At 41.4% G+C, this 230,200-nt stretch overlaps 15 protein-coding genes and 3 long non-coding RNA genes across 31 annotated transcripts; 7 read left to right on the top strand and 11 right to left on the bottom strand.

Moving 5' to 3' along the window:
- Nucleotides 1-1,953: 1,953 nt before the first annotated feature.
- On the bottom strand, nucleotides 1,954-22,207 carry cluha (CLUH binding protein of NUMT mRNA a). 4 transcript variants are annotated; one of them, XM_012917164.5, is made up of 28 exons: nucleotides 22,087-22,207; nucleotides 21,803-21,993; nucleotides 15,269-15,462; nucleotides 14,952-15,123; nucleotides 13,876-14,019; nucleotides 12,750-12,877; nucleotides 12,507-12,661; nucleotides 11,818-11,943; nucleotides 10,364-10,511; nucleotides 10,186-10,278; nucleotides 9,660-10,094; nucleotides 9,315-9,574; nucleotides 8,790-9,214; nucleotides 8,096-8,197; nucleotides 7,790-7,890; nucleotides 6,928-7,080; nucleotides 6,776-6,838; nucleotides 6,438-6,682; nucleotides 6,270-6,354; nucleotides 6,026-6,179; nucleotides 5,780-5,919; nucleotides 5,554-5,634; nucleotides 5,338-5,463; nucleotides 5,124-5,245; nucleotides 4,938-5,031; nucleotides 4,718-4,852; nucleotides 4,532-4,605; nucleotides 1,954-3,796 (listed from the first exon to the last, which is right to left on the bottom strand). In XM_012917164.5, exons 2-28 carry the CDS (start codon nucleotides 21,924-21,926, stop codon nucleotides 3,670-3,672), a joined length of 4,206 nt encoding a protein of 1,401 aa, XP_012772618.1. In that variant the 5' UTR covers nucleotides 21,927-21,993; nucleotides 22,087-22,207; the 3' UTR covers nucleotides 1,954-3,669. The 4 variants fall into 4 exon arrangements, with proteins under 4 accessions (XP_012772618.1, XP_004543847.1, XP_004543848.1 ...); XM_004543790.6 differs by having other exon boundaries at nucleotides 21,803-22,154; XM_004543791.4 differs by having other exon boundaries at nucleotides 8,877-9,214; nucleotides 21,803-22,153.
- A 5,479-nt stretch (nucleotides 22,208-27,686) lies between these two features.
- On the bottom strand, nucleotides 27,687-40,921 carry ccdc92ba (coiled-coil domain containing 92Ba). The gene is made up of 4 exons (XM_004543793.3): nucleotides 40,406-40,921; nucleotides 40,018-40,158; nucleotides 35,588-35,635; nucleotides 27,687-33,074 (listed from the first exon to the last, which is right to left on the bottom strand). The coding sequence occupies exons 2-4, from the start codon at nucleotides 40,148-40,150 to the stop codon at nucleotides 32,341-32,343; spliced, it is 915 nt and encodes a 304-aa protein (XP_004543850.2). The 5' UTR covers nucleotides 40,151-40,158; nucleotides 40,406-40,921; the 3' UTR covers nucleotides 27,687-32,340.
- Nucleotides 40,922-42,944: 2,023 nt separating this feature from the next.
- On the bottom strand, nucleotides 42,945-67,746 carry tlcd2 (TLC domain containing 2). The gene is made up of 4 exons (XM_004543794.6): nucleotides 67,049-67,746; nucleotides 66,664-66,746; nucleotides 62,037-62,119; nucleotides 42,945-45,711 (listed from the first exon to the last, which is right to left on the bottom strand). The coding sequence occupies exons 1-4, from the start codon at nucleotides 67,225-67,227 to the stop codon at nucleotides 45,331-45,333; spliced, it is 726 nt and encodes a 241-aa protein (XP_004543851.1). The 5' UTR covers nucleotides 67,228-67,746; the 3' UTR covers nucleotides 42,945-45,330.
- A 7,036-nt stretch (nucleotides 67,747-74,782) lies between these two features.
- aifm4 (apoptosis inducing factor mitochondria associated 4) lies at nucleotides 74,783-85,453 on the top strand. 3 transcript variants are annotated; one of them, XM_076873178.1, is made up of 20 exons: nucleotides 74,783-75,057; nucleotides 75,839-75,923; nucleotides 76,886-76,994; nucleotides 78,315-78,424; nucleotides 78,507-78,616; nucleotides 79,616-79,660; nucleotides 79,746-79,827; nucleotides 80,011-80,123; nucleotides 80,231-80,317; nucleotides 80,866-80,957; nucleotides 81,060-81,190; nucleotides 81,347-81,462; nucleotides 81,552-81,623; nucleotides 81,838-81,901; nucleotides 82,096-82,172; nucleotides 82,788-82,905; nucleotides 83,001-83,099; nucleotides 83,200-83,275; nucleotides 83,366-83,470; nucleotides 84,432-85,453. In XM_076873178.1, exons 3-20 carry the CDS (start codon nucleotides 76,906-76,908, stop codon nucleotides 84,460-84,462), a joined length of 1,617 nt encoding a protein of 538 aa, XP_076729293.1. In that variant the 5' UTR covers nucleotides 74,783-75,057; nucleotides 75,839-75,923; nucleotides 76,886-76,905; the 3' UTR covers nucleotides 84,463-85,453. The 3 variants fall into 3 exon arrangements, with proteins under 3 accessions (XP_076729293.1, XP_004543853.3, XP_004543852.3); XM_004543796.3 differs by lacking the exon at nucleotides 75,839-75,923 and having other exon boundaries at nucleotides 76,905-76,994; XM_004543795.3 differs by lacking the exon at nucleotides 75,839-75,923.
- A 2,826-nt stretch (nucleotides 85,454-88,279) lies between these two features.
- zgc:153372 (arsenite methyltransferase) lies at nucleotides 88,280-91,991 on the bottom strand. Of its 3 annotated transcripts, XM_076873179.1 has the most exons (11): nucleotides 91,973-91,991; nucleotides 90,967-91,015; nucleotides 90,558-90,691; nucleotides 90,047-90,197; nucleotides 89,835-89,971; nucleotides 89,668-89,737; nucleotides 89,481-89,562; nucleotides 89,255-89,386; nucleotides 89,041-89,183; nucleotides 88,757-88,879; nucleotides 88,280-88,499 (listed from the first exon to the last, which is right to left on the bottom strand). In XM_076873179.1, the coding sequence occupies exons 2-11, from the start codon at nucleotides 91,000-91,002 to the stop codon at nucleotides 88,422-88,424; spliced, it is 1,086 nt and encodes a 361-aa protein (XP_076729294.1). In that variant the 5' UTR covers nucleotides 91,003-91,015; nucleotides 91,973-91,991; the 3' UTR covers nucleotides 88,280-88,421. The 3 variants fall into 3 exon arrangements, with proteins under 3 accessions (XP_076729294.1, XP_004543855.3, XP_012772577.3); XM_004543798.5 differs by lacking the exon at nucleotides 91,973-91,991 and having other exon boundaries at nucleotides 90,967-91,197; XM_012917123.3 differs by lacking the exons at nucleotides 90,967-91,015; nucleotides 91,973-91,991 and having other exon boundaries at nucleotides 90,558-90,952.
- prpf8 (pre-mRNA processing factor 8) lies at nucleotides 91,703-107,524 on the top strand. Its single transcript, XM_014407367.4, has 43 exons — nucleotides 91,703-91,931; nucleotides 92,621-92,774; nucleotides 92,891-93,059; nucleotides 93,169-93,333; nucleotides 93,432-93,650; nucleotides 93,746-93,958; nucleotides 94,141-94,266; nucleotides 94,418-94,523; nucleotides 94,791-94,981; nucleotides 95,142-95,261; nucleotides 95,380-95,569; nucleotides 95,694-95,813; nucleotides 96,051-96,185; nucleotides 96,295-96,424; nucleotides 96,536-96,732; nucleotides 96,993-97,199; nucleotides 97,544-97,707; nucleotides 97,835-97,961; nucleotides 98,288-98,480; nucleotides 98,622-98,809; nucleotides 98,911-99,149; nucleotides 99,241-99,387; nucleotides 99,524-99,734; nucleotides 99,855-99,971; nucleotides 100,088-100,335; nucleotides 100,436-100,615; nucleotides 100,702-100,837; nucleotides 101,131-101,300; nucleotides 101,487-101,616; nucleotides 101,736-101,882; nucleotides 101,981-102,141; nucleotides 102,267-102,458; nucleotides 102,582-102,819; nucleotides 102,978-103,106; nucleotides 103,269-103,382; nucleotides 103,497-103,670; nucleotides 103,794-103,987; nucleotides 104,123-104,362; nucleotides 105,368-105,509; nucleotides 105,604-105,744; nucleotides 105,840-105,979; nucleotides 106,264-106,466; nucleotides 106,918-107,524. Exons 2-43 carry the CDS (start codon nucleotides 92,630-92,632, stop codon nucleotides 107,070-107,072), a joined length of 7,053 nt encoding a protein of 2,350 aa, XP_014262853.1. The 5' UTR covers nucleotides 91,703-91,931; nucleotides 92,621-92,629; the 3' UTR covers nucleotides 107,073-107,524.
- LOC143412462 (uncharacterized) lies at nucleotides 99,023-108,849 on the bottom strand. Its single transcript, XR_013092954.1, has 3 exons — nucleotides 108,601-108,849; nucleotides 99,508-99,722; nucleotides 99,023-99,160 (listed from the first exon to the last, which is right to left on the bottom strand). It is a non-coding gene; the product is annotated as an uncharacterized LOC143412462 (long non-coding RNA).
- On the top strand, nucleotides 107,978-116,318 carry rilp (Rab interacting lysosomal protein). Its single transcript, XM_004543800.6, has 8 exons — nucleotides 107,978-108,525; nucleotides 110,286-110,409; nucleotides 111,677-111,798; nucleotides 113,305-113,490; nucleotides 113,746-113,915; nucleotides 114,015-114,140; nucleotides 114,252-114,335; nucleotides 114,811-116,318. The coding sequence occupies exons 1-8, from the start codon at nucleotides 108,196-108,198 to the stop codon at nucleotides 114,929-114,931; spliced, it is 1,263 nt and encodes a 420-aa protein (XP_004543857.1). The 5' UTR covers nucleotides 107,978-108,195; the 3' UTR covers nucleotides 114,932-116,318.
- Nucleotides 116,319-116,690: 372 nt separating this feature from the next.
- scarf1 (scavenger receptor class F, member 1) lies at nucleotides 116,691-124,181 on the top strand. The gene is made up of 12 exons (XM_014407369.3): nucleotides 116,691-116,758; nucleotides 116,856-116,963; nucleotides 117,232-117,293; nucleotides 117,380-117,481; nucleotides 117,613-118,153; nucleotides 118,517-118,735; nucleotides 119,979-120,107; nucleotides 120,667-120,773; nucleotides 120,887-121,004; nucleotides 121,128-121,252; nucleotides 121,473-121,610; nucleotides 121,736-124,181. The coding sequence occupies exons 2-12, from the start codon at nucleotides 116,863-116,865 to the stop codon at nucleotides 122,848-122,850; spliced, it is 2,757 nt and encodes a 918-aa protein (XP_014262855.2). The 5' UTR covers nucleotides 116,691-116,758; nucleotides 116,856-116,862; the 3' UTR covers nucleotides 122,851-124,181.
- LOC112435871 (uncharacterized) lies at nucleotides 118,961-120,980 on the bottom strand. The gene is made up of 3 exons (XR_003024803.2): nucleotides 120,892-120,980; nucleotides 120,645-120,799; nucleotides 118,961-120,092 (listed from the first exon to the last, which is right to left on the bottom strand). It is a non-coding gene; the product is annotated as an uncharacterized LOC112435871 (long non-coding RNA).
- Nucleotides 123,810-131,202, bottom strand: vtna (vitronectin a). Of its 3 annotated transcripts, XM_024804826.2 has the most exons (10): nucleotides 131,067-131,198; nucleotides 130,820-130,980; nucleotides 129,637-130,354; nucleotides 128,951-129,070; nucleotides 128,462-128,854; nucleotides 128,209-128,348; nucleotides 127,259-127,415; nucleotides 127,018-127,170; nucleotides 126,447-126,935; nucleotides 123,810-124,680 (listed from the first exon to the last, which is right to left on the bottom strand). In XM_024804826.2, the coding sequence occupies exons 3-10, from the start codon at nucleotides 129,692-129,694 to the stop codon at nucleotides 124,559-124,561; spliced, it is 1,632 nt and encodes a 543-aa protein (XP_024660594.2). In that variant the 5' UTR covers nucleotides 129,695-130,354; nucleotides 130,820-130,980; nucleotides 131,067-131,198; the 3' UTR covers nucleotides 123,810-124,558. The 3 variants fall into 3 exon arrangements, with proteins under 3 accessions (XP_024660594.2, XP_076729292.1, XP_024660595.2); XM_076873177.1 differs by having other exon boundaries at nucleotides 130,820-131,202; XM_024804827.2 differs by lacking the exon at nucleotides 130,820-130,980.
- Nucleotides 131,203-138,001: 6,799 nt separating this feature from the next.
- LOC143412461 (uncharacterized) lies at nucleotides 138,002-138,477 on the bottom strand. Its single transcript, XR_013092952.1, has 2 exons — nucleotides 138,143-138,477; nucleotides 138,002-138,056 (listed from the first exon to the last, which is right to left on the bottom strand). It is a non-coding gene; the product is annotated as an uncharacterized LOC143412461 (long non-coding RNA).
- Nucleotides 138,478-138,761: 284 nt separating this feature from the next.
- Nucleotides 138,762-150,113, top strand: sarm1 (sterile alpha and TIR motif containing 1). 2 transcript variants are annotated; one of them, XM_004543806.3, is made up of 9 exons: nucleotides 138,762-138,878; nucleotides 140,998-141,582; nucleotides 144,200-144,818; nucleotides 146,285-146,497; nucleotides 146,985-147,076; nucleotides 147,156-147,482; nucleotides 147,583-147,772; nucleotides 148,466-148,587; nucleotides 148,849-150,113. In XM_004543806.3, exons 2-9 carry the CDS (start codon nucleotides 141,119-141,121, stop codon nucleotides 148,955-148,957), a joined length of 2,136 nt encoding a protein of 711 aa, XP_004543863.1. In that variant the 5' UTR covers nucleotides 138,762-138,878; nucleotides 140,998-141,118; the 3' UTR covers nucleotides 148,958-150,113. The 2 variants fall into 2 exon arrangements, with proteins under 2 accessions (XP_004543863.1, XP_004543864.1); XM_004543807.5 differs by lacking the exon at nucleotides 138,762-138,878 and adding an exon at nucleotides 140,412-140,565.
- Nucleotides 150,114-150,180: 67 nt separating this feature from the next.
- On the bottom strand, nucleotides 150,181-155,844 carry slc46a1 (solute carrier family 46 member 1). Its single transcript, XM_004543808.4, has 6 exons — nucleotides 155,327-155,844; nucleotides 153,427-153,818; nucleotides 152,851-153,329; nucleotides 151,853-151,936; nucleotides 151,473-151,629; nucleotides 150,181-151,374 (listed from the first exon to the last, which is right to left on the bottom strand). The coding sequence occupies exons 1-6, from the start codon at nucleotides 155,633-155,635 to the stop codon at nucleotides 151,320-151,322; spliced, it is 1,476 nt and encodes a 491-aa protein (XP_004543865.3). The 5' UTR covers nucleotides 155,636-155,844; the 3' UTR covers nucleotides 150,181-151,319.
- Nucleotides 155,845-167,461: 11,617 nt separating this feature from the next.
- On the top strand, nucleotides 167,462-191,862 carry foxn1 (forkhead box N1). 4 transcript variants are annotated; one of them, XM_076873175.1, is made up of 9 exons: nucleotides 167,462-167,704; nucleotides 180,005-180,083; nucleotides 180,701-180,997; nucleotides 181,190-181,285; nucleotides 181,436-181,557; nucleotides 181,681-181,777; nucleotides 187,468-187,684; nucleotides 187,780-188,241; nucleotides 188,610-191,862. In XM_076873175.1, the coding sequence occupies exons 1-9, from the start codon at nucleotides 167,547-167,549 to the stop codon at nucleotides 188,918-188,920; spliced, it is 1,839 nt and encodes a 612-aa protein (XP_076729290.1). In that variant the 5' UTR covers nucleotides 167,462-167,546; the 3' UTR covers nucleotides 188,921-191,862. The 4 variants fall into 4 exon arrangements, with proteins under 4 accessions (XP_076729290.1, XP_004543867.2, XP_076729289.1 ...); XM_004543810.4 differs by having other exon boundaries at nucleotides 180,002-180,083; nucleotides 187,468-187,675; XM_076873174.1 differs by having other exon boundaries at nucleotides 180,002-180,083.
- A 1,146-nt stretch (nucleotides 191,863-193,008) lies between these two features.
- On the bottom strand, nucleotides 193,009-217,858 carry unc119a1 (unc-119 lipid binding chaperone a1). Its single transcript, XM_004543812.5, has 5 exons — nucleotides 217,486-217,858; nucleotides 197,386-197,499; nucleotides 197,093-197,186; nucleotides 194,189-194,361; nucleotides 193,009-194,083 (listed from the first exon to the last, which is right to left on the bottom strand). The coding sequence occupies exons 1-5, from the start codon at nucleotides 217,607-217,609 to the stop codon at nucleotides 193,971-193,973; spliced, it is 618 nt and encodes a 205-aa protein (XP_004543869.1). The 5' UTR covers nucleotides 217,610-217,858; the 3' UTR covers nucleotides 193,009-193,970.
- A 923-nt stretch (nucleotides 217,859-218,781) lies between these two features.
- Nucleotides 218,782-222,442, bottom strand: crybb1l3 (crystallin, beta B1, like 3). The gene is made up of 6 exons (XM_004543813.6): nucleotides 222,305-222,442; nucleotides 221,278-221,351; nucleotides 221,038-221,156; nucleotides 220,816-220,948; nucleotides 220,192-220,334; nucleotides 218,782-219,623 (listed from the first exon to the last, which is right to left on the bottom strand). The coding sequence occupies exons 2-6, from the start codon at nucleotides 221,341-221,343 to the stop codon at nucleotides 219,455-219,457; spliced, it is 630 nt and encodes a 209-aa protein (XP_004543870.1). The 5' UTR covers nucleotides 221,344-221,351; nucleotides 222,305-222,442; the 3' UTR covers nucleotides 218,782-219,454.
- Nucleotides 222,443-225,750: 3,308 nt separating this feature from the next.
- cryba1a (crystallin, beta A1a) lies at nucleotides 225,751-228,348 on the top strand. The gene is made up of 6 exons (XM_004543814.5): nucleotides 225,751-225,855; nucleotides 226,358-226,424; nucleotides 226,584-226,702; nucleotides 226,972-227,113; nucleotides 227,440-227,582; nucleotides 227,806-228,348. The coding sequence occupies exons 2-6, from the start codon at nucleotides 226,386-226,388 to the stop codon at nucleotides 227,951-227,953; spliced, it is 591 nt and encodes a 196-aa protein (XP_004543871.1). The 5' UTR covers nucleotides 225,751-225,855; nucleotides 226,358-226,385; the 3' UTR covers nucleotides 227,954-228,348.
- The last annotated feature ends 1,852 nt before the right edge of the window (nucleotides 228,349-230,200 follow it).

The raw sequence follows: 230,200 nt of genomic DNA, 5'->3' as shown, positions 1-230,200 counted from the left end.
TGCAGTTCGTGCATAATTAAGAAACGACTGAACAAGTGTGTGTTGTGCTGCCAGAAGAAAGACTTCTTTCTAAAAAAGACGATGGCAACATGCCTTAGTTTTGCAAAGCTGCATCTGAACACCCACAAAACTTTGGGAACGTCCTTTGGACAGACAAGACAAGCACAACTTAGCACAAACATCTCATATGAGTTCAACAAGCATGCCGGTGGTGGTTTGATGACTTGGGCTTTTTTCAGAGCTACAGGACCTGGGCACCTTGCACTCACTGAATTGGCCGTGAAGTTCTCTGAATACCCAAGTAGTCTGTAGAGTCAAATGCGAGGCCATCTGTATGACAGCTGAAGCGTCACTTGGTGTCATGCAACAAGAGAAAAGAATCAAGGTGTTGCAATGATCTAGTCAAAGTCCAGACCTCAACCTAATTGAAATACTGGGGTGAGCACACTAAAGAGCTATGTATACATTAGGTGTACTTAGTGTTTCCATGGGACTGCGTCGAGTCCTTGAAAACTTTTTCACATCTGCACTGGCTACTTGTTATAAAACAAATTAAAAACATATAAAAAAGTTGATAAAAAATCCGAACAGATCTTTCACTAGTTTTATTTTAATCCATTTTTAATATAAAAGCATACTCAGACCAAAAAATAATTAGATTTTGTAAAGAGCAACACACACAAATACCACACACCATCAGGGGAAGCAGACTCAAACACTAGGCTTAAGAAGTCTTTGTGGAGAAGAGATTTCATCAGCGAGAGAACACAAAACCCTCAAACAGCCACACAAAGACAGTATTGCAGTATGACCAGGAGCAGTGAAATGCATATTTTAGGATAGATATTTGCCTTTTTCTTCTTTTCACAGCACTCTTATTTTTTTTATAAGATAGTATGAGCTCTTTTTAACTTTAAAAAGCTACTTTGCACAGAGCCCATATGAGCAAGTTCAGTGTTTAATCTTTGAGTATTTGTCCTTTAAGTAAACATTCATTCTTCATGACCTGCTTTGCAATTTGAATGTAAAACAAAAAATGCAAAGTTCTGCAAAATATGTGTGAATGAATACACTTCATAGTTTTATATTATTACACTTTGCCCCCCCTCTTCTGGAGATAACCTCAAATAAACATCTACAGCATTCAGGAAAGAACCTACAGCAGAGTCAGACTGATGTCTCCAACTAAAGCAAAAAGCTAAGTGTTGAAAGGGCAGCAGAGCATCTCTGTAGACATTTTCCTGTCTCTCAGGGAGTTTCATAAACTATCGTAGCGTCAGATCATTAAATGTTCTGCTGCAAACATTTTACAACACGTTTAACAGCAGGTAGAACTACAAATGTGCTAAAAATTAAAGTTGTCACATCCTTGCTAAATGTAAAAACTTATTGGTATTTTAAAATTAATCAGAATCTCATGTAACGTTTACAGTAATGCAGTTTAATGCATTTCCAGTACATCTGGCTATGCTAGAAGAGATGTATGTTTCTAAAGTCCATGAGCATACTTTTCTAAATCAAATACAGCATGTGTATATCTGAACTTGCACCGTGACATTTCCTGTCATGTAGGTCAAACGTTTGTCCTTCACATACAGAAGAATGTTAGAGTGCCACCTTATGGACACTGTCTGTATTACTGCTGAATGCCACTTGGAGAGTAGGTGGGGAAGAAAATAATAATACAAGAAAACCAGAAGACATAATCACAAGGCTTATGTCAGCTTTTGTTTTGTTTTTTAAAGCCATCATCCTGCTGGTTTCCATTCAGGATAGAGAACAGGCACATGCTCAGCTGTTGTTGGTTCAGGAGCAATCTGGAAATCACTGTAGTGACCTCATCTCCTGGTGTGAAGAACTCATCTTTCATCGTTTTGTATACATCATTCTTCCAGTACAGTAAGAAGGCAAACTTCCAACAAGTAAAAATGTTTTTTAAAAAAAAAATGCATCATCGCTCTATTGCTTTAATCACTCACATCTTTCCATGAGAGGGAAAACATTAAGTTTACAGCAAAAACAAGCTTTTATCAGTCTTTTTTGGTACATCACTGAGGCAGCCCTTCCTTTCCCCCCCACGCCCCCCTCTCCTAATTTTGGTGACGCCGTGTACCTGTCGACACACAGCACAAGAAAGTTAACTAAAACTGCTTACTGCTCGCTCCTGTCTGGGATTCGGCTCCGTTACACATGAAGAAAATAACAAATCACATAACGAGAAGAAAAATAAAAATAAACAACCAGCAACGATAAGTCTGTCATCACTGCCGATGTCGAGAAGCGATGCGGTTAATTTCAGTACCAATTTCAGTATATCAGCGGATTTTTGGGGCCCAGAAAAGAACCCAGTTTACCGTGTGCAGAATTATTAAAGATTTGGAAAGCCAATGTTTTCTCAGCCTCTATTCAAACTATGCGAGGAAAGCCCCGGCCAACAGATTTGATGTCAGACTACACAAAGACGCACACTGTCAAACACACAAACACACATGCACATATTCTTTCACTGTGCAAAAATAGATATTTGAACACAGCTAACTCATATATATAGAGATAAATCTACTGCTTAAGGTGGACGTTTTCTTTTTGTTCAAATCTGTGTTTCCCATACACATCAATCAAGTACTTGTCTAATAGAGATTTATACATCGTTTTTCCATTTCTATACATTTTCTATAAAACAGACATGGCTTTAAATTAACTGATGATGAACAGGCAATAAAATTCCTTCTTACCCCCCCCTGTGCACTTTTACAAAAATAATCCATAAAAAGAAATTAAAAAAATAAAAATAAAATCAACCTAAATGATTAGTTGTGAGCTCGCTAATTTGTGACTGCGCTGGAGAAACGGGAACCAGAGGATACAGCATGCACCCTCCCGGGATGTCTCAAGTACAAATGACAGATCAAATTAGTTCATTATTGAGGACACGTGTGAATGATGGGTGCTCGCTGCAAGGCGGCTCAATGAGCCACTAACAAGGGAAGTTTACATTCAGAAGCCCCACTTGAAAAATGGCAAATTTAGTAACTGGTCTTTTCTGGTCTTAGTGCACAATAGAAAGTACCCCTGAGTTCAAGGACAGGGTAGGATCCACCACGAGTCGGTGGCTACTTGCCCGAGGATCTTCGAGGCTCTTTAGGCAATGACGGGGGCAGAATATGGTCCTGGGCCAACAGTGCTGTGGAAAGTTTGAGCTGAGAAGAAGAATGGCTTGTGTGTGGGGGGGGATTATGGTAGAGTGGATAAGGCTCTGGTATAAAATGTCATGGTCATTCTTGGTCTCCCGCCCCCGGCTGAAACCCTCGTTTCATATTCATCGTAATTCTAACACAGCCAACACGCTCTAGGGCTTCATCACCAGGTTCTCGGGATTTTCAGATTGCACGGTACTGTGGTTTTACATGGTTTGTACTTTCTCCTCCCCTCTATCCCTACTTTGTAGGAAATTCCTGCTCAGTATTCCTTTCTCCTACAGTTCATCAGTCTGTGTCTGGACTACCCTGACCCCTCCCCTCCCTCTTTTTTATTTATTTATATTTTTCTCATTTATTTATGTTGATTTAGACTGCTCGGCTTTCGGGTCCACAGGCTTTGTGACTCATCCATCACAGCCCGTCTTTCTCTCCCATAGCAGAAAATAGCTGTGTTGGCCACTACTCAATATTAATCGATGGGAATTTTGTCTTCCAATTCCAGTGAGCGGTCCTCAGCAGGCTCCTCGCTCTTTCCCAGCTCCTGCAGCTGCTGCCGCCTCTGCACCTCTGCCTTCAGGTTCTCCAGATCCTTTGGGCTGAAAAAAAGAGAAGAAAAATCAACACACAACTCCCTAAGATAGAAGAAATCCTGAGCCTATAATTATCCCCATTCATGTCACAGACATGCTCCCAGAGCTACACACTAACCACACCTTCATCTCAAGGATTCAAGGAGCTTTATTGTCATTTGCATCACATGTTTACATGAGGTGGAACGAAATTAAATTACAAGTCATTATTTACTAGAAAGGATGTGGTCCAATATCAGAACAGGCACACAGATTTCTGTCTGCAGGATTTATGGTTGTATAGGCACACATACATCCACACAGCCTGTGTAGTTTAACACTTTATTATCCTAAGTCAAAGCATTTGTGGAAAAATTGGAGAACTATGGCTCAAGACTACTTTAAAAATAATACTAGAAAGTGTGACACCCTGGAAGCAAAATACAAAGCAATCAGGGGTAGCTCAAGACTTTTGCACAGTACTCTAATGGCCATTTTCTGGGAAGGATTAATTCAAATATAGGAAGTGAGTATAGTGACCCAAAAGAGTGAAATTTCTATAAAATCCTAACTAAAGCAAAGATTGGAAATGCAATCTTAACACTCTCGGAGAACCAGGGTTACGCTAATAACCAAATAATTTCCCCATTTATTCAGTTCCACAGTTTAATGTCTGAGGAAGCCACTGACTTCCTGCATGTTGTGAGATTACCAACCCATATACAAGCAACAAAGAGCAGTAATGCTCCTTTATGCGTCTACCTGAGAGGTATAAAGATGATGCCATTGATGATGTTGAGCTGGTCCAGGATGGTGGCCATGCTGGGTGCAGTGAACTAGAAAATCAGAGGGGGGGGAAAGGGGGGAACGAAAAAAAGCCATCAGCACTGAACATTTGGACATAATCAGCTGGAAGCACAAAAAAACAAAATGACTTGGAACATTTACCTTAAGGGGCATAATGCTGGCGTTAGAGCCATTTTTGTAGATCTCATTCATGGTTCTCTGCAGAGCTACAGCCTGCTGCGTGAGATACTTCAGATACTCAGAACTCTCCTTGGTCTTCTCATGGGCCTCGCCCATCTGACAGGAGGAAAAAAACATTAGAAAAAAAACTGCTTCATCACAACTGGTAAAGTTAAAGTGTATGAACTGCTGTGGAGCATACCTGGTTCTTATAAATGGTGTAACCCTCCTTCTCGTGCTGCAGTGCAGAGCGGAACTCAGCCTTGCTCTCATAAACTCTTGCAACCAAATGATGACTGAAAAAACAATAAGGCAGTTATAATACAAACCATCATGCCATTACTACTTTTATTCTAATGCATATGAATGAATAAATCAATCTACCCACCTGAGGGCTACTTTGAGGGACCGAGGTCCATGGTACTTTGTGTTGATGGTCAAAGCGTTCTCCAGGAATCTCAGAGATAAATCGTACTCCATGACTCCATGCAGCACCAGCCCGATGTTACTCTGAGGAAGTCAGGAACAAAGTTCAATAATTTTGCTTTTTCCCCACCTTATGAGAAATAACGTTAAAGCCAGCAGGCGAAGTCTGCACTCACGTCCAGCAGAGCCATCTCAGGGTGGTCCTCCCCACAAATCAACAACATGAGGTAACGAGCGCGGTACAGAAGCTTCAGGGCAGTCGAAAGCTGGTTGTTGGCAAAGCAGTACAGGGCCAAGTGCATCTGACAAATGAAAGGAACAAACAAGTTTAGAAGGATATTAAACATGGTCAACATGACAAACATGAGTTCCTCCTCCATCTGGTAGCTTACATATTCTTGAATTGTGTTGGGATGCTCGATGCCAAGGACTCTTTCACTCATCAGAACAGCCTTTTGCTGATTGCTGAGAGCCTGCAGGTAAATATAAAACACAAACAAAAAAACAAAACAAAAAGAGCCATTCAGCACCACAAAAAAAAAAATCAGCATGAGCTTATATATATATATATATAAAAAAAAAAAAAAAAAAAAGGAAGCATTGCACATCTGTACCTACCTCAGGGTGATCTCCCAGGATGTAATTAAGGCGCGCCAGCAGGCGCAGGCAGGAGCAGATCTCTACGTGCATGGCTCCGTACACGTTGTTGAAGAGATTAAGAGCCTCGTTGATCAGCTCACATCCTTCCTTCAAGAAACCTGAGGGCAGTATAATGATTAATTTAGATATATTAGTACAAAAGGAAGAAGGGTTAATGCTCTGAAAAAACTTTTTTTTTTTTTTTACACAGCATGCAAACGTCACCTTGCTGCACTTTGGCCTGCCCACTCTGGAAGAAGTGGAAGGCATCTGTGGCTTTGGGGTTTACATGTTTCACCACAGGGAAAATGTTCAGGATGTCCTCTTCTGTGAAGGCAGGCTTATGGCGGCTGTCGAAGTTATACTCCTTTATCAGGATCTAAAAGTCAAATAAAACACAAGTCTAAGAAAGGATGTGATGACCATTCGGTAAAGTGAGGGTGCAGTCACTACATTGTAAATGAGTTACCTGTATGCCAGTTTTGACTGAAATTTCTCTGAGCAGAGTGATTTTCTGGAGGCCGAATTTCTCCACAACTTGGTCGACACTTTCACTGTGCAATGAGTAAATAGGTTTTATTTAGAAATACATACAAAGTCTCTACATTTGTTTGAGTTTAACAGGTGGGGTCCTTACCACTGTAGGGTAAAGTGATAATAGCTCTGGGCCTCAGAGGCAATGTTCTTCCACAGTTCACTCGGTGTCAGGCTGGCCCACGCCGTGTTGTCGCCACCGCCGGGGACCCTGTTGCGACGTTTGCGGTTTTTGCGGCGTGACACCAGTTCATCGGGAGGCAGGTGGGCAACGGCGTCTGGGAAGGAGCTCAGGAAGCAGTTTAGGAAATGGCTCACAGCAGCAGAGAGTGCAGACAGCTCTACACCCTGCAGGAAAAAAAGCACAGATGAAAATAAACAACAGCTCGTTGATGTCTTTAAAAGAGAGCAGAAAATGTTGCACCATTAAATTTAACTAACCTGGAGGTACGTCTTGAATATATGTTTTGCACATCTGGTGATCAGCTCAGTTATTCCTATTCTCTAAAAAAAAACAAGAAGAATTTTATTTATTTTTTTAAATTTAAACTGTGTGCTGATTCTATTGGTCAGATTTGAGGAATCAGACTCACATAGATGTGCTCCAGCTGGGCTTTGGCAGGAGTCTTCTCCATAAACTCCAGGACTGTGCCCAAATAGCGAACATTGATGCCTCTCTGGTGCAAAGCCTCCGTTAGTGAGGCTCCATCCATGGGCAGAGCGCTGTGGTCCAAACAGTCCTTCACCTGGTTATGAAAACACACAAACATGGCTTTAAACTCAGACACAGACAACCCTACGTGATAATTTGATGTGCAAGCATTTACCGAACAGACTTATCATTGTAACAATGAAATTAGGCGCACAAGTCCAATATAAAAACAGTTAAGTGCAGAAAACTACTAATAAAATACCATAAATATGCTTTAAATTTCCACAAAAACAGAAGTAGCATATCTGAACGCATGCTCTGAATTATCATCAGACAAAGGGTAACAGTTCATACAATGACCAGGACTGAGAGCAGTCCTGATGATGTTTTGCAGTCTTTTGGGGTAGTGCGAGGTGGTGACATCTTCTATGGCAGCTAAATATAGGAGGTCCTACTAATCTGATCCCTGCAGTCGTGAAATTTAATTTTTTCCCCCCCAAGTAGTTTACAATTAAAACTTAAATTTGACTCTCTCTATAAGAGTCTCCCAGCTGCAAAGGTTTTATACACCGGAAAAGCAAAAACAGAGTTGGTGAATAGTTTAAGCAGAACACATTATGCTTTAATCATTTCATGTTAGACACTACCTGGGCCTTCATTTCCTTAGCCACACACAAGCCTTCATCGGGGAGTTTAACATGATCGTGATGTCCTTATAATAAAAGGCAAAAACTATTTGAATCCACACTCTTCACACACCAAGACAACTCAGCTGGATGTTTGGGAGCAGAAGCGTCACTGACCAGTGTTGGGACCTGACAGGAAACCAGGAAGGCAGCTGCGTCTTTGAGTAGCTGCTTCTGCTTCTGGATGTCGTCTGCGCTCTCTTCAGGGAACCGTACTCCTGGTTCAACACCACAAACACAATCATTGCTTTTTGTTGTATTCACTTTTGAAGTAATCGGGAATCAAATGTGGTAGTGTCTCCACAACTCTAGTTTTCCACTTCCAAAACTTAAAAGCTTCACACAATGTTCATGGAAAAGATCATTTCTGACTTCCCAGCTATTTGTTTCTAATAACCCATATAATAGGAATCATCATGTTACCTGGGGAGAAGATATCAGGGTTGAAGCGGATATCGAAAGCTGTGTCGCTGATGGAGCCCACTGCCTTACAGGCATTCAGGACCACTTCACGGCTTTTGGGGTCTGTTTGTGTTTGGGACCAAAGACAAAAAAAAAAATAAAAAAATAAAAATACAGAAATGTTAAAGGTGATTACGTCAGACAGGTCATGTCAAAATGTGTAAAGATTAGTTCTGATCTGAACTGTTCTCAAACTATCTGTTCACACATCAATACACAACAGCAGTCCAGTTTATTTCACCCTGGTCTCAGCAGAGCACCCACCACCATTCGATCAGGACCACAAACCCTCGCTCTATGATTGGCTCACACAGATTACACAAATCACGCACCACAAGGTTATTTCTGCATTTCAAAGCACCTTTGGATTAATCAACACAGCACCCGATTATGGAGTTATTGGGTCAAATCCTGCTGCAAAGGGATCACAGGCTGGGAATAGGTTGTTTCGGGGGGGGCACTATTCCCTGCTGCAGGCTGAGGACTGAACGGGAACAGCTACTCAGGTGGAAAGAAAACACTATGATCCAGTAATTTTAGAGTTCTATTGATCCATTTCTTTTTTCTATGCCGTTATCCACCAGAGTAGCTCTCTCTGTATTGTCCTGGCCCCAATTTTTGGGGGGGGTGGGCGCGGCGGTGTTTCTAAACGTACCAATACTAGATCCATCTTCGGCAACTAAGGTCTCCGCTAGCTCTTTGGCCTGAGCTAATCCTGGAATACTTTCCTCAAGCTCCTTACCCTCCAATGGGCCCTTGCATTCCCCGTTCTGGGTGGCTGTGGGGTCTACAGGCCCGTTTGTTGTGGGCTTCGAGGAGTTCTCTTCGTTGTCAGTTCCTGTTTGTGAGGCAGCAGTGGAAGCATTGTCTGTCTGGCTAGTGCTATCTGTGGAGATGTCTGTTGCTTTAGAGGAATCTGTGGCATTGGTCTGTGCTGTGTCTGTCTGGGTCGTGTCGGCTTTGCTCTCTGCGAGTGTTTCTGAGGTTTCTGTGATGGCGGGTGTGTCAGTCTTGATAGAGTCCCTGTTGGCTTTATGCTGCATCAGCTGTAACGCTGCCATCTTCATGAACAGGAGATATCTGAAGAGGAAGACAAGAAAAAGTAGCAAAGTCACTTCTATATAATCAGCACAGGTTTCTAGAAAACAGCTCATTATTGCTGCACAACAACAACACAAACCTGTGCTCAACAAAGGCTTCGATGAGCTCTTGGCGTAGACAGGCCAGGCGATGGCGGTGCTGGCGGGGGAAGCCTAGACGCTGGCACTCTGGAGACAGCTCCACTCCATCCACAGGCAGGAAGTTGAGGTCAGGGGGGAAGGTGCGAAGGAGGTCGAGAATATAGTGTCTGCCGTCATTCCCGATGATGCCTTTGCATTCGACAGAGGAGCACAGCTCCACCGTGTCATTCTTCTCATTCAGCACGCTGTGCCGCTGGATCTAAAATTTAACGTACAAAACATACACAGTATCTGTATGTAGACACGAGTCAGCTTTATTATTGTCACACAGTCACGCTTCTTACCTTTAGTGGCCTACTGGTCTTTTCCAGCAGTTCCAGGTATTTGCCGTGAGACACAACAGTCTTCCCAAAGTCAATGGAGCCGTAGATGACGCTCTGCTCCTGCTCACGCTCCAGGATACCTGGGATGATGGACTGGGCGGTGACACGGTAGCCTCTGTAGTCCACCACTACAGTTCCCAGAGTGTAAAGACCTTCCACATCCACCCCGCTGTAAGCTCGTACTCCGTTCAAGTCATTGGTGGGTGCTGCGTGGGCGGCCGCATCGCCCCCCAGCTCACGATAGTGGTCCCGCACATCGAAGCCCAGACTGAAAAAGATGTTGTTCCAGATGAACATCTGCATCCGAGTTTCTTCACCAGGGTTGATGGCCATTACGTTGCCATCAATTACAGCCATGGCACCTCGAGTGGCAGCTGCCGCAAAGTCACTGTGGACCTGCAGAAAGTAAAAGGTTTCACATTAAATTAGCATCAGCATAAGCAACAAGGTGGCTAATTAAAGAGCTGCAGAAAGTAAGACTTTAAACCTTGAATATAGCCCTCTCCCTTAGCAGCCGCTCAGGCAGGTTCTTCCGGGGCAGCTCTCTGGTAGTCTGCAGCTCTTCGTTCCAATCTCTGGTCTAGATGCACAACAAGAAAATTAATATTGGAAAAAACTTGAAATCATTCCTCTTGATGATCTGCTGCTGGATTCAGCGCCTTGACCTGTCCAGGGATGTGCTCCTCATAACCCAGGCGGGAGGTGTATGCGTCCTCAGCTCGAACACAGTCCATTGCATGGTCTACTTGCGGAGCAGTCCAGCTGTATACTTGGAAAGGCGTGGCTATCCTCTCAAACGGGTGTCTCTGGACTCTGCAGCAGTAAAAGAGAAACCATAATTTCCATGGTTCATAATTTAGCTGCAAATATCATTTTTCGCTTGCTGTGAGAGGGTCCTAAAACTAATAACTGATGAAAATCACAGTCTTGATATACAACTTTTATTTGCAAAGACTCATTTGTTATAAGATATTCAACTGCTGTCCCCGAATGTGAAAGAACAAAAGTGCAAAGTAAGTAGAGGTCAAAAAAATGACTTTTGTTCCTTTGGAGGGGACAAAAAAGAAAAAAAGAAAAAAAGAAAACAGCTCACAATCAGCATCAAGGCAAGTGAGAACAACAAATTACCGTAATTGTCGGGCTATAAGCCGCTACTTTTGCACAAGCTTTGAACCCTGCGGCTTTTAGTCAGGTGCGGCTTTTCTATGGATTGTCCATGATTTTTGTGATATCGTAAGAGGATTTGTTTTGTTTGTTCCGCTGTTGTACGGCACTACGTTGCCTGGCGGAAGCGTATGTGATCAGACACATAGTATCGGGGTTCAAGAGTGGTATGTTGGTCACATGTCTGTCCGCCAGGCAACGTAGTGCCGTACAATGTTATGCCCAACTCCACCAGTGGAATCTGACAGTGTGGAAAAGTGTGAAAACATCCATGATCACCAACGGATATCGAAGGGCTGGACTGCTGCATGATGGAGAGGAGGACACCGCCACGGCCCTTCAGAGGGTGTTCGACTCTGACACTGACAACGAGGATTTCTTTGGTTTTGAAAGTGACAACGAAGGAAAGAAGCGGAGAGTGAATGATGAAGCCATCCTGAGCCTGTTCGTTTCCGACACTGGAGAAGAGGACTTTGGTGGTTTTAGTGCGCAGGAAGATGGTGGTGAATGACTGACTTTTCTTCTTGTTAAAGCCGTGTCACTGCACCTGAGCCTAGAAGATAGTCCGAATCTATTTTTCTGGTGTGCTGTAGGTTATTGTTATGTACTACATTTGTTACTCATTTATGAAGCACAGTACATGTTTCGTACTTGTAATTACCGCTACTTGTACATATACCTAAAAAGTTATGCAAATATGTACCCATAACTTGTTTTTCAAAATATTAATAAAAGGGGTGTGTCTCCAAACAGCCATCTCTTTCCTGACAATTCGCTTTGTGCATATTCTCTTACATATGATAAGTCAACATTGAAACACCTGCGGCTTTTAGTCAGGTGCGGCTAATGTATGTAGAAAACAGGATTTTTCCCTGATCTTAGCTTGTGCGGCTAATATCCGGGTGCGCTTTGTAGTCCGGAAAATACGGTAAGTAAAAGAATGAAATGTTTTCACCTTTTCTTTTGCAGGGCGGTGAAGTTCTTCTTGAAGGCAGGGCTGATCTGGCTCAGCAGCTCAACTAGAGAGTGGCTCAAGAAGCTGGGATTAGCTGGTTTGGGGTTGAAGGTGTAGGTAGTAGACCTGAAAAGCACACAAGCACATTATCATCATGGTTCACACTAATATAGCCGAGTTCATCATCTGCAGCCTGCTAAATGGAGAAAAAGCATCTATATAAAAATACGAAAAAGAAACAAACTTGCTGTTAAATATCCCCGCCACACTACAAAGCACTAATACATGAAAGCAAGCTTATGACTGAGAAAACAGCTGGAAGGGGAAAAAAAAAGAACACATACAAAAAGAAAAAAAAAAAAAAAAAATCTTCATCCTAACAATGCAACATGTTTCCAGGCTGTCCACCTAAACAAACTGCATCAACATTTCCTGTTCTATTTTAAGGAAAAACACTACAGGAGAAAATGTGCCAACTATAATGAGCTGACTCACAGCATCGCTTCTTACATCACCTAATTGCAGACTAACTGCTGCCAAATGTCTTCACCTAATGGCATCTTGAATTATAAATACACGCTGCAGAAACGGTGCTGCCAAATGCTTAAACTGCACTTTAACGGCAGAGAGTCAGCTGCAGTAAGAACACAGAGCTTGTAAGGAGACACCAGGCCCAAACATCAACTGACTGGTTGAGGTAGAAGCCGCGTGTTGAGGCAGTGACGCTGACATGGCGCTCCTCCACAGTCACAATGTACAGGTACATGAGGTCGCCGTGCATCTTCCTGTTTCCAGGTGGAGGGTTCCACCCGCTCATGGTCAAGACCTTCAGGCACTGCATGGGCTGTGGAGCACGTAAAATAAGAGGATGAATCTCAAGTTTAAAAGCCAAACTTACTTCCCCCGTTTAAGTCCCTAAATGCCTTCCTCACCTTCCAGTCCTTATTCTGTGGCTGGAGGGGCACAAGGGGGCGCTCTTTACTACCGGGCAGGATGTGCTCTGGAGGGGTGCAGTCTATCTGCTCCATCTCGCTGCCCTTTTTCTTCCGCTTTCCAGTTTCTATAAGCAAAGGAAGAAGCAAGAAAGGAAAATTGGTGGATTTCTATTGAATAAAACAGCATGCATGCACACACACAGGACTAATGTGAACACATAAACCTTATTCAGTCACTCTTAAAACCATCTGTTGATCGCTTAACACAAGGGTGTAAAACATAAGGCTCAGGGTTCAGAATCAGCTCGGCAAAGACTCAATCCCAATGGACGGCTACGGGAACTTTTTCTGTCACGCTGACAGGTTTCTTTCATTTACTGCAGCAGCATTTCTTCATTATGCAGAAAACCCTAACCTTTTCCTCACATCTTTGAGATTAAATGTGTAGTAAAACTTCTTTAGACTGAGAGAAAGGGAACTTTCACTCGTCCAACCCACTTAAGATCAAGTTTGACATGTCTGAACAAACACATTGACTGAGAAGGGAGTCTTAGATTTTCTGCTTTTCATTTCTAAGCTGCATGCTGTTCGATTACTGCAAAGGCTGCAGCAGTGCATGGTGAAAATTCCAGAGCTGGGAAACATTTTACTCCCTTCTTAAAAATCCCCTGAAACAATTTAATCCTCAGCTCTTACGTATGAATAATATACAAGCAGTTTAAAAGGCGATTTCACTGAGAAGCAGGGGGGAAACCTCCTAATGCCAACAACAGTCATTCATTTATCTCCCGACTGCAAAGTAGGTTTTAAAATCCATCACTGAGAGAAGAAAACCGCGTGTCTGTCTCTCAGTGCAAATACTTCGCAAGAGAGTGCACCAACTTGCTGGTCTGCCCTCAACTTCATTTTGTCTCCATATTTTATTCCATCTCAGAAACGGGCATTTCAGCTCGTGTGCTCTTTGTTACGCTCACACGCTTCAAAACAGTGTAATACAAGGTTTATCAATAATTTAACAGAGTTTGTCTCAAATGTCCTCAAAGTCCAACTAAACTACACAAGGTCCAGCTCTGTAAGCAGGAATCACAGTCTTTAAAGAAACTGTTGATCCTTAGTGTCATACCTCCAAGATCTCCATCAGTGAAGATGCTCAGGAAAGAGAGAGAGTTGCAGTCTACTCCGTTGTAAGCGTCAGAAGGGTCCAGACTCTTCAGCAGGTCTCTGATGTGACGCACATGGATTCGAGCTTCACGCACCGTGTAGGGCTCTGAGGGAAACAAAACAAACAGTGTGGTTTAAAACCCAACTAAGCAACATGTATACTGAACTATTATGAGTGCTGGAGGCTACTCAAAATTTTGCATTACTCACAACTTTTTGGTTTTTAAGCAACAAATCAATTTGTCCCCCAAATTAAGTGGTTAACACAAGAGCATTTTCGCTCATATCAGCACAAGTGTCTTTTCCAATAACTTAAGGAATACCAGCCCAGAACACACCCCACAGAAGAATTTCACTTGTGTCTGCAAAGATCACACAAGTAGCCTCCTGCCAGCCAGTTCTGTACATTATCATCAAGTCGACTATTTTTGCACTGCTTCAGCATAGGTAACAGACACACTCTGAAACATATTCCTCAGATACAGCGTCACTGACGGGGAATACTTCAGTTTGGCTTTTGAGGCTGAGTTTAAACACTAATAGGAGCATGTTCATCTCTACTTTTGTTAACTGCAAAACTCAAACATTGGCCTGAGCGTCACTCTGGGTCATTTAACGCTAGCTTTATGTTAACGTCTTGTATTTAGCCGGACCCCTGACAAGTGTGACAATATGTATGTATGGATGGATATGATGATTAGAATTTAATGCGATTACCGATTTTAGAAACACCTTTTCCATTACATAAGTCGAACCCTTAGCAGACCCACGTGTATAATGCCGCAACATGACAACCAACATATTTGTATATAAAACGGTTTCAGGATCAGGCTGCACCTGCCAATACTGTGAGTTCCACCTGGTTCTCCTGGAGGTTTCTTCCTGTTAGTTTTTCCTTCCCACCAAAGTGCCTGGTCATCATGATTCTCTCTTAAACAGATAGCCATGAATGTAGTGCCCTTCTAAGTAAATGGACAACAGCTCTCAGGAAGTTAGTCCAAACTTTGCACGACAAGCCCTGGTGCTTCAGAATCTTACCTTCCACCACTTTGAGCACCGATCCCTCCTGCAGACCCTCGATAGACTTGAGCTCGGCAAAGTTGTCCAGCACATTTCCATCCAGCTGCAGAGAGAAGCAGGTGCGGTGGCAGGTGTCCTCACGGTCCATCAAAACCTGGTGGATTTCCTGCACCATCTCCTGGGGGGAGACCTGATGTTGGGGAAGAAATTAAAGAAATGAAGTGACACAGAAATGAGGAGGAGCAGCAACATTTAGTTCATGTTACAAACTACATCATCACAGACATGACTTGAAAGTCCTGTAGTTTTCTTAAAGAACTGCAGCTTATCCTCACCTGCAGGTCAAATGGCTCTGTCCCCGGAGCCTGGATCTTTACAGTGAAGCCTGTGTCCTGGATCACTATCACTTCCTGTTCGTTAGACTCCTCCCCTCCGTCTGCCTCGCCATTCCCATCCTGCTTTGAGTCCGTCTCCTCCGTATGCTCATGAGCCCTGTCACCATTTACCATGGCTGTATCTGCACTGTGCCCTTTAATGAAAAAAAGTGCATAGATCAAGCTTTATGTTAAGTCACAAGACATATCTACTAATAAAATATTCAACTACTTAAGGCTTTATTTAAAATAACACAACCAACTCCCTTTGTCAGAAACGACAATTTATTAACTTGTTGTTTTCCTCTCACCCTCAACCTGCGTCTGCCCCTCCCTGAGGCTGATTCTGCTGGAGGTTTCTTCCTGTTCAAATGGAGTTTTTCTTTCCCACTGTCACCAAGTGCTTGCTCACAGGGCTTTGCCTGATTGTTGGTGTTGTGTCTGTATTATGCCCCTTAAAATATAAATGTCCTCAAAGCAACTACTGTTGTTATAGAAAAAAAAATTGAATTGAACTCAATTGTTAGTTGGATAAACCATTTACAAAAAAAAGAACAAAAAAAAAAGTTGATCATCGCTTTCTGAATTTTCCACTTTAATACAAGTGTGATCTTAATTAGAAAATATTGTAAAATAAATGTTGTAACCCAAAAAGTGACATTTGGCGTACTGGTGACAAAATGCAGCCGTAAGCACACTGAGTATTAGCACATTCTTCCTTTGAATTTCTTATGAGTAATTGAAAACTGTGTTTTTCCTGTTTGGGAACTTATAAAAACCAGTTCCAATCTTTTCAATAGTCATGAGGAGGCTGGACAGAAGCACTGTCTCGGTTTCAGAACTGTTAGAGTCTTGTTTCCACTAATGAAAGGGGGAAAAATATTTTCCATCATAAGTCAACATTTCAAGTGAAGAAGTTTGACTTAATAACTCAACCTTCTGGAAAAAAAAAAAAAAAAAAAAAAAAAAAAAAAAAAAAAAAAAAAAATCACTAAAACATAATCTAGCCTTTCTGGTTATTGTTTTGTTCCAGTAACAATCTCAATCAAGCTAACATGCTAAAATGCCACCACAGACTACACTACAGGCTAATTCTGCTAACACTGAAAGGACAAAGGGACAATTGTTATGCACTCTCCAAGTGAGCTCACCTTGCCAAACAGCATGACACAGGAATTTATATGTAGTTACAGACATATGGTACTACAGCTGTCTGGTGATGCTAAACTGTGTAAACTGGATAAGTATATTCAAATGAAACAAAGACGTGTATTTGCCCTTTCTTCCACATCAATAATAATAATAATAATATAATAATAAAGCTACTGCTGGGTCCTACCTTGTCACAAGGGTTCAACACTGTGGCCCTTCGCATCCGAATTCCAGCTGGAATTAAAACAGTGACCCTTCACTTGTCAAGTGAATGCGTTAACCACCACACTATGTAGTTATTGTGTCAACTGCACCAGATACAGGAGCGTTCCTGTCAAAGCCTCGAGGCCATTTGCTGGGTAACACTGTGTTTATGCTATAATTTGTTTGTTTACAGCATAATTTAGACAATGCACCTCTTTGGCTGCCATCAGTGACTCAGCCATCATGTCAACACTAACTCACTTTTCTTCCACATAAGCAGCCAGGTCACAAATAAGGAAGGCAATCCTCCAGGCCCAGATGATCTTACCGATATCCTTATAAAATATTTATTTACGGTTGAGCAAAGCCAACAAAGCTCAGCTATACCATGACAATGCTGTGGTTTTGCTTCCCTGAAGTCGACAAAGACTAGAGGATTAGCGTGAGGGATCTTCTCAACACTCAGATCTCTCTTTTTATTCAAACATCAACAGTACTGAAAAGACCATGCTGACAATCATAACTGACTTGAGTCACTAATGATTTATCTGAAATTTGACAATAAGTAACCAGCTTCGTCTAGAAAAGGAAAACGCTTGGTTTCCAGCAGTGACCTGCTGAAACCTACACCGTTGCAACACTGCAGGGAACTCAGCCAGGAGGCCTCGAGGGAGGATTTCACCATTCACGAGAGGGAATTATGGGTCACTTACATGGATATCTGCTTATACCAGCACTGTGACAAATAATCCAGCAGTTGCTTTACCTTTTTATAGAAATCAGAGCCACCAAAATTATTCTCTGTAAATTCTCTGTAAAATAGGCCAGCTGAGAAAAGTCTGACAGCTCCTCTCATTATACAGACGACGGATGGATATTATTTTCTTGAGTAACAGTTAAGGTGAGAGGAAAATGACATGAATAAAAATGAGCTAAATTAATTCAAAGGAACAGGGGCCCACTGCAAGGACATCAGGCAAATGTTTTCTCTCACTGACCTACAACTGCTGCCAGCCAGCGCGTCCTTGCTGCCTGTCAAGGGTAACGCGATGTCAGGGTTACTCGGAGAGAAGGGGCCAGAGGGAGGGGAGGGGCTGGACCTGGACCGCGACCCCGGGTGGGGAATGAACGCAGTGAGACGGTGGGGGAGAGGTGGAAGAAGCGCATGGGAGAGGAACAACAGGCCACGCTCTGAATAACAAACATAACTGCTTCAGGGCGAGTGAGCATGCGGGCCAACAATGTCGGAAAGAATGAGGGATCTATGCAGAAACATTTCATCTCCGAGTTGAGCTCTATTTTGGCTCACACAAGTGACATGATGATGACTAACTTCTGAAATATTACAGACCAGATAGGAAGGAAATAACACGAAGTATTAGGCCAATACTGCACTTCTTAAGTCCAGCTTCTTAAAATTTGATTTGCGGCCTCATTTTAAATTTAATTTAATTAAATATCTTCAGGTAATGAATGGTTAGTGATACAAAACAAGTCACTTGAAGAGGTTATCTCTGGATCCTGAAGCTGAGAGACTGTGATAAGAGGCACTTTACAGATTTTCTAATGTTTCATTAACCAAAAGAAGATCTACAGACATTAACGGCTGTCTCTGATCATTTCGTTTTGATTAACTCATAAGAAACAAAGAGGGGAGTTGGCGTGCAATTGGCTAGATTAAGTCTGTAGATATCAGATTCATCATCGCAGAAACCCAACAGTACAAAGCACTATAAGTGATAAGACTAATGATGAGGTTTTCCAGTGGACAAAGCATTGCAAAACAGACCTATTCTCTACAGTAGAGGGATTAAAGTTCATCAGAAAGTAGGTAATGAGGCAAAAGGAGGCGGGAGAAGCAATGTTAAAACAGTGAAGAGGAAATGTTGCATGCTGCTTTACTTCAGTGTAGAAAATAGAGATGCACTACCTGGTTATAAGTGCATAGATTCCCAAATGCAGGAGAAGGACCTAATGAAGTGGGTCAATTTTCCACTCAGGGTGTACATCAGAAAGTCTGCCAGAAATCCTTGAGAATGACTACTTAATTTAATACAAGTATGATAAAATGTCTCATTCACTGGCTGAAATCAGACACTTCTAATTCTTTTAGTATTACTTCATCAGCTAAACTGTAAATTCGTGCTCTATTTGTGGAGAAATATATGACAAAATATGAGTTTTACAGTGTAATGATGTGTTACTTTATAATAAACCTCTAAACATATCTGTTTACCTAAAATAAATGCTGTGATTTCTCTTTTGGCATTAAGTATCATCACATCTAATTAGACAGTGCTAACTTGACCAGTAATTGAAAGGCACGTTTCAGTGGAACAATCAAACCGCTCTAATCAGAGTCAAATAATTAAAAGCAGTGATTAAAAACCATGTATAGGAGCGGCCATTAAGCACTGTAGCAAATGCTCAGACTGGTACAACGCCCAAGTCCTCGGTAAGGAATGAAGATCAAGGATTTTGATTTGTTTTTTTGTTTTTTTAAAGAAAAAAAATTATTAGATACATTCAAATACTAACAAACAACTGAAGATCAAACTGAAAATGATTCAAACTTAAAGCTCAGTGCTGAACTGCACTCTCTTGTTTACTCCATTAGCCTACTTCTGCTGTTAAACAATAAAGCCAGCCAAGCAGCCATCTAGCCACTCCGCAGCCCTTGACACCATCACCATGGCAACATTAACCAGCCTGTCAACACCGAAAACACCACCTAGCACACAAGGCCCCTCTGTAATCGAGTTTGATGGACCACAAGGTGGCATCCTTCTGGTGGACGGCCACACAAAGACTGAAATCTAAAAGTCTGCCAGCAGATTCTCCGTTGTTGTAATTTGTTCCCCGAGCATTGAATGATGCTAGAGACTTTTTTTTGTGGTGCAGGCTTGAGAGGGGGCAACTTGAGTCACAAACAGGATCCATGAGGATCCATGAGTCCAACCCATAACACGACAAACAATGACATTTCTGCCATAGCTCCAATAAATGTCTGTTTTTTTTAAATGAAATTATACATATACATATCCGTAGAGACAAAAAATAAATAAATCCATTCAACTCTGAGCCACAAACTACAAAGACAACGAGACAAACAGCAGAGGTGTGGAAGATGCCAAGAGAGATGAGCAATCGAGGCAGGGTGTCAGTGATTGCTGGGATTAGCAAGGGCACTCTTCCACCCACAGGAGCATTAAGCTCCTTAAAGCCACAGAGTGACCCTCACCTCGACCTGTCTGCTCAGCCACGTGCTGTTAGTATGTCTAGTTACAACTACTCACTGAGACGCATCAACCTCGTCACCATTGCCCAGTGATTACATTTGCTATTGATTCTTGATTAGTCCATGAGTGGTTTGGGATGTAAAATGTAATTTTAAATTAAAAATGCTTCAAGTGCTGACATGTGAAGTCACACTGCTTGGTTAATGCTGGATTTCTGGGGCTGAAGCAGATATAGCTTTCCAAGAACATCTACAAACATATGAACCTGCTACAGTTATACTGGAAAGAAGAAAATCACAAGCTTAAAATACAGCTGGACTAAAAGTCCATGTGCCATCAGCTGTGATGCTACTCTGCAACACGTGATGCCAACAGTACAGATATGTGCTGACACAACTTCCCCAAGAAGGGAGAAAGCTTGGAGCTGTACTGCTATGTTCATGAAGCCCATGTGACACCCAGGCTCCAATAAACACTAAACGACTGGAAATAGGAAAGCTTTAATTACACGAGAGGATGCCTGGCAGCTCAATCTTTAACATCCATTCCTCTTCCTCCGCACATGTCAAAATCATCTCAGCTTCTTGCCTCTCTAACATCAAGCTGAAAAACCACAACTCATTTCTAATCCCATCCCTCCCAATGACTCAAAACTATGGTTTAATACACTGTTTACGTCTGAAATGCAGTTCCATGTGGGATTTTATAATGAGTGACACACACACAAAACCACAGCTCTTCATCATCGAACCGACAAAGGTTCACTCCGGACAGCTGGAGGAATCAGATACTGTGCAATGAGACATTTCAAGGTCCGGGCAGGCTGCAATGAACTTCAGAGCTGTGGGAGTCAAACTTCACCAGGTGACAGCCCTTGCATTAAATCTAACCCCGCCTGCACCCACAGCACTCCGCCGCTGCTCCCAAACAACCTTCACCTGACAGCTTTTACTCACCAGCTCGCGTATTATTAGAGTAACCTTCCCCCTCACCGTGCGCACACCACCATCATGACTTATCGGCTATAACCAGCTTCCGCTTCCCGGTCGAGGAGGAACGCTCGACCTAATCAGGACGGGGGGGGTGAAGATGGGGCCGGTTAGAGGACTAACACCGACCACCTCGCGATTCAGCCACCTCACGCGTATTTTTCTATAGCTCGGTAACGACGAACATGTCTGCTACACAAGCTGTGTGATACACATACCACCCCCAGTAAAAATGAAGGCATGTGCGCGACCCCCCCCGTGTTCGTGTAAGCAGTGTGAAGCGCCACTGAAGGTGACCTTCAGTTACCGAACATGTGCGTCAGCGCGAGTTCGTGCTACGGCAGCTACTGCTGCTTTATGTGCTCTGAACAAACAGGCGCTACACAGGCGCTCCGTGCTTTACTCGAAAAACCATAGCTCCCCGTGATCACGTTTGGTTTTAAGGCACGAGACAGCTTTGACAGCGACAGGAGCGCCTGTGTGCTAGTTAGCTAACTAGCTAACCGGAGCGCTAACTAGCTTCACGCTGAATGGGACACGCTAAAGATAATGCTAGCATTACCGGCCAATGTGTTTAGGTTAGCCTGAGCAGCTTGCAGTGTCAGGCAGAAGTCCGAGCCAGCTGTGAATATAGCAGCGGTCCCAGTCGAGTGAAAAAAAAGCATTAACACCGGACAGTTGGTTAGCAGGTGGGTGCAAGGTGGAACCTTCAAACTTTCAGAGATGGAGGGGTAAAGCAGCAGCACTACGCTCGGTCTGAGGACCTTTAAGTCACACAGCGCAGCATGGAGGTGAAAGTCACCACATTTGGTGCATGCTGCACAGCTTCAGTAAAGCAGACATTCAGTCATGCTGTATGTATGTTGATTCTGCATGCACGATGAGCGCAGTGGTGTCTGCAGCGGACTTACCACAACCACAGGACTCTTTTAGAGGTGCCTTTCCTGCTCCTTTACCATCCTGGGCTCCATCCGCGGGATCTGCCGGATTGCAGTTAGGCACTGACGCCGGGATGTCATCTGTCTTGCTCACCATGGTCGGCAGTCAGTGTGTTTCTGTGACAGAAATCCCCCAGCAGCTTTGCTCGAATATTTGTGTGTCTCTGTAAATGAAACGCAAATAAACAAAGGCAAACTACAGCTTCTTCTCTGGCTGTCACGAGCTAGCTGGCGACATACGAGGGGTACAAGCTTACAAAAACAAGTCTACAGAGGAAGGACAGTGCTGTACATAGTGCCGATCACACGTGGTTTTCTCCTCCCCTCCTCTTGACCTCTTTGCCTTTGCGTTGCACCTCCCCACCTGCTCCGCGTGGCGCTACGGAAAGCCACACGCGACAATTCTTGCGCACTCACCAGTTTTTCATTTGTCTTGCACTAAAAGAAAACATGGACACATGGATGGAGAGAGGAAAACACGAGCATTTAAAACCCTAATCACATTAATGACCCGGTGTTTCTTCTTATGTGGAAGTGCATAGCATTTTATATCTTGAGGCATTCTTCCACATTTTTTATTGGCTGTACTTTGCAAAGCCTTCACACAAAATCCCCTCAAAATGGTCAGAAAATAGAACAATAGCTGAAATAACAATTTTAATAGTTATTTGGATTAGGTGCTGTAAAACGAATATTTCACCCTCTCCTAATTTTTGTTTGACCTCTCTGCTGTAAACCTGTCAGACGTCAACTTTTATGAAAATCTTGTGACTCAAGAAGGATGTAATCTAAGATTTTCAAATTGATACCGTAGGCGCATCTACTAGAATGCTGAGGGTAAAACTGGTGGATTACATTATTTTTGCATATTTTTCATACTTAAATGTGTCATCAAACAAAGTTCAATATTAGAGAAAGATAGCTTAAGTAAATATAACATGCAGTTTTCAAATGAATATTTAATTTTTAAGGGTTAAAATTAAAAAGCTGTACAAACCTTCCTGCCCTGATGCAAAAAAGAAAAATTATAAATTAGCTGTGATTAAGTTTTGTGGAAAAATAGCTGAAATAACAATTTTAATAGTTATTTGGATTAGGTGCTGTAAAACGAATATTTCACCCTCTCCTAATTTTTGTTTGACCTCTGGTCATGCAACACAGAGCACCTGTATAAAAAAGCCCAAAGCCGACTGTACTTCCTCAGGAGGCTGAGGTCTTTTAACATCTGCAGGAAGCTCCTGAGGATGTTTTACCAGTCAGTGGTTGCTGGAGTACTTTTCTATGCTGTGGTGTGCTGGGGGAGCAGCACAGCAAAGAAGGACTCATCCAGGCTGGAAAAACTGATCAGGAGGGCTGGCTCTGTGGTCGGCATGAAGCTGGACACTCTGGTGACAGTGGCAGAGAAAAGGACACTAAAGAAACTGATGGACATTATGGACAATGCTGGGCATCCTCTGCACACGGCCATTAACAACCAGAAGAGTCTGTTCAGTGACAGGTTGCTTCTCCCCAAGACAAGAACTAACAGACTTAAAAACTCCTTTGTCCCACACGCCATCAAACTGTTTAACTCCTCTCTGGAGGGGAGAGGGAGGGGAAACAGGAGGACAAAGGAGGGGGGAACAACTAAGCTGTAGTGCCTCTTCACCTCACTGTGCAATACCTTTTGTGCAATACTTTTGTAAATAGTCAACAGTGCAATAGACTCAATACTTGAAATGTGCAATTCACTTGTATTTTTATTTTTTATTCCTATTTATTCTATTTATCCCCTTCGTATATTTTATTTATATTGTCTCTGTATTTATATATGTGTGTGTGTGTGTGTGTGTGTGTGTGTGTGTGTGTGTGTGTGTGTGTGTGTGTATATATATATATATATATATATATATATATATATATATATATATATATATATATAATATTCTGTAACTCTGAAACTTCTGTCGGTGCTGTGCTTTTTGGAAATCGAATTTCCCAGAGGAACCCACCCGAGGGATTAATAAAGTTCTATCTAATCTAATCTAATCTAAGTTCAATGTCGGTAGCCAGTCATTGTACTCATTATTGTCAGAACTGTTGAATCAAGACTCGAAATAGTCTCAAAACATATTATCCCATGATCTAAATAAACAACAGCTGAGAACCAAAGTCATTGACATCAATCAATCTGGAAAGGCATTACAAAGCCTTTTCTAAGGCTTTGGGATTCCAGCAAACTTGATGATGACAGCCATTATCCACAAATGGATAAACGTGGAACAATGGTGTACCTTCCCAGGAGTGGACAACCTACCAAAGTTACTCCAACAGCACTCGAACAACTGATTCAGGAGGTAATAGAAGAACCCAGAAAAACATCTAAAAACTGCAGACCTCAGTTAAGGGCTGAGATCATGATTCAATAATATGAAAGAGGCAAAAATGGCATCCATGGGAGAGTTCGAAGGAGAAAACCACTGCTGATCAAAAAGAACAAAAAGGCTAATCTCGCATTTGCCAAAAAACATCTTGATGATCACTAAGACTTTTGGGAAAATACTCTGTGGACTGATGAGACAAAAGCAGAACTTTCTGGAAGCTTTGAGTCCATTAAATCTGATGTAAAACTAACACAGCATTTCATAAAAAGAGCACCATACCAACAGTCAAACGTGGTGGTAGTAGTCTGACGGTCTAGGTCAGCTTTGCTCCTTCAGCACCTGATTGACTTGCCATAATTAATAGAACCATGAATTCTGCTCCTAAATCCTGAAGGAGAATGTCCATCTATCAGTTTGTGCCCTGAAGCTGAAGCATACTTGGGTTATCTAGCAGGAAAATGATCTGAAACACACCAGCCAGTACACGTCTGAATAGCTTAAAACAAAATGATGAAGGTTTTGAAGTGGCCTACTCTAAGTCTGGAGCTAGATCTGTTTGAGATGCTTTGCCATAACTTTAAACAGGCATTGGAGGTTTTTCAAGCTAGAAAACTCTCCAATGTGGCTGAATTATAACAATTCTGCAAAGAATTGTCACTTATTAAACCGCAGTTACAAGCTCAGTTTGGTTTGAATAGACAGGCGTTTCTCTGCTTTTTAAATTAGACTTCAAAACCTTTTAATTACTCTTGTAGTTTGAACTGGATTACATAACCATAGCCCCATGCTACTGGAGGACCTCCCATGATGGAGTGAGCACCTTTCTCATCTCCTCTAATCTCTCCAGACAGATACCTCTCTGAAGGTAAATCTGCCTCCCCTACCACACGTTTCTAAGCCCTCCAACCTACGCAGTGTTTAATGTTATACTTCTTTTGTTTACATCCCCTTCTTTTCACTTTACCCTTAGTCAACTGGTCGAGGCACATAGCCGCTCTCCACCAGGTTTGTTTCCGTTAAAATAAATGGTTTTTTTTATCTCCCATCTGTCCTCAGGTGCTGGATTAAAGGGACTCATTGGATTTTATCTCTTCTGCTGAAAGGTCAATGCTGATGAAAGTAAGGTGCCATGAGGCACCTGTTGTTGGTGCTTCACCAATAAAACAGAAGTGAATTCAGGTTGATTTCGCTGAACTTTAACAGTTTGACATAGAGATGGACCGATCCGATATTACGTATCGGTCCGATACTGACCTAAATTACTGGATCGGATATCGGAGAAAAATAAAAAATGTAATCCGAGCCATTAAATATCACGAAAGCACCTCACAAAACTTGCAACACGCCGTAACTCACCTCAGAACGTTAGCAGTCGGAGCAGTATGCATCACGTGATAGAGCGGCTGTGGCATGCGGGACCTGTGGTCTGGATAGCATTTGGAGCTTCGCTAGCAACCCGGCATTTCATCTCCAACAAAGTTATCCCCGAGAGAAGTAAAGCAAGTGTGTAAGTCCATCTCTGAATGTTTGTAAAGCATTCCTGCGTTAAGCTTAACGAGCGACTGCCTCTCCTGCTGCTACTTCAATCATGAAACTGCTTAATGATCAGCTGATCGGCTTTTCTGTCGCGAGTCCGTGTCTCTTGTTTGTTTTTGGCCCACTTTGCACCAGAAAGAGGAAACCAGCGGCTGAACAACAGCAGCACGTTTAAGCTTGATCAGCTGTTGTTAGAATGTATTTAATATTACTTTCTACTCGAGGATCTTTTTCTACGTAGCTGACGCTGGTAACTGTGCAGGGGCGGATCTAGCAAAGTTTAGCCAGGGGGGCCGATAGGGGATTAACAGGGAAAAGGGGGCACAAAGACATACTTTTCTTTCTTATTCTCATTTAAGATGTCTCGCTTTTAATTATTTAATATTTATCTGAATCTTACACCCAAAGTTTTAATCTGATGTAAAATGTATAGAAGTCCATTACTGTATATAGTAACTATTAAGTCTAATATATATACCCTAGTAAGCTATAGTACTTTTTCCTTTGGGAAGGTACCATCTGTGCAGTCTGCAATTTTGTTGAAGAAAGATGTTGAATCTATTTAATATTTCTTGAAAAAGAATTGATTTCCGTGCATTTTTTTTCACACTGCATCAAATTAAGGTTGATTACGTCGATTAAGCATCATGAGGTGGAGCGTGAGGGGTGGTTCCCTATTTTTTATTTATTTATTTTTGTTGTTGCTGGGAGTTGGAACCCTGTTAGTTAGGTTGCTTAATATTTATGCTAAGTACTCTTTAAAATACCAGAATAGGGAGGATGGTGTAGGTTTAAGTTTATTAGATTGATCAGTATTGCTGAACTATGAAATATTTTTTTTTTGCATACAGGTATAACAGAATAGCTTTAGTGTAGTTGTTGTTTTAAACTTGAGTATGAACTTATACAAAATGCAGCAAGATATTTAAAAAACAGTTTTGTTGATTAAAAAACACTATATCGGATTCATATCGGTATTGGCAGATATCCAAATTTATGATATCGGTATCGGACATAAAAAAGTGGTATCATGCCATCTCTAGTTTGGCACAGACACATGAGCTTGTGTCACTCACACTAGCTCCTCACTTCCAGCAGCTCACTGAGATTCATCCATCCATCCATCCATCCATCCATCCATCCATTCTCTATTACTTTTCCAGGTTTGAGTCGCAAAGACAGCAGTCTAAGCAGAGAACCCTCTCACCCCAGCCACCTTTTCCAGCTCATCCGTTGAGTGACATTGAGTTGTTCCCAACCCAGTCAAGAGATATAATTGCTCCAGCGAGGTCTTGGTCTGCCCTGAGACAACCTCCCAGTAGGACATGCCCCAAACACCTCGCCTAGGAGGTAAATGGACTGGCATTAGTAAATGTTTTTCCAGTCAGTTTAAGCCCTCAGAGCTGTTTCTTACTAAAAATCTCATTCTGCGTTCACACACACATTCATGTAAGCAAATCTTTTTTTATTGTTACACACTTTTAACCTAACAATCTCACACAGTCTCAGTCCGATGATGTGTTAGGGTCAACTCGGGGTTCAGTATAAGTCCAAGGATACTTTGACATGTGAACTAGGGGAGCTAAGGGATCGGCCTTCGGGTTAGTAGACAAGCCACTCTTCCTCCTGAGCCACAGCCACTTTCTGTTCATACATAAAGTGCACAAAGTATCTGCTTTCTGCTAGGAAGACTGCCTGCTCATCCATGCAGACACAGACAATATGTTACACATAACCTGACACATGCAAAGTTGGGCTAGCCTGCATGCTTTCTGAGCATTCAGCGAAATCAACCTGAATTCAATTCTGAAAAGGATAAGCAGCAGAGACGGGTTGATGGTTTTACCACATTGTTTAGAGACAGAAACTAATCACATATTTTAATAGTAATATTTTACCGTGTAACAGACCCATTGATGCTCATTCCCACATCAAAGGAAACTATAATAATACATGAATACAAAATAATTTAATCACTTTATTGACAAAGCAAGAAGCAGACTCGACAACCTTCCAATTTATTTGGGTTATGGGTACAGTAAATCACTGTAGGAAGCAAACACAGTATATGCGGTAATCAGTCATTAGCAAATAACAACCCAGAGCAACCTCTCTCTGTTTTGCATGTTGGGTATTATTGCTAGAAACCACATAACACATCAAACGAGATGCTTCACGGTGCCCTGAAAATGCTTCTGTAAGTCGGAAAATCAACCAGGAGTCACCACAAAGACCTGGAAGAGTAAAACTGACAGAGATGCTGCTGTCATGTGACCGATATGAGGATTAGAGTCACATGAGTGTTTTGAAAGATGGAAGACGTTCTCTGCGGATGTGTGCAGATCATTACCGTTTGTTTGCATGATGTGAGATATAGTATGCTATGCTCTGAGGCAGTGAAGATTTTGTTGAAAGAAAGACATCTTCGTTAGGCGTCGCACCGTTTGTCTTTGTGCTAATTTCAGTGGTGGGCCTCTTTGGCTCATTAGCGTTTTCCCTCAAGGCAGACAAACAAGTCGTCAGTCTCTGAGTTGTAAGAACTGTAGCAAAGATGCGTACAGCAGCCAGTATTTTGATGTTACATAAAAAGCATGGATCATCTGCTGTGAAATCTATTAAACTGATGATTACAGGTGGATGGAGAGTTGAATCTACCTGGATAGGAGGTGCAGTGATTAACTCATGGAGTCTAACAGTCTAAAGCTCAGTTTTCCCTGTCAGAGAAACTGTTTTGGACAAGACAGCTTTGCACTTATATCACCGACTATCTCATAAAACTTGAGGAAGAATAGTGCACACGGTCATGCTAATGGCTTCCCAGCTAAGAGGTGAATGGAAACCCTTGTCATGTTCGCATTTCTTTGCTAAAAAACAAAACAAAAGAAAACAAAAGAAAGAAAAAGTGTACTTCACTCAGGTTGCATCCAGACCTTTTCAGGTGGCATAAGAATATGCCGATTTACTCACCGCTGCGTCACGTGCAACATATCATTGAATCCCTTAACATTTAGCGTAGCAACTCATCTCATAAAGAGTCAGTGACAAAACTTTAAAATGGAACAATCCATCGGACAGTTCAGAAAAAAAATAAAGCGAAAACACTGTGAGCTGAAAAATTACAAAGATAGAAACTCTTTTCACGCCTCAAATGTCCTTACACCAGCTGACCTCACCTACTCATAATATATAAATATACAATATATATTGCTTTATTAATAATAGTCCTACAAACATGATGCTAAGCCGCTAACCGGTGGCTTAGGAGTGAAAGAAAATCCTTACAATCAAATTCAGTCTTACAGGAAGACTCGCATCAAGCTGCGGTTACTCAGTTAGGTTATGGCTCAAGGAAAGCATTGAAGAAAAACTGTGATCTGACTTATATGCAAACCCCAACCAGAGTTGTATAAAAGGAAACCATCCGTTAAGTAAAGACTTGTAGTTTCCTTTGAGTCCGCGTGCACGTTTATTACATCACGACTCCTCTTATATATTATAAGGCAGTAGTTGCAGTGTATATGATGGTAAAGTCATAAACGGGCGCCGTTAATGCAAGCCGTAGCATAAAAGGTTGATTTCACCTGCTTGCTTCATGCTGTTTGCTCATTGTTTCACTAGGGGCCACCATATGCATGTGTTTTGATAACAGAGGGTAACAGCCACTGCATCCGTGTGCACTCACAAGGCTAGTTTGGGAATTTGTTAAATGTGTTTTTAAAAAAATGTGAAAGGAAATTCCATCAAAACAATCATCCGGCTCTTCAGTGTAAGACACATCATCAGACACATCATCAGACACATCAAGAAATCTAATTTTTTTTCCTGAGGTAAAAAAAAAAGAAAAAAAGAAAAAAAAGTGAAACAAAACAACACAAGACCCTCAAACACAAATATGCCGAAGAAGGCGTCGTACGTGTGTGTTTTCTGTACACAGCCCACACCTGAGTAAAGTGCACAGTCCAGTGAGTCAGAACTGATTATCACCAGCATGTGGCCTGTTTACACGCAAAGCAGGCCCTGCAAAGGAAAGGCAGCACACCACCCCAATCCATCACTTCTTAAAACATACAGACTGAAGTTTCATGTGGCTGACCGCTCCTCCTTTAGAGACAGGCACTGATAAAATATACTGTGTACCTTAAAGGAATTAAGTTAGTTATTTTCACATTGTATCTCTACCGCTATTTAAAAATGAATGACAAGTTGTGATGCTTTCTTAGTAATGTAGTGATAATATTTTGTCTTTTTCTAATGTTTTTTTAACCTGTTGGCTGAGATTGATGTAGACAAACAAAAGTCTAATGACCTTTAGTACCTTTCAGGACTTCAGATTTGCACGATTCACAGTTCAAAATAATTCTTCTTCATCTTACACTTGCCCTCATCCACTGACTGAAACAAGCTGTTGTAGCTCCTTACCCTTTAAGCCAGCCTTCTTCTGATTGGTTGCCTCTCATAAGCAGAAGGTTTGGACGATAGGTGGGTGGAGCCTGAGAGGACCACATAAGGATATCTCCTCCCTTCATCATGCAGAGGCAGTAGACTGAGCTTTTGCCTTACATACAGTACTTAAGAAATGTATTAGACCACCGCCCAGTGTAAGGTTTATGCCTCAGCTGCCCTAAGCGAACAGTATCTGTAACTAATTTTTTTTTAATGTTTCTGTAATGGTTAATATTCTGTATGCACATTTTTAATGCTAAAATATAATTATTGTCGTCAATTATCACTTTCAAATCAGCTGCTGTAGAAAAAAAAAGTATAAAAACAATATTAAAGCACATTATATTTTTTTGGTTGAGATGCCAAATTGTATTAATTTACTTGCATTCCTGAACAGAATTTTTGGTGATCTAATAAATTTGCTTAGAACTGTATTTACAACAAAAATAATTTAAAAAAAAGCATAATAGGTCCACTCTAAAACAGCGGTCCCCAACCTTTTTTGCGCCACGGATTTGTGTCCGGTTTATGTCCGACAATATTTTCACAGACCAGCCTTTAAGGTGTCGCGGATAAATACAACAAAATAAAACCTGTACAAAAAAAGACGATTTATTCATAACACACGGGAAAAGACACAGGGAAACCAAGTTAACGATAAAACGATAAAAAAAATAATGATAAAAACCGATAACAACCCTGAAAACCGGGTTAGGGTTAGCCTCGACTGTCGCGGCCCGGTACCAAACGACTCTTGGACCTGTACTGGTCTGTGGCCCGGGGGTTGGGAATCGCTGCTCTAAAGTGTATCATGATCTGGTCACTAACCAGAACAGTGAAGGCGGGCTGTGGGAAAACACTTTGTTGTTAGTTGAAACACTGATTGGCTGCTTTGCACATGGCAACAGTTTGCCTTCAGGCTTTCTGTGATGTGGGTGACATTGTTAAACAGGTGTACTCTGACTCAAACCAGCCTTGTAGCTTTGTTGCCCAAACGTAACCAGGCTGCTGTTAGGGAGTGTTTCTCAAACAGGCATTCTGCTGGTTACAGAGAAGAGTTTAGGGCCAGATTTATTAAAAAGGGCAAAATAGCGTGCTTTACAAAAGTTGCGCTGCTTTTTGAACGGTCAATTTCAGCATCAAGTTAAAAAAAATAAGACCTGCTTTTATTCTGTGTTAAATATCGGCACAATTAAAAGTAAATTGCATTATTAAATTAGTGTGCGTGCTTGATTTAAACATTCTCCTTCTTATATTTTGCACCTTGAGAAGGGAACTCCCAAAATTACATATTTAATATCAACATATCACAGGCAATCTTGTCACTGTGATCTCTTTCTGGATGCTGATAGTACTTTTTACTGTGCCGGGCAACATTTTAGTAACTCTGGCAGTTAGTGCCTGTTGAGTGAGCATGATATTCATTTTAGACACGGCCTTGATGCCAGGTAAAACTGACAGAGATATCTAAAGTCTGCTGTGAAAATGTGATTTGTACCGTGCAGTTATTTAAAGCAAGTTTCCTTAAAAATCGTTGCCTGGACTGATTACTTCTGTTTTTCAGATTACACCGGGGACTTTGATGCATGGCTATGGATTTTTTCCAAAAAGAAGTAAAAAAACAACACAAAAAACCCAACAACAACAACAAACTATGTATGTTTCTATTCAAAGTGAGGAATTTCCTGGGGATCAATGGTTTTTCCTGTGCCTACCACCTCAGATATATTCAGCTGTGCCGCACGCAAACACTCAGCCACCTAGGGTGATTTATGAAGGGCCTTTAAAGGTCACAGCTGCCTGGGTAACACAACTACCACAGCAGCTTCTAGTCCACTCTAAATGACTGCTACCACGGTCAAACTCAAACCAAGAAGGGGGGGCTACCATAAAATAAGGCCCCGCAGTATGCAGAGAGTATCTGACAGCAGTGTAAACAATTCCTTCTAGTTTAAAAGACTGACCTAAAGTGACACTTACTGACTTTTGCGAGTTATTTAAGGTTACTTCAAAGTTCATATTTTAAAAAGAGCGTATAGTGAGTGTGATATAATAAAATGGCTAAAACCAGTCTCAGTGTGGATTCAGTCAAGGTGCAGAACAACAGTTATCACCATTAACAGTCTGACAGATGATACAGTGGTTGAAATGCACATGTCACAGTAGTTACTAATCTGCTTGCGTCTCCGCAGCGGGAGGCGCTGCTGCTGAAGACACCAGTCTAGCAGCTTCATCTTGGGGCTCCACTGGCCCTTCCCCACCCCCTGCCCCTTCATCGTCCTCCTCTTCTTCCTTCTCCATGCCCAGTGGAGGCTGTCTTTGTGCCGCACTGTGCCTGGAGCGGGCCCTGTGCCTTCGAGGGTGGAGGAAGAGAGCAGGGTCCGGCATGGCTGTGGGCTCTGCAGGGCCCGTCACTTTCTCTGTCGGCACACACTCTCGGGAACGCTCAACTCTCGAGGAAGCCCTAGCGCTCTTACGTTTTGGTTTAACCACAGGAGAAGAAGGCGAAGCTCCTGAAAGCATCTGTGGAGAAACTGTGGAGTTATACTCAGCACCGTACTGGAGCCCCTGGTTGTTGGCCCTGGAAAGCAGGCCCTGCCTCTGCTGCATCCGCTGCTGGTGCAGTTTCTGCCTCGCAGCGTGCAGCTGGAAGGAGAGGTATGCCGCAGCCTCGGTTTGTTTCTGCAGCTCCGTGTTAAGGACGGTCGAACAGTGGCTGCGGCTTTTCAGCTCCTCCAGAAAATGGCGCTCTTTTTGCTTGAGATTGGCTCTGAGAACTCCCACCAAAGCCCCTTTCTGAGTGAGCTCCTTCCTAAGCTCTCCCAAGACGCACTCCTTTTCTGCCAGGCGGTTTTCAACCACCAGACTGCGAGCTTCCAAGAGCTCCTCTTCCTCCTGCAATTCTGATGCAGACCAGAAATGCAAATTATGAACATGTAGAGTTTCAGAATAAAGTTTGTTTCACATTTATGGAAACCTCTCTGGTATGCAACATACTCTCCTCTGTTTTACCATCCATCAATCCATCTTCTGTTGTAGCGACACCCAGACCTCCCATGTCCCACCCATCTCAACTGTTGAGGTGCTCCCTCATAACATCATTATCCATTTTTTCCTACCACAGGGCCTCCTCCCAGTTTACCATGCCCAAAATACTTCATTTAGGAGGCGCCAAAACAGCTCCTTTAAATCTGGAGGAGCAGCATTAACTCTGAGCCACTCCTAAGTGACCGAGCTCCTCAGTCAATCTCTAAGGAGCCCAGACACCCTTCAGAGGAATCTCATTTTCTGCCGCTTGCATCAGCAATCGAATTATTTTGGTCACTACCCACAGCTGATGGCCATAACAGCGCAGATCGACCAGTAAATCGTCAGATTTGCTGTGAAGCTCAGCTGCGTCATCACCATGAAGACAGAGCTGAGCTGAGACCGGTACAGCATCCACATTACTGCAGACGCTGCACCGATCCATCTGTCAATCTCCTGCTCTCATTTCCATCCTGGGGTGGGCATCCCACCATTTTTCTTTATGTGATAAAATAATCAGAATGATTTTTTTCTGGAGAAATATAAACATTTTCTCCTGACCTAAAAAATGAAAAGATAAATATTTTCTGATTGATAAATAATCAAAATTCTCGATCAATCACTTTTTTTTGGTCAGTGGATCAAACTAATATTGTCCTCGTTTCCATTCTGATGTTTGATAATGAAGGGTCGTTTTTTGTGAGGCCGTTCGGTCCATATTATGGGAAGATCTGTGTGTTACTGTGATATTTGATATCTTTAATATGTCCTGCCCACTGCAGGCCGACTGATGCTCACATGCCGAATTTGTGGATCAGAGAAAAACAGAAGCTACAGCTTGATTCATGTGTTTCACTTCTTATCACCAAAGCAGAGCTAATGCTGCTCCATAAGCATTTATATTCTGTACAGTATGCAAAGCTTGTCCTCACAACACAGTCCCACATTTAAACAGACTGCACAGACACAGACTTTCATTCAGGCTACTACTAAACGCCTTCTCTGCCAAGGTCGTGTTTAACACAGCAAACTGCTCATTGCTTTTTCTCCTTTTTGCCTCTGTAGACGAGCTTTCATCTCTTTTTATTCCAGTAAAATTCCCCACAGGGATGAGAGGCAGGTATGGGTGAAAAGCCCTGAGTCAGTGCGGTTACCTCAGGGCTTACTGAGCAGGAGAAGCTGCTGGAGGAGCAGGAGGAGCAGGGGATTATAACCACAGAGGCCGGCATTGACCCTTCTGCCCAGAGGGAAACCGACCTGAAAAATCCTAATAAGCTGCTTCATATACTGACAAAAGCTTTGAAATTGGGGGTCCAAACTGTAACATCTTGCAGCTTATGGTATCCCATTCATGTAATTTCTCTGTCCATGACAGGCCTTTTATTGGGTTTCATCTCTGTTACTCATTTATTTCTTTATTTTCTCCATTTTTCTTACAGGATCGATCCTCTGAAGGCCGACCGGCTTCTCTTTCGCCCATCACCACACCCCACCTAAACTCATACGCCTGCTATAGAACTACCTAATGTGAACTTTACGTCCATCCATACGCCTCCATGTCTGCAGCTGACTGCACTCTGCCGCCTTTCCTTTTGCCTTAATTGCCCTCCTCTCTCCCCCTTGTTACTTCTCTCCTTTCTTTTCCTCTCTTGTTTCCTACATCTCCTTCTCTCTCGCTCTCAGCAAAATCTGTAAGTGGACACCCCCACCGGGACCTCGAGGAAAAAAGGAGAGCAGAAGACGAAAAAAAGAGGATGGATCAATTTGCCGGGGTGAGGAGGAGAACACAGGGCTGTGCTGCATGATGTATCGTGAGTGGGGGGATAACCTGCCCTGGATAAAGTAGATGGGATCTAATGGCTGAGTAATGCAGCCAGGCACAACTCCTCCCCCCTGCCTCCCGCACTCTTTACAAGCACACGCACATTTATACAGCCTTTTGACTGCTCTTTCTGGAGTCTGTCTCCAATTCGCTGAGACAAAATGGTGCCTCTTTCTGCACTGAGCCACCTTCACGAGGTACGCTTTAGCCGCTGAGACAGTTTCTTCATCTTACGTGTGAAGCTGTAGCATCTTTTTACACACGTGGCTTTACCAGAGACTCCTCCCTCCTGAAGAGAGAGGCAGCGGTGGCCGACAAAGATCTGTTCCCTGGAGGATGCAAGGGTGGAAGCATGGCGAGAGACAGGGGTCATCTGGGGGTTAAAGCTGAGTATGGGGAGGGTGAGTGAAAACTAGCTCGGGGAGATGTAAACATGTGGCTGTCTTTGTGTCCTCAAAGCCAAAAAAAGATGACAAAAATCCAAGAGGCACGAACACAGTCAGGCACGGCAGAGAGAGGAGAACTAGGAAGAGCCTGTGAAGGGAGCGTATGTGAACTCAAACATACCTATTTGACTCCTGCCCGGAGGCTTCATCTTCAACTCGCTTGTCAACTCTGAAAAAATGCAAGAGACACACAAAGACAGCGGGAAGAGAGAGAAATCAAAAAATCAGAGATTAAACGCAGGCGATCAGAGTCTTATTAAAGCTGTATGCTGACAGTTTGTGTTTGCTGCTGCTGGTGGTTAACATAACAGATGCTCGATGCAGTACATCCTCGGCGAGCTCATGCATAATTTATGAAACAAAATCTGAAACTTTACATCAAAGACTGAGTGCTAGAGACTGCCACAGTCTGGATCTGTAAGGACACATTTGTCATATTAGCATTTTATTTTATTATCCTTATTTTTGGGATATAGGAGTGAAATCAGCATGGTGGAAAAAGCTGCTTTTGACTGCTTTTCTGATGTATATTTTGTTTTACCAGCTATCTCTCTGCAAGTTTGATTTGGCAAATCCAACCCCAAAAGTTTTTCGTGCCACCGCCGGGGATCTTTTGCTTCTTAAACAAACGTGTAAACCACTACACTGTGGAGCCACTCTCAGTGTAATCAGAATATATTTAAATAAAAATGCAATCCCCGTGAGCTGTGCCACATTTAATAAAACATCCGATGAAGCTAAACATCCTGTCGTGCTTTGTACGAGAGAATCATTTCAACTTAAAGCCACAGCTTACAATCATATCATTAAAAGTACCTTTACATTATTTTAATAGTTCTTTTTTCCCCCCCTTGTATAGCACTTGAGTGAAGATGTGCATCTCTCTGTTGTATCTGTGTCTGCTGTATGCTTTGTCTGGCTTTTATGTCTCACATTAGGCGCTCGCCTTTGAGTCCATTTCACTTGAGCCATAAAAGCAAAGCAAGCAGATTAGAGGCACTAGAAACTCAGCAGCTTTTCTGGACAATAAAACGCATCTGATCAAAAGATCAAGCCATTAATGCCTTTTTTAGGAGTATATCAGGCAGGAGCAACAGTCTCAAATAGTGGCAGTGATGTTAAAAGATGCTCAGTGTGATATGCAGCATATTTTTAGATGGATAAAATAAAGCATTTCTGATATGTTAAGATAATGTGTCAGACTGAAGTATTCAGTCGTTCAGTGATTTTTGGACTATATTTCTGCATATAAGTGAGTGCAGAGGGGCAGACTGCTGGTTGTGTCTGTCCTGTCAGTCATCTCGACGGTCATCCACAGCAGCCTGACTGCAGCAGGAAAATCTCCACATTCAGCCTTTTTCTGCACACACCACAACACAGAGAGCGGTGCTTCATTTAATTCCCCCGTGACCAGAAAAACTCTTATTCTCTTGAGATATTCGAGTTTATTTAAGTCAGAAATTATGAGCAGTGAACTTCAGGCTTTTTTTTGATGGAAGAATTTGCAGTGTATACAGAACAGGCTGTACCATCATGTGCGTGTGGCTTGGTTATCCCTAGCCTTTCTTCTCCTCTTGCTCTCTCTGTCACACCCTCTCTCCTTCCCTCTGCAGTCAGCATACTGTAGCACACCCACCCATGCAGCTGGCATGAAGAGAGAAAGACAGATGGGGGGTGTGAGGGTGGAGGGTTGGGGGGGGGGGAGTTAAAGAAGGAAGGAAGGTAGGCGTGAAAAAGAAAAGGGGAGCTCCAGAAAGGCACACTCAGTGATTGCACCCAAATGTGAGTGACTTCGAAAGCATCTTATTTTCTAGTTATCACCCTCATTCACAGCTTCCATGAGCCTTGAAACTCCGTGAAATTCATTTAGCAGCGGGGGAGCACAGAATAAGCGTAACTCTAAGAATTATTCCTGACACAATGAAAATCAGTCACTCAGCACATTGCAATATCCAGCGTGTGCAACACTTTGTAGGTCAGTCTTATCTCCTGCAGCCTGACTGAGCGTTCAAGGCTTTTGTTTAGTCGATTCAACCTTGAACGTTGGAAAGGTATCTGGAAGGACAAATGCAACTCGTTTCTGGGATGCACAAAAAACGCATTAGACCAGACAGGAAGACCTCATTTACAAACAGTGATGCAGCTTGTAGCTCATGAAGAGAGAAGCGCCTTTATGTGCTGATTAGGAAACTCTTGGAGTTGAGAACAGTGGAAAAAAAAGAAAAAAGGCAGAACTAACGTGCACAACAACACTGTCAGCCCAACCTTGCAGTAACCTTCCACGCTTTATTAGTGAGCTGGCAGGGTACACCTCTGAGTCCTGCAAACTGCATTAGCCTATCTGTTCTTCACTGCCTCAAGTTACAAATAAAAACGTTCAGCAAAGAAAACTAACTAATCCGTGACAAGCAAATATTCAAAGACCACGGACAAAAAAAGCGACATCTCTCCTCCTTTCCTTTTCCTCGCTTGTTCAGATACATACGACTGTTTGATCTTTGCCTTAAAAAGACATTTGCATGGAAAACCTTTTAACAGCTTTTCCACTCTGGCCCGACGGCATCGTGAGAAGCTTTAAAGATGTTCAGCAGCAACAGCTGCTGAGTATTGTTTTTAGTGAGTGCAATCCCACAGAAACCTCTGAGGAATGTGGAAATTAAAGGCAACAGCAAACTGGAGTGAGGAGATGCCACCAACTGCTGAGGAAAGATGATTTATTTGTGTACACGTACTTCTGGGGGCAGAAATGCACTGTACTGTCTTTACGCAGGTTTGGCCTCGTTTCCTTGCAGCTGACAGAAATATGACTGAAGCTCCATGTGGACCAAAAACAAAACAAAACCCACTGCTATAAACAATCTGTAAGAGCCCCACATTACAGTGGGAGAGCCCACAGAAACAAAAGGAAAGGAAGAGGAGGAGATGGCAAAGAGCAGGCCAGCTCTCTCTCTGTTGGTGGTGTCATTGCCACACGCAGCTGCACTGAGCAGATGTGACATGTGTGCGGGAGAAACACAAAATAATGGACCCAGCCCTTCCCCCATCCTCCTCCACCCCCTGCAATCCTCTTCGTATGGATTACTAAAGCTATAGGACCCATGGACTCATTACAAAGCACGTGTATTTCTGTGTCTGTCAATTAACTAATGTGTGTGCTGCTGGTTGTGCACTGGGGACAAAAAACTGTTCACATAACAGGATTCACGTCCCAACCAATGATGATCTATTTTAGGCTTTTAAGCTAGAATTATTATAACAGGGTTGATGGTTAGCCAGAAATAAACAAAAACATCTCCACAAGAAGGCTAATACCAGACTCTGTGTGTGTGTGTGTGTGTGTGTGTGTGTGTGTGTGTGTGTGTGTGTGTGTGTGTGTGTGTGTGTGTGTGTGTGTGTGTGTGTGTGTGTGTGTTTTCATGTGCATCTGGATGCTTGATTAAATGGAAGAAGGCACCATCCATTAGGCACCAAACAGGAAATGATGCAATCTACAGGAATTGTAGCATGACATCATCATGTAAGCATTGTCTGGCACTGAGTGGTGCTGCAGACACACATTAGAAGAACAATGAGGACACACACACACACACACACACTGGCTTTAGCTCAGTGGATGTGTCTCCTTAAAAAAATTAAATGTTATAATTCAGTGAAATCAGGGAAATGACAGGATCAAAATATCAGAGTGTCTGATGGTTTATTGTGAGGTTAAAACCCCCATTCAAAGAAGGCTGTTTTCCAAAATCTCAGTAAATCCTTTCTCTGAGGGTAAAAGGTCAATTAGATTGGTCTTAGCTGATTAATAAAGAGCTGCAGAACACCAGCAATGCCTAAAGAGGATTAGCCAAAAGGATTCTTCAATTAAATATGAACTCATAAGACCGCAAACGATTAAAAATTAAAATGTACATTACAAATGTACCTTCCAGTGTCCACTCGGTACTTTTTTTGGGAGGGGTTTTAAATTTTTTTTAAACACATCTTGGACACTCAGACATTGTGTATCCTCACATCTTATATTCTATAAAGTAACAGAAGTCATTTAAAATAAACATATAGCAGAAACCCAAGAGGAAAACTGATTTAACCTCGTAGGACCTGGCTTCCACATATGTGGTCATCACATTTTGGGTTGTCTAGACCAAAATACTAAATCTTGCTCTACAAGGGCCTGATATCCACTTACGAGGACATTATACTGCCACTGTTCTGTCGAAATTTAAAACAAATGTCCTGATATGTGGATCTCATTTTTCTCAGAAGCAAAAATCATGTAAAAAAAAAATAAAAAATAAAAAAAAATCTGGTAATTCTTTGTTTTTGCATTCATCAGGTCCCAATCAGTCCAAATAGCAAAGAGAATTTAAAAATGCATGCCATGAAAGAGTTCGGGTCTTAGGAGGTTAAAGAAGCCAGGAAGTACTTCTGCTGATTCTCTAAAGGCCATGTGGTTAAATATATTTTTAGCGTCAGTAGAAGTAGGGGGTCAGGTAGAGTTTTTTAGGGCTTTACTTTCAAAAACAGCAGCAACAGCAGCTGAGAACCCCTCACCTGTGCATCGTTTCTGCAGGGAAAGGATCTCCAGGTGAAGACCATGGAGCATGGAGAGGTGCTCCTTCCTGAGGAACACCATGCTCCTCTCCACACCCTCTATCTGCTGAGACAAACTCCTCTCATCGCCCATGGCTGAGTCTAAAGAGACGAGAGAAGGGGAGAGAATCTGCGTTTACTCCTGCCAGACACTAACTTAGAAATTCAGATTACAACCTAGGAGCTCCAGCGGCTCCACGTAACTTTGTCTTCAGTGGGAAGTGCCCGCTCGGAATTGAGGTCATGCTGGAGCTATAAATAAGGCATTGATAACCAAAAAAAAAAAAATCAAGCCTGACCGATAACCTCGACTTATATTTCATTAGATAATATAAGTGTCCCTGCTTACCTTAAATTGACGTTAAGTACCAAAATGTGAAGAAATGTGATTTGCTAGCGTTATAAATACGTCCTCCGGTCCGAGCATGCTGGCCTCCGGCGTCGGTCCAAATCCTGCGGGCTGCCGCATTCACCCAGACATTTTATCTGGAGCGTTTAAGTGCTTTTCAGCAGCATGTGACGCTGTTTGATCAGAGGAAGAGCAGGAGGAGGAGGCTGGATGGGTGCGTAAAAATGCAAAACGACGCATGGCACCGCGATCCGCCGACACCAAAAACAATCCCTGCTGAAACATCTGCAGGGTCGATCATCAGCAGCAGGAACATGAAGCTGCTTTGAAAACCGACGAGCAAAGTGCGCAGTCCATTTTTTTTCTTAACGTGCGCACCTTTCCTCCGCTCCCACCAACTGAGGCGTCATCGAGCTGCTGGATGAGCAGCGAGTTGAAGACGGTGATGAAAACAAGCCATCGTGACCAGAACACGCGAGAACATCGTACGACGGGGTCAGTCCGCCAGCTGATTGGCTGAGCGGCACATCACCGCTCCGAGTCGACTCTGTGGAGCAGCGGTCCCCAACCCCCGGTCCTCGGACCGGTACCGGTCCGTGAGTCGTTTGGTACCGGGCCGCGAGAGCTGAGGCTCAGGTGTGAAATGTATAGTTTTCAGGGTTTTATCGGTTTTCAGCGTTATTTTGTTATCGTTTACTCGGTTTTCCTGGGTCTTTTCACGTGTGTTATGAATAAATTTTCTTTTTTTCGGTACCGGTACTAGTTTTATTTTGTTGAATTTATCCGCGACACCTTAAACGCCGGTCCATGAAAATATTGTCGGGCATAAACCGGTCCGTGGCGCAAAAAAGGTTGCCCGCTGCTGTGGAGGATCAAGGCGCAGCTCGTGCGTGTGAAGACGCGAAACTTTAAAGCCTCGCGTGCACGAAGCGTGTTTGCTTTGTGCACTTTAATAAAAGGATGCGCGTGATTCCAGCACCGTGGACAGCGAGACACTGCTGCAGTGGTTCTCAACATGAGGGCTGGGGACCTCATTTGGACCTTTTGGGAGTCGTTTACAGGACAAGGAATGCAAGGTTAATAGTAATAACAGGAGCACTTGAGAATAAGGGCTATGCTAACTTTGATCTTTTATGCTCATGCCAGCATTGTTAATATGGAAATCTAGTGTAGTATATAAATCTTTTGTGTCATTATGAAGTCATATAATTTTATATTGAAAAAGTAAACTTTAAATTTTACTTTCAAACAAAGAAAGTGCTTATGCCCCCCAGTGATTATTGTATTGCTCTAAAGTTTTGGAGAGGACCTAACCTTTAACCAGCGGCAGATCTAGAAAATTGTACATGGGGGGCAAAGTAGGGGGAAGAGGTCTAGGCACAGTGGCACAAATAAACGGTTAGATTTCTATAAGCTGGGAAAAACTTGACTTATTACTCAATATGGCTTCTTAACTTTTTTTTTTTCAATATGAACTTTGACCTTGGGCTCTCACAGTGAAGGCCAAGGTCAAATGCTTAGCCAACCTAGCTACTCATGTCCACCAAGCGCTAGTATATTCTGAAGTTTGAAGACTATTCAGAAAAAATTGTGGGTAATATAGATTTTTTTTTTTAGAAATTTTCACAAGTGGCATGACCTTGAACAGATTTTCACCAAAATTAAATCAGCCCCAGTATCTACCGTCACAAAAATTTAACACAAACTCAAAAACTGTGGATGCCAGAGTGCTAACAAAGAGACAGACAAACACATAGATCCAATTACATACTCTCTCCTTCAGGCGAGAGAATAAAAAACAAAAACTCGACTGTCACTCCCCCTCAGCCTCCTGGTAGATGCACATATAGCCTAAATTTGAAAATCGTAGCTGATCATCAGAAAAGTTGATTTTTCTGATTTTGACCTTGAGGACAAGGTCGCTAAAATTCGAACTCGTCCAACATTTTTACTCTTCTCGAGTTCTGGGTAGTGGTTGCACAGCTGGAGCCTATCCCAGCAGCACACCGGGTCAGGTCTCCAGTCCCCTGTAGGACTAAGTGAAGAACATACAACATGAATGTAGGTCTGTGTAAAGTTAGTTTGGGCTATAAAGAAGTAAACGCTGTTTGCATTTCTTTCTAAAACTTGTTAACATATCTAACCTTTAGTGCTTTTCGTAGATTCACTGTGATCTGTACATTTTAATGCACTTATAATAGCAGAAGATGGAGTTTGGACAAAATAATCCCTGTTAAAATAGTTCTGGTTTTTCAAAATAAAAGAAGATAGTTTTAAGAGGTCACCACAGTGATGAGTGTCACATGTTTTATTTGACAGGACGTCCTTCCTGACCCCAAAAGCATTTGTGTCACCTCCGCGGACCTTTTGTTTCTTTAATACGAACAATACCTTTGATTGGTTGGGTCCACCTGAGTCTGGGTCACGTCACCCATGACTAATAGTGAGTCGGACGCCCCAGATCTGGACCTCGAACTGGCTTCTTCTTTTATAACCCCGATGCTAATCCAAAAATCTGCAGAGAAACTAAAACAGAACGCTCATTCCTTTGATTTTATTCACTTATTTTAATCGACACATTAAAACAAATAGCGTTGTTAGATAAACATACATATCACAATTTTAATTACAAAACAATTTTGACAAAACTTGAAAAAATAAAACTGTTATATTTACACCGTTATATTTATATGCGACAGTCTGATGACAGGATAATTTTTGCTTTCAGAAAGAAAGAAAAAAGTGAACTTCATGAATGAATAAACAAGGGCACACTGATGGAGTAATTATAATTTGTGGGTTTTGATAAAGTTGGTGGACTTTAGAATGCCTCTTGGCCTAAATATTTTCTCGTTATGCCGACAAGTCACAAATATTGAATCTCAATATTTAATATTTTTGACCTCATAAGATCTGGGGACAGTCGCATTTGGAAATCAAAGCCATACAGGTGATCAGAGCTACTACGAATGCTTTAAAAATAAAATAAAATCATCAGGTCATTAATATGACTTGGCTGCTAAGGCGTGTCACAATTCATTAAAGCACACAGCAACATGATGAACAAATGATGTCATACAAGCACAATTTCAATAACATTACAGTCGTATTCATAACAGGTTCACGAGTAAAAGCTTGTTTGTTAGAAAGAACTTCAATTACCAACAACAAAGCTGCCCTAAAAAAGCAAATTTAACATTCAAAAGAAAATTAATTAAAAACAAAAACAATAACTCAAACTTTTGTCTTCTCCCAAATAGTGTTTTTGTTTTTTGCTGTGCGCTGTGATTGTTACTGGGGCTGGAAGGCCTGCTTTTCACGGCTTGAACATAAACCTATTCAAGCATGCACACTGTGAGGAAACTGCACGTGAAGAAAGGAGGAAAAAAAAAAATTGCTAAAAAAATGCCCTCCCACCCTCTAACAACATGTCTTAACACAATCATGTCAGCGACAGGAAAACTCGGTGAACACTGTGTCACCTTAAACTCGTCTTTTATAGCACAAATAAATTACAAAGATATACAACAAATCAAACACTGATTATACACAAAGGCAAAACATCAAAAATATCAAAAGCAAAAAACTAAATCACATCAATTATATTTCCATGCCATAGAAGAGCTATAATGCTGTGAGCTGAGCTGGAAGGAGAGGCCGTGTGAGGCTGTGTAAATAACGGTCTGCTGTATTCACAGCTCTCAGACCAGTTTGTTCCCGCCCACCTCGGGGTTTTCTCTGCTTTCTGTCGCGCTCATCTGCGACTTTAAAACTAAATGCAGGATGACAAAGATCTACAAAAGCCCTTCAAAGTAAAAGCATCTCTGGTGGTCTTGGCTGAGCTGAGGTCACTGAGGTGAGGTGTAGGGATGTGCTGATACTTCCTGCCTGTCTGAAAGCTCCTACTGCAGACGCACATGCCACGGCGCACTGTTGAAATATTAATTGCTATTCTAATTATTGAGTTTACTCAACTAATCGACATCATTTAGGTTTTCCTTTCACTTCACAGGGTTCAAGTTTAAAGCGCAGCTGCCCGCTCATGGACAGTGATGCCATCAGTGGAGATTTCGCCTCGTTCCTCTGAGGTTTACCGACGCGAAGATCCCGCCGCGTGGGCCGAACTGAAGGGCACGAGCTGTGTTAAGCATCAGGGTTAAATGTAAAAGGACAAAACAGACACACGTTGTTGCCTCCCAGTTGTCATTATTCTTTCGTTAAGCAAAGATTTGCATTTGCTTGATTTTCTTTATTCAACAAGCAGACATTACTTTTGTTCCTTTTTTTTTTTGCTGCCAATCACCGGCAGCATTGCGAGTGTTGGAAAGAGGCAAAGAACTGGTGTGAGCCCTGAGGTAGCAGGCGGTTTTTAGCTGAGGAGATTTGGTGGGAAAGGCATTCACCTCTGACGTCACCCCCACCGAAGAAATAAAACTCACAGCAGCATAACGTGTATATATCCTATGTATAGAGATATATGTCTATATATGAATAAGAGATTATTGTTCCAAAGTAAAGAGAGATATTTTATATTTATGTTTCTGTTTCCGCTGGCTGCATACATGGACGTTTGAGGGGCTCAGTGCATTGTCACTCATCGCGAGCTACATTTTAGGATCGATTGAGCTGAAACGCCGTGTGACAATAAGGCGTTTGGTGTCTCACAAGGCCTCGATTTGTTTATATGAAGCACTGAAATATGGGAGAAAAACTGCAGCTGATTGGTAGATGGGTCTGAGGTGAAGCTGTTTGATTACACTTGGAGTACTTGTACCTGTAATGTAAGGGAGGTGCAGATCTCTCTGTCTTTACAGCTATGAGTATTTAAACGCTTGCAGTACAGACAGTACAGAACCTCAGCCACGGCGTGTTAATGTACAGTAACGTGTGCCCCTCTGAATCCTTCACCTTCCTCCCCCTCCTCTCTACATCTCCTTTTCTTTCTTGGCCTCCCGGGTGCTGCTCTTTAAGAAGTCGCTCCTGAGCAGGCGGCAGAAGAGGACGATGTTCATGGCCGTCATGATGGCCATGCCCACGCTGCCCAGCGTGTAGGCCAGGAGGGGCACCTTGTCCCTGTTGAGCACCAGCCACCGGGTCATCCAGGCCAGCGTGTTGATACGGAACACCACGTACGTGCCCAGGTTGATCATGCTGTTGACGCGGTACAGCGTGCTCGCGGCCATGTTGGCCATGCGCAGGATCTGCCTGATGTGGAGGAACACTGAGTTTATCTCCACCAGCAAGGCAACCACGGCGAAGCCCACGTAGCGGCACGACACCACAGCGAGGCCGAAGCAGGTGATCACCTACAGAAGAAGACAAGGAGAGAAAACGGCACAGAGGAACATTACAGCAGGTGAAAAAACAAAAACAGTATTATCCACTACTACTAGTTCTACCATAACTACCACTAGGATTATAAATATTACTCTCTTCTCGTCTGTGAGTGCATCACTTTTTCATTGTGATGCACTCACCAGCAGATTCATTAGATACTCATCTGCTCTTTAATGCAAACATCTAATCAGCAAATCACGCGGTAGCAACTTAATGCATTTAGACACAATCAAGTGAGGTTCAACGCGAGACTCAGAATGAGCACGAAAATGGGTCTCTGTGAGTTTGAATGTGGCATGGTTGCTGGTGTGAGACGGTCTGGTCTGACTGCTTCAGAAACTGCTGATCTGCTGGGAGTTTCCCACATGACCATCTCCCGGGCTGAAAAAGAGCAAATACGCAGTGCAGTTCTCTGTGTGTGGTGTCGATCCCACAGGTCAGAGGAGAATGACAGGCTGTCCTGAGCTGATCGGAAGGCAACAGTAACCAGATATACACTTTTTATGCTGGTGTAATGCTGTGGAGAATATTTTTTTTGTTGGTGCACTTCAAAAACTAGCCAGTGTTCACACATCACACCCATTTTTGCAGGAGATCCTTTAACCAGGGTCTCCTGACTCTCCCACATGTTGATATTAAAACCAGAGGCCATCGTGCTTTTGAGGTTGTGGCACCCTTATTTTGGAACAGCCTTCCTGATGACTCTGTTATTTGTTTTAAATGACTCCTGAAAACACATTTTTATAGGTTAGCTTTCCTTTAATCTTTTATTTGCATGTATGGAAGTGCCAGTGAGTGTAGAGAGCATATACATATCTTAAAAGCTTTTACGCTCGTCATCATTGAATAAGTTTACAAGATAATGTTTAACCAGACACTATGTGCTTAATGGAGTTTGATAACTGATATGATAAAAGAAAAAAAAAATCATAGCACTGTAACTTAATCTAAAAACATGGCAGTGAGATTTGAAGCAGTCGCTTTCTCTTATCTTCTCAGCCTATCAGGAGGAGGCGGATGTGTGAACATCTGAACTTCTGCCCTGAAAACGCACCGCCACTTATGTCAGGATTTTACTTAACGACCACGTGAAGCTCCGCCACTCCCACACAGTGCTTATGAAAGTCTGTGATGTAACTGACACGGACGCGCCACAAGGTGGCAGCATCATCATTCAAACAACTCAAACCCTGGAGGAGTCATACTGCAAAAATTATGGGATGTTGTGAAAGAAAGAAAACAAAAAGCTGCTGTGCAACATTTTCCCAGCAGTCTCAGGTATAAAATCTGGATGACAGGAGAGCGTCTATACTCCGTTCGGCCAACTCTCCACAGGAGCCGCGCACATTCATCAGGCTTCATTCACACTCAGTCACTGCACCGCTTAAACTGGCTTGTTTATGCATTAGGAGTGGAAGCTGGAAATAAAGGTGGACTTAAGGAAAAGCAGAAAACAGCTGCTACAGGTCACGGGGTGCTGTGATGTGTGAAGTGACAAAATGACCCTTTCAAACAGGGCTGGCTCTGTTGGAGAAACATGTTGTGTTTCATGTGATGACTGTAATGTAGCAAAATGTCATGTGACGCGTTCCTGTAGATTAGGCAACAAGCCATGTGAGGGTCACACCATCCCCAGAGTTGCACATGTTACAATATAGCGGATCCATTAGTGCCAAGAGGTAAAGTTCGACGTCTTCTTCTTTGCTGGATGTGTTTCATTTCCTCCTAAACTCCTAAAAGCAAGTGCACACTGTGACCGCAGCACAGAGGAGTTACCTCACTAAATTTCATTTTAACTGTAAAAGACTATTTTTGAATTCCACCTCACTCACAACAAAACACACACTCAGAGCACAAATCACACCATTTACCTGCCTTTAGCTCATAATGACAGTAATAACTAGGAACTGCATTTGGCAACCAACCTATGCCTCATAATTTGAAAGGCATACAGCACCAAACATTCACACACAGGTGAGATCACACACCCAGCAGTGGCCCGGTCACCCTTCTCTGACATTCCTCTGTGGCAGCACAGGTGCTGACTCCAAACCCCTCAAAATAACAAGGTGACGTGTCATGTCATGACATTTTGTCACAGGTTGCCAACAACATATGAATGGATTAAGCAACTTAGTAATTAGTAACTTAGTAAGAACAAAAACCCTGTGTTACACTTAAGGACAGTGCGCTCCGTTTCCACCACTGAAAACCAAAAGGATGAATGAAAAGTCCAGACTGTTATCATTTAGACACACAACATGCACCAGAAAACACTCTCACGGGTACCAACAGAGGACCGGACACCTGCGAATCATCACACACACGCTCCAGTTAGCAAACCCACAATCTCACAGTGAATTCAAATCTAAGTGACAATTGTCAACTCAAAAACTGCAGCTTCTCTGGAGGCCACACGAGGTTGGTTACAAAAGCAAGTCAATCCCCATGCCCGACTTTAAAGGCTGCTACAAAAACCTGTTTGGCCTCCAAACAACTGAATGTGAGTGAAAGCCGTTGTTGCTTCCTTCACAAAACAGAGTTTCCATGAATAGCTACCACATCAAACTGAGAGCTCTGAATCAACTCCTCTGGTGCTTTGATGAGGGCACTCACTGCCTTCAGGTTAATTTACTACAGTAAGGACAGCACAGTGGAGGGTCTTTTTTGACTGAAAAACACATCCAAGCTCTATCCCTGTTGCTAAGCGCATCAATAACCCTTAGTGCCCTTCTCTGTCATCTCCCAAGCACTCAAGAAGAAGAGCAGTCTGCTTAACCTGTGTAATCACCCACATATCCACACACCCCCATAAGCAGCCAGACTACAGTTACAAAATCTAGCAGTGGTCTTTATACAAGCTCATCTGAAGTCTAATCTGATGTGGGTGAATAAACCACGTCAGAACACGGGTCCTTATACAATCCGGTGATAAGGTGACACAGATGGATTTAGTCTTTGTTCATTGTGTCATAAAGGAAAAAAAACAACTACATTTACTACAACAACACCACCCGCCCCTCTCCATGGTTACTTAAAGAGAAAAATCACGTGTGTCCACTTTGGCAGTTCGCTCTTTTATTGGTGTTTGTTCATGTCCTTTCAGCCGTTAACCTAATCTTTATGTGAACGCTGATAGGAGAATGCCACGCAGGGCCAGAAAACATCTTCGGTAATACTTTTCAAGGCTGCTGAGAGTGTCGTTAAACGGTTAACGGTAATGGGTCGTTAAAAAAAGAAAAGAAAAAGAATGTAAGAAAAAAGGGATGTGCACAAAAGTCCTGCTAAAAAAAAAAAAAAAGATCTGAATTTATTTATTCCAATGATATAATGGAGTGTGAGCACAGTGCATGTGACGCAGGTGTGCAAACGCTCCACTTTCAGGAGTTTTAACATTGCTGTTTTGCAATAAACAGCTCTAAGAAAATCATTCTTATGGATTGGATTCCTCCAGCTCCCCTTGTGGCCGAGCAGCCACCAGATACCAGAAAGTAGCCAAAGCTGATCCTGGTGTCTCCCATCTGTTTGTCATTTCTAAGCAATGGTGGCCAACCCCGATTATCAGTTCTGTGGTCAGCACTCTGCACTTATAGAGGGACTCCCAGTAATCCCACTCCCCCCTACACCACCGGTCTCTGCGTCTGTCGTGATGGAATTAATTCAGGATTAACTGGATTTGCCACACTGAAGCACATCTTTCACACAGAGGAGCACAGGAACACCCACATATGACCCCCATCAGGTAACTGCACAACCCACAGCAAAATGGAATTTAAAAAACAAAACCCCATCATACCACATTTAGCTGTTAGAGTAAGATTTTTTTTTAAACACATTAACATGAAAATATACTGGTTGAAAAGCTTGTTTTATATATGGGAGTGGTTAAAAAGTTAAAGGAAGCTTATCTGAGGAAGATTTTGTGGCATGATTGAGTTTTTTATGTCAAGAATGAACTTTAAGTTTAATTCTTTGGAAAAACATGTTAATGCTTCATCTGCAGGAGATGATTGCAACATATAAAAGAAAAGAAAAGAAAATCTAAAAAGGCTTTAAATTTACCGTGGGGAGCCACTTCACTAAAATCACCAAGCTCAAACATAACCTTGAAATTTTTTAACTTGATTGAAAAATAGTCTCATACAACATGTCTATAATAAGTTAGTAATGAACCTATATTACACACACCTGTATGAAAACAAAGCAGCACGAGTGTTTGTTGCTGCATTCTTTTCCCTGTGGGCTCAATTAGACAGACAGGTGAGGGACCATCACCTCTGCCCTATTTCAGGGGGAAAACACTGGGCGCTGAGATAGTGAAGATGACAGAGGTTGTCACTAATCCCAAGTTTTCCCAAGCTTTAAAGGAAAGGGACCAACCCAAAAGTGGGGCAAAGTTCACGTGATAGATGTGCAAAGACTTATATTTGTGCTGAAAATCGGTCCGTGCAGGCTGAACTGACTAGAAGTACCAGAGCGGATAAACCTGATGAAAGAGGAAGTTATTTCTTCCTTTTTCAGAAATCTTCAATCAAACATTGTTGCAAAGAGAGGTAACACCTGTTAAAAAAAAAAAGAAAAAAAAAAGGGACGAAAGTTAGTGAAAAGATTCCCGTGACAAACCAGTTCTTTCAGTACTTCGTACTCTGACTCAGTCGGAGAAGAATTTCAGGTTTCGGTGACGTGCCGTTTGCACAAACTGAACGCTGAATAATAACTAAAGAAGGCAGGGAGGTTATTAACAAGGGAGGTGCAACGCTGTGTTTGCAGTTTACGTGTGTGCACATGTGTGGGAGATATATCACAGACATGGGAGACTGAGGAGGTGCTTCATCAATCAAACAAACCCGTCTGAGTACAGCACAGTACAGCTGTGCAACACAGTGTGCCATATAATAATAATCCTGATAAACGGATGTAGGTGCATGTTCTATTATTGATTATTTACTGCTCTACACATATAATATATAAGCACATAAGATAGTCACAGCTCATAAAAAAAATCTGTTAATGGATAGGCCGAGTGTGTCTAAAGAAGAGGGCAGGAAATGCTTAGCTGATGGAGAGGAAACTACAAAGAAGCTCAATGCATAGGATGCTGGAAAGTTGTTAGTAGGTACAACAGCAGTGGAGCGATGGGGAGATGGGACCATAGCATGCTAACAATCATGTGCACAATCCAAAGTTTGAAGGTTCACGCAGGCCTGTCTACAAGAATGAGGCATGGGGCCCATAACTGTTATCATGAGACCTGTGTTAACTCTGCTCAGCTGACAGCAGCACAACATCTGGTGAGTAACTGCACAAATATTTGTTCGTGCATCTCCGTGATCAGTTTAAATTGTGTGTATGGCTTTCATTTGTAGCCGGGTATGTCTCATTTCAAATACAGGCTATGGAGCAGGGCTCAGTGATTGGTCAGTTTTGGTGAAGCTTGAGCTATTTTCACACGTGCACAGCAGCTCTATGGCGTCCCAGCCTTTTTGACTACTACTTATTTTCCCTTTGCTTCATAGCACAAAGTCTACTGTTCTTTGGATAGTATGCAAAGATAATAAGAGGTAATCCTGTAATAGGTAACTCCTGCACACATTACCCAGGTGGCACCCTTGCCTAAAAATCAGTAAATCACACACATTTCCAGGAGCGACAGCTGGGCTAAAGCAAGCGACCTCATCTTTGGACAACGTTTGGATTATCCCGACATCTCTGACGTTCCTGTGTGAAAACAGCTTTGGTCACTCGAGGTTTTCAGGCACTGGCTGTGCAGAGACAGGTAGTGGTTATTTCCAGTGGACTGCAAGCCTCATCAATGACCTAACTTCTGTCCGCAGTGGCCAAGGATTTGAGAAGAGCGCTGATGATAGGATTTGCAGTTGTGCATGTTTTGGTCATCTTTAACCGTAAAATAAGACAGAAGAATCCTTAAAGTACCACAACACGGCTGTATCCATAATCCTCCATTAAAGACAGCGTAGGCTCAACAGACCGTTTTGTTAATAAAGAGAATATAAACCTTTTTGGATGCAAAGATAAACATAGCTTCCAGAACTGACCCACTGACACCTTTATCCTGTAACGCTGTAATCTTAATAACACACATGATAGAAAAGCTGGGACAATGTCTCACAAAGGATTCGTACTCGTATAAGATTTTTAGGGGATGCGCCTATAGTTTTAAGTTGCCTCGTTCTTGAGTTCTTGTGTTCACGCCGCCCACTGGACAGCCAACCGGTGGGTTACAGCAATACTCCAGCTGTCTTTCTTGGCTGTGGGGTAAAAAGACGATGAAGAGGAGCGTGCTTTAGGGTCAGTGCACCTTCAGTTTATCGTGACGGGTGTGCTACCTTACGAGCGTCCATCTGCGTTTCAAAACAACAGTGAAAATGCTCAAATGTGTCCCACCTCAGCTGTTTGTCACCATCCTGCAATCTTTTTTATGTGCGTCACTACTGTGTTGCATTGTGTTATATTCATGTTCTTGTCCTGTTCACTGCTTGCAAAGTAAGATCATAAGATTTTAGTTGGTAAAATGCTTTAAAATCTTAACTAGCATGTTAGTTTGGAATATCAGATACAGACCATCACTGTGTTCACCTTAATGATAAATGATTGTTGCCTTTCTTAATGAGAGGTTGAGGCCAAAATTAGCTCTGAGGTTGGAAAGACATTTCTGCCACTCAAGAAACCCACAATTTGTCAAGTTAGAACTATAGTTAGCGCGTGCACTGGTGAAATCCCGATGACTACAGTAGGACAGGTGAGACTAACGACATGGAAATGAAATGGTTAACTGCATTTACTACAAAGGTTAAACATAAGGTTGTTCCTCCGCTGTGCTCTCACATGCTTTCACACCCACCCACACCCAATCACACGCAAGAACCTCTGGTGTTCCCACAGTAACTATCTTTTTTTTTTTTTTTTAATTATTATTCATTTTTTAAGCTTTCGTTTGAGGCTATGAGGTGTGGCACTAGTGTAGAACAAACACACAGTTGTTATGTGCCCCACCTCGCTTTTTCTGACGTGACCTGCAGCTTACTGACATCTCCTCCTTCCTTTGTAAACCCACTGATAGATGAATGCCTCTACAAACAGCATTCCTGGTTGTTATGCCAACAAGAACAAGCGCCATTTCGCTTTTTCAAAGCCAGCCTCTTTGGGAAGCATGGCATGTGTGCTCTTTCCTGCTGTAGGCGGAAGCCACTGTAACAGAAAAGCCTCACTGACACTTAAGACTGATGCACCGTGATGGGCTTCACATTGTTCTGGCTGCTGTGCTCGCTATGGTTTTGTCTTAAAAACATTTTAAAATCCAAGAATCAATGATAATATTTTTCCCCCAACTTCTCAGGCACTACAGATGAATCGGTAACTAATTCTTGTAAGAGAAGCATGAGCAAATTTGCCAGTGTTTTTTGTTGTCACTTTACATTAGTAAGCACCAACTATGCAGGCACCCTATGCACCCTAGGTGTAGACTTCAAAGAAATATAACAGGAATGACTATTTGGCCGATGTGCTTCCAGCAATCTGTGACGTTGTCTGCAAGACAGTGTACAAACTATGTGACCCGGACCCCAGCAGACTTGCAAGCACGTAAGGTATGATCGAGGCATGGAGCCGTACCAGCCTTTACACTCTGTCACTTAACAAGGTCTCCGTCGGATGTTGGGGAACAAGGACATTACCTCCATTTTAGTGACATGTCAGTGTAGGAGCTCAGAGAGTCACAGATTATACACAGGGGATGTTGCAGCAGTTTGAAAAAGCATTAGAAAAATGTCTCTCCACCTACACCAGCGCTGATGTGGAGGTTTTCGTCAGCTCTCCCACTGGTATAAATGGTGCAAAGCTGTGGGAATATCACCAATATGGCGTGCATGAAGGCATTCTTATCCCGAACTGTGAATTATGCAAAGTTACTCTAGTAAGCCCTAAGCAAAACATATGAAACAGGAAATGAGCAGTAAACAAGATAAACAGATAAAAACTAGCCACTATCTGGTGCTGGACCGGTAAAACGTGTGAGACCCGGTGGGATAAGATGCTACTGCAACAGGCATAACAAACAAAGTCAAATGCCTCTACAGCAGGCAAAAAGCTCTGTATAAACAAACAAATACAAAGTCCAAAGCATCTCTGTCATCCAAGACAAGAAGCTGCGGTCACTGAAATTGTTGTTTTATTTTCCTACTTTGTATTTGTTGCATCATGAGTATAAACTGTGCCTGTCTCAAAAACAACGGACAAGGAAGTTCTTCAGACATACCATGAGGGTGGAGAAAAAAGAAAAAACCTCAACAAAAACCAGATATTATACTACCAGTGTGGAGAATCTCATTGGTATGTAGCCATGTGAGTGGGTGGTACAAGCTGCGGAGAGTAGGTGGACGAGTGGGGACGGGGGAGATGTTTGGCAGTCACACAAGGATGGAGGGGTGGAGAACAAGGCAGAGTGTGTGATATATGATGTATGGCTCCAGAACAGAAATGTGTGGAGAACGAGCGCACATTTGCAGAAGCCCACTCAGGAAGTTAGAGGTTTTCTGCTCCATGTTGCTCATGGGAGCCTGAGGTTCATGTGGAGACCAGATGTCTGCCCTCCTGTCTGGATATACACACAATCTGGGGATTTGCGGGGTTCCCCCACCAAAGAAAAAAAAAAGTTGAGCAACATACACATGGATAAACCATATTTCATGGCCAAAATAAATATATGCCCACATTCCAGTCTCTGCCATCTCATTGGCCTACTTTACTCTCAGCGTGTTGTCTTTGTATTTCTCAGGCTGAAATACGACTACTAGCAAAGACAAAAACAAAAACACGTCATATGCGCTTAAAAAACAGCTGATGTTAAACTTCCAGTGGCAGAGGAGGTAAAGGCTCAACAAATTTCTGCATGTGCAATCAGGAAATATTTAAGTTCTGCGGTGGAGTCAGGGTTCCTTAGAACGAATACTGGAAGGAGTAGCTGATAAAGCTACAAATGTGCAGGTTAATCAGGTTTCAGTGTCGAATGATGCAGAGGATATGCGGCAGGCAAGGCATTCCAGTAAACATGCGTCCCGACACCAGTAACAGCCAAATAAAATATGTTCAAGCCTCTAAATGTGGCATTCCCCACTGGGTATTTGAGACAGCTGAGCTCTCCTCCCACAAATATCTGTTTTCATTCCTGGTAAACTGACACAAGGTCCATTAATATCTGATGTTTGCACAACATGAAGCAAGAAGGACTGAGAATATCCCAGACTGAATTTGAAAACCTGGCTAAAAGGATTTTTGTGGAACACCGATAGAAATGAAATGGACACAGCAGAAGTTTTATCCAGGATTTGTCAACATCTAGAAGAACAAGAGCAACTATCTAGGTGTAGATTTGTCCAATTCTTTGGTTTATTTACTTCAACATAATCAGGACATTAGTCATTTTAACCAAAGATAAGGCTGATGCAGCTCTCTGACCTATATTTAGGAGTTTACTGAGTCAGTTTTACTCATGAAATCTATTGGAACGGTGTGCTTTAAAGCAAAAGAACCCAACTGCACTTTGTTTACAGCACTATAATAACACAATAATAGTGTTGCAATAATTTAGAACTAGGTAACCATGTAAAACTATTTAATTACATATATCTTACTTTTACATATAAGCTAAAAGTAAGAAACAGCCTAGTATTAACAATGTTTTTAGCCAAGTAATGTATAGGGTTATCATAACAGATTAAACTGAATGTAAGAAACTAACAGTTTAATATATTTTCTGGTTATTACACAAAAGCTAATACAAATGTTTCCAGGTACTAAACTATGGCAGACATGTGCCCTAGTACTAATGACAACAACATAAAATATGTTAAAGCCAATAAACAAAGGACAATTTTTAGGATATAAGGTTGACTTAATTTCAGCATTACACATCGTCATCATTACATCATTATACTAAAAATATTTAGTTCCAAATAGTGCTCAGAAAGTACCTCTTTTGTTTGCGAGTCATTATATTACAATACTACTATTGCCAACTGGTTTTACCTCATAGGTATTGTTACATTAGAATCTACATTATTACCCCTAGTTAGTTTAACATTACCCAGCAGGGTTATTACTTGGTTTTACCTTGTAATTAAATGGTAAAAGCTATTACATAGTTATGTCTTAATCTAATTGTTTCCCCCCAAATTACTGAGTTGTTGTAATAAATTATTGGTGAACCCGTTTTAGAAGTAATGTGACAGATGATTAATAGCTCCATATTTCACTGTATGTGTGATCTGGGCTTTTTATTGCAATATTGGAAATAACAGAGCAGCTGAGAAGTTAATGGCTTCCTCATTAACAATCCTATAATTCTGCATTTGTGTTTAAAACACCAACTTGAGCATTCGAAGTATTACATGGGACTAATGAGAGCATACATGATGAGGAGGAAAAATAGTAGAATCATCATCAGCAATACTATACTTAGATTTGGGTTTTTAAAGGGCTACAGCAGTCAGGAAGCAGTCAGTTAACCTGTGAAGCCCTGATCTGCTTCAGAGAAGTGTCTGCTATGGTACGGCTCACTGAAGATAACTCAATTTTGCCTAATGAGAGAGGGATGACAGACATTTATGAAAGAAAACATGCTGCAAAACATAAAATCCCCTGTGAAGGAGCTGTGAGTTTATCTGTGCTTCTACTGTGTATCATCATTAAAACCTCAAACGAGAACATTCAATATATACTGTTACTCACATGCTTTCAGGCTTCATGGAAAAAAAAAAAAGTCTGTCCTACTGCGTCTGGCTGGCGTCCTTCTGCTTTTTAATTATGTGCTCACAGTTTCCGAGAGTCATGAATAAATATGGCTGAAACATACTCATCGTAGGGGTGGGTGTTTTCTTTAGGCGATCACTTTGGTACAGTTTAGCTCAAACAAAGGGAAAAAAATTGACATTATTTAACTATGCCCTACTCTAGAAAGCTCTGCACAATATTTTTATCACACATTAAATATACCATTGTAGGTACATATCTTTGACCTTTAGAAGAAGCCACCCGACTCCTGTCAGAGTGATCAGGCCTTCCTGTTTTGCAAAGGAAGCTTGAGTTTACGGCAGACAGGATCTCATCAGGCCCGAGTGAGTGTGGCAGGGCCCACATTTTTCTGAGACCGAAATAAGAAGCTGTATTCTGCATAGCAGTCAATAAGGAGGAGGGGGAAAAAAAACTTTCCATGGAGAGTTTGACTTATTATTTCTCCTGGACCGCGAGAACAGATCAGCAAAACTGCACTGAAGTTAGTGTGCACTTCACATTTACAAGACCTAGCAACAGGTGTGACCACAACTGACATTCAAAATGTATTTTTACACGCGTTTCCACCTGTAAAGTCAACAATATTTAGTCAGAGGGTTTGTTTTGAGCATTTTATTTTATGGCCTACATTAATCAGCAGTCAACATATAAGGATAAACTTTTTTAAACACATGTTCAAAACTTTTCTCTAAAGACACACCCTCCCATATTTTCCAATAACTTGTGGACAATATGGGAGGGTGTGTCTTCCAGTCACACAATTGCTCTACATGCAGCATGGCATATGCACATTTTAGTTTGCATGTGTCACTGCTCAGGCAAAGCCAGATTGTACACTAGGTCTGCAGCAATGGGGAGATGAAATGCAGGGGGAATATGAATCAGCTGGCTGCCCATATGAGTTGAAGATTAACTAGAGAGCAGCCTTCTGTTCTAGGACTGCATGGCCAGCTGGTCTTACTGGGTTCAGGTCTTAGCACACTGGGAAAACTCCTTGGACTTCAGGTGACTGGTATGTGAACACCTGACACAGTAACCTTCTGTATACCATATGCATTTGAAAGAAACAAGGAAAAGAGCAACAAAAGTAGAAAAGAAATGAGTCAAGATGATGTCAATATAGCGAAAGAGTTGAGGGAGGATTGCTTAACGCTGAAATGAAGCGGAGGACGTCACAGAAAAGGATGAATGGTACAATCGGGAAACGAAGGGTGTAAAGAGATTTAGTTTGCTGAGAAGCACAGAGAGCTGTGTGAATGGCCTCCCACGCTCTAATGACAATCCGAAGCCAGCTGGCCTGGCCAAAGCACCCATTCACTAAACCTCCAGGAAGTGAAAGAGGAAAAGACGAGACTTTCAGGAAAAAAGGGAAAACAAATATCTCCTCCCAGTTAGTCCTTTGTCACCTACAGACAAGTGATGCTGGAGCCGTTTCTCACAAATAATCCAAAACATTTGAGAATTTCTAGCAAAGCTCATTTCTAGCTCCATCTTGACACTGTTTTACTCCACAAGAGTATCTTTGCATAATAATCCATCTTTACCTTACACCTGCCCTCTCTATATGACAGCCTTCTTCCGATTGGCTGCCCTTCGGAAACAGCAGCTTTGAACTGCAGGTTGGTGAGGTGGTAAGGACAGTGATGTCTGAGTTGAATAAGAACTAAAAACCAATTTTGCCAAAGTTTTATTAGCAAAATAATGCTGGAAAATAATACTTTTAGTGTTACCCGGCACCTATAAAGCCAGACAAAGACGCACACTGAGAATCCCCAGAAAAATCAATCAATAGCAGCCCTCCATTCCAATATTTCCAATGTTTGTTATCTTAGTTGTATGCAGTGAAGTTCTCTTAAAACTATGTCCACAAACACATTTAGTGAACAGTTTCTGATACCTAAACACCAAATAATGTATTATTTTGCCCCAAATCCTGTTCCAGCAAAACTATTGGATATGAGCACAGCCATAAAGATGGTGTTGCTGGGAACTTTTCTTTTTTAATGCTGTGCAGACTGAGATTGACCAGTGGTTTCTTGTAAACCTTCCAAAGTTTAATTAACTGCAAATTTGCTAGATGCAAGTATTTCTCCAAGTGCAAGTGTTTGCATCATTACTAATAATTCAAAGAACACACATGGTTTGACATTGGCAAGTTAGAAGAAAAAGAGATTAATAAAGTCTTTTTTTTGCATGTTAATCTAGAGCTTTTGAAATTTTAGGAAACACACACACACACACACACACACACAATTGCACTCTAGCCACTGAGTACAAACAGAATTGCTCCTGCCGGGTCAAGTGCTCAGTGACCACTTTGATAATGACAGTGTCCTTCCAGCAACCCACAAAGAAAATCTCAAATATTTGTTGTATTTTTTGCTTATGCACACTTTCTGTAATTGATCGGACATTCTGGTGCCATTTCAGGGAAAACTTTTGAATCCATCAACTCCTCTGAGCAGGCTTTTGTTGTGGCATCATGTAAAATAACTAATAATTCACAACTAAAGAAGTTTTCTTAAATTTAAAATGAGGGATTGGATTAACTACCGAAGATGGAGAAGAAAAGTTCGACTGAAACGTGAGGTGGAAAATACAATAACAACGCGAACACTACTGACCAGCCGTCAGCTACAGTATCAAGTGATGGGATTGGTTGAAACGGGGCCTTAACATGGCTGTCAAGCTGTGTGGCAGAACAAAGGAAGCGCACTAACAAAGGGGACCATATTTATCTTCATGTGCTCTCAGTGTCGCCTCACACCGGAGACTGTTTTTCCTTTGCTCAGCTTCACTCTCAAAAACCCACCAAAACCAGCATGCTGGCCTGGATGCATGTCGGGCGTTGTCCTAAAACAACACTTGATTCAGGCGGATTCATTGCTCTTTGGCGATTGGTTAAAGGAAAAACAAAAAACCCAAATCCTCACAGAAGAGTGGAGACAATACCAGATCGATGATGCATGTCAGATATCAGAGAAATGACGTGTATAAGGAATTTCCATATACTATCTTGGAATCATTTGCATTAAAAAAAAAAAAAAAAACATAACGGATGAGCCAAAAACATTCCTGTATCTTTCTAGCGATAGCATTTATTTATAGCATTTCCGAAATACAAAGAGTTGTTTTTTTAACACATACTTTACATCTACAAATATGCAACTGGAAGATCAGCGTGATAATTTCCGGTGACCTGCTTTTTAAAGTCTGCAGAAAAATACTTCCACACAGTTTATTAACACCCAAACAGAGGCTTAAATTGTGACTGCTGCACAGTACAAATCTGCTCCAGCCCTGGCAGCAACCTGCACCTGATAAAAATTTCAACAAAGCTCTTGCCAGTAATACACTTACACTAACAAGAGAAAGAGCTTGGCAACAGAAAGCAATACACAACACCTGCATGGTCCTGGATGTAGGTCATGCAGTCAGAAGCGTGGAGAGAAAATAATCAGTGCTCCTTTCCCTCTTTAGAGCAAAGCCGGAGGAAGGGTCAGATCCTCTGACCTCCACTTCCCCTCAGGAAAATATGCCAGCATGCTAGGGGTCAACATGCCACTAAGATGCCCCGCTTTCACAGGAATGTGATAGAAACAAATGAGTGGTTGAACAGTGAGTGTGAGGGGGGAAGTCAGGAGGACTTCAAAGTTCACAAAAAAGCAGGTTGAAGTGAAGTGGAGGGAGGCTGTCGCACTGGTATGATCATCCCTTTAGTCCTCGCTCTATGTTACTTGACAAGAAAGACCGGTATTTTGTCTTTCTCGCAGGTGCACCAGTACTCTGAGCTGAGATCACTCTGGAAGAGGCCTCTCTTATAATGTGAAACAGCTTTAGCCAAGATACAGTGGGGCAAAAAAGTATTTAGTCAGCCACCGATTGTGCAAGTTCCCCCACTTAAAATGATGACAGAGGTCAGTAATTTGCACCAGAGGTACACTTCAACTGTGAGAGACAGAATGTGAAAAGAAATCCATGAATTCACATGGTAGGATTTGTAAAGAATTTATTCGTAAATTAGGGTGGAAAATAAGTATTTGGTCACCTCAAACAAGGAAAATCTCTGGCTCTCACAGACCTGTAACGTCTTCTGTAAGAAGCTTTTCTGTCCCCCACTCGTTACCTGTATGAATGGCACCTGTTTGAACTCATCATCTGTATAAAAGACACCTGTCCACAGCCTCAAACAGTCAGACTCCAAACTCCGCCATGGCCAAGACCAAAGAGCTTTCGAAGGACACCAGGAAAAGTATTGTAGACCTGCACCAGACTGGGAAGAGTGAATCTACAATAGGCAAGCAGCTTGGTGTGAAAAAATCAACTGTGGGAGCAATCATCAGAAAATGGAAGACATACAAGATCACTGATAATCTCCCTCGATCTGGGGCTCCACGCAAGATCTCATCCCGTGGGGTCAAAATGATCATGAGAACGGTGAGCAAAGATCCCAGAACCACACGGGGGGACCTGGTGAATGACCTGCAGGGAGCTGGGACCAAAGTAACAAAGGTCACCATCAGTAACACACTACAACGGCAGGGAATCAAATCCCGCAGTGCCAGACGTGTTCCGCTGCTGAAGCCAGTGCATGTCCAGGCCCGTCTGAAGTTTGCCAGAGAGCACATGGATGATACAGCAGAGGATTGGGAGAATGTCATGTGGTCAGATGAAACCAAAGTAGAACTTTTTGGTATAAACTCAACTCGTCGTGTTTGGAGGAAGAAGAATACTGAGTTGCATCCCAAGAACACCATACCTACTGTGAAGCATGGGGGTGGAAACATCATGCTATGGGGCTGTTTTTCTGCCAAGGGGACAGGACGGCTGATCCGTGTTAAGGACAGAATGAATGGGGCCATGTATCGTGAGATTTTGAGCCAAAACCTCCTTCCATCAGTGAGAACTTTGAAGATGAAACGAGGCTGGGTCTTCCAACATGACAATGATCCAAAACACACCGCCCGGGCAACAAAGGAGTGGCTCCGTAAGAAGCATTTGAAAGTCCTGGAGTGGCCTAGCCAGTCTCCAGACCTCAACCCCATAGAAAATCTGTGGCGGGAGTTGAAAGTCCGTGTTGCTCGGCGACAGCCCCAAAACATCACTGCTCTCGAGAAGATCTGCATGGAGGAATGGGTCAAAATACCAGCTACTGTGTGTGCAAACCTGGTAAAGACCTATAGTAAACGTTTGACCTCTGTTATTGCCAACAAAGGTTACAAAGTATTGAGTTGTATTTTTGTTATTGACCAAATACTTATTTTCCACCCTGATTTACGAATAAATCCTTTACAAATCCTACCATGTGGATTCATGGATTTTTTTTTTTTCACATTCTGTCTCTCACAGTTGAAGTGTACCTCTGGTGCAAATTACTGACCTCTGTCATCATTTTAGGTGGGGGAACTTGCACAATCGGTGGCTGACTAAATACTTTTTTGCCCCACTGTATGACATCATTTGTCTTTTATTTTTGAACACGTACCACGATGTGATGAAAGAGCAGCTCCCAGGACTGGCTCAGCTTCTGGCTCCTCAACATGTCAAAGAAGTCATAGATGAAGTAACCTGTGGACACAGAGAGCATTTCGTTAATCACTCGATCAATCAAGCCAAACGCACCAGATTCCTCTGACGACATCAGACTCGAGCTCATCCAAGCGTGTCTGCTTCCGTGACGGCAGCGAAGGCAACCAAGATGCCTCTTAGAGAGAGCCTATTCATATCCTCCACTGCTATGCGCCCCTGGCTGCTATTAGCCGTATCCATGGTGATGGCTTTTTAAAATGCTGAAAACATAATGAAGGCTTGAGGATGGGGACGGATGGGGTGCGAGGGGCATTCATCGAGGCTGGATTTAACTCCATTATGTTGGAAATTTGACACCAGGACCCTTCTGTCAAGCTTGGGTTCCACTCGCCATAAACAAATTAGAGCCCACCACAGATTAAATAATCCATGCAGACTGACATCAAGCTTTTAATTTACGCGTTGCTATTATCTGATCACCAGTGTAGTCTTTTAGACACCAGCTTTTTCAGCTTCAAAGGTTATTTTCAGTCAAAGTCATGACATGCCAACCGGAACACATGACTTGCTGTGTTTTCATAATGATTCATTCAGTATTGTCTGACACACAGGTGTGAAAAAGAGGAGTGACAAAAAAAAAAGAAGAACAAAAACAAAAAAGGAGGGTGTGTGTGTGTTTTTTTTAAATGATGGGCACATCTCCAGTGTAAAGCTGACACAGAACAATCACCAAAGCTCAGAGAGGCAGAGAAGATGAGTTTCTACTGGATTCTTCCAAATGAGCTTGATTGTCATGCTTACATTAGAGGAGGGGAATTGCTTACTTAAGCAGGGGCAGTCAAACGGTGTGATTTTAGGGCCGATACGTGACTTCAGTGACTTTGTTGAAAGACTTTCATAAGTACGAATCTGAAAACTGCTGTTCACAAACGCTGTCGATCTAATCTGACTGAGCTGGAGCTGTTTTGCAAAGAAGAATGGGCAAAGCTGGTAGAGACATACCCTAAAAGACTGGCAGCTGTAATTGCAGCAAAAGGTGGTTCTACAAAGGATTGACTCAGGGGGCTGAATATTTACGCACACCCCACTTTTCAGTTATTTGTTTGTAAAAAAAAATGTTTGGAATCATGTCTGATTTCCGTTCCGCTTCTCACGTGTACACCACTTTGTATTGGTCTTTCACGTGGAATTCCAATAAAATTGATTCATGTTTGTGACTGTACTGTGACAAAATGTGGGAAAGTTCAAGGGGGCTGAATACTTTTGCAAGCCACTGTAAATCAGTACAAATGTTGCAGAAGGACCAGAGCTGTCCTGTAAGGAAACCCACCAACATTGAACACTTGAAGTTGTTATAGGCACAGGAATGAGCCGGAGTACTTGAACGGCAAGTATAAAAGATTGACGCAACAATTTCTCCATCTGAAACTCAAATTTTTGGTCATTCTCTCAAAATGCCAACTTACTGACTTCTGAGAAATTAACCCGACATTTGGAGTTATTAACTCAAAGTTACAACTTCGCTCTGTTTTGGGAAAATGTTTTTTTTTTTTTTCCAGTGGCAGAAAAACACCTTCATAGATGGGTGAAGCCTTAAACCTACATCCTCTTAACTCCTAACGAGAGAGCTGCATACAGATTTGGGATCATACAGAGGTTTATGGGAAAACTCCACAATATCCTGACCTCTATAAACATTTTCCTGAGCAGTTTATGGGCTCAGGTCAGACCGAATAAAACATCAAGTCCATTTTATAACTTGTGCTCATTTTAAGTGTCTGAGCAGAGTATCATCCAGGCTCATTGGCTAATAACTCGCAAGTGGTTAGCCAGGGAGGATGCAGCACTTACAGTCAGTAAGACCCGCCCCTTATTAGTCATGGTTTCAAAACACCAACATGGCTAACAGAACTTCATGAATGGGTGAAGTCATAGAAGCTACGGCCATCTTTTATACTGTACTTACGCACATGTGCTCACAAACTTTCAAACAACAGGGAATAACAGCATTTTTTAAGTAAAAGTATACACAAAAAATCTCCCAATTTAAACTAGGTTTGACAGGCAGTTGGAAGGAGATGCACAACAGTACTTAAAAAGTAAAATAAAATATATATGGCATGAATCTTATTATGCTTATCACTGTATAATGAGAAAGCAGGATATTGTGTTAAATTTTTTTATCTCAGAGACAGCTTTATGTACTGGACAAAAGTGGGGAACCACTGATGTCATGTTACTGTGAGGTCTGCAGCGTGGTAACACAGCGAGGAACAGCGCACAAATCTGCTGCCCTAAAGTCTCTGAAAACCTGCTGAGGGCCCAGAATCACTCCACATTTCTGCCTTTCTGTGGTATCTGATGTGGACAGCTTGCACACATCAAGTGACTTTCTTTGCACAGTTGCCGTCTTGGTCAAGTCACATGACTGTAACAGGGGTTACACCCAGTGCTTGGGACCGATGATAATGGCCCTCATTGATCTTCAGATCCCAACACTGCTCCTCGTTTTCGTCCCCTCCAAAGCAGCGTTTCCTGAAGGAATGTCAAATATCCCGGGAATCCTCTGTTAGCCCTCGCTGGCCCGGCACAGATCCAATAAATGTGCAGAGTTAAGAGAGCTCACGTGCCAAAGGCTGCTGCAGAATACTCAAAGCATTAATGAGGAAAAAGTAAAAACAGAGCAAAGTTGCTATTTTAAGAAATCGGGGTAGCAAGAGCACCTTGGTTTGAAAGATCTTAATGAAATCAGGGAAAATCGAATTTTTGCAAGTTTCTAATCTGGTTTAGAGAGCTGATGGTAAAATTCAACGTAGCCTACTTGATACACAGTATGTGAACTTCAGCCGAGCTTAATTGATTCAGTCAAACGCAGTTTTAGGTTTAAACACATCCTGGTAGCTGCTACGATGATATTGATTAATTTAACGGTAAAAAAGAAAGCAGGTTAAACCTGTGGTTTAGCTTATTCACTATTTCAAGGCTCTAGGGTGTAAAAATGCTCATTTTAATGTCCACACCATTCTGATTTGGTCCGGTGTGATTCAGATTATCTGATAATATAAACTTTATCTCAAAAACTGAGAAATATCTCAAGTTTACAAATTAACCTAAATAAAGTTGAAAGTATATGTGCAGCAGGTAAACAAACATTACAGAGGAATCCCTCACATGGGGGATAAAAGTGAGAAAAATAAAAATAAAAAGTAAATTTTTTATAAACTCAATAATTGCTGTTGAATATATTTACGAATATATTTTTTTCAGATAAAGTAAAGTGGACTTGCCCTTTTTGAGCAATCTTTGAGTCAAACCATGCACGTTCCACCATGTAAAAGTTGACTTTAAACCTTTTTAATCATTTGCTAACAGAACTGTAGCAATACAAACAATACTATTTGTTTCAGTCACATTTCCAGCATGGACTCTTTACCCTCCTCACCGGTTACCCAGTTCTCACCTATGACCCTCAAAATTCGTGTTTTTTTTGTTTTTTGTTTTTTAAAAAAAAAGGTGGCTCACGATCTAACAAATCTGTTAGATGACTCAGGTGAATTAACCAGCGTAACAAACAGCAGGGCCGCACAGTGGCTCATCAGCCAGTGTAGGTTTGAAGCTGTCCCAAAGACCTGCTTGTCGGGTTATCTGGTGATTCTGAAGTGGCTGCTGGAGTGGCGGTAAATGGTTATCTGCTTCTCAGTCTGTTAAGAAAAACGGTGACTGGGTGTGCCAGTGAGAGACACGTGTGCAGAGGGTAAAAGTAATAAATCAGCCATGGATGAAGGTTACATGTCTGAACCTATGGGTGATAGTGCTATATAAAAAAAAGGGGGTAAAAAGGTAAACCTGCACAGCTCGTGCAGCAGCTGCACCTGTTACTGGACCTCTGGGGCAACATGTAACATATGTGTGGCATTACAGTTATTTTGTTTGAAGCTCTGAAGAAGTTTGACTTACTCATAACCACAAGCATAAAAAAAAATCAGTAGTGGTTTAATTCTGTAGCAAAACAACAGCTGTTTCCTAAGATGGAGATATGGCCAAACTGGAAATTTTTAAAATTCAAGTGGTTCAAACTGATGTCTCCAGAGGTTGAACATGCACATTCTGACACTCCTACCCACATCTGCTGCACTAAGGGATCAATGAAATAAAATAAAAAAAATGCATATAAAGTACATAAAAGAACTGAATTAAATAGATAAAAATCAAGAAAACAAATATCTAAATAATAAAAAATGAAAATGTAACTAAAATATCAAATCATGATTAGTTTTATTTAAAAGAAATAAAAAACAGTAAGCTAAGCTCTGTTAAATCACTTTTTTTTTCATTTGTTGAGATGAAATTCAGTTAAAAAGGGGCCCAATTGGTTAATCTAATATAGATAACTGCCAAGCTATGGCTCGGATTTGCCCGTTAAAATAAAAGGTTTTACATAAACGACGTAAGCCCTTTAGTCTGGAGCTACTTTGGCGCCATCCAGGAATTAGATTTCACACTTCCCCTCAGGATGGTTGCACTCAGTAAAACCGTACACATAGCGTCACAACTACGAGATAACTAAGTAGGAGACTACTCACCGATTGAGAAAGACACCAAGACGTGAGAAAACACGGAATGAGTCTCTATGAGATCCTCGGCCATCTGCGGGTGCAGGAAAAAGCTGGAAAAACGGATTGACAGCGGTTCAGATAAAGCTTTTCCAAATGCCTGGGTCAGTAAGTGCGCTTCTTTTAACACATGGGGTCATAGGGATAAGCAGAATAAACCATAAGCTATGTAAACAGTGACTAAAGAAGTCAAACAGCATTAAAAATAAAATCAAATACAGCCGTGTTTAAAACCACATTATGGACCCATCCCTGCGCATCCATCTATGCGCACAACCAAACCAAAACCAAATCCCAACATTTTCCTTTCCTCCAAGCAGATCTACACTGAATTAAAAACTTCTTAACGTCTTACCAAAGCACTGCCCACGTCGCGGTGATCATACTGTGCACACACGACGTGGAGATGTTTCTCCATTTCCAAACGTTCCTGCAGGCAGACTCGGGTGCTGGGAGTTTTCCGACCCCGCTGTTCACGAACTTGAAAAATCCCACAGAACCCCCGATCGTCAAAATCACTGACCCCAACTCCATCGCGAAAAGGTTTGGTCCACGAGGTGAAGACTTCAAAAGCCACAAGTGCCTCCCCCCTTAGTCTCCACAAAGTGAGCACTGATATATATAGACGCGACGGTGGTGGTTGTGGCTGTGCTGCTGGCGACCGTGGCCCAGACAAACACACGACAGCGGGCTTACTTGTTTGCGACGACCCAGACAGTCACGTTAACACACTGGAGAGCCCCCGATCAGCTCAGGTCACCAGGCGCTCCGTTAGGGTCGTGAAACGCACGGCTTGGCGCTTATTGTCCACAGAGAGAAGGCGTGGACGCGTCTGGTGAATGATTTCCCGCTGACATGCACTGAACGTGGAGTGATTTCTCTCTTTTTTCTTTCTTCTCCCTCTGCCTATAATAATCCCGTAAAGAACAGGTCCGCGATCACAGGAAGAACCGGTAGGTGTGAATGGAAGCTATCGGAGTGATGCCCTGTTTCCAGTTGTGAAACCACCCTGTTGTAAAACCTCATCCGTGCTTGTGTAACTTTTTGACATCAACACACCAAACAGCAGCTTCTCCCCGCCCTACTATGAAGGGGCGCGGCCAAGCGCGTTTTCACGTGTTGTGTTGAGTTCACGTGCTGTCCGAAAAGCCTCTCATAACTTCTCTCGTAACATTTGCGGGGTTCATAACGACTATAAACATTATAGGTATGTGTACTTTAGACTTTGCTGCTCTGAGAGGCTCTGCGGGACAGTGTTTCAGTGAATGCAACACTGCCTATTTTACGCACTGTTATACTCTCATTTACAATTTATAACTTTATAAAAATAAAGAAATATCTTCTTTATTTGGCTGTTTCCTTTGATGGTTGCCACAGTCAATCATTTGCCTCCATCCTACCCTATCATCATGCACGTTCTCCTTCACTACATCCATGAACTTGCTCCTGTCCATTTTTGACATCCTTTGGTCCACCATTCCTCCAATGCGCATGTCCAACCCATCTCAGTCTTGGGTCTCTACCTTTGTCTCCAAACTGCTCCACCTGAGCTGTCCCTCTGGAGTAATCATTTCTCATCATGTCCATCCTCTTCAATCTTAACACCTTCATCTTGGCCTCTGGTCTTTGTCTTCAAACTGTGCATCAGAGCAGGCTTCACTATTGTCTTGGAAACCTTTCCATTCACTCCTGATGTTATCTTTCTGTAACAAATCACCCATGACACTTGTCTCCACCCACTCCACCCTGCCTGATCTATCTTCTCACTTCTCTTGTGCACTCTCTGTTGCTTCGGATGGTTGACTCCAGGTATTTAAACTATCTGTACTCCCTGCAGCTTCACTGCTACACCTGTCCGCATCACACGGATGTATTCTGTCCTCCTTCCACTGACTTTTTCCCCACTCCTCTCCACAGCATGCCTCCACCTTTCCAGACTCTCTTCCAAGCTGATCCTTGATGTAATCCCACCCCCACTTTTAACGTCACTCCAACCACACACCTCCCCACTGCCTCACTGCCCTGCACCACCCTCACATACTTCTCTGCCGCTCCAAACCTCCTCATGCAGTCCCACAGCTCCTACCTTGGCACCCTGTCACATGCCCTCTCATATCAACAAAGGCAAAGTGAAGCTCCTTCCGACCTTCTCTACCAACTGTTAAAGACAGCAGTTGAATGTGCAAACAGATATTAATTGCTGGACCATCATGTGCAGTTTTTATAACAGCTTGTTATTGTTGCTTTATTCAAAGAACAACAACAACAAACAAACAAACAAACAAACAAACAAATCCTCCAGAATTCACTCGAACCTCCCATAAACAAAGTTGTAAATTACAAACAGCCTTTAAAGCATCACCGCCTCTAACGCAAATCATTGGCTCAGAAACCACCGCGGATTCATGGGAGTAGTAGTTTATTTGTATATGTGACTACAGATCATATAAGGGAAAGCGTGGTGCTTTGATTCTGACATATTTATGATATATGAGTGCAAAATAAATAATAGTGGTATGATCCACTCTTTTCTGAATTTAGATGGAAGCCAAATTAATGTTTTGTTTCCCACTCATGTTTTTTTCCCCTGTGGTAGAGACCAAACGAGCGCCGCTTTCATTCACGTCCGGACCTGAACATGCACACAATGATTGCTGTGATCTTTAATGACACAGCGACATCACGCGGCTAAAAGCAAAAACGCACACAACCATAAAGCGTACTGAGCTACAAAGAAGAGCAAAATGATTTGTAGGATGAGTGTTTTATTCCAGTATAACAACCAAAGACTAATGCAGCATAGATTAAAAAACAATACACTTTGGGTTAAAGTAAGATTCAATAAGCTTCTCAGCTGTATAAGAGGTGAATGAGCTCTACCACCTCCTCCATATGGGGTAGCTCAAAAGTGGGACGGCCAATATCAGAAGGTTCTGATTGATAATCAATCTCTGTCTCCCCAGTCCTTGTGTCAAAGTGTCTTTGGGCAGCCAAAGTTATTGCATAAATTCAAGTTGACAGTGTGTGTGTGTGTGTGTGTGTGTGTGTGTGTGTGTGTGTGTGTGTGTGTGTGTGTGTGTGTGTGTGTGTGTGTGTTGTGTGTGAATGTTATATAAATACCATTCCCAGATCAGGGCATTAATATACCCACTTCCATATTCTAAGGGCCAGCTGGAGGGCCAGCTCTGTTCTAGGATGCCCTCTGGTCCCAGTGGAGGTGGTGGGTGAAAGGAGAACGGTGGCTGAGCTGTCATCCTTGTTGGACAACATCTCCCACCCCATGTAGGAGACTCTGACAGCACTGAACAGCTCCTTCAGTGTCAGGCTGCGGCCTGTGGAATGGAGAGATTTCGCAGGTCTTTCCTCCCCACTGTTGTCAGACTCTACAACACACACACACACACACACACACACACACACACACACACACACACACACGCACACGCACAACTCTTGCCCTTTCTCCTTGATGTGTAATTTCCCGATGTACAAAAACTTAATGTTTCATTGTATTTCATAATACAATATATAATTGTATTATGGTAAATGGCCTCTATTTGTATAGCGCTTTACTTAGTCCCTAAGGACCCCAAAGTGCTTTACAATACATTCAGTCATCCACACATTCACACATAGGTGATGGCAAGCTACATTGTAGCCACAGCTGCCCTGGGGCGCACTGACAGAGGCGAGGTTGCCGGACACTGACCACCACCAGTAGGCAACAGGTAAAGTGTCTTGCCCAAGGCCACAATGGCTGAGACTGTCCGAGCCGGGGATCTGACCGGCAACCTTCCGATTACAAGACGAACTGCCAACTCTTGAGCCACGATCGCTGTATTATGTACATATTATCTAATTGTAGTTCCTTCCAATTTAGATGATCCGAATGATATAGTTTCTTTCCACGGTGTTCCTGTTAATGAAAAACTACAAATTTACCCCAAAGTACTAAAATATCGATATTTTAATATGAGAATCGATTCTAGAACATAAATTACTGGCATCAGAAGAATCGATATTTCAGTATCGATCCGCACACCACTATCCCTCACAGTTGTACTGACGTGTGGGAAGTGGAAGAGGACAGTAGCATTGAATTTCTCGAAACCTGTCACCCCACCTCGAACACATATGATAGGCTGCTTTTGTCTTTGCAAACAACAGGCACGATTAGAGTGTCCAGCTTCAGAGGGCTAGGAAATAAATGAGTCTGTTTTTTGCTAAATCATCATTGCTGTCGTCTCTGTCCTACCCTTTTCTGATTACATCACAGGAACATTTCGTTTTTGTTGTTTTATTTCCCACAGAGTAGGACTCTAAGTTAGGAGAGAAAGATGCCTTTACAACAACAGCGGTTAGTTTCGAGCTTAGTTTAGTTTAGAAGTCACATGAATCATCAGGCATAAACCACGCTTCTTTTATAAATTTCACAATCAACAGAGATAAGAGAGAAAAGCATCCAGAGGCAAAGCGTCACCGCCTTGGATCCTGATTGTGCATTGCCTGTTATGTTGAGAAGATGAGGGTGAGAAGCTTTAAGGTTTTCATGCATTTATTCAACAGTCTGCACAGGAATATTCATTCTTTCTATTGGACCGAGGTGAGAAACAACCCATACTTATGTCAAGCAGCATCATGATCCAATAAAAGAATGATTCACATAAATCCATGAGTATGGGTTATAGGTAACAGTTTTCAGGGGTTTCACTATCACGCACGCTATGATATGGTACTACATTATTGAAGGTCACATTGCCTCATGATTGGTAATTTGGTGATGGGAATGGTCATTTGAGGGCTTTTAATGATATGTTTGAACTGTTCTCTTTCTAGAGTGGAATGATTGTCCAGTGTACATATTCAATGATTTTGACAAACAGACAATTAAAAAGATAAGACACACTAGCAAAAGATAAGAAGAGAACATGAGCAGATTTCAGTCTCATGTTTTAACTGTATTTTTTCACAGCAAGGCTAATGACATTTGAATGATTGTTTCTTGAGCTCTGATAACCTTGTGTATTGTTGTTAATGAACTCTTCTTCCTTTGGCAGCTTCCTTTAGGGGTTGTATGGCTCCATCCCACCATATCCACACCATCCTTTGTGATCATTTTCATGTGCTAAGAGCTTTGTGTTCATCCATTCAAACCATCCAGCCTCATCTCTCTTAACTTTGTTTCCAAATTCACTCCACCTGAACTGCTCCTCTGATACATTCATTTCTCCTTTCTTATTCTAATCATAAAATATTACAGAGCATTAACATAAATTCCTCAAAACCCCCTAAAACATTGAACAGAAAACTAAAAACCAAGGGTCCAAGACTCAGGGAGCAATTCTTTGCCTCCCTCTCTTCTCTCGTTTTCTGTTAATAATGACACGCCTGAAGTATCATTTGACCTCTAAACGAAGCTGATTATCCACAACAAGTGTGTTCTTAACCACTGTTGTTGTAAAAGCATCTATCTGTTCTGACTGTGAGTCCTACCATGGAGAAAAAAAACCCCTATATGTTCCTTATAAAGTGGTCAAAAAGGGTAGGACAGAGACTTCAGCAATGGTGATTTAGCAAAAACCTACTTGTAACTGTCATTGTCATGATGACCCTGAAACCCGACACTCCTAGCACTGCTTATTGTTTGCAAAGACAAAAGCAACCCATTGTATGTGCGAGAGGTGAGGTGATAGGTTTGGACAAATTCAACGCTAGTGTCCTCCTCCTCTCACACGCCTGTACACCTGTGAGGAAAACTTCACGGGCAAGTACGCACACTTTTTCATTTTGTTTGATTTATTTTTTTGCTTTAAATTCAGTTTCAGTTAGTTTCCAGATGCGATTCTCTTATTTCACTTTTGTTTTTAATAGTTTGAAACTGTTTGGTATTATTTTAGTTTTTATTGGTCTTAATCTTTTTAATTATTATTATATGGAGGGAGTAAGTCAGTGGCAATATTTAGGAAAATGTGTACAGGTGTTATAATAAAAAAGCAGTAAACTCCCAGTGGTGTGGACACCCAGAATCTCAAAAAAGTTCTGATAACATTTTTTTTTTTTTTTACCAAACTAACATAAACTATATTATAGCTCATTGTTATTTATAGCTAATCTTAGAAAGACTGTTCAGTACAGAAATTAAGCCCAACAATCATGTTTTACAGTCCTGTGGTCTCAGCCTCAGATACTTACCAAATCAAAGCTCATATGAAAACAAACAAATGAACGAAAGATTTCTCCTTCATTTCTGTCAAACGAAGCTGTATGAAACATTTCCAGCGGTTGGTGTCATGGTTGCTAGGCAACCTGGGCAGCATGATGGAGGCCAGACTGTCCCATTTCACAAGCCTCAAACTTCTGGCCTTAGCTTTCTTTGAGTACGCGGCCCTTGTGGACCGTTAAGGCTGCGTACTTTAAGGCTGCAGACCCTGAATTGGGATACAGCCATATAATACTGATGACCAGTGGCGGTTTGGCGCGCACACACACACGCGCGCATACATAAAACATATTAAGGATTGTACATTAACATAAAACTGTTGTCGGAACTAATTAATATTAAAATCTGTAACATAATGTATTGTTTGGAGTTTTGTCTGTTACTGTTACTATTTTTACCATTTCTTTTTGGAGCAACTGTAATCCACATTATTTCCTTAGGGATTAATAAAGTATTCTGATTCTGATTGTTTCAGGTTACATGACCTGCCATTATCCAATGACACATCTGCTTACCTGTATCTTTTGCTCGTTTCTCCTCCTCTTCTTTTCTATTTTTTTCTAAAACTAAGCACCTGATGGCTTTGAACTTTTCTTGTCCACCTTCCATTGGTTTTAATTTTGCACTCCAGTATGAAGATCCCCCATATCGAGGATTGCCACAACATAACCTAATAGACCTACACCTTAGTTCACAGATTCACTTTGTTTAAGGTGTATTTCTGGGATTTCGCACAACCCAGGATTCAAATCATGAATACATAATAGGCTTGGATTTCAAACATTATGAATGAAATGTGCTCTATTTGGAAGCAGCCGGCCTCCCTCCCGTTTCGACGGGTTGTGTGTGAGACTTTAAATCATCAAACTGTAAATTATAAATTTTAAATTGTTATTGATCCCTTTACCCCGAGTCCTAAAGTGTATATTTATTTTCTTACTCTTCTTATATTTATTGTTTGTTTACTTGCACTGCTGTAACTGGAGCCTCGTCGTGTCGTCTCTCTATATACTGGACTGTATGTAGCGGAGATGACAATAAAGTTTACTTCAGCAGCAAGCAGGCGCACAGAGGACTCTCGCGCTCACTTTTCGCATATAGAATTTATAGAAAAAACATCGGTGCAAATTATAAGTCTGTATTATAATGTCTGGTGTTTTCGTGTTTGTTGTTTTGTTTTTATTTTGTTTTATTTTGCGAGTTGGTTATTAGATGCCGGCGTTTTAGGCTAATAGTTAGGCTAACAGACTTACCTCTCATCTTTTCTTTCCTCACAAAACCGATAGATCCTCCACTTCTTTTAAGTGTCACCCAGCGCAATTCTTAGCATATTTTGGTTCCTGCAAATGGTCTGTCGGGTTATTGTCTCCCCAGGAACACTTCCCTTGTGCTTTTGGGAATCTGTTCTTTCCTATTTCTGTTTTCGTTTTTCCTATTTGTGTTTTGTTTTTTCCTATTTCCATTGTGTTTTGTGCCTTTGCAGTGTTTTTCTTATCGCTGGTGTTTTCTTAAGTTGCAGTCTGTTTGGCCTCATCATCATCAACTCTCACCACATGACAGCTGTGATTGAACTAAAACTGGGTTATGACTTTTACGTTTAAGGAATAGAAACTAATTTTCAAACCTTTATGCTTTGCCTCTTTCCATGTAGCTAATAATAGGGCACATGGCTGTACACAAGCCTGAAAACCACGCACAGAATCAGAATCAGAATCTTTATTGTCATTGTCACAGCATGCTGCAGATCATTTATGATTAAATGCCCTCCCTCCCCCCACCCTGGTGTGCCACCCCACTGACGACAGCCCAGTAACGCCCCTGCTCCTTGCTATTCTACCGAGTAAAACCTGCAAAAGCGGTTCTGCAGGTATCTATCCTCTGGTACACAGGTGTTCGTACTGATCCTTCGTTAGTCAGCGCTAATCTTTTTTTTTTTTCATGGCGTAACTGTACGGTCTGTTCCTCCCGTATACGGACTGTATACGCTATACGTGCTGTGCAGCCCATTGTCAATCCCTTTATTGTTCCTCCTCGGTTACGGTTGGCTGAGGGAGGAGCTCGCGGGACCGGCTGGCTGTCACGCGGGGGGTGTTTATCTGACAGTCTGGCATTCTCCTCCGTGCTGCTCAGCTGCAAGGAAACAAGTGAGTGCAGCCTCACGGGGCTCGCTGTTTGTCTCTTTAAACCAGCTAGCTGTATTTTTATTGTATACGTGGAAATAATGCGTAGTTTCTGCACGCGGAGATTTCGATATCGCTGTAAGCTAGATGTAAATCACAGTCTATAGCGGGGGTGTCAAACATAGGGCACGGGGGCCAAAATCTAACGGCAAAGACTCCGATGTCATACCAAAAAGTGATTTTTGCTATTTACATGTTTGTTATTTGTTTTGTTTTTTCGTTGTTTAAATATTGTTTATACAGCTAAACAGGTATTGTGATATATGAAATAAAGAGGTGGCCAGTTTTTGCAAGCATCATTATGACTCTGCTTTATTGTCCCCACTCCGTGTTTGACATTGTTATCAGCCCAGTCCATTTTATTTCTTGAAATATCTCTACAGAACTTTTATGTTTTGCCGCCAGCTTGTCCAAGTCTCTCTTGAGACTGTTTACCTGGATAAATAAAGATGTATAAAAGTCACAACAGGCAACAACTGATTGCAGCTTCTGAATTTTTGATCTCATTGTGTCTTGACAATGATTTATGTTTAACAGATTATCAACAAATCGTATACAAAAGTTTTTTTGTATAAGTTTTACAGCTTTTCCTGCTGATAAAGACTGTTCCCCCTTGGCTGTTCATTATGGCGCCATTAATAAAAATAATACTAATAATAATTATAATGACAAATAATAAGTTAATAAGTGCTAGTTAAACAATTAAATGACAGCAAAATTCCTGTTTTTTTCTCTCTCTCTACAGCAGGATTTCATTGTCATGTAGAAAACCTGAGATGTACTGTTGGAATTGCACTTCTTTTCCTCAATTTATTTCAGGAATTAAACAGGTAGTTAAACTTTGTTACACTAAAAAAAAAAAAGGGCGATAAACCCTTAATTCTGATTTATACAGGCTGATAGACTACTTCAGTCATTTTGGCTGTAAAACTAAAAAAAAAAAATCACTGAGGAGTTACTATAATGTGAAGTGCACATGGTAAAATCTATGCAGCGCTGATTTCACCATGTGCTGATCAGGCAGCAGTGCCTTGCGACTGTCTTGTGTTACAATGACACACCGAATGTCCCCGTAAAGCTCGTCTTTTTTCTGAAATGGTTTGAATTTTGTCTGTAGCATGAAGGGTAATAAGGTTAAAGAGAGCATGTAAAGAAAAGGTTAAGATGTGGGCCATGATGTAAAATTAGTTTGACATCATTGACCTATTGTGTGTGTGAATGTGTGTGTGAATGGGTGGATGACTGGATATGTAAAGCGCTTTGGGGTCCTTAGGGACTAGTAAAGCGCTATATAAATACAGGCCATTTACCATTTACCATTTATTGGTCTTAGTGTTAGCCTAAAGTTTTGGCCTTCTTATATATAAATAATGATGCTTGTTTACTTCATTTGAACCCTTGTTATACTAATAGGCTGCTGTACAGCTCAGTCTGTATATGATCTTCATCGATTCTGCAGAACGAGGCAGAAAGTGTTTTCTGTACCCAACATATTTTTTTTTCTGCATTTGCTCTCTTACCTTCTGTTAATTAGAAACATAGGTGAGCTGTGATTAATGTTTAATATTTAATTACCAAGAAGCGTTTCAGTTGAAATGTAGAAGTATTTGCAATGAAAATGTTTCACAGCAGCTAAATCCATTCATGTGTGGTTATTCTGGCCATATCCTGCATGTTGTCTGTTTTCTACTAAGCTGGTTTGTAGCTGACTTTGGTCTAGACACGCATTATCATAAATCTTGGCAGTCTGCGGGCCCACCCAGTCATTCTAACAGCAAACATGTTTACTTAGGGTGGTTAACGTATTGCAGGATGAATCAGTGCCAAGAAACCGGTCAAACGGAGACCCAGGAGGAGGTGACGGAACTGGTGTGTCAGGAGGCTGATCTCAAAGATGGACAGTAAGTCACAATGCAATTCACCACATCTGCTTGTGATACCTTTGCAAACAGGAAACCAGGTCAAAAGTTCAAAATCAGTGCAGAGGGATCAGAGAAGCAACGGTCAAATCAAATCAAATCAAATCACTTTTTATTGTCACATCACATGTGCAGGCACACTGGCACAGCACATGCGAGTGAAATTCTTGTGTGCGAGCCCCACAAGCAACAGAGATGTGCAAACACAACAACACAAACGAGCAAAATACAAGAATGGCCAACCTGAAACTAATAAATATATGTACAATATATAATAGTGTATGCATTTCTGGATGTGTATACTAAATATTTTCCTACGTGTGTGTGTGTGTGTGTGTGTGTGTGTGTGTGTGTGTGTGTGTATACACATTTTTACAAATTAAATAGTAAAAAAATAAAATAAAATAATAATAATAATAAAATATATAAAATATACAGAGTTGAATATGTGCAAAACAAGTGGCATTTATATACAGTGTGGAGTGCATAATGTTGAAGTTCCAGTAGTGAAGCTGAGGTGTCTATGACGTGTTCAGCAGTCTGATGGCCTGATGGAAAAAGCTGTCTCTCAGTCTGCTGGTACGGGACCGGATGCTGCAGAACCTCCTTCCTGATGGAAGCAGTCTGAACAGTTTATGGCTGGGGTGACTGGAGTCCTTGATGATCCTCCCCGCTTTCCTCAGGCACCGCTTCCTGTAGATGTCTTGGAGGGAGGGAAGCTCACCTCCAATTATCCGTTCAGAGCACCGCACTACTCGCTGGAGAGCTTTGCAGTTGTAGGCGGTGCTGTTGCCATACCAGGTGGTGATGCATCCAGTGAGGTCATATACGACACAGCGAAAAATCTAAGAAAAACAAACACCGGGAGCAAAGACCTGATCTGTCACCCAGGGAAGCATGGTATCTTATTCCAACGTTTCTTAACGAAACGGTGAATTGAAAGGATATATTTGAACCCAAGATGTTATATTTTCCTAAACCAAACCAAGTGGCCGAAGTAAAGGAAATAGTTTAAAGGATAAGAAAGCTCTTTGGTAGAAAGCCCTGAAGCCAGGCCTTTGCTGCTAATCTTAAAAGATGTGCAGATCAACCTTCGGGTGGCACAGTAATTGTGTGATCCATTACTTAGCAAATTAATTAGCGATATGTGATATTTACAAGCTGTTGGGAAAGAGCACAAAGACAGGGAGTTTAAAAAAAACAGAGGGACGTTAGATACAACATCAAAATAAAAGAGGAAAATGGTAAAAAACAAAGGTTTTTATAATGATTTCTTCTTTTGCTCCTTTTGTGTTCATGCAGAATGAAAGAAGTAACTGTGGGGGATCAGAAGGTGCTGCTAGTCCGCAGCGAGGGTCAGTACAGCGCTGTTGGAGGCAGGTGCTCTCATTACGGTGCACCTCTGATCAAGGGTAAGGACTTAAGTTACGTCTCGGCTATTTATCTTTCTCGCTTTCTTTCACTTTCTAAGTTGCATGCTCTGTGTTAATTCAGGGACGCTGGTTGGTGACAGAGTGAGATGTCCTTTTCATGGTGCGTGCTTCAATGTCAGGAATGGAGATATTGAGGATTATCCAGGTCTCGACAGTCTGCCCTGCTACAAGGTGAAATGGCACTTATCACAAGTTCATCCAGGGTTTTCTTTGTCATGATTCTGGTTTTCTGCTCAGTCACTTCCTGTATTGTGAAATATTTTCTGTTGGCTTTTTTTTTTCTCTTGAAAGCCCTCCTTCTGCCACACCTGTATTCAAGTCGTCTCTGCAGTGTATATATACAAACACCTCCTGCCTAACACTGCCATGTTGTCAGATATTCTTGGTCAAAGGCTTTAAAGAAGTTTGCGAGTGGTATTGTTTGTTTCATCCCTCACTTTTTGTTTACACCTACCTCAATTCAACAGCTGGATTTTTGGATTTGACCTCTGATTCTGTGGCTTCCTGCATTTGGGTCATTTTCTCCATTGTTTATTACATTTTCTCACAAATTGATGGATTCATTTTGTAGCTCACCTGCCCAAAGAGTCGATCAGCTTATGCCATGGTGAGGTGTCCCTCATTCATCTGTCCCATCTCGCTTCACCAGAATCACTACACCTACAGTTTTGGTCAAAAATTGGATCACTGTGATCACCTAATGCGTCTTCACTCAGATTGTGTTCAAGTTCAAGGTCATACATGTTACTTTTACAGGCAGTAACGTGTGTATTGTGATCGCTCATGAGACGATTTGACTAATATACCGTTGAAGTTCTGGTTCCAGTTTAATGTAATTGTATAAAGAATAAAGATATATTAAAGGAGTTTAAATTAATTAAGGGCTCAGATCATTTTAACAATATTTATATTTGAGCTTATGAAAAACATTTAGGAGATAGGCTGTGGTTTTTTTTGCATCTGAGCTTCTCAAACAGGGAACGTTTGATCAAAAAAAGGCAAAAATAATGTATGAAAAGGGCTTTTCTTTCTAAACCTATACACGTCTGGTTCTGTTATCCTATCTCATTATGGTTCAGCAAACTTTCTGCCTATTAAAAATGTTTTCAGGGAAACTATTCTGTTCACCTACAGTCAGGCAACAATCATAAATGTGGTTTCATTTAACAGGTCAAAGTTGAAGACGGCAAGGTGTACGTTTCAATCAACAAAAAAGTAAGGCAGATCAGGTATAAGACGATTAAAATGAACCAAAGTGCACTTTTATGTTGTGTTACAATGCACTGTGTGTTTGTCTCAGTCTCCGACCGTAACCAAACGGGTAAAAGAGATGTGCAGTGTGGTGCCGGACGTCAAACATACTATTCTGCTCATAGGAGGAGGTGAGAACTTTGTAATGAATATGAGATGGAAATATTCATCAGTCCGTTTTAACCGACAGGCAGGTTTAAGGCATGGCAGCTTTTTGTACTATTTAAAGTATTCAGGCAAAAGTGAAGACAGAGACTAGGAGGTATTAAAAAAAAAAAAAATCACAGTCCTGAACATAGAAACTGTAATTTCAGGCCCCGCCTCTCTGGTCTGCGCTGAGACGCTTCGGCAAAATTGCTACCAGGGTCGCATCATCATCATAACTAAAGACTCCGTGCCTCCATTTGATAAACCCAAACTGAGCAAGGTAAGCACCAGGATAAGGGGGTAGATGCCCCATGTGTTTGTATTTCTGTCTTTTGATTTGTGTTTTTCTCTCTGAGTGGTTTTAGTGAGTGGCATTCCTTCTTTCAGGCTCTGAATGTGGAGAGCAGCAGCATCCTTCTCCGGCCAGATGACTTTTATCAACGATACGGGATGGAGATGTGGACAAAGAAAGAGGTTAGAATATATTTTTGATGCACTCTCGCCAAGTTTTGGAAATCAATCTTCTCTTGGGGAATAGTAAGATCTGCGGGCCTTAAGAGGGTCTGCTGTTTGGTAATCGGTGTAGTATTAATAGCAGTTTTATTTATTTAGTATATTTAATTATGCTCAGACTCAACGTGCTTAGCACAGAAGATAAAAACATAAATGCCTGTGTAGGTTTACAATAAAAACAGCAAAATAAAACTAAAATACAAGCGAACATACACATGCACACCCACACACACTTAGTCCAGTTTCTTGGCCTGTGAGAGAAGAAAGGTTTTTAAGTCTGTTTCTGATTGTAGACACAGCTGGAACTGACCTCGGGTCAGTAACTGAAAGTACCCTCAGCACGCTTGGATCTAATTCTGGAGATGGTAAATGGACAAGTTCTTGTATAGCACTTTTCTACTTGAGCAGGATTTTAAATGTAATTGTGTTTTGAGCTGGGAGCCAGTGAAGTGACTTGACTACAGGGGTATGTTTTTGTGTATGTGTAAGGTTTGTGCGTTGCTTTGCAGGTGGTGTCAGTAAATCCAGCCAAGAAGGAAGTGAAAATGAGTGATGGCACTCTGCAGCGTTACGACCAGCTCCTCATTGCAACAGGCTGCAGGTGAGACCGTCTTTAATGAGCAAAAGCAAACGTACATTGTATGTGTCACAACATGTCACAAGTTGTGGTCCCTTTTTAAAATTTTATTTTTTTTGTTCACAGGGCACGGCCGCTCACCTGTCCTGGTTCAGACCTGGAAGGAGTAAAGTTACTGCAGAGTTACGAAGACGCCAAAGACATTTACAGCTCCAGCCTTGGCCAGAAAGTAGTTGTTACCGGAGCGTCTTTCATAGGTTATTAAATAAGGTTTCTTTTTTTATGTTAAAGAATGAGACATCTTTCATCTTTTTGCCCATCGGGGTTGACGTGACGCTCTTTGCTCATAGATATCTGACAGCTATGGCACACAAATGTGCACGTCGCTGATGTGTTTTTCATTTGCATATTAGGTATGGAGGTGGCGTCCTACTTTTCAGACAAAGCTGCCAGTGTGGCTATGGTTGGCACTACTCAATACCCGTTTGAGCGCACTCTGGGGTCAGAGATCGGCCAGCTGAGTATGCAAGTGCGCGACTATGATGACAACAGTTTTCAGTGCTACTCTTTTGGATTTTTTTTAATTAACATAATTAAAACACAGTTTTTCACTTTCAGATGTTGGAAGAAAAAAATGTGAAGTTCCACATGAACGATCGAGTCACCGAGATCAGAGGAGAGAATGGGAAGGTATCTCTGCCTGCCATTATTTTCATGACGGACGGTTTGGTTAATGATTGTAGAACAGGAATACATGTCACCCGCAGCATTAGTAACAAAGATCAAACATCAACCCTCATGGTATCGCTTGTAAAATAACCCATTATCTCTGAAGTCTAATATATTCTGCTTAAACAGCCATAACTGATGTTTTTTTTTTGGGGGGGGGGGGGGGGATTTTCAGGTGAAGCAGGTGGTGTTGAAGAGTGGTGTAGTCCTGGAGGCTGATGTTGTGATTGCTGGCATTGGTAGTTATTTTTCTACTTCAGTGTTTAGGTCTGCCTGAAATGCAAATCAAGTTTGGGAGTGTTTGAGTGTGGAGACGTTTGGATGTGTGGTGTTTGCTAACATTGCTTTATGAGTGATGACTGTTTTAAACAAAGTCAGACAGAAACTTCCTGTGTAGTTCCACCAATATCAGAGTCAATTATATGTTTTTCAGGTGTAATCCCCAATTCAGACTTATTGGCAGGAAGCGAGGTGGAAGTGGATTCAAGGAAAGCTGTGATTGTTGACAAGGTAACGCAGCCTGTAGAGGGCACAGCCGAACTTATGCTGATATAACTAAAGCATAAAGCATGGCACCCAGAGGTGTCTACGTTTCTTTAACTGTTACCGTAAGCTTTGATGGTGAGCCAGCATCGTCAATATGAGTACACTTTTGCTTTTCCTACGTTAAAATTAAAACTTTTGCTTCAAAAAGGTCTCTTTCTTACATTATCTGCACATCTGATGACCGCTAACCAAAATAAACCTGTCAAATCAACAGTCTGGTTCATGACCATAGTAATGTTTCCTCAGTTTAAAATAAATAAATAAAACAGCTTCACAGCATCTAACAGAGTTATAAACACTCTCAAGGAGGCGAAAGTGTTATTTTCAAAGTCTACAATCAAGAGACAGCGTCATGAATGTAAATGGAGAGAGTTTACATCAAGGTGCAAACTACTGATTTCACTCAAGGACATGGAAGGCCAGATTAGACGTTGCCTGAAAACATACAGAGGCAAAAACTAAAAAGAAATATAGCCCTAACTGTGTGCCCTGATGAATGGAGGGAATAGCTGCATGTATGTATTTTACACGTCTTATGTTGAGGTTCTTGCTGTAGCCTTTATTCATCTATTCTAACAGTTCATGAGGACGAACGTACCAGATATTTTTGCCGCTGGAGATGTTACCTCTTTCCCTCTGACCATTCGAGGCGACCAGAGGGTCAGCATTGGTCACTGGCAAATGTCACACGCTCACGGTGAGAGGCTAAAGGACTGTGTTTTTCATTCAGTTGAAAACTTATAATGGATGATTTAATGCCGAGTTAAACCTTATCATTGTCTTTTGTACCAGGAAGAGTAGCAGCTCTGAACATGCTGAAGAAATCCACAAAAATCGAGTCTGTTCCTTTCTTCTGGACTGTTTTGCTTGGGAAGAGTATCCGATACGCCGGTGGAGTGTTGACTTCTAAATGTCACCTTTAAAATGTAATTTTTTTTTTAAGATGAGGCTGTGTTAAATCTTTGTTCCTCCTCTCATTTTCTCTTTCTAGGCTATGGGGAAGGATACACAGAAATTATATTCAAAGGCAAAATGGAAGAAAGGAAATTTCTGGCTTTCTACATAAAGTGAGTGCAGAGTTAGCCCCGAACAGCTGACCATAAGCTCGTCCTCTGTGTGTAAAGTTTCTCACGTTACCCTTTTTTTTTTTTTTACAGGGATGATGTGGTGGTGGCAGCGGCCAGCCTGATGTTCGATCCTGCCGTGGCTTGCATCGCAGAGCTGATGGCTAGAGGCCAAATCTTAACAAAAGCACAGGCTCAGTGAGTGCTGTCCTGCATTTATACAAGTTAGACTGTAAAATATACAAAAATGTTTAGTTCCTCAACTGTAATAGCAGTTACATTTGTTGTTGGTTTCTTCCTGTTAAAAGGGAGTTTTTCCTTCCCACAGTTACCAAGTGCTTGCTTGTCGGGAGTTGTCTGACTGTTGGGGTTTTCTCTGTATGATTGTAGGGTCTTACCAAAAAAAGCACCTTTAGGTGATTGATATATATATGTATATATATATATATATATATATATATATATATATATATATATATATATATATATATATGCTGTGATTTGGCACCATATAAATAAAATTGAATTGAACCATGCTGCTTTCCAGTTACCTTTAAAATTAAATGTTCGAACATCTAATCTCCCATCTAACTGATGGGAGTGACATTGACTTCTGTATGATCAGAAGCCATATGCATTGCCCCCTGCTGGTCACTAGAAAAACTGCAGCTTCTGCATTGGCGTCACTTTTTAGCCTTGGAAGTTATATCCTTTTCTTTACAGACTAAAGACAAACCCTATGCAGGACATACGGGATGACATTGTCTGTCATTTATGTGTCATGTTGAAATCCACTGGTGCCTCTGTTTGCTTTCCACTAAATTCTCAGAGGAACATCTGGTCCTTCAGATGCTAAATTCTTCAGTATGATTTATAGGTTAGCTGCTTATGGCATCTGTCTGCCACATGGTGTTATGCAGGAAGTGAGAAGTGTATTATTGGAGTGTTTATGCTAAAACAACCTGCAATCTAAAACATGAAAAATACTTAAAGTAAAATTTGATGACAACTATTATTTATAGCAGTTTTAACCACTACTGTATGCTACCGAAACCAACCTTAGTTCATGTTTTAAAAAATAATAAACCAAGCCACTAGCTTATAACATGAAAGCTGCTCAGTGTTTAATTTTTGTTTTCTCCTCTTCTCTTCTGTTCAGAGCTGAAGACCTGAGCTGGCTGCAGATATAACCAGGATTTACGCCTCTCAGCGATGAGTGATGTCATCTCTTGCTTTGGTTTTCTCTCCTTCTGTCTGACATGACATCAATTAATCCACTTTCTGCCTCAGGCTGCCTGGAAACCAGCCGGCCTCTCTTATCTGCTCTTATTAAAGAGCCATGTTACTATAGTAGCAGTCACAGCTTTATTGAATTCTCTCTTTGTGCACAGTGATCTCTTTAATGAGTTTATTTTTATGTTTTTCTGGTTGCTTTACTAAAGGTGTGATGTCTTAGGAAGGTACAGTCTGTAGTTAAGGTTAGCAGGCAACATTAAATTGTGACAAGAAAAATCCCCCACACATCTACTCCACCAGCAGCCTGAATCCCTGGGACAAGACATGAGGGATCTGCGCTTTCATGTTGTTTACGCTAAATTCTGACCCATCTAAACCTCGCAACAGAAATCATCAGACCAGGTAACATTTTACATTCTCTTGTCCATTTTTGATGAGCCGTGTAAACTGAAGCTTCAGTTTCCTTTTCTCAGCTGACAGGAGTGCCACCCAGTGTGGTCAGGGCTCTAGACTAACTTTTTGCCATGGGCACAAAAGTTAGGCGCACACAAATTTTATAATAATTTATATAATATAATGTGTTTTTCTGGATACACTGTGCTTTTTCAGCATTCAAAGATTGATGACACCGTGTCAGAGCACTGGCTATGAATTTCAGAAGGATCAGGCCTTAACTTAACAGAAAAGTTAGCAATAGTTCTTTTCCTATTACAGCTACATCCACTTCTGTCGTGCCTAGGCTGCTCACTAGGGCTGGGTATCATCACTGATTTCTATAATCCACTCGATTCCGGTTTTCAAAGTCCCGATTCGATTCAACTTAGCCTCAGACAGTCAGAAATATTATAATTCTGATCATTTATCAGTACTGACTTCATCAGAATTGTGAACATCACAGCAGATGCCTTTGTGTGAAAGTAACTGAGAATAAAACACAGAAAAACATGAAGGAGATTTTCCTGGTCTGGCTTTTTATAGCAGATAACCTTAAAAATATTCTACAATGTTCTGCATATAAAGTTTAAATTTCTTCAGTATTGAATAACAGAAAAAATAGGCTTTCTTATCTGAGGTCATTTAAGTGAAAAAGAAAAAGACAGCAGCCAACAGCGCTATAAACAACGGTAGACTGGTGGGTAATAAGCGAATGAATAAAACTGTTCTTGAAGTAAAGAGAGCTAGAGAGAGAGCCAGCTGTGCATGAAGTGTGATTTTAATAGTCGTGGAAGCAAAACAGCAAAATTCATGACGACATTGGTCAAATGTGAAGCGCAGTTTGCTGCTTCTTTTGCTGCTGGCTCGGTGAATTTTGGTTGGAGAGAGACAAAACCTGCAGCTCAGAATCAGCGCAAAAAGACGTAATCACAGCGCGGACCGGACGCATCAGGATCGTTAAGCTCCGACAGCGTGTCCGTCTACGGGCCGTCGGGTGAGAAAGCCGAGAAAGACAAAGTTGATTCTGATGCGTCGGTCCGTTCTGTGTTTACGTCTTTGTGTAGAATCCGTGTACCTGCTCTCATCTGCTGTATGGTTGTTGTTGAAATGGTTTTGTGAGCTTTAATCTGAGAATCTGGCGTTTCTGGCCAAACACAGTTATATTTAAAAGTCGATTCAGGATTTAATGAATTGATATCACTTTATTCAAGCTACTCACCTCCCACTTCTACCTGCACTTTCAACTGGACCACGGCCAATCAGAGAGGTCCCGCCCCTGACTATCTCTGATTGGTTTAGTCCACGATAGGGGCATAATGTGTGTCTGTTGTTGACCACAGGGAAGGTTGCAGATTTTTTTTTTTTTTTGCTACCCGAACAGTTGGTCGCACAGGTGCAACCGAATATTTTTTTTTAGTCGCACCACTGAAAAATTTGGTCACATAGCCCTGGTGGTCCTCTGCTGCTGTAGCCCATCTGCATCAGGGTTTGAGATACTGTGCTCCCAGAGATGCTTTTCTAGATATCTTGATTGTAACCAATGGTTATTTGTTACTGTTACCTTCAGCTTCAGATTGAAGCTGTCTGGTCATTCTCTTCCAACATGAACGAGGCATTTTTACGCTGAGTACTCACTGGATATGTTCTCTTTTTTTAGACCGTTCTCTGTAAACCCTCGAGATTTCTATGTGGGAAAATCCCAGCAGATCAGCAGCTTCTGAAATACTCAGACCAGCCAGTTTGGCACCAACAATCTCATCACATTCAAAGTCACTTAAAGCAGCTTTCTTTCACATTCAGACACTAAGGCTACGTTCACACTGCAGGTCTTAATGCTCAATTCCGATTTTTTGATCAAATCCGATTTTTTTGTCTCCTCATTCACACTACAAATAAAATGCGACAGCAAACGTGCTCTAGTGTGAACGCTCAAAGCGGCCCGCATGCGCAAAAGAAGATGTCACACACAACGCGCTCTGTTTAGACCAAGAACAAACAGTATTGTTTGACTGATGGCCGTTAATATAAAGACTTCGGACTTTACGTTTCCCAATTTTTGCTTTAAGTTATTTTGTTATTTACATAATAATGTAAATAACCTAATAATGATCCTTATTGCTGTTTAAGAGAGGAGCGGTGCTTCAAAGGATAGCTGCAGATTTCTGTCAGAATCTGCAGATTATACAGTACAAATAAAATGTTTACGTTGTCTTCCCAACAGTTTCACTGACATCTACACTGGATGGCTAGGAAGCGTTCGCGATGTCTTCTCGGGCGCTGATAATTGGCTTCAGTCTTGTGTCGGTGACGTAAAAGGCGGATTTAATGCGACTTGACCGTTCAAACAGCAGTCGCTTTCTAAAACATCGGATATGTATCGGATTCAGTACCACATACGAAAGTGACCCAGATCGGATTTGAAAATATCGGATTTGCGCCGTTCACACTGTCATAGCATGATCGGATATGGGTCGCATAGGGTCAAAAAAATCGGATTTGATGCGCTTTAGCCTGCAGTGTGAATGTAGCCTAAGTTTGAACATCAAGAGATAACCAGCTGCTGTGATTGGATGATTCAATATTTGTACAGTTGAGCAGGTGTACCTAACAAAGTGGCCACTGAGTGCATTTGGATGTTTTTATGAGCTGAAAATGTTAAGACTTTATCAACTTTCTCAGTTACTTAAATGTCTTTCATTTCATACTATACACTCAAAACTTCTTAAACACACACGTCACTACACTTCACATGAGAATACAACATTTACATTTACAACATTTACAAAACACTTTAAAATACTGCCCATGAAAGATAAATAAGATAAAAAGTTTGTTTTTGACCTCTTTTTTTATGTGTACTGTAGTGCCTTAATACATTATACAACAGAGTTGTAGCTCATGTATTCCTTATGATATGAGAAAGTGTGCGGCATCTTTAAACATGTTTTAGTTCCTTAAAATAAACAACTCCTTTATGGTGGTAAAGATGTTAAAAATGTGCGACACTTTTCTGTTTCAACACCCCTGAATGTTTACGTCATTTCGTATTTAACACTGTCAGCCTGTCGGCAGCTGCTCGTCATGCATCCACTTCAGTACCTGAATGTTGCTGTTTAAATCCCCTATAATGCAGTCGTTTTATTATGCTGTTGTAAAATTCCATGTCAAATATTAAACACGGGTTATTATGTCATTAAGTATTTCTATTTCCACTTCTGTAAATGTTGTTGTTCACATGGTAATTATGACATCAGCATAAAGAAGCTCAAACTCTGAGTTGATAGTGTTACAGAGAAACATACTTGTTTTCTACAAAAATACATTTTATGTCTAAATATGAAATATGGAGACACGTCACTGGCCACGATCTGTGAGATTATCTACAAGATTCCCCATTAGTTAGTAAAATTATGTCTTTATAAAGCCGAAATTCAAAAATAACATTTCTGTTAAGCCTTCAGATCAGTCACTTGCCTCTTCATTTGCTTGTTTTAGAGCACTGCTTCACGGAGGATCCCAGTTTGTCAGCCAGCAGAAATGGGTTGAGGTGGCAATACTGAGAAGATAAAACTATGTTAATATCATAACTTAAGCACGCTGAAGCGTTAACTCTTTCCCATATCAAAACACCAATTAACGACCTGTACCTTTAATAATGAGTTCTGACATCTCAGTCAATATCACTAAAAACGTGATTTGACGACCGCTCAGCTCAGAAAAGAGCTTCAAGAGTTTTTCTTAGTTCGCTCTCAAGGGGTAAAAAGTTAAAATTTAAAAGCATTTTAGCCACAGTGAACTTGTGGTGTTGGATACCTCTGGCGTTGTCTCCGACTTGGACTCCTGTTTATCCAACATCTGGATTTTAAAGTCGGAGGAGAAACGGGAACTCTGGAGGACTGCTGCCATCTCTCCGTTTACCTGCACTGCTACGTCTTTCTGTGTAAGAGGAAAAGAGTTTAATTGGATATACATGTCGTTTTTCTGAAATTAAAAACCATAACACTTCCAGACTAATTATCACCTGTGTTTTTAGAATAAAAGCAGGTTAATAAATGTCTCTGCGTACATGCTGATAAGAGAAAGGGTGCCTTTTATACCTTGAAGCAGTGGGAGGAATCAAAGTCCAGCTGATCTGGGAATTCTGCCAACGTCCCTTTATAGGTCACAGTAGCGTTTGACATCGCTGGACTTCTGGGCAGCTTAAAGAGCCTGTAAGTGCCTGAAGCATAACTGATGTCGCCTACAAAATGAAGAGCTTGCTCAGTTGTGAAATCAGAGTGAATGCTGTCTGAAAATGTGCCTCTTTGTTACCTGCTTTTGCTTTGAGCTCACTGTTGTAGACCACAATGTGGCTCGCTGAGATGAGGTGTGGAGAGCTGAAACCCATGCTGCGGGCCAATGAGATTAGATCGGGCCAAAACAGAGAGCCGCCCATCCCCTCACCTAAGTCAGAGGAGACGGGGACTGAAGAGTTATCGGTGACGGCAGAGATGGTTGGCTTTGAATTAACTGGATTTAGAAGTAGTGTTTGTTTTACCCCACAGGACTGCGTCTTGCTTCATGTGATCAGGGATGATCTTACTGGCAAACATATCACTGAAGTAAAGCTCACCTCCCTCCTGTATGAAATAAGTGAGTGCACCTTGTATTCCTATATTTCTTTGTGTGTGTGTGTGACAACATGTTAACATTTATTTGTGTTAATGATGATTCGTCAGGGTAACCTTCAAGACGTTGTAGGCTTGCTGCAGCACCGCTCTTTTATCAGCACATAGACAGATCACACAGTTGGATCTGAAGAGATTACAAAGAGGGGAAAAAACTTTAACAACCAAATTAAAGCTCCTTTTTTTCACCTGACACCCAACACAACTACATCATTTAAACCTACATCACTACATCCATGGAGTCACTCTGAATGCCAGCTTCGTTGAGGTTCTCCATGTAGCCCTGGACAAATGTGACGTTGGGCTCCTTATAGCCAAACTTATCTTGATGATACTGAACATACTGATGAGCTGCTGTGATCTAAAAGAACATGAATTAACTACATCAGGAAGGGGCAGACATCAAAGTGCCATCTGTGCAGAAACCTGTAATTACCAGCTCCTGTGTCATGTCGATCCCAGTCACGTGTCCATTCGGCCCAACCAGTTTACTAAAAGCATAGCAGTCTCTGCCGGAGCCACTGCCGAGATCCAGGACTCTGCAGCCCTCGAGCTTTGCTGGAAATGGAAGACCACAGCCGAAGAACCTGAAGAGAGCCAATAACACCAGTCATTACAGGAAAACCTGTTGTCTCTAATCAGGCAGTACAGAATGATCCCATAAGTGGGAATCTCAAAAATCTGATTGTCTGGGTCTATTCCATGTCAGCTGACCAAATGCTTCCAGCCTGAGCAAAAGTGAAAAGATCAGGATAAGTGGAAGAAAATCTATGGAAAGATGTGGTGTCTGGTAGTAAGATGTCTAAAGTTTGTGATTGTGATGGTGTTTGGCCTTGCTTTTCTTAAATGAAGTTTGGAAAAATTCATATTTGTGTTTTTTTCACTGCTGATATCTGGTAAGAATAAAAACACCTTTAATTGCTTATGATTCCAAAGCGAGATTTCACCTTTTGGTCACCTCAGGGTGAACCTCACTCAGAGCTTCGGTAACACTTCTGGGCGCTGGTCTGCAGGACGATCCGCAGGAGGCGGCACCTGTCTGCAGATCACCCGAGGACTCCAGCCGCTTGCCGTAGTATTTCTGCACAGCCACATTAACAGCTGTCCTCATGCACGTTTATTAAGACAACGTACAGCAAAGTTGACACCGCAAACCTTTCTTTTGCAGAATACATAAAATAACCTGAAAAGAAACTTATTAAAATCAAAAGAAATTCCACTGGTTATAAATTAATGGCGCCCGAGCAACTATTCTGCAATGCTCGAATAACTGTGGACAAAATAAAAAAAATGTCCATAAACTGTGAATGAACAGAAAGCTGAGCAGTGTCTGGGCGACACTCAGGACTAGAGTACCTTCACATTTTCCCGCACGTCCTCACTGGTCGCCATTTCTTCCGAGAAGCTGTCAAAATTACAAAAACTAAATTCAAATGGTGTGAAAGACGACAGTGGGGTCACGTCTGGCCGTTCTTCCGGTGTGGTCTTTTCACAATAAAGGCATCATTGTTTGTCTGTCGTGACCGGCTTTTTTTTGGCGGGGGGTGGCGGCAAAGCAATCTACATTTGTCTTGATGCATTCTCAATCATCCAGGAAAGTAAATCTCCAAAAGTTGATTCTGTTCACGTGGACGTAGCGTTTTGTGGGAGAAACGTTTCGTCACTCATTCAAGTGACTTCTTCAGTCTCCAGACTGTCCTCGGGTGAGACTGAAGAAGTCACTTGGATGAGTGAGGAAACGTTTCTCCCACAAAACGCTACGTCCAGGTGAACAGAATCAACTTTTGGAGATTTACATTTGTGTTTGTAGTCCCTAGAGAGGAGTACAAAGGACGAAAGAGAAATGACGAAAGAAATAAATGACTTCAGGTCAGAAATAAAACAAGAAGCAAATAACTAATGAAATATTTGGAATGTGATTAAATAATACAACAAATCAGCAAATCATGCTTTTGTTTAAGCAACAAACTTTACAGGATCGCACTCCAACACTGCAGGGGGCAGTAGTGCGCCGGAAACGGGATCATACGGGTATTCGCAAAAATTGCGCTTGTTTAACTTCTACGCATATTTACTGACGTAAAGCAGATTCTTTACCGGGGGTTGAGAAATATCGGACGTAACCGCCGTCTGTGAATACTACTGAAGCTCGTTCATCGTGTGTCCGCCGTCGTGCGTCTATGCAGTTTTGTGTTAGCGCACATCAACCCAACACTGAGGCGGAAAACACGGAGAATAAGAAAGAAATGTTGTGCTAGCTGACTGTGTGCGGGTTAAGGCTTTATCCAACGATAAGAAACACTGGGAGTGAAGTAAGCGAGGTACGTGTTGTTGAATGCATTCTGTTATTGCTTAGTTTTACCTCTCACCCAATCGTTAGCCACCGTGCTAGCTTTAGCAGTTGGCGAAGTTGCCGCTTCCTCCACGCTTGGCCTAATTAATAACAGGTGCTGTGGCGTGAAGTACAATGTGTTACATGTAACATAATGTAGCCATTTATGAATGATATCCCGAGTTTACGCTGTTTCTGGACGAGCTAACAACAGTTAAACGCGGGCAAAGTTCGCCTTGCTGTTGCAGTTTTGTGCCATCCGGGAGGCCATGTTAGGCTAACCTAGCTAGCTCATCAACTGTGAGCACGAAGATGTTGAAGCTACACAGATGAGTTAATGTGAAATAAATGCATTTTCTACCGAATTAAGAAGCTAGTTTTTATTTTTGAAAGGCGTTTATGTCAAAGGCCATTCTATTTTCTAGACTTTGCAAGGCATTAAGCACACGCGTTCACTTTGTGGCTTCTGTTATTTAATCTGTGGGTTGCAGGAGCCAGACAAGGAATTCATGTGCCAGTGTAATATGTTTCTGATCAGTTTTTTGTTTCAGTTAAATTAAATGTAATTTGGGTTTTTTGACATGTAACGCCTCTCTCCTCAGGGTTTAGATTATATACAGTTATAATCAAAAACCTCACTTATTTTAATACCTTGGTTTTTGTCTTTGTTTTGGATAGTGAGGCACCATGGCAGCTGCCTTTCCTTACAGAGGGGTCCCTGCAGCGATGCCACCCGGTGTGCCACCAGGGGTACCAACTGCTGTACCGCCTGGTGTGCCCCCTCCTGCACCTGTCCCAGACTACATGTCTGAGGAGAAATTACAAGAGAAGGGTATGTTGTTTGTATCCACTAAAGCGGGACTTCCATGTTTTGAGCTTTTAGCAAAGATGTTGTCACAAATGGACAAGATTAACTTTGCGATTATTAAATGTCTTTCAACTCTACAGCAAGAAAATGGCAGCAGTTACAGGCAAAGCGCTACTCAGAAAAGAGAAAGTTTGGCTTTGTGGATGCTCAGAAGGAAGATATGCCACCTGAACATGTCCGCAAGATCATCAGGGACCATGGAGACATGACCAATAGAAAGTTTCGCCATGACAAGAGGGTCTACCTTGGGTAAAGATGACTCCTTTATCCCTTTTTAAAAGTCTTAACAAAAGTCGGTGTTTTTTTTACTTCTTGATAACATCTTCATATGCTTGTTCTGTGTCTGTTTGTTGAACAGTGCCCTCAAGTACATGCCCCATGCAGTGCTGAAGCTGTTGGAAAACATGCCGATGCCTTGGGAACAGATTCGAGATGTGCCCGTGCTTTATCACATCACTGGAGCCATTTCATTTGTCAATGAAATCCCTTGGGTCATTGAGCCAGTCTACATTTCACAGTGGGGGTAAGGGAGAGTTTCTATTGCTGAAAACTTTCAAGCCAACTGTGATCATTTCCATTCAATAAAATGTAAATTTGTCTCTTTCCCGATTTTAATCCCAGCACCATGTGGATCATGATGCGTCGTGAGAAAAGAGATCGTCGGCACTTCAAAAGAATGCGCTTTCCACCCTTTGATGATGAGGAGCCGCCACTGGACTACGCTGACAATATTCTTGATGTGGAACCCTTGGAGGCCATTCAGATGGAGCTTGATCCAGAGGAAGATGCTTCAGTTGTGGACTGGTTCTATGAACATCAGCCCCTCAAGGACACAGCCAAGTAAGCAGCCATGGCTCTCTTCACAGACAGGTTTACATATTCAACTGATAAGTTGCTTAAAACATTAATTGATGATTTATCTTTGTCTTGCTCAGGTTTGTGAATGGAACCACCTATCGTCGTTGGCAGTTCACACTGCCTATGATGTCCACACTGTACCGTCTGGCCAATCAGCTTCTGACAGATCTGGTTGATAGAAACTACTTTTACCTCTTTGACCTGAAGGCTTTCTTCACGTCCAAGGCTTTAAACATGGCCATCCCTGGAGGACCAAAGTTTGAGCCGTTGGTCAGAGACATCAACCTCCAGTATGTTCTTTTGCCCTTTTATAAAATGAATATTCTAAAGACTTATTGTTATTAATGTTAATAAAGTGCAGAATTTAAATGTTTCTTGTAATTGTTTGATATTGCTGTTTGATTCCAAACATAATGTGAAAATAGAAGCTGGCGTTTTTGTGTCCTAACTGGTTCCTCTGTATCCTCTGTAGGGATGAAGACTGGAACGAGTTCAACGACATCAACAAAATCATCATCCGACAGCCCATCAGGACAGAGTACAAAATCGGCTTCCCCTACCTGTACAACAATTTGCCCCACCACGTCCACCTCACCTGGTGAGAACTTGAAATACCGGCTGACTGAAAAATCCTTTTTCATTCAAGACAGGAGAGACATTCATCGCTTATAAACGTCATAGATTTGTTTTATTTTTCATAATGGCTATATAAAAGCAACATTTGTGACGTTTTTGTTTTTTTTTCCTAGGTACCACACACCAAATGTGGTTTTTATCAAAACAGAAGACCCCGATCTTCCTGCATTTTACTTTGACCCACTGATCAACCCCATTTCACACAGACATTCTGTTAAGGTAAGTGTTGCACATTATCTACTTGTCTCCCTTTGGTGAATAACACCCCGCATCAAAGTCCTCTTACAAAGGCGCACTTGCATTGGACTGCTTGCCTGTGCGTAAGAACTGGAGGAATAGTAAAATGAATGGTGACTTGTTATTATTGGCTGCAGCTGCAGATCACCTTTCACCATTCAGATAACTCTTCTAGTTATTTTATAGTCTGTTGAATTCCAGCCCTTCTGCCCTTAAAAGTGATTCATTGTTTTTCCTGTGACCTCTCAGAGTCAGGAGCCTCTGCCAGATGATGATGAGGAGTTTGAGCTTGCTGAGTTTGTGGAACCCTTCCTCAAAGAAACCCCACTCTACACAGACAACACAGCCAATGGCATTGCTCTCCTGTGGGCGCCGAGACCCTTCAACCTCAGATCTGGCCGAACAAGACGTGCCATCGATATCCCCCTGATCAAGAACTGGTGAGCAAACTGTGAAGCTGTTAGGACAGGAGTAAATCTGAAGTACTTTACTGTTTGAAGAGATGTTGGCTGTGTGGAAGATTTTGTTTTGCATTAGGGTTAAAATAAAATAAAAAAAGTCTGATAAGTATTAAACATATGTTGCTAAAATATTTTATAGGTACCGCGAGCATTGCCCTGCTGGACAGCCAGTGAAAGTACGTGTGTCATACCAGAAACTGCTGAAGTACTACGTGCTCAATGCTCTCAAACACAGACCACCCAAGGCCCAGAAGAAGAGGTGTGCATCCTTGGATTTATTTTGATATCCTGCTTTCACGCATTTTTAATTAAACCTTTATTTATTTTGCTCATTATCCAAGTTCATCTGTAAAAGTTATCCCTCTGTTGTCTTGTAGATACCTATTCCGCTCCTTTAAGGCCACAAAGTTCTTCCAGTCCACAAAGCTGGATTGGGTGGAGGTTGGCCTGCAGGTTTGCAGACAGGGCTACAACATGCTCAATCTGCTGATCCATCGTAAGAACCTCAACTACCTGCATCTGGACTACAACTTCAACCTGAAGCCTGTCAAGACACTGACCACAAAGGTACAATCTGCAGAGCAGGATCTAACTTCACATTTTGTTTTTGTTACGTCTCTGACTGTATTCTAGTATGAAGTGCACTTCGTTTGACCATTGCTGACCTATGACTGTTTTTTGCCTCCTTCAGGAGAGAAAGAAGTCGCGATTCGGCAATGCCTTTCATCTGTGCAGAGAGGTTCTCCGTCTAAGCAAGCTGGTGGTTGACAGCCACGTGCAGTACAGACTGGGAAATGTTGATGCCTTCCAGGTTAGTTGTGAAGTGGAAATTGGCCAAGCTTTGCTTTCATAGGGTAGCGGTAAAAGCGCTCTTTAATGAAAAGCAGTATAAAATGCAAGGATGTATCTTTTGTATTGATAAAGGATTTTGGGAAATCTTTTTCATGTTCATAAGATTAAAACATGATTTTATTTGAATTTTTTTTTCAGTAGTTATTTTTATGTATTGATTTGCACATGTGACCAAAGGTGTGTTTCTGTGTTGCAGTTGGCTGACGGACTGCAGTACATCTTCGCTCATGTGGGTCAGCTCACAGGCATGTACCGGTACAAGTACAAGCTGATGAGACAAATCCGGATGTGCAAAGACCTGAAGCATCTCATCTACTACCGTTTCAATACCGTGAGTAATTGCCCCATGTTAACAATTTGCACACTTAAGGTGAAGCTGTTTTCTGTATAAATATTTTTCCACAATCACATTTAAGTTTTAATCTTGTCTGTGTTTTCAGGGTCCTGTGGGCAAGGGTCCAGGTTGTGGCTTCTGGGCCCCTGGTTGGAGGGTGTGGCTGTTCTTCATGAGGGGCATCACCCCCCTGCTGGAGCGGTGGCTCGGAAATCTGCTGGCCAGACAGTTTGAAGGTCTGAACATACATATTTTACTTGTGATTCTCTGACACGGTCAGTTATTCTCTGAGGGAAACCGTAGCAGTTTCAGCAGCAGCGGCGGTTTTGCTTTGATTTCCTCTGCAGGACGTCACTCGAAGGGTGTTGCAAAGACTGTGACCAAACAGCGTGTGGAGTCTCACTTTGACCTGGAGTTGCGTGCGGCTGTGATGCATGACATCTTGGACATGATGCCTGAGGGGATCAAACAGAACAAGGCCAGAACCATCCTGCAGCACCTCAGCGAGTCCTGGAGGTGCTGGAAAGCAAACATCCCATGGAAGGTCAGGTCTCCTCAGGAATCTTTTTGACATTTGAGTGTCTTGTTACGTTTGAATGGATGGCCTGTGGTTTGAAAAATAAGGATTTGTGAAATTCTTGATAACATGAATAAAATATCAGGTAATTGGATAATAAAGGGAACAGTATTGAAAGCACTGATTAGATATTGGAACAACTTCACAAAGATACTACAAACATTGTTTAAAAATTAGAATTTAAGTGAGAAGAAAATATCTAATGTTATCTTTTTCTTTCACTTTAGGTACCTGGATTGCCTACTCCTATTGAGAACATGATTCTGCGATACGTGAAGGCCAAAGCTGACTGGTGGACCAACACAGCCCACTACAACCGTGAGCGAATCCGTCGCGGAGCCACTGTGGATAAGACGGTGTGCAAGAAAAACCTGGGCAGACTGACCCGTCTGTACCTGAAAGCTGAACAGGAGAGACAGCACAACTACCTGAAGGTAATACTCTAAGAAGAAATCTTAAAAAAAGAACTCTAGTAAAGTCCCTGCATTGTCAACGCATTTAAGGTGAAATGATGATTGTTGTCCTCCTACAAAGGCGCACTTGCATTGGACTGCCTGCCTGTGCGTAAGAACTGGAGGAATATTAAAGTGAATAGTGGTTCTTTGATTGCTGGTTGCGTTTGCCACTGGCCCTTTACTATTCAGACACTTTTCTGATTATTACATGATGTTATAATATACGAAAACAGGTCTCATTGTATCTCTGTATCAAAGGTAAAAATGGCTGCATCCTTTAGTTTTCTGCCATATAATTGAAAGTGTGTGTATTCTGTTTACAGGATGGTCCCTACATCACTGCAGAAGAGGCCGTGGCCATTTACACCACCACCGTGCACTGGCTGGAGAGTCGGCGCTTCTCACCAATCCCGTTCCCCCCACTGTCTTACAAACATGACACCAAGCTGCTCATCCTGGCGCTGGAGAGGCTCAAAGAAGCATACAGGTAAGCAAGCTGAGAACATTGCCTTTAACTTTAGCGATGCATATTTTCTCACATCAGGCAGCAGAATTGCCAGAGTATGTTTTGCTTATTATTAATTTGTTTCCATGTCCACTCTAAATCCTTCCAGCGTGAAGTCTCGTCTGAACCAGAGTCAGAGGGAGGAGCTCGGGCTCATAGAGCAGGCCTACGACAACCCTCACGAGGCTCTTTCCAGGATCAAGCGTCACCTGCTAACACAGAGAGCCTTCAAAGAGGTCAGGGAGAAGATGTGTGGATACTTTCTAAGAGTTTCATTTAGTTAACAGGGATGTTTCTGGCTTTAAACAGTAGACAAGAACACTAGAAGAAAATGTATTGCTCTAATTTATTTTTTGTTTCACTGGTCAGTTTACAAACATAAGTAACATAAATGTGAGGCAGTATTTCCTAGCTTCTGTGTAGATACATAGTTACTGGGATGTCGTTTTGGGAAACCACCAGAAGAATTGATTTCTGTTACAGCCTTGAGTTTCTCTGTTGTAAAAGTCTTTCTTCTCATCACATCCGTTTGTTAGTTTCTAAGTGACTACTTCTTTTGCAGGTGGGTATCGAGTTCATGGACTTGTACAGCCACCTGGTGCCAGTGTATGATGTGGAGCCCCTGGAGAAGATAACTGATGCCTACCTGGACCAGTACCTGTGGTATGAAGCAGACAAGAGACGCCTGTTCCCACCCTGGATCAAACCTGCTGATACAGAACCACCACCGCTGCTGGTCTACAAGTGGTGCCAAGGTAAGACTCGAATATAGCTGATTGTGTTGTGTAGTATCTCAGAAAGGATCCAGAATACAATATAATCTCAGTTTGAATAACATTGTGGGCAAATGTGATGACATTTTCAGCTTTATTTAAATACTCCTTTATTCTATTCAGGCATCAACAACTTGCAGGACGTGTGGGAGACTGGAGAAGGAGAGTGCAACGTGATGCTCGAGTCCCGCTATGAGAAGATGTACGAGAAGATTGATCTGACATTGCTCAACAGGCTGCTGCGTCTTATCGTTGACCACAACATTGCTGATTACATGACAGCCAAGAACAACGTGGTCATCAACTACAAGGTAAGGGTGCTTATTTCTTTTCATATAGGAGTTTTAAAGATAGCTGATTAGATTTATTTATTTTTTGAGTGTTTCTCTACATCTTTATTCCTCTCACATAGGACATGAACCACACCAACTCTTACGGCATCATCAGGGGTCTCCAGTTTGCCTCGTTCATCGTGCAGTACTACGGTCTGGTGATGGACCTCCTGGTTCTCGGCCTGCACCGTGCCAGTGAGATGGCTGGTCCCCCTCAGATGCCCAACGACTTCCTCAGTTTTCAAGACACTGCCACGGAGAGCGCTCACCCAATCCGACTGTACTGCCGCTACATCGACCGCATCCACATCTTCTTCAGGTAGGATTGCACTAAGTGATAAGATGACATTTTCTCACTTGTTTGTTTGTTTTTACACATTTAAGTGATGTCACTGTTTTTGTGGCTCTAGATTCTCTGCTGATGAGGCCAGGGACCTGATTCAGAGGTATCTGACAGAGCACCCGGACCCCAACAACGAGAACATTGTGGGTTACAACAATAAGAAGTGCTGGCCTCGTGATGCCCGGATGAGGCTGATGAAGCATGATGTGAATCTGTGAGTTTTTCTTTCAACCTTTCACTCTTAAGCTTGTAGATTATTGTTATGTAGATCTAATCTTTGTTGAATATTGCACATAACGAAAATTAGACTTTATGAAAAATGGCTTGAACTTGCCAAATAATCTTCCCAGTGGACGCGCAGTGTTCTGGGACATCAAGAATCGCCTGCCCAGGTCTGTGACCACAGTCCAGTGGGAGAACAGCTTTGTGTCCGTGTACAGCAAAGACAACCCCAACCTGCTCTTCAACATGTGTGGGTTTGAGTGCCGCATCCTTCCCAAGTGTCGCACCAGCTATGAGGAGTTCACTCACAAGGATGGTGTCTGGAACCTGCAGAATGAGGTGAAATTTATAATGCTAACAAACCTGCTGCTATAGTGTGTGGAAAACAAATTAAAGAGACTAAAGAGACTTTTTTTGATTAAATGGGCTTGAAGTTCACATTTGTATTTATTTGTTCAGGTGACCAAAGAGAGGACAGCACAGTGTTTCCTGCGGGTGGATGATGAGTCAATGCAGCGTTTTCACAACAGAGTGCGTCAGATCCTGATGGCCTCTGGATCCACCACATTCACCAAGGTTAACAGAGATCTTGCTTTTTATAAACTAGAGTATTATTGTTACATTCATTGATCCTTTTATAGCTGCATTTAGATCAAGGAAAACTTACTACTTTCTCTATTTTTAATCTTCAGATTGTGAATAAGTGGAACACAGCTCTGATTGGTCTGATGACCTACTTCCGTGAGGCTGTGGTAAATACACAGGAGCTACTGGACCTGCTGGTGAAGTGTGAGAACAAGATTCAGACACGTATTAAGATTGGTCTCAACTCCAAAATGCCTAGCCGCTTCCCTCCCGTGGTCTTCTACACTCCCAAAGAGTTGGGTGGTCTCGGCATGTTGTCCATGGGCCACGTGCTTATCCCGCAGTCAGACCTGAGGTAGGTCTCCTTGCAGATCTGTGTGAACTTCTAGTCTGTAAATTCATTCAGCTGTGGTGTCTTGACCAATCACACACTCATTTGTCTCACTCTTTAACAGGTGGTCCAAGCAGACAGATGTGGGCATCACCCACTTCAGGTCTGGAATGAGCCACGAAGAAGACCAGCTGATCCCTAACTTGTATCGTTACATTCAGCCGTGGGAGAGCGAGTTTATCGACTCTCAGAGGGTCTGGGCTGAGTATGCGCTCAAGAGACAGGAGGCCATTGCCCAGAACAGGTAGAGCAGATTACTCTCTTATCTGATTTGGACTCACTGCAGCTAGTTTAGACACCATAATAACCGGTGTTTCATCTTTATTCCAGGCGTCTAACTCTGGAGGATTTGGAGGACTCCTGGGACAGAGGAATCCCCAGGATCAACACTCTTTTCCAGAAGGACAGACACACACTGGCCTATGACAAAGGCTGGAGAGTCAGAACTGACTTTAAACAGTACCAGGTATGATGGAGACAGCGATGTGCAAAGAGCAGAAGTGTTAAGATTCTACATAAAAACATGAAGTGCCTTTTAATAATTCAGGCATTCTAAGTAAACTCAAGCAGATTAAAAATAGTTGGGACTCTTGGTCTCAGTTGCACTCTGCAGCAGTTGTGTTGACTTTAATGGTTTACCGATCAACAAGACTGTTTACAGTTTTATTTGTAATGCACGTGTCTGTATGCTATTACATGATGTTTATCATTTAGCTATTTCCAGCTATTAATTGTATTTTCTTCCTTGGTTGGTTGCAGGTGCTGAAGCAGAATCCGTTCTGGTGGACACACCAGAGACACGATGGCAAACTGTGGAACCTGAACAACTACCGCACAGACATGATCCAGGCGCTCGGTGGCGTGGAGGGCATTCTGGAGCACACACTCTTCAAAGGCACTTATTTCCCCACCTGGGAGGGTCTCTTCTGGTGAGAGCACTTTAAATGTTTACAGGAATTAATTATATTGCAAGCATCACACAATAGACTTTACACTTGGATCACTTTGTGTGCTTTTCTCGATACACTTGGCGAGTGTATAACTGCCAGGAAACTAATTTGTCATAAATTTAATTAATTGCCTTTAAAAACAGATTCTCTCTCTGTGCGTTTTAGGGAAAAGGCCAGTGGCTTTGAGGAGTCCATGAAATGGAAGAAGCTGACTAATGCCCAGAGATCTGGTCTCAACCAAATCCCCAACCGTCGTTTCACTCTTTGGTGGTCACCCACCATCAACAGAGCCAATGTAAGTACAACCAGGAACCAGAGAGGAAAAGAAACATCTTACAGAACATATGAGTCTTTGTTGTGTAGGAAAACTAAAGATTGTCTGTAGTGGCTTAGTTTGTATGTTTTTATTTCTAGGTGTATGTGGGTTTCCAAGTGCAGCTTGACCTGACAGGAATCTTCATGCACGGCAAGATCCCAACGCTGAAGATCTCCCTCATTCAGATCTTCAGGGCTCACTTGTGGCAGAAGATCCATGAGAGCATTGTCATGGATCTCTGTCAGGTAGGTTCTGTTCATTTACCAAACTTTTTCCTCAGCACAGGAATTATTGTGCAAGTCAGAACGTAAATTTGTATGTTTTTTCTGATTCTGGTTTTCAGGTGTTTGACCAGGAGTTGGATGCTCTGGAAATTGAGACTGTGCAGAAGGAGACCATCCACCCCAGGAAGTCCTACAAGATGAACTCATCTTGTGCTGACATACTTCTCTTTGCATCATACAAGTGGAACGTCTCCCGGCCTTCTCTGCTTGCTGACTCAAAGTATGACTTTTAGCATGATTTTAAGTTTTTTAGGGGATGAAACATTAGTTTATAATAGAATAATGAGGTCCAAAACAGAAAAGTGAAAATCTTGTTTAAATTGAAATGTTCACTTCCTCCTGCAGGGACGTGATGGACAGCACCACCACACAGAAGTACTGGATTGACATTCAGCTCCGATGGGGTGACTATGACTCCCATGACATCGAGCGCTACGCCAGGGCCAAGTTCCTCGACTACACCACAGACAACATGAGTATCTACCCCTCTCCCACTGGGGTGCTCATTGCTATTGATCTGGCCTACAACCTCCACAGGTTAGTATTGTCTAAGGGCCAGGTTTTGAGCACTGTCTTGTTTGAAGATAGGAAACAAGATTCTTATCTTCAATCTTTAAGCATCTACTTAAACCCAGCATTTTATGTTTTCTTGTTTTGTAGTGCGTATGGTAACTGGTTCCCTGGAGGCAAGCCTTTGATCCAGCAGGCCATGGCTAAGATCATGAAGGCCAACCCTGCCCTGTATGTGCTCAGGGAACGCATCCGCAAAGGTCTGCAGCTGTACTCCTCTGAGCCCACTGAGCCGTACCTGTCCTCACAGAACTACGGTGAACTGTTCTCCAACCAGATCATCTGGTTTGTGGATGACACGAATGTCTACAGAGTCACTATCCACAAGGTAAAAGGGTGTTTTTGTAATTCTAGGAAAGTAAAGTGTATTTTGCTTTTGAATAATAATAATAATAATAATAATAATAATAATAATAATAATAATAATAATAATATAAAAAAAATGCAAAAAATGTAGTCGCATGTATTCTCCACCTATTTCAACAGACCTTTGAGGGTAACTTGACCACGAAGCCCATCAATGGAGCCATTTTCATCTTCAACCCGAGGACCGGTCAGCTCTTCCTCAAAATCATTCACACCTCTGTGTGGGCTGGACAGAAACGTCTGGGACAGGTACATCCCTTACACTCAGAAATACAGCATAGCTTGTGGCAGAGATATGAAATATAAGGCTTTAGTTAGTAAGTTAATTATTTTTTTTATTTTTTATTTTATCAAAGGTGTTTAACTTGATATTTTTTTTTTATTTATTTATTTATTTTTTTATCTCTGTAGCTGGCCAAGTGGAAAACAGCTGAGGAAGTGGCTGCTCTGATTCGTTCCCTCCCAGTGGAGGAGCAGCCAAAACAGATCATTGTGACCAGGAAGGGCATGCTCGACCCTCTGGAGGTGAGACTCTTTATGCTAATAAAACTTTAGAAGATTAGCTCAGTGTAATATTTCAAAGGTGAAACCAGACTGCAGCACTTTTCCAGTTTGTGATGCATTGTTCTCCCTGTGCAGGTCCACTTGCTCGACTTCCCCAACATTGTGATCAAAGGCTCGGAGTTGCAGCTGCCCTTCCAGGCCTGTCTGAAAGTGGAGAAGTTTGGAGACCTGATCCTGAAGGCTACAGAACCACAGATGGTGCTGTTCAACCTTTATGATGACTGGCTGAAGACCATCTCGTCCTACACAGTGAGTTTCACACCAGGGTTGTAATTGTTTTACAATGATGGTGGTTTTTTGTTAATTTTTTGTTAAAGCCCCCTTACTCTCTTCCCTGTGTAAGTAGTTTGTGTTTGGTTGTCTGCTCCGTAGGCCTTCTCTCGACTTATCCTGATCCTCAGAGCGCTCCACGTCAACAATGACCGTGCCAAGGTGATCCTTAAACCTGACAAAACAACTATCACCGAGCCCCATCACATTTGGCCCACGCTCACTGATGAGGAGTGGATCAAGGTGGAAGTGCAACTCAAAGATCTAATTTTGGCTGATTATGGCAAAAAGAACAAGTAAGTCTTCAGTTTGAGTTCCCAAGTTTTGCACAAACTAATTGCTGTATGTACCTCAAATAGCTGCTTGTTTTCTGTAACTTGGAGCTAAATATAACCAGTTTTGTGGTCAATACTTCCTGTGTCTCCTTTCAGTGTGAACGTAGCTTCACTGACCCAGTCTGAGATCCGTGACATCATCCTGGGAATGGAGATCTCAGCTCCGTCTCAACAGCGCCAGCAAATTGCTGAGATCGAGAAACAGACCAAAGAACAGTCGCAGCTTACCGCCACACAGACCCGCACGGTCAACAAGCATGGAGACGAGATCATCACCTCCACCACCTCCAATTACGAGACCCAGACGTTCTCATCCAAGACTGAATGGAGAGTCAGGTATGAATGCAGCTTCTGTGGGGTTCAGACTTTGTTTTAAGAGCTCACTCGTGATTGAGTAAAATATGAAGTAGGGCTGCACGATTAATCGCTAGAAAATCACGATTCATACTTATGTGAGATCTCATTTCCAAATGACAACGATTTAAAAAAAAAAAAAAAAAAAGACGACGACAACTGTACCGCATTTTGATCCGGGACGTACTCTGCATGAAAACAAGCGCTCACTCTTCCTGCTCAACAAATGACAAGGGCGGAGCCTTATACCACGTGATACAGAAGCTGTGCCGTGTGATGCTAAAATTAGCAGGGAAAAAACAGCGGAGAGCACGTCAGGGATGACGAGAAAGTGACAGGAGAAAATCCGTCCCGGTCAACCACCCATACATCAATAACGGGAACCTTATACAGCGCTTCCCTATACACGTCGAACTCCCGCAGGCACAAAGAAATTACGGAGGCTATTACTTATCACCTGACCAAAGATATGGCTCCCATCAACACTGTGCAAAACGAGGGATTTAGGAAAATGATCAACACCCTAGACAAATGCTACACAGTGCCGTCCCGCAACTATTTTTCTATTGTTGCACTACCTGCTCTATACACGCAGCGTCGAGCAACGGTGGAGACGGAATTTCAAGCAGTACAACATTTTGCGGCAACAACAAAACGTGAGACATTTGTTGTTTTTATGTTTATTTGTTTTTATGTTCAGTCTCAACTGTTACGAAGTTGATGTGCAGTTAATAAGTGCAATAAATATTTATACTGGAAAAGAAAATCGTGAGAGAATCGTGATCTCAATTCTAAGCCAAAAAATCGTGATTCTCATTTTATGCAAAATCGTGCAGCCCTAATAGGAAGACCAGTGTGTGAATGTGAGAGTGAATGAATAGTGGTATTGTAAAGCGCTTTGGGTGCCTTGAAAAGCGCTGTATAAATCCAATCCATTATTATTATAAATCATGTTTGTTTGTTGTTGTTTTTTTTCCCCCATGTCAGGGCCATATCTGCTGCGAACCTTCATCTCCGAACCAACCACATCTACGTCTCATCTGATGACATCAAGGAGACGGGTTACACCTACATCCTGCCCAAAAATGTCCTCAAGAAATTCATCTGCATCTCAGATCTGCGAGCACAGGTATGTATTCATCATATTACACATCACTTCATCAACTGAGCCCATTGTAACAACATGCTCAGGTATATATGCTGACCATATTATTTTGTTCCAGATTGCAGGCTACCTGTATGGCACCAGCCCACCTGACAACCCCCAGGTGAAGGAGATCCGTTGTATTGTCATGGTGCCCCAGTGGGGGACTCACCAGACTGTCCACCTGCCCAACCAGCTGCCTGGTCATGAATACCTGAAAGTAAGTTCCGGTTTATTCTTAGCAATTGATACATGATAGCGTTGCTGGCTGCTTTGTTCCAGCTTTAAAGCTTTATTTTTATTTTCCCTAAACAGGAAATGGAACCCCTTGGCTGGATTCACACGCAGCCCAATGAATCGCCGCAGCTGTCCCCACAGGATGTCACTACCCACGCCAAGATCATGGCTGATAACCCTTCATGGGATGGAGAAAAGACCATCATCATTACTTGCAGGTAGGCTTTATTACTTTGCTATGAAAAGAGTGTAGGAAGGTAAAATCTGTAGCAGTTTAAAAGAAACTAACTTGAATGGAGTTTAAAGTATTGCAAGTTCAATACGCAGTATAGTGATTCTATTGGAAATCCATTTATTTATATTATAATTTTATTAAAAAACTCTTTAATTACTAAAATAAATTTTAAAAATGCACCAGACTCTTTAAAAGAAATTGTAGTTATAACTGTATTTTCAGACATAGTTGACTTGTACTTAAGAGTGTCTTGTCTGTGCTTTTCAGCTTCACCCCAGGTTCATGCACGCTCACAGCCTACAAGCTGACACCCAGCGGGTACGAATGGGGTCGCCAGAACACGGACAAGGGCAACAACCCCAAAGGTTACCTACCGTCTCACTATGAAAGAGTGCAGATGCTGCTGTCTGATCGTTTCCTGGGCTTCTTCATGGTACCTGGCCAGTGCTCCTGGAACTACAACTTCATGGGTCAGTATTCAAAGCTCTTGTATTTATATTAGTATTGCTTGCTATATATCTGTTGCCAAATCTGCCCTGAGTGCAACGTTTTGTTTTCTTGTTGTTTTTTTTTTTTTTTTGAATGATCAGTAGGATACATTGATGTTTCCACTGCCCCAGTGTCTGTTTCATTGATTTTAGTGTGCAGATTTGCTTCACAATTACTTAGATTCAGGGATGTGAAACTCATTTTGCACTTTAACCTTAAATTGGCTGGACATTTAGGCAAAATGTGAAGACATTTAGCTAAACGTTTAATCCCTGACATATTCTAATGTAAGATATACAACAGTATGCCTTCTTTTTCTACATGATAAATGTGTAAAATGACAAAATTAGTTCTGGTCGCTCGCCTTATGGCACCCCTGCTCTAGTTATTTATATATGCTAATAATAAACCTGTCAATTCCCTTTACCACAGGCGTGCGCCACGATCCAAACATGAAGTACGACCTCCAGCTGGCCAACCCGAAGGAGTTCTACCACGAAGTCCACCGGCCCTCGCACTTCTTAAACTTTGCCTCTCTGCAGGAGGGCGAGATCTACAATGCCGACCGCGAGGACATGTACGCCTGAGGGCAGACGCGCTGCACTTGACCTGTTTCGTTGAAAGCTCTGCCAGAATTATGTGGCGCTCAGATTTCAGAACCTGTAATATTGCTATTGAAAAAGATGTAACTGTGATGATGGAATTCTTGTTTTGTTTTTTAATGTAAAGGCTTTAGGATCCTTTTTGATATTTGATATTACTCTACCCTCCCCTCTATTACAGTAAGGCTACTTCAGTCTTTGTGGCATCTCACATGTGCATTTGTGTAGTTTTCAGTACACAGTAATTTGGTATAATATTTGATCAGACCTCTGTTTAGGAAGGGGAAATGACATGCTTACTGTTCACTCTTTTGAGAATTGAAACTGAAAGTTGTTCTTTCATGCCAGTAACGCCCCATTATTACTGTGTTGTATGTGTACTGTACATCCTGTCACACCATAGCTTGAGTTTAAATAAAGATCTCAATTTTTATGAACAGTGTGGTGTTAATGTCAGGTTTGGGGTTTTTTTGGCCCCCAGAGGGGAAGTAAGGCTGGACAGGGACTTTCTGGCTCACTTCCCCTGTTTTGAGAGGTCAAATTGCTTTCTCTTGAACCACTCATATTGGTTGCGCTTGCCTAAGCATATTGGTATCCCCATAATAAGCCAGGACTTTACTTTCTGTTTTAGTCTTGGTTAATGAAGCTATATTTCCAGGTTTATGTGCAGTTCTGCCGTTATTTTATTTCCCTAGACAGTTCTAGGCCAGCATTTCTGACTGCAGATCTGCAGAGGAAATTAAGTTTACGCTTTGCTGCATGCATCAGTAAGCTCGACCTAGCAGGCATACTTGTGCATGTTTCTCTGTACTCGCACTACATTGGTCAGAAAAGTAGGAGGACCCAGCAGCGAGTACACAGCAGCCTACTGTCCACTGTTGTGCTCGGTGTCTATTTTTTTTTTTTTTTTTTTTGGGTAGGCTGATGTAATTTGACCACACATTAAATAAATGAAGTGGCATCGTCGTGAGCGGAGCAGGTCAAGTTTAGACGTGTCGGCAGAGGGTGAGGTTTAAAGTTTGCACGCTGATTTGGTTGACGGTTTGCCGTCACGTCTCCTGTCGGTTTCGATAGCCTGTGAAGAGCATGTGAAGCGAGCTGCTCGGACATGGAGACGCTCTCGGAGACCAAAAACTTGGAGGACTGCTTCGGCAGGACGTTTTCCGCTCTCACCGTCGATGATGTGTACAAGATAGCCAAAGTGATCGGCACCGATGTGGAGAAACTCATCGACGGTTACGGCAAAGAGAGCGCTGAGGGTCTAGTACCGAAGATAGTGAAAGTGCTGGAGCTGCTGGAGAGCTTCGCGTCGAGGAACCACGCTCACAAACTGAGGGAAGAGGAGCTTCTGAAGACCTTCGAGACCATACAGCTGCAACAGCAGAAGAAACGCGGGGGGAAGGAAAACGACGAGGCCAACGATAAAAACGAGATACGGGTGAGAGACGTGGGGGATTTTCAGTCACACCACCATTTTGTAAATAATACAACGGCGCCTGTGCGTGTTACTCACCGAGTGTGCGTCTCTGTGTTATAACAGCAGGTTAATGGAGCTGTTTGACAACGAGTCTGATGTATTTCGAGGTGATTTTGCGCCGTTTGGGTAACCTACATGCTACTGCTCCCAACTGTAATGAAAACGTAGCTCCATAACTCTTTTTTTCTGTGATACTATGTCACTGTGAAACTAAAATTACTCTTGCATATATATTTGCATGACCTCGCGTGATATAAACCTTATAACTGCCTGTTTGATATCAATCCACCGCCACCTTTAAATACCTGAAGTTCCGCCCCGTGTCGTCAAGGCAACCACGTAGACCGACAGTTATTCTTAGACTCTGTAATTTAACAGTTTTCAGTGAGAATATTTAACATTGGCATAGTTTAACTTTAATTGTTATGTCCCCTGTTATATATTGTAAAATGTATTTTATAAATCACATGATGACACAGCAGTGATTTTAGCTTTAGCACTGGGAGTGTTACCACCCACACTAGAAAGAAGCTAGCTAATTAGCAGTCAGCCACTTAAGTAGCATCTTACCAGTAATCACTTGGTGTAAAGTACCACATTTAAAAGGGACTTTTCGTTAATTATAACTGTAGCTATAGAGTTATAAATGTTGAAGAACCACGTTAATACGTTCATGAGGTCATAGCATCATTTAGGAGCTTCTGCAGTACTGTACACAAGTTTTGTGCCACCTCATTTATTTATATTTTGCTTGGAAAATGCAACGATTTATTGAAACTATGTGCATACATACATGGGAATACAGTTTATAAGGTAAAAACAGAACATGTCAAATTCTAAGGAGCTCCAAAGTCAGTATTTGGATTGGCCACCTTTAGCCAACACCCAAAGCTCTGCTTTGGATCTCACACTGCTTCATGGATGTTGAGGTCCTGTGTTTGTGATCATTGTCATGCTGAAGAGTGAAGCTATGCTGGTATTGCATGATGGATCAAATTCAGATTCAACACTCTATAGGGCCTGTTGCCACTGATTTTCAGCCCAGTTCTTCTTTGTCAGTCTTTTCTCCTGTTTTCCTTCTTTAAGAATGGCCTCTTGGCAGCCACCCTTCCACTGAGAGCATATCTGATGAAGCAGCAGATTGTAGATCAAACGAAGGTTTAGATGCATCTCTCAGGTCCTGTGTCATGTCTTTTGTCAGACTATTTCTCTCTTTATTTAGTGTTTGTGCTGCCATTATATGGAAAAGCTCTGCTGTCGTGGGAAGTCAGACTTTGCTGTTTAGATGTCTCATAGCCATTAGAGAAACATCTGCAATTTATGCTTATGTGTATGGGTCTTGAGATATTTTTTATGTGCAGAGACTGGATCTCTGTGGTGTCTTGTCTAGTGTGGACCTTGAAGGGGGAGAATTCGGGATGGGGGGTTGGAGGGTGTAATGGACATACAATTGTTCTGAAATCAAGATCGACTTTGCTGTTGTCATGATGTCATGTATGTCATGGTTGAAATCAATAAAACAAAGTTGGAAAAGAAAAACATCTGCAATGACTTAACACTACACACCTGCTTGGACGCAACTGGTTAACTTGAATCCAGATTTTGAATGCTTTAGAGATTTTCTACAGCTTACATCAGATCTTTTTCCCCCTTCTAAAAATGCAATACAACCTGCTTTTGAGGTTTTAGTTTCACAGTCTGACTCCTGTCATCTCATCCAGGAACTTCAGCAGAAGGAGCAGCAGTGGAAGACGAGGTGCGAAGAGCTGCAGGTCCAGATACAGCAGCTCCAGGAAGACAGGGAGGTGCTGGAGAGCAGGCTGAGAGGCAGCCATGCACAGGAAGGTATGTATGAGGAATTATTTTTGTTGAAGTGAACTGTAATGTAAGGTATATCATAGGCTTCTAAAATCGGAACTATGTGAAAATCAGTCCCCCCCCGCCCAAAAAAAAAACAAAACAAAACAAAACAAAAAAAATTCAACATGTTATAGAAGTGCAGTAAGTGCGTGCTCTTCAAACAGGTAAATCAACCTCGAGGTCTTGTGGTTATGTTGGTTTTTTTACTTCATTCTAGTCTGTAAATGTGACATCAACCAGTTCCAGTAAATATTTAAAGCAGTGGGTTAACCATCATACTCTCTGAGGCTGAAACCAGTCCAACTGGCCATCGCTGTGTGTATAGTGCAGTTATTTTTGCTGGCTGAAGTTCATAGTTGTGAAAGTGTTCAGAAAAAGCAAACATCAAAATTAAACCCTGACAACAACCTGAACAATTACTCTGTACACTATAAAAATTAAACAGCAGAGAGATACGATCAATAGTCTTTTAAACATAATATACAGTAAGGCTCCAGTTTTTGCGTACTGGCAGATAAACTCATGCCGTCTTAACTTTGTGATTTATTTGACAGGACGCCCTGAGGCAGGTGAACGTGACTATTCATTTCATGTAGTAAAAGTGAAATGGCTGTTTGGCCACTGAGGTTCACCGCAAATATGCTTTCAGTTATTTCAGTTTTGATGAAAGGTCACAGAGTGTAAGGGTTAAAAAGAAATGTTATTATTATCTGCTCATTTTTACTGCTGGGTGAACTACATGAAACTCATTTGCTGAATTGTTGGCATCATTTGAGAGATGCACTTCTCAGAATCTGTTAATGTGAAAGCAAAACTATTTGCAAAGCAAGATAACAGTAGATGCAAGCAAGAGATACTGTCTGTGCTCTGAAATCTCAAGTCTCTGTAGAATGAATCAAGATTACGTGCAGCGTGCTGTCCTCGTGCACATTGACACAAATGGGATCAAGGTATTAAGCTCGTGTAATGTTGAGGTCTTGTGGTAATTATTTATGCTGACTTTTGTCTTTCGATATTATTTAGTGCAGATTTTCTTAGAAAGAGTTTGGGCTCATGAGTTTATTACATTTTAGATGACACGAGTAAGCTATTATGAGCATTAGCAACAATAAAACACAGGTTAAATGTTAAATCCAATTTGAATGAGCGTAAGCTATGAAATTATGAAGACAAAGAGGGACAAAAGTAGTTAAAAAAGTAGCTACACAAAGTTGATACACTTTGTGAATTTGTGTGTGTGTGTGTGTGTTAGACCGTGTTCAGCGGCAGGAGCGTGAGGTGATGCTAAAGCTGAAGGAGGTGGTGGATAAACAAAGAGATGACCTGAGGGCCAAAAGCCAGGAGATAACTACCATCACCAAAGAGGTGGAGGCGGTAAGGAGACATACGATATAATTCACTCTTAACCTTTTTTCATTCTTTCTTTTTAGGAGGCTGATAGATTAACTTTCTTAGATATTTTCTCGTTTTCGGACCACTCTGTGTAAACTCTATAGAGATGGTTGTGTGGGAAAATCCCAGCGGATCAGCAGTTTCCGAGAAACTCAGTGCAGCCCATCTGGCACCAACAACCATGCCCGTTCAAAGTCACTTAAATAACCTTTCTTTCACATTCTGCCGCTCAGTTTGAACTTCAGTTTTTGCCATGTGATCAGCTGATTAGATCTTTGTTTAAACAAGCAGTGCTTAAAAGGTATACCTTATAAAGTGGCTAGTGTGTCTATCTATTTTTGATAACATTATAAGCTTTGACATTTCTGTTGTGATGTTCCACTTACAAATATTTTAGTGACCTAGAGTAACAAGTTTGACTGCTGCAGAGGCCTTGAGGCAGATGATTCCCATGGTGACAATGGAAACTAATCTAAAGATGGAGCTGGGTCGGGTTAACTCTTCACTGAAGAATAACGACTGAAAACATCTTCAATTTAATCAAAACATTTGATCATTTCTTTTAAAGGGAAAGGAAATAGTAGAAGTATAAATAAACAAACATTAAAATATATTGGCTCGGTCACTTGAGAATTAAGATGAAAACATGTATGAAGTGCAGCCCTTAAATAATAAAAAGTGTTCTTTGTCCATGTGGATCACAAGGTTACACTCAATCAGATTTATGGCTGCAAGTTGTGTTTCCTTACAGACTTTCTGACTTTTCTCATGGAAACAGTAGCATTTTTTTCATTATTCTCAAACCCTGTTTTATGTATTGTGTTATTTCTATATATATCATACATACTCACATACACAGTCGTGGAGTCATGTGTCGCACAGCAACACAAGAGAACTTGCATCATGTAAACCGCTCTAACGGAGCCACTGGAAGGCAGAAAGTGTGCTAACTGTCAGGAAAAGAGGGCAGGGATTATCCGCACAGTTACTGCTTGATGATTTAAGCTGCACTTTAGACAAGTCAGGGCACTGTTTTCATCTTGGTACAGCCACAGTGTGGGTGTGTGCTATTGTGTGAGTGTTTGCACGTGGCTGTATGTGTGTCAGGGCATGTATACCACATGATTTAAATAGCGGCCATAACTGGGTGTGTTTGTTAATGCTTGGCGTTTTGCACCCAATCAGCTGACTTTTAAACAGAAAGAAAAACTCACTTCATGGTCAACTGGGGGAAGTAAAAGAGTTGGCTTTGATTTGGTTAACCAAGGAGTATTTTTTATTTTATTTTAAATAATGCCTATTTTTTAATCCTTTATATTAAGGCAGAGTAATCTTATATACCACATTTCCAATTTCCATTTTTGTGGGTCAGCCTTGGTTCATTGATTTAGCCATAAGCTGTGTTTATAACTGTCTGCAGTACTGCTCATGATGCAAATTTGTAAATCGTATATATATGTGTATGTTTATGTGTGTGTGTGTGTGTAGCTTCAGGAGCAGCTGGAGCGCTTTATGAAAATGAATGCAGAGTTGCGACACAAGCAGAATGTTTTGCAGGCCCAGCTGAAGAGCACCGTGGAGAGGAAGGCCGACATGGAGGCCGACCTGAAGGAGAAAAACAAAGAAATAGAAAACCTCCAAGCACAGCTCGACAGAACCAACAGCAACACGCCGGTATGCACACCTTTCACACTGGATACGACAGATATGTTTCTTTACTTTCCCGCATATTGAATAAGATGCTTCTTAGAGATACCTTAATATTTACTTAAGGCCTTAAAAGGGAAATCTGTGAACTTTGGACTCCAACGTCACTCTAGAGTGTTTAGAGAGTTTAAGCTTGCACTGTTGATCAAATAACTGCTGCTCTTTGCTGAATCAGCTTTGTGGTTGAATTAATCTGTTGATCACTGTTTGTTGTCCCGTCAGTCCCGACCAAGTCAAACAGCACAGGAGCCAAAGAAAAAGCCAACATCCGATCAGAAGGATCCCGATCAGCCGTGCTTCACCAAGAAGGAGGTGCGCGACATCCTTTTCGAGAGGAACGAGCTAAAAACCAACCTCTTCCTGGTGCAGGAGGAGCTCAGCTACTATCAGAGGTGGGTTTTCTTGTTTGGGTGCGTGTGTTCTTGTTTTAGTTGATGGTCATGGTGCCAGTGAAGTTGTCTACACGCTGAAAGGACTGTATGTGTCTGCAGGGAAATACTGAACGAGGAGAGGTGTCCAGGTTTTCTCTTAGAAGCTGTGCGCTCTGCCATCAAGAAAAAAAGAAAGCTCATTAAAGCCAAGATGCTTGGGATTCCTAACAACGAATGCAGCAGCAGGTATTTCTTACAGACATGATTTCTAGAACAACAATAGGAAACAATGCGCGGATTTAAAAAGATGTTCAGAAAGCGAAAGGGGTTTGAGTGACTCTGTTTTTTCCTCGGCAGTGATGAGGAAGACAGGAGTTCTCTGTTTGGCCAAACAGAAGTGGATGGAACAGTGAAACCGGCTGAGTCACGTATTCGAAACCTGTGAGTACGATGTTGGACAATCACTCCGCACTGGTCAGACTGGAAGCCAGAGTCCTGGTTTGTAAAAAGCAGCAGAACCTGGTGGTGTTTTATATTTATGTTTCGGCTTATATTAGTGCTCTTTTCGTTCCTACATGAGGTCACAGTGCTGATTAAAGCTGTCATTCGTCTCATTTCCACATCTGCTGCACATTTACTGAAACAGAATGCTGGCAAAATGAACCATAAATTAATTTTCAACAGCTTCAGCGCTTTGCACTGTTCCTGTCAATAAACATAGAGCAAATGCAATAAGAAAGTGAACCACTCAGAAAGAAAGAATAAAAGCAGAAACACTGCAGACATCACTCCATCTCCCTCGCTCTGTTAACAATGTCACCCTCCTCAGATTTTGTCAATCCCAGTCTATATTTAGCAGTAATCCCTGACTGCAGATCTGATCTCAGGCCTGTCCCTTCTGCTCTGTCGCCTGCAGCTTTGGCTTCCTGACGAGGTCAAGCAGCGGCCCGGGTCCCACCGACGTGAACAACTCCTCCTGGGAGATCATCAGAGACTCCGAGGCCAATGAGGAGGCGGAGCAGCTGAGGTCTTCCTGAACGCGTTACTGAGCACAGAGATTGAACTGAGAGATTTCTCCAAGTTTGACACTCAGACAACACTTTCTCCTCACCTCAGTCACAACTTCTCTGCGGTTTTTGCTCAGGGCAAAGGTTATGAGGACATTTGAATGCAGACCCAGAGCACCGCTGGAAGATAAAGAAGCGCTTTTAAACAATCCCCTCTTATTTCCTGAAATTAAGTTTCAACCATGATTAGTTCATGTCTGATGCCTTCCCCTTTATCATGGAAGGAGAAAACAAGAGGAACATTGTGTAACTACAGTACGATATAAGAAATACTGCTATGATATTTTGTACAGGAAGACAATCATGATTTTTTTCATTCTAAGAAAAAAAATGTATTTTTGGTAATTCAGTAAAATCAGATTCAGTGTTTATATGTATTTTAAAAAAAACCAAAGACATAGTTTGAGTTTTAAATAGATATAATTATCTACTTTAATAGTACATAAAGCAGTAAATTAAGTTCTGCTCATTTTATAACTCATACAAATATTTTCACAAACAATTACAATCTAACTCATACCTCAGTCAGGGAATTTTAAAGCCATGTGGTTACTCTATGTTTAACCTCCTAGGACCTGGCGTCCACATATGTGGACATCACATTTTGGGTTATTTAGACCAAAATACTCAATTTTGCTCTACAAGGGCCTGATATCCACTCACGAGGACATTATACTGCTACTGTTCTATCAAAATTTTAAATGAATATCCTCATATGTGGCTCTTATTTTTCTTAAAAACAAAAATAAAGAAAAAAAAATCTGGTAATTCTTTGTTTTTACATTCATCAGGCCCCAATATGTCCAAATATCAAAGAGAAACTAAAAATGCATGCCGTGGAAGAGTTCAGGTCTTAGGAGGTTAAATGATCTGAAGCACTTCTATGCACAAGGAAACAGAAAAGTGAGTGCAGTGCAGGTTAGGAGAGTGCATCTTAACCCCATAAGCCTTATTTTAGTGCTCGTAGTGTAAAAATCAATCAATCATGTATCAGTATTCGGGTATTTGATGGTGGTGCCCTAAACGTGTGCTTTCAGCACCACCACTTTAAATGAACCCCTCTGTTCCCTCTAAATGTAGTAGAAACTACTCAGGCAGGCCAGTGGCATGTGTAAAGGGAGAATGAATGAACATTGAGTAAAGCCACCTTCTCCTGACATCCTTTGTGGGCAATTTATTTTTGTAAGCATCTTTGTAATGGAGCATTTTCTTTGTTTGTTTTTATGATGTAAACACATTTAAGGTGTTATTTGCCATCTGAGTGAATTTTATTATAAAACAACTGAAAAATGTGTGACATTGAGATTTCAATAAAAACATCTATTAAACAGAGAATATATTTACAAAAGTGAAACAATCTCAGTTCATTTTTTTTACCCTCATAAGAAAAGGAACAAAGAATGCTGAATAAGCTTTCACTGGATCTCAAATTGATCACATGGGCATCTTTTCACCGACTTTCACGACTTATAAGGAAGACAAAGGCTTCCTTCATCATCTCCTGTAAGACCTACTGCAATAGATTCTGACAAAAGGGTGACCATCAGTACGTGTGTGTTTGTTCGTACGCGCCCCATCGTTGTGTACGGCGAGTTTTGTGTGTTAGTGTTCGACCATCTTTAAAAAGCTCTTGTGTCTGGCTGAATAGAAGGAAGTGGCTCTGACTTCCCCAGGAAATGGGAAGAGGAAACCCGGGGGCTTCGACCTCTCTGGCTATGCTGGAGCCACAAGACGACTCACCGGACAGAAAGAGAGAGGGAAGGGTGGAGGGAAGGGTGGAGGGAGGCTGAGAGATAGGTACTGCCCCTCGTTTTTCTCCCCTCGAGTTGAGACAAAGACAAGTTGGGAGCAGAAATAAAGACGGGAATATATTTGTCCCTGGTTGTGCTTTCAGATTGGAGATGAAGCTTCTCCTCAGAGCTCTCAGTGCTCTGCTCTGCTTCTCGCTGGCCTGCGCTCACACTCTGGATCCTGCTGGGAAGAACGTCTGCCAGAATATAAGGTAAACTCCAGCTTTTCCTTCACTCGCACATACTGGCTTTTGAGTCTTAAGTGGCAACAGCGGGTTACCGAATTAACATTTTTGGCGGCCTTCGTCTGGCTTTGAGTTCTTGTGATGAATATTAGTGCCATGAGATTGTACTGTTGGCTTGTGGGTTGTGTGGCCCGTCCTTCTTTAGGATGACATGGCTGAATGCAGGCACTGGAGTGTTTTTTCTACTAAGGTTTCAGATTTATCAAGCTGATTTGATGATGTCTGTAATTCTTAGGGATCCCTCTAACCTGTTCTGTTGCCTTGGATGGCGCCAGGAGGGAAAAGAGTGCACAATACGTAAGTTCTAGTATTCTAATGATTATTATTCCTATGCTGTTACCACTTCTACATTGGCTTTGTTTTCTCTTTGTGTTTGTGTGCAGCTGTATGTGAGGGTGAGCAGGCCTGTTTGAAGGGTGAGATCTGTTTATATCCTGGATTATGTCGCTGCCCACCTGGCTACTATGGTGCTGAGTGCAAAACCAGTGAGTTAAAACGTCCATTCGTTGTAGAAGAAATAAGAAAAATAACAATATAAAAACATTATAGTGTTGATAATTACTATATTTTAGTCTAGTAATAGCTCTTTATGTACTCACTGGTGTGTTGTTTCTAGACTGTCCTCTTGAGTTCTGGGGTCCAGACTGCCGTCAGATATGTAAGTGCTATCCTAACGGGCGCTGTCATCCAGCCACTGGCGAGTGCACCTGCCACCCACTCCGTTGGGGCCCACTATGCAAGCAAACCTGCAGGTGTTCCCGGCACGGGCGCTGCCACCCCATCCACGGAAACTGCACCTGCGACACCAGCTATTCAGGTTCAACCTGTGCCAAACCGTGCCAGTGTGATATCGGTGGGTCTGTAGGCCCCAGCTGTGACCAGCAGACAGGCAAGTGTCAGTGCCACAAGGGGCACTGGGGGATGAGGTGTACAAACCCGTGCGACTGTAACCAGTCCCCGTGTAATCAGCGCAATGGTGTGTGCGAGTGCAAGCCTGGCATGTGGGGAACCAGCTGTGACCTGAGTTGTAAATGTGACCTCAAACACAGCAGCTGTGACGTAATGAGTGGGACGTGTCTGTGCCACCCAGGATACATGGGCCTCTTCTGCAACCAGCCCTGTGAAGCAGGAAAGTATGGCATTGACTGTAAAAGGAGGTAGGTTTCAATGTGTGTGTGTCTGTGTCTCTGTTTGTTTGTGTGTATATCATGTTTACATATCTTTGTGGGGACCAAAAATTGAAAGCTTGCTATACTTGTGGGGACCAACAACCCCTATGAGGACGAAAAACCCGTTCCCATGTGTTCGAAGGCATTTGTGAGACTTAAAATGTGGATTTAGTGTCAGGGTTAGGGGTAGACATTCATTTTTGATGGTTAGGGTAAGTAGCTAGGGAAAGGATCATATCAATTAGATGTCCCCACAAGGATATAAAAACACGACTGTGTGTGTGTGGAAAGAAAGGTGGATACACGTGAATGTGTGTGTTCTCACTGCTGAACTTTATCCCTTGTCTTCAGTTGTGGTCACTGTAAAGACAACCAGCTTTGCTCTCTGATCGATGGCACATGTGTAGCCTGTGAGCCGGGCTGGAACGGTACGCGATGCGACCGCCCATGTTCATCTGGTTTCCATGGTGATGGCTGCAAAGAAGGGTGTCCACGATGCAGGAACAATGAACCCTGTGACCCAAAAACTGGGTTGTGTCAGAGTTGTGATCCCGGATGGACTGGACCCAGGTGCGCGCGCATATTTTGGGGAAACATTAGCAACAATACATAAAAATTTACACTATTTACAACTAACTGCTTTACAAAGTACATTACGAGTCATTATTTTTCACCTTTTTTTGGTGCGTTTTTACACTTTGACATAATCAAAGCAATTAATAGGTAAAAGGAAAGAATTAGCTTTCAAATTAAAACCTTATTTCCAAAAAAGTAGGACGCGTGATGATTTGCAGATCTCATAAACTCACATTTTAGTCACAGTAGAACATAGAAAATGCAATTTAAAGAAAAATATTTACACATTTTTGATTTGATGGTAGCAACACATCTCAAAAATGTTGTGAAAGGGTCATGTTTACGGCTTTGCAGCATCCCTCATGTCTGTTTTTAATGCAGTGCTGTCTGAAGGCTCGAAGATCACGGGTTTTGATTTTTGGTAGTGTCCCTTGCACACAGAGATTTCTCCAGATTCTGTATTGTAGATAAAAAATTAGTCAAAGCTGAAGTTGTTCCACAAGTTAATGGCTCAATTTTTTGAACCTCTGTCCATCTTTACTTCTGAGTTTTTTGGGAATTGGGGTTCTAAATATACAGAAATGCTAAAATGTAATAACTGGCTACTTAATCACTGTGTTATTTAAAAAAAAAGAATAAAAATGATCAGCGGCCTGCACCTCACTGGTCTTAGGAAGCATCCTGTGATCAGTGTGGTTCATATGCTTTAGCTCAAACTGAAAAATCAATCAATCAGTAAATTGTCTGTCTGTCACAGATTATAGTTATTTTTGTCAGAAGCTCCATTGTCATCCTGTGGTGTGATCTGGGGACTGAAAACACTTCCGTACTTGTGCATACAGCTGTTCGTGGGAGGCTCTGACATCCGTGAGTTGGCTGTCAAAGCGCATTTCACTGACTAGAGACATAATCAGAAAGTCAGACCCAGAAGACAAGAGATGATTTGAGTTTAACAAAAAGAGATGAATCTGCTAAAAAGTCCAAGTTATTCACTGCTTACAACTGTACTGCAGTCTCTTGAACATGACGGATTCAAAGAGTTGCTTGGAAGAGTTAAAACTTATGGATTAAGTTGCCTAAAGATGCAAAATTAATAAAATGATCCATGTGGTAAAACATGAGCACTGCTTATGACACTTAAGCTCAAAAACAGTCTGCTTATAGAGGATGGAAAGTTTGTACCGCCAACAGTGTAAGTGTTAGTAATCTCTGTCCTCGTTTTTCTGTCCTCGTCCAGGTGTCAGGAGCGCTGCCTTAACGGGAGGTTTGGAGACGCCTGCCTCTTGACGTGTAGTCCTTGTTTTCATGGCAACTGCCATCATGTGACAGGAAAATGTGTCTGTGCGCCAGGCTTCCAGGGAGAGAGGTGAGAAAATTAAAGCATTGCTTACTGTTGGATAGACTTACTGTTGCAGATGCAGCTTTTATCAAAGGTTAAGATTTTAAATAGTTAAACTGCACTCCCAGATCAGTTAAAGACTGTGTTTAACTGACAATCCAGCAATTTAGAAACTTACAATTAACCTAATTAGTTGTGGGATGTTCCAAAAGGTGGTAGCATTGCAGAAGTTTTCTAGTCACACCAACCATGGTAAAAAAATGAAACTAACTACCTTCATGACTTGGATGTCCTTTACATTATCCAACCATATATTGCCCACTGGTGTAATCGCAGTCAAGGTTTCAATTAATAAAACTACATTGAACTCTTTTCAAGAAGCCTTCAAATTTAAATTTTTTCTGATTTCACTCTTTCTCTTGCCCTGAGTGTACGATCTGAGGCTAGTAGGTTAAAACATGGAAAACGTGGCCCCTTTAACTTTCTTCTCTGTGATGCTTGTACGTCATCGTTATGTGTTCACCCAGTACTAAAATAAAATCTTGATTTAACTTTCTTACTCACTGTGACTCATGGATGTTTCCAGCTGTAACAACAGCTGCCCTGCCCTCCGGTTTGGCTTCAACTGTTCTTCTGTCTGCGACTGCGGTGAGGGGGTGGCCTGCGACTCTGTGACCGGAGCCTGTCCTAACAGTACGTCCATCCATCCACTCAGTTATCTGTCAGTTTTGTGTATAAATGTGTACATTAGTGTGTCTTGTACTTTCCCTTACATGTTTGTGTTTGTGTGTGTGTTTGAATGACAGGTTACAGAGGTGCTGTGCTTGCGGGTGTGCTGGTTCCTTTGCTCCTGTTGCTTCTTGCTGTAGTTTGCTGCTGCTTGTGTTGTGGAGGACGCCCGGCTGGTGACAGAGACAAAGACAGGTCAGCAGCTACCTTTCTTTTAGGCATTTTATCTTCACTTTGCATAGACAGTAAAACATGGAAAGCAGGCTACGTTTATCATTCTATATACCGGTAACTTTACATGATTTCTTTTGGTCGTAGTACAACTGTTGCTGATGGCGGCTTCTTGGTTCGGATGAAGTATCACGTTTATAGCGTCCTGGCAAACATTGGCGCTGCCCTGCCGTGTATCTCTGCCTGGTCCTCTGGCCTGCCTCGTGTCACCGGTCAGTCTTGCCACTCACAGTGCTCACAGTGTAATGCAACTATTGTATACAAACTTCATAAAAGTACAAAAAAGACTATTTTAATCATCATTAAGATTTGAATTCTTTTAAAATGTCTACTGTGTGCATGAATTATGACCAGAAGCTGTGATATTTAGTTCTATTATTATTATTCTTTTTAAATTAATCTGCTTTCTATGTCTCATGTAAACACACACAGTGTCACACCATGACCCTGAGCTGACCTTCAACCACAGCTTCATTGAGCCTCCTTCCTCTGGCTGGGTGACGGAGGGATCGTCCTTCGACAGCGATGAGGAGACGGGAGAGGCTCTTTACTGCGTCCCTCCAATGGAAGGTAGAGGCAAAAATAAAGTTCACCAGTTAACAAAGTTTATAGTGCCCTCTTTTGGTGCAAGGTAGAACTGCCACTTTTAAAAACTCTTTCTGGCACTGGTTGATGTTTTGCTCTGTTTCTGTTAGACATCCCGGCTGTGGCGGGCGGTGAGTTCCAGGAGATGAGCTCAAAGTGTAACATGTTCTTAGACCCATCGGGCTTCAGCAGCGAGGACATCTCCTCACCCTTTAACATCCCTCGCACCTCCAGCATTGCCAAGGCCAAGCGGCCATCCGTCTCATTTGCTGAAGGCACCCGCTTCAGCCCCAAAGAGAGGCGTGGCTCTGCTCAGGACCCTTGTGCTCTCCCTCGCAGCAAACCCAAATCATCCTGGGGGGTTTTGATGCTATCGGCCCTGCAAAGTCAGGGAAGCACAGCTAGAACTGGGGAGGGGAACGGACTTGAGGGCGAGAAGGAGAAAGATGGAGTGGATGTGACCGACAGTCAGGAGTTAAACTGTGAGGAGGCTGACCAGGAAGTAGACAGAACCCCATCAAGGTCCACCCTGCAGGTTCCTGGAGCATCAGGACGGAGACGGACTATGTCTAACACAGCTGCTCATAAAGGGACATCGTCCGCCTCTGATGCTCAAGAAGGGGGCTCTCATAAGGTCACCACTGTGTATGTGACGGTGGGTAAGGCGGGTAAGCCCATCACAAAAACAGAGCCGAGCTCTGAGGGCCCCGTTCAGGCGATGCTGCGAAGACTGGGCAGCCTCCAGAGGCAAAAAGAGCAGGAGTCTGGCAGGCCTAAGCCGAAGGGGAGTGAAGGCATCATCAAACCACCCAGGAAGAAGCTGGGAGCTCGGGCGGCTGTTTGGGAGCAGGGAGGACCGTCTACAAGGGAGGCTGGAGTTTGTAAGCCAATCAGGAGGAAGCACTCCTCCCACAACTCCTCTGATGCAGCTGGATCGAATGGCACACTGCCAACAGAGAGTGGCACTCCAAAACGGCCGCTGTCGTCCATTTTAAAGAGCGTGCCTGAAGTGGCGTCAGCCGACTCGGGGTCTAATCTGCGGGCCGAAGGAGACGAAAGGCAGCACGCTGCCTCGCATCATGAAGAACAAATTGAGAGCTCCTACCGGACTCTGAGACCCGTGGGAGATGGCACAAGCCCCATTGAAATCATCACCAACGAAGGAGCGGCGGTCAGTATGACTGATGAACCCTGGTACGAAAATGTCCAGATCAAAAACTCGTGACCTCTGAGAAAACGGGTCAGCAGGACTGATCGAAAAACAGCCGCATGTTTGTTATCCTGCAGTTATAACTGAACAATGGGGAAAGCTTCTCTGAGAGATTTGTGCAGCTGCAGCTCACATGACTGAAATAACAGAGAAATTGTGATTTTAAAAATAGCAACCGTTAATGAAATTTCAAACAACAGATGGAACAAGAAAATAGGGTGTTTTCTAACAAGAACGCTACACAGTCCGTTGTTGCCTTGGTGTTGTTCCCACACTGTAACCCATGTTTCCCCAGTACCACGACCCTGAACTGACCGATCATGCTGTTATGAATTTTTATCTTTGTAACTTAGTTTTTCTTCAGGCCTTTTCAATACTCACTAAACATATTTTCCCTAAACCTATAACCAAGTGTTTCTGGCTTAACCTAAAAACAACTGCAACTGAAAACTGAAACTACTCTTTTTAGTATTATTTTAATCTAAGCCTAAAAATCTAAATATTTACTTTTACATTAGCACAAACTTACAGTCTTGTGGGTGAAAGTCCTGCATTTAGACTTTCATTAGCCAACAGCTTTAGGAGCAACATCAGCTGGGTCCTGGGTTTGAATCCATTGGCTGTTTTGGGGCCTTTCTGTTCTCTCTGGGTACTCTGAGTCCCTCCTGCAGCCCAAAGACATGTATGTTAGATTAATTAGTGAATCTAAATAGGCTGAAAGTGTGAATGTGTGACGATCGATGGGATTGGCTCCAGCACCCCCATGATGGATGGATGGACAGATGTAATATCTGCACCTATTGTGCTTATATAGTCAGAAAGGATAAATGGAAGTAAAGAGTGGAAGTTTGTGGAAAAAGAAGCAGTGATGAACATCTGGGTGGGTTCCCAGAAGATAATAAAATGAGTGTGATGAACTTTTTGATTGATTTGATTGATTCAGTTAAGTGTGAGGAAAGGATCTGAGTCTGCTGCTCTGTGGATATTTTATTAGTCTTGGATGAAACTCAGGTAAGAACAGGCTGTAACAGATTGTAGTCGCGATTCACTCAGAATCAGTACATGCTTTACACATGAGGGAAAAGCCCGGCAGGGTTGTTTATTCTATCGTATAAATCAGTCAGAGAACTGGAATTGTAAAAATGTTTGTACTTCTGTGACCCGATGTTAAAGTTTCCTGCGAGTCCACAGCGCACGGACACTGCTGTGGGGTTAGAAACACATTGCTGCCCTGCTTGTGACCACTGGTGAATTAAACCTCCCCTGAAGTCTGTGTTAATATTTTATAGTATTATTATTTCACTGTATAAACATGACCGTGATTAATAAAAAGACAATAAACACTTTGGCTTTTGTAGATACATTATTCAAAATACACGATAAGTAATGAATACAGTAATAATTGCAGATTAATTATCATTAACAGAGTTTAGCTTTCAGACGGATAAACGTTGCTGTCTCTGGGTCTCTCTGTTAAATGTGTTTTTCACTTTAGCTGCGTTTAATAAAGCTGACTGAAAGTCAGCCAGCTGAACTTTGGCCCTAAGCTGCATGTGGACTCTCACCGATACACCAATATTTGCTGAAGTCAGCTAGCTGTGTGTTACACTGCGCATGTTCGACACTTTTAACCCCTACCACTGCCTACTGCAGTAAAAACAACAGCTCTATTACACGCTAACTGGGTTACACTGATCAAAATAACAAACTAAAATTCTGGAAACTACTTCTTCTCTGCTCCAGGGGTGTCCGAACAGCCGAGCCAGTACTTGGCGATGGATCTGGGGTACGGAGGAACAGCAGGATCAACTCTCTTAGTCCTGATATCCACTCTGTAGTATTTATCTAGAAAACACAAAAACTCACTCAACACATGCTTACCAGTCACAGTTAGTATTCATATTGTCTGCTTTGTACACATACTATACTATTATTATAGTGTGTGGAGTAGTGGTTAAACATAAACCAGAATGACACTGAATATGACGTAAAGATTACAAACAGAAATGCACTTGGAGTAAAGTATAAAACAGAAACAATGTTAGGCATCTGTTTTTTGCTGTATGAACTATATACAGCATTAAAATGTAATGAAACTAGTGTGTGGTGAGAGAGAGCCGAGCAAGTTAGTTCCTGTTGCCTCCCCCAGCTGTCTGCCGTCTACAGCTGTGACTCAGCTCTTAGTTTATGTGCCAGCAGTGTGAAGACCAAACACACAATATTTGAACAATGATAAAATCATCATTGTTATTTAGTCATTTAACCATTATTGTACTAGCCTTCATAAGCATTGCTGTTAATAACGGCCCTGCTTTTGCTGTGAGCGTGAGATATTCTTTTTCTTTAACATCCTCATCTTCCTTAAAATAGATTTGATTTGATTACAGTTCCCAGGAAACCTTGAAATAAAGACAATAACTCATGGGATATGCCTTTTCTCTTTCCTTCTGCTCTAGCTGACTTTGTAATGATTAATGTACACTCACTGATAACTTCATTAGTTAGGGGTAGAATGGTGAAGAAAGGTGATTTAGGTTCTTTTTGACTGTCGCATGGTTGTTAGTCACCTCAAGGTGCTTTAAATTGTACAGACCCTACAGCAAAACACAGAAAACCCCCAAAATTAGACAGCCCCCAGTGAGGAAGCATTTGGTAACAGTGGGAAGGAAAAACTCAATTTTAACAGGAAGAAACCTCTGGCAGAACCAGGCTCAGGGAGGGGCAGCCCTCTGCCACAAACAGATGGAGTGTTGGAGTGTGGAAGTGGCATTTTCTGTGTGAAATGCTTTGATAATGCCAGCGGAAAGAGGAGAATAGCCAAAGTGCTTCGAGCTGATTGGAAGACAACAGTAACTCAAAAAAGGCACTCTTTACAGCCAAGGTATGCAGAAGAGCATCACTGAACGCTCAGCCCTTTGAAGCAGATGAACTACTGCAGCAGAAGACCGCACTGGATGCCACTTCAGCCAGCTAAAAACAGGAAACTGAGGCTAATAGAAGCTTGGGTAAACGTTGCCTAGTCTGAAACATTCAGATAGCCGGGTCAGAATTTGTTGTAAAAAAAAAACATGGATCCATCCTGCCTTTTCCCAGCAGTTCAGGGTGGTGGTGGTGTCTTTGCTTACTTCAGGCCTCTCAAACACCGCCTACCTGAGTATTAATGCTGACCATGTCCATCCCTTTATGGCCACAGCAAACCCATCTTCTGATTGCTGGTTCCAGCAGGATAGCAGACCATGCCACAAAGCTCAGATCATTTCAAACTTGTTCCTTAAATATAACAACGAGTTCACTGCACTCAAATGACCACAGCCACGAGATCTCCAGGAGAACCTTTGGGATGTGGTGGATGTGCAGCCGATAAAACTGCAGCAACCGTGTGATGCTATCATGTCAATATGGACTGAAATCTACAAACTGTTGCTTAATTTAACAAAGAAAATGTTAAACTGTTCTTTTTAAATGCAATGCTTTGCTGCTTTTCTAATTTATATTACTATGAATTACAAAATAACCAATTAACCACATGTTGTAAGGCAGTGGAAATGAATGATTGAATACATTTTCAGAAACATTGTTTGATACGGTGCGTCCCATTCTGAATCTGTTACCTTCTTTGAAGAAGTAGACGGTCTGTATGGGCATCTCCCTTTGGAAGTCGTAGCCGTATCGGTCATCTCTGGAGTCATAGTTGCCTCTGTTGTTCTGGCCATAACGATCTCTCCGTCTGTCCTGGTCCCAGTCTTGATCCCACCGTCTGTCCCAGCCTTGTCCCAGCCTCTCTGCCATTTCCATCCTCCTCTCTGCCAGTCTCATACCCATTTCCATCCCTCTTTCAGCAAATTCCCGCCCCATGTTCATTCCCTGCTCAGCAAAGGAGCCCCAGGAGGGTGAACGATTTTGTCTCCGCCGACCCCACTGCTGGTTCCACTGCTGGTTCCACTGCTGGTCCCACTGCTGGTCTTGCTGGCTGTTGTAGCGGCGTCGCGTCGACCTCCAAGGACTGATGTAGATTCTGCCCGCCATGGCAGCATCCACTGGAGACCTGAGGCCCTTCCAGTCCTTGTTAATAAAGTGGTGCTTACTATGATGCTGAGGCACTGCAGAAGATTAAAAATAAGTTAAACCACACACACGTGTGACTCCTGTCTGCACAAATAGGTCTATAACTGCACAACTCACGGTCAGAGAAGAGCTCGCCGAAGAAACGCTCATAGTTGTTGTAGTACACATCAGTGTAGCGCCTGAAGGGAGTGGACGGAGAGCTCTCAGACATTTTGATGCACTCCTCATGAGACGGCTGGTGCAAAAACTCATACACATAATACTGGTCACCTGCAGAAAGGATGGTATGATGAGCCACTGATGTTCAGTACTACAGGAACAGCTGGAGATGTATGCAAACCAAAGCGTCTGGTTGTACCTTTGAAAAAATAGACCTTCTCTTTTCCGTGGTGGCTGTGGGCAGGAAGGGCAAACGCTGCGTCCACATGATCGGGAATCTGGTCAAAGCCAACGTTTATGTATCGGGGATAGTCATCATCCAGCACGCCATTGTCAAACCTCCAGTACTTGTTTCCCTACATGGGTAAACATCAAATTTGTAGTAGATTAGCTTTTTAAAATACTTTTAAACCTAAACTATGACATAATGTTTCCAATATTGGCTTTGCCCTTTATAAGGCAGTCATTGAAATACATGGAAATGGAAAATTTGAGTGTTATTGGAGGACATTAAAAAAGCAAACTTTTTTCAAAGTTTTTTTTACTTTTTTATAGTGCAAAGTCACTGAAGTTATCATATATGGTTCCTCACACATTTAGAGCATCTTTTTTCTACAAAAGACTATAAGAATAAAATACATATTTAAAGGAGGATTTATTTTTGAACATTTTCCTGGTTTCACACTGTCAATTTTCATAAATATAACACACATATCAGAGTGCAGCCCTGCCAACCCCTGTTAGTTTTAATGCTTTAACCACAAGTGTGGGAGTAGGTACGGGGGAAAAGCCAATTTCCTAAATTCAGGAAGAATTTGATTGGAAGTTTAAAATGTTCCAGGCCTTTAATGATTGGTCAGATGCAATAATGTCACATAAGCTGATCTTTGCTGATTAGCTGGGAGAAATCCATGTGTTTCTACAACCTCCCAGTGAGTCACGAGGAGGCCAATTTTCATGTCCACTTAAGTCACCAAATATGGCTCCTTGCCCAACAGTACTTTATTGTTGTGTTGAATTTTCTTTTTTTTTCTATTGTTGAATTATTATTTTTATTCTCTTAGAGCTTTTGATTTCTTTGGAGAGTTGCAAACAATTAAAGTGATCAAAATTATTAAGATAATTGGATTTGATTTGTTTTGGTTCCACCTTAAAGATGTAGGTCTTCCCCTGACAGTTGATGCGGGTGAACGCAGCATCAATGGACCCGCTGATGCCCCACACATCCTTAATGAGCTTTGGATAACCAGGGAGCACTGCCTTCTGGTCAAGTTCAAAGAAGTACTCCCCTGGAAAACAAAGCCAGAGCGATCATGCTGTTTTATTTGTTACTTTCAAACATGAGCGAGACCATGACAGAGCCTGAAAGGTTGTCTTGTAACAGATGAATTCACTCACTGACCTCTGAAAGCATAGATGGAGCCATTTTTGATCTGCATGAAGGCGTCAAAAGGTCTGCCACTGCAGACCTCAGCATCTGGGTCAGGGGCCACGGTGGTGGCTGTTGTGGCAGGAACTGTGGTCACCTCGGTTGCTGCGCTGGTCGTGATGGAGTCCTCCAATGTGTGGGTGTCTGGGTGTGTCGCACGTGTCGGCGGGATGTTAGAGACTCTCAGTCTGGTCGGTCTGGTCATTTCCAGCGTGGTCTCGGGGCGTTCTTGCGCTCTGGGATTGAAGTCCGGCGGTTGTGTAGGCCTCAGCTGATTGCGTGCTGAACGACGTGTGGGCTGAGGCGTGCTCTCAGATTGCCCATCGTAATAATCGTCTTCAGCAAACTGAAATGTGTCTCCGCGAGCTGAGGGGGGTGTGAGAGAAATGTCAACATCCATTTTTGACCTGTGAGTTCTTAACAGAATGAATGAACGAACCAATGAGCAGGGAGGTTTCTTACTCATCATATTGCAGGTGGATTCAAAGTCAGAGCAGCAGCTTTTGTAGTACTTGCACATGGAGTCACACTGGCACTTCTTCCGGGCGTCAAAGCCATTTTCGCAGCGGTCCAAACATGACTCTGGAGATAAAACAACATGCTTCAGTCATTCCCTCTCTCCGCTGTTTGTACCTCAGAACAAAATTCATTTCCTCCTTTGGATAATAAACGTAAATTTGATTACAGCTCCCATGAGGCTTTGACTGTATGCCAGCGGCACAGACTCATGGGATATCAAAAACTCAATCTTACAGTGAATTAGGCAATATATTAAAAGACAGTTGTAATAATTCAAAATGATTACAGTTTTGTAGATTTAACAAAGTGCTCTAAAGACTTTACTCATTTTTCCATATATTTAACAACATTTTGGAAACAAAATAATTAATTTATTATGAAAATAATCAAATGAATTGTTTTTTATTAGCTGTACTGACAATAATAAATATGTCTACTTGTTAAGCAAATTGTTTGCTAGTGCCTCAAAGTTTATGCGTCAGACATTTTAATACAACAGTTAATGAACATAATTCAACTTTTACCACCCAAATTTGTACGCAATAGGTCCCAAATCAGATCTGAAGCAGGGTCCTGAACAGAGCACAAAGCTACTCTATGAAGTCAAAAGTAGATTTTGTTAGACTCACCGTCTGAAGCCAAAGTGTCGGCGAGCAGAGCGAGCAGCAGCACAGCCCACAGGTCCATGTTGCCTCCTCTGTGTCCGAGGACAGACTGAGGAAATAATGAAGGCCTGTGTGCTCCCTATCATTGGAAGCATGTGCCAGTCACCCCACCTCCTCATTCACTTGAACCTTATTTGCAGACTTCTGTCTACTCGGACAAATAAACACAGACTGAGAGGGGGAAGAGATCAATGGGGTGGGTGTGTGGATTACTGTTTGACCTCTGACCAAAGATGTTTGTACATTTTAAGTAGTTTGTGGTCATTTTTACAGATTTCAATTATTGAAATCAACATTGACTCTAAATATTCTAAAGACAGATATTCTACTCTGGCTGATAATAACTTTAAAGGCCTTTTCTGATGAAAAAATGGTGAAAAGCATCTTTCAGGGATTCCTTGTAACTTTTTAAAAAAATGAAAAATGTATCAATAATCTGGTCTCTTGCTAAATAGGAATTTTTGGCATTAAATTATGAACAGCAATATATTAATTAGAGATATTTTCACTGTAAGCAACTATTGTACACTGTGAAATGCACTATACACAGGTACACACACACACAGGTCTTTATCACCAGCTTCCACATTTATTTATAGTTTTCCCAGGTTATGATATGAACACAGTCTGACAGCTGTCGGTCCCAGCTGATTTCCCTCTCCCTCCGCTCCTCTCCGTCTCACTATAAAAAGGGAAGGAAACCATTATCAGTCCAAATCGCCATCAGCTGTTCTCACCGGCATTTCCAGCACCGCCCCGTTGAGCCCACTGCACCACTCCTCCCCTGCAGCCGCGCCCGGGACCACACCTCCGCCACATACACATATCATTTTAACACTTTTATACACCACTCTGCATTTGGTTATTAGCTATTATTAATCTCTGGCTCTCATTCACAGTGTGTCTTTTGTCTTGTCTTCCTCCCTTCACCCCCAGCTGGTCATGGCAGATGTTTGCCCCTTCTTGACCCTGGTTCTGCCGGAGGTTTCTTCCTCTTTAAAGGGAGTTTTTCCTTCTCCAAAGTTCTTGTTCATAAGGGGTTGTCTGATTGTTTGGGTTTCTCTGTATTATTGTAGCCCTTACCTTACAATACTGTTGCTGAGATTCGGTGCTAAATAAATAAAATTCAATTGAACTGAAATATTACCTTTAATTGTCAAAAGCTTGTTAGAAACTATAAAACACGTCACAGACTTCTGGATGTTAGAAGACAATTTATGCCGGCTTGTACACATACACGAGAGACACGAGAGTTCTTCTTTACTGATGTTTACTGTGCTTCTCTTAACGTACAGGTACACCGTAGAACTGGTGAATACAAATGTACAAGAAAATTATATTTCAGCATTAAAACATATTACAATATAAAATTCACAAAATATAAACAAACATACCACTTTGGCCTGCAAGTAGACAAACCGGTGTAACTGGAACTTAGGGCTTATTTCTTCTTTCTTAGCTTGACTTTTACACGGCTAGACCGTCACCATGCGCAGCTTCTCTGACTTTTTTCCAAAACAGGAAGTGACCTCTGCCCTTACCTTTTATTTACAAAATTAACCGGCTATTTTCCATGTATCAAATTAACTGTACACCAATCCGGTAGGCAAAAAAGGAAAATGTTAACATGCTCAACACAAAAATAAAACATACAAAATAAAATGAGTTAGTTACATTATCATTACAAGAGCTCCGCCTAGTGGTCAAATACTAACATTTCACCAACTGTTACACTCCCACCATCACACTATCAACAGCATGTGTGATCCTAAAGGAATTTGACCCAACAATGAACTTAGCGAAGGTTAACCAATAAACATTATGTTGAGTCTTTACTCTGCTTCAAGTAAAAGTATAGTCTTATGTATGGGTCTCTCTAAAATCGTCTTAGTTGTGTGCTTCCCCTTATTGTCTCTAGTAGAGTCACCGATGAGAAGCTTAACTTTTCTGACTCTGCCGTCAGCTCCAGGAGTGACTTCCACAACTTTGGCGAGTTTCCATTGATTTCTTGGAAGACAGTCTTCTTGTAATAACACAATGTCATTTATTTTTGCATTTCTTCTGTTTTTATTCCATTTGCTTCTCTGTTGCAAGTTTAACAGATATTCCTTTCTCCACCTTGTCCAAAATACATTCGCCAAATATTGTACTCGTTTCCATCTTTTCTGGAGGTAGAGATCTTCTTTAGCGAATTCTCCAGGTGGTGGTGAGATCACTGCTGACTTCATCGTCAAAATATGGTTGGGTGTCAACGGCTCCAGTCCTACAGGGTCGTTGATAGACTCTACAGTTAGTGGTCGACTGTTTACTATTGCCATAGCTTCATACATGAACGTTCTCAATGATGAAGTGTCTAATCTTGAAGCTGACTGGTCAAGAATGGATTTCAGAACATTTCTTATTGTCCGAATCTGCCTCTCCCAGACTCCTCCCATGTGGCTAGAAGCAGGTGGGTTGAAAACGAAAGTTATTCCCAGCTCTTTGACTTTCTCTTGAGTTGCTTGCGTTAGAAGCTCGTTTCTTGCACCGATAAAATTGGTGCCTTGATCACAATGCAGCTGACCTACGTTGCCACGTATTGCTATGAAACAACGGAGTGCATTGAGAAAACAGTCTGCACTGAGATCATCTAGAACTTCTATATGTATAGCTCTCGAGCACATACATGTAAACAAGAGTCCATATCTCTTCAAGTCTTTCCTCCCTTCTTTTACACAGAATGGTCCGAAGCAGTCCATACCGCTGTATGTAAATGGAGGGGTAGCTTCCAGTCTTTCTGGTGGCAGGTCTCCCATCCTTTGTTCTTGATTGCCTTTCCTGTACTTTCTACATTTGACACATTTGTATATAAATGACGATACTTCAGTACTGCAGCCAATTACCCATATGCCATTGGACCGTATCTCATTTACTGTCATCCCTCGGCCTTGATGATGCGTCTTCTCATGAAAATGTTTGATGAGCAGGTGCGACACATGATGTTTCTTTGGCAGAATGGCTGGGTGTTTGATGTTGGGATGGATTGATGCTTTTGTAAGTCTTCCTCCTACCCTCAAGATATTGTGTTGATCAAGGAATGGACTTAACTGAAGTAGCTTTGAGTGAGATGGTCTGACTTCCTCCTTATCCTTTATGATCTTAATTTCCTTTCCAAATGCTTCTTGTTGAACTGTCTGTATGATGAACTCCTCGGCTTCTTTCCTTTCTTCCAACGTAGTACTTTCATTGGACATTTCCTTTGAGTTCTTTGCATACTTTACACGTCGTCTTAATCTTGCTATTGCTTTCACAACTCTCGTCCAATCTGAGAATTTTTCCAGTCGTTCTAAAATGGATTTCTCTTCTTTTGCCTTAACTGCGAATACTGTTGTGACTTTGAGTTCTGGATTTTCGATACTGATCTCTTTCACTTTAGCATCTTCTTGTGGTAGTTCCTTTCGCCATAAAAAACTTGGTCCTGTGAACCAGTTGGACTGTACTAGTTCTTTTGTCATGACTCCACGTGATGCGTGATCTGCAGGATTTTGTTCAGAGGCAACATATCGCCATTGACTTGGTTCTGTACTTGATCTGATTCTCTGTATTCTGTTAGCAACGAATACATGAAAGCGCCTTGTGTCGTTGTTAATATAACCAAGGACAACTTTGGAATCAGTCCAGTAGTACTCCTGAATATTTTGGATCTCCAATTCTCTCTTTAGAAAGTCAGCTGCTCTCGTAGCTACTACAGCCGCAGAAAGCTCCAATCTTGGGATGGTTGTCACTTTAGTAGGAGCGACTCTTGCTTTACCCATCACAAGAGTGCACTGTACTTCTCCAAACTTGGTCACTGTTCTCAAGTATGAGCACACACCATAACCGGTTACACTGGCATCAGAAAAGCTGTGTAACTCATACTGCTTCACTTGGTCAGATGTTGATGGGACATAACAACGTGATATCTTTATGGAGGACAGGTTCTGGAGGTCTCTGAGCCAAGCTTCCCATTGAGGCTTGAGATCTTCTGGAAGCGGCTCGTCCCAGTCCAGCTTTTCCTGACACATTCTTTGGAGGAGTTTCTTACCAACTAAAATGAACGGAGCGATGAATCCAAGTGGGTCGAATATTGAGGCCACTGTCGAGAGCACTCCTCTTCTAGTGAAGGGGTTATTCTTTACAATCACCCTGAATTGAAAGGTGTCTGAGCTTACACACCATTGGACCCCTAAGGCTCTTTCTATCTTTGGCTCTCCTAGTGCCAGATCCAGATCAGTTGCTCCTGCTACACATTCTTCCTTTGGGATAGCAGCAACCACTTCCTTGCTGTTGCTAATGAACTTGTGCAGGTGCAGCTTACCCGTGGCACACAGTTCTCTAGCTTCCTTTACAAGTTGAATAGCTTCTTGCACTGAATCCACACTCACCAAACCGTCGTCCACGTAGAAGTTGCGTTGCATGAACTTCACCGTGGCTTCACTGAACTTATTTTCACCTTGCGCAGCGACATGCTTGAATCCAAAGTTTGCGCATCCTGGTGAAGATGCTGCACCAAACAAGTGGACTCTCATGCGAAACACTGATGTGGACCTTTCCATGTTACCATCCTCCCACCATAGGAATCGGAGGTAATCTTGATCTTTTGGGGCAACATGAAACTGGTGAAACATGCGCTCCACATCACACATGACAGCTACACGTCCTTTCCTGAAACGACACAGAACTCCAACAAGAGTATTTGTGAGGTCAGGTCCTGACAGGAGATGCTCGTTGAGCGATGTATTCTGGAACCTTGCAGAGCAATCAAAGACGACGCGGATCTTATTTGGCTTCTGCGGATGGTAGACGCCATGGTGAGGAATGTACCATGCTGGTTGATTATTTAGCTCAGCCTCTGGCACTTTCTCTGCGTCACCTCTCTTTATGATGTCTTGCATGAAAGTCACGTAGTCCTTGTAGTAGCGCTCGTCTTTTCTGAGACGCCTTTCTAAACACTTCAGTCTGTGTTCTGCACAAAGTTTGTTGTTTGGCAAGTCAGGTCTTTCTTGTCTGAAGGGTAGTGGCATTTCAAAGTGGCCATCTTGCCTTTGTTTTATGCCTTCTTTTACTTTGGCTAGAAACAGTAGATCTTCTTGTGACATTGACTCTTCTTCAACACTTTTTTCAACAAAGTCCATCTCTAGCACATTAAGTATCTCGGCTGGAGTAAGTATTTCTTTGACTTTGTTTCTGCTTACAAAGTGAACTTCCGTTTTGAGCTTGTGAGCTGGTCCTACAGCTGGCAAGACTTGTCTAACAATAACACGATGGCTTACTCCTATTTCATCTTCACAATCACCTTCAGAGTCACTGTAGCCAATGATGCTCCAGCCAAGCAGAGATTTCTGTGCAAATGGCTGGTCTCGATCACCACTGACCACCGCTAGAGGGAGCAATGCTTGAGGACAGTTATATCCGATCAGTAGTCCAACTTCACAATCAAGCTTGGGAGCCATCTCCTTTGATAAATGTTTCAAATGTGACCAGTTCTCTGCTGTTTTGTTTGTGGGAATATGTGATCTGTTAGCAGGAATGTAGTCTCTGGTATAGCTTGTTGGTAGTTTGATTCTCGTTTCAGAGTAAATGCCTCTTACTTGTAAGTCCTTTAACTTGAGGCTTGAAACAACTTTTGTTTTGGACGTTATAGTGGAAATCTTGAGTTTAACTGGCTCTAACATGGCGTTGAGCGACTGAGCTGTGTCTTTCAAGATGAAAGTGGTGTCACTTTGAGTATCGAGCAAAGCATACACCAACTTTTCATTCTCTGGTTCATCCACAGTGGATAGATAAACTGGGATAACTGAGGAAGTACAACCTTTTGACTTTTGTTGCACAACTCTGTTGGATGTAACTTGGTTAGATACTTGCTCTTGTACTTCAGAAACCTCTGTTTCCTGGTTAGCCTTAAATTGTTGTTGGCTATTCTTTCTTTGTTCCTTGTCTCTTTTCTCTCTGTCTTGATGTAGACAAGTTGGGTGAGGCTTTTGGCATTTGTCACACACACTTCTGGAAGTACAGTTCTTAGAGTTATGACCAGTCTTGAGGCAACCAAAGCACAGTTTTTCAGACTGCACAAACTTTACTCTCTCTTCAACTGACTTGTCCATTATCTTGCGACATTTCTGAAGCGTGTGACCAGGTTTCTTACAAAAGAGACATGTGACATTTGTCCTTTCACTAGAGCTTGTACTAAGTGACTTAGCATTCAGCATGTAGTTTCTTTTGGGCTTGTCTTTGAATGCATGCTTGTCTTGTTCAGTTGGCTTTATTGCAGGCAGAGAAGTGATAGGATTACATGCAATTCTTGCTTCTTTATTCAGGAATTTGACAAAATGACTAAAATCTGGGAACATTCTGTGTTCATCTTGAAACTCTGTCACCGTTCTGTTCCACCGTGCACTTAGCCAATCAGGCAGCTTTGCAGCTATCCTCTGATTTTCCACGCAGTCATGCAAAACTTGTAAACCTTGAACATAAGGTATGGCTGACTCAACACTGCTTAGAAAATCTGCAAACTCACGTAGATCTTTAGTGTCTTTGTTGTTAATTTTTGGCCATGACTGAATCTTGTCACGATATGATTTGCCTATCACAAAGGGATCTCCAAACCTGTCGTTGAGTATCTCCCAGGCAGCATGATAAGCGGTGTCTGTTCCAACCAGAAAATGTCCTTCAATAGCCTTCTTCGCTGAACCTCCAACATACTTTCTCAGGAAGAATAGCTTTTCTTGAATTGGCAGATTCTTGCGGTCAACTAATGTTTGAAAAGACAACTTCCAGTCATTATACTGCAGTGGATCACCTGTGAAGACTGGAGGCTCTGGGATTGGGATTCTGTTTGCAGTGATAGCTTCAGCGAGCATCCTTACAAGATCAGTGGAGGGCGTTTCATTTGCACTACGAATTGCTGTTTGAGGGACAGAGGCTCGGAGAGGTGCAATTTGTTGCGGAGCTCTAACTTGAGATGGGATGAATGGTTTCGAGTTCACATTTGGAAAGCTTGGTTGCGGGACGGAACTATCTTGTCTTACTTGGGAATGAACAGGAGATTTGTCTTCATCCTCACTATTCACACTTTCAGCATACACTTTCAATCTTGCTTGTGCTGCATTACGCTTTTGCAATTCTCTCAAAAGTTCCACTTCCTTTCTCTTTTCATCTAACCTTGTCTTTATTGAGGTGCTCTCAGTTAGAAATTGAGCTCTTTTCCTTGCATCCTCAACTTCAAGTTCTCTGATTTCTTCCTCACACTGATGCTGTGTTTTCATTATTTTAATGACTTCTTCTGTAGCTGCTACATCAGCTGCAGCTTCTTGTCTTTGTTGTAGTGTGACCAGAGATGATTGCTTTGACATCCCAGAGATAGACCTTGACTTATATGTGATCCTTGAAGAAGCGCTGGATGAACTGCTGTCATACACGGACTCTGAATCAGGCCAGGGTATACTATTTGGATCACCATCTTCTTCTAAAAGGCACCGAGCCTTTGCTCTGGCAGTTTCACTGATAGCCATGCACACATCACATCTTCTGCGCATTTCAATATCAGGACTTTGTATTTTTCTGATCTCATCATGAATGTTACAGATGTCAGTCATACTAGTGTCTATAACACTTACAGCTTCAGGTATTAACTCAATGTCTTTACTCTTCACCATTCTTTTAAATAAGTTTATGTGGTATTTCCACTTCTTGTAAACTCGCTCAAAATTGTTTGTCAAGTCATTTAACTTGGCTTCTTGTAAGGATTGTCCCTTTTCAGTGAGAGTGCGTGTGCGCTGGCTTCTGCGTAAGCTTTCTGACTGTGTGCCTTCAGTAAATACTGAGCACTGTGGAGTTTCTTCTCCATTTGTCTGCTCTTTACTTTCATCATTTTGAAAATTATCCTCAGCACTTTCTTCTTCAGTGGGCTGTATTGCATCTTCATTTTCATCTGCCATGTCGTCTTAATAGTATTTTCACTTGACTTTAACATTTACTTGATAAATCTTGATTTTAGCTGCTCCTTAATATGAAAGGTCACTTTGAATTTCAAATGGAACTGAGGCTTGATAACAATTTACAAGTGCTTTGTTACTTCCAAGACACGGACTTTTGTGCTTGCTTGACTATCTTTCACTTGTTAGCTTGCTTCTTTACGTATTCAATGCATTTGCTGGAGCATGTGATACTTCTCTTGCTAGTAACTTCTCTTGCTAGTAGCGTCTCTTGCTAGTAGCGTCGGTCCAACCATCTCGTTGCCTTCTCCGGAGCAGTGGAGTGTTCTACTATGCCGGCTTGTACACATACACGAGAGACACGAGAGACACGAGAGTTCTTCTTTACTGATGTTTACTGTGCTTCTCTTAACGTACAGGTACACCGTAGAACTGGTGAATACAAATGTACAAGAAAATTATATTTCAGCATTAAAACATATTACAATATAAAATTCACAAAATATAAACAAACATACCACTTTGGCCTGCAAGTAGACAAACCGGTGTAACTGGAACTTAGGGCTTATTTCTTCTTTCTTAGCTTGACTTTTACACGGCTAGACCGTCACCATGCGCAGCTTCTCTGACTTTTTTCCAAAACAGGAAGTGACCTCTGCCCTTACCTTTTATTTACAAAATTAACCGGCTATTTTCCATGTATCAAATTAACTGTACACCAATCCGGTAGGCAAAAAAGGAAAATGTTAACATGCTCAACACAAAAATAAAACATACAAAATAAAATGAGTTAGTTACATTATCATTACAAGAGCTCCGCCTAGTGGTCAAATACTAACATTTCACCAACTGTTACACAATTAATAATGCTCATGAATGAGACTAAAGGCAAGGAGGTGTGTTTTATAACTAAACATGTTAACAGCACCTCCACATTTATATCACAGTTTATTATATTGCACGTGTATTTCAGTAATAGGCTGTTTATTTCAGTATAGTGGTGTACACGAATTCAAATTTCCGAGGCCACAGGTGGCCACGTGGGCGTTATCCATAACCATAATCTATGTGATCTTTCTAAACTATAATTTATCCAAGTACACATCAGTTAACCAAGTCAGTCGGTTCTTTTGCAATGAAAGACATAAACACTCATATCACCGGTTAGTTACCGCAGTGCCGGCTGTTTAATTCACAGGAGCGTATGCAAGTAACCATGGTAACCACGGACTCTGAGCGGCTGGCTCGACGCAGGTCAGACAACTTTTACATATAAGATCTTAAAACAGGACACAGACACTGTAATTGCTGACCTAATATCAAATGTATACGTGGACTGAGTCTATGTTTGACGTTTGTTTTTATATCTAATCTTTACTCTCAAACCTTTAAACAGCAGCAAGTCTGCTGCTAAGAGAATACAGACTCAAACCGATTGATCATTTCTTTTTAAAGTCATCTGGAAGCGCCACGTTTTCACTCAGTCTTTTATTTACAGCACGATTTAAGTGTTTTAAACGGGGGAATGATGGAGGAATGTGTTGTAAATTAGCATGGTGCCTGGCATTGTCACGGGAGCATGCAGGTATTAATTTGGTGATTTATTAAACGTAGCCTATAAATGTTATTATACTTTATTCTAATCTGCTGCTAATTAGCAGTCTTAATTAGCAAGTCTTACGCTAATGGAAATGCAGATACCACAGAACACACAGCATGAATCTGATCTGCGACAAATTGAAGCCTTCATCTCTTTTACAACAGTGTGGTCTCAGACTGGTATATTTTTATATTCTTTATGCTTTAGATTTTCGAGTCTCTGGAATAGTTGATAGTAATGAGGATAATTTTCTGTAAAAGAATATTGATATGACCTGTGAATTGGATTCATAGATGACCGTTAGGTTAGTTTGATGCCAACACTTTCATGTCAGCTAGGAAACTCTGGGTTATGACAGTTGTGTACCAGGACCTGAGCTTTGTCGGTGGTATAACAGCTCAAGCGCTTATGAGGGGAACAGGTCTATCACATGCTTTGCTGTGAGTCTGGGCTGGGCAGACATCTCCGAAATCATCGAAGAACTTTTGCAAATAGGCTCTATCATGACAAACCGACCAGATATCTGAAGATTAAACCACTACATTCTCGGCTAAAAAAAATAAATAACAGTGCATTTGGTGAGACAAAAACAGGGTATTTCAAAGTACAGTTTAGTTAGTTTCCATATGCTGGTTGTTGGTGTGGAGAAATGCCCAAAAGAATGGCCACCAGGCCAAAGCAATGGCTTTGACTTGAACAGCGTTAACCCCGCCCCCTGAGTTTGATGGGTGAGGCTGACAGGTAAAACGAATTCATCAAGACAGCCACAGGGTCAGGACTGCCAAAATGAATTAAATAAATACATCATTAAGTAATTACTTAAACGGTTCAATAATTAATTAAAATAAGAAATAAATAAATAATTCATCAAATTTGTCAAAAATTAATTAATCAAATATACAATTAAGCAATTGTTAATTAATGTGTCATTAATTAAATAAAATTTGAAATAAATAAAAAGTATGTATTTAATGTTTTAAATGAAATGAATGGGCATTTTATTAATTATTTAAATATTTCTTTAATTAATTACTTCAAATTTCAATTAATTATCGACATATTTAATTAATTATTTAATGGCGTATTTAATTCATTCATTTCGCCACTCCTGGCCCTCTACATCTACAGAGGGCCTGCAGTGTTTACAAACGCCCTTGCCACTATACGCATGCTCTGACCGGCTGTGATGCAGGGAGTTGAGAGATGACGAGGAGCGGTGCTGCTTCTTTCACTGTACATCACTGATAACATATCCGGCGCCGGTGGGCGGTGCGAAGCCTTGAAGATGCAGGCAGCCTGCGGATGCTGACCAAAGGATGTCAGGCGAGGAACTTCCGCAGGGTACGAGCGTTACTTTTGATATTTTTGGAGAAAACAATCCGCGGCAGCGCGCTGGATGCGTTGGAAGGGAAACTATGAGAACTAAAAGTCTCCTTTGTTAGCCAAGCCTCAGTGAATGAATGCGAGCGAGAATACAGGCAACAATAGTTTATTGTTATTCTTCTTAGCAAAACGAGCAGGCCGTGCCTCCCAGCGTTTCGGTTCGAGGTCTTGTGCGCTTTAAGGACACTTCTACAAATTGTGCCCACTAACACATCTACTGAGAGAGACAAAGCAGCAACTGTGAAGCGTAAATACCCGCTGATCTGCTCAAGATCTGCTCAGACGTCTTTAATGGCTTACTGGCGCGTATGACACCCAGAGAGAGGTGATGTGCGATTTGGTGAAAGGTGTCACTTTTGATTAATAACCGAGGCCTTGCTTTTTCTGCAGGAGTTGGCTTTGTTTACAGGGCGGCCAGTAGGCTGAACACGGATCACAGGCCTTAAGTGAACACAGCAGTGCTGCTTCTAGCAGTGCGCATCCAGATCGATCACATTGTTTGTGCCGGTAGATGCTTTTCTCCCTGACGCTCTTCTTGTGGAGGCTCTACCGACATTTCTACATCATGTTCAGCTCTGACCGGCTCACAGTCCCGGATTACGTCAGCCGGCTGCAGAGAGGGAGGAGCGGCTCCGCATGCGACCCCAGGGCCATCTCTCCGGGGATCAATGCCGACGTCCAGGCGGTTTTGGACACGTCACTTCCCGCCCTGCGCTCCGCCATCAGTAGGCTGAAGTCATCCAGGGAAACATCGAATTCAGATGAGACCCGCAGAGCTATCGCGGAGATCTTCCAGCTGGTGGAGGAGGCCTGGGTTTTACCTACCGTGGGTCGTCAAGTGGCCGAGGAGATCTGCAACAGGATCCGGCTGCATGGAGGCCTGGAGCTGCTGCTTCAGCTCCAGCAGTCGCCTGCTGTGGAGATAACTTACGAGTCTGCAAAACTGCTGGAGCAGATACTGATCTCAGAGAACAGGTATGGTGTAACGGTGTGATGCGGTGCAGGACCGCAGTAGACTGTACTACATTGCAGTCTGTTTTTGTACTTAGACATAAAGTTTAAACACTGCTGCGGGTAGTGCAGTATTTGTGTTTGTGTGTCTCCATATTTGTCTGAGTATTCTAGTAATCACTTAGTAAATGATTATAAAATGTGATCTTTATTTACTGAACCTTTATTTAATGGGGTTAATGTGACTCTTGAGATTATTACTCTCCTTTCCACAAGCAAGCTGGCCAAGACTGGCAGCAGTACAGTTTCAGAAATGAGTGCTCAGCAAAAATACACAAAATAAGTGTAGTACATTTCCAAGTCATCAATTTAAACGTCAGCGTCTGGGGCCAGAACACAGGGGTGGTCAAATATTTGCAGCATGAAGAAGGTGAAGCTCAACACTTGTAGCATAAAGAACAACTTTACTGCTTGGCATCCACGATCCAGATGATTACTCTCCAGATCCAGATGAAGACTACAAGCCGAAACGCGTCAGTCAAGCGATAAAGTTCATTTTTATAGTACAAGTGTTGCTGGAGCGTCTCCATGCAGTTCGAAAGTAGATGAAGCTGTGCCAGACACCTCTGCTCTGTTTCTACAGCCTGAAGTAACTGATCAGTTATATTCACCTGGAATCGTATGAAGTTTTAGTTGAAGGAACTTCCTTGCAGGCATTATACAAATGCATATAACAACTCTGATATGACGAGGGAGCAACAAGTCTCTTTGTTGCCTCAATATACAGACAGCTGCTGAAAGTGAGGTGTAAAAGAGAGTGAGTCATCTATTATAATTCTTAAGCACTTATACTGAGATACTGATTCACAGCCCAGGACTGCAGTGATACGGTTCAGTGGTTTTGAGTTTGCATTTGAGAAGATCATCAATTCGGTGTCGTCAGGATTTCAAACATGTTGTGCTGTAATGTACTAGCAGCTGATTGCAGCTGAAGGAGAGGCTGGGTCAGAGTATGTGCAGAGCAGTCCATCCACCTTGTTATCATCATTACAGTGAAAGGGTTCTTTCAACTGAACCCCAGGGCACACTTTTAGTTGCATTAACCAAGTTGTAAGTGATTCCCTTCTACCTGCATGTACTGAGATCTGTCTGCTGAATACTTTTAAAACCATGCAGCGTTTCTTATGTACACCTGTCACAGAAATAACATGTAATGTTGCAGTTTGAAACAACAAATTTTACTTAAACAGATGTCAAAAGCTATAATAGACTGAATTCACACTGACGTACACTACCAGTCAAAAGTTTGGACACAACTTCTCATTTTATTGTTTTTTCTTTGTTTTCATGACTATTTACATTGTAGATTCTCACTGAAGGAATCAAAACAATGAATGAATGAACACATATGGAATTATGTAGTAAACAAAAAAGTGTAAAATAACTGAAATCATGCTTTATAGTCTAGATTCTTCAAAATAGCCACCCTTTGCTTTGATTACTGCTTTGCACACTCTTGGCACTCTGTTGATGAGCTTCATGAGGTAGTCACCTGAAATGATTTTCCAACAGTTGTGAAGGAGTTCCCAGAGATGCGGAGGATTTGTTGGCACTTTTGCCTTCTGTCTCATCCCTTTTGCTAGTCCATCTCATCCCAAACCATCTCGATTGGGTTTAGGTCAGGTGACTGTGGAGGCCAGGCCATCACTCTCCTTCTTGGTCAAATAGCCCTTACACAGCTTGGAGGTGTGTTTGAGGTCATTGGTCCAACTAAATGCAAACCGGATTGAATGGCATGTCACTACAGGATGCTGTGGAAGCCATGCTGGTTCGAATCCCCAACAGTGTCACCAGCAAAGCACCCCCACGCCATCACACCTCCTCCTCCTTGCTCCATGGTTTGAACCACGCATGTAGAAACCATCTGTTCACCTTTTCTGTGCCGCACAGAGACATGGCAGGTGGAACCAAAAATCTCAAAATTTGGACTCATCATATCAAAGCACAGATTTCCCCTGGTCTATTGTCCATTCATTGTGTTTCTTGCCTCAAACAAATCTCTTCTGCTTGTTGCTTTCCTTAGTAGTGGTTTCTTAGCAGCTATTTGATCGAAAAGGCCTGATTTCTGGCGGAACAGTTGATGTAGAGATGTGTCTGCTACTGGAACTCTGTCTGGAATTTATCTGGACTCTAATCTGAGGTGCTGTTAACTTTTTGAGGCTGGCGATGATGATGAATTTATCCTCAGCAGCAGAGGTGACTCTTGTTCTTCCTTTCCTTCATGTGAGCCAGTTTCGTTGTAGTGCTTGATGGTTTTTGCGACTGTACTTTGGGACACATTCAAAATTTTAGCAATTTTTCAGACTGGCTGACATTCAGTTCTTTAAACAATGAGAGACTGTCGTTTCTCTTTAGTTAACCGATTGGTTCATGCCATAATATAAATTCTAACAGTTGTCAAATATGGGTGTTAGCTGTGTAAATAAACTCTGATCAATTTTTCTGTTAATTAGTGATAAAGAATGTGGGATGGTGGGTATGAACTTCAATTTCTTGGCTGCTGAAGTGCTGTCACTCAGTCTCCCAGACCGTATGAAGTCTGTATTTAGTGTTTGTTACCATCTTCCAAATTTGTCTACAGGGATTACGTGGCTCGCATAGGTCTGGGGGTCATCCTCAACCTGACTCGTCAGCAGGAAGATGCTCAGCTGGCTCGGAGCGTCTCGGGCATCCTCGAGCACATGTTCAAACACACCGAGGAGACGTCTATCCACCTCATCACCAACGGCGCCCTGGACACCCTCCTCTTCTGGTGCCGAGGTACGGACCCCACTGTTCTGCGTCACTGTGCCGTAGCACTGGCTAACTGTGCGATGTATGGAGGCCACTGCTGCCAGCGCTGGATGATCGAGAAACGGGCAGCTGAGTGGCTCTTCCCACTGGCCTTTTCCAAAGAGGATGAACTCATTCGTTTCTATGCCTGTTTGGCTGTAACTGTGTTAGCTGCAAACAGAGAAATTGAGAAAGAGGTGGTGAAATCAGGGACCTTGGAGCTAGTGGAGCCATTCATCGCATCTCTGGATCCAGAGGACTTTGCCCGCAGTTTACTGGACAGTGCAGACAGCATGCAGGGAAGGACCGCATCTGACCTGCAGCAACTTTTGCCGTTACTGGATGGCACGAGAGTGGAGGGAAAGTGCATTGCAGCCTTTTACCTGTGTGTTGAGGCCAGCATCAAGTCCCGTCAGCGCAACACAAAGGTAAAACTGTCTCTCTTATTTAATGAGTTGGAAAGACATCAGATGCATAAAATAATAAATAATACTTCCAGTGGCTGACACATAGTATTTATTTTTTAGATTAATGAAGTGCATGGATTTTATAGATATTTGAATCAAAACTGATTATAAATTAATAAAATAAATTAACAATTCAACATATTCATTAAAACATTACTTAACAAATATTACTAACATCTAAATCCTCTACAGAGTTATTGTATCAAGGTCCCAAAATGTCTCAGACACAGCACCACTCAAGCCAAAGGGAAGATCCCAGCACTGCTCACCTGGGTGTATTTATAGCCCTCAGAAAAGCTTTAGAACATTTATGCAAGAAGAAACAAGACCTGAAGATCAGGATTAAACAAATGAAAGAGGAAAAATGCAACAAATTACAGAAATGTTGAAAGAAAATGAAGAGCAGAGAAAATGCAAGTTCCAAGACATGGAGAAAAAATGAAGGCCTGAAGTGATGTTCGACGAAGTTCTGAGAAGAAACACACAACTTTTAAGAGAGAAGGAGCAGAAGGAGCTTTTATGGAAGCAGCACATGAAGAGATGCAATCCAAGCTCCAAGCCACAGAGAAAGATAGACAAAGCACTGAGAAGAAATGCACCATTGCTGAACGAGAAGGAACAAAAGGAAGCAGTATACCAACAAATCGTGTGCAAGCTTCAAGTATCGGAGAAAAACAATGAAGATTTGCGTGTAATGTTTGAGGAGGACAAATCTCAGAAAGACATGAAGTCTTTACTTCAAGAACTACAGCAGAGACATGAGGCCTTACAAACAATCCATTAAAAAAAGAAGAACAAAAAAGGACGTGGAAGAGGAAAACAAAGAACTGCGAGAAAAACGTGAACAAAAGCAGGAAACCTTAGAAGAACTGGAGAGAAGGTGTAAGAAGGTGTAAGTGCAGCATGAAGAACTTTTCAGAGAGAAGACAGACCTCATAAAACAGAACAAAGATCTGCAGGAAGTGTGCCTGAAAAAGCAGAGAAAGCAGTTCAGGTTTTTCCACAAGAAGGGCTCTGCTGCTTCTTCAGTTCAGCCTGGACAAGAGTAGCCTCATCTTCCTCCTACAGAGGCAAAACCTGCAAACAAATTCAGTGTGCTTCAGGGTCTTATGCAATTTTAATGTTGTTAAGAAACATTACTGATTGAAATCACCATTTAGCAGTACTTAAGAAAAGCTGAATAACTGAGCTTTATTTAGCATGACTCCTTGTATTTAGCATGAGTCGACAGGTATAAGTTGGATAACAGTTCAAAACAACCTCACCTTAATTGGAAAGTAAAATTTGAGAAAATTCTCACGTTAATTATTTGCCTTTATTTTATGAAGAGATGTATGTTTTAGCGTTGACTGATTCTTTTAAGCCTTGTTGTTGTGGCAGGTGGCTATTTCACTTAAAATTGAAATATATTTCTCCTTCCTTTTCAGATATTTCAAGAGATTGGTGCTGTGCAGAGCCTCAAAAGAATCGTCATGTACTCCAGCAATGCCACAGTCTGTGCCCTCGCTAAGCGGGCGCTGAGCATGATGGGAGAGGAAGTACCGAAACGAATCCTGTCAAGCGTGCCCAACTGGAAAACCTGTGAGGTGCAGACGTGGCTGCAGCAGATCGGCTTCAGCGCTTGCTGTGATCGTTTTCAGGTGAGCGACACATTATTCCTACAGAAAGATGAAATATCTATCCACACGTTCATCTCACAGCTCAGTTTAACAGCTGAACTGACATGGATGTGGTTTGGGTCTTAGGAGTGGTTTAGTGGAGAGAACGTTTTTAGGGTCAGTTTTGCCTTTTGCACCGAAGAATATCATTGGACTGCCAATTAGACTGCCCCCCACCTTGTACATTTTTAAAGTAAGGCTTAAAACTCATTTTCATTTCTTGGCTTTTATCCTAGAGTGAAAATTGTAGGTATTTAGGTACTTTATTGCCTCTAGTATATTTGTGATTCTTCAGATATACTTATTGAGGTGTGTGGGCAATGGTGTGTGCGTGTGGTGTATCTTTTATTATGTTGTGTAACCCTCATTTTCACGTACAGTGTGCTGGCCGACTTTGTTGTTGTAAACATGCTTTATAAATAAAATCAGACTAAACTGGCCTGATGTGTTTGGTGATGTTATTACGTAGGAACTCCAGGTGGATGGAGACCTTCTTCTGAACATCACAGATGAAGATTTGAGCTGTGATTTGAGCATGACTACCAACCTTACTCGCAAGAGGCAAGTGGTGAATAATATTTGAACCCGCGTTTATTTGTCTTGAAAAAAAACAAACCCTCTAATTTGTCTGATCATCCAGGTTTTTGAGAGACTTGCGTGTGCTGAAGACTTACGCCAATTACTCCACATGTGACCCCAACAACATGGCCGACTGGTTAAGCGAGGTGGACCCCCGTTTTCGTCAGTACACCTACGGCCTAGTCCAGTCAGGCGTGGACCGTCACAACATCCAGAGCCTGACCGATAAGCAGCTCCAGCACGACTGCCACATTGAGAACGGCGTCCACAGAGCAAAGATACTGTCTGCCAGCCGCGGGCCCTTAAAACTGAGCCACACCGATGCACAGCCTTCAGGGCCTGACGTCTTCATCAGCTACAGACGAACCACGGGCTCACAGCTGGCCAGGTTAGAACTGGAGAAGATTTTGTGCAGAAGGTCATTTAGGATGAAGAGTGAGATCAGATAAGGTTAAAATTAAATCCTGCTCATCTTGTTTTGCTCCCAGCCTATTGAAGGTGCACCTGCAGGTTCGAGGATACAGCGTCTTCATAGATGTGGAGAAGCTGGAGGCTGGTAAATTTGAGGACAAACTCATTCAGAGTGTGCAGAGAGCACGTAACTTCATCCTGGTCCTGTCTGCCAGTGCACTCGACAAGTGTATGGGAGACACAGCCATGAAGGACTGGGTGCATAAGGTCAGTTTTCCATTTCCTGCACACGATGGTTGAAATGTCAGGGCTAATTATGTCTAATTTCTGCTGAAAAATGTCAGATCACTGCACCTCGAACTCTTCTCGAGATGTTCCACAGTAGTTCTGTTCATGAGGCAATTGGATTACATCAGATCAGATTTGTGAGCTTGCATTTAAAGTTTGTTCTGTGGAGTCATTTTTGGAGTGTTTTTGTATTTTCAGTGGAACACAACTCTCTTAAAACTCATGAATAGGTTTATAGTTCCATTTACACCCACTTAAATTCATGATGGCGGGTTTTAATAAAATATCATGACTAAAAACTGAATTAACGGAAATCCCACTCTGCCTAATATTATGCCATTAAATACCTCTGATTCAACAGGACATGGGACCCTTGGAGGGGTCCTGTGGTGTCTGCTCCCTGTGATTTGTGGGGTTGGACTTGCTCTAGGACATCCTATCCTTGGTTAGAGGTTAACCAAGCGTACATAGAGGTTCATAATAACATGGTTAGGATGTATGTTATTATGAGAACGCATGATTCTTGTGTCGGGCTCTTTGCCGTGTTGCTCACACTGTTCCTGAGCAGTGTTTGTGTTGTGGTAGGCAGTTTTACCCTTATGAGGGAAGCTGCTGCCATTGGGGAGTGAAATTCAGATAGATTATCTCCAATTCATTTGTTTCATCTTGCAGGAGATCGTCACGGCCCTGGCTGGTAAGAAGAACATAGTTCCTGTCACAGATAACTTTGCATGGCCTGACCCCATGTCCCTGCCAGAAGACATGAGAGCCATTCTCAACTTCAACGGCATCAAGTGAGTCCCTGCATACTGTGCTCCGATTGGACAGTGGACACAGTCCTGTTGTGATGTGCGGGGAAACTGTTTTCCCACCAGGTCTAAACCACAGCTGTTTGTTCCATTTGTACTGCATTTATTACAATCTCCCAATAGCACTCATATTTCTCTCATTAATATTTCAGTCACTTTAGTGCAGATGTGTAAAAATTCCAATTAGAGGGAACTGTTTTCCCTGAATCGACATCATCTAATGCCTGCTGACGTCTCTTCACATAGGTGGTCCCACGAATATCAGGAGGCTACGATCGAGAAGATCCTGCGCTTTCTGAAAGGACCCCAAGACCAAGTCGACCGCTCAGACGGCTCCAAAGAGCAGAAGAAATAAACTGAGATAAACACAGTCCGATTTCAGCTATAATAACTATCCATGATGCCAAAATTCCACATAACCTACAGTGAATAGTCTGGCAGCTTTCCCTGCTCTGACCTAATGCATGTGAAATGAATCCGGATGTTTAGATTACTTGCTGACCGGAATACCTGATATGCACACACTTAATTATTAACAATAAATAGAACTGATAAGGGGATTGTATATAAAAACTCTAAGCCTTTAATGTTAGTCAGTGCTGTATATGTGTAATCAGGTACAGTAAGCGCCTTCTGTATCTCAGGAAAATAACTGTGATAGACCAGCTGACATGGACACCCAGCAACATTATCACTGCTAACACATCAGTGTTCATCAAAGCTCCTCTATATGCAGTCGTCGTTTTTTTTAACCTGTGTACATCAAATGGACCAAAGCAGGTCTCTGACTTTACCAACATTTCTCCCGTTTTCATGTTTGTGTTGTGATAGAAGAAATCTTCCTCGGCAGACTTGATGATTTGTTTAGGATGAGTGACTACTGTGAGTTTAATCTAAGCCCCAAATTTAACCATAAACAAGTGAAATATGTGTAGCGGGAATAACTCCATGTAGCGTTAAACATACTGTTCTGTAATAAAAGTGGGTAAAAAGTACCTCAATATCTGTTCTGTTTTACGGTGTAATTGTGAATTACCACACTGTGTAATCCATTATTACTGCTGACATAAGACTTACTTCACCACAGTCTGTCCAATAGTTATATGTCTGCTTTTGAACTGAAAATGTATCATCCATCCATCTTCTGCTTATCCAGTCAGGGTTTTGGGAGTGGGTGGGCTGTTTCACCCAGCTGTCACAGGGTGAGAGGTACACCCTGGACAGGTGGCCAGGCTATCGCAGGTCTGACACACAGAGACAGATGATCATACCTACAGCCAGTTTAGAATGACCCATTAACCTAACCCCATGCGTGCCTTTGGACTGTGGGAGGAAGCTATAGTACCGGAGGGAATCCCCACAGACATTGGAGAACAGAGAGGCCCCAAACAGCCGGTGGATTCAAACCCAGGACAATCTTGCTGTGAGGCAACAGTGCTAACCACCACACCACTGTACTGCCCCAAAGTGTATCCTTGTTCAGAAAATAAATAAATAATTAAACACAGCAATCTGACACACCTGTCCTGTATTCATGAAGCATAAATGTACACCTGTAAAAACCAACAAAAGCAGTCATCCAGATGTGTTAATCAAGTTTATTAAATAAAATTGTGTAACTCGATTAACAAGATTTTTGGGGTTTGAAATCATTAAATTATCACACTTTATATTATAACAGATCACTCTGTTGACAGAACTGGAAGTGCAAAACCATAATTTAATTGCATTTTGTAATTTTAGAAAAAACATAAAATGTTAAAAGTTAAAACACAAACATCACTTATTTTATCACTTAAAAAATGTACTCTAAAATGTATTCAGATTGCTAAATATTGGAAATTATAGAAGAACAGACAGGTTTCTCAGACAGTTGTAGCACACTGTATGTTTTCTAAGGATGGCTTTGGTCACATGATCACGCGAATCTTGCTAATCAGTTAATGGTAGGTCAGTGGAAACTTCACTCAGCCAAGTAACTTCCCTTTGTGCATTTAAAGCTGATTCGACAGCTCCTGTTCCTTCATTGTGCAACTAGGACGTGACACTGTGTGCACGGCTTCTGCATTACTTCACAGATCAGCGTGTAATGCAGAAGCAGTCATTTAGATAAAAATGATTAACATTCATACAATGGAAAACATTCCTGATTGATTCTACATATGGCTTAAATCAGTGACACCTGGAGATATACAACAATTACATACATTCACGGTTTTAACTAACAGGAGTTAGTTAACAGGAGTGTGTGTGGTCTTCTGCTGCTGTAGCACATCCGCTTCAAGGTTCCACTTATTATGCACGAGGTACCGCCATGTGATCAGCTGATCAGATATTTGTATTAGTGAGCACTTGGACAAAATCAGAAAGCAGCAATTTACAAAATAACTTCTTTGTTTTTGTTGACGCGTTACATAGAATCTGTGACGACACTGCAGTGTCATGATCTCCGGTGCTCTACAATAGCTCATGATATTAAAAAATTACATCAAATTTTAATTATAAAGACACATTTTTGGATTTGGCAGAACTGTCAGTCAGGATGTCGTTTCTTCATCGCTTACTTATTCTTTCTGGTGTAACAAGATGGAAATATCCCATCCCTGGGTGAGCGAATAAAACTGCAGACACAACGGATGCCTCTGCTCACCTTTCAGACTAACACCAGGATGAACCTGCACTCTCTTTTGTGATCCTGCCCTCCACCTCTCTGCAGGTCAGGACACTGTGGCATCTCTCTGGTATCTCCTTTGTTCCAAACACTGCAGAGTCCTAGAAATACAGACATGAAGATGGTCAGTAATGACATTTGTCTGGTTGTTTACAGCCCATAAGACTAAAGCCAGTCACACAGGCATGAACAGACTCACCCTATTATTCCAGCTGGGATGAAGAGGATGATAGCAGCAAAGAGGAAAGGGAATCCCTTCATGAAGTGCAGGGTTGCTGGGTAGAGGGAGTTGAAAACGCCACTGCCCACCAGATAACACAAGCTCTCCACACAGGCAACAGATGCAAACAGGGCACCTAAGAAAAAGCACACACACACCCAGTAACACAATTACACATACAACCTGCAGAGCACAAGCTGTCCCGCGTGACAAGGGAACATGTGCTTCAACTGTGCTGCTGATCTAATTAGTTCACTGGCTCCACCACTGCACAGCTGACACACTGAGCTCTCTCTCTCACACAATCCGCACAACTTTGGTTTTAAATGTGTAACACTTGTACACGATCACGGGCTGACCCTGCTCTGACGGCTCCACCAACTTGGACAGCTTGGACCTCAGCACAGGTGTCGATGTCATGAAGAGCAAACACAGACCATAACCTGGGGAGAAAAAAACCCAAAACCAAAACAGATTTTTATGTTTATATGCGTGTAATTGTTTAATATCCATGAAATAATCCAGAGCGGGTGAATAAACTGTGTTAATTATTTCTAGAGGTTACAATCAGAGACAGTTTATTGTAGCCTTGTACTCAGGGCTGACAACCCTGAGTACAAGGCTACAATCAGTGGCCTTTTGTTCACTGACGTGTCATTATGTTTAAAATTTGCTTTAAAAATAACAATAACATGGGGTAAAAGGATTTGAAAAGCACAAATACAGGAAGATAATCAAAGTAACAAGCAGACATTCATCCATTCACTTATCCTTGAAAAGGTCTAAAGGGAGGCTGGAGCTTATCCCAACTAACATAGGGCGACATGCAGGGTGCACCCTGGACAGGTTCCCAGCCTAAGATAGGGAGATAGACAGCCATTCACACCTATGGGCAATTTAGATTCACCAATTAACCCAACTGCATGTCTTTGGACTGTGGGAGGAAGCCAGAGCACCGGAGAGTACCCATACAGACACGGGGAGAACATGCAAACTGCAAACTCCACACAGAAAGCCCCCGGCCAGGTAGCCAAGTTGAACTTCTTGCTGTGAAGCAACAGTGCTAACCACTGTGCCACCATGCTGCAGTGACATTTAACTCCAAATTAAATTGACACCAATATATATTGTAAGTCTTAACACAGACAAAACTTTTTCTTGGGCAGAGGCCGCATTCCATTACACATAATAGAAGAGAGAAAACACCTAATCATGGTAAAGTACTACAATAGTAAAAGTCATCTTCACTTAATTTATCCTACCTCACATTTTTCCTCACATAGTACATTCAGATTGACTTTTTACAATCGGTTTATAAACCATCTGGAGGTTATGAATGTGCTCCGACACCTCTCACCTGTAAACATGAGCTGAGTGCTGTTAGCCACAGAAAAGACCACCAGACCAACAATGTTGGAGGCAAGACCCACAAGAGCCACCCAGGAGTCCTCCATGCAGCGCTGCATGATCTTTATCCCCGCCAGACTGCTCAGGTAGCCCAGGTGGTGAGCTGCTGATCCGTAGCCAATAAAGTCTGGGCCCCAGCACAGAGGCGAGCTCAGCTCGTACAACACGTACAGTTCTCTGGAGCCAAAGTGAACAGTCACCACCAGAAAGAAGCACAGCGTGTAAAGCCACAGCTTGCATCTGTGAAATTGTCCTCCAGCCTCACTGCTGCTGCCTCCTGATGAGTAGAGGTGCCAGACAGCTTTATGGTGTCGAGTAGTGAGGAGCTTAGCACTCGGGTCTGGCACCACAGACTCACGGACAAAGAGGAAGGCATACAGAGCTGACACCAAGTTGGTGGCCAGCACGAGCCAGAACGGGTTGATGTAACTAAACAAAGCACAGAAATAGAGAGGTAAAGCTTATATGGTTGATTTAGATATATATTAGAGCAGTGTGAACAAACCTTTTAACACACATTCCTTACCCTTGAGCCCGCCGCCACTGTCCTCCAATGATGCTGGCTAGCATCCCTGACAGGCCCAGACACGCCTCTAGGATTGCCACCCTGAAGGTGCGAGAGCGCCTGTCACTGATATCTGCCACATAGGCAAAGCAGCCTGCCAGGACGGCATTAAAATCACCCGACAGGCCGCTAAGCAGCCGTCCCACTAGAAAGTAGACCACGGGCAGCTTGAGATACATCACCACAAGGTACACGATCGTCTGCAGGGCCAGGCCAAGGTTAGGGAGGATGAGGACTCGTCTGCGACCAGCGAGGTCACTCCAAGAGCCCAGGAGAGGCACAACCAAGAGCCCGACAGAAAAGCCCCCCAGACTGATGTACAGGTTCCAGTGTGCTGTCAAGGTTTCCACCTCCTGAAAAAGACACATTTAACAACAATCAATCTCAGTGATCAGCGAAGAGGTGGAGAAGATTTTTTAATAGATGCTGTGTTTCTACTTTTTGTTTCTTAGCTGCATCCCAGGTGTAACTCTGTCTGTGCACCAGCGTAATTAGACCCATACATCATTGCGTCTGATCTGCCCAAACACTAGTTTTGCTTCACCTTTTTTAGCAGAGCGTGTAGATTGTATTCCTTTTTCCCATTTTCAGCATGTGACTGCTGTTCCTCATTGTTGAACTGCTTGTAGGTTCAAGGCTTACGACTCCTTTTTTCCTTAAATGACTACACATGCAGCCATTCAGGTGCTGATGATCAATTTACTTAGAAAAAAAAGCCTTTAAAACACATCTGCATGTCTTTATGTGTGTATTAGTTTGTGCATTGCTTTTGTTTTCTCCAAATTGTAAGCACTTGACAGGAGGTCTTGCATATCTTTAAAGGGCTTGCGTGATAAAAAATGGCCCTTTTGGTGATGCTTATAACTATATGAGCGTGCTTTACTTGTTAGAACAGGTAAAAAAAATATGATACAGGAATGGCTTATTTTTAGGATTGCTTTGCATGCAGTTTCTTCAATAAGTGTTTTCATTTTGTTGTTTGTTAAGGGTAACTATGTAACCTGAAGAAATCAACAAAGTGGGATGGCCTCTCCTACTGAACCAGTTAGTTTAACTGTAAATCTAGCATGTTAGCATTACTTTGTGTCTCACTTGTGATGAATAATAAATAATGCTGCAGGTTTGCTGGCTGTTCAACAGAATATTGGATTAGTGAGTCATGATATGAGATGAGAGTCAAAGTCAGATTTATTGTCCATTCTGCAATATGTCCCGGGTATACACAGGATTGAAATGCCGTGTTTCCCTGACCCATGGTGTGCAGCGAAATTAAATAAATATAATAAATTAAGTGAGAAGTTTTTCAGCTTTTTTATATACAAGATATTAAGTATAAATGTTTTTTAAAGCCTGCATAAATATTCCAAGTAGCAAAAAAAACGAGGGTAAACAGGGTACCACAGTCCTTCTGTGGACTAAATCACACATTTCTCCGTGGTCTTTGTCAGGTTACTTCGTTAGTGCTTGTAAGCTGTGGTGCTACTTGGGACTAGTCTAAACCTATTGGGGGTGGGCATATTGTTTTATGCATGGCTTCTTTTAACAGCTTCATTAATAAAATCAATCAACAGTGTTATAGTGTCTACAACCCCTTTAAGTTTTCCGCCATTATAGAGCCTGAAGAAAAGGGTTAAAATACATTGAATTTTTAAGGTTATAAACATGTAACGTAATATTAATGAAAGATGTTTTTGTGCTTTTCCTGTTATAAAAATACTTCACAATGTATTAAACTCACGTTGAAAAGCCTTTATTTGTAACGGCATACATGGTTTTTAAATTAAAGGGTAATTCAAATGCTTTTCCCACGCAGAAAAGACGTGGACAGCAGCAGCAGTACATTTCAGGGTGACCGGACTACCTTCTGAAGCGGGTCGGGGGGCGCTGAGCTGTTGCCGCACTCCGACCTCTTGGAGCCGTTGTAGCCGAGGTCTTCGCTTATGCGGTCCCACAGGTACTGGGTCGACAGAGGTGCCTGCAGGGCCAGGGAGAACATGGACAGGAACAACACCGGCTCCACAGACACCGGCAGCGAGCATGTAACAGGCGGTCGTACGACGTCGGTGGACGGTACACCAGGCTCCTCTTTGTTTACGTCGAGCTGTGGTTCCTCCGCTGTGTCACTGAGGACATCTCCGTGTAGGATCGCCGCAGTGTCCTGCTCGTCCATGTTGGATCCACTCAACTGTAAACATTAAGTGTGTTGACTAGTTTAAGCTGCCTGTTAACGGAGTATACAGTGAAAACGAGAGCGTGTGCGGCTGGCTAACAACGGTTACGCTAATGAGAGTGAAGGTAACTTTACTGCCAGCTCAGCCAAAATCAATGAAACAATAACATGAACCGTAAAAGCGCGGGCTTTGCGGCCTCTGCTGGACGAAGAGGTGAACTACATTCCGAAATGATAACTGCGGTGGGTCACGAGTGCCAAAATGAATTAACGAACTATTTCTTTAAATAATTAATTTACCCCCCCCCCCCCCCCCCCCATAACAAACACAGCTCTCATATTTAGTAGGGGTGCAACGATACACAAAATTCACGTTTCGGTTCGATACTTTGGTGTCACGGTTCGATATTTTTTCGATACAAAAAAATATTCATGCCTTTTTAATTTGTCATTTATTAAAATTATAAATATATATTTTAACTCAAAAGTACAGTTTTTAAATTTAATGTTGCTGAAACAAAAGTAATTAAAAAAATAAATATATCTCAGGGCTCTCAAAATTTCAAAATCCCTGGTAGCCCTTCGGGCAGGGACTCTTCAGTTTTTGGTAGCCCAAAATAAATGTAAGTAGCCCGAATAAAAAAGAGAGCAATTTTTTGATTGATGTTTTGTTTCCTTTACAATATTATACATTAAAGTATAATATTGTAAAGGAAACAAAACATTAATCAAAAAATTGTTGAAAAACAAATTACAACATTGTATAAAAATTACAATCATCAACTCAAATACTTGGTTCTAATTGAACAGAAATTTCTATGAACTTGTAAGAACTGTGTAGGACATGAATCAGTCTGTGTCAGATCCTGAATTTGAAATTTCCACTGAAGTCACGGGTAAGAGGAAAGTGGAACCAAGATCGAGGCCATTTGCTTTTTGAAGTTTGCAAAGACTGCTAAATTTTGCCAGTGGTAGTTCACTCTTTGCAACATAGTACGCTGTTCTAAACAGATTTTTCAAGTTTATTTTTAGTATGTTATTTGCAATTGGTGTTTGTTCTGGGAAAGCTATTGCAGACTGAGCAATAATGCATTTCTTGCATTTCTCATGGGTTCTAATGGGGGCCTTTCTTAAAATGACTGGTCCCAGTAACAAAGGCGCTTGTCGACTCAGAAATCGAGAGAAAACCACCAACACACCGGGCAGAACATTATGTTATTTACACGGGTGCACATAAGTGGTCCGCATGTGCGCATTCGCTGTCAAAATAAAAGACGCGCACCAGATAAGAAGTTGCAACGCGCGTTTGTGTCCATATAAAAAGCGCTGTTTTTGTCCGCTAGAGTGGGATTTTCACGGCACATTCCGCACCACATCTCTGTGCGTTCATCATTTGTTTGAAGCCAACTCACCTCCTGCAACCACTTTTCCGAGAATACGTGCTTCTTTTGTGGTTCGGACTCCTTCTGACATTTGTTTGGAGGTGGAGGAACACCAAAGTAATTGCTTAAAGGAGCTTGCTTCTTCGACATCTTTAAGAGTTCTAAACAAATGTCTGTCCTCCTCCAGAAAATCTTATGTATGCAAACACGCGTTGCAACTTCATATCTTGTGCGCGTTTTTTTTGTTTTTATTTTGACAGCGAATGCGCACCTGCGGACCACTTATGTGCAGCCCCGGTTATATAGCTCGTCATATTGCAGCCACAGAAATTCTTTTGTCCATGAAACCATAAAGCTGCACTTTCTTTTTGCCTTATAGTCTGATTTGTCGTAACTTTTCCGTTTTGTGGTAAGCTTTTCTTTGGCTGTCACTTCTTCACCCTGACCTGTCTTATTTGGCTCAGCAGAACTAAAATATATATCCTGCTGCTTTTACACACACACACACATAACGGTCAGCGATTCTCTGCGCGATCAACCTCTCATATGTTTAAGCTTGCTGCGGGAGATTTCACTTGTCATGTTTGCATAGTAAGCTAACGATTGATAAGACGATGTCAGAGGAATTGGTGCGCAAATTATCACCACTCACCAATCAGTACTATCACTCTCTATACACAGTTTGGGCGATTGCAAAGTGAAACCAAAAAACAAGCGCAAATTCAAACGCGATTTCAATATGTCACATATTGACAGTGGCTCACCGATGCCAATGACATAATTACCCAGCTACATTTCCGAAAGAATGCAAAAGCATTGACATATATTTTTCCTTCCTACGATAGCCCGACGGGCAGGGCAGAGATAGATTTTGGTAGCCCGACTGGAAAAATCGCTAGCCCAGGGACGTCGGGCTAGCGATTTTGCAAGCCCTTTATCTGATTGAGGAATCACTCATCTTTGGAAAAGAGAGTTTATTACAGAGAAAGGGCTCTTTCCAAAATAAAAGCAATACTATCCGCTTCTTCTGGGCTATATTCTCAGCAGCATATTGTAGCGGGTCAGGGCTGTTCGGGGTTCTGTTTGTACAGTTATGTTTTGTTTATGTTGCCATAGTGACGGGTGACACCCACTCGCCGCGACGGGTGACACCCACTCGCCGCGACGGTGTGTCCTTCCGGGATCAGAGGGCGCCCTGTGTGTTGTTGTTGCTGTGCGGTTGCCACGCTGAGCAGTTAGCTAGCGGCAGTGTTCTTCTGCAGATGTCAATAAACGGCTGTGCTCCCTGGCTAGTTCACGGGAAGCTAGACCAAACGACACCTCCATCTCCTCCTTGTCTGAGCTCGCCACATTGGTGTCAGAAGTGGGATGATGGTGGCACCCCATGTTCTGACCCGAGTGACTTTTCCCCCGCCGGTCGGGACCGGCCGGTGCGCCAAAAGAAGGCACCTGGACATTTGCAGGACTTTGTGTGCGGTAATGGGGTCGTCGGGGACGACTGACCCCTTAGGTGGGGGCTATGTAGCGGGTCAGGGCTGTTCGGGGTTCTGTTTGTACAGTTATGTTTTGTTTATGTTGCCATAGTGACGGGTGACGCCCTCTCGGTGCGACGATGTGTCCTTCCGGGGTCAGAGGGCGCCCGTGTGTTGTTGTTGCTGTGCGGTTGCCGCGCTGAGCAGTTAGCTAGCGGCAGTGTTCTTCTGCAGATGTCAATAAACGGCTGTGCTCCCTGGCTAGCTCACGGGAAGCAAGACCAAACGACACCTCCGTCTCCTCCTTGTCTGAGCTTGCCACAATATTAAACATATCAGGTCCCCATAAGGAGAATCATGTGCTAACGGCTGTCTAAATGACTTGGGTTTGTAGCATGTATGCTTGTTGTTTTTGTCTGCTTCCACTTGTCTTTGCACTAGGATGATGTCGGCGTAAATGTGCAGTCATATTCGTTGTGTTCCCACTAGTGCTGTCAGCGTTAATCTCGTTGAAATGACCTTAACGCCACAACACGGCAAATCTCCGTTAACGAGCTACCCCTGATCACCCCGTGCATGGGGCTAGACGGCCAACACATTAACGAGCTAACTGCGCTAACACACTAGTTCCCACCCATGTAATTGAGCATTGCGTGGCACATCCAACATACTGTTTTACTTTAGTCCATGACGCGCTTACCTTCAGGGTCATATGTCACATGAAAACCAAAATAATTCCAAACGCCAGATCTGAATGAGGGTGGGGGAGGTTCAATTTGCCATGTTGCAAGAGGAGCTTAACTTCTGTCTCGCTAGCTTGCCCTGCGCTCTTCCTTCTGACAATGCTGTCTGTGTTGAACGCTCAGTGGATCTGCGCTCGACAGTGCAGCCTAGATGGAATAGTCGAACGCAGATTCACTGAGCGCTCAACGCAGACAGCATCGTCAGAAGGAAAGTTGATAAAATAAATTACAAATGTTGTATTGTTCGATACATATGCGTACCGAACCGAAAGCCCTGTATCGAACGGTTCAATATCGATACGAGTATCGTTGCACCCCTAATATTTAGATTGTACTCTTACAGCCTTTCTTTCATTTTTTTCATGACAATGATGATGACATAAGAGTTTATTTAAAAAATTAAAATGTTGAAATGATACAAACACGTAAACGAAACATAAGGAAAATATTAACGAAACATTTATTTTTCTTATTATTATTTGTGTGTTTGTATAACTATATATCTAGATATTTACATACACTCACTGGCCACTTCAATACTTACACCTTGCTAGCAGCTGTGTTTTGCAAAAAAAAATATTTATATTATGTGTAAGTATATTTGCCTGAATTGATAAATAGCCTACAGTAAACAGGCATTATGAAGGGGTTATATGTAAAATAAAGAAATGACCTATTTTGGAAGAATTTTTATTCCATGAACTGTGTGGAAGGCAAACTATGGACCCGGATGCAGGACTTGGGAGACACAAAAAGCTTTAATGCTCATAATAATATAAAGAAGTCCAGAACAATCGCAGGACAGACAGAGAATCCAAATATCAGGAATCTTTAGGGAATGACAGGGCAAGACAGTGCATGAATACAATAATAGGGTAAGAACATGGTGATTTTGGTAATTTGATAAGTGTTATTAATATAATTATGAGTAATTCATTCATCTAAACCCCTGGGGCTGATCTGGCTGGTAAATCAAACTAAATGTGGCTGGATTCATGCAGTATAGATAAGTTACACCTAGTTGGTTAACCTTAGTGTGCTTGCTTGTTAACATCATTGCACGAAGTACTTTCTCAGACTCAGAAAAAGTATTGATGCTTACTTGCCTACTTTCTACATAACTTGATTCTGTAATTGTAGTTTTTAAAAAGAGGTCTAAAATTAAGACTCAAACGAGAAGCCAACTTTAGAGCACTTATTTACAGCCTTGCAAAAATACTGCACTATCAGTTGAAAAATCCTTCCTGATTTTAACATGATTCGAGTCATGTGGGCACACATGTTTTTTTCTTCTTTTTCTTCTGCTCAAAGTCAGTATAAAAGGCACAGAGAACATCTGTATTTGCTGGCCTGATGAGATAATCTGCTAAAAAGAGAATAAAACAGAGGAGTCAAGGACAGACATGAAGAGAACATTAAAAGACACTGGCTGTAAAAGTTGGCACTTCTCTTAGAAATCTACCCTCAAGCAGCAATAAAATAGAACACTAATAATAAAACATTTCCTCACCCCTGAATAACTGAGCATTAATAAATATAAGATCTAAGTTCTTTTAAATAATTGCATGATTAGGCTGCTAAAATGGTTCTGAGTTATTTTGAGACCAAATAAAATCTAATTTCACTTCTGTTTGCTGAATCACAAGCGGCGGTTCAGGTCAGTTGGCAGAAATGGTGACAGAGCAATGCTGAAAATGAAAGCACACATCAGTACTCTGTGATTCTAGGCAGATTTTATTTCATTCAGATGGGTGCTTTCCTTTTTTAAGCTCCACTCCTTCAGGTAGTGATCAACAGCAGCATGCAGATCTTTCTTCTTCACAAGCAAATTTCAGTTTCTTTATGCTGCACAGAGGACATTTAAGATACTTAAAATAATTACACATCTACCAAAATACATTGCTGTCACTATTATTTTTGCCATTGTTAGTTTTAATTGATGGTAAAATTTATATAGCGCTTAATAATGCGCAAACTATAATATGGATTTTTATATTAGCCCTCAGGTTCCTATCAACATCTATCTGACAGTAATTTAAAAGTCACAGTAAGAAAAGCTTGGGGGCTGGAACAACATGCTTTTCTGATTAATTTTAATGTAATTTCTTTTTGTTATTACATACAGTGACAGTAGGTTATTTAAAGTTTCGACCACATGCCAATAAAAACACCTGTAAAATGTTTGCTGGCTTTCATTTCACCCACACACTAATGTGTAGGTGCAATTGGGTGTGGAAAAAACAAAAAGGTGCCGCCCTTGCTGTCGTTTTCTCTGTCATTCAATTGTTTAATTAAAAAACTGACAAGGTTCAGTGGGTGGTTATTAAGGTTGGCAGCCTGTAGCCATGGCACTACAAGAAAGAAAGCAAGAGCTGTTATTTATAGTGTATTCAATACAGAAACACGCACCAGGTACTTTATTACCAACCACTGGATAACGCAAATATCTAACCAGACAGTCATATAGCAGCAACTCAATGCATTTATGCATGTAGACATGGTCAAGACGACCTGCCAAAGTTGATTCTGAGGATCAGAATGAGGAAAAAAGATAATTTAAGTGAGTTTGAACGTGGCGCGGTTGTTGGTGCCAGAAGGGCTGGTTTGAGTATTTCAGGTATTTTGCCACACAACCTTCTTAAAGGTTTACAGAGAACAGTCTGAAAAAGAGAAAATGTCCAGTGAGCTACCTACCTGAGTATCGTGTCCATCCCTTTATGACCACAGTGTACCATGTTCTGGTGGCTGCTTCCAGAAGGATGTTTTATGTACTCACATGGCCTCCACAGTCATCAGATCTCAATCCAATAGAACACCTTTGGGATGAACGGGTAGAAGAGATTCACATCAAGGATGTGCAGCTGTCAAATCTGCAGCAACTATCCGAGGAATGTTTCCAGCATCTAGTTGAATTTATGCCACAAAGAATTAAAGCAGCTCTGACTATGAAAGGGGCCCAACTCAGTACTTGCAAGGTGTGTCCACTGAAGTCGACAGTGAGTGTACGTAATTGTGTTTTTATCATTTATCTAAAATATATTTCTCATTAATCTGAAATGTAAAGTTTTTTTTTCCGAGTTTGTGTTTGTATCAGGCTTTCTGATTTTCTGACATATGCACAAACTCTCTGTATGCTATTCCTGAGCAATGGCCTTATAGGAATCTCACCACCCATCAGCACAATGCCAGTAAAACCGAAATGTCATCACAACCTAAGATATTATCTTTAAAGCAAAAGTTTACTCACTGATATCCTTTTTTTTTAAAAACTTTGAAAATACCTTTATCTTTGCAGATATCAGAGGCTTTTATTTTTTACACAACTCATGTTTGCCTCAGGCAATAACACTGATCGCTCTTTTCTGCAGAACTGATTTGACTTTATGTACTCACACACACACACACACGCACACACGCACACACACACGGGAGAATGCTCTGGATTGTCAACATTTTAATTTCATGAAAGGTTTTACACTGGAATCATAACATTGGTCTTCTTGGTAAGTTACACCCATCGGCGACTAAAACCTGTTTTTACAGATGATCCTGCTGCAGCATTGAGACATAACCAATCTTTCAACTTTTTTAATCAACCACATTCAGGGATTTATTCTTGGGCTATTTTGGGGTTAGGTGGGATGACGTCCAACATTCATGCTGTTACATGAATACCTGCTTACAATGTGCTGTGCTCACTTTAATAACGACCGACTGGGCATTATTCTTCCCACTACCAAATCAGTTGACCTAATATACAAGATAATGTGACTGTTGTAATGACCACATCTTAAAATGCAAATTTAATTTCTACCTTAGAAACTGTAGTAGGTCTCTGGAGGTCCTCTGCAGGTTGGTCCTACATTTATTAAGAGGAGTTTACGGTCCTACAAGGAATGGCTGAAAATCAGAACAGTCTACATCTGTATCCAAACTTTGCAACCTAATATATATCAGATTGAGAGGTAATCAAAAAAGACATTTGTCTGGATTTATATTATTGTTCTATGTTGTCTTCTTTGTTATAACATGTTCAGGCCTACATCACTGACCCTTGGCATCGTGTAATCTCTGACCAAACTGACATGTGGGATCATATTCAGGTAATAAAGCATGCATGAAGCAATGTCCTTATTTACCTTCACAGGAGACAAAGTGGTGTTGTGTCAGTTGTGCTGTACTGGGATACAGTGCATACCTTTGCTTGTGAGTACCCCACTGCATGTTATCCTTTTCCCATTGATGGGCATCATGGAATATAGCAGTGCCATATAGCAGGCACGTTTTTAGCTGCTATATATTTAAACTGTTGTAATGTCTGTGTGCATTTATATGTATTTGTCAGAGACTGATAATTGTTTCTCCCGAAATCCTTTTACTGCTCGCCCTTTCTTTGTTATGCCTGCAGTTCATTATATTGGGTTCTGTGGATTGTACTCTGTGGAACTCTGAAAGAACAGAAAGGATTATGAAGGCAACAAGACATACCAAACAATCAACGGAGCGATCAAGGCAAGGCAAGGCAAGTTTATTTGTATAGCACAATTCAACAACAAGGTGATTCAAAGTGCTTTACAGAGACATTAGAAACAAGAACAAATAAAAAGCATGATTTAAAATTGAATGAAAGATGAATATAAAAGCATGGAGCATGAGCTTCGCAGAGGGCTGTGCGCTTGTTATAGTCACATTTCTGGTTTTGTCTGAGTTCATACTTGGCTGAAACCACTGTGCTCCTTTTAACAAAGACAAACTCTTGGTACAGTAGTTGTTTATTACACAGCTTTGGATGTGTACCGATCACCAAATAGTGACATCTTGTATCAGTGCGGGCTGTTATTGTATTAACCTGGTAATAATTGCTTCTCTAATCTTTTGGGTTTATTAACACATTTCTAGGAGCTTTATTTTTAGACCCATTTGCTGAAATAGAATCGTGATTTTTTAATTTAATATAGGAAATTAGGCATATGATGTTCTGTGGCCAGAATAAGACCATCATTGTTGCTCTGCTGCTGTGGGAAGTCCAGAGGTCACCTAATGAGATCAGTATAGTTGTTTATAACAGGTATAAAGTTATTAACACTTTTATGAAAAAAAGATGACTGGCACTTTTTCAGGATCAGATTTTGAAGGTATGAAATCTGACACTGAAGGTTTATCGGCTCTATTTTATATGAGTCTTCCTGTTCACTTGAAATGGAACCATCTTTACATTTGTGCTTTCATTTGCAGAGTCACACTGACACGGTCATGATGAAGAAACAAAAGCACAAGTCAGCTTGTTTTAGGAGGATAAGAGGAGGGATGCTAAAGTAAAAAGACTTTTCATACTGTGATTATACATGCAGCACAAAGGAAAGTGTGCTTTTCACTGTTGCGTCACAGTTTAACCTCTGTAACTTCTCTCTTAAAGATAAAAACACAGCTTTTTTACGATTTTATGCTGTTTTCTGTAACAGCCAAAGATACAGTCAGTTACTTTTACCGCCTGTGACAACTCATCTCGCTGATTCAGTGGTTTCTAATTAACTTTATACCAACTCCTTGCAGAGATGTAGCCTGATAGCCTCAAGGTCAAGCCTGTGCAGCAGTTCCTACTGTGCTGTTCATCAGTCAAACTACTTCAGTGTCAAAGATTAATTTTTCTTCCTTGGTAACTTAAGTTGAGCATGTCTTGCTCCTGCTTATGAGCAACAAGGCCGTGGTGCTCCTCAAAAAGCTGAAACATCAGTGTGTTTTGCACACAGAAGGGTGACATAATGATTAACACACACTTGGTTTAAAAGGTGTGATGCAGACTTTCGGGTGCCAATAGTCCATTAGTCACTTTGGGAAAGTGGAAAAACCTGTTGAAGTACAAACCAAGTTACAACAACACATTAAAGCATTCTTGTGTTTCATCTTTGCGAAATACATTCATTATCTGGAGACAATATAGAGGAAGGCTTTCGGACAGAAAATAAACAGCTATCGAGGTGCTTTTGATGTTATTGTATTTCTTTGTCTCCTTGTTCTTGTCGTGGTTCCACGGAGCATCCTTTATGCTCCGCTGAAGATGATTTGCATTTGCCAGATGTTCAGCAAGACCATATTTTTATAAAGATAATGCAGTCTATTAATATTTGGATGTTGGGATCAAGAAGTCTGAAATTCCACTGTGGATTGAAGAAAGAAGAAAAAGAAAGAGATTAATCGCTTTGGCATTTCTACATTGCTGTGTGTGTGCTGGTGGCCACATTCACTGAACGTTCCAGCAGTGTTGTTTCCACCAAGGTCTTTGTACTAATACTGGCCTTCATGGTGAGACACAACATGACACTAACAAGAACAATAAGAAGAAGAATATCATGAAAACCTTTCAAACAAGCCCACAACATGGTGAATATCACCCTCAGAGGCAGAGATACAAATCTCTTATATCTTTAACCTTTAAATGTATTAAAACTTCAATAAGTTCATCTTGGTTTTGGTCATTTGTGACTTAAAAAAAATGTATTGCAAAACAAAAAGCTTTACAGCCTGGCCATGTACATCATTTGGCTGTGATAGTATTTTAATGTTTGTATAGATTTACATACAAAGCTCTATAAGTGAGCATGTTGATATGCACACAGGGTTTTGGATAAAGATTATATCCAATTTTTTGATAAGCAGCTTATATTAATCCTCATATATCTGATCTTTATTATCTAATTGCATGGCCATAATATCCTGAATATTACCATGGAAACTGATCTCAGGAAGCTTAAGCAGCAAATGCAATGTGAACGTGCCTCCGTGGTTTGATAAATTGCCATCGATCTTATTAGAAAGCTGATGGTGTTAACAAAACATTGCATTGTCTCGGGTCAAGCACTAGACATAATTTGTTTTCTTTGAGCGAAGGCAGCAATCATCCCGCTGGAGTCATAACAGCCATCATAACCACTAACACGGGGAACATAGCCACGTTTCAGCTGAGTGTATTTCCAAGCTGGGCTAATAGCAGTACTAATTATTTGAAAAACATCTCCTACTTTTGCAGGACTGCAACAACGAGGCTTGCAGCTGTCTTTGTAGTTCTAATCAAAGCTCCTTCATGTGGCCTGATAGCCACTGAGGCCTCTTACTGAGTGACAACACTCAATCAATTTTCAAATTTTCTGTTTTACAACAAGCAGGTTACAAACTTACAAAGTAAATAACAAACAGTTCTTTACTTGTATTTCTGAGCAGAAAAAATAGTTTTAGTTGTGCAGGTATAAAACTGCATTCAGTTTGTTATTTGCCTAACCTGGTAAACATGGTTTTGATATAGTTGATATATATATGAAAATGAAGTAGATTGTTAATTTTAATGTTTTTGATTTTAGATATAGGGGATTTGTATAATCTTTATTACTCATATTATGAACAATCCCCCTTTTTTTGCAATATAGATAATGATTTTAGGGTTGGCCCCAATTTAAGCACGGTGAAATCAGTGAAAAATAGAGAACATGGAGCAAAATGTGGCCCGTAAAATATCTTAATTCACTCAATATTGAAATGCTTTTTGAAATGTTATGTTGGCTGTATTTTAGATTGGCTCTTTCAATGTCCACAACATCGATATGATTTTGCACTTGATTCCCAAGCAGCATCGTTTTAGTTTATTTTGATTTAATGATACTTTATTGACCCTTAATTGGATGAGCAGAACAGAATGAATAGATGGATGGATATTTTATTGTGTTTGCATTTTATACATCTTACATAATGGTTCACATTAGGTCTACTGACAGGATATCTACATAAAAATGGCTTCGTGGGGATTGCTGTTCCTCTGTTCAACCTCAGTACAAATTGTGTTTTTGGTATTAAGCATACATGTGAAACTGCAATTCTGTCAGTATGGTTAGATTGTGCACATGGTAGTGCACAGAAATGTGATAATCAAACTTTTGATTATTTGATCAAAGGTAGAATATTTAACTTACTTAAAGAAAGCACATCTTTACAATAGCGACACTGCAGATCCAAGAGTTGTAGTTACTTTTAAATCTAATGATGGGCTCAAATCTCATTGCCATCTATAGGATTATGACCACTGACCCCTCGGCTGATTTAAGGAGAGCCATGGGAACAGGAGGCAAATCCTTTCAAGGGGTCAAGTGGGAGAAATTCAAAATGATTGAAGGTCAGAAAAATCTATTATATGACGCTGATTGAAAACATTTCATTGAACCTCTTGGCAGGGGGCCGTATATCTGCTGTATGTGAAGGCATGGGGCAAAAAGGACTATAAAATGGTGGAAGCAGAAAACTCAAAGGGTCAAAGGAGTAAGCAGGTATGAAGCCCAGAAGATTTTTATTTAATCTACAGACCATGCTCCTGGTAAAGGCTGGACGACAGCATCACACAAAGGAAAATCTATCACTCGCTCTCAGGGATTTGATTCTCACAGTTATGGAGGTTCAAGAAGGTCCAACTGATGTCAGCTATCAGAGGTAAGACTCAACATTTATGCCTTTATATAGGATGTGAGGGGTTATTACACCACTCACATCCCAGTGTTGTGTTTTGTGCCCTGTAATGCTGCAGTACAGCTGGGTTATCCCAAGACTCAAGCTACTGATCATGTAATAATAAGTGAGAAGAGAATCAATATGATGCATAATGATCTGAAATGCAAGTGGAAAGCTTTACTGCTTTAATGCACCTCTGATTTTTAATAACTGGTCATGAAATGGTAATTTCTTTCAAATGGGATACCAAGAACAGTCATTTGGAGAAACAGCTGCACATTTTATTATTCAATATCCCTGGGATACCAACTGTAATTACTGAATTCATTTAAGTGCACACTGAGCCATAAATGTGAAGTACTCTGTGATAAAGCTCGCTGCCTCAGGCACTCTGAATGAATGTTTTCCTGAGTTTTTAAAGGCCATTCATAAATCATTATTTCTAATGTGGAATTTCAGCTCTATTCTCACTTTATCGCACACACCCCTGTGTGCGATAAAGTGCTGTGTACTGTGTACTGACACGTGTGTAGCTTCAAATGCTTAAATTAAACAGGATGGCTAAGCTGTGGATCTGAGGAAGAAAATATAGTCGATGGCCTGGTGTCATAACGTCCACTTTGGGAAGAGCACGTGCAGCCACACCATTAAAGGTCCACCCTATAATAGTCCTGATTTGTTAATGATCACACATATTTCATGCTTACTGTAATAAAGGAGGTCTGCTATCAGGTAAAGTTCTGCTTAGATTTAGCTGTATACATTGTTCTTGTAGCTTTAAGGATTACTCTCAGCACATGTAGATACACTATGGTTTTCACGTTTCAGCCACTTTCCCCCAACATTCCTTATATCTCTTTATCGTTTGTGAATAAAGAGTCAAATGCCCAATTTGTCAGTTTGAGGCCATGCAAAACAAAACAAATCAATGTTTAATTTAACCAGCTGGTTTAAAAAAAAAAAGCATGTTTGCCTTCAGGTGATATTTGATTGACAATTTATGTGATCTGATGGCCACAGGAAATCCATCCCTCTTAAAAAGGTTTACATTTTGTCATATGTATACAAAGAAGAGACAAAAAAAAAAAGAAAAAGAAAAAATGAAAAAGATGGGCCGTCAAACGCTGCATACAGTGTAAATAAAAACAGAATGCAGTGATTGGCAAATCTCAGATGCTCATATTTTATTCACAATAGAACAAACATGTTGAAAACTGATCATTTTAAGAAACATTAACTCATTTTAAATTGGATGACAGGATTATGTCTCACAAAAGAAGGGAGATGACAACAAAATCCTGTAAAAGAACAAAGAAACCATTTTTACCTACTTGTTATATTGGCAACAGGTCAGTAACATGGTTTGGTATTAAAAACAATCTTAGAGAGGCAGAGTTTCTCCCAATTAAAAATGGGCAGAGATTCACCAGTCTGTAGAGACAGTGCCCAATATTATCATAAAATGAAAAGATTCAGTGGAATCGGGAGAAATCTGTGTGCAAGGGATAAAGATGAAGATTACATCTATGTAATTTTCAGGTCCTCGGACCGCACTGAATTAAAAACCGACATGATTCTGTCATGGAAATCACCTGATGGACACATGAACACGTTCAGAAATGACTGTCGATATGTAAACGTGATCCAGAAATGCTGCTGTCTTCTCTGAACCACAGCAGCAAAATATTTTGGGAAAACTTGAAAGCTTTAATACTAAACTGGCCAAACTTTTTGAGATGTGTTTTTGCCATTGATTTCAAAATAAATGAGCATTTTTCTTAAAATGATACATTTCCCCAGTGTAAACATTTGATATGAGTAAAATAAGGGTTTATGAGATCAGCCAATCATTGCAACCCCCCCCCCCCCCCAAAAGAAACCAAACACCCCCCCCCCCAAAAGAAACCCCCAAACAACCCCCCCCCCCCAAAAAAAAAACAAAAACAAAAAAAAACTGCTTCATTTATTAGCTGGTACCTAGTCTTATTACTCCAGCTTTAAACACCATTAAAATTTTATTGAACGGAAAGGTAGACATATACATGCGTGACTTTTAATCAATAACTAACACAATGAGAGACCCGCTAGTTAACCAGGGTGAATGCCAGTTTTTGCCCATTGAGCGCTAGGATAGGCTCCAGACACTCAGACGACCCTAAACTAGTTAAATTAACATAATGGATGGATAACTGTCGACTGGACTAGTGATGATGGTAGAATTTGTTAGTGATGTTTTGGGTAACAACACATAAAACTAATATCTTTAAAGAACAAGAAAACAACACCAGGTCAAAATTCAAATATTAGCCAACAAATCACAAACATGATGTCTGTTTCACATTGTAAAGTATGTCATGAAGCAGGTACTGCATATGAGTGGTGTGCTAACATATTACAGCACAGCTCTGCTTTGAGCTGAAAAGCAAAGTTAGCAGGCTAATAATGCTAACACGTTTAGCAAATTTCCATTTTTATGTTGATCATTTTGGGGTCTTTTTTTAATTTCCAGGAATGACTTTAGTTTTTGCGGATAAAAGATAAAAAAGAAAGTTTAAAAAATTTTTTATGAGGGAGTAATCCAGCCGACAGCTGCTAAATAAAGATCAGGAAGCAATTTAACAAGTACATGCCCGTCGACAGCGTGTCAGCAGAGATATTTATCTATTTAAGGTACATACCATTTTGCCATATCTGCTATTAGCGAGTCTGTGGTGACATGGAGGGGACGGTCAGAGAAGAAACAGACATGAAAATGTCATCCTTTTAATTTATTGTTTAACCCATTCATTTTCATAATGGCTTACAATGTAGGTTAGAGGCTGATCACTGACCTGATCAAACAACTAAACTGGATGTGCAAGTTAGTGTGCATTTGTTTTTCTGCAGGATTTTTATTTGCATATAGCAGAGAGTAAATTATATGCAAAAGCCCTCAAAGAAAACAACATTCACTCTAAACATTCACTCACCTTTTAGATCTGGCTTACGTGTTATGTAATTCTAAAGATATGTCAAGTTCAAAACCGTACAAACTGTGCTCTGACTTGCTGTCAGAGGCATTGTTTTGTTGCTCCAGCTCTAGAAAACATGATATTGCAACTGAGAACAGCACCAGAGCAATTATTTTCCAGAAGACATTGAGACTTTGACTAAAGAGCCCCCCAGATTCTGTTCCCACATTACTCCCTCCTCAAGATCTTCATCTTTGGCAGAAAAGGCCTTGGGCACCATCTTCACTCTGCAGAGGCCTTGCATTGTAACACAAGAGTTTATTCAGTCTGTAACTAATCCTCAGTCTTTCTCTGTCATTCGGCCTCACCCTCTCATTGAGGACAGGGTTTGTTCAAGGTATAGCTACGAGCTAAGGCTGCTGTTGTTCCTGGTTCATTGGGAGGATAGGATAGGAATCTACCTGTATTGACATACCTTTACTCCCTCTCTCACATTCTTCGGTAAATATCTACCTCAGTTTCTTTTCAAGCTTAACAGCTGATTTTTAAACACTAGTTCCTAAAAATATCAGGGATCTTAAAATGTACGTGGGAGCTGCCTGGTGGTCCTAAGATCAGTTTGACTTCAGATTCTGCAGCCCGTAAGAAACAACTGGTGGATATGTCCACGAGGTATGACATTTACTGTTACTGGTTACATCAGAAACTAACATTTCCAGAATGACTGCTTCTGTTCACTAGCAACAGCAGCAGTGGCGCGTTTGTATTCTTGCAGGCTTCAAATGCACAAACGGTGTTGCCTGCATTCACCTGTGCACATGTTTGTTTGAACACTCAATAGTTAAATGAAAACAGATCATAGTGAAGGCAGCCTTTGCCATGGGCAAGCTCAGAAAGCAGGGCAAGATGCCCGTTCTGTGCTGTGAGCGGTGCTGTATTTTATGTCCCGTACAGACAGCCAAACATTCAGAGAAAAGACTGATGGAAGGAGGAAGAGAGGGCTGCCAGCTGCCAGTGACTGCACCAAGTAGATCTTTTGAAACCTGTTCCAGCAGGTTTTTCTTTCTTATTGCTGGGCTAGCTTGGACGAGTGCCACACACACACACACACACACACACACACACACACACACACACACACACACACACACACACACACACACACACACACACACACACACGAGGATGATATTCCGAGCTGCCAAAATCTGAAACCAACCCATCAACCATTTCCATACACATTTAAACAGTCAATCTAATCGAAGTACCTCACTATCAGGTATAAGGAAGTGGGAGGTGCACAGGTCCACAGGAGAAATAGACTTAAGCTGTCAACAGAGGTTAGAGGGCTGAGTGAGAGAACCTAACTGGGACAAGAAAGAGCAGCCACTGAATCCAAAAACTAGGTGAGTTAAATTACTAGTTGTTGTATCATTGTAGGATCTTTACCTTACAATATAGGAGAGTGTTCTTGTGATTTGGCGCTATGTAAATAAAAGTGAAATGAATAGTTGTGGTAAATTTTTGTAAGCTTTCTTTGATATTTTCTGACATTATTATTTTTATGCTTACCATGAGTGAGTTAGTTTATTATCCTTCTATTAATGGCAAAGTTGCAGCACTGCAGTATTGCTGCTGGCATGGGTGCAGGAGAGGAATCCTCATTAACCTCTGAACTTTGAGTGGCAACGTTCTCATGCCAACACAACTGTCATCGGTATCATCCAGGCCATTAACAGATCTGCCTGCTCTTTTTTCCCCCCCCAATAACAACAGACTTCGAGGTGAATTACCCACCTTCACAATCGTGTGCGTAAGACTTAGCTTGTGGGGAGAAACAGTAATAATTTAGCTTTGCTTATTCTGACAGTTGACTGCTGACATATGCATCAAGCTTCCTCGTGTTTTGTAGAAAATGTTGGCGTAAGGAGGCATCTATTCCAAACAAATTGCATGATAGCAAGTAGTTAAAAAGAACCCCTATACATTATGTAATCCTCACAACATCACCCAGAGAGAATTTCAGCCTGCAGCAAGAAAAGCATTCATGAGAAAATGAACACATTTTACGTGATACCTTAGTGACAGCCACCAGATTTGTTTCCATTAAAACAACTGACATGTGATCTAATGAGGGATCATATGCCCTATCCTCAAATTAAGGGTTTAAAGTAGTTGACTAAAATGAAAACAGTAAATAGTCCAGCTAGATGTGGTTGTCTTGGAACATTACCTTAATTTGCACACCCCCATGAAATGCAAATACAAATGACACATTATGCAGCAGTCAAATCCCACATGAATTCAGGCCAGATACTGATTCAATACAACAACCATAAATGTACCACCCACTTCCTGCTCACCAGACCACAAACTTTAAAATCATCCGGTCTGTGAAGACGTAACTGAAAAGCAACTCAGCTAGCCAGACAATTGGTATCTCGTCTTCAGCTTACCTGTCATTTAGCTGTTTGCGGTTACTGGCACTGCCTCAGATCATGAGATTTGCATATTAGGATTTCATAATGGGCTGAGAAATATGTGAAGAGTGGGATGGGGGTTCTTGAAACGCTGAATCACTGAGTTTAGAGGGAATAATTATTCAACTTGACACAAATGAAAATTTATCTGCCTTCTACTAACACAAAAATAAATACTACTGACCTACATACCAAATCTTCCACATTAATTTCTGGGCGTGTCCTGTATGATCCTGTGAAACTGGCAGCGGACCCTTTGGATCCTGTGGGTTGAGGGGTGGCACCTGCATGGCTAGTCCTTGTTGTCTACATCATTGGTTATGTGTCAAAGAAGCATCCATATGGATCCCAAAACCTAAGGTTTCCCATCATAGGGTTTTATTGTTAATACAACTGCCCATGTTTTAAATGTGATAGCTGGCCAGTGTAAGTGATTTAAAATAAGTCCATCATCTTCTGAAATTCTTGCCCATTCTTTGCAAAACAGCTCCAGCTCAGTCAGATTAGATGGACAGCGTTTGTGAACAGCAGTTTTCAGATCTTGCCACAGATTCTCGATTGGATTAAGATCTGGACTTTGACTGGGCCATTCTAACACATGGATATGGCTTTATGTTTAGGGTCATTGTCCTGCTGGAAGGCGAACCTCCGCCCCAGTCTCAAGTCTTTTGCAGACTCCAAGAGGTTTTCTTCCAAGATTGCCCTGTATGTGGCTCCATCCATCTTCCCATCAACTCTGACCAGCTTCCCTGTCCCCGCTGAAGAGAAGCACCCCCAGAGCATGATGCTGCCACCACCATATTTGACAGTGGGGATGGTGTGTTCAGAGTGATGTGCAGTATTAGTTTTCAGCCACACATAGCGTTTTGCACTTTGGCCAAAAAGTTCCATTTTGGTCTCATCTGACCAGAGCACCTTCTTCCACATGTTTGCTGTGTCCCCCTCTAGTTTGTGGCAAACTGCAAACGGGACTTCTTATGGTTTTCTGTTAACAATGGCATTCTTCTTGCCACTCTTCCATAAAGGCCAACTTTGTGCAGTGCACGACTAATAGTTGTCCTATGGACAGATTCCCCCACCTGAGCTGTAGATCTCTGCAGCTCGTCCAGAGTCACCTTGGGCCTCTTGGCTGCATTTCTGATCAGCGCTCTCCTTGTTCGGCCTGTGAGTTTAGGTGGACGGCTTCGTCTTGGTAGGTTTACAGTTGTGCCATACTCCTTCCATTTCTGAATGATCGCTTGAACAGTGCTCCGTGAGATGTTCAAGGCTTGGGAAATCTTTTTGTAGCCTAAGCCTGCTTTAAATTTCTCAATAACTTTATCCCTGACGTGTCTGGTGTGTTCTTTGGACTTCATGGTGTTGTTGCTCCCAATATTCTCTTAGACAACCTCTGAGGCCGTCACAGGGCAGCTGTATTTGTACTGACATTAGATTACACACAGGTGCACTCTATTTAGTCATTAGCACTCATCAGGCAATGTCTATGGGCAACTGACTGCACTCAGACCAAAGGGGGCTGAATAATTACGCACACCCCACTTTTCAGTTATTTATTTATAAAAAAAAATGTTTGGAATCATGTCTGATTTTCGTTCCACTTCTCATGTGTACACCACTTTGTGTTGGTCTTTCACGTGAAATTCCAATAAAATTGATTCATGTTTGTGGCTTTAATGTGAAAAAATGTGGGAAAGTACAAGTGGGCTGAATACTTTTGCAAGCCACTGTAGCTGGAAATGTGCCGCGGGCACATTCATACATTTGAATCAGCTACAGCGTCTTGTCCCCAGCTTGTCAGCTTTCACATGTGATTTATTTATTATTCATTCCACTGACAGCCATCGGTGTTGTTTCTGTGACACAATCATTAGAGAAGAATTTGCATATTATAAGCTCAATTTGTCACCATAGGGCAGGGCAGAATCTGACATGTTACTGTTGAAGGTTCTTTAAGTCAAAATGTTTTCATTAGCATTGCATAAAGGTAAGGTAAAGTTTATTTATTAAGCGCTTTTCATAGACAGGTAGTCACAAAGCGCTGCACACAGAGATTAAAATAAACAGTACAATAAATAGACAATAAATAGCAAAATGCACAATATACACAATATAGAGTTTAAATGTAAATTAAAAAATCTAAAAATATGAAAAGCATTGGTCAACAGAAAGCTTGTTTAAACAGTAAAGTTTTTAACTGTTTTTTAAAGGATTCCACAGAGTCAACCAAACGTAGTTGTAGAGGCAGACTGTTCCACAGCCTTGGTGCCACAGACTGAAAGGCTCTGTCCCCTTTCGTCTTCAGACGTGTTCTGGGAGCAACCAACAAACTCTGAGTCTGTGAGTGGAGACGGCGAGCAGTAGTGTATTTTGTGAGAAGCTTGGATAAATAATCTGGGGCTTGGCCATTTAGTGCTCTGTACGTTAAAACAATAATTTTAAAACAAATTCTAAAATCTATTGGGAGCCAATGTAAAGAACATAAAATAGGAGTGATGTGAGCTCGCTTGTTAGAGCGAGTTAGTAGTCTGGCTGCTGCGTTTTGTATAGCATATATTACTGCAATTAAGTCATTGAGTGTGATTGGAGAAAAAGAAGTAAATGACCCGGGACAACAAGGGGCATCTTCATAGGGGGAGGCACTCGAGGAGATTTTGGATCTCAAGTCCATCACCTTATTTACAAAGTAATTGAGGAAAGTGCTACAATCTTCGTCAGAAAGTAACACAGCATGCTGAGTTGGAGGAGAAACAATACTGTTGATAGTATCAAATAGAATTAATAGAATAAAATGGTCACTTTCATTCTTATTGTTTCACAGTACATTAAAAATAATTGCAATTGCAAGACTCATATAATGATAAAGAATAGATGTTAAATGCTCATAAAATTTCATCATCTTTGTCCAGTTCCACTGAAGCACATACAAACCGAACCACCTGACTGAATTTATCAAATATAACAAAATAATAGCACAACAAAACCCATTTTAATATTCACATTAAAAAGTACACAAATTGAATTTTTTCATGCATAACATCCACCATCCTACATCTACTGCTGCTTGCAGAGGTCAAAAAGTGTATTATACAATATTTTCTATATCATGATTAAAACTTATGTGTAGATGCAACCACAGAAATTGTGACACTTTGTGGTAAAATCTACACCCATAAAAAAATAATTTCCAATAATTTAAAACAAGATTATTTAGCTTGAATAATTTACATAACAAATAACCCCGAACTGAAGATCAAAGGGTTGCAGCATTCACTCTTAGCACAAAACTCTGATCTTGTGTTTAATTTGGACTATTCTGCCTCTATGTATTAAACATAAGAAGCCAAGTGGTCATAATCTAACAATAAATGACACAAACTATCTCAGTAGTTAAAAGCCTGGTTTACAGTTAAATGCTAGTTAAAAGAGGCTAACTGTGTAAAATCCAGGAAAGTGTCAAAAATGGAAATGCATACATGCAATACATTATTTGTTCATGTAGAGTATTACAAGTATCACATGCTCTGTTAAGTTTAAAGAATTATTTTCTAAAATAAAATAGAAAACTCACTAGATTGCTGATTGTTAAAAGGGAATGTGAGTTGGAACATTTAGAAAGCCTAAGAAATAGAAAGGAATAGAATAAAATAGCAGACATGAGAGTCATGAAGCTCCTTGAAACTATTAGCGCACAATTTTATCCTGACTTGCTGATGAATCCTCACAGCTGACCTATTTACAGATTTTATACTTACACAAGATTAGTCACTTAAATTTCTGTCTCTTGTGCATTAATAGTCATCCAAAAGTACCATAAAAAGCATGGACAAAATAAAAAATCCTTTTCATATATGAGAAAGATTTTTAAGACTGAACAGGTATGCGTTTTTTCATTTTGGGTAAATTTCACATCAAAGTCTTGGTAGTGTCATGTCAAGTGTAGGAGCCTCTCAACCGCCCTAATACATGTATACTTTCATGTTTAAATAAAATGGAAATCATGAACACTGATCTTTGTAACATTACAAAACTTTTTTTGTTTTTTTGTGCAAAATGAGCAAAGAGATAGAGGAACAACCTCTCTTTTTAAGATAGATGCAGTTTTTAAAAACTACACAACTTTTAGGTATTGATTTATGGAAACACAGATAAGCACACATACACACACATTATGGCCACCGCTACAGCTCCTTCTTTTCTTACTAAAAGTGCATCCGTTCTGGCTGGTGACAGTGTCTGTCAAGCAGATGAGAGGATTTGTTGCCACAGTGATGAAAACGTCAATCTCTCAGCTTTCACCTCGACACTTTAGCCTCCTTTGATGTGAACAGAAAGAGCTACGATTGCTACTTCTCTCTTTTCCACACACAAACTTTCTAAGAGAGGCACTTTGTCCGCCTCAGCATTACTTTACTTTACGTGACCCAGCGCCACGGTTTGTTGGCAGTTTTAATGAGCTTGGTTTATGTGGAGGCTGAGGTTACCTTTACTGGAACCAGGGCCACGTGTCTCACACCTCTGATGGGATCACATAACACTTTCAGATAACCCTCCTGACCCACATACGTCCACCAGCACTTTGGAGTTTTAATGCTCTGGTGGTGAAAATGAACTCAGCTGTTCCCACGCCTGCATTCGTGCTGTCAGATTTACAGTAGAGAAATGACTCACACGATATTATCACAAAGGATCAGTGAACAGAAGTGCTTTCCCCAAACATGTCAGAGTTGATTCCTCTCATGTGGCAACAGCAATATGAATCAGATTTCACCACCGTCCACTTGAGTTTTCTTGTCATGTTTTACTCCAGAATGAAGGGAATTGTGTTGGTCTCTAGCAGAGAGTTGAGTGAGTGCAGTAAGCAGCCGCTTAGCTTAGCTTAGCTTAGCTTAGCATGATACTGGACACAGGTAAAACACAAAACCCAATGTAAAACAACAACTTCAAATTACAGTCCTGTGCAAAAGTCTTGAGCCACCCCCTCATTTCTTTAAGCCAGATTTTTTAGTAGTAGTTGAACAATTGGTTTTATCTTTGGACATTGGCTGCTTTTTCACTTAATTTAGCCCTGTCCTTGTACCCGGTCATTTTCAGAGGAATGTTTAGTTTGTTTGTTAAGCCATTTAACAATGTGAATCATTTGAGGTCAAAAGGGGCACCCACCCCAAGGAATAAACCAGTGTTGTGTCAAAACATAACAGACAACTTAGCAAAGAACTGATTTTAAATCGCATGTTTAGGCAATTTGTTACTTATAACCTGTTGTTCCAAGTAGTTGATTGTTGTTGTTTTCAATCTTTAGTTTTATCTATGAGAAATGCCAAAGATAATACAGTTTGACAGACATGAAATGTTATTTTAGCACCATCAAGGTGGATCCAAAAGAGTTATTACAGTAGCTGAGAACTTGGCATTTCTCAGTATAGTGTTCAGTGTGTCTTTAAAAGACTTAGGAAACCGGATCGGTAGGGGGGAAAAGGAGAATTCACAGGCCTAGAAAACTCTATAGCAGATGAACAGTATCAGTATCATGTCATTTAAATGTATGAAAATTTACCAACTACCTCAGACATGTAGTTGGCTCTTCAGTTCTGTTTACTCAAGTGTCATTGGAAATGTTCTCAGTGAAAGGATGGCTGTCGAGAAACAATTCTTAAAAGATGGGAAACAGGGAGAAGAATGGAAAAAGCTGGACAACTGGACTGAAAATCAGTGTCAACAGATATTATTAATTGATGTATACAAATCCATTATGAATGTCAAAAGAGAGGTACACGGTGAGTATCTGTAGAAGTCCAGTCCTTGAGAGCTACTGTCCTGCAGCGTTTAGATGCATCCTTGTTCCAACACATCGGAATCAAATTAATGGCTTGTTACCAATCCTTTGCCAAACTTGATGGCAAGTTGAAGAGGTAATTCAGCTATTTAATTCAGCTGTGTTGGAGTATAGATGGCTGTCTCGATGGAGTTTAATAAATTCAGCCACCTGCTCCTTGCTATGTAAAATATAACAGGACACTGGCGTAAATGCTTGATCATCTCACACTTCTGTTTAATCAGTTTTCTTTTTGACGTTTATTCAGCTGTGTGAAAACTATAACTTTAATCTCAGCCAAACCGATTTACTCACGAACTAATAAAACACTGAAAAAAGCCAAACAAAAACATTAAATGCATTTGGACAGCATTTGTCGCGTCGCTGTGACGTAATCGGCCTACAAACGCGGCATCAGGAGGGTGCAGCCTATGAATTTGGACACCCCCTGTATCTTGAGGACTGGAGTTGAAGACCCCTGGTCTACAGCCATCTTTAAAACACAGTGGAACACTATGAGCCTTGGATTGGCCTCCCCAAAGATCAACATTATCGACAGTGTGGACTAATCTTGACAGAGAACAGGACAAAATGCAGCCAAGATCCAAAGAAGAGCTTTAAATGTCTTAAAGACTAATTGAAGAAATTACAAGAAAGCTTGCCTAAGGCTGCGTTAAAGATGCTTTTGCGTTGCACTGCATCAATTTCCTATTTTCCTAGCAAAATATAAACAAATGTGAGCTTTAACTGCACAGCTTTTGCCAATTTTGTCACATCCTAGCAAGCAGTGCAGTCTTTAAGCTGTGCACTGCTAGCTTAAACTAAGATAAGCTAAGCAGCTGCCAGATACAACATCATTATATTTAGCATACAAAAATGACACCAGAGTCAGTCTCGTTGTCTTATTTTGGTCCAGCAGCATTTAAGTTTTTACTAAATTACTTTCACAGCTTTTTTTAACGTTCAATTTGACTAAAGCCCCTGACAACAACCCAAACGTTTCTCATTTAGCTTGTTTTCACAAATGTCTTCACAGCAGCAGGTTTTGGTGCAGGATGTCACAGTCACTGACATTTTCCCCGAGCAGCAAATCTCATCATCAAACATCACCCCCTCAGGTGAGTCTACACACCTGTGAACCCTTTGGAGCCTCACATCAACAGATGGTAGAAACAGAGGCAGCCGCCTCTGGCATTGCTAATTTAACCCAAAATGACCTTCTTTTTTTTTTTTAATGTAACACTGCAAATAAACCAGTTCTGAATCTGCTTTGAGTCACATCTAGCTGCTATCTGCATTTCTGTGTAGTGTTTCTGAATTAAACTGAGTGAGTTTTTCAAAAATAACAAGAACAAAGTATATGAGGGCGGGGATTGTACAGCTACCCACTTGCAGACAGATACAACTTATGCCACTTTAATGCTTATTAAATAGAACTTAAACTACTGTCAGGATAAATAAACCCGTCTTAAATCCTTCAAAAAGACTTCTGACACATTTTATTTTGTGGCCACACTCTAAATAACAATAAAATAAATAAGAATAGTAATAAATAAAGATGGCACACTTCTCTGTTTACCTTAGGGGATTCCCTGGAAAAACTGTTATTGAATTCTTTGTTTAAAATTAAAGTGGAGAGATGGGTGCCACCTGTTTTGCAGCAGTTAGCATATTTGTATTTCCAAGTAAATCCAGCCTGTGTCAAATCACTGTGATGATGGTTTTCACACCACAGACCAAAGAAGGCAGCTGCTTCACCCAGGAAAAGAGCAACACCTTGAGTCTGAGAACTGCAGCAGTGAGCAGGAGGCACAGCGCTGATGGAATGATCAGTTCACGGTCAGGGCGAGGGGACCTGGACGCTGACCGTTTCCACCCGTATCAGCGACAGTTCAGTGACGGAGCAGTGACAGAGTGCCTACAACAGTGCTCTTCTTCCTTTAGCAGTCTGCATGAGGTGTGCAGTCCTGGCAGTCATTCGCACAGCAGCGATATGCCACCATCCTGGGACCAGTACAATGGCAGCATTCAGGTTTCTATCCTTATGATACTCTCATTTTATCCTTCCATATTAATAAAGTTTTGTACAGCCAAAAGCAGCCTGATTGATTTGACACAGGAAGATAGACAGGCCCAAAAAAAAAAAGATCCACCACATCACAGCAAAAAACACTGTCTTGAAAGCTTCTCCAAACATTTTTCCTTCATTTACTTACATTTGCAGAACTCATATCCAGAGCTACCAGGCATACCTGTGGATCCTCCCTGTTTTCTATCTCAGAGCTATCCATCCTACAGCTCAGCAAGTCCTCAACAACAGGTGAGTGTCCTGCTTCAGGCACTCAGAAATGCTTTAGAGGACATGACGTTTAGGACACGAGTAATATCTAATATTTGCATTTATGATATGGTGTGCACATTGGACTATAACACAGTGGTCAGATCATGATTTCTTCTCTGTTCTCAAAAGGTCTCTTCTAGACTGTATCCTAACAAGGACCAGTCCAGCACCTCAAAATATAGTCTCTCCAGCCAGTCACACCAGGACGACACCACACAGTCCATCTTTCCTAAGCCCATTTACTCATACAGGTCTGAAGCTAAATCTTTTGTCTACCTTTTTTTACTTACTAATATTTAATACTGTCCGTGCTATCACAAGCAGGGTAGCTTTTTAAAATATATAATTATAAATAAAATTCTTTATTGTGGCAGCATTTTGATTTTCATGGCTCTGAAGAACAGCAAAACAGGAAGTCTCCCAGTCAGCGAGATCTACAGCTTCATGACTGAACACTTCCCATATTTCAAGGTACCACAACGTTATTATTAAATACTTTACTTAAGCATGTTGGCTCACTGAGACCAAGGTTTCTTTTCAAGAGACATTTGTGTGCTAAAGACATTTTTGTTTTAAGGGTAAGCATACAGACACGTGATATAGAAACAAAGCATGTGACATAGTCACTATGACCCAGTGCTTTGAGTTTATTTTTGACTTTTGATTCTCTTTCTTGGATTTAAGTTTTAGCTTTGTATTAGTTAGTCCTGAGTTTTGTATTTTCCAGAGGTGTGGACTCGAGTCACATGACTTGGACTCGAGTCAGACTCGAGTCATTAATTTTATGACTTTAGACTTGACTTGAAAAAATGTTCTAAGACTTGTGACTTGACTTGGACTTTTACACCAATGACTTGGGACTTGAATTGGACTTGAACCGGTTTACTTGAAAAGACTTGATATTTTACCCAAAATATAAAATTTAACATGCATATTATATAGAGATTGAAAATGTGACGTCATTCACGGGTAGAACCGCAAAGGATTCTGGGAACTCGTGGCAAGCGGTAGTAGCGCACGCAGGCTTTCAATTGAAATCAGTCACACAGCGATAAAAAGAAACACAAAAATGTCAAGAAGCTGTTGTATTATTAACTGCAATAGCCGGTCGCATGACAGCCACGGGAAGCCGACGGGTAAAGAGATCGGTTGTTATCGGATTACGTCGTTGAAGAGAAATTGTTCGAGCCATGTTTCCGAAGTAACAAAGAGGCGACTGGATTGCAGCCATTCAAAGATCAAATATAACGTCCCAGAACACTCCAGCTCACAGGTTAGTCTGCTCCAAGCATTTACACGAAGGTCAGTATTTTTTAGTAGTTAATACGTCATTTTCATAACATAATTAGTGATATAGGTTACAAGCAAGTCTGGCGCTGAACAGAAATTGTCGCGCTATGCTCCTTTATTTATTGTGCATAAATAGTGAATTGTCCTGACACAATATTGTGTTTCGCTTCTGTTATTATGGTACATTGACAAAAACATATACTTTTATTCACAGGATAAAACAGGTTTTTTGTATCACTAATTGTCCAGTGCGATTACAGCATACAATATTGTTGTCACTGCTACATTTCTGTGATGCTACCAGAAATGATTTCCACTACTAATTAATTACCGTTGAGCTCAAAGGTCCTATTAATAAACGGTTAACGAATGTGTATTTATGACGACGATTTGTGAGACTGGTAAACTTAACCTTTGTTCGTATGATGGTCTTTCGTTCTACACGGTGCATTTCAAGGTCCTGCACCCATCCGTCGGTAAACTGTACCTGGACTTGTTGCAGTGACCTGAAGTTACTAAACTTCACGAGTGTGTGCGCTCACTCCAAGAACCGTATAATTATAAATATGCATATAAATATGCTACAATGAGATAGCTGACTTCATCTAACTAGCAAATGTTGTCCAGGCTACGTTGGTGATACAGTTTTTTTTTAATGTGTATGATATTTTTGTCATGCGATTTTAAAGCCGGTCCTACAACCGCATCCAAGAATAACATGCAGCTTATCTCAGAACTGTCGGTGAAAATTATTCTTGGAGCTAGGTTTAATTGAGCTGCATTTTAAAGAAGTGCAATTTCACAATTTGTGTATATTTTCTAAGTTCACTATTTTGTCATGTGTTGAGAAAAACACAGATTTTAAAATTACATGGTCTAATATTTACATTTAGCATATAACTGCAACATTATTTTTTCGTTTTGTTTTTTTAAAGACTCGAAAGGACTTGAAATTCAAAGTTTCAGACTTGTGACTTGACTCGGACTTTTACACCAGTGACTTGAGACTCGACTCTGACTTGCCTGACATTACTTGAGACTTGACTTGAGACTTGAGGATAAAGACTTGAGACTTACTTGAGACTTGCAAAACAATGACTTGGTCCCACCTCTGGTATTTTCTAGTGCATCATAGTTTATTATTTCTAGTTCCTGATTCTTGTTTTGTTACATTAGCTCCCTTTCGTGACCAGTCTGTTTCTAATCTCGTCTCTGTGTCTTGTCATCAAGAGCTCCTGTTGTAGTCTGTCTAGTCTCTATGGTTTGTCTCTTCAGTCAGTCATATTTCCATGTTTGTTTATTTCCAGTCCCTGTGTCAAATTCATGTGTCTCAATTTTGGTCTCAGTGTTTGTTACTTCCTGTTTTATTTTGATAATCCCTTATTCCTATACGCATTGCATTCAGTTTTTCTTCCTCTGTGTCCTTACTAGAGATGGACCGATCTGATATTACGTATCGGTCCGATACTGACCTAAATGACTGGATCGGATATTGGAGAAAAATAAAAAATGTAATCCGATCCATTAAATATCACGAAAGCACCTCACAAAACTTGCAACACCCCATAACTCACCTCAGAACGTTAGCACGTTGGAGCAGTATGCATCACCTGATAGAGCGGCTGTGGCATGCGGGACCTGTCGGTGGTCTGGATAGCATGTGGAGCTTCGCTAGCAACCCGGCATTTCATCTCCGACAAAGTTATCCCGAGAGAAGTAAAGCAAGTGTGTAAGTCCATCTCTGAATGTTTGTAAAGCATTCCTGCGTTAAGCTTAACAAGCGACTGCCTCTTCTTGCTGCTACTTCAATCATGAAACTGCTTAACGATCAGCTGATCGGCTTTTCTGTCGAGTCCGTGTCTCTTGTTTGTTTTTGGCCCACTTCGTGCCAGAAAGAGGAAACCAGGGGCTGAACAACAGCAGCACGTTTAAGCTTGATCAGCTGTTGTTAGAATTTATTTATTATTACTTTCTACTCCAGGATCTTTTTCTACGTAGCTGACGCTGGTAACTGTGCAGGGGCGGATCTAGCAAAGTTTAGCCAGGGGGGCCGATAGGGCATTAACAGGGAAAAGGGGGCACAAAGACATACTTTTCTTTCTTATTCTCATTTAAAATGTCGAGCTTTTAATAAATAATTATCTGACACCCAAAGTTTTAATTTGATGTAAAAGGAATAGAAGTCAATTACTGTATATAGTAACTATTAAGTCTAATATATATACCCTAGTAAGCTATAGTACTTTTTCCTTTGGGAAGGTACCATCTGTGCAGTCTGCAATTTTGTTGAAGAAAGATGTTGAATCTATTTAATATTTCTTGAAAAATAATTGATTTCTGTGCATTTTTTTCACACTGCATCAAATTAAGGTTGATTACGTCGATTAAGCATCATGAGGTGGAGCGTGAGGGGTGGTTCCCTATGTTTTATTTATTTATTTTTGTTGTTGCTGGGAGTTGGAACCCTATTAGTTAGGTTGCTTAATATTTATGCTAAGTACTCTTTAAAATACCAGAATAGGGAGGATGGTGTAGGTTTAAGTTTATTAGATTGATCAGTATTGCTGAACTATGAAATATTTTTTTTTGCATACAGGTATAACAGAATAGCTTTAGTGTAGTTGTTGTTTTAAACTTGAGTATGAACTTATACAAAATGCAGCAAGATATTAAAAAAAAAACAGTTGTTGATTAAAAAACACTATATCGGATTCATATCGGTATCGGCAGATATCCAAATTTATGATATCGTATCGGACATAAAAAAGTGGTATCGTGCCATCTCTAGTCCTTACTCCAGATTAGTCGCTGCTGTGTTCACAGCTGTCTCAACTTCCTGTGTCTGTCCCAGTCTTCCCTTGCTCTTTGTTGTGTTCTTGAGTATACAAGTGTCTCTTGACACTGAACTGACATGTGGGACTTCATTGTAATGGGCTTCCTAAATGTTATTCTGTGTGTTTAATCGAAGTGGAACCATGAGTGTACACTCAAAAAAATCTTTATGCCCAAAATGCTGATTAACGAACTGATTTGGTTTTTCTTTTTGCGAATTTAAAGTGTAAAAGATTCAATATAATAGATTACCATTAAAACTTGATTGATATGTGTGCAGTTTATACCAAGCGTATTTTCCTTAGTGATTAATTAATTAATAGTAGTTTAAATAAACAAACCTTTCAGTACTTCAGAAACGTTTTTAAGGGCAATTTTGTAACAGCTGTTCCAGGGTAAAGGACAGAAAAATACAATTGTTAACAAACGTAACAGAAAATAGTTGTAAGACAGTAGCTCATATATTTAAATGGAGCATTTTTCATTATTAAGCGATTTTAAGTGTTTTACTGATATTGCAATTTTTTTCTGGGAACCATGGAAATCACTTCATGGGCTTGGGAACATTTCTGAAAACCCATGCCTCCTTTCCAAAGCTGTTCAGTGGGCTGAATTGGGGACTTTGCTGGCCCATTTCTTATGTTTAACACTCCTGCTATACATCATTTGCTCTCAGTTCTCACGCACGGTATTAATTTACAAATAAAACAGTGATGCACTTTTTTGTTGGAGGGAGGTATACATATCAATGCATTGCATCCTTTTTTTGGTGAGGAGTTCTAAGTAACAGATTAGATTAGATTAGTTACGCTCATAAAATACTCCACATCTAAAGGAGCCAGCTGAGGTGGTTCGGGCATCTGACAAGGATGCCTCCTAGGCGCCTCCTGGGTGAGGTGTTCCGGGCATGTCCCACCGGAAGGAGGCCCCGGGGCAGACCCAGGACACGCTGGAGAGATTATATCTCTCGGCTGGCCTGGGAACGCCTTGGTGTTCCCCCGGATAAGCTGGAGGAAGTGGCTGGGGAGAGGGAGGTCTGGGCTTCTCTGCTTAGGCTGCTGCCCCTGCGACCCGGCCCCGGATAAAGCGGAAGAAAATGGATGGATAAAATACCTTTATACTTTTTTAGTGGTTAAAGCCGCATTGTGTCAGAGCTGATGTAAAAACAGAGATATATAAATAATAAATTTTTGTATAGCAGTTGACAGATGTGATCATGTTAAAAATGAATGCCTTTATTCATTAATTTTGATAAATGAGGCAGCTGCAGGGTTGGACTTGAACCCTGCAAACGACAAATATTTTACATTTTCCAGCCATCTATGAATCAGTTCAATAGGTTCAGAGTAACTTCTGGAGGGAGCTGAAAGACTTGCTGCCATTCATATTAAAGATGGCTTATAGATGGCTGTTTTCCAAACAGCTGCCTAAAAAAAAAAAAAGAATGAAAAAAAAAGTTAAACATATGCTGCACGGCTCGAATATACATGAGACAGATGAAATGATATTTGAAGAAAAGTTGGGTTCACTTTGTAAAAGCTGTTTCTAGATACGTCTAAATGCTTCAATCAACACATCACTTATGTGCAGCTCAGTGGACACTTGTTATGGCATGCAGATACCATTTACTGGCAGAGCAGATGGTGGCAATATTAATATACTGTGTGTTGTAATATTCCCTGCAGGGTGGACTGAGTACCCTGATTTTATTAGATGGTTCACAATTAACTTATAGTTGCTCTCAAGATATTTTAACAAGAATGTAACACATGCAGCGGAAGACAATCAGGCAAGTGAGGTCGAGTTTCTTTCAAAGTCATACTCAAGATGTGGAAAAAAAAAACTGTGGAAACTATGGAAAAATGTTCTGTTTGGAATTCTGTATAGGGTGTTCCCCGAAACAATGAATCATAATAACATTCATGAGCCATCAGGAGAATTTGTCCAGTTTGTTTAAAGTAAAATGAGGTGTCCTGGCAGCCAAGTGGTTCACTTTTAACATAAATGTTCTTCATTTATCTTTTTCTTCCTGTGTTCAGACGGCTCCTGATGGATGGAAGAACTCTGTGCGGCACAATCTGTCCCTGAATAAGTGCTTTGAGAAGGTGGAGAACAAGAATGGCAGCACGTCTCGTAAAGGCTGCCTGTGGGCGCTCAATCCAGCCAAGGTGGAGAAAATGCAGGAGGAGCTGCACAAGTGGCGCCGGAAAGACCCCGTTACTATTCGCAGGAGCATGGCAAAGCCAGGTCAGTCCCGTAGGTATCCAACCTGAGAAATTGCAGAGTAGAAATTAAGGTATACAGAAGATTCTTTTCTACTACTTATTTTGCTTGTTTTACTTTTCCTGTAGAAGATCTTGATCGACTACTGGGAGAAAGACCGGAAAGACTCAGGTCTGTGCCACCGAACCCCAAATCAGGCACATTAACCAGAGCGACCCCCGTCTACAACCCCTCCGCTTTTACTTGTACTCCAGCTGAGCTTCGCCCAGCATGCCAGCCCATTTGCCAGTCACTTTATGCTCACCTTCAGCCTCAGCAGCCCTTCTACCTCCCCCCTGCTGTCACACACCCCAGCAACTCATTCGCCCTCTTCTCACCCTGTGGAGAGCAGCCTGCAGCCGGTATCCCATCATCCACTGGAAGCCTCAACTCACCGGTAGCTGGGAAGATACCACCTGTTTATAACAATGCTCTCCAGTGTGATTACAGTGTTGAGCCCAGGACCACCATGCAGGAGTTTCTGCTGGAGGGAGACACCACTTATGACATTGACATGCTCAACCCCAGTCTGACTGACCTTCAGCTGCAAGGTATGAAAGACAGGGACAATACGGAGGGAAAATGAGTGCACCAAGATTTGCTTGTGCAAGCTTCAGCAGATATTTATTACTGATACTGACAAACTGGTTTAAAAGCTGATAGGAAAGAAAAGGGAATTTAGGAGCTGTGTCTTAGTTGCATAGTTTGCCCACCAGAGAGCACTGAAGAGTTGAGTTCCTTGCTTGGTAGACAAAGCCCATCATAATCTTTTACACAACTTTAGATCAGTCTGCATTTCTGCAGGCTGCTTTAACTGTAAAAATAACAAAATAGCAAACTGTCGTGTGAGTGTAGCATCCCTGCTAAATAATGATTGGTGTTGCTCTCTAAAATATGACCTGTGGTTCCTTTTTTGCAGGTAACCTGTGGGAGGAGCTGAGAGTCGACAGTCTGGTGGCAGAACCACAAGTTAGCACAAGCTCGTCCGCTACCTTTGTCCCTCAGAACCACCACATCCAGAGCAGCGGCCTGCATGTCGTGCCTCCCATCAGTCAGACATCAGCTGTGGTTGCCAGCGGTCGTTGTGAAGCGGAGTACGAGGACGGGGACGAAGGGCGAAATGTGGAGCAGCATGGCTGTTTTAACGGACTAAATCCCGTATTATATTCAGGAGTGGAAAGCTTGGCTGGGTATCTGACCTCCTGCACTGCATCCGTCTCTTTAATGTAAACCTTCGCTCTATGGATTTGATGTACCATGTGAGTCTGAACGAGGAATATAGTTTCAAGCAGTTTCACACTACAGTGTATGATTGGTGGTAATTTAAGCCCCGTGGCGTGTCCAGCGGGGTGGCCTTGGGGGGCCCCCCCAAACCAGACTGGCCACCCCGAAGCTAAAACAATAAAATTCAATGAAATATCAAATGTATGATTATGTTTCATAGTGAAGCTCAGATATCCGAGTGTAACTGAATGCAGCATCGGCTTCTGCACTATGAGCATCATGTTAGCAAAGGTAGGAGAGCCAAGCACGAAAGACGGCACCACAGAAAACAATTTTTCTGCGAAAGATTAGCAGGTTAACATAGCTGGACTGGCCATCGGGCATACCGGGCATTTGTCCGGTGGGCTGATGACTTATTTATTTATTTATTTTGTAATGGCATGAACAATGAGAGGTGGTGGATTGGCCAGATGCTGGCCGATGTGTAAAAATAACTCAGTTGTTTGGTGGTGGCTATGGCGGGGCTTCCACAGAGGCAACAGGTGGATGCAGGAGGAGGAGAGACCCGAGGCGGCCGCCAGTCCGAGTGTCAGGTGAACTGAACTTCAGATAAGAAGTTATGACCTGCAGTCTCTCTGGGTCATATATAAACCAAGTTTAGGTGGAGTTTATTTTCGTTGTGCTGACTTTTTACAGTCAGTTACAATAACTCGTACTGCGTGAGCTAGCATGACAGAGTTTCTATACAGCTGTGTGGGTGCTATGATGTTACTGATAGTGAACTTTATTGTATTCATAAGGTCAGTTAGTAGAGTTGCCAACGGCTCCTTAAAAATGGAATGGTCCCTCATTCAGAGAAAATATTATGCGTCTCGTATTGAGCTGAGAAGAGACACAGTTTGTCCCATACTTCAGCTAGAATGAAAAAAAGACACAAAGCTGGATTTATTCTGTCGTTAGGCTGCACAGCTGGCTCTTCTCTCATTCTCTCCCCCTCCCTCTCCTGTTGCTACTTCAATCATGAAACTGATCAATGATCAGCTGATCGGCTTTTCTCTCTTGTTTGTTTATCGCCCACTTTGCGCCAGAAAGAGGAAACCAGCGGATGTCGCCCTAAACAACAGCAGCACGTTTAAGCTTGATCAGCTGTTGTTAGAATTTATTTAATATTAATTTCTAGTATCAGCTGATGTTTGCTGGAGCCACAGCTGTAAACCTGCTGGTCATGATATCAGTTTGTATATCTGGTGAGAGGGAAACATGAAGATGAAACCAGGAGATGTCCTTACTGAATCATCAGAGCTGAACAGGTGATGGAGAAACAGGTTTACCTTTTAGGTGACATGAATGAGTTGAAGTTATGAACTGTTTCTGAGAGACAAATAACACCAGGATCCTTTTTTAAGCAGCTGACAGCTGGTAACTGCAGGGGCGGGTCTAGGAAAGTTTTGCCAGGGGGGCAGGTAGGGCATTAACAGGGAAAGGGGGGCACAAAGAAATATTTTTATTTCTTATTCTCATTTAAAATATTTAGCTTTTATTAAATAATTATCTGAATCTTGCGAACAAAGTTTTTATCTGACGTAAAATGTATAGAAATCATACATATACCAAAAAGACTGTACATCACTGTCACAACAGCATTTGTTTTCATTCAAAGGCTTTATGGCTTTAATACCTGGTGGGTCGGTCTGTAGTCAAAATGCCCAATTTTTTGTCCCAGTCCAGCCCTGCAGGTTAATACTGGCAGTGTCACCATGCCAGCTGACTGGATTTCATCATCAGCCAGTGTTGTTCTTTATACATCAATATTACCAAAGTTTACCATAAGGCAGCATAGAAAGTATTTACTTGCTTTCAGGTTTTATTCAAATGTTAGTCTTTTCAGTTGTTTCCTCACTTTTTTCCTGTTTCAAAATCAAACACCAGTTTGTGAGAAGATTATCTTCTTTTTTTAATAGGCAGAAAAAGTTTTGCATTGGCTAATTTCCCAATTGTATGTTAAAAATGTTCGTATTTTAATATTCAAAAATATTTTTGCCCAAAACATATGTGCACTATATGTCAGTAAAAATACTATGCAAATATTGCTGTCCTTGAATGCTGAATAAGCACTGACAAAGCACTGATTGTATCTCTTGTACTTTATCAACAGAGTATCTAAAAACTTTGCACCGTAGTGGTTAAAATCTCATTCTAATAAGAGTTAAAAGTGCATTTGGTTATTAGGTTTATAGGGTTACTGAATTATGGTTAACGGTTGGTAGAATTTTTTTTAACATTATCTGCCAATTACATCTGCCACCCTTCTCCAAATCTGTGCCCCTACCTGGCCCCCCAACAAAAATTTTCTAGACACGCCACTGTTGAAGCCATCGCTGCAACAGACTCTGATGAAATTGGTTGTTGAGATTTTCACTGCATGCAGTCACAGTTCAGCTGATAGGACAGAAGAGCTCGTGTATAGTTATTGTCTGAAACATTTTTCCGCCTCCATTTCTTCTTATAGCTCCTGATGAATTAGACTATTCAGTATTAGAGGTTTACAAAGTGCATGGAGGATAAACTCAGATGGATCAAAACCCCAGTAACACCTTAATCAGGTCATCGCAAAGAAAGAGGTTAACAAACCCCCCCATGAAAACCAGAAATATATCAGTCAAGCGATATTGTTGTTGCTGGAGTTTTTTTGAATCGCTTCATAATTAGCCAAAAAAGTTTGATACACAGAGGATAAAAAGAGAAATGGTTGAATTAAAACTGTAATTAAAGTACTTAATAAGCATAAAGCTCTCTTGCAAAACTATATATATATATATATTTTTGAATGTATCTATTTATTTACACCTCCCAGAGTGTGCTGTCACATTGGTATTTTTGTGTATCCCAGTATTTTTAGGTAGTTTAAGGAATTATCAGTTTTTTTACTGTTTGTAAAAAAAATAAATAAATCCAGTACAAAAATAAATGTGAATAAATCAACTGCTCCTGTGTGAATCTGTGCACACTTATGAGCTCTTCTACGTGGTTAATAAAATGAATAAAACAAAATAGCTGTAAACGATCGTGTTAATAACATTTTCTATTATTAGAATTTTTCTTAACCAGCTATGATTGTGCAATAACAACTGTAACTAAAATTTGAAGAAAAGCAAAGCAGCTCCTCTCAGGTTTATAAAGCCTGTCTATAAAGAGAGTTTCGCTGAACTGTTAAAGATTTCCTGTTTTGGTTCATTGTTTCTTCCTGCGGCTCACTCCCTGATCAGCAACAAGCAGCAAACAAACACAACAAACCTTCTTCACAGCAGCTGTTTTTGACTTGAACTAGTCAGCAAGATAAGGCAGGTGTTACTAATCACGTTAATGAAGGCTTAGTTTCTAAGCAGAACAGCACCAAGCTTCATTAATGTGATTAGTTACACCTGCTTTTACCTGCTATTAGAAGAAAACAGTTGGAAACCGTTAGAATATTCTGTCGATGATAGATATTTGGATGAAACCAGGTGGTTGGAAATATGACCTTACATGGTTGCTAATTTTGCTCTGAAAGGTTTCCACTGCCTCTGGGTGTCCAAAAAACCCCTTGTTGTTTCATGTTTATACACCATTGACCAGAGTCTGTGTATCATGTACTCACTGGCTCAAACCATGCACAGTATGTGCTGAGAGGGAAAAAAAGAAAGAAAAGATGCTGATGATTGATGAGTGATACAGTGGGAGATGCAATAATAACGGTGCAGTAAGACTGTTGCTACAGAAGATGGCGACAAAAACACGTTTTGCTTGTTGCGTGTTAGGAATAATCTTTGGACATGCTTTACTTTCTGTGTGCATTTGACTGTTTTCTACATCAAATAAGTCAAAGGAAGAAGAATTCCAAGTAAAAGCACACAAACGACCTGCGGATCTTAAAGTGTAGAGGATGTTAAATGGAAAGTCTGCAGTCTAGGGAATTTATAAACCACTGCAGTCCATTTAAAGGTAATCAAGTTCAGTCAATAGTATCGTCTGTACCTCAACTTTAGGTCTTTTTTCTTTTTTAGTGGGTGTATTTGGAGTGAACCTCACTGTTAATGAAAAAAAACCAGCAAATATCAAGGTCCCACAAAAATCCCACATTTATTGCAGTTATGGAATTTTGGTTGTCAAAACTTTTTTACATACTTTTATTTATTTTTTTGCTTAAAACATTTATTGTAATTAAAGTATACACAGTGCTCAGTACTACAGAGATCGTACTGGATATCAAAATTGGTATCTGACTTTGGGCTAGTGTAACTCTCTGACACTTTTTCCAAAATGGCTATTTATTTAAAAAATACTCCTCACGCACTACAGTAGTAGTAGTACTACGGACATGAAAATATATGACAACAAGTGACACATTCACAAAGACAGAGTACACAGTGCCGTCATTCAACTGAACGATGGCAGATCACAGGAGGAGGACCGAATCATTCAGATGTGTGTGCCACTACAAAGACTTTGCTGAACCTCTGCAGTACAAATACAGTGAGACTCCTATACAAACTATATACTGTAAATATACATCTGATTTTTTTTATTCTTACTGCTTTTAGGGCAATTTCATTTCCTCCTTTGTCTCATTCTGTGTTTCCGCCTTGTCTGTTTGACTTCGGTTTCTCTTCCAAAACACACAAAATAAAATAAAAAAGTTTTCCTGATGAGAAACTGGAACCCACATATACAGACAGAAAGCAACACTATGTACAGACACCGCATGTGTTTGCTGCCCACACACTCACTCACGCACGCTGATGCAAACTGAGGATAAAACTTGCAGAATTCAGTGTTTCTGCAAAAAAAAAAAAAAAAAAAAGAGGCAAAGGGAGAAATCTGATTGGCCGGGCAGCTCAGTACCTGAATGGAAATGCATGGAGCTTAACAGGGAAGGAGACATGAGTATTTAATGCCAGTGATTTGTCCATCAGTTCATCTGTTTCTGGTCCTGAAGTGATAGCTGGATTATCGAAAATGTCTAAAACAGGGAAGGAGAAAGAGAGAAATGGTGGAGGGTTGCAGGATGGAGGCTTTCCTACGGCCCTCCGCTGTAGGAATAATCTGCCTTGTTGTGCATCACCAGCTTGTTGTCCACAAAGTAGAAGCTGTCAGACTGTGTCTCGTAAGGGTGCAGGATCATCTCACGCACTGAGAGAGGGAGAGAGACAGCACACAGCGTTCTAAAACATCAAATCCATCTAAACATGGGGCGGGGGTATTTGTCTCGAGTGCGTCGGAGTGTGTGACACTCACTCATTTCCTCGGACAGCGTGGGGAACTCATAAATGTGCTCGCACGTGTTCTTGCTGCTGGGCATGCAGAAGCCAAACTCGAAATCAAAACTCTTTAGCAGCTGATCGCGGAAGTAGTGTCTCTCAATCATACGGAAGTTGTTGATGGGGGTGTCACCAACCGTGAACTCCACTCTGCAGAGACACAAAGTGGACAAAATACACCCACCAACGAGTAAGGGAATGGAAATACAAACTGCTGTCGCTGCTTTTGACACTTATGATAACAGTTGTAAGAACGCAACAAGGGAAAAGCCTAGTAACAATCAATCTAGATTATCTGCAAACCCAATTCCAAAAGGGTGGCTGCTTAAAACGTGAATAAAACTGAATGCAATTATTTGCAAATCTCAGAAATTCCATATTTTACTCACAGCAGAACACAGAAAACATATCAAGTACTTAACCTGAGAAAATGTAACATCTTAAGAAAAAGCTTGTTTTGAATTTGATGGCAGCAGCACCTCTGGAAAAATTTGGGACAGGGTTTGTGTTCACCACCGTGTAACATCACCTCTTCTTATAACAGTTTGTAAAATGTAGGAACTGAGGAGAGCAGCTGCTGGACTTTTAGGAGAAGAATATGGTGGTGTTTCTAGATTATGGATGGATATGTCTTTTTTGACTGATTTGTGGAATTCACAACAAACTGTGATCAAAGAAAATGATTTCTGGAAGAGTTCCTGATTCCTGACAGAATCATGTCTGTTTTTAATGCAGCACAGTCTGAGGGCCTGAAGTTCACAGACATCCGATAAGCAGCACCTGGCTGCTACTAAAGCCTCTTAATTCCTATGGAAGCAGAAAGGATGCAAGTCTCCTTTATTAGGTTATGGGAGAGTGTCAGATCTGAACACGCTGAGTAGCCTTTAGTGTTTAATTGCATTGGTTGCTTCAGAGCTCTAACAAGTAGCTTTCACATTAGAAATAAATAGCAGTGAAAAAATAAACACATTAGCTTTATTATTTTTATGCGGTTGTGACGAGCAAATCACTTTACTTACAACACACTGCACTGCTCTCTTGTCTTAATTATTCTTTACTGTTATATTTTTACATTCTGCTTACATCTCCATCACCTGTTCCTCTGATAATGTCTCTGATTGGAGCAGACCATGTGCCATCGATCCCCTTTTTGCTTGGAAGAAGAGCGAAACAACACGTCAAACTTTTATGTGAGCCTGAAGCAGAAAGTCTGAGTTAAATAAGAGAGTCGATAATCATAGTCGTGATACCTGTTATCTCTGACTGAGGTTTCACATTTTGTTAAGCCCGGTAATGCAAAGAAGGCCTGGTTTTGTTTAGCTTGCTCTGGAGCACACCCATAAAGGAGGCTTAAAAAAAACATAGTTTGGTGAATTAAATGTGATTAGAAATGATAAAAAGGATAAATCGAAGTTATAAAATTAAAAAATGAAGACTGTCAGGGGTTTTGAGTTTTGGGGAGTTTTGGGTTTTCTATAATTTTGTATTCTTATCTTGTTTTATGTTTCTATACTCTATAATATTGATATTTAGCTTGCTGTATTTCTTAGTGTTTATGAGACCATTTTTTCAATCTTGGTTGTTGTTTTCACGACTTTAGTTCTGACCCTTTGTTGCAAAGACCTTTAGGTTTGGTCTGTGTTTTGTGGGTTTATGACTTCCTTTTGGTTTTCAGATAGGAGCTCTCTGTTTATGTTGTTAGTTTTACTTTCCTTGTGTTTATGATTTCTTATCTGTGCCTTTAGTTCCCTGCTTGTTTTAGCTGACGATAGGTTTTTAAATTCCCTTTTGTATTCCAAATTCTGTTCCTTCCATCTTATGTTTTGACCTCTTTTCAATTCAATTTCATTTATATAGAACAGCAATTACAACAGCAGCCACCTCAAGGTGCTTTATATATACCTACAAAAAGACTACCTCCATGAGCAAGTACTTGGCGAAAGTGGGAAGGAAAAACTCCCTTTTAACAGGAAGAAACTTCAGGCTCAGGGAAGGGAAGCCATCTGCTGCGACCAATTGAGGACGAGGGGGAGAAGACAGGACAAAAGGCACATTGTAGGAAACACAGAGATGAATAACTAATGATTAAATGCGGAGTGAAAAAAGGTGAATGAAGAAGAAAAACCCAGTGCATCATGGTCCCAAGTCCCCAGCAGCCTAAGCATATTGCACACTAACAAAGGGATCCAGCCCTAACTATATAATTGTATATTTGAGTCTTGGTCTCAGTGTTAGTTATTTCTTGTCTTATTTTGATAGTCTCCTGTCACTAGTGCTTTGCATTTAATTCTACTTCCCCTGTCGCGCCATCTCTGATTGGTTTCAGCTGTCCTCCCACCTGTTTCCTCTCCGGTGTATATCTATTGTCTCAGTCTTTCCTCCTTGTGTGTTTTCTTAGAAGAGTTGTAGTTTTGGCAAGTTTGTTCTTGACCTGCATTATTTTGTATTTTAGTAAAAACACAGCATTAAAGCTGATTTTGAGTTTACTTTCCATTTTCTCAGGCCTACATTTTGGGTCCATCCATCCAGCTGTCAAATGCACTAAAACCATTTACTCTACAGGTTAACACACACATAATCCAAATAATAATAATAATGATGATGATAATACTACTACCAATAATAATGATACAAATTTAGGGCTAATCCCAGTTTAGATTAGTCAGTTGATGTGTTGGTTTGAAATCTGCACTCAGTCTCATGATGAGCAGTTTTGGCTACTTGGTGCCCGACTCAGCAGATGGGCTGGGCCACTCTGTTCACACTCATCGCTGTCAGCCTGCTGCCTGTGACACCAGAGCCTACACATATCCTACTTCCGGTACGTTCCCTCAGTCGGAGCAGCAGGGTTGACCGGATATTACACCACATGGGGACTTACGTGGCTCCAACCTGCCGCAGCTGTAGGAAAGCCGGGGTGAACTGGTATCGGACAAAACGGCCGGCATTGGGGTCACACTGCTTTTTACCACCAGCTGAAGACAAGATGAATAAAAACAACAAAAAGCAGTCAGCTTTTTGAGTTCCAGCCCTTGCTCGGCTTATTTGAGCTATGCACATATGCGTGCAGGTTTTTCCTATTAAACTGATGAACCAATAAACCATTTGACATACTGGAAGGTTTTTGGACCTGCCATATAATGTGTTATCTAGTTTCTGCACGTTGGAGCTCACCTGGTGTCGGAGGTTTGGTGATCTCAAAGAGGACAGTCCCCGTTTCCATGTCACGGATCTTAAATCTGGTGAAGTCGATCATGTGGACGTTTTCTTCTGGAGAGCAGAGGTAATCTGAAGACAGAAAAAAAGAAAAAAATGTGTCTTAGGTTCTTCTGTTGTTTTGTACATGATACAAAACCAACTGTCAGTTAACCACAGACTTCTGTTACACTCCAAGAAACAGTCATATCTGTTGTTACAGGCAGGCCCGAACCGGTCTCACATTCATAAAAGCCAGCTCTGCGCTGAAGAATAGTCACCGGTGTAACATCACAGCGGTGCCAGGAAAGCCATTTTTGCACGTTTTTATCTTCCTCTGCGCCGAGAGAAGTCACAATACAAAACTCCCTACTTCAGCTACTTCAGTGAAAGCCAAGACAGACGTTCAGGTCACGCTGAGCTCAGGGAATTGTCTGAGTCGCTCAAAAGGATAGACACACAAAGCAGAAGCTAAACACGTTACTCAAAGTTTCTAACTTTCAAAGCAACTCACTAATCTCTCATATGTTTGTACTTATGTGCATCGGAAGATACGCCCAGAGTCAGGTTTGACAGCGGCAGTTATGTAGTCTCATTTCTGGCGAGTGATTGAATTGTTTTTGTGATTGGTTTGAGTATGCATATACTTACCTTCAGATAAAGAAATCTTACAAAACAATACAGAAAACAATATGGTGATCCTATTATTGTATGCATGAGTTGTATGTTAGGGTTGTTTAGAAATAGCTTTTCTTTATTTAACTTTTAACTAAAGTTGAAGTTTAATGGCTTAAACATAGTTTTGCTCTGGTTCTATGCAGAGCCTACAGACAGCTTTGCAGATCAACTTCTACATGCATTTATATAGAGAAGCAAAGGTGCTTTGTGTTGTAAGATAAGGATCCTACAATCACCTGGGAGCGGTGTTACAAACAAAAATAATTTCCCACAGTCACCCAATTCAGTTCAATTTAATTAATTTCAGTTGTATTTAGTTTTCATATTGGCAGCTAACAATAACAGTTGCTTCAGGTTTTATACCTTGAAAGCCCCAAACAATCTGACAGTCCCCTATGAGCAGCACAGACAATGTCGCCTAATCATTCAAGCCTTTGTATGTGAAGAGAAGGATTCAATTCTGGATTACACTGGGAAATAATAAAGAGAAGCGCATATATGAGAAATATGATCTCGCTTTCTCTCTCTAGTTGTTCCTCTCTAGACTTTTCAGGGGCCTTTTAGAGCCAACCAAAGGTTTTCTCTTTCATGGGGAACACATCTGCCTTCCACTTTCCTGCTCTGGACTGCACTTTTCAACTATTCTGTATTTGACCTATGCAGGGCATCATCAACAACAAAGCTACATGTTATTGTTTGGAGAACTGCATCAGTTGCATACCTGCTTAGGATCTACAACCGGACACCAAAGCAGCACTGTAAATCTTGCCTCGTTGTGGCTGTTTTTGAAGCTTATGGATGGCTCTGGACCACAACTTGGTTTTTCCTGCTGTAAATTCAGGCTGGTGGGAGACCTCCCATGGTGCAAAAAGCAATTCTCCTCTCTTCCTGTGCCTTTATATGCCACATTACATTAACATGTCTTCAGTTTCTCCTTTTTGTTGTGTGTTGTTGATTTTTATTTTATTGTTATTTTTTTTAAAGAAACATTGCATTGGGTCAAAGCAAACATTCTCATTCTCATATAATTTCGGATGCTGTTACCTCTCATTTGCTGCTCTCATGTGCTGAAAATCTAAATTACGATAAAGAATTTTTGTCCACTTTTAAAACACGTCTTAACCCCAATTTTATCCTTTGATTTTCAGCCTCAGCGAGACTTAGCTTTTCTTGTAATTAAATTAGCTACTAACTAATTAATTAATTACTTTGCTTTTTGCTTTCATTTGTTTTTTTATTAATGTATTATATAATTTTATTATTTTGTTCCAATGTTCAGCACTTTGCATCACCTGTGGTTGTTTTAGAATGCTTAATGAATAATGATGATGATGATGATGATGACTTTTTTACTGTCCTGTAATATTGTTGACCAAACAGGTTGCTTTCCGACAATAACAATAAATTTTTTTTTTTATCACTTTTCTCTTTCAGGATTTTGATGGCATTAAACCAAAGAACTGTCAGATTTGGCCACGTTGGCGCTATGTGTGCACGTATGTGTGCACGTATGTGTGCGTGGCATGTGTGAGACACTGCCTTCCCAACGGGGCAGGATTAGATCTAAGAGGCTTATTGTGTTTTACCATCACATGGACTGACTGTTTGAGAAGCGCAGACACAAATGCACACACTGTATCTCATTAGGGTATGGTAAGGGCAAGTATTATTAGCTGTTTACGTTGCGTAAGTGTTGAAGGGTCTAAATGCGTTATCACCTGACTTGAACGGATCTATGTATTTGTACACACACACACACACACACACACACACACACACACACACACACACACACACACACACACACACACACCTGCACAGTTACATCTTTGACTCCTTCCTTCTGAGGGTTAAGGAGCAGATGGGCCACACAGGCTTTAGCCACCTGCTCTGAGGTATTTATAGATTTCTTCATAAAGGTTAACACACAACACTTAATGTGAAATTTACTGAACACCAATAATAATCATAATCAATCAATCAATTTATTGATAAAGTAATAATAATCTTAAAAAAGAAGAAATCTGAATGCTGTTATGCCGGAGTTAAAGAAAATCCCTTATTTTGCACGGTTTTAATGGAGATTTACACAGGTGGTGAAGTGAGACCCATTACTTAACAGACCTTATTATTTTTTCTAAGGACAGTCTCTTTGGTTCTTTAGAGTTTCTTTCACACTCCAACCAATGCTAACATCTGACATGTATTTTAACTCACAATTTGCATAGAGTTAAAAACTTTATGAGCTTTGATATTTAGGTGAATGAGATCGTGTCATCTTTCTACGGTGGCCCTGTGAAGTCAAACAAACTGCAACGCCACAAAAAGCAGACAAAACAAAACGGAAGTGTTTTTGGGAGACAATTATGTGACGGACCAGCTTCAGACGTGAACTGCACTGTAAAAAAAGAAAAGAAAAAAAAACTTAGAAGAAGAAGACAGCTGTAAAAACTTGATGCTGGGAACCCAGTTGTGTATTCTGTAAATCATCATTTGTTTTTCGGTTGGGAATCTGTGCAAGCTTTCTGGAATGTCATGCGGAGTTAGCTACAGTCCAGGGGGATTCAGTTACCACATTAAACATTAAGTGTAATTCAATTTGGGATATTTGATCATTAAAAAAATGAATTTGCTATTAATAGATTAATGTGGATACTTTGACACTAAACCATGAACAGAATGGCTGAATGAACGCAACCCCCTGGTTTAGTCACTAAAACAGTTACCGTTAGCTTGTCACTTCCGCAGCTGGTCCGTCATGGTAATGCTTCCCCTTTCTATGAGGTTTTTTTTTCTATGTCTGTTGTTCTTTTGTGTGTTTTTGCAGCATTTTTATATTGCTTGTGTTTTCTGAAACTGGAGTGACTTTCCATTTTCATAGTGAATAACGGCGTGATCAAGAGATTTTTGCCTTTAAAAAAAAAAAAAAATTTCGGTTACTTTCTGAAACAGTGAGAGTATAGATAGCGTGTGTTTATTTACAGCGCCCTCTAGTGCTGTGGTTTTTTAATGTGAGGGGCTTATATGCACTGGGAACATTACTATAAGCCTAATGTTACTGCTGCAAATGCAACTTTCACATAGGATTTAAAGAGTGCCTGCATGCTATGTGGCCTAGACGCGATTAGCATGGAGTCGTTTTGAAATAAACCCAAGAACTGAAATCGTCGTCTTGGCTGAAAGCTGAATCAAATACTGTTATCTAACACAGTGCAAAACTACGCTCTTCATGCTGCAGAGATTAGATGCTTGTTTGGGTTACTCACACTAATAACATAAGTATCTACAACCTCTCTCACCTCCCCCAAACCATTTACAGCTCATGTTTAATATGACAGCATGTCAGGGTCCTGAGCTAAATGACTGTTTCAGGGATGCAGCAGAGTCAGAGAGGAAAGTGTTTACACTCAGGATCCAAAGCTTAAAATAGCTACTGTAATTGCAGCTTTGACATTATTTTCAAAGTGAAGGATGTATTGGGTATGTTACACTGAAGTCCATCGGTGTGTTACCCTGCTCCCACGGTTAAACCATCAACTTAAAAAGGAAACTCTCGCATGCGTACTGCACTATTCAAAAGTCTTGAGCTACCTTTGATTTCTTTATATTCTGCTATGAAAACAGGAAATAGGTGCAATGACTTATTGAAACATCAGCATACATATATGGAAATACTGCATATAAGGCACAGATAGTTACCATGCTAATAGGCCTGAATGTCAGTATTTGGTAAGGCCGCCTTTATTCTTTAGCACAGTCTGAACTCTCCTGTTAAACTTTCTTGTAATTTCTTTAAGGAATAGTTCTCCAGGCTTCCTAAAGGATATTCAAAGCTCTTCTCTGGATGTTGTCTGCCTTTTGTTCTGTTCTTTGTCAAGATGATCTCATACTACTTCAATAATGTTCAGGTCTGGGCTCTGGGGAGGCCAATCCATGACTGATAGTGTTCATCTATGTGTTATTCTGACAGGTATGCTTTTACTGCACTGGCAGTGTGTTTAGGATGTTTGTGATGCTGAATAATTAAGCTATTGGCCATCAGATGATTTCCAAATGATACTGGACCGTGGATCAAAATTTGATGATACTTTTCTGCTTTTATAGTCACATCGATATTTACAAGATCTCTAACACCACTGGCTGAAATGCAGCTCCAAACCATAACAGCCTTTACCCTGTTTTACAGATGGCCTCTCTCCTTCCTTGATTTGAACCAAAACTTTTCATAAGACAAACATTCTTCTGAAAATGGTCAGGTACAAGGACTGGACTGAAATTATGTGAAAAAGCAGCCAATGTCCAAAGAAACGCTGAAAGGACTTCAGAAAACCTGGAGAACTATATCTCGCTCCTCGGAAGCAAAATATATAAGAAATGACGGGTGGTTCAAAACGTTTGCACAGTACTGTACATACAAAATCAAAGATTAGGTCAGAACTATTCCCACAGTTTACTCACAGTATATTATAACATTGCTAGAACGCCTTTGGCTGTTTTGATCGAACGAACATTGACTGAAAACTCAAAGTCAGTGCTCTTTCCCTCTGTCCAGTAAGAATCTTTTATGTTACAACCTCAAGGAAAACTGAACTCATCATTTTTGGTGAAATAGCCCTTCCTTTTCTCACAATCTGTCTGACGAGTGCTCTATGTCTATTTTCTGTAACAGCTACTAAACTTGCTGTCTTTGTGGACAGATGACTGATAGATGTACTTGGTGAATCAGAGACGGCTTCTTGCCAAACCTGATGAAAAAGACAGATGGAGCGTTTCATCTGATAGCAAAGCCAATGAAATCACTTTCATCCAGTGCAGTGCAAGAATTTGCACACTTCTGTGTGCTCCTGCGGTCGCATGAAGCCCAGACTACACACTACAAAACACACTTTGATTTCACAGCCTCTGCACATGGAGCAGCTTGACTGATGATGGGTGACTGCCTTTCAGAGATTTGTAGTAGTCATAAAATATACCCCTTTCACATGCTCGGTGTTTAGAGAACACAAAATTTGGTGTGAGGGGAAAAACACACAAACTGAAGGAAAAATGTCATTTTCAGTTTGTGAAACATATTTAGAACACCAAAAAAGAAAGAAAGAAAAAGAAATAAAAAAAAGACAGAGAAGTACAGTATAAACAAATAGGTCTCAGACTGGTTTCTGAAAACATGTAGCTGGGGCAAATCTACCTACTATAGCACATTTGGAATTATTTATATATCGTCTGTGAAAGCAATTAAGTTAGGAGTTAACTCTGCTCTAGATGGTTTTCATCCTGCTCGGGGGCTACTCCACCAGTTGTATCTTTGGAAGATATTTAAGGGTGTGTGGGAGTTTACCCAACCAGTCTAAAGGCATTGGACTGCTTTCTTTAAGGTGTCCTGTGAGGGGTGTTTCAGGAGTCTGTTGTAAGTTACGTAACTGCTGATTAATGGGAAGAAAAATACTACTGCTGAAGCCAGCATCTTAACATATTCCAGCCATGAAGATTACCCCTGCACATTTAAAAAATTATGCTCTGTGTCAATGTGACACAGAGGTCTAGAGCAAGCATCCATATGTGAGGATTGGGAAGTGACCGTCGTCTAACTATTGTTTCAATCAGCGCATCACAAATACACAGTGCTAAAGGGCACTGTATGTACCTCTAAGTGACTTTCAGAAAACAGCATTATTTAACACCTGGGGAATAAGAATAAGCTTAAAATAGAACATTTTAGGCTTTACACACAGTAAGTTTTGTCCAGAGAGTAAAACTTGTTGAACGCGTAGCTTCACTGGTGCTGTAAAAAGGAAACCTGTACACAGCATCTCACTAACAAGGAAAAAAGTACAAGAAAATAACCGTCCATCATTGTAAAGACAGGACATCCATAAAAATGTGGTTAAAATGATGGTTCTATTCGTCAGTTTGCTCTTCTTTCCTTTTTGCACACACACACACACACACACACACACACACACACACACACACACACACACACACACACACACACACACACACACACACACACACACACACACACACAAAGTGCTGCACTTCACTTCCTTCAACACTGTCACCTAGCAACGCTCCTTGTGATAGAGCACTAGCTCGATTAGCCAGTCTTTTTCCTTCTCCTGTTCCACCTGCCTGCTCCACAACAACAAGGTGCAGCAGGAAATCAAAGGAAAGCATCTCGGATTTGACATCAGTCGTATGCAAACGAAATGCACCACGTCTGGGATCCAATGGAGGTATGCCTGAGGCCTCCTCCTATGGAGGTTTGTGCAGGATGTGCCTGAAGTGCAGGAGAAATTAGACATCCTGTGGCAGTGAAAACAGTGACTCCACTTGTGACATGAGACTTTACTGTACTTGTCATTTTGCTGAAACATGTCATTATCTTCCAGCTCAGGTAGGCTGCCTTTAATTCTGCCTTTGCCTTTTGGATCTCACTCTAACCTCGACACATCTAATTTCTTGGATAACAATCAGACTCATGCTATTAGACTAACATCAGGCTTTTGTTAAATACATGAATTTTCAGTTGTCAACAGAGTCCTGAAAAGAGGCAGCAGCACCTCTACAGAGAGTAAAATTAGCACCAAGTCAAGAGTCATGCTGTGCTCCTGCGTTCAGACTCCCAGAGCCTGTCTGACGGGTGCCACTTATAGCTCCCTAATCCCTGAGATTAGCCCGGAGTTACAGACTTTCAGCCACAGGGATTGACTCCACATGGCTCATTCTTTGACTGCGTGGCCTTTGATTAGTTTTAAGACCTTGTTTTGAATAAATCTAAGAACACAAGTAAGGAAAATGCAAAACATGTTTGCATGTTTTCACCTTAAATCCATAGCCTTTGGCTGCTTGTGGCATTAGCATTACACGTTGGAGTTCACGTAATGATGTATGGTGCACCTGAGTGCGGCGGGTTGTTTCATGTCTCTCAGTTAACAGAACCTGCAGGCAAACTGACAAATGGTGAGGTTCATGGAGAGGTTGCATTCTGAGCAGCTGAATGCAGATGAGATTTTTCTCCTCTTATCTTTCTCCAACCAGAAAAAAGAGGGGGGAAAAGATCCGGGGCTTCCTGTATCTTATGATCAGTGCTGGTGGTAATTCTTTACATTCGTCTGCAATGCACTATGGTTCCTAAATTAAGTAATCACATTAGTTACTAATCAAATATTTATGTCAATTTTGTTACGCAAGTTCTTTAATTACCTGCATAATTTTTGCTTGTGCACTAATCACTTGACTTTGGTTCACGTGGCGGATTTGGATAAAAATAGCAGAGTCGTCTGTAGCTTCTCAGGGGTGGATATAACAAATAATCTTGTGGACATTTGTTTTCGTATCTTAGTGAGGACAAACAATTGACATAATGCCTTCCCTAGCCACTTGCCCTAACCATCAGAAATGAATGCCTAACTCTAACCTAACCATAAACTAGTTGTAACCCTGACACAAAACCCACATTTTGAGTCTCAAAAATACCTTTAAACTCGTGGGGACGGGCATTTTGCCCCCACAAATATATTAGCATTCCAGTTTTTGGCATATTGAAAAATGGCACTTTATGTATGTTGATTGCACTTTATGTACGCACACACACACACACACACACACACACACACACACACACACACACACACACACACACACACACACACATAAAAGCACACAAAGCAATGAAAATTTGAGAATTTTTTTCCCATTGTTTTCTTTTTAAGATGTTGGAGTGAAAACAGATGATAGCATTCACCTAGCTTACTACAAGGAGTGATTGTTGTTACCTCTGCCAGCTGTTTTCCTTTTCCACCCTTTATGCCTAGCTATGGTGCAGTGGTTAAAACATTTGCTTGGCAATTGCAAGCATGCTGGTTTGGTTCCAGCTGGAGGCACAAATCCCTTCTGGGGTTGCCTCAGGAAGGGAATCTGGCATAAAACTCTGCCAATGCAGAGCAAACATGCGGTGCTACCCAATGGAACGACCCCTTGTGGTAACAGAACAGCTGAGAGTAGCTTTTATGCCTAAACTAGCCTTCAGAGAATAAAAAAGTAAAATCCCTACAAAAACTGCAAATGCTGAAATTAAACATATAATTTCTCTTTTTTGCTAGCAAGGCAAGTTTATTTATATAGCACAATTCAACAACAAGGTGATTCAAAGTGCTTTACAGAGACATTAAAAAATCAAAAACAAATAAAAAGCATGATTTAAAATTGATTTAAAAAAAACAGTAGATAAAATCTGTAGTTAAAATGTAAGTTTTGAAATTTAAGCTTAAAAGTGTGGATTTGATGCTTTATTCAAATGCAGCTAAGAATAGGTGAGTCTTCAACCTGCATTTAAATAAACTGAGTGTTTCAGCTGATAGCAGGCAAAGATCCTCAAAGATCAGCAGGTTTGATTTGTAGGGTAGTGCACACATGTATACTGAATGTAGGTCATCTGTTCTTCAGGTGGAACCACTTCAGTATGGAGTATGATATAACCTCTGCCTGGTAGTAAACACACACACTCCACCTCTCTTCATGGACATCATCCATTTTAAAAAGTGCATAAAATAGCTCAAATTAAACTGCAGAACAAAACAGCTCAAAATATAAAAACATATTTAAAAAAACTACTGATGTTTTTATTGTAACTTGTAAAACTGCACCTTGCAAATAGATAGAGACTGCTTAAAGCAGCAGATTCAGCAGCACACTGATATGAATATTTGAACTCTTATAGTATGGGCCTCCAACCTGTGGCTTTGGATCCATATGTGGCCCTTCCACCTGTCTCCAGTGGCCCCCTTTGGCTCTGATAAGAAAACTAGATTAAGAAAATGATCCTCTTAAATTCTCTAGACCTCCGTATCAGTGGCTAGCATGGATGCACATCTATACACGTCCTGTTTTAGTGTCCTTAGCTATGAACTGAAAATAAAAGTGTCATAAGAAACTTAACAGTGATGGTCAGATTTGTTTGCTTTAATCTCCGATGCTGCTGGTATACTTTACCTGTGGCTGGACTTCTGTCAGAATTAATTTGAAATGTGTCTTTTACTATTTTCCTATATTTCAGCAAATACTTTTATCTGTTTCTCAAACTTATTATCATTACTTATAATTTAATTCCTTAGCACAAGCATGGGAAGAACTCATAATGGCTCAACTCTGTTTTAAAGTGGGTCTATACGGTTTGTTTTTCTTTAAAATTGTTCTGTTTTGTTGATAATAAAACATAAGCAAACTAAACGCTTTTAGTTATTTTAGGTCTCGAATTTCATGAATGCAACAAAATCTTGGTAACACTGAAAAAGAAATGCAACGTCAGAGTACCAAATAATCACTATAACTAGTCTACTGCAGAGTAATTACATGTGGTGAAAGATTTTAACTATTTAAACCTGTTAGCAATATTACTGTAGGTTAATTTATATGTAACAAGCCGTGTCCCTCCGTTAAGATAACATTAGAAAAAATTTATTTATTTATTTTTTATCTCAAAGCTGGGAAATTCTTTCGTTATAATAGGTAAAAAGTGAAGTTCAGCACAGCAAACATCTAACAAATAGCCTGCATAAGTCAACACTGTGGGGCTCTAGTTTCTCCCAATATACACAGCGTGTAAATTTAACACTACTTTAATGTAAATACTTTTATTTTTCCTTTAGTTGAAGAAGATTTACAAGATGGTAGTGAGGCCTGCTGCAAATGAAACCAGATATTTACATACACTTAAAAAAACACAAAAACATTTTCTTTACCCTCAAAGATGAAATCGGGTCTTGTTTTAGATCAATAAATATTAACGTATTTGTTGTATTTATGAAATGTCTGAATGAAGAAAGAGAAAATTGTTATGTATTTTTTTTATTACTTTCATCAAAGTCAGAAGTATACATATACTTCCTTTGTGTTTGGTTTGCCCTGAAACTGTTTCACTTGGTCAAACGTTTTTGGTATCCTTCCACAAGCTTTCTACAATAGCTTGCTGGAATCTCGTCCCACTCCTCTTGACAGAACTGGTGTAACTGGTACAGGTTTGTAGGCCTTCTTGCTCGCACTCGCCTTTTCAGTGCCACCCACAAATTTTCAATGGGATTGAGCTTTATGATGGCCACTCCAATACCTTGACTTTGTTGTCCTTAAGGCACTTTGTAACTAATTTGGAGGTAGTGCTTGGGGTCATTGTCCATTTGGAAGACCCAAGCTCTAAATTCCTGGCTGATGTCTTCAGATGTTGCTTTAATATGTCCACATAATTTTCTTTTCTCATGATGCCCTCTATTTTGTGAAGTGCACCAGTCCCTTCTGCAGCAAAACAGCCCCACAACATGATGCTGCCACCTCCATACTTCACAGTTGGGATGGTGTTTTGAGGCTTCGAAGCTTCCCCCTTTTTCATCATTACGGCCGAACAGTTCAATTTTGATTCGTCAGACCAGAGGACATGTCTCAAGAAATTAAGATTTTTGTCCCCATGTGCAGTTACAAACTGTAGTCTGGCTTTTTTAATGGTGGTTTTGAAGTAATGGCTTTTATCCTCCCAGAGTAACCGTTCAGCTTTTGGTATTACGGGACTTGTTTTGTTATGGATAGTGACACTGACGTATCAGTTTCAGCCAGCATCTTCACAAGGTCTTTTGCTGTTGTCCTGGGGGTGATTCGCACATTTCGCATCAAAGAAACATTCCTCTCTTGGACTCAGAATCCGTCTCCCTCCAGATGATTGGTTGTACGTTCCCATGCTTTTTATATATCTTAACAGATGAACGTTGGACCTTCAGGCATCTGGAAATTGCACCTAAAGATGAGCCACACTTGTGGACCTGTTTTCCCATGATGTCAAAGAAAGGCTCTGTGATTGGGGTATGCCTTTATATGCATCCACAGATGTGCCACCAACTCAAATGGACTCAATTAACCTATCAGGAACTTCTCAAGCTCAGAATGGAATCATCTGGAGTTTTCATTTTCTTTAAAGACACAATAAACTTAGTGTATGTATACTTCTGGCTTTAAAGAAAGTAAAAAATACATAACAATTTTCTCTCTTTTTATTTTGACGTTTCACAAATACAGGAAATATGTTAATATTTATTGATCTAAAACAAAAAAGTTTACTCTCATTCGATTGTTGATGGTAAAGAAAAAAATGTTTTTGTGTTTTTTTCTGAAGTGTATGTGAATATCTGGTTTGAGCTGTGTGTTGTTGTATGGTTTGGAGATGGAGGCACTGACAACAAGACAGGAGGCTGAGCTGAAGATGTGAAGATTTTCATTGGGATCAACCAGGATGGATAAAATTAGAAATGAGTGTATCAAAAGGACAGTAACTTCTTCAGTTTAAAAGTTAAAAGCTCTTGTTGTTGATATTAATGTGATTGTGTTGAAAGTAGTGCAGTGTCCTATTTTAGTGATGGTGTAAAAAGAAGAAAACGCCCATTTTTTTACTAGTATTGGACAACGAATGTTAAAGATGGAGGAGAAAAAAAGGAAGACCACAGAAGAAGTTTGTGGATGAAGGAGGACACGCACCTCTGTGGCGAGCCCTAAAGGGAACAGATGAAAGAAGGTTTCATCTGTAAAGGACGTCCAGCTCAGCAGAAAAGCAAAGAGTAAAGTTGACTACATCCTGTTTAGGATCACCCATTTTTAATCTGATGTAGCTCTTTCAGAAAATTCTTCCTATCAGGAGGAGAAAATGAGCAGAGATCCAGCATGAATGGCTACAAGCATATGTTTAGTCTCTTGAAGCCACAGTAAATTTTCTAGACTGCTGATTGCAATTTGTAAGGGGCATGAAAAAATATTAATGTTACTGAATAAGCAGAATATTTTCCAATTACTTATTCAGATGCTCCACTGATGATTGTCATTTAGCTTAGCTATGCTGGGGAGTCTAAATTCATCTTCAAGTAAAACTAAAGGTTTATTACACTACGAGGGTTCTGGTGGCATCTTCGCATACACAACTGAACTAAAATTATTCAGCACCAAACCCTGACCTGTGGTAATTTTTCTATTTCAGCTCTCACGGTTTGTCATCCACAAGCAATCAGAATTGATTATATGACTTAACACAAATACCAGCACCAGCCAGTAAGCACAGAGTCATAGGTTATTGATCAGTTAGACCCGATACAGGGTGATGGCCGTCTCACAAGTGCACGTTTACCATAATCCAATTGCTTAAGCAAAAATTAGGCCTAAACTCATGTGAGGGACACCTCACGAGACCGTGCCGGTGACTGATGTGGATTCAAAAGCCATCTCTCTGCGCTTCAGATCGCTCCGAAAGAATAACCTTGCGACAGCTGTGCATGGGAGATTAAGAACCGGCTGCACCAATCAATTTTAATTAAAACTGTATCCATTGTGCTGGCACACATCACAGAGTGGAAATCCCGCCCGATGTAGATAAAGCGCTGCTCTGTGTCCCAGACTTATTAAGGCCAAATAATTGATTGCCCATTAATGTAAAAGGAGCAAGATCGCTTTGAGTAAATCATCTGGATAATTCAAAATTACACACAAGTGATCCTTTGAGTAAAAAGACCCACAGTCTAAGAAAGCATCTAGTGTGGTCATGCTCCTCTCTTCCCACGAAGGTGTCATTTTTTACACTGAAGATAACTTTTTTTTAAACCTGGCTGTATTTTGGAAAAAAGGAAGTGTCAGGTTCCAAACTTTACATCCATCCTTCACGAGACCATTACAACAGGTACAGCTGGATGAAAGCTCTCTAAGGGTGTTTTCAAACCTATAGTTTGCTTACTTTGGTCCAAAGCTACTTGTAAACTTGTAGCAAACTAACCACGTGAGAATGTTCATTCCGCTCATTGGCCAGATGTGTCTGGGGCGGGAACTACAAAAGTAAATACAGGAAGAAGGTTCTGTATTCTGGACCTGTGCTCATCTATAGTACACAGTAGTAGTATCAGGGTGGGATCATGTTCACACCATAAACAAACCGCTCTGGAGACTGAGACTCTTTGGAGGAGGTGGTCTTGGTGCGGTTGTTTTGGTCTGCAACCGAGTGCGATTACCATGTTCAAACCTGCACAGACGAACTGATTTAAACTGACCAATCTCCTTTTTCAGGCTAATTAGGACATGAATGAAACAACATCGAAAGCAAAAAAGTCAACACAAACTAAACTTCTACTGCGTGCATGTGTGCTTTTGTCTCAACTAAAGATAGCTGTCACCTTGAAAAGTGGTAAAATCTAGTGGTCATTCTATTCATAATGGACATTGTGGTTTTAAGAGCAGCATGGTGATTAGTACTGTTACCTCACAGCCAAAAAGGGCTTGGGTTCAGATCTGGGCTGAGGCATTTTTGAATTGCATAAGCAGTCTGGACAGTTTCACATTACCAGGTAACATGATGAATGTAAGTACCCAGCAAAAATTGTGTTAAATGATCGCTGTTTTATCATATTTAAGAAACAGTTCTAAAAGTTGTGCTGTTACAGTGGGGCAAAAAAGTATTTAGTCAGCCACCGATTGTGCAAGTTCCCCCACCTAAAATGATGACAGAGGTCAGTAATTTGCACCAGAGGTACACTTCAACTGTGAGAGACAGAATGTGAAAAAAAAATCCATGAATCCACATGGTAGGATTTGTAAAGAATTTATTCGTAAATCAGGGTGGAAAATAAGTATTTGGTCAATAACAAAAATACAACTCAATACTTTGTAACATAACCTTTGTTGGCAATAACAGAGGTCAAACGTTTACTATAGGTCTTTACCAGGTTTGCACACACAGTAGCTGGTATTTTGGCCCATTCCTCCATGCAGATCTTCTCGAGAGCAGTGATGTTTTGGGGCTGTCGCCGAGCAACACGGACTTTCAACTCCCGCCACAGATTTTCTATGGGGTTGAGGTCTGGAGACTGGCTAGGCCACTCCAGGACTTTCAAATGCTTCTTACGGAGCCACTCCTTTGTTGCCCGGGCGGTGTGTTTTGGATCATTGTCATGTTGGAAGACCCAGCCTCGTTTCATCTTCAAAGTTCTCACTGATGGAAGGAGGTTTTGGCTCAAAATCTCACGATACATGGCCCCATTCATTCTGTCCTTAACACGGATCAGTCGTCCTGTCCCCTTGGCAGAAAAACAGCCCCATAGCATGATGTTTCCACCCCCATGCTTCACAGTAGGTATGGTGTTCTTGGGATGCAACTCAGTATTCTTCTTCCTCCAAACACGACGAGTTGAGTTTATACCAAAAAGTTCTACTTTGGTTTCATCTGACCACATGACATTCTCCCAATCCTCTGCTGTATCATCCATGTGCTCTCTGGCAAACTTCAGACGGGCCTGGACATGCACTGGCTTCAGCAGCGGAACACGTCTGGCACTGCGGGATTTGATTCCCTGCCGTTGTAGTGTGTTACTGATGGTGACCTTTGTTACTTTGGTCCCAGCTCTCTGCAGGTCATTCACCAGGTCCCCCCGTGTGGTTCTGGGATCTTTGCTCACCGTTCTCATGATCATTTTGACCCCACGGGATGAGATCTTGCGTGGAGCCCCAGATCGAGGGAGATTATCAGTGGTCTTGTATGTCTTCCATTTTCTGATGATTGCTCCCACAGTTGATTTTTTCACACCAAGCTGCTTGCCTATTGTAGATTCACTCTTCCCAGTCTGGTGCAGGTCTACAATACTTTTCCTGGTGTCCTTCGAAAGCTCTTTGGTCTTGGCCATGGCGGAGTTTGGAGTCTTACTGTTTGAGGCTGTGGACAGGTGTCTTTTATACAGATGATGAGTTCAAACAGGTGCCATTCATACAGGTAACGAGTGGGGGACAGAAAAGCTTCTTACAGAAGACGTTACAGGTCTGTGAGAGCCAGAGATTTTCCTTGTTTGAGGTGACCAAATACTTATTTTCCACCCTGATTTACGAATAAATTCTTTACAAATCCTACCATGTGGATTCATGGATTTTTTTTTCACATTCTGTCTCTCACAGTTGAAGTGTACCTCTGGTGCAAATTACTGACCTCTATCATCATTTTAAGTGGGGGAACTTGCACAATCGGTAGCTGACTAAATACTTTTTTGCCCCACTGTATCTGGTTGTCTGCTTCAGCTGTTTTGTGGATGTCATGGTTGTTAAGAAGAATTTTGGTACATTATGATTTCTCTATGAAAACAAAACAGAAACTTAAGCACCATAAAATGTGATCGAAGTCATGGCTTTGATAGCTAACCTGCCAACACAACATGGACTCTAAAAGCTTGTGTTAGAAGGGTCTGACTGGACCGTCTCTGGTCTCTGAAAAATAAAGCCAGCATGTAAGTGGCTAAATCTTCACTTCCTCTGTGTGCTGCTCAAGACTGACTCCAACAGGTTACAAAGTCTAAAAGCTTACAGCAATGCAATAATGTAATGCAATACTGTACTAAATTCAGTAATTACACTAGCTGCAATTGTGTCATTACAAAAGGTCTTCATTTATCTGCGTGCCGCTTGGATAAAGTTTTTAAAGTTCATGTGTAGCAGGAGGAAAATAGCAGCGCAGTCTACAGCAGACATTACTTTTATTTTTAGTTCCCAGAAGGGCAAGAGAGAGAAGGTAAAGTGCAAACTGCATCCAAGACAGAAACAAATGCATTATACTGCTTCACAAGCACCTGCAGAGACAACATGCTAATGCAAAGCTACACAGCAAAATCTCCAGTGTTAAATTAACACTGGAGAGTGTCTATATGGGTCCACACCTCTGAGTGTTAAATACAACACGGTTGAGTGTTAAATTAACACTTTTGACAGTGTTATATGTTTAAAAGTAACCTAGTCAGTTTTGAAGATTAACAATGGCTAACACTGAGCAGTGCTGATTTTCTAACACTGGAAAATAACTCAAAATGTTAGAAATATTCCAGTGTTAGAAAATCAGCACTGCTCAGTGTTAGCCATTGTTAATCTTCAAAACTGACTAGGTTACTTTTAAACATATAACACTGTCAAAAGTGTTAATTTAACACTGGAGATTTTGCTGTGTAGTAAAGAACCCAGGATGATGTTAAATCTGAATGTTTGCTGACCCCAGCCCAGTACCCAAAGCCTGATCTTCAACAGGTAATGAAAGCAGTGATGGACAATCAGGTTTGAAGCCTTTGTTTCTACCATTTTATGTTTCTAATTTAAAATCACTGTGGTGATAGCTTTGAAGTCTCTTTGGCCTGGTTTTCAGCTTTATGGTTGTACCTAAAAACTAAGAGAAAATAATACGTATTTATTCTCATTAAGGTACAAATAGGGTAGAGCTGTTGAGACCTGGCTTGTCTGGTCTTGTTCTGTTAAAGCCAAATAAAGATCTGTTAGTCTGTTTAACTGACTGGCCTCCAAGTTGTCCGGCAAACCTCCACACCACATGCCCGCTGGACCTGCTAGCCGCTCCTTCCTCGCCAGACCACCTACAGCCTCATCTAGCATCGAACAGTCATTAGACTGAACCTCTTTACTGTATTTGTGTCTTTTGGAGCATTTATGTTGGATTTGTTTGGTTGCTCTGTCATCCAAGCAAATCCATGAAGCAAATCCATGAAGTGTATCCATCATTATGTTCATTCATTCAAATTAGCACTAATTAGCCTGTATGGGTGTCTTTGCATTGTAGCTGTCAGTTTATGATTGCAGCTAACTGCGCTAACTAGCATTAGCTAATAAATTAGCACTCCATTCTTTCATCCATATCAGGTACAGTGCAACAACAGGCTGAAGAACAAAACCAGTAAGCCCATCTTTGATCATGACCTCAGTGTTTGAAAGTTTGGCTATGTATATTGGTTGTATCAACAGCAGAATATAACAGTGAATGCATCCACTGCTGCACACTGATATCATAAACCAAACACACCCACAGTCACAACCCTTCCCATAGCGTTCCAACAAAGGGTCATTTCTGTCTGAATCCACCTGCTAACAGCAGTATTTCAGGGATCTGGATCTCTCAGGTAGCTGTAATCTCACTGTGGACTGTATGTTTTAAATTGTCAGCTGGAAATTTAAATGCATTTTCAGCAAGAGGCACAATTTTCCTGAAATCCTGACTGCCTTTCTGCGGCACTCAAGTGCACTTACATGGAGACATAGTTAGACATGGTGGATGACAGGAAAGTGGCTACAATAGAGAATTAAATAAACATAGAATGTTTCCAGAAATGTCTGTAACAGGATCAAATATTTTAAATTTAAGTCTCCCGTTTTTTCAGAAATCTGTGTTTGATTATAACCAAGAATAACATATTTCACACCGCTCTTGTCCATCAGTAATTCTTGATATGAGGTTACAGGATTGCAAGCGCAACATTAATTTAGTGTCAGCAGTAAGCCTGCTTACAGTATGTCCGTCTGCAGCCATATCATAAATCATCTGTAATGCAAACAGTGAACTGATTATGTGCCATTTTTCATGTCACAGCACTGTTTCTCATCTGCCTGGATTATATTGCTTCTCCGTTCTGCCTGTGTGACAATGAGGCGCTGTGCCTTGCTTATCAGCACTGAACCACCATGACAGACTGGAGATGGGCTGCCCCAAAATGGTGGCATTTGCTTCCCAAAAGCACAAAAGGAGAAGTCATTTACACAGCAGGCTGCGGTATTTTCTGCAGACGCCTTTTCTCTAAAAGATTTTCTTTCCCTTGCAGCAGAAAACAATAGCCAAAATTATATGAAACTGTGCTTATCTGTGGGATATGTGTGTGTGTGTTTTTTGTTAAATGGTGAGGACTTGGAACCACTTTTGGACACCTCGGTGTGAAATAGGGCTTGACGACAGGTTGAAAAAGTCATCTTTCACCATCGAGGATTACAGCCACACCGCGTGTCTATAACAGGGTGCAGCTCAATAAATGAATGAGTGGCAAGCACATTTGTAAGCTTATTCCTAGTCTCCAGGGTCATTAATTACCTGAGGTGTATGGCTCCACTGCAGAATGCTGTTACAGCCATTCTGACATAATCCAGATTACATGTCAGTGGAGAGCGGAGATTACCGCACCATCACGAGTGATTTAGGAATTATCAGGCTGATGCAGGCCGAGCACTGCCTCTCCTCTTCTGAGGGGTTACTGGATGAAAATCCATGTGACTGTTTGAGAAAAGAATGAGAGCGTGACTTAAACCGAACTGAATAAATAAAAATAAAGGCAAAAAAATTGGATTTGTTTGCCTTTTCACTTTGTCGAAAGATCAGTCACTTGTTGAAATCCCTTCTTGTTGCATGATAATAGTTGGGAAATCTTAACTCTAATGTTTAGATTAGCATCTTTTTTTCTCATTGAGTTGGGGTGTGATTTAGTGCTTCATCACACAGTCTTTTAATACTGCATATGGATATTCCAGTCATTAGTAACAGTTTGGTCACATTTGCTCCTAAAGTTGTTAAGATGAGGCTCAAAAAAACTAAAGTAAAATCAGCTAATCACATTTCTTTGCTCACACTAACTGTCGCAGGCCTCGAGTAGTGTTACTATACTGTAAGTTTTCACACAAGCCACCTCCACAAATTGTACAGTTTCATAATAGTGCATCCTTGATCACCACAGAGATGCAATAGATGGACTAAAAGCACCTGCGTGAAACATCCTTGTGAGAAGAAGACACGTGAGAGAGGCTTTCACTGTTCCCCTTCTCCAGCACAAGTTTATTAAAGTGTTGGGAAAGCAGGCCTGGTGCTGGGGAGAGCCTCTGTGGCCTCCCTGCTTCCATTACATAATGTGGAAAGTGTCAGTTATATATGACAAACAACAAGTTAATGGTGTCACTGTCTTGTTTTTGTTCCAACTGTCTGAGAGGAGCTATAATCAGTGGATCACCTCTCCGGCCACCTGTTACCTCAGAGCCACAGGTATCTTGAGGTGAGGGAGTAGTAAGCATCACTCAGGCCCCCCTCCCCTGCAGTGGGAGTTGAGAGGCGCACATTAGAAGCACCTACACTCACCTGCTGTCTCTTTCAGTGCCTACACAGTCAAACACAGAGGTACAAAAACAAAACAAAACAACTGGAAGCATTCACACACACACACACACACACACACACACACACACACACACACACACACACACACACACACACACACACACACACACACACTGATGCATTAGTAGTACCAGTCAAACTTTGCACGGCAAATACATCTGCAATTGGACGAGACATCTAATCTACAACTGCACACTGACTGAAACGCACACTGATTACAAGTGGTTAATCTTTTTTTTTAAGCTATAACACTCGGAGGTTATGTCAGAGTCGCTGTCCATGGTATCTGTCAACAAGGAAAGCACATTTACAAAAAAAGACACCGCGAACAAGGAAGGAGCACATGGGTCTGCACTAATCCCATCTAACAGTAAGGCTGAACTCATCCCCCCGTATCGTGCGAGTTGCGGCGGGTTACTCACTCTTGGTGATCTTCTGTAGCCCGAGCACATCCTCGGGCGTTATTACGGTGTGTTTGCGCAATTCTTCTTCGGTTGTAACCGGGATGCCCATGTCTGATGAGTTGCAGCCTTGCTGCACTTTCATGTCCGGCAGGAGAGGGTTGTTCGGAACGCGACCTGGCAGGAACTGAGGCTTTCTGATGTTCTCGGCGTCGTCGCCGCAGGAGCCGATTTACTTGCGCCTTTAGTTACGCGATGGCTAATACGCCGTACAGCAAATAGGCTCTACTCTGTTACAAGAATAACTCATTCTCCGAGCCTCCTCCCCTTCTCGATCCGGTAAAAGATAAAAATCAGCCCTCGGCTCCCTCCCTCCTTCCCTCCTCCTCCAAGCCTCATCGGCTCTCTCGCAGCTATTTAATCCAAATCCTGCGGCTTTAAAGCGACCGGCGATGCGTGGCTGTCCGTCTGCGCGCCTCGTCATGCGCTGCCGGTGCGTGCGCGGTTGGCTTTTTGCTCAATAACAGTTTCGCACCTCCGAGATGAGCTCTGGCACCTCCCGCGTGGAAGTTAGTGGGGGTCAGGAATAACCGCTGGAAATCGTATTGTGGATGGTGCGTTCACTGCACTGCTGTGTGGAAAGAGACAGAGGTGCTAAAGTGCACGGCGGAGCTCGAATGTGCAAGCTACACAACGCAAGGCTGTCTGTTTTTGTTTTGTTTTTTAGGGCAGTTATTTAGCCTCCGAAATATAATCGGTGCTGAGGCTTGGAACTGCACAGCTGAAGAGAGTCATCAAGATAGAAATGCATAGCGACCGGCAAACCAAACAATGTCACGGTATAGTCACAGAACTATTTAGACCATATGGTCTAGATTGTGCTTTGACACTGTCTGCTTTGAAGATCCACGTGTTCACATCTGTCTGAAGCTTGTGTGTCAGCAGGTAGGGTCCAGTGAATGTGTTGAGAGTGAACCAGAAACAAAAAACTTGAGTTCCAGGCTGGAAAATCAAAAGAGCGAGCTGAATGACAAAGAAAGTCACTTCAGACTGCTGTTTCATAGCCAGTCTGAGCAGCATCGAACATCAGCAACATCTGAAGAAAAAAAACAACAACAAGAGGGAAAAGAAAGTAGGCCCAGTGAGACTTGCTTTCAGGTACAGTTCTTTTATTTTTCCATTGGAAAGTTGCTTTCCAGATGCCAGCATCCCTGAGAGCATTTAAAATGCAAACCTTCTGGACAGCCCCATCAGTGAGGTGAAACAGGCCAGCCAAAAGATATTCACATCAGCAAACCCACAGCTCTGCACTGCTCTTTTTTCTTCTTCTTCCTTTTAAGTCTATTTTAATGATTAACCAGCATTGCCGTCCAGGCTCTGAGTCTGTTGCTTTGCGATGAGGATATGGTGCCTCCCTCTGCCTGGAGAAATAACTGCAGGCCATGTGTTGGGTTGAGAGCTGTCCATGGTAGTACTTTGTAAGCAGATATGATATGTGTACCTTTATTCTAGACTAGACTATGGATCCCAGGAGAAGGAGAGCTCCGTGATGAACAGGCTTAGTGACATCATTTCAGCTTGAAATACATCATCGAGTAAATAAAAATAAAATCAAAGAGTTGCAGGTATGATTGGAAAAATAGCATTGAAACAAACTAATAAACACAAACCATTAAATCCACTAATCCCCTTTAATCCCCTGTTCAGATAAATCATATAATCTTTCCATGAGGTCTGTAGACAGAGAGCTTTGCTACGTTTTTTTTTTTAAACCTGTGTTACAGTTACTCTGAGAGTCTGTGACAATAAGAAATTTTCATCCCATTCAGAATCGTTCACCCCGCCACATACTTCCAAATCCTACCAGGAAACAATATTAAAATGCTGTTAGCTGGTGTGGCCATGTGGCTGCTGAAGGATCTCCAGGGGATGTTTTTAGCAGCATGACTTCACCCTTGCTATTCCCTCCTTTTTAGTCAACTGGACTCCTCTATGCGGTCATTTCGAAGCAGCCCCTGCGGTGCGTCTGCATGTCTCTCACGCGGCGGATGGACTGGATCTGGGGGTGGTGGGCTCCCCACTCATTCCAGTGCTTGAAAGGACCCATTTCAAGCATATATTGGTAGCCACGGTAGCCAGGGTACTGGTAACCCACCCAGCTATGTGAAGAAGACAGAAACAGAGGTTAACTACAATGCTTTAGCTTTCAGTTTTCAGCTACGTTGCTATACAAATGACAAAGGTATTTTCTGTATAAGACAACACCTCCCAGTGCTTCGTATTTTACATCTGTTTTCATATTTATTTGTTCTGTCTTTTCTTATTGCACTGTGGATTTCCATGTTGTAATTTTAAGTATTTGATGGGCTATACAGGTGTACACTGTCTGATGGTGTGTTATATTTCTTGGTTATTATTTTTGTCCGATCTGTGAGACTACAGATGAAAAGGAGCCTTTTGACTAATTCTGGAATCTTTGAATCTGAAGAGCCCAAATACACTAAAGCTATAAATCATCCATATTATCTGACAGAGGCATTTTGGATTCCGGCCTTCAGTGAGGTCATCAAGTCTACCAGTTATGGCCCAATCCCCCTCCAGTCAGGGTGAACAGTACCCCTCGATCACCCCAAAAAACATGCCCTAAACAGAGAGCTCAAACCAAGTGGGGAGTTGCCACTGAGCCTGAGTCGAATTAGCCAAAAAAGATAACTAGAAATGGCTTACGTTCCACCGGTGACCTGAATGCTGGCAACACGATCCTGGAAGCCGTAAGACCACAAACTTGGAATATCCTCGTCGCACACTTCCATCTTACGACCCTCAAAATTTGCACATTCATACAGGCAGATCTTGTGGTCCTGCGGGTCCTGTTGGAGAAATACATTGTTTGTCGCAGATTGTGTAAATGTTCATATTTCTATTCTAGATTAACAAACAAAACAAAACAAAACAAAAACAAACAAAAAAAAACATAACCAAAGCATTATTATGATTACTGAGGATAAATGATGTATGCATAAATACACAATGGTTGTGTAATATAAATGTTTTAGAAGATAAAATCAAATCCTTGAAAAACAACAGTGAATACTTTTTGTTGTTTGGGGGTTTTTTATAGTTGAAAATGAAACAGCTGCAAAAAAAAGACATCTAATGAATCCTTTCATCCAAAAATGGAAGAAGACTATAAATACACGTGTGAACCCCTCCCCTCACACAAAAAAAATAAATTCCTTTGAGCCAGCAAAAGACAAAAGAAAGAATAGATGGACACGAGCTGCAACGTGAGGCGGACACCAGAGACTAAACCAAAAATTGACAGGCTGAAAAATGTCAACCACAACTTACCATCCGGAGAGGTCTGATTGACATGATGCGGTCGCACCTGTAGCTGTTGGACCAGGTGTCCCAGCGGGGGTACTCTCCTTTCTCCAGTATGAACATCTCACCGGTCATGTTCTGCTGCTCATACCCGACCCAGCTGGAGAGGCGGACAAACAGATAAGGAAAAGGGGCAACCTAAAGTGTGCTGTCACTCACAGTGTGTCTAACACGGGGTCAGTGACTTACGGTCCGATCTCTACCCGGATGGAGCCGATTCTCTCCATGCCCTTCTCGCACAGGTTACGGGACTCTCCAAACAGGTCCATTCTACGTCCCTGGAAGTTCTCGTATTCATAGAGGTATATCTGGAAAGCAAAAACACACTGAAAGCATTAGTTTCTCAAGTACAGTACTTTAGATACATAATTACTTGTTTTCATGTTTTTTTTAGGGCTCTTGGTGTTAAAAAGAAAACCGTAGTAGTACCTTGTGATTGCGCAGCCCAATGGCAGAGTGGCTGCCTATGCTGCCTTGAGCACCTGAGTGAGACATGATCAGCTCTAGAGGGAAGAAGCATGAAGTCAGTCAGCTGTTTTTAGAGATCCTGAAGAGGATAATTACTTCCACTCGACTGCTGGAACATGGCATAAACTCCAGCACGGCAATTAAATTAAAATAGTGGTCATTTAAAATCAAAGATTACTATTCTTTTCTTTTTCTAAAGATTCGCTGGATAGATCCTTGATGCTTATTCATTTAAAAGTAGGTTTTTCTCAGAGTTATCCAATGGCTGTTTTCAGATATAGCTTGTTTTACTTTTGCAGTCTATAAAACGAGTCAACACAAAGCAAACTGAAACACATAATTTGAAGTCAGTTTTTCTTCTGGCACATCCAGCAGTGACATCACAGTTGGGATCAAGGTGGGAACTTCAGCCACACCAGTTCAACAACAAAAACAGGGTTTAAGTAGAGTCAAGCTGCTCATTAAGGATAAAAAAAAAATCCGTTCTGAAAATGATTGAGCTCATTATAAAATAAAAAAATAAACTATGGGTGTCTTTATATTCAAGCATTTTGGACACATCGTTATTATGTGAACATAAATCTAAGGCTGATCAGTTTTTAATGCTTAACTTAGTTATAATAACTCACTTTATCAGATTTTGACCTTAAAGTTGTATTTACTGTGTAAATATTCCAGGACTGCAAGAACATTCAATGATCATCCATAAATCTGTCAATAGTGGCCTGAGCGGCTTTTTAAGGACAAAAGCACTGGGCGCAGTCTCTTATCTTTCTCATTCATGTTAACTTCAGGGTGACAAATGAACACGTAAACTGCATTCTGTGTCAATATTCCTCCTGTTCAGGCCAGAGTTAAGGTTTAAGAGAAGAGGCAGTCCCTAGTTGGTTCTTTGAGTCCAAGGTGTCAGTAGACAGGAAAACAAACACAACATTTCCAAATAACGAGTCTAGCAGTTCTTTAAAAGTTAGAAAGAGGAAAAACTTACAGTTACAATTGAAGGAATGGCCGACCTTTAGAGAAAGTGATGGACGCCGACCTTATGAGAGGGGATATATATATACATTCACATCCAAACCAAGTCTACAGAGGCAGGATTCCGGCTTCTCATTGGCTGTGAGCTGGCTCACAATGTGGGGTCAAAGGGCACGCTGCTAATCCGTGGACAAGTCATGATGACTCAGCTGCTCCTTTTGTTGTCCTGGACCATTGTGGGGGACCAGGGACAGTCACTGCCATCAGCAGAAAGTCTGCACACACACACACACACACACACACACACACACACACACACACACACACACACACACACACACTTAGGTGTTTGTCCTGTGTGTGTGAAGCTGTCACTTCTCTTCATGACTTTCTTTTAAAAAGCTTTTTCTTTTCCTCATGTTTTTTCTTTTCTGTCTTTCATTTCATTTTCACTTCTTGCTCTGTGATATATATTTTTTTGGCTTTCACTTTCATTTTTTCTCTTTTTTTTGATGCTTCGTGCATGCAGTCTAAGCTTTTGAGCCCCACGTCTCTAATATGCTGACTGCAGTAGCTTTTGTATAGGCAGGCAAACGGACACTCTTTGGAACATTTGGGTGGTCGACAGGCTATAGTCATGCAGATAGACATGCATCCATGATTGTATCATACAGACGCTTTATTTTCTACATGCACAGCAGCAGACTTGCAGAGTGGCAGCTTCTTGACATGACTTGTGAAATGACCAAAAGACCAGAAACATTAAATGTATTTTTGTTTGCTATATTAAAATAAAAACACGGTGTCATTTTCTTTTACAGTCATGGTAAAAGCAAGTGCACTCTCTCTTTCAATTTTAAGGTTTTATGTATCTGGACACAATGAAAACATAATTCTAGTCCTTAGCAGTGTCACGGCGAATGGGATGAGCTGTGTGGAGAAAATAAAGGAGGATCCAAGCACAGGCACTTGTGGAGGTGCGAAGGAGGTTTGTTGTAAAAATAAAACACAAGGTGAAAAATGGCAGAACGGAACTAAAGATAACCTAAAGTGTAAGAAACTAAAGTATCAAACATGAACACAAACATGACAAAGGGTGAGCAGAGGCATATCAAGGTGGACAGCAGGGTGAACACACGGTGGATACACAGACAGACCAGCAACTGGTACACGAGTAGACACAACTTAAATACACGCAGAAGAACACAGGGAGATTACAAACAGGTGGGGAACACAGCTGGGAGTAATTGACAAGACGAGACAGGGGAAGCAAAACTGAATACACTGACATCAGACATGAACCTTCAAAGTGGAACATGGAAACATACACTGACAAAACTCAGACCTGATACTGGCTGTTTTCTCAGGCTTATATTATATTATATTATATTATTTTTGTGTGTGTATGTGATGTGTTGGTTGTCTGTTTGTTTGTATGGACATACTGCAAATCAATTTCGCTGTAGTGAACAACTACAGCAAGTGTGAGCAACTCTATAAAAGTGGGACTTTTAGCAGTTTGGTGGTCTGTAGTATTCAGGTGTGTGCTAACACAATGCCAAGGAGGAAATACATCAACAATGATCTTAAAGCAATTGTTGCTGCCCATAAATGTGAAATTAAGGCTATTTTCAAAGAATTAGAAATGAGTCATTCTGCAGTAAGGAAAAAAAGAAGGAAAGAAAAACGACTCAAATGAAGAAAACATTCAAGATTGTTGCAAATCTCCCAAGAAATAGACGTCCTGCCAAATTTGCACTAGACTGTGCAATGCTCAGAGTAACTGTGAAAAATCCACGAGTTAAATCTCAGACACTAAAGGCCTCAGTTAGCATGTTAAATGTTAAAGTTCATGACAGTACTATCAGAAAAGGACTGAACCAGTATGGCTACCAGGAGAAAACAAACCACAAAACCTCTGGATCAATTTCCTTTCAACAGAGACCAAAATGAAGAAGTTTGGCCGTAATGCTCAGCACCATGTTTGGAGACAATCCCCCACACCTTATCAGCACAAACACTTCATACCAACTGTCCAGCACTGTGGTGGATGAGCGATGATTTGGGGTTGTTTTGCCCTCACAGGACCTGAGCATCTTGCAGTCACTGAGTCAACCATGAACTCATCTGTATATCAAAGTGATCTAGAGTCAAATGTGAGACAGATAAAACTTCTCTGAAGCTTGGTCATTCAACAGGACAGTGATCCCAAGCCTTTTCTGTATTGGTGACATATTTCTTTCCATTTAGTTTGGGTTACACTGATTTCAACACTGTACTTGTATCTTTTTGACATTTGAGAAAGTAATTTCACAATGGTTTACCTCTTCAGCCTTGAATGTTAGATCAGCACAACAGCTTCACTTAAAATAAAAAGAATTCACAGTGTCCATGTTTAATCAAGTGGTTAATTATTCAAATGCTAAACCAAAAGTTTCTTAGATAAAACTCCAACAGGTTTTCTGCTTCAAAGCATTAGTTTTTCCTCACTGACCCACAATATGCAGGATGTGAAGCTTTAATCTTCACAAAAAGAGTGTAATTGATGCCGCCTGTATGAATATCTTTGCAGGAAATTAAGTCAGAAATTATTATTTATTTTTTCTGCCTTAAAGACAAAATTATATTAGGGTGCATAATAATAACATGTGAAATGCCACCTATTCACAGACAGCCTTTGACTTTTTAGTGCAAAGCAATTTTTGGCTCCTTTTCATTATCATTATTATTATTATTATTATTATTATTATTATTATTATTATTATTATTATTAACAGTAGTAATAGCAATATGCAAGGAGAAGATGAGTGTACACTGGAAGGTCAGCTGTTCCCGTGTAAATGGTTTTCTCTCTGTGTGTCCTTTGTAAGCTCTGCATGCATGTGTGAGTGCATGAATGAAGCCATTGCATGTCTGTCTCTGTCCATGACAGTCTGCCTGCATGACTGAGCATGCGTGCACATTGATTTGAGAGGGGAGAGGTGAAAGGATCGGAGACGTGGGGTCAGTAGAAGCGGACATGATGTACAAATCTGAGACAGAGCACACCGCATTCTGGAAAGCCCTTGTGAGTAAACAAGAGACAAGTTATCTTTTGTATTAGACAAATTTTTATGTCCCCCTAGATTTTGAAAAACCTTTAATGATGAAAAGTCTAAGCTTGCCTATCTTTTTTCAATTTTTTTGCTTTCTAACTTAATTCTACTTGTGGTGCTTTTCCTATTTGCAGGGCAGTCTCTGCCAGGACTGTGAACATCTGTTATCTGTTATCAGACTAGGCCGTGCCAGGACTTGGTCCGGCCCACCGGTCATGGACCATTTGGAACTTGTGCTTATCTGCACTGGGCACCGTGCCCTCCATCCAGTCCTACTGCAGCTAAAGCCCAGCAGCTCAGCGCCGAACAATGCACGGAGCAGCAATGTGCTGACTCCTGCCCCGACCCACAGGCCCAGCTGCTTTTCAGCACCAACATGTATAAATAGGTCCATTTACTCTGAGGTCAGGACATCGTTTTTGTGGAGCCCCCTGTGAGCACTGAACAGCTATTCTTTGGGGCCGGTCAGGTAAGCCCTCTATCTCAGTCCATTCAGCCTATACAACCTTGTGCAGACTATTGTCGCTTACATTTTTGCATTTTTTTTTTCCTCTTTGTGGATTTCGCTGAGTCACATGAATGTAAAGACAGAGAGCAGACATGCATATGCAAAGGTGTACTGACGACACACAGGGAGGACATGTATGCACTGTGTCTACATCTGAACGTGGTTTCATCAAGTGTGGAGAATTTCCCATAGTTAGCTGTTTCAAGCCCAAACATGTATGACAAAGGCAGTATTGTTATATATGTCAAAAACATTCTAATTAATGAACTTTGTAAATTTTGTTATAAAATTTGGTCAAATTCAAAAAAAGACACACCAACATGACACATAAAATGATGACAGTCTGTAAGATCCTCTTATATTTTGCATAAAAACTGCAGAAACGCTCGTTATTGTTTTAAGTGGTGTGAATGATAAGCTGTATGTTTAATAAATGCAACACTCCCTGCTCTTCATTCTGAAGGTATATCAAGTCGGAAACACAAAGTAGCATGGCTCTAAACAACCCTAACCCACTGGGACCATGGAAAGTGAGTCTGACGCCCTTGTCATGGATCAACAACAAAAGCAGATAATGCTTTTAAATATCAAGCCTGGCCTGATAAATGTGTGACGTGTGCATCTGTGCACACATCAGTGTGTGCGTGCAACATGTGCATGCTACATGTATGCATTTGTGTCCGCTCCAGATCACAGTTTATGACCAGGAGAACTTCCAGGGGAAGCGTCTGGAGTTTACCTCAGCCTGCCAGAACATCATGGAGTGTGGCGTTGACAACATTCGATCCTTGAAGGTGGAGTGTGGCGCGTAAGTCACCCACAGAGAAAAGAAAATCTCGAAACCAGAGTGTGACCTAAAACACATTTATCATTTATCAGAAAGATACTGAAAGATCTGTTAGTATTTAAACTCAAAACATAACATCTGAAATTACTTATAGCCCTCACTTATAACTATTTAAAGTTCACTATAAGCTTTTTTAAAATATACAAAACATTTGCCTGATGTCTTCTAATTGGTCTGTGTTCCTGTGATCCAGCGATGCATTCATGTGTCTCTCTGTTTGTTCGTGGCAGCTGGGCAGGATATGAGCACTCCAGCTTCTGTGGCCAGCAGTTTGTTTTGGAGAGGGGAGAGTACCCTTACTGGGAGTCATGGAGCGGCAGCAACGCCTACCACATTGAGAGGATGATGTCTTTCCGCCCCATCTGCTCTGCTGTGAGTTTCTGTCCTAAATCAGCAGCTTCTGCTTTTTCTCCATCTATACAAAATGTAAAAAAAAAAAAAGTATTTGTCTCATGAAATGGTCTCATGTGTGTGTAAAGCTCGATAGAGTGACTAATAAAGGCGCCGAGTGCAGCCTAAAATAGAATGGAGTGCACTTGCAACTTGTAAATTATTAGATTTTGGGCCCAATTCACACAATTTTAATGATTATTATGCAACTCTTTTGTGCCTGGAAGGTTGCTACCTCATTACTACACCTATCACCAACATCATGTGTTCTTTTGCCTGTTTTCTCTGGCTGACTCATGCTCGCACAGAATCACAAGGAGTCCAAGATGGTGCTATTTGAGAAGGAGAACTTCATGGGGCGCCAGTGGGAGATAAACGATGACTATCCTTCCCTGCAGGCTATGGGCTGGGGCAACAACGAGATCGGATCTATGCAAGTTCAGAGCGGCGCGTAAGTCTCGACATCGGAACTCGTATTACTCTTTACAGGCTTCACACATGTTAAAATTGGAACAAGTGAAGAAAACTGTAGCTGATAGTGGCTTCCAGGCTTATCCACTGGCATACAACTGTTGTCTTTTCCTCCTGTAGCTTCACGTATATTTTTCTAAATGCATTTCATTTCACTTGCTGTCTAAACCACAAATTCCCCTCTCCTCCTCCTCCACCACCAGCTGGGTGTGCTACCAGTTTCCAGGTTACCGTGGTTACCAGTACATCATGGAGTGTGACCATCACGGTGGCGAGTACAAACATTACAGAGAGTGGGGCTCCCACGCTCAGTCCTTCCAGGTGCAGTCGCTGCGTCGAATCCAGCAATGAGACCCCGCGGCCTCCTCTCCCAGCCTCTCGCTCTTTACCTCCTCCAGATCTTCCCTCCTGCTCCTCCTCTTCCACCCTTAACCCAATCATTCCAGCACCTTCTGGTGCTTTATCATCGAGATGTTTACGACACTTTTCTTGTCTGTTGCCAAATGAAAATAAAGAGAAAACATGAGAAGAATAAAAGAAAGTTAAAAACAGGCCACTGTAGAGAAGCTCCTGACTGATGCCCCGCTGAGGAAAGAAAAGGAGGACGCTAAAAACAGGCCTCAAGGCAGCAGCAGGGTGGTGATGTCACTCAGAGTCATTGCTCCTCATATTTGTGGATAACTGTGGTGCTGCCAGTGTTCAATAAAGACAGAAGAAGGCAACTTAAATAAAGAGTCTGCTGCTAACCTCTGGTGTGCTCAGTTGTGATTTATTTTAAAACAGCGAGCTTTGCTTTAGGCTTCTCTGTTTAACTGTGACTATTTGCAGTGAAAAGAAGCTGGGAGCACATAAGGGATAGTAGGTATATTGGTAGTCATGTTTTGTTTTACGCCTTAATAGAAGCAAAATTGACTTATACTTACATAACACCTTTCTACTCCATTTGAGCACTCACAAGTGCTTTCTAGTACAAGTCACCCAATCACATACCCTGGTACCCTGGTTCTTCCATATTTTACATATTGTGTGGAAGTGTGGGGAAACACATATAAAAATACAACTAATCCATTAGTCACAGTACAGAAACGAGAACTGCGTATTATTCACAAGGCTGGTTATCTAGATCATACTCACAAACTCTTCCTTCAGGCAAAGTTACTTAAATTCCAGGATCTGGTTAATTACAATACATCTATAATCTTATACAAAGCCTTTAATAAACTTCTACCTACAAATTTACAAATTATATTTGAAATTCGAGAAAGGGTTTATAATGTGAGAGGCTTCGGAGAATTCAAATTACCCAGAACTCGAACAACCTGTAAAGGTTTTTGTGTGTCTGTATGTGGTGTGAAAATCTGGAACAGTCTGAGTTTACAACTGAAACAATGCAAAAATATTCATAGATTTAAATTCCTCTACAAACAGTTGGTCTGGTCACAGTATACTCAATGATGGTTTTGTTGTGCTCTGTAATGTCTGTTCTCTTAACATTGCTGGTATGGATTAAAAAAAAAAAAAAAAGTGTGTGCGTATGATTGTACATATATGTACATGTGTGTGTAGATATATATGTATGTATGTATATGTATGTGTGTTTGTCACTATGTAATTATTATTGCCTGTTACCTGTGGTAATGCAATTTATAATTAATATATATTCTGTATTCAGTTATGAAGGTTCTATTTGTTGTTTGCGAGCTGCCGTTGAGATGCTTGCATGTGCCCGGGGCTGTTGATGGTTTGTTTGGTTGCAACGATGGGCGTAGCTGCGGGAAGCTTATTGTTTTTTGTTGATGAGTGAGTATAGGGGTGGGATTTAATAAGTTTTCTTCGTCCCACTCCTTTTCAGGTAATTTTTGTTTTTGTTTTGTGCACTTTATGTTCAATATATGTATTCTTGTTGTGCCTGAAATGAACAAATAAATGAATGAATGAATGAACATGCACTCACACTCGGATCAGGGGCAACTCAAGGTTTAGTATTTTGCCTAAGGAGTGTCATTAGCCAGTACTAAAGCTGGTTAATTATTGGAAAGCACGAGCATCTTCTTGAATCTTTTAATGTGGAAATGAGACTAATTACTTAGAAAAATAAATTCAGCTTTTAAAATCAGGACACATTGGGACTTCCTTATAATGACTAACAGCAGGAAGCAACAGCACAGATAAGTAAACCACACATTGAAATTCTTAGATCCCTTATGCTAAACCTATTAGATCTAGTTTAGTTTGCCGCTGCAGCTTTAACCTCTGCAGTTATAGTTTAGCCAGAGCTGTCTGAAGTTAAACACCTCGGGGGTTTCAAAAACTTTGACAACTTGCTACCAGCTCAGGGAAAACAAAGCACTTTGAAAGCATTTTGAAGTGTCCTCAGAACCTTTGAAAGGTGAAAAATACATGTATTGAAAGATTTCCAGGCTGCATGTACATCCTAGCCTGGAAAATGTGAGGAGAGTTTGTGTTTTTGAAATCTGAAGGCTCTGAGAGATGCTTTGGATTGCAATTTTCCAGAATTTGCTAATATTGGTAGCATCCATTCTTTCCCATTAGTGGTGGTCATACAACCCCACAGGAGGATATTCCTACCCCCCCATG

This window comes from Maylandia zebra, linkage group LG14, assembly GCF_041146795.1.
Source record: "Maylandia zebra isolate NMK-2024a linkage group LG14, Mzebra_GT3a, whole genome shotgun sequence".
NCBI lineage: Eukaryota > Metazoa > Chordata > Actinopteri > Cichliformes > Cichlidae > Maylandia > Maylandia zebra.
This window is presented reverse-complemented; position numbering and strand designations above follow the sequence as displayed.

Excerpts from the sequence above, each read along its gene's own strand:
- cluha (XM_012917164.5), bottom strand. The coding sequence starts at position 21,926 with ATGGTGAGCAAGACAGATGACATCCCGGCGTCAGTGCCTAACTGCAAT. Across the intron at positions 9,215-9,314 it reads GAAGCCTTTGTTGAGCACAG|ATATCTCCTGTTCATGAAGA; the intron begins GTTTGTGTTGTT and ends CTTCCTCTTCAG. Across the intron at positions 5,920-6,025 it reads GCAGGCCAAAGTGCAGCAAG|GTTTCTTGAAGGAAGGATGT; the intron begins GTGACGTTTGCA and ends TACTGCCCTCAG.
- ccdc92ba (XM_004543793.3), bottom strand. The coding sequence starts at position 40,150 with ATGGGCGATGAGAGGAGTTTGTCTCAGCAGATAGAGGGTGTGGAGAGG. Across the intron at positions 35,636-40,017 it reads CCTGCAGAAACGATGCACAG|AGTTGACAAGCGAGTTGAAG; the intron begins GTGAGGGGTTCT and ends GCATTTTTTCAG. Across the intron at positions 33,075-35,587 it reads TCCGGGCAGGAGTCAAATAG|AATTGCAGGAGGAAGAGGAG; the intron begins GTATGTTTGAGT and ends GGTCTGCATCAG.
- tlcd2 (XM_004543794.6), bottom strand. The coding sequence starts at position 67,227 with ATGGAGTTGGGGTCAGTGATTTTGACGATCGGGGGTTCTGTGGGATTT. Across the intron at positions 62,120-66,663 it reads CTTGGTGTCTTTCTCAATCG|GTTACTTCATCTATGACTTC; the intron begins GTGAGTAGTCTC and ends CTGTGTCCACAG. Across the intron at positions 45,712-62,036 it reads TGCTCTTTCATCACATCGTG|GTGATCACCTGCTTCGGCCT; the intron begins GTACGTGTTCAA and ends CTTCTTCTGTAG.
- aifm4 (XM_004543796.3), top strand. The coding sequence starts at position 76,906 with ATGAATCAGTGCCAAGAAACCGGTCAAACGGAGACCCAGGAGGAGGTG. Across the intron at positions 81,191-81,346 it reads TACCGGAGCGTCTTTCATAG|GTATGGAGGTGGCGTCCTAC; the intron begins GTTATTAAATAA and ends TTTGCATATTAG. Across the intron at positions 81,902-82,095 it reads TGTTGTGATTGCTGGCATTG|GTGTAATCCCCAATTCAGAC; the intron begins GTAGTTATTTTT and ends TATGTTTTTCAG.
- zgc:153372 (XM_076873179.1), bottom strand. The coding sequence starts at position 91,002 with ATGGCGACCAGTGAGGACGTGCGGGAAAATGTGAAG. Across the intron at positions 90,198-90,557 it reads CACCCTGAGGTGACCAAAAG|GTTCTTCGGCTGTGGTCTTC; the intron begins GTGAAATCTCGC and ends GGCTCTCTTCAG. Across the intron at positions 89,387-89,480 it reads GCAAGACGCAGTCCTGTGGG|GTGAGGGGATGGGCGGCTCT; the intron begins GTAAAACAAACA and ends CCTCTGACTTAG.
- prpf8 (XM_014407367.4), top strand. The coding sequence starts at position 92,630 with ATGGCAGCTGCCTTTCCTTACAGAGGGGTCCCTGCAGCGATGCCACCC. Across the intron at positions 93,959-94,140 it reads GTCAGAGACATCAACCTCCA|GGATGAAGACTGGAACGAGT; the intron begins GTATGTTCTTTT and ends TATCCTCTGTAG. Across the intron at positions 101,301-101,486 it reads ACCTGGGAGGGTCTCTTCTG|GGAAAAGGCCAGTGGCTTTG; the intron begins GTGAGAGCACTT and ends TGTGCGTTTTAG.
- rilp (XM_004543800.6), top strand. The coding sequence starts at position 108,196 with ATGGAGACGCTCTCGGAGACCAAAAACTTGGAGGACTGCTTCGGCAGG. Across the intron at positions 113,916-114,014 it reads GAGCTCAGCTACTATCAGAG|GGAAATACTGAACGAGGAGA; the intron begins GTGGGTTTTCTT and ends ATGTGTCTGCAG. Across the intron at positions 114,141-114,251 it reads AACAACGAATGCAGCAGCAG|TGATGAGGAAGACAGGAGTT; the intron begins GTATTTCTTACA and ends TTTCCTCGGCAG.
- scarf1 (XM_014407369.3), top strand. The coding sequence starts at position 116,863 with ATGAAGCTTCTCCTCAGAGCTCTCAGTGCTCTGCTCTGCTTCTCGCTG. Across the intron at positions 120,774-120,886 it reads GACCGGAGCCTGTCCTAACA|GTTACAGAGGTGCTGTGCTT; the intron begins GTACGTCCATCC and ends TTTGAATGACAG. Across the intron at positions 121,253-121,472 it reads TGGCCTGCCTCGTGTCACCG|TGTCACACCATGACCCTGAG; the intron begins GTCAGTCTTGCC and ends AAACACACACAG.
- vtna (XM_076873177.1), bottom strand. The coding sequence starts at position 129,694 with ATGGACCTGTGGGCTGTGCTGCTGCTCGCTCTGCTCGCCGACACTTTG. Across the intron at positions 127,171-127,258 it reads GAAGGTCTATTTTTTCAAAG|GTGACCAGTATTATGTGTAT; the intron begins GTACAACCAGAC and ends TCCTTTCTGCAG. Across the intron at positions 124,681-126,446 it reads CGTCTACTTCTTCAAAGAAG|ATAAATACTACAGAGTGGAT; the intron begins GTAACAGATTCA and ends TGTGTTTTCTAG.
- sarm1 (XM_004543806.3), top strand. The coding sequence starts at position 141,119 with ATGCTTTTCTCCCTGACGCTCTTCTTGTGGAGGCTCTACCGACATTTC. Across the intron at positions 144,819-146,284 it reads CCCGTCAGCGCAACACAAAG|ATATTTCAAGAGATTGGTGC; the intron begins GTAAAACTGTCT and ends CTTCCTTTTCAG. Across the intron at positions 147,077-147,155 it reads ACCAACCTTACTCGCAAGAG|GTTTTTGAGAGACTTGCGTG; the intron begins GCAAGTGGTGAA and ends CTGATCATCCAG.
- slc46a1 (XM_004543808.4), bottom strand. The coding sequence starts at position 155,635 with ATGGACGAGCAGGACACTGCGGCGATCCTACACGGAGATGTCCTCAGT. Across the intron at positions 153,330-153,426 it reads CAGTGGCGGCGGGCTCAAGG|TTACATCAACCCGTTCTGGC; the intron begins GTAAGGAATGTG and ends TGCTTTGTTTAG. Across the intron at positions 151,630-151,852 it reads GGTGGAGCCGTCAGAGCAGG|GTGCCCTGTTTGCATCTGTT; the intron begins GTCAGCCCGTGA and ends GCTTTTTCTTAG.
- foxn1 (XM_076873174.1), top strand. The coding sequence starts at position 167,547 with ATGAAGCCCAGAAGATTTTTATTTAATCTACAGACCATGCTCCTGGTA. Across the intron at positions 181,558-181,680 it reads AAGCCCATTTACTCATACAG|CATTTTGATTTTCATGGCTC; the intron begins GTCTGAAGCTAA and ends TTATTGTGGCAG. Across the intron at positions 188,242-188,609 it reads GACTGACCTTCAGCTGCAAG|GTAACCTGTGGGAGGAGCTG; the intron begins GTATGAAAGACA and ends CCTTTTTTGCAG.
- unc119a1 (XM_004543812.5), bottom strand. The coding sequence starts at position 217,609 with ATGAAAGTGCAGCAAGGCTGCAACTCATCAGACATGGGCATCCCGGTT. Across the intron at positions 197,500-217,485 it reads GCTACAGAAGATCACCAAGA|ATTACCTCTGCTCTCCAGAA; the intron begins GTGAGTAACCCG and ends TTCTGTCTTCAG. Across the intron at positions 197,187-197,385 it reads CACCAAACCTCCGACACCAG|CTGGTGGTAAAAAGCAGTGT; the intron begins GTGAGCTCCAAC and ends TCTTGTCTTCAG.
- crybb1l3 (XM_004543813.6), bottom strand. The coding sequence starts at position 221,343 with ATGTCTCACTCAGGTGCTCAAGGCAGCATAGGCAGCCACTCTGCCATT. Across the intron at positions 220,335-220,815 it reads CAATCAGACCTCTCCGGATG|GACCCGCAGGACCACAAGAT; the intron begins GTAAGTTGTGGT and ends TTTCTCCAACAG. Across the intron at positions 219,624-220,191 it reads ATTCAGGTCACCGGTGGAAC|CTGGGTGGGTTACCAGTACC; the intron begins GTAAGCCATTTC and ends TTCTTCACATAG.
- cryba1a (XM_004543814.5), top strand. The coding sequence starts at position 226,386 with ATGGCTCTAAACAACCCTAACCCACTGGGACCATGGAAA. Across the intron at positions 226,703-226,971 it reads TTGAAGGTGGAGTGTGGCGC|CTGGGCAGGATATGAGCACT; the intron begins GTAAGTCACCCA and ends TGTTCGTGGCAG. Across the intron at positions 227,114-227,439 it reads TCCGCCCCATCTGCTCTGCT|AATCACAAGGAGTCCAAGAT; the intron begins GTGAGTTTCTGT and ends ATGCTCGCACAG.